The sequence below is a fragment of the Haemaphysalis longicornis genome, unplaced genomic scaffold, assembly GCF_048455015.1.
Source record: "Haemaphysalis longicornis isolate Haplotype H1 unplaced genomic scaffold, Haemaphysalis longicornis Haplotype H1 scaffold_9, whole genome shotgun sequence".
Classification (NCBI taxonomy): domain Eukaryota; kingdom Metazoa; phylum Arthropoda; class Arachnida; order Ixodida; family Ixodidae; genus Haemaphysalis; species Haemaphysalis longicornis.
The window spans coordinates 9,645,969-9,858,946 of NW_027526460.1; the positions used below are offsets into that span (position 1 = coordinate 9,645,969).

A 212,978-nucleotide genomic window follows, 5' to 3' on the forward strand; every position below is an offset into this window, starting at 1 on the left:
ATTTCAGACGACTCTTTTAACATTAATTAGCCTGAACACAAATTTCATGAGGATAAGTGCAACTTCACATTACTCGTGCGAATACTGTGGACGGATTTCTTTACTCTCTTCGCTGTTTCGCTTTTGTAAAAAAAGAGTTTGGGAAGTCTTGAACAAAACTTGAATCATTACATTTAATTTTCCTTCTTGCCTAAACAACGAACTGCCACGTTTGTTCAGTGCAGGCTATACAGTTCGGATGTGGTAGGCCTCGAAGGATGGCTACGGCTTCGGCTAGTACTGACTAGTACTGAAATTATGTTACCTTTAGATCAAATGATCAAAAAACGGGATTAGTGTTTGGATCGTGTAGAAAGAGAATGACGCTTTGCAGAAAACAGTGTGCCTTTGATCATAATGATGATGATGACGACGATACTAATCGTAAAATCTTGGCCTCACCAGTTTCATACTCTCCTCCCCCCCCCCCCCCCCCTTCATCGCTATGCCGCAACGCCTAACATCAAACAGAAGAGGGGCTATACAGTGTGTCGGACGAATATCTGGAAGGAAGATTGAAGCGTTTTCCCAGAACAACGCAGCACTTGGGGAAAACAAATTCAAGCCAGTTTAACCTGTCGGCGACACGTTCGAAATATTTCTTTCTCGGCAGTTTTCGGAGCAGGAGTATCCGATGCAAATTAACTATGCAAAAAGAAAGCAAAAAGGGTGATTACACAATTTCCAAGGAGTGAAGAATGGAGCAACGCACGCAAGGCAGGAAACCAGGCGAGCGAATCCAGAAATAAACAAAAGCCGTTCGGCCAGGGCGCCTGCCCGAGCATTATTTAATCAGATGATAGGGCCCGTGAAACGATGATGGATTACGTGCCCGCGTATAAAGAGCTGTTATAAGCAATCTTGTTTGTTTTCTCGGGCCCTGAGAGCGGGGCGACCGGTCGCCCTTTTAACTCGACCATTTTTCACCCGTCGCACGCCTGACTTATTACTGAAACTTATCTCGTGACCTCGGGCCATTCGAGCATCGAACCGACTTTGTGTTCTCTTACCCTGGTAAAGTTTGGTTAGAACTTCCAAGCTCCAAAGACTCGCTCAATTGAAGTTAGTTTAAAAAGTTAACTGCCTCGTATTTTCTTTCGCCTTCTTATCGTTTCGCAGCCGACAGGCTTGCCAAGAACTAGGATTGGTCGAGCGTTGGGTGATGGGGTGGGAACGGCGAGAAATAACCGGCAGAGAGATACTTTGTGGCCGGCACCACAAGTTCTATACGACCAATGCGTGCTAATCTTTTCTTGTACGACTATTTAAATATGGCAGAGCAGCAGCTCTCCTGCTCCCCGCGCAGCAATCCTCCATTATCTTCGCTTGAAAACGCTCATTGCGGTCCCGATAAATTGTTTTTAAGTACGTGAAGCCAAACGTGTCCTGGCGGTCGGCCAACTCTTCTTGGGAGCTAAGTTGGCCGTCTTCCGGCCATTTTTTATTGCTTTGAGAGAGGTACAGCGAGGGTCATACAGAGAAGCTCTGTGAGACCCCACAACCCGTGCCAGGACGACGTCTGAAAGCCTGTGTAGGCTATACAAAAAAATAATATTTGATTTCCTTCTCGGAGGAATAGGGCAGTGGAAAGAATATGACGAGTGATTAGTGTAGTTCTGCCATGCGCACACATACGATTCATCCTCAATTGACTCCACAGCACTAACTTGAGGTAGATGACGTAGCGGAGTGAGAATTCTGAACCCCCCCCCCCCCCCCCCCCGGTGCGATGGGGAGGATAATGGTCCTGTTGTTGTTGATGATGATGATGACGATTATGATTATGACGATGAACCTGGAGACACTGAGAAGACGGTTGGGATACACTTAGAATCCCAAAGGGAACAAACGCGGTTCTGCAGAACGAGGAAATATACCTATACAATTTTAAATGGTGCTTTCTTTTAAAGTTGATCTTTAAGTATTTGTGAAGGTTTGAGTGTAACTTCTTAGGAGCGAGACGGAGTCATGCATTGTGGATACACGGCGTTGGCGCGTTCCCACGTCGTACCTCGATGCAAGTAATCTATATCGAGGAAAAAAGGAGCGCACATATACGTCAAGGACTCACGCTCTAGCAAACCCAATTCTAGGTACACTCCGCCCGCATACATCACGGCATCTTTTATTTGTTCTGTTCGCCCATGCTGTTTTGAATGTCTTCGACGAGCTAAAACAAAAGCCACAGTTCCAACGCGGATGACATTTTCCACGGAAGAAGAGTGAATAATGAACGTGCATGGATGGCGTTGTTTTCCCCGTGTGTGACAAGTTCTCGCATTTGTAATTTATTTACGTCGTTCGCTGCCACACTCACACACACACACACACAAATGGCGAACAGCCGAGCGGCTGTGAGTGTACGCGTGACAAAGCCAGGTTTAGAACACAATCGCGACCGTTGCGGGTTGAAACAAAATAACACGGGGAGCACGTCGTCGTTTCCGCGGAAGCGGGAAGCCGATGCACTTCGCAAAGACGGATCCATTTTGTTCGTCGGGAGGAAACGACGACGACGACGGAACCTTCCTTCAGCCGCCCGGAACACTTACCGCAATTCGTCGTTGTCGAATATGCTTGCGACGCGCAACTTAAAATCTAAATTTTGCTTACATCTGAGAGTCCGTGCCTTCGGTTTTATTCTTTTTTTTTTAAATCCAACGTCGTCCTTGCGGCGTTCTCTATCCTTAAACTTTTGTTGTTTTATTTTTGTGAAGTTTGGCTAAAATAAAAGCACACAGTTTTTTGTAGGGGGAAATGGACCTTCGTTGAGTTAGAAATTATACATCTCACCATTGGATTTGCTTCTTCTATCACTCGGTTATCAGCGTAGATGCGACGAATTGAGAAATACTGAGGTTAGGGTGGCACCGTCTTGGCTAACGAACTACCAACGCGGGAAAAGGGCGTTTGGGAAACACCAAGCCTGATTGAATTGGGCCATCAGATCGAGTGCCGTAAATATGATGTTTTATTGTTAGTTTCGCGGGTACGATACAACAAAAAATAAAGAAGGAGCCAAACAAAAGTTAGGCAACGTGAACTGTAACTACTGTCAAGTGTAAAAAAAAGGCTCTCACTTAGCCAAACAGCCAATCAATCTCCCCTATTTAGTATAAAATGATGATTTGTCTGTGCTAAACATATCAAAACTTCCACTTTCGTTTCTGCGCACGAAATTGTTCGCCTGACGATATGTGAGGCTTGTATTGTTATCGTCAAACACTTACGTCATATAAATCTTTGAACAGAAGCACGTTTCCACGTAAAGCTCTGACACGATGGGCCGATCTCATAGCTGAATGCAAAGGAAGTTCCTTTGAAATGCCAGACAATTGCGGCTCAACCACTGGATCAAAATGAGCTCACTTGGTGCGTTTATTTGTCTGATCGTTCAAACGAATCTAACCTAGCGGGCATAAGTAGATACCACGACGATCAGGCTCTTCCCAGTCAAAAACGCATATTAAACTTTAACGTAACATAAAACATTTAAGAAGAAAGCCCCCCTACTAAGGGACTTCCTTCACGAAGATAAAATTGGAATTTTAGGCACCGATGTACTAACAACTTGGCTATGGGGAGTGCCTTGAGTCCAGGACTACAGACTAGCTAAGAGATCTTGATCGTGCGCCGAAATATAGTACGCGCGGTTATATTTATGTTTTTATTTTAAAGTGCAACTGTTTCTCGGCTTTCTACCTCATCTCTCCACGCAGGATGCCCTCATCCTAGTCGATCACGACCTCTCGCGTACTCGCCCTTCTAATAACAATGCTCTCTTCCTCGCTCTTAATATACACAAAGTCTTCGACCACCTTCGAATACCTCTCTAATTTCCAAAACAATCGCACAGCCACCCTCAGACTTGGCCCCTTCTAATCCCAAGTTTTCAAACTGCCCAACCGCGGTACGCCCCAGGGCGCAGTCCTTTCACCTCTCATTTTCAACCTCATCCTTTCCTCGATTGCAACCACACTACTCTGCATCCCTTCTCTCCGCAGCTCTACACTGTAAAAAAAATTTGGTCAAAATGACGGAAAAGTTCTGGCAGCTCTATTTCCAAGCCTTTGGCCGTCAAATTGATGAGTGGTCGTCAATACCAAATGACGGCGTTTTTGGTCATTTTGACGGCCTACTTGTCATCCTGAAATACAAATTAGTCGTCAAAATGACGTGCTGGCTTCATTTTGACGACTCACTTGTCAACCTGGTATACAAGAAAGTCGTCAAAAAGACTTTCACTGTCATTTTGACGACCACCTGTCAACCTGATATACAAGAAGTCGTCAAAATGACAGCCCCAGTCTTTTCATTATACATTTGGTCGTCATTTTGACGTTTTTGTTGTCATCCTATACTACTAAGGAGTCGTCATAATGACGGCTTCAGATGTTATTTGGGCTGTTGTGCACTTCTGTCAATATAAAATTGTATTAGGCTGTCAAAATTGATCAGGCATCAGTTTTTTTCTTCTTATCATTAAATATAAAATTGGGGAATGAATTGTGTGAGTGCCACGTACACGGGACACTATCAAATAAAAGATGCTACAAAAGCTGGCATCTGTGTTCGTATATTTATTCCTCGAGAATGGTACAATGGATGCATAAATTGAATGGTACAGTGGGTACATGGATGGAACATAGATTTAAAAAACGTCAAACTTCCAGACTTCTACTTGTTTACCAGGAGCCATGGGTGCATTACCTGAGAAAAAAATGAAAGAGAGAACAATATTCATTTTAGTGATTGCTTGAAATCGTTCAGCAGCGACGTTTCGCTGCTCTGCAACATGCATGCGTGGTAAGCATACTGTTTTGATTTAACCTACTGGTCATACCTATATACTGGTCATAATTAAAGGCTCAACATACCTATGTTAAAGCGCTTTAAGAAGGCTCAGCAACCTCGGTGCTACGCCACTGGTCAGCCCCTTGCCTCGTCCTTTGGATGGGTTGATCTGCCCGAAGTACCTCGAAAGGAATTGAAAAGAGATAAGATAAATCTATAGGTCATGAACTGACTACTACATATTTAGGCTTTTTGATGGCATATGCGATATAATTTATAAAATGAAATTATTTCTGTAAAGCACATGTGGTCAAGTGTTAGGGACTAATTTGGAAAATAATCAGTAAGAAATATCGGAAGCTTTCTACATTACAGTCTACCACTACAGTGTACCTCACAGCCCAGGTTTAGCTTCGGTGCATAAAGCACACAAAACTTTAAATTTGAAAAAAATATTAAGAAAACCTGTGCATTTACATTTCACACTGAACAGCACCTCACCTCAATGCTAGGAAAGAATAGGTTACTTATCATGATGCCTAGAATGGATATCTGTACCAAGTACAGTACAGTGAAGATAATTCAAACTCGGACAATTCACACTTTCGGTTAATTCTCACAAATTTCAATATTTTGGTTGCCCGCTGTTTGCAATATATTTTAAAGTCGTTTAATTCAAACAGCTTCATTACGTAAATTCGGTTAATTCGCACTCTTCGCTTGTACTTGGCAGAAAATATCGGTTGCATTTGCTGCTTCTAGCTGCAAATTTGCATCCTCATATCACTAATAGCCACAAATAAATCCTATTACCTGCATACACGTGTCAAAACGACATGCACGCGCCAACAACCGCGTGTAGATTGAGAAAGAAAGAAAAAAAAACTGTTTTGGACTCTCATGCAAAGCAAAGCAGTAATCCATTCGTGATTCTTTTTTCAGGGTGTGAATAGCAACTATTCTGCGTGAATGCTTTACTACTAAATATATGTGAATGTTTCATTACAACACAAGTTTGTATGTTGCCCCTAACCATATTTATGATAACTTCTGATTATTGAAACCTCTGATAATGTAAACAGATTCATCGGGGTCCCTTTGAGTTTGAATTATCATGAGTTTACTGTATTGTGGTACCAAGGGAGGCGAAGTTGTCCGTCGCGAGACAGACGAGACATTTTCATGAATGCTCGTTATCTTAAGAAAACTAGTTGCTGACACTTAAATTGCAAACTGTATCAGAAAAACTGTCACTTCAAGTTCATTTACCTTTGAAAGAACTCCATGGTGAGAGGGCAGCCAGACGGGTACGAAATATTGAAAACGAAGAAGGCTCCAAGTAGTAGTCCCATTGCCTTCTCCATGCTAGCAGTGGCCATGCATTCATGTCCATCTACTGCAAGCACGACCTGACGAATGTCTCCCAAGCTCGAACCTGCATAGACAGAATATTATGTCACATTCGCAACATCGTGTTTGAAGAGGCTATGCAAAGGTTTCGTTTGAGCTACGATATCGTTATGGTAAGCCCACTGCCATTCAGTAAAATGCATCCGAAGCACCTCAAATTGTTGTTATGCCAAAACTGGCCTGAGCTGCGACGTTATCGACATTTGAATCCATAAAAATGCATTTCTAGAGGTATTACATTCCATTAAATATAAAGCAAGATTTTTAAAAAATCCTTCGGCAATGTCGATTCTGCCGACAGAAATCGCAAGCCAAATTATGCCAGCACTTGCCTCTCCTTTGCTTATAAAGCCATTAAAATTTTTCTTGAAAATAACTGCTTTGTGTAAATTTATAAATGACAAATACCCACCTATGATAGCAAGATGTGGTGTTGCCGGCAGTCCCCGAAGTGTGCCTTGACCTGCGTGCTGAGAATTTACAAGCCCACAGGTTAATAAACTATGTACAAGACACTGAAAGGGCTGAAGCATTAAATAAACGCCATGCCACGACTAATCAACTATCAGTGGTTTCTAATTTAGCTACCATTACATTTACACCTGTTATAGCGCACTACCAAATTCATAAAAAGTCTAATACCGAAAAAGAGAAAAGCTCGCGTCGCTCTTTCCCTGTTTCGCACGGCGTCCGTGTCTTTGCAAGTTTCAGGGGCACAGCGTGTATGTAACGTCATTGTCAGCCAGTCGGATTTCGTGAGTCTGTTCCAGTCCCCTTGGCAGTAACAGTGACACTACCGAATTACTGCTATCTCGTTACTTCTTTTCCATGACTCGAAACTGTAGCTAGTTACTTTTCAAAAAGAGGAACTTGCAACTGTAACCCTGTTGCTTTTTGTGATGTAAGTGTAACAGAAAACACCGAAACAGTTATTTTCTTTTTACAAATACAGCCGCACTCGTTAAAGACCGGCGTATAGACCGCGCTTTCACTTTTTAGGACTTTTTCTCTCCATATCCCCCTCACCGTTCCTCAACACGGCTTCCTTCGCCGTTTAGGACCGTAGGTAGCTCTTAAGGGATGATACCACTCTGAGATCTATGGTTGCATAAGACCGAGATCGAAGGTCGGTATGTAAAATGATTTTAAAGTTTTTCTTCCGTCTTGAGTCGAGCGGAAACAAGAAAGTGAAGAAAATGGCAATTAGGCGTCCCCCTACGAGGAAGCTGGCCTACTCGTGTAGAGGAAGACCTCCGGAGAGGGCCCACCGAGAGCGGGGCAGCCATACTGACACGGCGAAAGAAGTCGGCGCCCACGGCGGTTGGGGCCAGAAACATTTGTCTTCTTTATCCCTGCCGGCTCACTCTCTTCCCATGGTTGAAAAACATCTGGAGTATTGTCTAGGCGCCCGTGCGAGCTGTCCCACTCGGCGGCACAGTATATGGACAGCATTAGGGTGTCTGCCGAGCCTCTGTTGCTGGCGGCGTTGTTGCTTCGCGGCGATCAACGTCAAACACTCATTGTCGGCTTGAGAAAAGCTAACTCATTTCGTGAAAGCGAGAATGAATTCCCCGGCAGCAACGGTGCATCACAAAAACGCGGATGCAACAAAATGAGGCATCCACAACGATTTTTGGTGCTGGGCTTGAGTTTGTCCTGTTTTAGATTCCCTTTATCTAGATATTCACCACGTGTAATTTTGACTATCTTCTTGCCTTCGTGCGCTTACAGGAAGTAAACTTTATCATTTGGTTTGGGCTTTATTACTTGGTTTTTACATTACGGAAAACTAATTACGGTACTTTTTTTTTACAGAAACTGCATCTCTGACAAGTTACTTTTTCAAATTCTGTAACTCTGCAGACACTGCCGTATACGCCTCACGAGTTAAACCCTCCTGAGCAAATCAATGTAGCGGCGTGCACAGGCGATTAACCGGTGTACGCGAAGGCGCCCGTGCTCACGTCGGGTGCGCATTCCCCCACAGACAAAATGAATCGATATGCGCCTGATGCGGATAGGTGAATACCATTAAAATATCCGGTCCTGCGCCTGCACAAAACGTGTGCTTACTTATACGTTGGCGCCGCAATACGTTCCGCTCACTCGTACGCTTTCGCTCACTCGTACGGCCGGTCAGGGATTTATACACACCCCCCTAATACCCCCCCAACACCCCCCCAGAAGGACTTCGACACCCCCCAAAAAATGTTCCACAACCACAAGCACCCTGCCTAGGGATTTATACAACACCCCCCCACAAACATTCCACCGACACCCTCCCAAAATCGAAATTCTGCATAAACTCCTGCGGCCGGTGCGCTTTCAGCGGAAGCCGATGCACGCTTTACTTCGTGCACGTTTATTCACACGTTAGCAATATCTTGTCCCATTGAAAGGCGAAAAGAAGCATTGAACGCGATCCTCTTGCTTTTTGTTCGAAGCCAATAAAGAGCGCTAGCAAGGATACCTCCATCAGCTACAGCTCAAGCGGGCCGAGAGACCTAGGCCTAAGGCGCTGCTCACCCATGTGCTTCGCACGCGGTGAGCGCACAAACGAGCTCTAAAGAACACGCCTCCCACACCTTTTCTGGCACAAAAGCAAGGGAACAGTACTCACCTTCTTCAGGTGCCCTTGCCTCCTGGCTTAGAATGTTGTCACTTGTGGCACACCAGGCAAAAAATGGCGCGACGACACGCAGAATCGCAGGACAAACAACGCAGCACCGAGGGAGGAAGACGAAGGCGGCGGAAGATGGCCCGGCTAAAAAAAAAAAGTCTTCCCGGAGGGTCCTGCACGACTGCGGGAGCCAATTGGAGCGCTTTACGCCCAGAAGCAGTTTGTTTGTTTTGCTGCGGTCCCGTAGTTTTCCCCCTCTCCTCTTTATTGACGGGAGAAAGGACGTCTTTTCCCTTGGACGGCGGCAGCTCGTCAAAATTAACGGAGAGATGGCCGTTAAAGTGACGGCGAGTTTTTACAGTGTATATACGCGGATGATATCACCCTCCGGGTACCTGGCTGCAGTGTTGCACGCACAGCACACACCCTACAGGCCGGATTGGACGCAGTCACCTCAGCCATTGCTCCACTCGGCCTCTCCTGCTCACCCTCCAAATCTGCTCTATTCGTGATCGCTCTTCATCGCGCTAAAGCACCTATTACTCCTCCCAGCCAACTCCTTCACGATGGCCACCCCATACCCCATGTCGCTCAACTTTGTATTCGCTGTCTACGCCTGCAATCTAACTGTTCCTGCTCTCACAGCATCACACAACTCTCCGTAACTACACCACCCAAACCAGAAATCCGTGATGCGGATCACGCCCGCTCGCCGCTCCGATCGGAGTTGGGAGATTTTGCTCTCGAGCTACAAACCTTCCGATCCTTGGCGGCGGACACGGCGGAGTTTCGTTGGCTGATCGTCGGGCAGCTGGCCACGACTCAAGTTCTTGAGCGGTTCTGGGCACTCTAATTTTATTGCTTTTTATTCATCTGGATGCGAAAACGCGCCGCGCCCACGACCGGCGCCCTGAGAGAGCCGCGTATACATCACCAGCGCGGTCGCGTGCCGCGAACACGAAAGGGACCCAAGGCCCAAACAGAGCTGCACATACGCTAAAGGAGTACTGATGTGATGGAAAATTGCATTAAAAATCGTCATCTGCACCGCTTACGAGAGCGGCAATCGAATAACCTATCTGTAGGTGGACCTGTAGGCAGACCGGCCGGCTGCTCCCAGCACGGGTCTCCCAAGAATCCCAGGAGCCAGAATCCACAGGTGCGCGCCGCCGAAGAAGGGTCTATGCGCCGTCACCGAGGAGAAACTCTGCAGTTCGCGCTTCGCTCAAATTTCGTAGTAGGGAGTTTCGTAATCGTCAGCCAAATTGTTTTTTTATATCTACCAGAAGAACAGCCGCCGCCGCCGGGAATCCAACCCACGACCTCAGAGCAACGAATTCAGAAACTGGAGGTGCATATAGTGTAAAATAATGTTACAAAAACGACTAAAAAGGGCCACACAAGCAACCGAAAAAACAACCACACAAGCGTACAGAGGTCAGCAGGCATGCGCAGTAGCCACTCTTCGAAACTACGGCATTCGTATACAACGAAGAGGACGAAGTGGAACAGCAGTTCTTATCTCCAACGGTGCGATGGCCCCTTGCTCGATTGTCAGTAGAAAAAGAAACGTGTTTCTGGTCCAGTTGTGTTTTTACAGAGGCTTACATGAAACCAGGCAAGCCTGACATTTATTTCAATGTTAAGCTGATTGATTGATTGATTGATTGATTGATTGATTGATTGATTGATTGATTGATCGATTGATCGATCGATTGATCGATTGATTGATCGATTGATTGATCGATTGATTGATTGATCCATTCATTTATTGACTGATCCATTCATTGATTGACTGATCCATTGATTGATTCATTCATTCATTGATTGATTGTAGGGTTTAACGCGCCAATGCAACGCAGGTGATGAGGCGTGCCGTAGGGCTTAATTTTAACTCCGGATTAATTTTGACCACCTGGTGATATTTAACGTGCGCCAAAATCTCGTACACACGGGTGTTTTAGCTTTTCGCTTCCATCAGAAAAGCGGCCGCCGCGGCCGGGATTCGAACCCGCATCCTCGTGCTCAGCAGCGCAACGCCTTAGCCACTGAGCCACCGCGGCAGGTATTCAATTAGCGTTTTACTTCCACAGTCGGCATCCAACCAGACAAAACTAAAGAGCAGAATAGAATGACAAAAAGCGAGAAACGTACCGGGTGAAAAACAGGTGGGATTTTTAGTATTTTTACATCGATTCGTTTCTCCTCAGTTCGTTGAGAACTTTCACTTCAATTTTCCTCCAGCGAAAAGTGATAACAGAACACAATCCTATGCATCCGGTCAAATCCGGGTGTCTCGACTGGATACATTCTTTTCTCTTCCTTTTTCTTGCCGGTTGTGGCGGGCTTGCATTTGCAGTTTCCCCTTTTTTTTTTTCGAGAGGCTCAGACGTCAGCTATCTGGTACGCCTTTTTCTTCTAGTTGGCCAAAGTTCAAGCCCCTTGGGAGTGCAACTTGTCTCTGCCCGTCGACAGCCTCCCGTATACTCCTTCCAATGCCAAAGTTCTAGCGTGGGATGTATTGATCGCCTTGTTTTCGCGAAACTTCCTGACATGCGACGCTCGCCGACGGGCAAGAACGTTTGCTTGAGCGGAGGACGGAGATGTGTAGTTGTCGTGGATAGGCAAGCGAGCTGAGGACGTAACGAATAAAAGCGAACACAGATAAATTGAGTTAGGGTGCTTATTTCTTGTGTCGAACAGCATGAACATCACCATTAAAAATACTGGGCACACATGGTGCATTTCTCATACGGAATTACAGAATATATCGAGCAGCTTTCCGATACCCTTGGCACCCGCCGTGGTGGCTCAGTGGCTAAGGCGTTGAGCTGCTGAGCACGAGGATGCGGGTTCGATTACCGGCCGCGCCGCTTTTCTGATGGAGGCGAAAAGCAAAAACGCCCGTGTGTGCGAGATTTCGGCGCACGTTAAAGATCCCCAGGAGATCAAAATTAATCCGGAGCCCTCCACTATACGGCGCGCCTCATCGCCTGCGTTGCGTGGGCGCGTTAAACCCTACAAACAATCAACCGATACCCTTGTATATGAGACATCCTCGACTAGTCACTCATGCTGCATGTACTCCGCCGGTTATGGCAATGCTACAAGAAAGCAACTGGCCACTACGCTTTGATTGGCGTGCAGGGAAGTGAATATCCGCCGTAATAAGGACCAACTTTATGAGGGTTTCCTGATGGGGCCTTTCATAACAAACTGGCAGGAAATAAAGTGGTTGCCGATGCCCTAAGCCTATCAGTCGATGTTTTTACAGCACCCGTTTTGGCCGTCAACGCTGACATTGGTACACTGACACTAAACTTTTTCATTTTCACCGAAAAGGGTGTTTTAGCTTGTTCCATGGCGCACACCTTTCACATGGGGTTTGGCTAAAAAAGGGTGCAAGAATGAAAAAAGGATGCTCTTAAGAACACCTAAAATAAGTGATGTAAGGTTGCTGAACACCCTAAAAAAGTGTGGGCAGTGCAGCTATATGTATACGCGTCACACAACGTGCATCAACTGAGCGCGCAGCATGACATACGCATTGAACACGCACAAGTCAAACTTGGACCACAAATCAATTGAGCAAGACAACCAACTGGATGCATGGGGAGAGCGAGCACATACTTACTTACAAATACGGCTACTTTTCTTGATTTATAGCCAGCAGAGAAAATTAGTTGGTGTGCTTTTCGCAAACATCACATATTTTAGCGCTAATTTTATAATTATGCATTTTAATGTGAGCATATACAAGTCGGCACGCCGATCTGCAAAAAAAAAAAAAAAAAAAAAAAAAAAAACCTTTTCAAGCGTGAGGTCCGTATTATTCTCAATAAGTCCTAAAAATTCAGTAAATACCAAACAAATATTCCACACCATTTCAACACCCACCGAGGAGGGTGTTCATTATTTCAAGACGCGTTTCCCCACAAGGGTGTAAAGCTACAAATTAGGGTGTTGGAAACAAAAAAAGGGGTATAAAAGACGGCCAACTAAGAAAAAGGGTGTAAAAGACCTCCAACTTTGGAGGTATTTTATACCCGTTTATAAGGGAGTACTGAACATTTTGTACAAGCGGAGGGGTGTTTTGTACCTCACAATGTTTAAGACAATCTGAATTGGCATAAGTTATTACCAGCAAAGTTGTTTAATCTTGAGCTAGGTTCGGTGGCGTTAGCAAAAAAATAACAAGAGAAAGAACTGCGTCGACTGTAAAGTGTGCACCACTGCAGATAGGGTATTATAACAGTGAAGCCGGCTTTCGAGCCTGTTCGAGTGTGAGCACAAGGGTCGCATGCGTATGCGCACCTCTTACTATACCATGTTAAAGGTACTAAAGGTCTTTTTGGGGTACTAAAACACACCGAAAAATGGCGCAGCTTGCAATAGTGGTGCAAGGCTGGAGAACCGCGGAGTTTGGGTTGACGTAGCTTGTTTCCCCTGGGATCCGCTGCCAGTGTGGGGGGCACAGTGGAACAGCCTTGTAAAATCCGGCTAAACTTGCCTCACCTCTGAGCAGTTAGCCTCCCCCAGATCCACTGTTTCTTTTTGCAACTGTACGCAAATTTCACACCCTTTCAACACCCTACAGAAAACCAAGGGTGTTGCAGTTGGTCAACCTCCTCTTCACCACACAAAAAGGGGATAAAGCTACAAATTATGGCGTTGGAACCTAACACAAAGGGCGTAATGACTTTCCAACACCCTTATTTCACCTAACTACACCTTTTTTCAGGCAATAAGGGTGTAAAAAAGTTTAGTGTGTCCATATAATCTTTTTAATTTTAAAAGTTCAAATTAATGTTTCCCGTGTCAAAGCTAAACTTGGGCCATGAGGCGCGCCGTATATTGAAACGAGCGATAATTGCAGACGAACAATTTTTTTTTTTTGCTTTTGAACATTTCTTGCGAGATGGGGCGGAGGGTATGAGGTGATGTTCGCAGTGTAGTTATGCCCGCATGGATGGCCTTAATGGATCAACAGCTGTGCACCTTTCCACACCCTTTCAACACCCTACCAAAAACCAGGGGCGTTGAAGTCGGTCAATACCATTTTTTTCCACACAAAATCGGTGTAGAGCTACGAATAAGGGTGTTGACATTAAAAAAAAAAATGGTGTAATGGCCCCACAGCACCCTTTTTTCACTTATACTACACCCTTTCAGGCGAAAAATGCTGTAAAAAACGTTTAATGTGTCACATTATTTCCATTATTTCTTGCATACTCAGCAACAACTGTAAACACATGGCCTTCCCGCGGGGCATACGCCCTCACCACACATGCTCTGGCAGGCTTCAAAACAAGGCTTTAAAACCCGGAACTTTTGCTTAGAGCATCTCAACTGGCCAGGTGCACCTACATACGCTAGGTACACGTATCTCTAGAGGGCCAAAGTCGCTTCTACCGCAAGATACCAAGTAGTCCGCCGTGTTAGATGGTTATCATTGCGGTTAAGATAGCCGCATTTCTAAAGAATATTATTACAAGGCATTCGAGAATGGTACCCCCACTTAGAACTGCCATCTGCCGTAACAACTACCGAACCCATCTCTCTCAGCACCTGATGAAATTGTGTTTATTAAACGTTTGGGGTAACGTGGGGCTCCTTAGTGTATAGAACTTTCCTTTGTTATGCGTAAGCGTAGGAGGATCAATCGGTTTCTCGTGATTAGCGAAGGCTCTGGAGCGGGCGACGCGCTTGCGCAATGGGACAGCTTGACGTCAGCGGCCGAGCGCCAGCGCGTGGGCCTTGGAACAGAAGTTTGCCGTGTGCAAAAGGGTGACTTCGCATGACGCGCATGGGCGAAGCAAATGGGTCTGTCTTCCCGCACCTGTAACGCAGCTTCAACGGATTATTTTTTTGTTGTTTCTGTCCAGTTAATGCTAAACGAAGTGCAACGTACGAGAAAGGTTATTAAATAATGCATCCCTGCCACGACCTCATTGGCTGATAAGGTTTTATAACGACTTGGCCGGAATTTCATTGTAATCTTCGATGCGCATTTTGTCATGTTAGGACCACGGTTTTATTTTCATAGCCTAGCCTATTTACATTTCGCATCTCCGTACTCACATTTTCTCTGGCAGGGTTTTGTAAGCGTACTTTATTTCTTGCAGTTGATGCAATCTTGTGTTTGTCGTGCGCATTCATTCGCCCTGAAGTCTGATTTCGTCATACAAGTTTTGTTGCAGTTTGGCAGTTTGATCTGCGGGTGCACGTTTTCAACTGTGTCGATTATTCAACCCCTGCAACAGACACTGCCTCTGTTTAGGCCGCACAGCAATTATAACTTCTATTCTGCAGGTGCCGATACTCACTACAGCTCACTTTATTCATATCGTTCAGACATCTGCAGAGTATACCTTGCTCATATTCTCTCCCGGCGTAAAAAAAATGTATGTGTGGTAAGTTAAATTCTTTTCTTACCTCGGGCAGAATTTTTCTATATTGGAAGCTGACCTGTCACTTGGCTGTTTGCACGGTGTGCTGTGTGGCTGTTAGCATTGTATGCCGTTAACGTTCAAGATTTCTTTCTCACTTCTGTTATGTTTCCTAAGGTAAGAACGTTTGCTCTCGCTTTACGCGTTCGCTGAAGTAAGTATCTGTCAAATGAAATTCCGTTTTTCTGTCGTATGATAACAGTTTGTTTCACGTTTGATGGCATGCATGTAGTGTGTAGACTGTCCCGGATAGAAGTTTGGGTATTTTGTTGTTTTATTCGGGAGAGCTGTGGTGAAACCTGTAACGGAAAGGTTTAGGCTTTGCTACTTCTTTGAACGCGCATAACCCACTGCGGTGGCTCAGTGGCCAAGGCGCTGTGCTGCTGAGCCCAAGGGCGCGGATTCGATCCCGGCCGGGGTGGGGGCTTTTCTGGTGAAGGCGAAAAGAGCAAACGCCCATGTGTCAAGATTTCAGCGCACGTTAAAGATCCCCAAGTGGTCGAAATTAATCCGGAGCCCTCCACTACGGCGCGCCTCATAGCCCAGGAGAATCATCGGCGCTCTAAACCACACAATCAATCAATCTTTGTACGCGCCATGTTCAATTTGTTACGGCAGGACTGTGTTTACAGCGCTTCAATCGGCGCATTCTACAGGCTCACGTAACTGCGCACGCGCAGTGCAGTTTGGAACCCTCTCCTGTATCACGTGCCCGTTCGTTTTGACTTCTGCAACGCAATCACGCGTAAAGGCACACGACACTGCGTTTGTGCCGTGACGTCAGCGCAAGCCCCGCAATTAGCGCGTCCCAGCAAACAGCGTGCGCGGCACGCGTGCACGCTTTGCACGCTTCTTGCTCGGTATGCGGACGCTCGGGTTCGGGGGCAGGACTGCGCGTGTGAGCGCGGGAAGCGGAGCCCCGACCTTCGGGCTGTTTGCGTCCTGGTCGGGGTGTACGCCGGTGCATGGGCGGTGCACACCGAGACGAACGGGCTTGCTGAAACAGCCGCTGCGATAACACAGGCATCTCGGCCTGCGCGCGTGTGCACTCGGGTGGCACGCAGTGTGCAGAAGCCTGTTTTGACCATTCATCGGGCGAGAGGGGAGACATTTTTTGCTTTTTTTTTTGCTCGAGCGGGGGCTGGCTCGTTCTCGCCTTGAACGTGTTTTTCTTGGCAATACTGGGTAGATAAGAAGGCCGTGTAACGACGCTTACAAGAGAGGTATTGACATTGCCTATGCCCTAGCGTCCTGTCTTCTCGCTAAGCGATTGACTATCGCTGGCGGCGCAACTCCGCATCTTTTGAACTTCGCCGATCACGTCGTTGTAGTTACTTGCGGTTGGAGACCCAAACGAATGAGGTGAAGCGTTATTAATGAAGTGAAAAATGTACTGAGCTATTACGAGATATAGCTGGTGTTGTTCCCGTACAAAATAGGAAGCGCCTTCAGTCTCTTGAAAATATAAATCACTCTGGAACCAAGCGGAACAGTTACGTGCATGTGATACCCAAAGGAAGGAAGGTTTCCCCACAAGGAGAACGCTGCAGAGATACTTTGCAGAACGCTCTGCAACTTTTATTAGGTCTGGTGTCAAACGTCGCTGCTCCTACCAGTGGCGGTCCAGAGAACTTTCCTTGTACATGGGGAAGGGTGACCTCGCGATAAAAATAAACGATATTGGGGGCCCGGGGGTGAACGTTGTTTTTATTTCGCAAGGAAGTAAAGGGCTCCTAGTGAGGGCCGGGGCTTACTAATGGTTTTACCAGTGGCTCATAGGCCTGATGGCTTTGATAGCTCTAATGGCTTCCATTTGACCATACCATAAAGATATTAATGCTCCCAAAGCAAGCTCCTACGTTCAATACTAATTGTACGAAAACACCTCTGAAGGCGCTCAAAAATAATTAGTCGTTAAAAAGCTGTGGTGAGCCGGAAAGTTGAACCTGTGTTCGGGAAGTCCATCTTCTGGATCGCGGGATCACACCACTATGGATACATAGGTTTCGTTTTTGGGGTTTTATATTGTTTTTCTTTTAAAATCGGGGGTAAAATGGGGTGCTATTTTTCGAACCGATAATCGGGGAGAAATTGGGGTTTTAATGAAGCCATTCCGAAGTTCCGGATTTTTCGGGTTAAACCTAGAGATGTACTATGCAATACACTCAGTTCGTTTTATCCCAATATATATCGCGAGCTTCTTAACTCTAACACGTTAACATTGGTGTTTGTTTCAAGTTGATAATCAGGGAGACGACAGGATTTTCTAGCAAACACTCTTAGAATTTAGCTGTTTCTTGAGAAATGAATCGGTAATGATGACAGCAAAGAGAATTGCTAACTTCAAAGAACCGAAACATATTTTATTCACAAAAAACGTGGTCAACGATTTTTTAGATACCGGTCTTTACATACATTATCATCTGCATGCATAAAATGTTGGTCTTCATTGGAGGACGGTCCGATCGTTGAACGTATCTCAGCCGGGAGAAAGTTCTCTCGACATCAGAGCTTCCATTAGCTATAGCCAACAATGTCAGCGCAGCATTTGTCAGTCTGGGTATAGCGAGCTGCAGAGTAATGCCGATACTGTGTTCAAAAGCTTGGTTTGGGGGGCTTGCTTCCATCAAGACTACTCTTTGAGAACAGCGGATGGTCAGACCCACTTTGAAGGGGCCCATTCTGCGTGAAATCGGGTTTAACCCCATTCCCCTGAAACATGTTCGGGGGGTAAGGATCAGGTAAAATCGGGTTTTACCCTAAAACGAACAATCCTATGGACAATGACACAGCTGTCCACTGGCGCACGCGAGCTCCGAAGTTTTCGCGAAGCAGCGGGCGAGTGGGGATGAGGCCGCTAAATTTACCATTATCAATCTCGACTACGGAAAATGTTTTTCCATCGGGAGCTGTGTAACGAACTCATGCGTTTTCGGGGGAGGCTGTTAAAATGATCAGCAATTTCGCGGTGTCCCTGAAGAAAAAAAAACGGCACAAAACCATCGCCCACCCCATCGTGAGGGTTTTTAAAATTTTGTAATCAATTAGCAATTTTGTAATTCATAAGTAAGACTTTTGTTATTCATTTGATTTAATTTTTTCTTTCTTTTATGTTCTTCCTCTTCGTTTTTGTAACTGGCCGGGTGAAGTTTGACTCAAAAATTAAGGTACGCCCTTTCATTTTAAACGAACTCAAAGTGGCGCTGCGGAACTTGCAACTGCTTTCTGTCCACGTGCTTGCACTCGCGCTGTTGCATTCACCGGGACTTCGTTGGATGCAAGCGTACACACCACGTATGAGTTTACTTCACTGCAGTTTTTATTGCGACAGTTTGATGCTTTGTTATTGGCCTCGTGTGAGCATCTGTTTCTTTTCAATGCACACTCCTAACTGTACGAGCACATTTTCAGGCCGCTGCACACCCCCCCACACACACACTTCTATTGCTGGCTCGTTTACTCTAAGGGGGCGGTGAATGTAAGCAGCGCTATTTGTGGGTGACGCAGCTGTGCGGAGAAGCCGGATGCACAAGCGCTGTGGGCGTTTATTTTGTCAGCAGATGTTTAGCGCGGGAGCGGAATCGGGAACAAGGCCCCACCTCAATTTTCGAGCGCATTCACCCATGATTGTGCAGCGGCACCATCATCAGCGCCACGACAGCGCCCATCTCCATCGTCGTTTGAGCGCGGGGTTTAACGCACCGACGCAACGCAGGCGATGAGGCGCGCCGTAGTGGAGGGCTCCGGATTAATTTTGACCACCTGGGGGTCTTTATCGTGCGCCGAAATCTCGTACACACAGGCGTTTTTGCTTTTCGCCTCCATCAGAAAAGCGGCCGCCGCGGCCGGTATTCGAACCCGCGACCTCGTGCTCAGCAGCGCAACGCCTTAGCCACTGAGCCACCACGGCGGGTAGCGGAGGCTGAGCCACGCGCAGAGAATGATTACGATGATGATGAGGATGATGATGATGATGATGATGAACAACTTTATTTGGTGGCACTCGTTGCGGCAAGTCGACCGGGGCGGTCTCTCCAGCCTACTTGGCACGCTACAAGTGAAAACTATTCAAATCACCACCGCGTCGATTGACTTCGTTAGCGCAGCACCTTGAATTGAAAATATATCTGTTGGGTCGGGTCTTGTTCTATATGTGCGGGGGCAGATTTCGGTTTAAGCTTTAATTTCTAGCCAGGTAAGTGGTTTATTGGCTCAACGATTACGAAACGTATACGAGGAAGTGCTGATAGTTTTGTGACCGCAGTCATGCAGTTTATTAAAAAAAAAAAAAACTCTGACACGAACCCTCCGCTACACGACAAACCACGTAGACAAGTTTGGCCTCTTGTGCGTAAAAATTGTGAAAAATCGTAAATTGTACTTCAGCCTCGAACATTTGTTTTGTGAGAACAAAAGAAAAAAAAAGGCTGGGTGGAAGAATTAACGCCATGATCCAGCTCTAATTACCGCCATGTGAGATCGCAGCATAAATTGCCCCGTTCATTTGGAACGAACTCTTTATGCAAATATTGATTACGCATTTGGCCAGCGGCAGAGAAGCACCCCCTTTTATTTTTTTTTCCTAACCTGTTTTACGGGTCCATAATGACCGGGGATCAGGATTCCCCAAGTCGTAACAGATAAGCTTAATTTAAATAAGAGAAAGGCAAGGACGTGTTTTAGATGCGACCGCATCTCATTCACTCGCCTTGTCCCTCCATACGGCGTTGTCCGTCCACACCCGTCCCCCTACACTATAAAAAAATAATAGTTAGCGGCACCCGGTTTCGATCCCACGACCCTGTGGGCGGAACGCGACGTACATGGTGCTCTTCCCACTGCGCCACAAAACCGAGACAGAATGAAATGCTACGAACGCGCCTTATATCCTTGACTCATTCAAACTACGCCAAGATGCTACTGATACAACGCATGATGGGGCAATGATTAACACTTGGAATAAAAGAAAAGAAGCTCCCACTTACAGCAACAATGATGGAGTAAAGGTCGTTGCGACAGCGAAGCCCCAAGCGTACCACTTAGAGAGATTGACTAAGATTAGCCAATAAAACATAATAATAATCATAAAACATAATAATCATACGCGTTCCCGACACGTTTCGCGCGATTTCAGAATCAATCCAACGGAAACACCAAGTGAACCCCACGATGCGTCGCATCTACACAGGGTTCCCCTCGCGGGGAGGTGGGCGCAATTTTCCAAATGACTTCTTCAGGCCTTGCGAAATCCGTGAAAAGCCATAATATGATATGAATTTGGCAAGGGCGCAGCAGCAATTAAGTTTCAAATAACGGCACTAAATAAGCTACGCTTAAGAGTACCGCCACTTCGTGCACCCGGATCCGTCTGGGGGCCATTTTGTTTCTGGCTTGCAGTGTTGCCATCTCTCCCAACAATACCGCCGCCGGTTGTGACGGGCAGAGTGTGACCGGTCGCTCCATCGTCCGCTCAGCAGAAAGAAAGGGAGAGGAGAGGCGCCCAGAAACAAAATGGCTGCTCCCATATGTAGACAAATATCACGTGGTGCCTACCGACCAATGAAAATCCTGGCGGCACATAACAATGAGAGAAAAGAGTGCCGATATTCTAAAATATTTATTTAGTGACACTAGTTGCAAACACAGATTTCTGCCTTTCACCCAAGGCGCTACAACGGCAGACTGAAAATTATATAAAACCACGAGGCACGGTAGTCAAACAGAAAATTTTCCGCATAAAGTAACATTCATTTCTGCGAAATTTTTTAAGGCTTCAGGCTATTTTGAGCAGACAGGGAAAAACAGTGTACGTATAGGAATTGAGGGAGTAAGAGAAAAATGTTGGTAGAACACGTGTGCACCGAACAGTGCAGGTGCGGTTAGACTTCCATGGCAAAAAACCGTGTGAGCTTTGTTAAAACATTTCAGCCCGCAGCTGAAATCCTGTTTCCTTGCTTTCGGACCTCTGAAAATAGGCGTGCTGTCTGAAATACGTTCACGATCGTAGTCCCGCAGCCACTAAACCGGAATTTTTATTGTCTATATTATTAAGCCCACTAACTTTACCGTCAGATGCACATGCTTATGGCGTAGGGTAAAAAAATCTGCACCCCGTTTGTCCGTATTTCACTTTTGTGCTCGCTTTATTCTGGAGACGACCAAGAGGCGGGGACAAAGACCTACCTTTTTCACGCGTGACTGGTAGCTGTGCTTGTTGAATGGGCACAGTCAGAAAGACGAGGCAGGCGAAAGGGAAAAAAGAATAAAGGTACCTTCAGCGGCCGAGTGTTGGCTGACAAACAACCACCCTTATTTATTTTCTTGTTACGAAAGCTCGGCACTTATACGACTGTGAGGATTAGGCGTCATGTTGAGGCTTCAGCCGCCCCCCCCCCACCGAAGCATTGGCTGCTGAGTGCGCTTTTGCTTGCCCTTCTCCTCATTCGAGGAGAAAACTCTCTCTCTCTCTCTCTCTCTCTCTCTCTCTATATATATATATATATATATATATATATATATATATATATATATATATATATATATATATATATATATATATATATACATTATTGTCAAACTCTGAATGACTGCGTTTAGTGGCTACAGTTTCCGTTTTTGTGGTTGACTGCCGATAAATCATGTCAGCCCAAGAGTGAAGCGCGCATAGTTTGATTAATACCCCGGACGAACGTGGGTTTCCTGCCCGTGAAGCAGCGTGTGCTCCTATCGCCTCCGGTTGTGACCCATAAATGACTGCCTTTGTTCTAAGGCCGATGAAAGCTCGCACTTTGGTGTATAGTCAAAAGCTTCTCCTGTTCACAACACGTACTCTGACGCCCGCAATTCATCATCAGCTCTGCTCTCCATCATGTTTTTGTTGTCGATCCTTCGAGTTTCACCCTGTCTCACACAGGATATACCCGCAGGGCGCACACTAGCGCACGCCCGTTCGGCATTCTGCTTCGGTCCTCTGCAAGTGTACCTCATTCTCTCATCTATTATTTGCCCATCTGCACGAAAGTTTAACTCTCCCACATAAGCACATGCACATGCACGCATCGACGCACCCATCTGAACACGAATATCTGCAGGCACCATAACACGCATGCATGCGCGGTACATGTCGAAAGCGGGAGCAAGCAACGGGGTTTGACACGGGCGACCCTCACGCTATATGTGGAAGCGAAACCTTAATGCGGTATTCCTTTTAGAACAAAGAGGTGCGGTGTTGTTGATGACAGAACAGAACAACAACAACAAAAAGAAACACCCGCAACCGGGAAGCACGTATACGCGTTTCTCCGAGAGCTTACGCCGAAACGCACAAGCTCTGCTCACGCGTGATGTTTGCCCGTGTTGCGCTATAATGGTGCGCCCTTAGCGCATGCGCGTCAGCCTGTAAATAGCCCCGGATGTATCGCAGGCTGGAAAACGGGAACGGGAAGTGCAGGCTTGGATGGGAGCTGGAAGGCGCGACGCGAATTAGATGCTCGCGATGTGACCCGTGAGGAATCGCTCGTGTGGTCGGCTGACTTGGCTTTTAGGGGCGAAGCACTTTAGGACCTCGCTTTGTCCGGGGATTGGCGTCCGTGTACACAGTGATGTGCATGCGCGAGGAGGATTGGATTAGATTAGATTAGATTGGATTTAGATTTGATTGGATTGAAATGGATTGGATTGGATTAATTGACTTGCATCGAATTGGATTGGATTAGAATTGTATGCAGGGTGTCTCAGCTATATGCACCAAGATTAAAAAAAAAAGAGGAATGGCGTTACTCGAAGAAAACCTAGTGCATAATGTTTGCAGTACTGTGGAGAAGCGGACAGTAATTTTTTCGTTAATGAGACTTAACTAATTAATTGCAATTAATTATCTATCTCGATAATTACTGTCCTAATCACTGAAGTGTCAATGAGGCACTTGTAGGTACCCACGATGAGCATCTAACTGCGGTATTTTCAGCGATGAACTAATTGCGTGCTCGTTTATTCTGAGTGATAAAGAAAACCCGCGAAGTATAAAAAATACTACGTGACGGCGCTTCCGCGCTTCACATCGTAAGCGCGGGCAGTCAAACGGCATATGAAGACTGCATACTTTCGACTTTCCTAACACCGCATCCATCGACGTCTAAAAGCAGCACATATAGCAGAAGCCTGGGGACGCACTGTACGCATGCGAAGACATTAGACCATTCCAACATAAAGGGGACCAACGCGGCCCCCTTTGCGTGACTCGCTGCTAGGGGAGCATGGTGGCTTTCCCACGCATCATCGTGGCGACCACCTTTTCCTGAGGCCACGTTCTATTTGAGATAACTCGACTAGGAGAAGGAGGTCCCCTCAAACACACCTCAGAGCTATAGCGCGCACCCCTGACAAGTCCTCTGCCCCTGGCGGTTGCTACACCGTCAGGTTACAGCAACGCCGATCGCTCTGCCACGCCGAGTCACCACGAGAATACTCTTTTGGCGTCAGCCAGCTTGTCCCCGTTCTCTTGCTATAGGCGCATACTCCCTTGGGTATGTAGCCACTGCTGCGGCTTGAACGAATTCCTTGAATACCGCAAGGTGGCACGCACGCAAAGTGTGCATAGTCTCAACGCGTGAAGCCAAGCTTACATTATCCGCCATAGATTTTCGTTTCAATCAAATCTGCATCTTCATTGCCTCGGCGCTGTTCGCTTTGATACCTACGAGCTTCTATCGCATTTCTTCGGACTGCGCTTTCGCTGATTGCCGCCTATAAGGTCCTCCAAACGATTTCGACCCTTCTTCACATGGAGTGATGGAATATCATTACTAAAATCTTCTGCCTTCCTGCCCCCGCCATCGTGACCAGCCCGAGCCTGGCTGGCACCGCAATTTCTTGTTAACGCCCAGACAGCAGCCACAGGATGCCAGCACAAATTCTTAGTAATTGCCAGCAGAAGGACGTCGGTCTCACTAGAGAGTGATTGAGTGAGTGCCTGTCCTATCAGTACTGAGATGGAAAGTGGCGGAAAGGAGGAGGAGGACAAGCGCCAGTCTCACTACTGGTGAGATAGCCCTCGCTTCTGTACGAATAAGGAGAAAAGCAAGTGTGGAGACACGAACAACACCGGAAATCACGACAGCTTGTTGTTGTGGGCCGCACAAACGAACGCGATCAGACGACCTGCAGTAAACGGCCGAACGCAAGCGCCGTAGCGCGATGTACGCAGAAGCGTACCCACCCCGTGCAAAAGTGGTTCACTCTCCCTTTATTAATAGCATACTGTTTTTTTTTTCACAAAGATATTTTGAGTTCAGGCGTGGGTTTCATTGTGTGGTATATAGAGCCGGCCATATCGCGACTCCATCCTCATCTTGGAGGCGTGCGTACATTTTATTGCAGCACACGTGCTCCCAGCTATCCCCGCGTGAGGTACAACAAACGAAGCAAAAAGAAAGAGGATTTGGTCCCTCGGAGAAAAGTCGTGCTCGCCGCTGAGACGCCGGCTGTGTTTTCGACGCGCCGTGCCCGCCCTCTGATGCCTCCGCCCAACCTCTGCTGCCTGACGCTGTTTGTTGCTCGCCACAGTTCCGTGCAGCAGAATAACGAGCGTGAGCAACGAAGGCCGCACGATTGTTAAGTGCCCACTCCACAAGATGTCGCACGCAGGTACGGGACAGCACATCCACTGTTTCAGAGCAACAACACATGGAAGTTATTGCAGCCGTCAAAGAAGTCCGTAAAAAAAAAGAAGAAAGAAACGAGCAAGGAAACGCAGTCAATTAGCTGCTGGATCACACGCTATACATGCCGGCTATTGCTCCGCCCGAGCGACACCTTTGGAGTAAAAAATGTGTCTGGTGAACAGAGCCCATGTCCATGTTCAGTTCAACACATGTCCAAAACATTGCCATGTTCAAAACTTTGGGATAAAGTTATTCGTCGCCTCAGCCACTTGCATTACCTTCAAAAAGGAATAGGTGAATTCACTGCCTCATCGTGGATTTTTTTTTTTTCGTGGAAGCCAATGCTACTCACGTTTACAGCCATGGTGAAGGTAAATCAAGTTGACGACCAAATAACTTATGAAATAATCGACGTTTAGTGTATGGTAGAAACCCATTCATAGGTTCTGTTTATTGAGTTTTTCCCGTAACCAGGCAGTTGAAGTACGGTAGTAACTTTTTCTTAGTTGTATAAAGTTCAGATAATACGCTTTCCCTGACTATACGTCTCTACGGCGTGGTCACCTGAGCCAACGAGTTCCTACTACTATCAAAGGAAGAGATAGAGAGAGAGAGAGAGAGAAAGAGAGATAGAGAGAGAGAGGCATTTTCTCTGAAACCTTCATTTTGAAGGAAATTACAGGCACTGTGCATTTAAGCATGCAAACACGAAACATTGACAGGTTTGGGCAGTAGCTAAAAGAGAGGGAATTAAATGCTCTGAACGAAAAAGAACACCACACTTACAGAAAAACAAAAGCAGTGGCATCATCATGTTAACATGGGGACCATGCATGCTCCGAAAGACATGGTATGATAGGCCTCGCATAATTTCAAGTGTCCGTATTTATGTTATTCATACTTACGGAACTGGCAATATGCACCGCTTATTCCGTTACAATAAAACAAAGAATCATTTATATTTCTTGGGGCAGGATACACGATTCAAACGATGCATGAACGCCTTGTATATATAGGCCAGACACGCAAGCAAGGCGTTTTGTCCAATTTCGTTTTCTCTGCACGCTGTTAAGTATCTTTTTTTTTTTCATGTCATTTCATCATTGGTAACTACGGGGAAATTCCTCGGTCGTTTAGGAGTAGGCTCTAAAACGAACATGCAGTGCACGCAATTATATGCGGGCGTGGAGAGTACATGCCGCAAGCAAAGTGCCCGTGCCTGCGTTGCGCCGGCCGATCGCACATGCTGAACGGTCGGGGTCACGACCCATGCACGCATGCTACACGCACTTGGCAGATGCAAAATCAAAGAGTCAAGACGGAAACACCCGAGCGCTGCGAGGGAATTCCCGCACCTTCCGCCTAACAGCGTAGAGTCACCTTCAAGGAACTATATTGGACTAACACGTTTTCCAGAAAGGCGAACCAGAGTAACCATGTGCATGGTAATTCATCTTTCAACCTAAATTAGCACTAACGCAGGATGTGATGGCAGGTGTATTTTATAAACGTGCGCGCACACACACGCACAAACATCGTCCACCTCATTATCATTATGACCGCCGCCGTCGTCGTCGTCGTCGTCGCCATCTCTGTGCCCCTGCAGAACGAAGGCCTACCGGTAATCCTCCTGCCCTGCGACGTTCCAGACCGTTCTTCGCCCCCAAACTTTCTGATTCCAGGCGTAGGTTGAGCTAACTGTCTTCCCCTGCGCCTGGGTCCGTCTATAAGTGCAGCCGCTCTGTTTTGCCCTGGTGGCCCGCGGGTTGTCAGTGCTTCGCATCGCATGCCCCTCCCGAATTCCCTGCTTCCTCTTAATTTTACTTGTGCTACGATGTCTTCCAACCGAGTCTGCGCCCTCACAGCCCTGTTCTCCAGGAGCCTTATATATGTATGTCTCATCGACTCCCTGTTCGTTCAGTGCTCCCGACAGAGCAGGAGCTTCTACTCAATCAAAGGTTTTTTAGTAAATACACATTTCATGTCAAGAGGTTTATTATACTCCACGGATTTCATCACTTACAGCTGATGACGTACACGTGATCCGTTGTTGAGTAACCATTCCTTATCCAGCCTGTTCCCACAGTTGTTCGAAACCTAGGCTGTCACTTTTCGGTTAACTACTGTAATAAATTAATAAAAAAAAATTGTGTACAATGGGGAGTGGGCGTATGAGAGGCCTTCGTCCTAATGGGCATATATAGTCTAATGATGATTGTGACGGCATATACACATATATAAGGATGATGAGCGGGATCAACACCCCGCTCATCATTCTGCGCTTTCACCGAAACGGGTCAATCCCAGGGGCGAGTCACGCCACGATAATGATGATGACACGTCGTGACACACATACCTACAGAAAAATTTTGGTTGATTCCTCTGTCATAGGAATCGGACAAACACGAAAGTGAAATGTGCAACTAAACTGCAGCTTAGCATGATTGTCGGGTCGGTGGCTGTCTTGTGGGTGTGCTTGGCGAGCGACGTCCTTCTGACGGGTCGTTTCGGCACGGGTGTACTGGCGTCATTTCCGTGACGGATAGGACGTCAGTGAAATCTTGGTGTATCCCGGCAATGGCCGGCATAAAACACTTTTGTGTTAAAATATAAAACCAGAAAACGAAAAACCCTAAGTATAACGTACTCTTTGATTCTAAAGGTTGCTTCCCGGCAAGAAGACCCTGTGTGTAGGGGTGCACCCTTTACAGGCAGCTTGCTTCATTGTACTGACGTCACTGCCGTGACGGATATGACGTCACTCAAATGTTTGTGTATCCGGGAGTAAAACACTTTCGCGTTAAAATATCTTTACCTTTGATGCAGGCGTACCAGTAAGTCACATTCTGAGATAAAATGCTCCTATTGAATACTACACTCCCGTCATACTAAATTCTCTAAATACTAAATTCTCCTCCTGAATGTGTATACCATAGTGACATACGCGTGATTCGTAAGTGATCTGCACGCATAACAACTCTATTCTTCCCCTACATCATTTGGCCTCATCGTGTTCCACATCGTGTAAATCACGCGCCTTCATTGCTTCGTTGAAACCGCAACAGCCTTGAGGTGTTTTTCAGTTTCAGTATAGGCACGCCGCCACGGAGGGGGCAACTAGCGCGGCAAATTCAAGTTGTGGCAGAGGGACATTGTGACGTACCTTTGTTCGTGCGTTCGTACGTACAATTAAAAACAGTAACGAACTTTAACTGCACACGTGGCACCTCTTTTCGGCGTTTGCTCTCTGTTTTTGCCACGCACGCCAATTCGTTCGCCTTAGCCCACCACAACACCGTAAAGCCTACTTGCCATAAACAGCGCCAACCAAGTCGCCGACGCCTTGTCCGTGTTTTATGGTAGAGGCGTCATAGCGAGAAATGGGGTTAATAACTGCGCTTGCGTGCTGTTCCGGGGCTGCGCGTGTACTCGAAGGGAGAAACGGCGCTGGGGCGGCCATATATCGACTGTGTGCACAGCTCTCCGGACGGCGTCGCCGCGGGAGAGATATGGTCCAGGAAGAGGCGGAATTGTGCCCTCCGTCCTGACGCCCGCGCACGTGTCCCCGCCGGCCCGGCCTAAACTAGCTGTCATTGGCGGGCAGTCCACGTCAGGTGTCTTGGCCGGCAGCCACGCCTGCAAATATGGGTTTATGACAAATAAGATTTCAGGACGGGTGACTAGTTTGGATACTCCAAGATGTAGATACGTTTAAGTGGCTTCATCGAGCTCTTAGTAGTGGCTGCATAGAGTATAGTTGAACGTGTCCAATATATTATTTCATTATGGAGCAGAAACCGCGGCTATTAGTTCATCTTTGGCGCTTCGAGAACAGAACTTTATCGAGTTCTTATAGTAGTGGCTGCATAGAACGCGTCCACTATATTATTTCATTATGGAGCAGAAACCGGGGCTATTAGTTCATCTTCGGCGCTTGGAGAACAGAACTCTGTCGAGCTCTTAGTAGTGGCTGCACAGAGTATTCGAACGCGTCCACTATATTATTTCATTATAAAGCAGAAACCGGGGCAATTAGTTCATCTTTGGCGCTTCGAGAACAGAACTCTATCGAGCTCTTAGTAGTGGATGCATAGAGTAGTTGAACGCGTCCAAAATATTATTTCATTATGGAGCAGAAACAAGGGCTGTCCATCTTTGGCGCTTGTAGAACAGAAACTCACCTATCGTCCTTGAATACGCCTCGTATATCTGCCGCACGAACGTCATGCGTATCTGCAATGTCGTTTTATACTAACCAGACACCAGGTTTTAATGTTCCCCTATTTTAGTGTTAACGTCGGCTTCGCTTATATTAAATGAATCGCATCTGCGTTGGATCCAATGCATTTGCGCTTGGAATCTGTCAAATAGGGCCCTGATGGCTCGTCGATGTGCCGTCAGTGGGCACATCTATGGGCGTCAGCTTATCGTGCAGGAGAGACGTGAAAAGGCATGCTTTGTAAATAAAAACAAAACAGTTCGAAAGTGGCGAAGAAACTTCGGAACATGGGTCACGCACTCAGAGCTTTGACCGGATAAATCGATTGAACAGTGTTTACAAAAATATTTGGGGCCATGTTGTGACATGCCTTTGGGGTTGCCTTACCTCAACACCGCCGTGTGAAATATCGATAATTGCACGTTTTACCTCGGATTACTACGGCATAGAAGAGCTATGCTTGAAAGCATCTCATCACTGCCAATTAAAATTTCCCTGCACCGCCGCAAACCGTTCTTAGTTCCTCCTCGTCATATGCGGCTAGTATTAGACCCGGACTCTACCCAACAAGTGTAAAAAGTTCAGTTAGCACCGAAACGCCAGCGCTACCGGTCCACTGTGCAGGCTTGCGAGAAAGCGTGGTAGAACATCGTTCCTTATATCCTTGACTCATTCAAACTACGTCAAGAAGCTGCTGATACAACGAATTCACTACCACCAACACCCCAAACACTAAACGTTAACGCAATACACCCACCCCCTACGCGACGCATTTACTCGAGTCCCCCTCGCGGGGAGATGGGCCCAATTTTTCAACTGGCTACAGTGCACTGCATAAAGGTGATTTGAATCGGTGAGAAAGAATTTTTGGGTCAAAGTAGAATTCCCCCAAATTTTTCTTCCTTCTCTTGTAACCCGAAAAGAAAACGAAAACAATATATTTTTTTCCTTTAAAAGGCTTGCTGTGGTAAACTACATCCCTCGTGGCAGCTTCTTCGACAAGCCTTCAGGGTGTGAGGAAAGCAGGAATTACGAGCCTTTTACTCAGTTGTTGGTTCACGAAACGTTTTATTTTGCTCGCAACATTTCTCAACTTTTCGCCGCGACAGCACTGACAAAAGGCGTCCGCGATGTTTCTTTGCAATGTGCGCAGCGCTGACTCTGTCTTGGATTTCATGTGGAAAGGAAGGAAATAAGTCACTTGTGCCATGAACACGCGACGAAATACTTCTCTGCCGAAGTAAAGAATTCTCGAAACATCAAATTTTCGGCAATCCTGGAAAGCAAGAATAGGGTGGATAAATATTCCCCGCAGGCTAGGCGAACGAACATGCGGAGTCGGTGATGTCGGGAAAAAAAAAAGCAAGCCGGCCGCCGTGTACATCGCCGAAACGAAAACAGACGACGTCCGTAACAGCTCAGTAGGGGAAGTCGGGGAGTTTCGGAATCGTAAGACAGTACAGCAAAATGGCGGTTAAGATAAAGTAGAGAGGTGGAACGACAAAGGTAAAAAACGAAATTCAAGCTTGAAGTAATGCGTGCTCGGTTGCGAGGCTGCCAAAGTCATCTGTTCGGTGGTGGTGTTCCTTTTTGGCCGCGCTATTTCTTTTTTTTTTTTTTCCAAGAAGCAGATCCGCCATGACTGGGCGCCGCAGGTCAGCAAAGGAAAATACATGAGCTCTAAGCTCGGGGATGGAGCCGATGTTTGTAATAATACCGAAAATAGAAAACGAAAACCAACTGTGGAAAAATTCTGGCTTGTATGTGAGGCGTGCTTTCGGGCTTTCGCGAGGCTGGTACTGTTTTATTAAACCTTTTTCTTTTTTTTTCTTTGCAAGGTTTTGTACTTTTCCCTTCACGGTTTTTCACATCAACATTGTGTGTGTTTGTGTGTGTGAGTGCACGTGCGTGCGTGCGTGAAGCCCGTTTCGTTTTCTGCCTACTTCTTGTTTGTTTTAATTTTCGCACTTCCCCTCGCGTTCGCCCACCTAGGCTGTTGGCTGTTTCCATTCACGCGTGTTTTCTCTTCGCTGTCACACAGGGGGCACACACTCCCACGAGTGTGATCGGGGCCCTATCGCTTCGCGCGCGCGTAGGGGAGTTGGGTGATAGAGCGAGGAGGATCCAGAGGGCGCTGGCACGTTGTTTTTAACTGCGAAGCCGCAACACACTGGCCGTAGCCGCACGTAGGCCGCACATCCTATCGGTGCTGTCGCCGGGGGCGAGGAGATAGGGCGCCACCACCCGCGCCCTGAGTGACACTACGCGGCGGCCTTTCTGATCCGCGTGTGCATTCTCCCTTCTCCCTCGCTGTTCCACGTTCGGAAACGAAGTAACAACGAACAGAGCACGCTTTCTTTGTCTTCTTGCATTTCGTTGTTTGCGGACCGTGCGCGTCGAGGGAGGGTGGCGGTGGTGTGGGGAACGTTCGTGTAGGGTAGGCGAGCCAGTCGGTTGGCGGGCAGTGGAGAAGAAGCGGAGAACGCGGCGCTCGGAGATAGTCAGGCGTAACTTGTTCCCGGCCCTTTAAACCGAGGAGGTTGCGGCTGGAGGAGGGGAGAGGGGGAAGGGAAGCGTAAACGAAGTAACCTAAAGTCTGGGGATGGCGCCCGAGTGGAAGCGGTAGGCGGAACGTGAAGATGCGGCGAGAGATACGAGAGTAAGCGTTTTGCCGCTTCCACGAGGCTGCCGGCGGTCGATTCGGGGGAGACGAATTGGTTTGTCGCGACTTTTGCTTCTTTCGCGTTGTCTCGCAGTGCCTTTTTGGCCGCAGGCAAAGCAGCGAACGGTGGGAACTGCCCCGGGAGTGAATGGTGGCAGTGGACGTGAGCAGTAGATGCGCGGGGCGCATTCGACCAGGCGACAACGGCTTCCCAGAAGAAGACAGCGCGAGGGCTTAATTGAGAGCAGGGAAAGAAGAGACGGGATGAGCGCGCAGGTGGCGTCGCGCTGCACGAGATGCTGGTGCTGTAAGGGTGGGAGCACGTTGCTCCATTTGAGAGTTTCTGCATGCGAAGCTGTACGCGGGCGGAGGATGGCACCGGTCATAATCAGGTGTCATCCACGGGACGTCCACACGAGTGGTTGTACACAAGAAGAGATTAGAATTTTATTGCGCATTTCTTTACCTCTTCTTTCTGGGTCACTGAGGAACCAACCTCGAGAACTAAAAAAAAAAAAAAGTTACGCGTTGGATCTGACCCCAATGTTCGATATTTTGAAGGCTGTCTGCCACGAACCAGGGGCTTAGGCGGCATAATTTGTGCCTTAGAGCGGCCTGCAACTAATTATGGTGGAAAAACGAGCACGTTTTTTTTTTTTTTTTTTAACAGCGGAGCTGTTGTTACTGGCAGTAAATTCGCCGTTGCAGGAAAAAAATACCAAGAAAAGGCCGAGTTCTCGTGAGCGCGTGCCTCGCGGCTGCCGCCGAGCGTCCCAGCACGCGCAGTGGCTTTACCAAAAAACAAAATACGCTAGTCACTAGCTAGTCCCCGGCTCGCTCAGTGGCTTTAGCATAAAAAAAAGGAAAAACTCCAGCGCTGCCGTCAAGCGCTATCGCGCATGTAAAAAAATCTCCAGCGCTAATGCTAAAGATGAAAGGACACCCCGTTTGGGAAACGTCACCGCGGCCGCCGCCTTCTCTAGAAGCAATTATGGATAACTGGAGATATGGCTACAAGTGAGCCACTCCTTCCCGAGACGACTTGCAGGTCCAGCCACCGCCACCTCAAGTCGATGACGAAGGGCTGGTGGAAGTCTACAATGGAGAGGATGACTTTGCATCCACCACTCGCCGCGAAGCAGACGATTACCTCTTCGATGCATATGACGACGATTACTAACAACGAAACTGTGCAAATAAGCAATGATACTGAAACTTAAGTATGTGTCCGGCAATGCTCACCTGCAATGGTTCCGTCATACAAGTCTTGCGCGTGAGTGCAAGCTTCCCGGAATTTTTGTTGTTGTTTTGAGCGTGTCCCTTTACTATCATGGTCTATGATATATGCCTCGCTCTAAACAAAGGGAAATTTCCGGGCATGCATACTCACGATACATTGCCATGATCATCATCATTATCCACTCAAAGTGATGAGTGCCGTGATGATCGGCGAATGAAAAGCAGATGAACCGCATAATTTGGGAGGCGAGTGAATGTGGGCACTTCTAGGAGTACGAACACATCCAACGCAATATGTGCTCACCAGTTGCTCCGGGGACGCTCACATATGCATCCCACTTAATTTACAACATGCGATGCGATTTAAAATATGTGCTCCTGAGTTGAAGGGGAAGGAAAACACTGAAAACGTCGCAAAACCTGCGGGCCTACCTCATGTACCCCCCTTAAGCTCGTTGATTCGTGACAACTCCTCTTGCCTCACTGGAGTTTGTTACTATGACTTTAATGTTGTGACGTAGTTTTGGGTCTGTGTACTCTCGGAGATGCTGCGCAAGTCTAAGCATGCAATAATTTTACTTCGTAGTCGTTTTTTCTGAAGTTTCGGATTTTAACTAGACGACTCAAATGTTTCGCGTGTTTATACCCTTGTATTTATTTAACATACACAGCCGTGTTTTGCAACCCTTTTTAGTTAGGTCTGGGGCACAATTAAGAAATTATTTGATATGTAAAAATGCGGTCTTTAAAAATAAAACAGGTTCTATGATGCGATTAACATTACTGGGGTACTTCAACCAATCTTCGCTCTGCCAATATTTGTCTCCTCTTTTTTTTTTTTTTTTACTCTCAGAACGCTCAAAAGCGGCTTTCAAAGCGATTACAGGGTAGAAAGCTTAGCACAAATCTGCCTCGCGTCAAACTTACTAGCATCGGAAATGAGGTGGACCTGCTTTTTTTCTTCCTACAGGCCATTTCTTGATTTTTGGTTTCGTTTCAATCCCGGCAGATCGGCTTTGCTGCAATGTACAGCTGCATAGGAAAGAAGTAGCGGTTCCAATCAGCTCTTTCATGCTGAAACATGCTCCGATTTTTCGGACCACCGCAAGGGTAAAAGAGATGGTAAATCACCGCCTCTTTCCATAGTTACAACAAGGTATGCCGCAGGAATGTTTTGTAGAAGCCTTTTGCGTTTAGTTAACATCTGAGATAAAATTCAGACCTCTGCTTCGAGTGTACTCCTTCCTAACTACGGGGGTTACTAAGAGCAATAATTTTTACTGTGTTTCGGATAGGTGAATCCCAGTGTTCGTTCGTTCCACATTTTCTATCATTATAGCAAATTACCCCTTCTGTCCTTGTCCTTAGCCTCGACTCTCAGCGCGTACCTTGCACGGATTCACTTGGCGAAGTATTCTCGGCAACAGCTACTTGTGCAATCGCCCGTTCAAGTATCAGCTGACGTATCCGCTTCATGCCCCGGTGAACTTATAGTTCATACCACAAGCTAGCTGCAGCACTGTGGAGACTACATTGTTGTCAACAGTGCGCCCACTGAGGGCGCCTAACTCGCCGTGAAGGGGGTCCTGAAAGGACATTCCCTTCTACCCTCTCGGCAAGTGGAACCGCAAGGCCCCGGCGCCTTTTGTCGCTTCCTTCGCGGTGAGCTAGCCGCTGCAATGTAGCCTCCACAGTGCTGCACCTAGCTTGTGGAATGAACTACAGGTTCCGCTGTCTCACGAGCCACTGGACGAATATACATTCTATCAGAGCGGAGGCCAACTGCGTGAAGCTCCAGCTAACAAGGAAACGGCAATAACAAACCCCGACATGTTGACAAAACGCGACTCGCCAGGCCTGAGAGAAGGACGGTTCTCAGATAGAACGTGGGATGGCAGAACGCGAGACGCACGTCCCCTCGTTTATTGCCAGGCGAACTACGACCGAAATAAGAAAAAGAAATAAAAAGCGACGAAGAGAAATGAAAGGAGGCGGAAAGGGGGAGGGAAGTGAGGGTAAAGAAGGCACGAAGCTTAAAAAAAGTAAGGCAAAAAAATGAATCAGTGAGAGAAAGAGAGAGAGAGAGAGAGAGAGAGAGAGAGAGAGAGAGGAGGAGGAGGAGGAGGAGGAGGAGGAGGAGGAGGAGGCAGATCGTCCCCGCAGAGTGGGCCGGTCGAAATGGGAGGATGTCAAGGGCAGGGTTCAAGGGCGAAACGGCTCTTACGAACGACCGGGCCCCGGCAACGCAACAGCGCGCCGCAGCTGATGATGACGGCAGTTGGCCGCTGCCGCCGTGGAGGCCGTCCGGCTCGGCTGCTCGGCACTGCAGCCACCATGGTCTGCTTTGCAGCGGCAGCTCCCCTCTGTTCTTTAGTTCTCTCCGGGATGCTTGGTGAGGAGAGGAGGAGGACAAGAAGGAGGAGGGATACGTGCTGCCATCCTCGTTGTACTGGTGGCTCGTTTGAAGTCGTTTCCTCCTTGCCTCGCCCCAGAGAGCGCTGTGCTTGATGTATGGGGCGCTCATACACTGCGTCGGGCCAGTTGCGTGCGCTCCGCTAAAAGGCTGCACGGCCAGGGGGGTCGCTCCACGCCGTGCGATGCAGTTCTTGGACGAGCAGTTGGCCACGCGATTAACATGCATCATTCCGGGTCGAAGCTGGCATTACCTGCATCAAACAATGACACTACTCGGGGGAGAAATGGCAGAGTTTTCACCGCGCGAGCAGCACGTCACCGGCTTTACATACTTCGGCTACGGGGTCGACGGCGCTGCACGAAACTAGGTCGAGCGTCTCGCGGCAGCAGGACGTGGTTGGTGCTCGGTTGGCCGGCTCTCTTTTCGGTACTTCCTGCGCTGCCCCAGGCGAGTGCAGGAGGAAGGGAGAGGAGGCCCTGGGAACGACGCGAGTCTGCCGCCCTGTTGGGCAGTGCTTTGTTTTGGTTCCGTCCCGCTGGTGTGGAAATTGGGGGCGGCGGTTGTTGAGCCGCACCAGCGATGCGTCTCTCGGCTGCTGCTGCTGCAGAGCGGATAGTCCAACTAACAAAGGAGCCCGGGTATGTGACGTGCTGCGTACGGTACGGGCTACGCGGCCGGCTAATTTTCCAGTACTGGCCGTGCGTGCGCTGCCTGCGGTGTACCGTCGCGTCCGTTGTTGCCCTGCGGACGCACGTCATTCCGGCCAAGTAGCGCGACGGGCGTTTTGGGAACAATGCCTCCTCTTTCTCTTTCCCTCCCGCGGCAGGGCCTCGCTTGCCCTCACTTTCGTCGTCTGCTTTTCTTTGGCCGGAATCCGCATGTTATGGTTGCGAAAAGGAATTCAAGATTGTCGCTTCAGCACCTGCTTTGTTTGTAAGGGGCTCGTTTTTAAGAATTCCTCCCGAACATCCTGTGACGCCCGACAGCTGCGTGCGGGGCTGCCTTGGGACTTTGCCTTGTTAACGAGCCCCATTATCCCATTGTTCAGAAACTATTGCGAAGTCACGGAGCAAGAAAAAAAGTTGCCGGCGCTACGGCGGAGTTACGTCAATGGAAGATCTGGTGGAAGGTGAGTATGAGCGTGGTGAGACGGGCTCGAAAGAAGGGGGAAGCTTTTGATGAGTTGAACATTTTTGGCGGTCCCCTTCAGCCCCTCTGATGTAGGTGGGTAGGTCCCTGTCTACCCTTTTCACCCCGAGCCATCCGTGTGTGAACTAGGTGTTGTTGGTGTGAAGCTTCGGCGAAAGTGGAGAGGAGGAATGAGTGGCGGGGAGGAGGGGAGTGAGTCCGAGTTAACGGCATGACCAGGGGCCTAATTCGTCCTTCAATCGAAGTCTCGGACAAAGCAGCCGGCCCAAAAGACGCTTTGCGCGTCACTCTAGGAGGATCGGACAATCACGAATCGTGCAGACTTCCCAAATCAGAACTTGCCGTAGAAGGCAAAGTTGGCAGAATGTGGAAGTGGCCTGTAAAGCTGAAAACCGAAGTGCCGCAGTGTACGCGACGCACTACCTTTCTTTAAAGACGATAGTCTTTCTTCGCCTACTTAAACGCAGAAATTTTGGCCTGGCTGTTTGTCTGTCTGTCTGTCTTATAGCCCTTTAGCTTTATGTTTGTATGTGACTCAATTCATCCACCCGGCCAAAGGGAAAGACTGATTGATTGTGGTTTAACACGCCGACGCAGCGCAGACGATGAGGCGCGCCGTAGTGGAGGGCTCCCGGTTAATTTTGACCACCTGGGTATCTTTAACCTACGCCGAAATCTCGTACACACGGGCGTTTTTGCTTTTCGCCTCCATCATAAAAGCGGCCGGAAATCGAACCCGCGTCCTCGTGCTCAGCAGCGCAACGCCTTAGCCACAGAGCCGCCGCGGCGGGTGCCCAAGTGAATGAAAATCTGCGCAATAGTCTTATATACTCACAGCCAAATCTGAACGTTTAAGTCCATTGTCAGTGTTCATACTTTTCAACATTGTTGAACAAGAACAAGACATTACCCAAATATAAGGCAGAAAATCAATACATGAGCGATATTTCCAGTGTTCCTTTATTAAAAAAATTCATGGATGCTTGGTATTTGCTGTAGCAACCGAAAAAATCGTCGCCTGCTGTTGCCAGTGCTACCTCCTGGCGGCATTTAATAAATCAAATGGCAATAGCAACGAAAGGTTGCACTAGATGGAATCCACGTTCCGCTTGGAACGCTCGTGCAGTAGGGCATCGTGTTTCTATAAATGTTGTATTAGGGTGCGTCAAGTCAAGCGCGTCTCCGCAGTACGGCAGCGCTGGCATCGAGACACCCGACTTAGAGCAGTAGAACGCGGTAAATTTAAATTGACTTGAGCAAACCTCTAGCGTGTTTTCTTGGGAGGAACGAGACGGGAGAGGAGCAGCATGAGAGGTGAGCGGGAAAAAGAACGGAGGCCTTCACTTGGCAGGGGCGCTAGTCGACTATCGTCTTTCGGCGACATTTGCAACGAAAGGAGCAGATATGCGACCTTTATTTTTTTAATCTTAGTTTACTCGTCGTGTACATCTGGCGTATAGCAAGCTAGGCGTTTTTTCTTGTCTAGCAAAACAAGCTTTTTTTTTCCTTCCTCTCTTCTTTATGCCCTAAAGAAACGAACAGAACCGTTGGATGTAGTCCGAATTGGACCATTTTAGCTCGATGCAGCGACGAACTGAACGATTTTAATTTAGGTCAGTTACAAAATAAACCTCACGCGATGTCCCACATTGTTTTCAGGCGTCGTGCAGTAACTATTCTGCGCATATTTATGCCAGTGACGCTCAAAGCTGGCACTTAGAAACGGTTGACAGGTTTTCCAGGGACCAAATAATTTGGTAATGCTTACCAGGAACGCATGGAACAAAAAATAATGTGTACTTTTAGGGAGAGGTGGAACATGCACCAGTTCATCGGTTGAAGAAATTTTTCCACGGATTATTCGGCCTGGTATAATTTGAGCCTGGCTGGATTATTCAGCCTTAATTAGAACCATATTTGTTCCGAGGTCGCTCGGAAAGAGAAGGTAATATTCTCAGCGACATGCCAACCAACTACAATCTGCACTTCCACTGCCGCCATATTTACCCATCGTCTGGCTCACGCGCTTACCGCCCTTCTTCGAGGAACGGCCCGAGCGCAATGCGAGGGCAACCGCTATACGCGGAGCCACCGCGTCTTGTAGTATATATGGCATGAAGGAAGGACACGCGTGTACGGGCAGTTCTTATTGGGCCGCCCAACCAGTACCATTTCAGCAGAAAAAAGAAGAACACGGGGGGACGACCCGCAGTAATAGTCGCGTCGGACTCCGCTGACGACATAAACGGCTGTAATTTAAGGCAGCGGGCCGGATTGCGCCCTCGCGTGGCCGCGCCGCTTTTACCACCCGGACGAGACGTGCCTGACCGACCCGCCCGGCTTCCTCCTCGAGTGGCCACGCGGTTATAATTACGGGCCGCTGTTCTTGCTGATCTCGTTGTTCTACGAGGCCTACGTGACGCCCCGCGGAAGGCGCAACCCCCGCAGGTGGTACCGCCACTGCGGTGAAGGAAGCGACCGAGCAGGCCCCACGCGGTCTCGTTCTCCCGTCGCTTTCACGACATCGCGACATCGAGTCTCTCGTCCACGGTGCTGCTACAATTCCTGCAATAACATGCGGCACACTACAAGCGAATGAAAACCTTAGCGCTATCAGCCCCTACGTCCTTTCCTCGCCACGGGGCTGGTCAGCGCTGACTTCGACCTTGACTGAGGTTTTGTTATCAGCCACTTGGGAAGGCGTGATTACGCCGCCAGCCTCCATCGATGGAACACCCTTAGAAAGTGTTTTTCTCGCGTGGAAGGCTACGAGCTGTACATCTGCTGATGGTGCTTAGCGGCTTCCGCTTTGCAACGGGTTGGCATTGCAAAGCGACCTTGGTCGTAACGCCACTCTACAAGCACCTCGCTAAAAATAAAAAACAAAACCCTTCATGGAATTTCTGTGCTAGTCTGACTTCTTTGTTTGTATGCCTGCCCAGATTCTCCTCTGATGTTTTCCCATAAACATTTTAACCTTCTTTTACAAACCTCTACTGCTGTCCAATTCAGTTTTACTGCGAAGCAGTATATGTCTACGGGATGCAACCAGCGGGATGCAAACCAACGGGATTGAAAGGATAAATTTATTATCAAGAAATCCTGGTATCAATGATACAACGTAACAACCAGAAACAATTAAACAAGTGCAGCGCCAGTTGCTACAAAACTAATAGAGCGCAAAAGCTGCCAGTTACAGACACTTACAGAAACACATAAACAGTTTCAAGTTGATTGTAGACAAAAGATTAACATACAAACAATTTAGAGTTGCTTACAACCAAAAGATTAACATGCGAGGAAAACAATTATACAAAAACATTCGCTTCAAGAATGCAGCAATAAACCAACGGGATGCAAGCGGTACAGGGAGTGCATACTTGCTCAGTAATACATGTGCTGTTCTTGCTTTTATACTCACCAGAAGAAAGCCCCCCGATCGAGTCGGTGGGCTCGTCGCAAAAAACAGATAATTTAGCGCTAAATTTGCAAGTATGAATTTTACTATGAGAATGTACGAATCAACACGTGGATTTGCAAAAACGTTTTAATTATGAGGTAGTTTTTGTGTTCATAACTTATAGCATTTTATTAAATACCAAACAAAACAAAGAAAAAGGGTGTAAGAAAAAGGGTGTAAGAAAAGACCGCCAACTACGAAAAAAGGTGAAGAGACCTCTAACTTTGGAGGCGTTTTGTACCTGTTTACACGGATGGACTGAACATTTTCTACAAGCGGGAGGTGTTTTGTACCTCACAATGTTTAAATGTGTTACCTCACAATATGAATTGGCAAAATGTATTACCAGCGAAGTAATTTAAGCTTGAGCTAGTTTCGGTGGCGTTACCAAAAAAAAAATACAAAGAAAAAGAACTGCGGCACCGGTAAAGGGTGCACCACCGCAGATAGGGTATTATAACAGTGAAGTCGGCTTTCGAGCTTGTTAGAGTGTGAGCACATGGAGCGTATGCGTATGCGCACCTCTTCTATACCATTTCAAAGGCACTATATACTCGGTTACAACTCAAGAACGGCACCACCTCTTGTAGTGTATCACTCCGCCAAAGCGCCGGACCCGTGACGTCAGTGCGCGCGCGTTTTGAAAGAGGTTTGCTATGAATGCGTGATATCGTCTGCCTTGTCTCACGCAGTTTGTTTGTCGTCACTGGAGTCGTTTATAAGCATATGAAGTCCAAAAAATCACGGGAACGGCTCACGCCATGTTCAAAATATTCCCAGTAACGCCCTACTTGCGCCGCGCGGAGAAACATCCGGCTACGGTGATAAGGCACAGCGGCAACTTCTGGTGCCGTTCTTAAGTTGTCACCGAGTATAGTCTTTTTTTGGATTCTAAAAGGCAAAAAATTGGCGCAGCTTGCAATAGGGGTGCAAGGCTGGCGAAACAACATATCTGGGGGCCGACCTAGCTTGTTTCTCTCTTGGATCCCCTGGCAGTGGGGATGCGGGGGGGGGGGGGGGGGGACACACTGGAGCAGCCTTGTAAAATCCGGTTAAACTTGGCCTCACTCCTCAGCAGGCATCCTAGCCTTGCAAGAACATTCCAAAGCTTAGCAAACATAACAAAACTTAGCTACACTGGACGGCACTACGTCGACCCCCAGCTCCGCTGTTCTTTTTTTTGCAACTGAGCACCTATTTCACACCGTTTCAACACCCTACACAAAGCCAAGCGTGTTGCAGTCGGTACACACCCTTTTCGCCACACGGCTATAGTCTTTTTAATTTTGAAGGTTCAAATTGGTGTTTCACGTGCCAAAGCTATAAACTTGGGGCATGAGGTGCACCGCATGTGGAAACGAGCGATCATTGCATACGAGCAATTATTTGTTTTTTTTTGCGTTTGAAAATTTCTTGCGAGTAGAGGAGTATATGAGGGGATGTCTTCTTCTTTACAGCGCTATTATGCATCCAAACATTGTCTTATTCAATGAACAGCTGAACACCTTTTCAACACCCTTTCAACACTCTAAGAAAACTAAGGTTGTTGAAGTTGATAAACACACTTTTTTTCACAAAAAAAGGTGTAGAGCGAGGAAAACGGTGTTGAGATATAAGAAAAAGGTGTAATAAAGGCCTCCCAACACCCTTTTTCCACTTATGCTACACTCTTTTTGGCTAAAAGGGTGTAAAAAAGTTTAGTGTGCAGAGCGGATTGGGTTGGTTCGTTATAGAAACAGTAAGATGCTTACGACGGGGGAAGACACACGCAGCTCCACGTTTGTCCACAAGGACAAAGCTTGGCTCCTTCGAACGTTTACTCAGCTAATTTGCTAGGAGGTATGCTACATCGCAAAATAAAAACACGCGTGTTTTGTTTCGTGCAGTCCGTGTACTGCGTTTAGCTTCGCAGGTCATCCTTCTTGACAGAGTGGAAGGTCATTAATTTTTTTGTTAACCTTAAAGCCAAGGGCTTCCGGAAGCTGGATGCCTCCCTCACCTTGGACTGGATGGAAACCTTTGCACTCCGTTACAATGTGTCGCATGGCTTCTGACTCCCTGCCGCAACCTGCGCAGAGTTCTTCCTGTGCCGGCTCGCGGATGACCATTTTTGTCCGCAAGCAACCCGCCCGGGCTTCAAAAAGCAATGAACTACCTTTCGTATTATCGAAGAACTTTTCCCTCGTGGTCTCCTGCTTCCCGATTCTGTAGATATCTAAGGACTTATTTGCGTCCATCCTCTTCTTCCAAATCGTTGTCTCTGATTCTGTTACTTCATTTTTTTTATTGAAGTATCGTTTCCGCTGCGCTTCCAGGTTTCATATCCTTCGTCCTTAGCCTTCTGGTTCTTTTCCTCCACTGTGTGTCCACGCTATTGATTCAAAAATACCGCTACAGTCTGGCCGCTCACCTCTGGTCATTAATATTTCTAAGTCGTTCTTCAAAACATATCTTGCGCTGCGCTTCTTTCATTGCAAAGGAGGCCCATCCTATGTCTCCGTGCGTTGCCTCATTTGTTGTTTTACTGTGTGCTCCTAATGACAATCGGCCCTCTGATTCACTTCTAGCCCTGATTGAATCTCTGATTTACACACACTACTGCGTTTTAAAAGGTGAGTGCCGGCACCATCATGCCGTTCCAGATTCCTCTCAATACTTCATATCTGTTATATCCCCACAATGATCTGTGCTTCATGATAGAGGCCTTTCTTTTTCCTTTCATTCTTAAATGCTTCTCATGTGGTTTTAGACAGGCCTGACCTTCGTTCATCCATATCCCCAGATATTTGTATTTCTTTACGCATGGTATTGTTGCTTGTTGAACGAATACCGATTCGTTACGGGCGTCGTAATTAAAAATCACAACTCCTGACTTTGCTGTGATAATCTCTAACCCCAGCTCAATGGCTTCTTCCCCGCATATATCTGTGTGTTGTTGCAGGCAGCTAGTAGTACAATGTCTTCTGCATATATCAGTCCCGGGATATGTTGTTCCATTTCCTGTCCTTTGCTGCTATAACACAGATTGAAACCTATTTTATTGCCTTCAAGCTTTCTTTGTAGTCGTGCCATGCACAGCATGAACAGCAATGGAAACAGAGGACAACCCTCCTTTAAACCACTATTTGTGACTGCCGGTTCGGTGTACTTTAGGTCCTCCCACGTAATTTGCAGCTCGATCTCATTTTAAATTCCCTTCAGTAGCTGTATGAAGTCCTGGTGTAATCCCTCCCGCTCAAGTAGGCTCCATGGTAGTTCTCTATATACATGGTCGTAGACACCCTTTATATCCAGAAATGATATCCATAGTGGTCGCCTTTGAGCCATCTACACCTCTATGCATTGGGTTAGGACTAATAAATTGCCCTCTAAGGGCCTGTATCGTCTGAGTCCATTTTGTAGTTCTCCCAGTATGCCGCTGCCATCTATCCACGCCTGTAGTTCCGCTTTTGTGGCTTGCATTGCCAGCCTGTGGGGCACTGAGGTGACTGCAGTAGGACTGGACGAGTCGGAATCAGCCCTGTCTCCTTTACCTTTATAGATCAGCTTCATCCTGCTCTTACGCCAATCGTCCGGTAGTTGCTTCGTTTTTATCACTTTTTCGATTACTCGAATCAGTTGTGCTTTGCTTTTTTGGCCCAGTACGTTGACCAGCCGTATAGAAACTTCATTCGTCCCTGTTGCCGTAGTAGCTGGAATATTGTCTTCGTTTTTTTTTTCCAGTTTAGATTCTCCAACTTTAACTCTCTATCTGTACGCACTCAGTTGCCGCTTTCTATAAATGCTGCAGTCCTCTCTCCGTTCTTCTGAAAATATCTTGTATAATTGAGCGAATGCGCCTGTGTGCGCCCTCTGGCGGTCGACACGCGAACCGTCTCTTGCGACTCTCTCCCAATGCCAGACTGATGTCTCAAGGGAACCATTCGGTGCTCGCTCTTCTGTGCTTCCCATTCGTACTGAACGCTCCGAACGCTCCTAGTTTCTCTTGTGATTGTTTTATGATAAGGATCAGCAGCCCTTTTAAATGTATATGCAAATAACGAGGCTCGCGCACATCATATCGCATGTCACAGGAATCCAAGACAGCTCATGGATTCCTGTGAAGAGGGAACCGCTCCTACATGAACACCGTAAATGCTCTGCCAATAAACGTTTTCTCTCTCTCTCTACATTTTCTACAGGGTAACTTACTGGTTCGTGTAGCTACATCCAGTCATTAATAGGTACAAGCGGCAAATGTTGCACATGGTAGGTACCTTACTATGAAGCTAATTTAGAGGTTTCCGCGTGATTGGTTGGAAACTAGCATCTTTGCCCGAAGTACCCAAGGTCAAGCCCGCAGTATTTCGTGTCGTATTTTTTTCAGGTTCTTTTCTTATGTTATTGTCATTAATTATTTTATTTTTGTTTGCTGTCGATAACGTTATGTGTTGCTTCTGCAAGCCTTCGTCGAACGTACTCTTTGAATGTGGGAGTGAAAACATGCACGCATTCGTATTTGGGGTTTTAATTCCTAGGGATTGCTGTTCCATTCCGTCCGCCGCTTTTTTCTTTCTATTGCAAATATGTCTTCCCTGCCACAGAGAAGACACGTCCCTCGCTACTGATTTTTCCCATACTTGCTGACCACTCTGCAAACACCAAGACAGCCTTCATCTCACTAGGATCATCAGGAGTGAAGAATTTTGTTTTCACAGCCGCTTTCAACCGCGCAATGGCACTCGCAGGAAGCCGTAAGTACTAAACCCCGCTCTAAGCGCGCCCATTCAATTTAATTTCCTTCCGCAAAGCCTTGCGACAATTTCATTTCCAATTCATGAAATTCCGGAGTGAATCTAGAATTGTGTCATCTCCGGATTGGGAACTCTGCTGTCGCTGCAGTTCCATTCATTCGATCAGCAGTGTTTGATGAACGTGTTTTGGGAGTAGAGTAACTCGGATGACCCGCCTGCGCCCGAGGTCTCAATTCGAGGATGCCAAAAAAGAAACATCGTTCAACTCGCAACAATGAAGTCAACCATGTTGTCGGGGGTAATGTTGTAATGTCGGGGGTAAATAAATAAATAAAAAAGTATTTTTGTGCCATTCGAGGCCTCATTATCCGAAAACGCGTGTTATTTTTGTATCACGGCTGTTTTTAGACTACACTCTACACGCGATGATGGCGCGACAAATGGCTTCGGTCATTGAGACTTTCATTTCAGGATCTAGTTATGCACGTTCCCGTTTATTTAATAACGTATTGCAGAACTTGTTTACTAAGAATGGTCTCTATTCTCCCTTTCCATAGATTGCACACACACACACACACACACACACACACACACACACACACACACACACACACACACACACACACACACACACACACACACACACACACACACACACACACACACACACACACTGGCAGTGGGGTAATGGTGGGTGGGATAGTGGTGGTTGCTTTGTTGGATCAGGCAGAGCACGCACACGCACACACACACACACACACGCACGCACAGGCGCATGCATCATGCACACCGGAGTCAAAACATCACGTGGGAGAGCGTATCTAGATAAGATAAGATAAGATAAGATAAGATAAGATAAGATAAAACTTTATTTCCGACAAGCGGGAAATTATTATTTCTATTATTCAAACCATATTTCGGGTATTTTCTAGTTTTAGTGCAGCCTTTTTACCGACTGCGTTATGTAGTGGTTTTGCAATGCGCGCTGAATTGGACTCCTACCTCCCGTCCTATCAGCATGAAGAGATTGATTCTGAGCCTGCGTATTGCAATTCCAAGCCGGTGGTGACGCAACCAGCCGCCTCCATCCTCTCCCGCAACGCCGAGAGGAAAACGGGAGTGACGAAACTGCCGCAGTGCCGGATCGAAGTAAAGCACGTAGTTGGCGCCGTTGTCCCACTGAAAGTGTCCCCCTTTTGTCCCAGCTCGTCTCGGCCGAGCCAAGTAGGTTGCCCTGAAAGCGCCGCGCGCACTGATTCGAGAGAACCTAGTAGGAAACATGCCTATAGATTACAAGGAAGCCGTGCGAATTCCCGCCGGCGTCGGATGTATGCGCTCGCGCCCTAATTCGGCCTGCAATGGCGTGATTGAAAAAACGGAAGCCGGATAAGCGACCGAGCAGCCTGAGGCTTCTGCGACCCGGAGCGCTCGGACGTGTCTATTCAACGCAGAATTTGGTGCGGTATTGGTTCGGATTCCTGACGCAACTGCGCCTGATCGGCTTGTCGCAAACGACCTTCAAAACAGGCCAGCTATGACGACTCCTGGTATAGTTGGTGAGGCTTTGTTACGGGAGGAGCGTGCCGTTTCGTTGGCGCGAGTTTCTTTTTCGGTGGCTGTATACAAGAAGAAGAAAAAAATTGATCTGCTTTGTTAGGTCGATCAATGGGTATTGCGCATGTGAAAAAAAGAAAGTGCAGCAACTTTGAGTTTGGTCAGCTGTAGTCAGTTGAAGTTTTCGGCCTTTTATTCGTTGTGTTTTGTGTTTTCTTCTGCTGTCAAGTCAGAAGATAACGTTTGGAACTTTTGCTGCAATGTTCTATTAAGCCTATCTTTGAAGCTGTCGCTATATGGTGGAGCGATGCTGATTAATTCAGACCACTCAGGGTTTTTTCCTATTTCTTTTCACAACAAAAATGACCGCGGTTGCTTCCACTCCACACTGTGACAGTTCTGGTTTTATAATACGCGTTCTGATGATAATGAATATTTGTGAAGTGCAGCGCAGGCGTTGATTTTTCAGTATGCGGGGATTTTGCGATTGCAGCTGCGATCGAACATATACAGTTTTATCATTGAAGTATTCTTGCTTTATTTCCGTTGCTACGACTCGTCTTCAGTCGCCTGGACGCCTCTTGCTTCCGCTTAGTAAAGCATTTGGATCTGTAGGCACTCAACCGAAGTCCATGGGCGGGAAAGGCAAACCTTAGTGTACTCATTCTGTGAACTTTCTCTGTCTTGTTTTTCCGGTATCGTTTTAATAGTGCCGGAAATGTCGCACCAATACACGCTTTGTTGATGCTCGCATCTCTCTGACACCCAATTTTTGGATCTATCACGGGAGCAAGCAACCCTGACGAGTAGGAACTATACGAAAAGCGTGTAGTCGAAAAATTTTTGAACTTCCAAGGACAGAAATAACTAGCGATAAATGCTGCCGCCCTTATATGAAGCACGTACACACCGCTACCACAGACAGCTGCATCATAATAAAGTAATTTTCCTACTGTTATCGAATGCTGTATTCTTTTTCCAGGTTCGGTACGGGTGATACAAATGTAAAAAAACGTTGGCACAAACGGGATGACACTGAGGCGTGCAGAGATTGTCTCTCATCAACGCTACCTCCTGGAACGCCGCCAAAGAAGGTGAAGGAGGAGTATTGACAGAGATTTTAGATTGTATACTACATTTCCGAGCAGACGCCTAATCAACTAAAGGAACATTTTGGAAACCGCGAACGTGAGCCTCTGGGGGGAAGAAAAAGCCCTTTCTCACTCTTTGTCTAGACCTGTTCGGCACGTTTAGGCCCGCCTAACATTTACGACTCCCGTTCCTATTTTTTTACAGCCAACCAACGTGTACACGCCATGGGTCAACAGTATGCTTCTGAGCCGACGACCGGAGAACATGTAGGTAGTCTTCAAAAGGGGCAATGGAATTCAGGGTTCCTGTTTACGGCGGTAATGCAGTTTTGCCGTTTACGGCGCAAACATGATTTGCCGCCCACTCGAATATGTTATGGGCTCGACAAACAGCGCTCGGTGGCATCATGGAGCCGCAGCATCAACATGTCCCGACGTATCAATACACGCTACAGACCGGGTCGACAGTGCCCGCGGGCCTCTCAGGGCCCCGCGGCAGTGGAACATTGCACGCAGCCTACAAAGCCCCTTCCGGTCGCGGGGGGATATGCTGGGTCCCCCCACAGAGCCAAGAGAGAGAGAGAGAGAGAGAGAGCAGCACCACGGCAAGCCCGGCCTTGAACCCGCCGAGCTGCTGTGGCAGCGGCTGTTGCTGCTGCCTGCTCCTGCCGGAATGACGGTAGGCCGGTTGCACTGGTGCACGCACTGCACGCTTCCTCCTCGCCACATCCTTCTCCGCCTTAACCTTCGCTCGCCCGTTTTTCGGGGCCCCGCCGGAGAGCCTCTGTTGCTAGGGGCCAAATGCTGCCCGTATTTGGCCGCGGGTCTTGAACGTCGAGTGCGAAACCATGGGAACACAATACTCAGAACTGCTTGCTTCTCAGTTAGAACGGGAAACGCTGGTAGTTGCACCGGTTTCACCTCAAGCCGAAGCGCTAAGGAGGAGATGTAAGCTCAAATTAACTTGAACACTGCTCTATATCCGACGATCTCGACCAAACTGAGGAGAGTGGTGTTGACCCAACTCGTTTCAGAAGTCAGCACGCCACGATGCTAGGCTCGTTGGTGCATGTAAATATTACGCTTAAAAGAACTCGGAAGCAAAGGGACAAGATGGGAGCAACGTGACAAACTGAGCCAGTTCTAGTCGACATTGAGTGGCGTCGTCGTCTCAAGGGAAAAGCAAGTATATTCATTCGGTTAGCGGACTGCGCAGCACAATTCTATCTTCATTTGCCCGTGAACAGGCTTTCAAGATGAACAGTGGACGGCACAGTTGGAGTCGAGAAGAGCCCAGGATATCGACAGGAAGTCACCAGGCTAAAATGTTTTTAGTAGTTCCTTTTTTTTTTCTTTTTTGGCGTGCTGATGCCTTATCAAGGCTTAATAAATTTCTATATCTCTTTCTGCCTATATATAGGTTGCCTGCTATTATGACAGGCAAGAGCTCTTTAAAATTCTAAAAGCACCTTTGCTCTCCTTCGGTGCCTCGCCACTTGCTGGTGTCGTCGAACATATTACGAAATCTCATCGAAACCTTCCCGAAACCGGTGTTGCCCTGCTTGCGTGTCGATTGGAGGAAAGCTTTGTCAGGAGGCTCCTCTTCCCGAAAGGAGAAGACAAGTTTCTGTAAAGATGGGAGAGATGGCAGCACCACCTCGGTCGACTGCCAGGGCGGTCTGCCAAAGAAATTAAGTCTGAGCAACTCCCACGACTGACTCAAGAACCGAAAGAAAAATGAACCCTTATGCGTAAAAGAGTACGTGCTTTAATTTACAGTCACACATTTGAGAGAAACCTCTTGAATTAGGATGCTCTCTAAGCTTTAAGCCTTCTTCGGGAACCTAGAAATGGGGGACAGAATCGGCACAGGTTGAAAAGCCCGCGGTTGGCATTTGCACAGCTTCCGTACGCTGCCGGAAAGGAATACCGTAAACGGGCCTCGCTAACTTGAACTCGCATATCTCGAAATATAAGGTTGAGTCAAAAATTTTTCTCGCCATGCATTTTCCTCCCTTAGGTGCTATGTATCCCCCTCCCCCTTTCCCCCTTTACCTCGAAATGTTTTTTAGTGGGGCCACGGATATCTGAAATGTTCACAGAGGGAGCACAAGGGAAAAGAGAGCTACATGCAACTGATAAGGTCTACGTGCGAACACTTAGTTCCCACTACACGCCGAACGCGCTCATGAACGGCAAATTTGAGATTACTGCCACCGCGGTGGTTTCCTATCCAGCTCGTCAAGCAACTGTGGGAGTGATAACATGCGCGTCACCGTAGCTCCCATAGATGGTGCCACATGTGCGCGCTTGATCACAGGTAGCGAAGGCTCCCATACGCAGTTAAGATTTTGTTACCAGCACAAGCTGTTATTTCAGTGACGTGCCCACAAATTTTTGGCATTTCGCTTAACTTAAAACTCCGCTTATCTCGAAACTTTTGGTGATTTTATGACTTCGACTTAACGAGGTATTACTGCCTTTTGACGGCGACACGAGGACCAAGGCGTTAATGTCTAGCAAGAGATTCAACACCGAAATACGCCAGTTTCTGCCTGGGCTGCAGGGCAACCGAACAAATCCTTTGTTTGCAAACGAGCCGGATGGCGCTGTGCGCTTATCAGCAACCCGCGGTCAATGCCGCTAAGCTGCGAATGCGGCCCGCTGCCCCGGCGCTACCCTGGCGTGGCTGATGCCGACGTGTGAGAGCGGCTGCTTCCACCAGCTTCTCTCCACCCTCGCACTGGGCTCAGGACACAAACCTTGGGAGCCTACGACGAGAAGGTCGAACTTCCAATTCCTTCCAGCACTGACTCCGTGGCGGTGTGCTGCTTCTTGAGGGGGGAAGACACCCAAACAGTTGCTCCACTGCTTCGTGACTCCCACAGTACGCAGTAAGCCCTTGCTGTAACGAAGCGTTCGGGGCAAAAAACGGTTGGCCTTTTTATGAGCGATACTTCCCTGACTGCGGAAATGGCTCGCTCTAGATGTAATGCCATGGGGTGCAGGAAGCACTTAGAGTAAAGCGATACTCCGAATAAAGAAAGAGAGAATTGCTTTATTGTGGCAAGGAGGCCAGATGCCCTGGGGGAGCGAGGTAAAAAGGTGGGGGAAAGAGCTGTTCAGCGGTGCTCCCTGTTCACACAGTTCTCTTTCTCTGCATATTAATGCAAAGGCTCGCTGTTCATATGCGGTTCACAGTTGACTCGCTTTTTTTCTTCTCTCTTTTCGCACATAAACCGGGCAGATGGAGCGTGCTTGGTGTATCTAGGGGAATCGGACAAGCTGCTACACCATTTTAAAGAGACCATTCACAAGAGCGCATTCAACAATCATTTCAAGGGTTGGTGGATCTTCCCGCACCCGGTGTATGTGTTCGGATTCGGATGTAGGTACCGGGCCAATGGCTAAAAGCTGCGCACGGCCTCTGTCGATGGCCGGACAGAGCCAGATTAGATGAAATAAATTTGGTGTGCCATTACAACCACAGTGTGGGCAGGGGTGGAGCTCGGACCCTGCAGGGGCTGTCCATTTGTAAATGACGTGCGGGGTGTAGGCTGCATTAGCGCAGCCTTTGTTCGCGAATATCTCCCCCGAGCATTAAAGATGCTTGAGAAGGTCGAGGACTCCGTCTGGTGCTGCATCTTGCATACGTTGTCTGCTTAGTTTCTTCAGATTCCGAAGCCGAAGTTGCCAATCCGACTGGAGGGAGGGGGTTGGTGCGATGGAATAAAGCGGTTTCGTTCTATACCTGAAACCACACGACTGCGAAACTTTACACAGCATGTTCATTGCATTTATGTGACTGGAAGAAGACCGCGCTGAAGGGCAACGACTGGGCATGCGCAGAGCCACGTGAAAGCGAAAGGTGCATCAAGCACGCGCCGCGCTGGCTTCGCTCAACAGAGCAATAGTCGTTAGCGGTACCGGCCACTCTGCGGGGCAGCACAGTTAAACGTGGATATAACGAAATTGATGAAAATTCGTAATTGTTCGTTACATGCAGGCTTTCGTTACATGCAGATTTCCAGTTAAGGCTCGCCTGAATGAAGTAGGAACGAAACCAAAAATGCTAGACATCAGTGACGGTTAACTGCCCCTTCAAGAATTTATTTCAGTGCGAAAAACTGTGCGATTTCCGCCTACTGCTTTTCCACGGGCTTAGTCACTACACGGCTCCCGAAAGGAGCAAGGTCACTGAGCCCCGTATTGGCGAACGTAGCTTAAGTATCCCTCTTGCTTTTGACACTTTTTGTTGCCTTAACGCATTTCAAGAACCAAACTTATGCTGAAAGGATGCCTTTTCGCGAACTTGACGCTCTTTTCCGTAATCAAAACAGCTCAGTGCTGCCTCCCAGAGCTCAGAGGAATCCTAAAAATCCAAAATCTGAACAGCCACCTCGCACCGATCTAATCACAAACCTCTAAAACATATTTCGCGGCAGATCCTGGAAACATTACTGGCATCGCAAAATTGGAACCGTCAGCAATGTTCAATTAGGGTATTAATGTTCCAGCGTGCAACGTATAAGAAATGCTTCGGTACCGTCGGATTTCTGCATAAAACTAGGCGACCAGTTTTAAGCATGTCGCGAGAGGTTATACAGGCCTTTCAAATTACGAATGCCAGCCAAGCGGCATGCGTAACGCAGCCTTCAATCGGCTTTTCAATTCCTGAAATGGAGATTATTACAAGGACCAGAAACTAGCATGGAAACCGGTTGCATTACGTTTGTTTTCTTCTTGCCTTTAATTTGCAGGAATGGTACACAGTATATTATATGAGAAAGGTGTCAAATGAACAGTCGTTAGTTGGCGCATAAATCATCACTTGTCGTCTTCCGCCTGTGTTCATTAGTTCCCTTTATGCAGCTCGTCAGGACTCACGTTGAACAACCAACCAGCCCCGTTTCAGCTTTACTAATGGTTTCCCACATGTACAGCGTGGTGCGACGATAATTGGAACATTTTAAATAATTTTCCTGAGCGAACAACCGCTCTGTTCGCGCTCAAACATCACACGAAGGTCGCATTTTGAGGTCTATTTTGTTTGACACCGGGAACAACGACGGGGCTTGCCTGTTTATTCTGAAAATAAATAAGAACGATTTTCGCCTATGGGAAAATGGCGGCTGATTTGGACGAGTGAGCCAGCGCAAGTTGATCTTGGAACGACGGCGCCACCTGGGGTATTCAGAGCGAAACGCGCGTTTGGGATTCACGGTAGGAAGGATCCAAACGGTGCAGCAGACGATGCTCTGCATACCCATAGGAGGCGTCGTCATTCCAAGATCAAGGGAGTGGCCACCAGGGGGCCATTCGGAGTAAGACGTGCCTCGCATGGGCTCCGCACCAGATCCTTTCTTGGTGGCGTAGTTTGCTCTTACCCCCGAATTTCGGTGTGTGAAATCTCCTAGCACACCCCGCCGACGATCTATCAAGCCTCAACAGCTTCACCCCAGCGGTTGCACCGTGGGAACGCTGCAATGTCTACATCGACGCGGCGCCTGGGCTAAGCCTAACGCCTGTTCGATTTCATCGACTCCCCCCTGCGACGCTGTCGGCTTGTCGGGACAACCAAGGCCCGGTTTCTCCCGATGACTATGGACCCCGTCACAGTGCAAGGTGAGGACATCTTGCCTACGGACTTTATTCCCGAAAAGGGCTGGTTGGAATGCTACCGCCGCCGCGGCAATCGGGCCCTGCAATCCTTTCGTGAATCTTCCCCGTCTAACAATCAGGTCAACACGCCTGCTAGTCGCTCTCTCTCACGCACACTCCCACGCCTGCCTCCTCTTCCCCGAGAGCACATCAAGATTATTTTTCGGCCCCACGGTGGCATGAACGTTGCCCGAACGGGCTCCGCCAACCTTCGAGACGCCATTCTTACCGCTGCTAATATCTCTGCGGCCGAAGCATCGGCAGACATCTTCCGCCTCAACTCCGAAAAGAACATTCTCGGGCTGAGTAAGCCCAGTATAACCAGGGCAGGCCAATACAAGGCTATCACGGCAATTCACATCAACTCGCAGGACTTTCAGCTGTCTCATGTCGCCACCCCCGAAAGTACCTCCAAAGGAGTCATACATGGGATACCCGCCTACGATACGCCGGAAGCCATCACAGCCAGTATCGTCCCACCAGCGAACGCCAAAGCCCTTCAGGCGCGCCGCATTGGCGTAACCAGCACTGCCATAATCGTCTTCGACGGCTACAAGGTACCTCCATACATTTATTACCGTGGGGCCGAATACAGATGCTACATCCATTGTCAGATGGCGGCATGCCTCACCTGTGGTGACAAGGGACACCGCGCCGACGCTTGCCCACGTCCCAACCCCACGCGCTGCAGGAGGTGTGGGGACCATCTCGTCGAAACCTCCTCCCACACGTGTGAACCAAAATGCACCCTATGCGGCGGCGGAGATCGTTCGGGCAAGCAACGCTTCAAGGCGACACCTCCCCGTGGAAAGACCGCCAGCCTCCGCAAACAATGGCGAGAAGATAGCGCTGTACTGTCATCACCGCCAGAAGTCACCACCAAATCTCCACCTGCTTCCCATGAACAGCACCCACCTGCCCCCCAAGAGCGACGCGCCTCTGCAGCTTCTGCAGCAGCCACACCAGGGGACACCACCCAAGGGAAAAAGGCATCGTCCCGACCTTCCAAGTGGGTAAACTGGGCAGCAGCGGCGGCCTCCAACTCATCTTCCCCATTAAATGAATTAGTTGAGTTAAAGCAGTTACTCAATCAGATTCTCGAAGAAAATGAGAAACTTAGAGCCGAGATCAAACAGCTCAAAACATCTCCCCCACCACCCAGTAAATCCGATAACTCAGCAGTCATGGACAGTGATAACGCGCCTTCTTTTCACTCAACCCATCCTAACCCTCCCCAAATTGGTTATTCTACACCATACATCACCAAGCAAGATTTAGGGCATTGTATTCAAAACGTCACAGAAACTATCACCTCCAAGCTCGCTACAGAATATGAACCGTTCTTCAACCTTGTCACGAAACTGACCTCCCAGGTAGCTGCATTAGAAGAGCGGTCATTGACAGTAGAGTCACACCCTACTACCAAAAAAGCTTCCAAGCCTTACGACAGGCCGTCCAGCTCCCAAATAACTGATCATGGCCACTGCTAGTTGTACCATTTGGCAGTGGAATTGTCGTGGGTACCGACGTAAGCTCGGCAACCTACAACAAACCATTGATAATGGAATTCTAGGTTCGCCCTGCAGATGTATTGTGCCTTCAGGATACAGGTGTCGTGGCCCAACTATCGGGATATAAATCCTTCCCCGACTCAGATCCCATTCCTACAGAAACAACTATTTTGGTTCATCGCAATACCCTTGTTGTACAACCCACTATTGAAAGCGAGATAGACCACGTTTTTGTGGAAATAATCCTCCCCAGAAAAGACGCCCTCAGTCAGCCCTCGCTTTCATAGGCATCGTTTTCACTCTCTCTTTAAAAAGGCAGCTCTTGTTTCACGGAAAAACCCAATCGTCATAACAGGTGACTTTAATGCGCACCATCCAGCTTGGGGCTACAGAAAGGGCACTATGAAAGGCAGATCATTATGGGAAGCAGCACAACAGGAACAACTTACCCTCCTCACAGATCCCGGATACCCAACCAGGCTGGGCTGACCGTCCTCCCACTCAGAAAGGGTATCCTTAGTGAGACGAAGAGATTGTTCGGTATGTCTAAAGCCGTCCCAATCGACGACGGCGGGGCAACAGTGTTAGCGTCGGCACTATTCCCGACCTAAACTTCAGCAGATATGTCAACCCCCAAGCCCAGAGGGTAAACACGCAACAGGATCTAAACAGTGGCCACAAAATACTGCATATCACAGCCCCCGTTATGCACATGTCCCTGCAGGTGAAATCTGCCGCCGTCATCGATTGGGACGGCTTTAGACATACCGAACAATCTCTTCGTCTCACTAAGGATACCCTTTCTGAGTGGGAGGACGGTCAGCTCAATCGCGTTAAATCGGCCACACGTGAATTAGAAATCGATGGGGATCTCTCCCAGCCAGACTCACGCATCGCTCATATGTGGCAAGCTAAAACTAGCATGCAAAAACGCCTCTCCTAACAAAAACACAACCGGAACCTCCGAAGAAGGATCGCTCGACTCAATCGAGAAATAGAAAATTACCCTTTTAAACTTGCGGCTCAAAACTGGGAGACCACATGCGAGTCTATTGACGCCAATTTCAATTCGAAAAAAGAAAAAAAAACTTGGAACATCCTCCGCCATCTAATTGACTCCAGTACCACTAAAACTGCTCAATCCCAATCCATACAATACCCAATTCACAACTTTGAAGGCTCAGAGCAAGACTCTCTGAACTACATCACTAAGAAATATGTCCAACAGAGTCCACCCATTCAACACCCCTCATACAGAGGCAACTCGAACGACGAATTGGATGCCCCCATAACTGAGGCCGAGGTAAATGCGGCCATACAGCGGCTGAACCCGAGATCGGCCCCTGGACCAGGTTTTATAACTAATAAAATGTTATGTAACCAGACGATTTATCACTGGAGGATGTCACATGACTCTTCAACGAATGCTGGGAGTCTGGTTCTATCCCGGAACGGTGGCGTACTGCCAAAACGATCTTAATTCCTAAACCCGGCAAACGACCACACGTAGATAACCTTCGCCCCATATCACTGACATTGTGTTTGGGTAAACCCTTCAAACATGTTATACTTTCCAGATTAACTAGTTTTGCCGAATGGAAACATATCTTTCCGCCCTCCATGTTTGGCTTTCGCCCTAACTTGTCCACCCAGGATGTTATGCTCCAACTCCAGCACCATATTATTGACCCGGATTTTGCTCCTGTGCGGACAACCAAGGCTATCCTCGGCTTGGACCTTACACGAGCATTCGACACTCTCCCATTCGGCAATTCTGGCGGGTATAATGAACTCACGTTTAGGAGAACGGACTTACAACTATATTCGTTCTTTTCTATCGGACAGAACGCTCACTTTGCACCTGGGTCCCATTAAAACGTCCCCAATCAGTTTGGGAAGCACTGGCACTCCCCAGGGCTCGGTGCTATCACCCTTTCTTTTCAATATCGCCATGAAAGACCTTCCTCCTTTACTATCGACCCTACCGGACTTCCACCATTACCTTTACGCAGATGACATCACTCTTTGGATCTCCAAGGGTTCGGACGGACACATTCAGGACACCCTTCAAACAGCTACACAATGATCGAAACATACACATCTAGCCGCCACCCCTCCTGCTCTGCACAAAAGTCTGAGTTTTCCTCTTTCGGCCCAACGCACAAGCCCCTCCCCTCCCCCCCCATCCCCCACAACATCTTGATTACCACCCAGTCAGGCAATATCATACCTACCGTCGACACCAACAGGGTCCTTGGTTTGCGGCTCCATAGCAAGGGACACAGCGTGAACACTATCTGAGAACTTGAACGTGGGATATACCTAACTACGAGAGTAATATCTGGAATAGCTTCGAAGCATAAGGGTGTCAAGGAGGGCAACCTCATTCGACTCATACATGCCTTTGTCTTGTCCAGAAAAGCATACTCGACCCCGTTCCTAACCATGAAGCTAAGTGAACGAATCAAAATTGACGGCTTGATACGTAAATGTTTCAGGGTAGCCCTAGGACTCCCTCCAAAAACCTCCAACGACCGCCTCTTCGCACTGGGTGTCCACAACTCTTTTTACAAGATAGTTGAGGCGCCACGCACCGCCCAATTAGAAAGACTCTCTATAGGAGCCACACCGGTCGGCACTTGCTTACTTCCTTAGGCCTTTCACCTCCAACCTCCAACTATCAGCATTTGGTATACATTCCCCCTTCCATCCGCCAGACGCTCCGAATCAAACCTCTTCCGCGAAATATGCATCCCGTACACAATGAGGATTGCAGACTGGCTCGAGCGAAAGCCCTTGAAAAGGCGTACCCTCCAGGTTCCCCCACGCTATACACAGACGCCGCAACCTATCCTACCAGAGCGACTGTTATAGCCACGGTGGTCGACTCGAAACAAGTCCAGCTCGCTTCCGCCTCCTTAGCTACGACATCCCCCACGGCGGGAGAATATATCGCCATCGCGTTGGCTATGACTCACAGTCCCCACCTCCAAAGAACTATTATTAGTGACTCTAAATCAGCCATCCTAAATTTCCTTTACGCAAGAGTTTCTCCAGCAACTTTATCAGTCCTTTTGAAGGCACAGAACATTCGATCCCGCTCTTTCATTCTCGTCTGGGCTCCCGCCCATACCGCGCTACCTGGAAACTCAGCGGCCCACGAAGCTGCTCGAGCTTTGGTCTTCCGAGCGCTCGATGGCGCCGCCAATGATGATGAGATATTCACTCTATGGGACAGGCTGCACACATACGGGGACATCCTCGCCCATTACCGCTTGGAGCGTGCCATTTTTCCTCCTCCTCACCCATCTCTATCCCGATCGTCGGCGGTCATCCATCGGCAGCTCCAGACCCGCTCCTTCCCTACCCCTGCCATAATGTTTGCGATCTTTCCCGACACATGCGTAGACGCATGTCTATATTGTTCGGTCCCTCACGCATCGTTATTCCGTATCATATGGGCCTGTGATAGCATCCCACTATTCAGGCACCGATCCCATCCCATTCTCCTTACCATCACCAGCGAGGCGCGCTGGGAGGCCGCCCTGAGTGACCCAAACCCCCGAGTTCAAGAAGACCTGGCCCGCTTGGCCGAAGGCACCGGGACCCCTGCCCAAACGGGGCCCTGCTGCCCAACGCACGACGGAAAAGACGACGCCTGCCTAATCGCCCCAGCTGTGGCCAAATAAACTTGTTCTTTCTGTCTGTTCAAGATCAACTTGCGCTGGCTCGCCCGTCCAAATCAGCTGCCATTTTCCCACAGGCGAAAGAAAATCGTTTTTTATTTATTTTCAGAATAAGCATGTAAGTACCGTCGTTGTTCCCACATAATGCGACCTTCGTGTGAAGTTTGAGCGCGAACAGTGCGGTGGTTCGCTCAGGAAATTTTTTAAAGCGTTTCAATTATAGTCGCACCACCCTGTACAAGTTGTAATCCGCGTGACCAAAATAAATTAGGTGCCCAGATACGCATGACAAGCGCTGTCCGCTCCTTCTATTTCGTCAGTGGATGAAACGTAACCCGCCCCAGTGGCGGGATTTAATCTTATCCGGTCGTCTGGCTTCCTTGCCTTGCTATCTCAGCGTTCCTCGCCCCGTACCCTCTTTGCACATTCGCGGCATATGCGCACGTGCCGGAGTCGGCCCGGCCGTGTTCGACAGCACGTAGCACGCCCAAGCTCGCAAAGGAAAGATTTAGCTTTTCCTCAGACGACGGTCACTGCGGCGTCGCCGGGCATAACAACTGAGCAAAATACGACGAGCCGTGGGATCGTTAGCATGAGAATCCTGAGTAGTTGCATTTTGACGAAAACGTTCTTAGGTTCATGCAAATTGAATTGGATTCGATTAGATCATTGCTGCTTTTTACGAATGTACTTACTGTCCAAGCGACTGCTTCAAACTAAAAATCATTGGTTTGAGTTAGCGATTTAGCATACCGCCTGCATGTATGAGCTCAATGAAACCTGATGAGATTACAATGTTTTATCTGTTTTAACTAATAGTGTATTATGCTAGCCCGGTACGCTATTTCTATGAGGATGGAATTAGACTTCATTACTGGTATTTTTACGAGCGCGCTAAGTGGACAATATTACAATTACATTGTGCGGGAAACTAAACGTCATTGTTTTGAGTTAGCGATTTAGCATACCACCAAATGTATTACCTCAATGAAATTTAGTAGGATCATAGTTTCATCCTAGAAGACAAACATTGCTGTTAAAAATTGATGTGATGGTGGTGCCCCCGAACCTGGTGACGCTGTTGGAACGGCTTCGGGAAGCGACGGCTTCGTGATTTTGTATTAGAGCTGAGATTGCTGGTTATCTACGATAACGAATGAGATAAATACCTCCGTGGTTTTGGACTCGCCTGAGCAGTCAAACGCACTAATATACTGTGTGGATGAACTCGTACTTTGCTTGGATGGAATTGCATTGGACTGTAGCAGGGTGTATATATATACCGTCACGGTGAAACAGAAAGTTACCACTGGTTTAAGCCACATGAGTTGCACGGGTTGCTTTGTGTTGTGTACTTAGACAACTGCCCGGTGACAGTGTTTCATATTTTATTCATTCTCGAGATAGTTTTCCATCTATTCAGTTTTAAAATTGGTAGCAAATATGGAAACAATGTAGCAGTATGGCAAGCTCAGACGCAGTCGCGGACGCCAGTGAAAGACAGGGTGCCTCGAAGTCGGCTATCCTGCGCGCAAGGATTGGCCGCAACCGGTGCGAGCCGCCATATTGGAATGACGAAGTTGGCTTCAAGCTAGCGACGACGCTAACTTAAACTTTCCGCCAGTTAGATCAGTCCAAGTACGGTTGAAGTACAGCTTGAAGTCGCGTTGGGTGTATGAAATGATGGACGCTGGGTTAGCCGGCTGCAAGTGGCCTTCGGTCTAAACTGAGTAAAAGATTTATGCATTCGGGGGTAACCTAAGCGGGCTGTGATCTTCGGGGCTGTATTACTGAAAAAAAAAAATCTCGGAAGAAGAAGTGCTGTGACCAAAGTAAGGCAACTATCAAGCTGATCCTCGCGTTCTGGGACCCGAAGCCCACCCACACGCGTTTTCAAAGGAATTTTCGAAATCCACGGGTTTCCACCAACTGGTGAAAGAAAAACAAGCACAATTTCCGTGGTTAAAAAGGTCATTGGACCGCCAAGCTCACGGCCCCAAATATTTTTTTTTTATAATGACCTATGAAATATGAGGGATTGAGAAAGAAGACCGCGAACAGAAGCGCAGCAAAGCTAGCTGCCAGCTCGCACGACACTCTTAAAACACTTACTTGTCATGCTCAAAAGAAAAGAGGAAATAATGGCAGCATGAAAAACATCCGCTTTAAATCATCGTAATTACAAGTTCCTCATCTTGCTATGTACCCCATTACGCGGTTGATTCGTTGATTCGTTTTGTTTCGTGTTGGCGTATCAGTGTTGGCTGTTGTACTGAAGGTTCAGCTCCGACGTCCGCAGGGATGAGCAATCCTGGATAAGAATGCTTTGTTCGTGCACCAACAACGTCTGTTTGGCCACAGACTTTGTGGCAGGAAAAACAAAGCTCGGCCAACTTAGGCGACGTCGGTACGCGGTGTTTAAACAGATCCCAGATTCGGGTACACTATTTTGGAAATAAGATAAGATATGAATAAGAAATGCGGTTGAAGCAGGAAGGAGCAAGCGTGCGAAGCCTGGGTGCACTTACAAGCGTCTACTAAGCAAGATCTTAACTCTAAATATACATGGCGCTGAACGCTACGAAATAGCCACCGCATGATGAACAATCGGATTGAAGCTCGTTGCATCTAGATGCAAGGTCACTACTTATTTCTGTAGAAAACAAGTTTCTTTTATAAATACACCGATGGCTTGCGTGGATCACTCCCTAAATGACTCAGCAGAAGCTTTGAAGAGGCGGATAATTAAACAGGAGATAAATTAAGGCTCTTTTGTTTTTGTTCGCTGGGTGTCGCCATCTAAAATCAACACTTGAACACATGATTGAGGTTGCCCGCACTTTGGATGTAATTGAGGATGCCCGCACTTGGGCATCGTGATCTTAGAAAAAAGGGGGTGGTTAGAATCGAGTAAATACGGTATTTCCGCACACCTCGACAGCCCTGCCCCGAGAAATTGGCCTTTCCTACCACGCTATTGGGCAAAACGAAAAAAATGTCGTTTTTAACCTACTCTTAAATTTATTTGTAACGAACAAACATTTTTCGGACACCGTGAACGTAAACTCGTTCGTAAGACACGGGGCTATGTTATGCTAACCCGAGCGCCGCTGACCGTGTACCACTGACGCTCCGGTGACGTCCCATGGCTGTGCGGAAATGACTACGTGGCAGACTTGCACGTAAACAGGAACCGCAAGGCCACGCGTACGGGCGGGCAGCAGCGCCGACTGCCATAAACCCTCGAGGGAAGGGGTGAAGAACGGCTGAGGGCGAAGAACGGCTGAGGGCAAAAGCGAGTTTCTCAGACGGCCGCGAAGATAACGGCAAAGGCCGTCCAGGAAAACCATTTTCTGCGTAAACTTGTTGTCGCGCGTGTTTCAATTACGCAATTACGTCGCCGTTCTCCGCGCCGGCACAGAATGGGGTACTTTGCGTAATGATCCGGATGATAAGGGCTTAAAATTTTCTCGCTGCGTTCAAAGACTTGTTCTCGTTTGCGGCTTTTTTTTTTTTTTTGAGCTGGTTACATACCGTCGGCTGTAGTTAGCCCTCTACGTTGTTTTCTTGCAAGGTCTTTGGCGTAGAGAGAGCTGGTAATCATGGTATTCCGAGGCCATTCTTATATTTTGTGCTAGCCGCTTGGAAACTTGGCGCTTTTGACTCTTTTGATTCGGTGATATCCATGACATAGGTAACAGAGAGAACTATCATAATATACGCACAAGCAGGCGAGGAGCGAAGACGGGACATTGAACCCCGCGAATAGCGTTGGCCCCCATTTGTCGTGTGCGACCATGATCGTCACCGAACAGGTGCGCAACATGCTATTAAGATCGTTTTCTTACTTAAACACGTTTGTAATATAATTGTCGTTGTGTAACCTAATAATGGTGTTGTAAACTTACCGAAACGGATAAGCGTGGTGTAATCCGTTTTGAGACATTTGCATCGCAGCTGGCATTACATAATTTCTTCATAAAGTAAATGCGTACAGCATCGTCACTTGCAATATTAGAGACATTATTGTCTTTTCTTCATGAATGAATGAATGAATGACGAAAAATTGGAAAGAAAGTTCACCAGCAGGCGTAATTTGTCACACCCAGGGGTGGACAGCGGAACATTTGCTGGTGCGGAGAAAGGGAATGACAGGCAGATATAGAGGGTAAACATGAGAGAGATGAGAGTTTTCACACTAACTTGGCTAAATGCGTGACGGGGCCCTTCGATGATTCCGCACTGGTATCACGTTTGTCCCTCTACGCGCACACCAAACACCAGGCTGGGACCATATTCCTAACCGCTTCAGTTTTAAATTAAACAAACTTTTTGTTTCTGTTATAAATGAAGTAACAGCAGCTTGACATGGGCGAGTTGGGACTGTGTTGTTTGTATGTTTCTTCGCCCCTGTTTTATTGCCCCAAAGTGATTATCAAGTTGTAATTGAAGGAAGGCAATGCCGCTCTGGTAGGCGTCAGCCCGTAACTTGCTGTAATGGTGCTCCGGTTCAAGCTTACAATATCGTACAGAGGTCAACTGGTGGAGTCAAATCGCAGGTAAGTTGAAGCGAGATACTTATATGTCTCATCGAACGTGGAAAGAAACCCTCGTCCTCAAAATAAATGGCCACCAAAATGGTCGCTGCTAGCGCGAGGGGTTCTATAGGGCGAGGCCCCGGTGGGGGAGCTATTAGCACGCGGGCACTACATAACGCGCGCGCTATTCAAACCATTGTTTGGACCTCATGACGGGTGCTGGCACCAGAAGTTCCGAGAAAGTTCTGAGCATCTTAATGTAGTACAGCTCCAGAGTGATAAGGAAATATGCAAACTGAGAACGAAGCAGCATGGGAATTACTTGGCAAAAATATCAGGCTCTTTTCTTTTCGTAATCAAATCTTTCCCGCTACATTAAAAGCGACAGCCGGTTGTTAACGGGCAAAAAAAATACGTTTCGGTGATTTGCCGACAGGTGCTATCGTCAGTGCCAGGGGACCGCCATCACACAGTCATAAATGGTTGACAGAAGAGCTATCGATTCCCTCATGGGGATTGGCCTAAAAGGCTGAAGTTTCGCTCTACATTTCGGAATGACACAGAACACGCTGGAGGGATCGTCCAAGGATAGCTGAAGGTTATTAACCCGCTTCACGGAAGCGTTTTTCAACAAACCACCATTTTCAACCGCCAATCGATCATCACAAATTGAATGGCTGCCCCGCATTTTTGTTTTTCAAAAACCGTAACTTTGCTTCTTGCAGTGCGACCGCGCTCTACCTAGTCGCTTCAGCAGTGGTGGGCTCGCAGAGCAGAAATCTTTTGTCCCAAACGAAATAGAATAGCGCGGACGCCACAGAGTGCGGCTGACAGCGAAAGAGGCTCAGGTACACCACCGAGACAATGGAGCCCGTAATGAACCTAAACGACAGCGACCTTGCATCTGTTGCTACGGCCGTTTCACCCTCTGCGCGTCCATTGTTGGCCGCGGCCCTCCGGTCGCGTTACGGGAAACACGTGGACCCTTTGGCCAGCTGTTACGTACACCGCAAACAGCATGTTTCTCTCCGCTTCCCGTGGCGAAAGAATAAGAGGAACGAAGGGGGTCGAGTTAGCGTCCTCAATTGTTCCGCATGACGATTCCGATCTACGATTTGCTTCGCCGAACAAAAAAACGTGTATTATTCCTTTCTCTTCCCACATGCAGAACCGCAATCGCGCGCTTCCGAGGCTCTCATAACAAGCTGTCAACGTGTTCTTTTACTCCCGCGCGGCTAGTGCGCACAAGGTTGTGCACGTGCCGTGGGTAGCCTGACACTTTTGATACACTCGAAAGATAATAGCGCTGGATTCACTCGTTCCTTTATTCGATGTTAGCTCGTTCCTTTGTTCGATGTTTTTACCTGTGGTTGTCGTCAGACGGAGCGTTGGTAGAAATAATGATGCTGTCTGCAGGTCAAATGTGAAAACACTGTTTTCTATGATGGGTGAGGTAAAGATGGCTTGCTACTCGGAGAGTGGGATTACCGTTTTGAACTGCTACCGTAGGTAAGAAACAACTTTAAGGTGGAACGGCGAGAAAATGCATGCACACCCAAACACTCACACCACTGGGGGAAAAGAAATTAGGAAAAATACAGACGTAAAAAAAAAGATAAAAACAGGGGAAAAAAATCGCGCCAATCCACCCCGTGAATGTGGTTGGAAAGCAAAGCTGTAAAAGGCACCCATAACGATTACCCATGCGACGTCACTTAAATTCACTCACATCGCTCTACAAATGGTAAACCTAGATAGAAGTGAAATGCACTTAACCACACCATTTATTACTTCAAAGAGATTTTCTCGGTAAGGTTAAATAAATGCATGAAGCATGAACGGTGTCTGGTTGAGTTGTATTGGTGTAGCACAAGAGTGGAAACTTTTTTTATAAAACTAAAGTAAGCTCCAACCCGGTGTTTGACGATCTGACTTCTCCGAGATTTGCGGCAGAGAAGGAGGAGGAGGATGAAGAAATACTTCTGTTCTGATTTCTGAAGAGCCCAGAGTGAAGCCCTGGGGAGTGATTCCTTCTTCTTTGGGGCCCATATGCAGTCCGTGCGGCCTGTCCGCTGAAGCTGGGTAGGTAAAGAGACCCTGGACAGCAGCATCTCCCATTGCTCTTGTTGGGTAGTTGATGGAAAGAGAGGAAGGTGCTCAGGGCTCAAGTCGCACACCCCGATTACGGGGCGGAGTGCTCCTACTTCTGAGAAAAATTTAGATTCAGCGTCGTAGCGATTCGGATGCATTAAGTGACGACGCGGAGGCTGTGGGAAGGAGCCCGGATTTTATGAGCCGTAGGGTAGTTTGTTGTTCTCTGGAAAGGTCAGGGTAAGGCGAAGGCACGGTCTGTCTCAGAAGGCGATAATCCTGGGTTATCTCCATGAACGTGAAAAGCGGGTAACTGTCCTCGTGAAGATCCATAGCACGGGAGGTAAGAGCGCAGGCTTGTTGGGTGGGCGTATTTGTTGCCCTCCATTGAAGCTTGAGTGGGGGGGGGGGGGGGGGGGGGGGGTCCAGATGAGCTGAATGGAACCGTTTGGGGAGTGATTTTTTAGCACGCGCAGTGCAGGTCAGGACACCCAACCCGACATCTAATTCCAGTAGGCTTGCTGGGAATCGGTGACTACCCTCCGAACCCCTGGTTGAGTGAGAGCCAAGGTGATGGCTGCCTCTTCTGCTGCCGTCATTTCTTGGGTCCTAAGCGAGGTACACGCAAGGAGGTTGGTTCTGGAGGTAGCCACGATGATGGCGTATTGCTGCCCTCGATGTTTGGAGGCGTCTGTGTAGATAACTGCATGATCCACACCGAGGATGGCGTTTAGCGCTTGAGCCCGTGCTTTTCGGTGACCCTCGTCATGTGAGGGGTTCATATTTCTAAGCAAAAGGAGCATCGTTAGTTTTAGTCGCCAAGAGTCTGGGAGTACGTCAAGCGGAGTGACATTCTGGGCTGCCCAGCCAATCTGGTGAAGCATGCGGTTATCCACCGAAGTTCTGAGTCGGACCTTCTGGTTAGAAAGATGGCCTTCTATCAGCTCTTCCACCGTGTTATGGACCCCGTGCTAGGCAGCCTCTGTGTGGACGCACTAATGAGAAGACCAATGGCCTGCTCGAACGCCTTTCTCTAATCATTATATAAAGCATCTCGATGTCTTCCTTGTAGAGAAGGACACAGGAGGTTGACGTGACTCTCGAGAGGACAAAAGCTTCAATTAATCGAAAAGTACCGAATTCCTTTAGGTCTCGCTTCTTTGTGGCAAGTCGCGTGATCATGTGTATGATTTGAATTATGCTGTTTTTGAGGCGATGCAAGGAGACGACGTCATTCTTGGTGTTAGTCTCGAGATGTAGGCCCAGGATCGTGATGCTGGGGCTTGGAGTGATGGCCTGGCCATCAAGAAGTATTTGAATGTATTCCTTCATTTGGCGTGAGGGCGGACGACAAGAAGCTGTGATTTTTTACGTCTTTAGCACGTTGGCGTACTAGAAGTGAGATGCCATGCATTGGTGTGACCTTCCTTTAATTTTTGTAACTCTTAGCATATGAGCAAGGTGTGCACAGGGACGCTAGACGGGCGTGAGTGGTCGCGTGACGCTTTCACGTGGCATTCAGCGAGAATGCAGGGGGTAAACCCGTAGATGTGCTTGGTGAGTACACCACTTGTCTTCTCCGTCTTCGCGTGGGCTCGTAGCTATATCGGTAAGACAGCGGGCTCTCGCTTTATTAGTCTATTAGTTCCAGGTTCGATTCCCGGCGGTGCCAGCAAATTCTTTTATTTGTTCGCTGGAGTTTTGTGGTGACACCAACGGTCGCGAAAGAACCCTTGGGGGGTAGAGGTAAAAAGCTTTGCTTTAAAAACTGACTTCGACAACCGGACCGGGATGGAAATCACCGAATGAACGAGGCGCGGACGCGCCAGGAGTGTCTGCGCATACGTGTCTGCGCGTACAAGTATATCGCTGCTTTCTGAGAAACTTGCACCAGCTCTCCCGCAGGTAAGGCCTTCTCAAAGCGCTGCCGGAAGGAGGCAGACAACGCAGTCTAGACAGTAAGCAGTCAACAGCGCGATAGCCCCAATACGGTCTCTAACCATATCCGCTCGAATTATGAGCATCTGCGGTAACAAAAAAAGTTAAAAGAACAACCTTTCAACTCATGCGAGATGAGTATAAATACGGGCTCAGACAAAAAAAAAAGTGAGAAAAGAGATTTCATGGCCTTTTGTCTAGATGGTGCTGATTGACTCCTCTGCGCATCGCGGCCCGAAAGCGGATTGAACTAGTGCGACTCAGTTTTGTTTTTCGCCCTTGACGAAGCTTTGCCTCGGGGCTCGAGGCTCATTATACACACGAAAGACTCCCGTGAATAAGGGCGAAAGACCTTGCGACCGCGTACACACCCGCTGCCGACATCTGCGCACGCAACCCTGTGTACGAACACCGCTTCTGCTCTCCCCTCCCACTTACCTTTTTTATGTTACTTTCATCTCCAGTTGACGCGCGCGCGATTACGAGTAATATATTTCAGCTTCTTGCTCTGGACTAATTTATACGTGTTTTCATGCCGCTGTCGTAATTATGCGCCCGTACTTAGGGACAATCTGGTTTCCTTCTAATGTCGCCGTGTCATGAAAGAGAGCACTTTGGAAACAAGCTGCGACGTTAGGGATAATGGATGGGAATATGAGAAAGCGGCACGCAATACTTGCCCTCGGCGCTGATGCCCAGAAACAACGTTTGTACACGTCGCTGTTGGCCTATAATATGTTTTTCCAGTGCCTTTCCGGATCGGTTAGAACTCGGTTACAATTGAGAGCGCAGTCGAAGCTACGACCCCGTCCTGCCGCTGCTGTCTCTCGCCCCGGCGCCACGCAAACTGATCAGCGACACGTTCTGTTTCTTTCGACTGAAGCACGAGCACGTTAATTATGTTGAAACCTATGGGTTTGAACATAACGAACAACAGAACAGAACAAGCCTCGCGGTTTGTTTCAACAGAACAAAGCGCAAGGTGCCTGTATACCGGCACCTTGACCGTTGTAAATGGTAAAAAACGACGAAAATTCCATGTGGCCATAAGCACTTGTTATGAGTTGGGAAGGCGAAGTCATTAAAGGCGAATCGATTTCCGTTGATTGTCTCCTGAATCACTGGCGTCTGCTGTCCTGCTGGTAAAGAGAAGCAAGTTGTTGTTGTAAGACCTTTATTTAAAGAAAAAAAAAATGTGGTTGATCCTTCTTCCATAGGAATCGGTAAAACACGAAAGTGAAATGTGCCTTCACAGGAGCATATGAATGTTTATTGTGCATCGCGATATGAACTTGCAGATTGCTATTTCATATTTTGTTGGTATGGCACATCATCACGCTTCGACGTTAGACGCCTCATCATTAGTCACCGGACTGCACCCGCCGGAGCATTGCGTAAATCCGATTGAAACCCCATTCGCTCGGAAACCATGCGAACGAAACCGAACGGGTTGTCAGCGAATCGTTTGCTGAAATCACAGTACACTACAGCGAAAGGAGCATGATTTGCGGGTCGGCAGCAGTCTTGTGAGTGTGCTTGGCGAGCGACGTCCTGCTGGCGGGTCGCTTAGGCAAAGGTGCGACTCCATTGGTCTGGCTCCGTGGCGTGTACGCCAGGCGCTTGCGTTGCGACGAGCTCAGCTTGTGGAACGCGACGGCGGTGTTCCACAATCTGAGCGGCGTTCCACATAGGCGGCGGACGGGTAAACACAGCAGCTTCCGCTGCTACGAGGCGCCGGCTATCCGCGCTCATTAGCGTCATGACGCTGTACTTCGCTACACGTCTCCTAGACGGCAGAACCATCTGAATGTACAAGTTGGAGGGAAGTACATAAGGCGCGTTCGTACAGTTACCCGGGCATGACTTCATGGCTCAGTCGGTAGAGCGTTTCACACCTCCCGTTGCGGCCAGAGTGATCGTGGGCTCGAAACCTAGCGCCGTCGCGCCAATGGAACTTTTTCTGGTGATGTCATTTCCGTGACGGATATGACGTCGGTGAGGTTTGTGTACCCCGGCATAAAACGCCTTCGTGTTAAAACAGGGAGGTGCTGTGCCGTGCGCAAAAGATGGTAGAGGGGAGAGGTAGCTTGAGTTCACTTTGCGACGGAATCATCACCCTTGAGTAGAATTCTTCAACAAGGCCTTCGGCGATACGTAGATGGAGTGTACGACTCTAAAAGCTTAATAGCACGCTATAGCCGGCTTCGTTGCACGTATGAGACCACTTCTTAACGCGACTTCAGCTAGAGCGGGTCGAGTGCGATTGTCTCCATCGCCTTCATTCAGACTGTGCAACTTTCACCACACGGAGCTGCTGCTTCATAGCTGCTTCCTCAAGAAGAAGGCTGCTTCTTCACCGTGTAAAAAGGAGGGACAGACACCTGCACGCAAACAAGCAACATTATCTAGACGAATGAGTACGGTACGAGAAACAAACAAACACAGTGTACACACAGTCATATGGCATCGCTGTTTTCCCGCTTTCTCAAGTCTTACACAGAAAATACGCACTAACATCTTTTAATTGGGGAAAACCATTCCGGGTGATGGTTCGCAGTCGCAGGTGCCGATATTCTGGTATTTGTCGCTTTAAGGGAGGAAAACACGGGCTCGCCCAAGAAAACCGCTCGCTTGGTCTCGTGTGGGCTCACAGGAGAAAAGGAACGCCCCGATCGTGATGGGGTCTACGCGCGAATCTCCGGCGTTTCATGTTGTCTTGAAAGTTGAAACCCGTCAGCGGCATCAGGATGGCGCCACAACAGAATACAGCGCTGCCCACCTTCGGAGCGTATACACGGCAAAATAGCTGCCACGTCACAAACTAACACGTTACCAGGCACAAGTAACGCGGGGGCTTCGTGCTGTTGCAAAATTAATGCTGTTCCGCTCAATGCGAAAGCGTTCGGAAGTGCAGAGCAGTGATTCGCCATAATGGCCTGCACTGCCGTTATCCGCTCACTGCTGCAATTCAAATTTCCCGTCTTCGCAGTGCTCGCGCGCTCCTTGCCTCAAACTGCGCCAGCGAAAGTTGTATTCTTTTTGCGCTTGCTTTAATTTCGTGTGATGGAGCTGTTTTGCTTCATTTCGAACGCGTCATTTTTTTTTTTTTTGCGCGGCTGGAGCCTTTCTGCGGCATTTCGAACGTGGCATTCTTTTCTTGTACGGCTGGAGCCTTTCTGCGTCATTTCGAACGCGCCATTTCTTTCTTGCGCGACCGCTTTTTTAGGTTAATCGTAAAAAACAACCCAAAGAGCGTTCCTAACTAAATGAACGTGGGGGCTGCCGGTTAGATACGCAGATTTTGTCTGAAATGTACCTGAAGTTTTCTTTGCGCCGAATAACGGGGAGATGTATGACAAGCGCCCACGGTTAACAAGGTTCGAGCGGTTATGGTTATTTAAACCGCGTGGTTTTCGAAGCCTCAACGTGACTCCATGACGTTGGTGCAGAAGGCTCTACTTGGGACCATTATCTTGCTGCACCGCGTGATTCCGGCAGTCGCATCGACCGTTAGCGAGCTAAGACGACAAGGCGAGCCCTTAAAGTGGTCTGCACTTTATACGCGCCCAACTCGCAGCGCACTTGGAAAGTGTTCGTGTAGCGATGTATTGCCGTTTTCAAAACGGCACAGAAGAACGCGAAGCTTTCTTTGCCACTACCGTAGTTTGGATTTGCTTTCGCGGATTGGTGTAATCTGCACTGGTTGTTTGGTTTTGCGTTTCAGTGGTAACGTTGTCTCTGAGAAATTAAGCCCAGTTCCCCCAGTTTGAAGTCCGCTGAAGCAGCGGAGCGGTGGTTCTCGTTTGTCGGCTCGACTGCCAATAGTGCTCGCCGAGAACGACAGAGCCGTCACCGCGCAAATTCTATGGTTCGCGCAAAAGAATCTGCAGCTAAGCGTGAGCGGTAAGAGGCTTACTCCCTTCTACCTCGCCCTAGAGGCAGGGAGAGGAACACGCCCCTGAGAGTCCACTGCACCATCTATCGGAGGGTCTGGGAACCTTGAAGCGCCTGCCCTGTGTGGATCAGGACCACGAAATTACTTACTTACTTACCTGCGCATACCCCTGCGTGACGCACGACCGACAGCAGACCTACAAAAACGCTCGACCTGCAACAGCTCCGCTGTTGAAACATTCTTAACAGCATTCACGCAGAATAACGCCCTGCCTGTTAACGGATACACTGAGCTTGCTACAACAATATCCACCAGCAGGGGACGCCATCGAATTTTACCATTACATCTCTCTCGGGAGGTACCACGAGGAGCAGCGATTTTCCTTTTTTTTATTTAGTCTCAGCTACCATTTTTCGTGTTTCTCACATCACCGGAAGTCTACCGAAGCGACTTAGCGTCCCAAATTATATGCACAAATGCGACATGATCTTGTATTCAGCCTCTCGCCAAAGTATTCCGACATTAAGTATACCGGGAGTGTACCGTTGAGGTGATGGGCTGAATCTTGCTAGACGGGATGAATGCTGGTGTGCTTTGAGGCTGTATTTAAAAGTATCAGTTTTCTCCTGCGCACTTTGTCTTGTATGAATATAAACCCTAATAGCGGATCGTGGTCTAGGGAAGCGGTGCGGTTACGTTCATTTTTTATTGCCGAGCAACGGAGCGTATACACGTCCGAATAAAAGTGAGGAAAGCCAACAACCTTATTTTATGTTGCAATTGTCACCACGTGCGTGCGACCACCCATTCTGAGAAGCTCCACCGCTGCTACTCGGATGAAAGAAGCGCGGTTGAATAGCGTTGAAGTGCAAAAGCGTTACCTCGGCCCAACGCTCTCACGTATACACTCTAAAAAACGCCCATACTGTGTTGGCGATCACCACGTATGCTTTAAAGAGAATCGTAGCTCATTAATAATCTAAAGAGCGCGCACATGCACCCAAAGCAAAAAAGAATCATGACGTACTGCAGAGTGCACGCGTAAATCTCGTGATGAATGCGTCCCTAGGCGGCATAGAAGACGACAAGAAATGGGAAAATATAACGCCATGGCTTCAAAGCCGCAAGCAGGTGGTCCCCATATGAAAGGCCGCTCCGACAAATAAGCTCGTCTTCACAAGCGGGTGATTGAAGCGACTGAAAACCGGGCCGGCTGGGTTTGGGGAACTTTAAGCAGTTATTTTTCTTAATGTCCCTCTTTCCAGCCCACGCGAGGCTCACTTAAGCCTCCTTTAAACGTCCGCCGAAGCATTGGGGTCTACAACCTTTTTCTCTTCACAGAAATACGTTTCTCTCTCGGGAAATCTCTGTAGTGCTGTGTGAAAAGACGTCGAGCACGAAGCGCGCTTTGATGAGCGGTCTCTTCAGCGATGGAATGGCTGTTGTAACGAACCAGAAAAAGTGCATGGTTTGTAACATTTCGCCAAATATAAAAACAAGAAGCAACGAAAACGCCCCGATAGAACTGCCTGAGAAGATAGGTACTCTTTTCGCGCTTGGAAATCTTACCGGCACATAGCAATCATCTGTGCGCGCTCATCTGGAAACTTTTCTATTCCACTGCAATGAGGCGTTGGGAAAGGCCGGTCTTGTAGACTGCCCCGTAGTATAAAAGCCGGCCCATGCAGTTATATTGCGATGCGCATGTATCGTTGTAACAAGATCGTTATCGTGGCACCGTTCGTTTGTTGAAAAGAGATTCACTTTTCTCTTCAGTGACTTCTGGGAAATATTTTATGTTCATTTTTCAGTATTTCTTTATATACTCTTGCGTCGTACCGATGCAACTGCATCAAACTGCACCTAAGTGAAGACGATACTCATCGAAACCCTCTCAAAACCGGTGTCGTCCCGCTGGTATGCAGATGGGAGGTAACCTCAGTCACGGGGCTTCGTCGTCACAAAAATAGAAAGCAAAATTCTGTCAAGAATCTGCAGGTGGTAGCCCCACATCGGCCTCTGTGCTTTTCCCCCTTGGAAGCAGCTGCTAAGATGTAGGGAGAAGAAGCGTTGCGACCACCCAAGAAAAGAAACAAATACGGCCACTATAGTGCGTGAAGACTGCCTTCTTCACTACCCACATCGGCATGCAACTTCTTCGATTATGCACCTTTATATGCTTCAGGCATCCCACTGCGACGAGCTGCCAACTTTCACTCACTCACTCACTCACTCACTCACTCACTCACTCACTCACTCACTCACTCACTCACTCACTCACTCACTCACTCACTCACTCACTCACTCACTCACTCACTCACTCACTCACTCACTCACTCACTCACTCACTCACTCACTCACTCACTCACTCACTCACTCACTCACTCACTCACTCACTCACTCACTCACTCACTCACTCACTCACTCACTCACTCACTCACTCACTCACTCACTCACTCACTCACTCACTCACTCACTCACTCACTCACTCACTCACTCACTCACTCACTCACTCACTCACTCACTCACTCACTCACTCACTCACTCACTGCAAACATCGTGGCGAACATCGTGCGTGCGGGAGTTTGTTGGCGGTTTTTTATTCTTTTTATTGCAGAATACTGTCAAATCAAAGGTGGGAATAGTTGTACACAGCGCTATTCTCACTAATCTTCGAGGACAGTGGCGCACACAGTTGCGCACAGCCATTTCTCGTGAAAGCATGACTGGTCATCATCAAACATGGTTCGTATCGCATTTGCACTGCCACCACGTTACAATAGGATGTACGCTAGGATCTAGCAAAAAATGTCCCTCGGCGCGTACGTACATACTTAGTTCACAAAGTCCATCCCCTTAAAATTTCTTCCGCGCGATCTGCACTGCCTGTTGGCGTAGCTTCTAAGACCACAAAGCATAGCACACTATTGGTGCCTTTCACTGTGGTAGAGGTTTTTCGTTTTATAGCTTTACAAGAGCGCACACATTCTCGAGAAGGGCCGTTATATCCATCTTGTTAAACCCCCATTCTCTGACCAATTCGTTATAACGAGGACTTAGCCCTGAATTTTTTTCATTATTAGCCCTTCCGTGGCTGGTACAGAAAAAGCACGAAGAGTCGTATGAAGCAGCCCTAGCAAAAAATGGCACTTGTCGAGTGTTTGCGGAAGACTTCAGGTATTGGTAACAATGAAATGAAAGGGCTTTCGTAACGGATGATAAAAAAAGTACGCCGACCGATGAACCCCGGGCGACGTGGAAGCTCTTCGGCACGTGCCACGGCTTAATACCAACCGACGTACGTGCCCATGCAAGTCTCTCGCTCATAACAAAACATGCCCCGCTCGGACGGCAATGACGGAAGGACTGCGAGGCAATTGTTTTCCCTGTTCGACGGCCGTCGGAGCTTCCTCAGGGAGCTTCGTGCAGAGTTCATTGCAATCTGGATAATTTGTGCCTCACTTACTGCGCCCAATACCCTTCAGCCTTGCTGCTGACTCAGTGCAACCTGTCGACAATGCAGAGAGTCTTCTCATCGGACCGAGAATAGCCGGCTGGAAGTTGTTCTGTGCGTGCGTGTAAAGATCCCTGGAGGAAAGAAAGCCCGAGTGGAATGCGCCAACGAGGCAGTACGCCGGAGGAAAGACTCCAGGGCACGCAGAAGATGGCGCTGCGGTATCTGCAGAAGATGCCGGATGAAGGGTGCTTGCTCTTACGAGGACGATTGCTCTTACGGGTTCTGCGCGGTCATCAATCGTCTTCTCCGTCGATCAAGGCCTTCAGGGTGTCGCGTGCCGGACGTTGAACCTTTAATCGGAAGATCGCACCGCTCAACGATTGTGTCTCTGCGCCAAGCGCCTTCCCGACGTACGCGTCCTTGGCGAGAGGCCTTTTGTTTCACTGTGGTGGTATTGCGCGTTGCGTGAAGCGATTAGGGTTTTTTTATTCCGTCTACTTCGATGCTTTCTTCCTATTCGCGTGGCATCGGGTTAAGTGAAACGTACTGATGGAGTGATTCGAATCTCTACTGGCCTAATGTCTTTCCTCTGAACTGGCGTAGGGCATATAGGAGTCTGTAAGTGAGGTTAAGTATACAAGAGGACAAGGGGGTGACCTAGTCTGTGAACAAAGATCAACAAATCATTAGTCATGGTATTTATTCTATTCCCAGGTGAGTTACCGTTTGTTTAAAAACTTAACGTAAGGGTCTTGGAAACCGCTATCATTTGGAGGAAAGTCGGTGTTTTGGACATCAACTGAACACGAGAGAAAAGACATACGAATCGAAAAAAAAAAGCGTGGCAATAAATATGTAGTCTGCAGATACGACATGGTTTTATATGGAATTCATGTCATGGTACCACGCAGGAATGCATTTTTCATACGAAGAATGTATGACTATACAGGCTCGATCAGAAAGCAGACAGTGACCACGGTGGAAAAAAAAAAAAAAAACGTTTTGCAGAAAGTTTTCTACGAGCAAAGGCTGAAGGTCGAGCTCACAAGTGAAATGCTTCAGTTTAAGACAGTAGCCCAGCGGCAGCTGAGTTGATTCTGAAGACAGCGGGGCGCCCAACGCTGCTGTGAAAGGTGAAAAGGCAATGAATGACATTTATTACAGACAGGAGTCATACAAGGTGCAAATATACCCGCGTATCGTTGGTGGAAAGAACAACGACGAAGCTTTTCAGCGCCTGCGGACAGTTCAACAGACATACGGTGGTTCACTTTAAAACAATAACCAAAGAAACAAGAAGAATATAAAGAAACGTAGAAAATAACCAAAAGGCAAAGTGGAGGAAAACGATTGCGGACGATATTAAGAAAGCGCACAAAGTGCAAGTAGAAAAATATCTCAAGCTTTTTAGTGCTTGTGTCTTGTTTCCATCCACACCGTGTGGGCAGCCCGAAATAACCCCGCAGGCAGCATAACACATTGTTTGTTTTCGAACTTCGGGATGGTTACATTACCCGCTTTCGTTCTCTTCAGTACTTCCTGTTCGTATGATCCCCCGAAACGTACAAATAGTGTTTAATGTAATCCAATGACACATTACACCAGCAATCACAGTCTTCATTGAACACAACTTTTTACGCGTCATGGCACATCGCTTAAAGCATCGAAATCTCAAACGACATTACCGCCATTCATACTATAGACTACAGGCCCGTGACCTTGTGCTGTCCTGGCAGTATGGATGGCGGATAGCGCTTGCAATCACTCGAGTCATCCAAGGCCACTGCCAATGTCTGCCGTTGCTTGCAATATCGCCATTTCAGACACTTCTCCAACAAAAATGAAGGAAGCTCACAGTAACCCGTAAGACTTGAAGGTAGCGAGGCTGTACGCAACCTTCACGACCATCACGAAGGTTTAAGTTCACGATTGCAGCGTATTTGCTCCTTCTTCGCTGCCGCAACGACCTTTAACCCATCACTGTTGCTATAAGTGTGAGCTTCATTCATTTTTTTGGAAGTGATAATCATAGGACATACCTTGTAGGGGCGTACGCTATGACGTGTCTTTCTCGTTCCGAGCAAACGCTGCCACGACTTCCGCAAACGCTAGGGTCTTTCTTGTTCCGAGCAAGTGTTACCACGATTACGGTGAACGCTGGAGTTCGATTTTTCGGCCAGTCGCCCCGAGGCACGTACACACAAGAACTGGGCATTCTCTTGTACTTTTTTTAACTTCCTGGCGGTCGCCGCAATCTTGGACAATCTCCCTAAGTGGTTATGCTTGGCTTGACAAAAGTGCGCAGGGGATGCTGGGCGGTCGTCGCGAGGCACGTACACACAATCGCTACGCATTTTCTTGGTTTTGTTAACTGGCGGGAGGTCGCTGCGGGGCCCACGCTCACGTGCGCGCGCTCGGCAATTTCCTGGTATTTTTAACTGTGTACGCGAAAAATTACGATTTGCCACGGTCAGACCTTACGGTCTGGCAGTGGAATTGCCACAGCTACGAAAACAAGAGGGCGCTGTTACAACAGCACGTAGCAGCGGTCAACAAGTAACCGGACGTAATTATGCTCCAAGAAACGGTCACGAAGACCCCATCTCTTCCCGGGTACAAAGCACACATCAGTCTCGCAGAGGAGCGGGGTGTGTGCACCCTCGTCCGCAAAAGGCTCACCTTCGTGGAACATAAAGTCAAGCAAGGAAGAATCAAGGCCCAATACACCTTGATTGCAATTATCCCGAGCAAGCAACGCAAGGGCAGCCTATTCCTGCTCAACATCTACAGTAACCCCGAGCACACACTTCAGAAGTTTCGTTCGCTGTTTCATCAAGCAAGCACGCGTGCCAAAGGCAGCATGCTCGTGATCAGCGGGGACTTCAACGCGCCGCACACGGCGTGGGGATACGTCCGCGAATCGATCAAGGGAAGAGATTTGTTGCAAAGCGCCATAGACAATAACTGCGCTCTCATCACAGACCCAGCTAACCCCACCAGGATCGGCAACTCCGTAGCACGAGATACAACACCAGATCTTACTTTTTTCAAGAACGATCCTTTGGGAAAGATCACGTGGAAGAACACAGAAGTCGACCTGGGCAGCGACCACTACATCGTGGAAATCACGATACCCGGCCAGCTCCGGGGTAACACCACGCAACACAAGTGGACGGACTGGGACAGCTTCCGCCAGAACCAGCCCAAGGAACGTCCCGCTATTAAAGACATAGGCGAGTGGACCACCGAGCTCCGCGAACCTGTGCAATCGGCAACCAAGACGATCGAAACGAACGAGGAGGTCGCCGCCATGGACAGCCGCCTGGCCCACCTGATCGAGGCCAAGCGTTCCATACAAGCGCGCTGGAAGAAGCAACGACTGAAACGCAAGTTACGCAAAAAAGTGGCCGAATTAAATTAGGCCCTCGAAATACACTGTAAGGTCTTATGCTGGCAACAGTGGAACGAGGTATGCAACAAAGCGGACGGGCAGTTACACCGAGGCTGCACGTGGAACCTCATACGCCACTTGCTCGATGAAACCAAAACCAAGACCCATCAGCGCGACCGCATCGCCAGGCTCATGCATACGGCGGTACAGCAGCAAGGCAAAGGCACAGTGATCAAGAAATTGGAGGACAAATATCTACCCCCTACCCCCACGGAGAGCCACCCACCGTACGGAGGGTCGCCCAACGCGTCGCTCGACCGGGACATCACAGTGCGGACCGCGGTGCGGACCACGCTGCACGAGCTCAACACTCGCTCGACAGCGGGTCCGGACATCGTTACAAACAAGATGCTGCGGAACCTCGACGACGCGTCGATCGAGGCCTTAATCCGGTATTACAACGAGTGTTGGCGGTCGGGCAAGCTACCCCGCCAGTGGAAATGCGTAAAGACCACCCTGATCCCGAAACATGGCAAGCCACCGGACACGAACAACCTCCGCCCCATCTCGCTCACGTCATGCGTGGGCAAGGCGCTGGAGCACGTGAGTGCGAAGCGATGGCAGGACTACCTCGAGAAAGAAGGCCTTTACCCGGACTCAATGGTCGGCTTCCGGCACAAGCTCAGCACGCAAGACACCATGCTGCAGACCAAGGAAGAAATTATATACAAGGGAAGCACGCAAGACAACAGAGTAATCCTCGGCCTGGACCTCCAAAGTGCCTTCGATAAAGTGAAGCCCTCAGCCATACTGACGCAAATCTCCAAACTAAATATGGACGAAGCCAGCTACAATTACGTCAGGGACTTTCTCACGGATCGAATGGTGGAATTCCACGCGGGGGACCTCAAACTCAAGGAGAAGAAGCTCGATAGCACAGGAACACCGCAGGGGTCGGTTGTCTCGCCACTGCTCTTCAACCTCGTCACGATAGGAGTGGCGGAGGCGCTGGCAGAGACGAACGGCCGTCATCACACAATCTACGCCGACGACATCACCCTGTGGGTTGCCGGTGGTAGCGACGCCTATATCGAGAACCAGCTGCAGGCGCGGTCACCGCCATCGAGCAGCACCTCATGAGCACGGGCTTCGTGTGCTCGCCAAATAAGTCCGAGCTTTTAGTGATATCGCCGAGACGCAAGGGCAACAACCCCAGAAGAGACTGCGACCGCATCAAGATCGTCACCGCGTCGGGACAGCGAATTCCCGAGGTGGCAAGAACCCGGGTCTTGGGTATGTTAATCAGCAGGAACAACTGCAACGGCGAAACCCTGGCCAAGCACAGCGGCAAGGCATCGGAGGCAACCTGCCTCATACACCGAGTCTCCACGCGTAGAGCGGGAATGAAAGAGGGCAGACTCGTGCGCCTCGTCCACTTCTTTGTCATAAGTCATATAATGTACGTGGCTGCCTACCACAACTGGCGGGTCACGGGACGCAACAAGATCAACGCGCTAATACGCAAGTCTTACAAGACGGCGCTTGGCCTCACGGAGACCACGAGCACGGCACGCTTACTTCAACTCGGAGTGCACAACACCCTCGAAGAGATCGAGGAGGCGCAGCGGACTACACAGCTAGAGCGCCTCTTAGCAACCAAGACGGGACGCCAGATACTCCAGCCCCTGGGTTACAATCCCCGAGCACCGGACCGGCATTCGAAGCGAAATCGGCGAGGATGCACGGGCCCACATACGAGTGGACCCGATCCCCAAGAACGTCCACCCAGAATACAACAAGGAGCAGCGAGCGGTGCGGGCCAAGACCCTCATCGAACAACAAGACAAGACGAGCACGCGCGTTACGTCCACGCAGCGGAGTACCAACGAGAAGGTTTCGTCGCGGTGGCCGTCAAGGCTACCACGGGTACCACGACAGCGGCAGCCAGCCTGCGGTGCACGGGCGCCACAGACGCCGAGGAGGTCTCCATCACTCTGGCAATCTCCGAGGCTGAGTGTCGCACCGTGCTCAGCGACTCAAGAACCGCTGTGCGGAACTTCGCCAAGGGTCGAGTGTGCGCCCAGCGGCCGCCATCATCGGAAAGACCAAGCTCCAAGACAGAGAAGTCGGCATCAAGTGGTTCCCGGCACACATGGGCGAGTGTGCAACTACGTCCAACCACAACGAGACGGCTCACTCGGATGCGCGTGCTCTTACCTTCCGCTCCCCCGAGACCGACCGTCCGTGGCGGTTAGAGAGCAAAGCCCGCCTAGCAACCGACACCGAAATCACCAAGATACCGCCTAGCTCGACGGGTAATGCCACCTCCCGACCAAGGACTGAACCGGGAGGAGGCCCTGTTGCTACGGCGGCTCCAAACCGAATCCGTACTCGCTCCGGCAACGCTGCACTTGTTACACTCAGGACTTTATTTGAGTGGTCTGTGCAAAGTGTGTAAAGTGGTGGTGGCATTCCAGTGGCATATCTTCTGGGACTGCGTCCGGCCTCCAGACGAAGCGAAATCAAAGAATTATCCGCGGAAACTCCAAGAAGCAGTGCGCAGTAACGACAAGAACTTTCAACTTTGGCCCGTCCATCAGGCCCGGGGTGCGCTCGAAAAACACAGACCAGGCGACCCGGCAACGGGGTGCGTTGGCGCTGTGCACAGTAACAGCAAACCCTAGGTCGACGAAGCGTCGCGGCGAGTAAAAACCGTCATTTTGCAGTCATCAATCAAGTTATACCTAACCTAACCTTGCCAAACAGCGTCGCTGTTAAAAAATGGTGCTGTGGACGAGAACAGAGGTGCGGAGACATCCTGCTTTTATGCCCACGTCGTTGCCCGTTGTCCTTCAGAGGACGTCTGTTGCCCATTCTGCGCGGAACCTCACCATGAGGCGGGCTGAAAACTTGCCAATGCAAACATGGTCATTTGTCGTGAGTGTGGGGCAGCCCTGCCTGGACTGAATAATGGTGAATCATGGATGATCACACTGTTGTGCCTTTCTTATGGGTAACGGGTTCGGACCAATGTCTGCGGTCCTGTTTTTACACATTTCTTTCTTTTTGTGACTGCGGATAGGGTGACCTCTCCGCTATCATCGAAGTTTTCTTTCCATCTGTGTCTCGCCCCTCTTGTGTGATATACACAGGGTGTTTAAACAATAAATCAGAGCCTTTAAAAAGTTTTAAAGACGATAGTCTTTGTTGGGCTATTTAAACCAAGAAATTTTGGTCTGTCTGTATGTCTGTTTGTCTGTCTGTCTGTGACTCGATTCAGCCACTCGGCCAAAATAAAATAATGCCTGCGCAATAGTCTTATGTAGTTACAGCTAAATCTACTCGTCTAAGTCCGGTGTAATGTTCATACTTGTCAATATTGTTGAAGAACAAGACATTACGCAAATATAAGACAACAAATTAATACAGAAGTGATATTTGCAGTGTTCCTTTATAAAAAATCATTCATGCTTGACTTTTTGCGAAATTAAATAGTTCATCAACTGCAGAAAAAAAAATTCACTCCGCCGTCGCCTGCTGTCGCCCGCGCCACTATAGCTTCTGGCGCCATTTTAAGAAATCGACCGGCAACAGTTACGAAAGGTTCCACTAGATAGGTTCCATGTTCTGCTTGCAACGCACGTGGAACAGGAAAACGCGGTTCTATAAACGTTGAAGTAGGGCGCCTCGATTCACGCGCTTCTTCGCCGTACGGCAGCGTTGACATTGAGACACACGGTTTGGAGCAGTGGAACGCGGGAAATTTAAAATGATTTAAGCAAACCTTTGGCGTCTTTACCTCGGGAGGAGCGCGACGCAAGAGGAACAACATGAGAGGTGAACGGGAAAGCGAAGGTTCCACTAGGTGGAATCCACGTTTCGCTTGGAACGCTCGTGGAATAGGGCAATGGGATTCTATAAACGTTGTAGTAGGATGCCTCAATTCACGCGCGTCTCCGCCGTACGGCAGCGCTGGCATCGCGGCACCCAACCAGGAGCAGGGGAACGCGGTCAATTTAAACTGACTTGATCAAACCTATAGCCTGTTATGTTTGGAGAAGCGATAAGGGAGAGGAACAGCATCAGAGGTGAGCGGGAAAGAGAAGGGAGGCCTTTACTTGGCAGGGGCGCCAGTCGATTATCGTCTTTCGGCAACATTTGCAAGGAAAGTAGCAGATACACGGCCATTTCTTGTTTTGAGGAACGGCTTGCTTGATTCTCCTCAAACTTCGCAGGAAGGTTGCATTTCATGGTCTGTTTATTTAAATATTACAGGAATCAGCGATGTTCCGTTTATTTACTTATTTTTTTGCAATAGAAAGACAGCCAGATTTTGTCTAATGGCACGCACTAGGCGGTTTTTAGTTGGTGTGAGTCCGCATATTGGTAAAAAAGAAATCCAGCAAATTTGCCTACCGTAAGCGAACGCGAGTTTGTAATCGATTTCTAAAAAATACAATGGCATTGTTGCCGCCTGTATTATTTTTATAGAAAATATGTTATAGAATGTTAACTTCGTTGTAAATTTCAAGGTCGATGTTAACTTCGTTATAAATTTCAGGGTCGAGGAGGAGAAGGACTTAACATTTAATTAAGCAGTCAATATTGTTGGATTGACCGCCAGGTGGGGGACCTCCTTGTCCGGGGGACCGCGGCCTGTCTCGCTCGGTCTACCAAAGGAGTAATGTTTTTTTTTTTTTCAGAAAACTTTGTTAAACAGGCTCATTTTATAGATACGTGTTTACAAGTCTGGTTGCCGTTCTCAGATGTAGTGACTGAGATGTTCTGCTGAGGTTAGAAAGTTTCTTTCTGACTAAAAGTCGCTCGGGGAACTACGTCGCTGCGCTTTCGATATAAATCAACCCCCAAAACACAGGCTTCGGCTGTTAACAGGTGCATTTTGTGCACACCGTTTGCGGGTTCGCTGTGCTTGTTGCAGATTTTGTTTGCGTATGTGTTTTGATATCGCTATAGCCTTGCGCGTAATTTTCCGTGCTTTTTGTGCCCAGTATTTCACACATCTTGCACGCCTCTTGAGCCTGAAGTAACGGGGCTTCAGTCTTCAGGTGTTGGTACTGGTGCCTGTTCCGTGTGGGCTTCTGTTGTGTCATTTCGTTATGGTGGCCGACTCCTGACCAAACATTCCTACTCAGCATTCCGCCTAACCTTTTCTATGTATCATCTGCCCCAATGCATGAAGGTCTGGCAATGCATCCCTGCACAACAACCACACAACAACCGCAGCAACACATAGTTCAAGTAATGCGTCATTTGACAGGCTTTCAGGCCCAGCATTAAAAACAGCCCTTCAGTCAACCGGAGACGCGATTCTTCACTGATTCAAGCGTACAGCGTCTCTTTCGGTGTTCGCCCTTTTCGAGAGACTGGAAGACCTCGGGTCTTCGGAGTCCCGGGCGGGGGCAATAACTTTTTTCTGGGGCTGCCTCGGTGGAGTCGCGCGATGACGTATCCAGCAGCAGCAGCGGCGGCGAAAACACGGCTCGTGGCCTTTGCAGCAGGAAAGGGGAGGCGGCGGCACTTGATGGGGAGCGGTTTGTTGCGGCCCCCGCGAGTCCATGGCCCATTCCGCAGCCAACGACCCCCGCCGAGTCCTTGCCGCGCCGGCGACCGTCGCTTGTTTGGCGTCACTCGGCGTTCGCTTGGCGTGGCCTCGTGTGCGACGAGAACGGCGGCCCGCTCCTCCTGCTGCTGTTGCCGAGCCGGCCTGCTGCGTAAACGCCAACCGCTGAGCGCGCGTGCCTCACAGTTTGAACAGCTTTCGTCGAATTCAACTTCCCATTCAACCTCGGGGTGGTTCGGCGCGCCAAAGCTCCCACTTTGACCGTTAATCGTCTTGTGCTATACAGCGCAAACACACGAAGATTGAGGCAGCATAAGGGTACACAAACGCTATCATCTGTTTTTTAAGACGATAGTCTTTCTTGGGCTACTTAAACAAAGAAATTTTGGTCTGTCTGTCTGTCTGTAACTCGATTCAGCCACCCGGCCAAAGTTAAAATTAAGCTGCGCAATAGTCTGATATACTCACAGCCAAATCTAAACGTCTAAGTCCGGTGTCAGTGTTGATACTTGTTAACATTGTTGAACAAGAACAAGAAATTACGAAAATATAAGCCACCAAATCAATACATAAGTGATATTAGGAGTGCTCTTTTCTCAAAACAATAAATACCCGCGTATCTGCTCCTTTCGTTGCAAATGTCGACGCAAGACGATAGTCGACTGGCGCCCCTGCCAAGTAAAGGTCGCCCTTCTCTTTCCCGCTCACCTCTCATGCTGTTCCTCTCCGGTCTCATTCCTCCCAAGAACACACGAAGATTGAGGCAGTGTAATGGTACACACGTGCTGACTATCAACTGTTCCTTTTTATTGAGGTATGCTAAAACATAAATGGTGAACAAAACTGGCAGTGGGAAAACAAAATGCATCTATCAAACGGGCCGTTGCATCAACATGAGCCTGAGAGAGCATACATAACCACGTTAAGGCAAACTTGGAATATTCGCATGTGCAACGTTGCAGGGAGCGCGAGCGCTATCCAGTTCATTTTTTTTAGCAGAAGCACCGCGAAATTCTCTAAGCGTACAGCCCCTGCAAGAGGGGAAGCGGCAATAGATTTTAGATTACGCGTAGTCATGACCTCGTTGCTTCTATTCTTGCTCACGGCATACATTGAGTCACGTGGTACCTTCAGCATATTACATATGCGCCTTTTTGTTGAATAAAAACGTCGCTAATCCCTCCGTCTAACGACGACGATGGTTGAACGCCAAGCTTTATCGTGTCGGATTCTTTAATGGTCTTAGTTTTCCAAACTGCTTCGACCATGTCGAAACGGAGCAATCGAACGGACGCCGGCTTCATAACGTGGGGGACCCAGGTTCGATACCGGCCACAGCAAACTTTTTTTTTTCTTTCACTTCACCCGCGATCATTCGTCATCATCGCCAGAGAAAGTTGGCTTTCCTGTAGGGCGTTTTTGCGTTGCAGGCGCGTCATTGAGAACACTAAAGCTTCGCTTCAAAACACACACGGTAATCAACACTTGTGCGTCCTTTCGTTGCCGCTGTCTTCGTGTGTATGCTGCCTAATACAAGGTGAATCTACACCAACGCGCCCGAAATCGCTACGCTACTCAAGCGCAAGAGCAATGCTACGGAGTAATGGAAAGCGTTTAGGGCCCTGTAAACTCGTTTTATGAAAGTAGCTCCACACGAACTGCGAATTGTAAAAACCTTCATTGAAGAATACTTCAGATCTCTTTGGCGAACACAACACCAACCTTGTGTTACCAAAGGAATGAAGAGGACAGAGGCATTCTTACTCTTCCGCATCCGGACCAACTCAGCGCGGACACCGGCGTGGCTTCATAAGCTTAACTTTGTCTCCTCACCTCTGTGCGCAACGTGTTGTGTTACTGGTGATCTCGGACATTTTCTTATGGACTGCCGAGAGCATGCGACGGAGAGGTTAGCTTCGTTTAAGGAATTTCGAAGGAGAGCCGCTCCACATGACTCTTTGGACGATATAAGTTTTTCTATATGACACTGGATAGCCAGGAGAGACATTTTGCTCCTGATCCTCGGGTTTTTAAGTGACAGACGCCTCAGTGACCCCTGGTGATTTCCCGCGCATAGCGGCAAGAAGGTGTTGATCGGGGGAGCAATTGCCGGCGTATCACGCAAGGCTAGATCCACCCGCTAATAAACACCATCACCACCACCACCAGGAGCCAAATTTTCGTAAGCACTGATATCTTTTGAATTTGTTTCTACAATAAATACAGGCACCATGGCCAGTAGGTGAACCCACAACCCCGTGTGGACGCCTTATCCCCTGTGTTCAACTTGTGCCGGCGTTCCAGGCTAAGGAGTTGAAACTTATTCGTTTGTGCAAGATATACGGTACTGATCACGTGGTGCATGAGATCCGAGATTTACAATGCACAATAATAGGCTCACGTGTTTGATTCAAGACAGTACAGAACCATCACTCCCGTTTCTCTTCTACAAGAATGTATGCCCCGATCTCTTTGAACAGCTCCTATGCAATATCAGTTGAATCGATGAACCTTCGAATTCTTTCACCCCGACTATCGGCCTCCGCATGCTCTTAGTCATCTCTCAGCATCCCACGCCTTGATGTCCATTTTGTTACTCGTGGAGTTCACGTATGTTATCTGTCAATCTCGTCGCATATCCGGTGCGCTTATCCTTGTCTTCCTTGATTTGAGCTAGAATATTTTAAGAAACGAATAACACACGATGTGTGGTTTATAAACTATTGTGGATAAGTGTGACGTGAACGCGTTAATATTGACGGACAAATCACATATTTCTGTCGATCAAGATATATACTGTCAGTCACAACGTATACTGCACTTAACTAATTTAAAAGCGTCAGTCACAACGTATACTGCGCTTAACTAATTTAAAAGCGAAAGGCATAGCATCAATAACCTTTAAAATTTTTGAAATGCTAGTATTTTGGTGTACCCAGTATCACATTTGTTCGTGCTTTTTTGTCCGCGATAATACAACGGTGAACGTTTCTCTTCAATTTGATGGCTTTAGTTTTCATTCTAAAGCGTTCGAAAGGCAGTAAGAAAACTATTTGTTCATTTTCTTCATTGCCACTTGATGTAGATATGGTGTTCTACTTAAGGCAAAATTTCCGATTGGTTCTTATAATATTACTGCTAAAGGAAGCAGGGGTCGGAAGGATGAAACTTTCTCAGCGGTATTAGCCGGATTGAACGTTCAATACTACGTCTTGATTGCAGCATTTTTTCGTCAACCGTTCGAACGTTCGAGACTTCACACATCAACCATTGCATTACGGTATAGTGCTAACATATCGTCTCCCAGGTACCGTCTGTTTAGTTAATACCCAATTTACTTGAGTTAACTTCTTTGATCTTTGATACGTGTGGTAGCAGGCATTCCACAACGCCCCAAATCCCAGTGCTAAGAAGAAATCAGTCTTAATTTTTAGAATCAATGAAGAATGCTGCAAAGGCAGGTGAGTCGCAGCAAAACAAATTTGCCCTGATTTAGAAACAAGCTCCATTGAGAATTACATTGAGCGCGCATAAGGAGGCTGCGTTGATCAGGAGGGGAATCAAGATAGCTAAAGAGCTGAAGTGCTTACGAGGTAGAAGGATCAAGTTGGGGTTCCACGCGCCGTAGCTATATACATCTCAGTAATGAAGGACCGCACTGGAGGGCTACAGGTGAAACGGGCGAGAGTATTTTAACGTGTGCCGACATCTAGCATACAAAGGGTTCTAGTTTTTCGCCTGCGTCACAGAGACGGCCGCCGCGATCCCGTGAGTCAGCCTGCGGTATCGCACTAAGCAGTGAACAGTACGTTAGCCACTGATCCAGCGTGAAGTATACGTCTATCGACGTTGGGGGAAAAAAAATGCAAGAAGCACGCGGGTGGCGCTAGTGCTGCATCCTGTTAGAAAAACTTATACGGTCGAACTAACACGCAGCTTGCTTGCAGCGAGGATGACGGTGGCACCTCTTGTACCTAATAAGGAGGAAGAGCTCTGAGAAGTGGATTACAGGGTTCCTGCAACGCTTTTCAATAGCTGCAAGCAGGTGCATTTCAGTTCATACTGTACGTGTTACGCAAATGTTTGTGCATTTAAAACTTTAGTTGGATAGTCAACTCGGCAAGGTGTTTACGGTTTATATCCAAACACCCTGGCAGAAAAACACACAGTGCACTCCTTTAGCAGCGATCCTTCGACTTCTCTATCTGTAGCAACCTGCTCTACCGTAGTACCAATGCGCAGGCAAAACCTCCAGCAGCAAATAAAGTTCTCTCTCTCTCTCTCTCTCTCTCTCTCTCTCTCTCTCTCTCTAGCTGCAAAGCCATGTATCTAAAGCGGCTCCATCAACACTGACCCGGACCACCACAATACCACAATTTGTACAAGCCTGCCAGACCGGTCGTTTCTCGTAGGGTGATTTGTACCTTGCGCCTGGCTGTCTCCATTTGACCCAATACGATTGTTGATCTCATTAAGATAATGCGGGACGTACAATTCGCTGTGTTGACTTTCAAACGCTGAGCTAGCTGCTGTAAAACGGTGGCAATGGCGGCAGCCAGGACACTGCACTAGCGGGCTCTTAGCCCGCTAGTGTAAGCGCACGCGTATCTGGCGAGCGCCTTCCGTCGCTTTTGCTCTCGATTGCGCGCACAGCGGCCCGTATCCTAGGCGGGCGCAGCGGTGTCATTGCCACCGGGCTGGCGCGAGGCAGCAGCAGCCTGCAGTCGCGGCAGTCACGTATGCTGCGTGCGCGGCAGCGACCCCGATCAAACTGCGTACTGTATCGCGGGCCGGGTCATTGGGGACGCGGCTTGCAGGCTCCGGCGACGCTGGCGGTGGTCGGCGCGGCGCCCGCCACCGGTGCCGCAGCGAAGTACATCGTGTGAGACGTCGCTCCGGGTGAGGACCTAAGGATACTGCTACTGCCACTGCTACCACTACTGCTGCTGCTGCAGCAGCAGCAACAACAACAGCAACAACAACAACAACAACAACAATGAAAGTGATGATGATGATGATGATGATGATGACAATGACAACAACAACAACAACTACGAGGTCACGTAACACTCCTCGTGATGTAGTCAATGCGCAGGCATTACTGAAAATACCCGAACGCATCCTCTCACTATCCTCATTATCCTCATTTCCCCTCTTGCGTTTTGTCTTTCCACACATGTTGACGCCCTCCTATCCCACATTCCCTTTCCCCCCCTTAGGCCATAGGCTAGTATTAATAATGATGTTTATTAGATTAGTGCTTCTGTGCTAAATGTTGGGATAGCGCGCGTGATTTTCCGTGTCTTTTATTCTCGTTGAGCTCCCAACAGCACGAGCCGACGTATTTTGTCTTCTTTTCTTTGCTTTCATCTTGCATCTTTTGGACATCGTTTTTAACGCGTTTTTTTTATTCGTTAACGTAACAACCAATCCAACGTGTATTGCTAATTGAAAGAGTGGTACGTCCAAGGTTTCCTCCGCGATGAACAATGTGGACTTTTTTATGGCACGTCACCGGGTTTAGTTGTTCGGAGCGGAGGTGTTGATATCCGGGTTCAAGCATTCTCTCTCTGTCTCTCTTTTTAAGTGCAGAGCACTGTATGGGCTCGTTTTGTCGTCTTATATCACTAACGGTCAATGCGACTGCCGGAGTCAGGCAGCGCAGCGAGATAACGGACCCAAGTAGAGCCTTCTGTACCGGCGTCAAGGAGTCATGCTGAGGCTGCGAAAACCCCGCGGTTTAAATGGCCATAACCGTTCAAACCCCGTGAACCGCTGGCGCCTTTCATTCAACTCCCCGTTACTTAGCGCAAAGAAAACTGCAGGTACATTTCAGGCTAAATCTGTGTATAAAACCGGCAGACCCCGCCTTTATTTAGTTAAGAACGCTCGTTGGGTTGGTTCTTACGGTACGGTAGTAAGCTGAAAAAGCGGCCGCTCAAGAAATAAATGTCGCGTTCGAAAGGACGCGGAAAGGATCCAGCCGCGCAAGAAAAAAATGGCGCGTTCGAAATGCCGCAGAAAGGCTCCAGCCGCGCAAGAAAAAAAATTATGCTTTCGAAATGATGCAAAACAACTCCAGCATACGGAATTAAAGCAAGCGCTAAAAGAACAGAACTCCCGCTGGCGCAGTTTCAGGCAGGGGGGCGCGCGAGCACTGCGAAGGCGGGAAATCGGAAATACATTGGGTGGAAGCAGTAAGCAGATAACGGCGCTGCAGCCCATTATGACGAATCACTGCTCTGCACTTCAAACAGCTTTCACACTGAGTGGAACGGCTTTAACTTTTTTTTTATTCCTTCAACCGTCCGCAAAGACGCAGATTTTTAAAACCTATTTTACCGCTCCGCTTTCTTCAGTTTCTTCGAACATTCACCTTTTTATGGTTTATTGGGCTTCCCACATGGAAGCTAACGACCAAATACCCCAAACTACGTCAGACTGATAACAGACCTTCCTCTGCTGTGGAATTTTACCGTTATTTCTGTGTGGTGTATTATGTGGCTGATGGACTTAAAACTTGATTGATTGATTGATTGATTGATTGATTGATTGATTGATTGATTGATTGATTGATTGATTGATTGATTGATTGATTGATTGATTGATTGATTGTAGGGTTTAACGCGCCGACGCAACGCAGGCGATGAGGCGCGCCGTAGTGGAGGGCTCCGGATTAATTTTGACCACCTGGGGATCTTTAACGTGCGCCGAAATCTCGTACACACGGGCGTTTTTGCTTTTCGCCTCCATCAGAAAAGCGACCGCCGCGGCCGGGAATCGAACCCGCGACATCGTGCTCAGCAGCGCAACGCCTTAGCCACTGAGCCACCGCGGCGGGTTGGACTTAAAACGTACTCATGTAAACTTGGGCACATAACTGAATGCGCTAGCATACCACCAGTAGTCCCTCGATAATGCCCATTAAGAATCAAAGCCCCTTCCTTAAGAGAAATATGGTAAAAATGAGAAGCCTTCTCGCGTGTAACCTGAGTCAATGTCAAAGTCAAAAATCCAAACTGCTTCCTCCTCGTCGGAATGGCGCAGTCGGGTAGACGTCGGCTTCACAATGCGAGGAACCCAGGTTATATTCCGACCACGGGAAGCGTTTTTTTTTTTATCTTGAGGTGCTTGATGTGCCTTCGCTTATCATCATCGTTGTTTTATAAAACCCATTGTGTAAAGTTGGCTTTCATGCAATGTGTTTCGGAGCGTCATCGGATGTCATCAGTGGGACATAGAAAGCTTCACTTTAAAGTGTATCCCGTTTTAAGTAAGTCGGTGTGCACATCCCAACTAACAACCTAAAATTTCGGATCACCCATGCGTAAGTACAACACTTGATCCGATGCGGCGAATATTGGTATCGTAACTTTTCGAAATCACCTTCATTTCGAAACCCCATTTTGTGCAAAGTACCAAGTCGTCCAAAACTACAACACGATGCTTCAGAATGGGGTCCCCTGCCCACAGATTTGATACACTGGAAATAACTGGGACGAAATGACTGGGTTCGTCGTGTGTAATCTGATTACAGTTGAGCCGCAAGTATTCAATTCCTGAAATAAGGCCTCATCCGACCATTATTTGTATCCCGTCGTAGGTTTTACGTGCACAGCACCTTAGGGGCTCGCCTTGTCGTCGTTGCTCGCTCCCTGGGCCCAAGTACTGGCGGTGAGCGCGACCACGGGCGGCGCGGCGGAGCGCGCCTCCGTGACGTCGGCTTAGGGATTCTCGCATTTGTCGTCTGCTTCATTCGGGCTCGCTCTCTATGCTGTTTCTTTGCGCGCGGTTGAGATTTTGTGCTTGTCCGCAGCAGATCTCGCGAATGCGCAACTTTTTTTTCGTAACAAAAGATTTAAAACAGCGTACTAGCTCAAGGCGTGATTTTAAGTATAGTTTTTGATACCGCTCCGGAAAAAAATATTGCCGGCGTCGCCCATGCATTGCTGCGAAGCTGGTCCTGTGCGGAGCGCGAAGAGTCGGAGCTAGGCGTCAGCCTCTGTGTTCAGCAGTCTTCGAACAAAGGTAACAGCCGCAGGCTGACAACCGACAACAGCGAAAATGGAAGACCATAACAAATTCCAGGCCTTCGGGGCTGTCGGCTTTGGCAGAAGGCATTACGATTCCAGCTAATCGTATGTAAGGTAAAACAGATTTGGCAATCTTGCCTAACACTCGAAACTATTGTATCAAGTCACGTTGTCACGGCATGAAAGTGTGCCGACATGCACTATGGGGCACAAATAATATAGGTTGATTTCCAAATAACCTGCTGTGTGTATAGGCGCGTGCTGGTTTTATACCAGGCTTCTAACCAGTATGCAGGCTTATTGAGCAAAACGAGTAACCTGTAAGGCAAACATACAGTAAGGCTATGTTTGTTCAGATTTGGAGGGATATGTCATGAATGGGCCTAGGACCAGCTAGAAAGTCACGAGTCGGTAATACGTGCGCAAGTAGGGATAGGTTTATGCGTGGAAAATGAGAGCAGAAGGTAAGAGAGTAACGGAAACACAGAGCGGAAACGAGACTACAGGAAAGAGCGTTAAATGCGGTAGCAGGCTAAAGAAAACTGTTCGCTAAAGAGAGCAAGGGAGGAAACGTCCTACATGGTCAGGATGCGCAGCAGTCCAACGAGGTCTCCTCACGAAGTACGTGGGATCGGCCGATGCACCACGGCGCGGCTTGCTCGCTGAGAAGTCTCACGTCACGTCGGGTCCGGACACGGGACAGCGGCCGGACGTCAGGGACCGTGCACTGTGGTTGACGGCTCGATGGCCCAGCGGCGGTTGTGAGCCGGTGTTTCCCCGAACCGCGCTCTCTGGCCCAGCGCGTCACCCGATCCAGGCACGGGCCAGCAGACAGACTTCGGTAACCGGACCAGCGGCCGACGGCTCTCCGGCGACAGCAGCGGTTGAGACCCTGGCTTCTAGCTCCAAGCGATCACAGGGCCGCGCTCACTCGCCCAGCGCGTCAAATGCGTCCGCTGAACCCTTGCCGATTCGATTCTTCTGCACGCACTCGATGCAGCTGCGCGCTCGGTCCCTTCTTCCTCGTCTTTCACAGGCACTTCATCACAATGACCCCGGGTTTAAGAAAGTTGTTGGGAAGCAACAACTATTCTATAAAAAGAACAGTCATTTAGAGGCGCGGAGAATTTCCGGGGAAGCACAATAAAGTCCACAGTTCACGGCAGCACTATCAGTCACAATAGAACACTTAAAACGCGCAACGCACGAAGTTACAGAAGGAAAAATACAAACAGAGTAAAGAAACAAAGTGACGTCAAAAACAATCGAAGAACACACTATATACAAAAGACGGGTGGCAGGCGAGGATTAACCCTACCCATGTTGGCAGCCCCTGCATCGCCAGTCCGGTAGTGACCGGCTTCAAGAAGACCAGTGCGTCAGTGACTTGTCTCTTAGATCCTAAGATTCTGTACCAAGTTCGCGAAATGGTCTTTGCGGCCTCGTAGTCGTTTCATTGTCGTATCGGACGGATTCTTTCGCTGCCCGACCTTGGTGTTCTTGTAATGGCTGGACGTATCATGTGGGCGACCTTCTGACTTGTTAACGATGATTCGGGTGTGATGAAACGGCGGCGACTGAGTGAATACGTTGTTGTACGCGGTTTCACAGTCTAGCCGTTGGACCGTCGACTTGGTAAATGTATCGTTGGACATGTGCGATGACGTTTTGCTCTTGAAAGTTTCTTGGTCTGGAACGTCTACGCCTTGGGTACAGCAAGTTGGCATGTCTCCTGCTAGTGCCGAAGGTCCCGTCTTTCTTTTGCGTACATTATGCGGACAGGTTCCGCACGTTCTGACAAAGTGTCGTACGTCTCGACGTAGGTCTGGCCAATAATACTCTTGCATAACGCGGTCGGTCGTCCTTCGGACACCTTGGTGCCCCGCCAAGGTGCTCTCATGGGCTACTCGAAGGATTTGTTCCCGCAGTCTCTTTGGAACGACGACTTGTTCAAATTCTCTGCCGGAGGCAAGCTGGTATTGGCGGCATAAAACATTGTTGGATTGAAGAAACGAGTACCTCTGTCCTTTTGCCAATGAAAACGTCTTCCCCAACTTCCGGAAGCAACATCGGAGGGTCGGGTCTCGTCGTTGTTCTTCGGCCAGCTCTTCTCTTGGGATGTCGGCGCACCTGATTAAAGGCACAGTTAGAGGCGTAACCTTTCCCTTCTCTGTATTCGCGACAGCCGGAGCCAACCGATCGGTGGGCAGCTGAGTGGCTATTGCGGCCAGTGCCACACGTGGGCCATGTTTCCCTTTGAGCGGCCAGTAGGGATCTGGCATGAGAGATTCCCTCACACCTGGAATATTCCCGATCACGACATCATAGATTAGCTTGTCCAGGCAAGCGGCGGTAACCTCGCCTACAAAGTACGGGGTCTGGACGTATATGTGGGCCTCCGGGAGCTTCTTGACTGTCCCGTCCAAGAGCATTAACCGGGTAGTTTGTCCCGTTAACTGGGTTACTGCGACCAAGTCGCGTCGGACAAGAACGGTATTACTACCCGTGTCCCGCAAAACGGTGACAGGCTGTCCGAATAATCGCCCTTCGACCACTGGCATCCCTTCGGCTAGGCAAGAATGTTCTTTTACGATGCCACAAGAATACTTGGTACAAGCATTCTCATCGTGCTTGTCATCGAACTTGATACACTGCGGTTGAGCTTCCCGGGGCTCAGTGAGGGCACAAGCAGCAACCTGCTCTGTTCCACTCAACCCATGTCCGTAGTGCTCAGCTTTATGCCCGTGGAGACCACGCGTAGCGCGACTTGCCGGTTCTCTCAAGGAGTTGCGGCACTCTCGTGCACGGTGCCCTGGACGGTCGCACAGAAAGCATTTCGGTGACGCTTTCGTTTGGGCGTCTGCCGCGACTTTAGTTGTATCCCGGGCGTCATCGGAGACCTTCCCGAGGTTCGACAAGTTTTGCGCTTCGAGGAAACGATCCGTCGCATCGGCAAGGTCGCTCAGCGTTTTGCACTCGCGTTCTTTCAAGAAAATCACAAGTTTAGGATGGCAGCAGCTGATGAATTGTTCCCCGATGATATGGTCACGGAGAGCCTCGAACGTTTTCTGAATGTTCGCCATCTCTACCCAATGGTCAAAATAACCGGTGAGTCTCGCTGCAAGCTGTTTTCCGGTTTCACCATCCTCCGCCCGCGCTTTCCTGAATTTTTCCTGATAGCCTTGGGCTGTAAACCGGAAACGCTGAAGCAACGCCTTCTTTACTTTACCGTAGTCAAGAGAGTCTTCTGCGGTCATTCGGCCAATAATGGTAAGCGCCTCTCCACTTAAGCACATGCTTACTGCAAGAGCCCATTTGTCTTGCGGCCATTGTTGCCCTGTTGCTACGCGTTCAAATCGTTGCAAGTACGCGTGCAAGTCGTCGCGCTTCTCGTCAAACAGAGGAAGCAATTTCTGCGGGTTGAACGCATTCATGCTGGCAAGAGCTTCATTTCCCGCGGCGGGATTCGATGGGTTTGCACCGCCCTCTTGGAGTCGGATTCGTAAAAGTAGCAGTTCTTTCTCCCTTTCTGCGGCTTCTTTTGCTCTTTCTGCAGCTTCCTTATCCCTTTCCGCGGCTTCTTTTGCCCTTTCTGCAGCTTCCTTCTCCCTTTCAGCTGCTTCTCGGCTAGCTTCCCTCTCAGCGGCCCTTGCGGCACGCTGCTCAGCACGTTCGCTATCTACCCAAGCCCTAAGCTCTTGACCCGAAAGCCCCAGCTGAGTTCCCGCAGCAATTAACTTCTCTATGTCCATGCTTTCCAGCCAACCTTACAGGCGCGTTCGCGGCTTACAGACTCCTTTCAGCGGATGTTAAGTATCCTGGCAGGCTCGCCACTTTTTGTCATGAATGGGCCTAGGACCAGCTAGAAAGTCACGAGTCGGTAATACGTGCGCAAGTAGGGATAGGTTTATGCGTGGAAAATGAGAGCAGAAGGTAAGAGAGTAACGGAAACACAGAGCGGAAACGAGACTACAGGAAAGAGCGTTAAATGCGGTAGCAGGCTAAAGAAAACTGTTCGCTAAAGAGAGCAAGGGAGGAAACGTCCTACATGGTCAGGATGCGCAGCAGTCCAACGAGGTCTCCTCACGAAGTACGTGGGATCGGCCGATGCACCACGGCGCGGCTTGCTCGCTGAGAAGTCTCACGTCACGTCGGGTCCGGACACGGGACAGCGGCCGGACGTCAGGGACCGTGCACTGTGGTTGACGGCTCGATGGCCCAGCGGCGGTTGTGAGCCGGTGTTTCCCCGAACCGCGCTCTCTGGCCCAGCGCGTCACCCGATCCAGGCACGGGCCAGCAGACAGACTTCGGTAACCGGACCAGCGGCCGACGGCTCTCCGGCGACAGCAGCGGTTGAGACCCTGGCTTCTAGCTCCAAGCGATCACAGGGCCGCGCTCACTCGCCCAGCGCGTCAAATGCGTCCGCTGAACCCTTGCCGATTCGATTCTTCTGCACGCACTCGATGCAGCTGCGCGCTCGGTCCCTTCTTCCTCGTCTTTCACAGGCACTTCATCACAGGATATTTCGGTACATTTACCACAGCCATATCATCCCAATATTCAGATAGGCGTTATAGTAAAACTGCACTCAAGATGGGGAGGACCAGGAGGAGGAGAAAACTTTAATAGTAAAATCGAGCTGGTTAGTGGGCAGGCTCCTCAGTCCAAGACGAGAGAGTAAGATTCATTCTTCAATTCACCGAACGTCATCCCCAGTAGGCCAGGATTTGTTCTTTGCGACTAAATGGGTTGGAAAACAATAAAGAGCTGTCTGGACATATTCATTGGTTTAGAATTGTGTTATACTGAAAATTGGCATGTATACTATCTATTGCGTTAGTTAGCAAGTATATCAAGTTTTCAACACCGTAATCATGTCATAACTTTTCGGGTTGAGATCGAGTTCGTTACGATATCGATGGTTCGATAGAAATTAGGTGCACAAAAGCCGCCTTCGAGTACTGTGGACAACGTTATCTGCGCCGTAGCACAGATCTTATTGCATTGAATATTGAGACGAACTTTGTGAGCCTCGCAAACATCCCCAAACCTCCTAGGACGTTTAGGACGGTGCAGAAAAATGAATGCGTTGGGCACAGAAAAAAAAAAAAAAGTTCATCTAACAACAACGAAAGAAAGAGAAAACACCCGTTTTATTTCCTGCTGTGCGACCCGCTGCTTGATGCGTAGCATTAGACTGTTGAGTCTTCATAAGAGCATCTCAGAAATAGTTAAGGGAAGCATACGCATTTTGAATACTTATCGAGGAGCTCTGAGCGCTGAAACTCGCAAATACGCTAGATAGGACGAGGGCGAGTTACACACGATTGTCTGAGCGATGCTCTCTGAAAGTCGTTCTCTCTCTCCTCGTGTGTTGTAAAATTGTGCGGGACAAAGCTTGAAATTATTCAGAGCCGTCAGAATCTGATTGAAAACACGCTTTTTAAAGCACCAAAGCATCAAAGCGGGCGATTTCTAGCAAAGGTACTGCTGCCAGTCAGAACCGGACGACCGCGGCGCGGGTGTAGCAGTGGGGCGAGTGTAGCAGACGACATCGGAGCGGGTCCCTAAGCTGACGTCAGATCCAGGGGGCGCCACTCAAACATCTCACCGCCAATACAGAGGCTTCGAAGGCCAAGCGGTTTATATAGTCAGAAGTGTTCGAAACTCTTGAACCGCCGGAGCTTTTAATATATCTTTCCGTTTTTCAGCGCAAAGAAAACTGTAGGTACATTTGAGGCAAAATGTACGTTATTAACCTGCAGCGCCCGCGTTCATCTAGTTAGGAACGATCGTTGGGTTGGTTTTTACGATAGTAAGCGAAAAAAAAAAATGGTAGTGCAACGCCGGCACGTGGGAGTGGAAGAGCACGCACAAAAAGAACAGAACTCCCGCTGGCGCAGTTTATAAAGCAGGGGCACGCGAGCACTGCGAAGGCGGGAAATTTGAATTGCATTTGGTGGTAGCCGTGTGCGGAAAACGGCGCTACAGCCCATTATGGCGAATCACTGCTCTGCACTTCCGACTGCTTTCAGATCGAGTGGAACGGCTATAATTTTTTTACGTTTTTCTTTCTCACAACAGCAGCACATATTTCCACAGTGAGCTGATAATATGCCCTCATCACATTCGGCCGTGCCTGTTGGATAATGCTGGTAAAGTTGTTTTATGATTCGCGCTCTGTCATTCATGCCACGCGTATCGAAGGAATGTAATGCCCTTTCCACTCCTACAACCATCATGCAAGACAAACACATTAAAGTACACACCAGTTGAAATTGCATGATGGCGGACATGCTTAACGGGGTCCGGCTTACAGTTTTTAGCAGCGAATCTGCTTAGATAATCGTAATGTTTCCTGTCCGCAGTTAAAAATACCAAGCAAATGCCGAGCGCGCGTCGTGAACGCGCGCCTCGCGACGACCGCCTGTAAGTTAAAAAAACAAAACAAGAAAATGCCGAGCGCTCGTAAGTGCGGGGCTCGCGACGACCCCCCAGCGTCCCTGGCACACGTTCGTCAAGCCAAGCATACCCTCTTAGGGAGATTAATCAAGATTGGCCAAAAAACCTTCAGCGTTCGCCGTAATCGTGGCAACACTTGCTCGGAACGAGAAAGACACGTCATTGCGTACGCTCCTTCAAGGCGATGTCCAATGATTATCACTTTAAAAAAAAAAACGAAGGAAGCTCACACTTATGGCAACAATGGTGGAAGAAAGGTCGTTGCGGTAGCGAAGAAGCTCACACTTATGGCAACAATGGTGGAGTAAAGGCCGTTGCGGCAACGAAGAAGAAGCAAATCGGTTTCAATCGTGGGCTTGAGCCATCGCGGTGGTCGTGAAGGTTGCGCACAGCTTCGCTACCCTCAAGTCGCGTTACTGTGAGCTTCCTTCATTTTTCTTGTGTACCGTAACCACTCGCTGGTGGTACGTCTTTTGATCGAGGGGGTAAATAAATAACTTATTTTAAGAAGCGTCGTATAACCGGCGTGCCTACAAAAATTTTCCGACTTTCGGCTATATTAATGTCAAATCAAGTTGAAACAAAAGAAGATTCATACACCTGAGGTTTCATACTGCAATCACAAAGATTTTGTCTGGTGCTTCAGTAAATAGATTGAAATGCCAACTTCAGGCGATATTGCCGCGATCTGTACAGACATACACGCTTATAGCACTCGGGCGCCTAATTCGGTGTTTCATTGATGATGCGACAACGGCAAGTTCAATTTTGAATTTTTTTAAAATCCGTGTTGCCATTACCACTTCTTGCTATCAATCCACCTCTGGCACCTTAGAAGCCCTTAAAATTAGAGTTTTTGTCGACAACTCGAAGAAAATGTATTCCCCTATTTAAAATCTGACAAGAACGAATATATCACCCATTTACGTTTGAACAGGCGCGTTTCAGAGCTCTGAATATTTTTAAGCTGCAATGAAATCACTTAACGTGCGCAAAACGAGGTCTTCGCAAGTGTTCCAACTTATATTTTTTATCCGCTTGCTATATCCGTGGTAAAAAAACATGTTGCCGCATGCTCCTCTGCTAAAACCACGGGATACAAAGGCAGACGACTCGTGGCCGACATATCGTGCGTTGGGAAAGAGAGCTGACGTGACACTTCTTGATAAAGTTGTGTGACTCACTCTCTTATGCCCTGTTTTCCTGGAAAAGAGCTATTAACTTATCTGTCCGCCCCATGCGTCGGACGCGCACACTGTTGCCGTGGGCAGACGTTGAAGCGTCGTAACGACATGTGTGACGTCTCTGTTTTATTTTAAACGACCGATGCACCAGGCAATGTATGGCTCAGCACGCCTGGAAGATAGAAGTCCCACTGTCACAAATCGGCATTGGCGCATTTTTAACAACCCAAAACACTGGAAAACCAGTGACGAAGGTGGTCATATGTGAGACAACCTGCGCAATGTTCTTTATTTAGTCGATGCATAGCCTCCTGTATTTTTTCAATGCCAAATGCATCAGCCCCGAGCGGCCAACCAAGCCCTTTCCTTCTACTTAGTTCGGCCACTCTCCCCCATTTGCCTTCCCAGCCTTTTAGTCACGTGACCGGTTAATCCGGGGGCGACGCGTGTTAAAAAGCGGCAACGTTGGTAAAACCTGCTCCGCCACGGCGCTGAGTTACCTTGGCCCACGGCGCTGAGTTTGCCTGAGTTTGCCTTTGTAAGGCCCAACCTTACGAGATGTCGGAGAAACAGGCGTCCCACTCACTCCCACTGTGAAGCGGCCGATTCGTTGGTCATTGAAAAAAATAAAGGAGGGGATGGTCATTGATACACAAAGCGCACAAAATGCACCTTAGCTCAAGGTGTTTTAAAGCGAAAGTTGTAAATCTCTTCGGTTCATGGAACGCGTGGTGTGCGAAATTCGTCGTAAAATGCTCAGAGTCACCCAGAAAATCAGATCACGAGCCGGGCATAACGCGCCGAGAAAGGGAAACAGCAGTGCTGGAGCAGTGGAGGGTAGCGTATAGGCGTTTCCTAGTCAGCACCAAGGAGGTTAAAAAAAATTGAATTTTTTTTTAACCTCCTTGGTCAGCACAGCCGAGCGATGCATGGCGCCATCTAGGGGAAGTTTGAAGCTTTGTGGACCTCAATTTAATCGCTCAGAACCGCCTTTTTTTAGAAAATTTTAAACGCGAATTCATAGATTTGTTGCCCAGGCTAGATGATGAAATCAGGACTAATCTCGAAGCGCCTATTACCGTTGGTGATGTTAGTCAGGCAATTGGAGAGTTAAGCCCTGGAAAGACGCCAGGTCCAGACGGCTTAGGAGCAGCCTTTTATAAAGCTTTCAAGTGTGAGCTGAGCCCAGTGTTGTGTCGCCTTTTCACTGAGGCTTACGAGAACGAAGTGCTTCCACCGTCCTTCACTCTCTCTCACACTGTACTCATTCCAAAAACTGATGATAGATTGAAACTCAGGAATGTCACGGCGTATCGCCCCATTTGCCTCACCAACGTGGATTATAAAATACTAATGAAAATCCTTGCAAGACGATTGCAGTTAGTAGTTCAAGATATCGTTGGAACCCATCAAACGTGTGGCATAAAGGGCCGTTCAATTACAACAAATATACATGTAGCCAGATGCATCTTAGACTGTTGTGATAAAATGGATCAAGTGGTGTCAATGGTACAGATAGATTTAGAGAAGGCCTTTGACAAGGTGTCACATGAAATAATGATGAAAATTCTTGAACACGTGAATGTAGGAAGAATAATTACCGAATGAGTGCGTATGGCGTACAAGGAGTGCAGCACAAGTATTATAGTGAACAAATCTGTCAGCGTCCCCATTAGAGTGAGACGCTCGGTTAGACAGGGCTGCCCCCTGTCATCTTTGCTCTTTTCCATTTACATTGAATCGTTTTGTGCCAACGTCGTCCACAGTCGTAAAATTCGGGGCTTTGCTTTGCAAGCATGCGAAGTGCGCGTACTTGCTTACGTCGATGATATCCCTTTGTTCTGCACGGATACAAGTAGCATAAACGAGAGTATTGATATTTTAAAGAGATTTTGTAAATATAGTGGTAGTAGCGTTAACTGGGATAAGTGCCTTGGTCTTTGGCATGGTAAATGGCAATCGAAGCCCAGCGTATTTGCACTAATAAACTGGGTAGACACGCCCACGAAATACTTAGGCGTCCCGCTTGAAAATTATCGGGATAGTGACCCGTACTGGCGAAGGCAAGCATTCGAGATACGGGACAAAGCCGAAAAGTTGGGGGGAAAGCAACTATCCGTTTTTGCACGTGCTGCTGTTTGTAATTTGTTTTTCGTTTCCAAATTGTGGTACGTGATGCAGGTATTACACTGCGGGCGTGCCAATGTACAAAGATTGCACCGTGTTTTTGCCGTGTTTTTATGGGGTTCCACATGGGAGCGAACGAGTCGGACAAATCTGTTTCGTCGTGTCCGCTCCGGTGGACTTTCTTTGGTGCACTTATTCTTGCGCCAAGTAGTAAACCGTTTCCTTTTTCTGAGAGATGTACGCGACCCTTTTTTGCGCACAGTGTGTCAGGTTCGTTTGGGTGCAGCACTGCCCGAATTGATTGTTTCCTGTTGTGTTTATGGTGGTGGAATCCATGGCTACCTACGTGAAGTTGTTGATGCCACAAGGTTTCTTTGTGCCCGATTCTCCTTGGAATATTTATCTCATGTGCCGAGGAAGAAACTGTATAAGGATCTCGTGGATACGGTTTTGCCGATCCCACTGTACAGGTCCCTATACCGTGTGGGGCCGGGACAAGATGTTCTTCGGCGTTTTAAAAGAATGCCAGCTCCTGGCTATGTTAAATCGTTTTTCTTTAAATTGCATGTCGGTGTACTACCTGTAAAAACCTGGATGATTGAGAAAGGTTTATTTGTGCCTTGGGGCGCTGATTGCTTCCCATGCAAAAAACCAGAGACCATCGAACACGTGTTCATAGATTGTTGGGACGGGGTCTTCCTGTGGGACGTATTACAGCGTACCTTAAAGAAAGATTTTCCTGTGGATAGTCATGGAATTCGGTTTTTAGCCATAGAAAATGAAGGTGAAGTTCCATACGACTTCATAATGTTACTGGCCCTACACGGTATATGGAAGGCTCGCATGGCCCGTCGGTACAATGATGTCGATGCGAGGCCAGGGAGGGAATACTTTTGTGAAAATGTCCGCTACATAGTAGAGGTGTTGAAAACCGAGCCTAGTCCACCCGAGTGGCTGATTGTGCTGGAGAGTGTGGCGAGACTACCGCCTTTTTAAACCTTACACACTAGCAAGGTATGTGCTAGTGTTTTTTCACGTGGTGTAATTTTGTCGATGATTTGCATGTATGTATTGACCCAAACCAGGCAATAAAGAGAGAGAGAAAAAAAAAGGTCTCTTAGTGTAGTAGTTCCGGTCCTGCGAAGCGAGTATCCTAAGCCGGGTTCAAATACCGTTACCGCTTTTTTTTTTTTTTTTTTTTTCCATTTTCAAGGGATTATCATATTTGAATATTGACAGTTGTAATCACGCATATAATCAATTTATGACATCTTTATGCACTATAAATAGGTTTTCGGGTATTTTCGTTGCCTTTTGGTCAGTTTCAGCTACTGGTTCTTGTACGTTTTTGCGGGCTCTCCCCTTTTAGGTCGGTTTCGGTTATTTCTGTTGAATATTTTTCTACACCGTGCTTTTCAGCCATTGAAGGTCCGTTTTGGCTGTTATTTATTTCAGTTCCGATGGTTTTGTATGCTTTAGGTACGTTTATGCTGTGCTATAACACCCATAAGGAAGCTCAGGTGACGGCTGGCTGTAGTGACAAGGAAACGCATATACGAGGGAGGGTAGGCCGCTGCCGTAAGTGCAATGGAGCCGCCTACGAGGCTCCTGACGATGGCGAGTCGACGGAACGAGCCTCAGAGGCTGCTGTCCACGGGGCTCGTAAAGTGGTGGTGGGCGTGGCCGCAAAGTTCAACAGAAAGTTCCACAGCAGATCAACTAAAGTCCAACTAGGTTTTCGCCTTCCCATTCTTAAAAAAAAAAGTTCTAAACATTGTCGTAGTTTTCTATGATGTAGTCAGATTAATCAATATTTCTTTGTTTATATAATTGCAGAAATTATGGATCAAAATAGCATTATGATGGGCACGTAATTGCGATTACTCTTCAATTTAAATGTATCTAAAAACGTCTACACATTTGTTAGGCGGATAAGCAATATTGTCACGAAGACAAGGACGATGCAGTTGTGTTGAATGAGAAACACGTTTATTGGAGCGAACTTGTGCTCCCCTAACAACTCAAAAGAATACAGAGGCGGCGAAGCAGCGGTCAACAAAGTGACTTGCACAGGCGAGTGTCGTCGAATCGAATGCCCCGGCGTCCGCACTGCAGGCTTTTTATCTTTTGGCGCGCGTGGTTCTCGAAACGTCGATTCGCATCGAGAACATAGTAGATCCAAGAAGATTATTCTGGGCTGTTCACGTTAGATCGGAATGCTCTCCCTATCACAACAGATAACACATGCGGCACAGAAAGAAAGAATGGAACACGCGCTTCCCTTGGCGCAGAGATAACACAGACCGGCGCAGCCGTGCGGTAAAAGCAAAACACAAATAAACAAACCCAATGTATGGTTCGCGGCAATATTACGTAAAATGTATGCTAATTAGTACGTAAACGAACCATGTGAAAGCTGATAATATATACATAAACAAGCCTGTGTTCGATGAATTTTTTTTTTTGGCAGCTTGATAGCAGCCGCAGATACGTTCTTTGCAAAGTCTGAAATCAACACGGACACGAAATTATCAGCGTACCAACAGGATAGATTTACTTTTGCCATTCATCAGCAGCGCAAAACGGTTAAACTATCATGAGAAAGGCATGTGTAAACATAATACAACTACAGTTATGCTCTTGGAAGCATACCCCTCTATCGCACTCGGAACCGAATAACTCTTTCTAAGTTCAGTGTTGACGCACATGGGAAATGTCATAATCTCACGAGTCGCGACTTTAACGTTTCATCGTTCGTGTGATAGTTAAGCTCTTTTCCTTTCGCAAAAATATAAGGAAACATAACTGAAGGGGCAGGAATTTTTCTCCTGGCAACTGAGTCGTGGCACGCAATTACGAAACCGGTCGTCGAATTTCACGACCCCTGAATTCCAGACATGTTTGACTATGCATCATAACCAGAAAGGGCAAACATCGATCCAGTTACCGGTGTTTGAGCATGTAGTGTTTTTTCTGCGCACTTACTCCAGGGGCGTACCACCGCTAGCTGGTCTCGTCGAACACGGGGCTAACCTTCGTCGAAACATTCTCGAACTGGTTTCATCCTGGTGGGATTCTTATTGAAGGTTGCATTGGTCCCGGGCTCCCCCATTTCGAAAACGGAAAGCACGCTCCTGTGAAGGCACGGCTGATGGAAGCACCCCTTTGACCGGCACGTGACGTGGGCCGCCTCGCAAGCAAAACAAGAACGCCCGTTTGCAGAGAAATGCGGAATGACGCAGACTCGCCCAAGAAGCGAAACAAGCTGTGAAGAGATACTTGCTCTGAACATTAGTCATCGAAAGTTGAGTTTACCACTAAATTATTACACCCTTGGTAATTATATGTGAAATAAAATGAAATCTGCAACAGACCAGCCGTCTCCCCTGCTCACTCCCCACCCGGTGGGAAAGCCTGTTGACCAGCCCGGGTCATTGGCTCCAATCCACGCTGTGAAGGTGGTTGGAAATCGAAGCTGTAAACGACACCCACTACGATTGCCCATACGGCGTCACTTGAATTCACACCCGAGTGAAAGCAGAGACTCTGCCCGCCGTTACCTAGGATTCGCGGGGGCGGCGTCCCGAACACAGCAGCGTCGGCAGAAAGAAAATAGAGAGGAGCGTCCGTCGAAGCGCGAGGAGGAGGGCGGCACGCGCAGCTATGGCGTAATCTCTCTCACTGCCTCCTCCTCACTATTGTTTCATGTGTCGCTTCCAAAAAGCGCCACCCCCCTATACGCCGGCGCTGAATCCAAACCACCGTCTGTCTCCCCGTCTCCATGTGTGGGAGTATAGCTTAGTAGGCAAGACGACGGACTCTCGTTCCGCTTGTCTCCCGGCCCAGGTTCGATTCCTGGTGGTGTCAGTAGTTTCTATAGCCTGGGTGTAGCCAGTAGTAGCCTGGGAGTTCTCTGCTGACGCAGACACGAAAATTTCCTTGGCTGGTTAGTGGCGTACTGCTTCGCCATAAAACCACAAAAACATGGTCACCAGAGCGCACCTGGCAGCTAGAGCGCCGGGATTCCTGGACTAAGGAGTCGTCCCACTGCGAGCGGTTATAACACCTTCCGCTCTGCGCGATAAAAGTTATCATCACCATCATGCCGCCAAAAAATAGTGTAGAAACAGCTTCTTCCGGCCGTTACAACCGCATTCAGAAACAAGTTCTTTTTTTTTTTTCATTTTAAGTGTTTTTCTGAAAATCGCTAAAGTTGGGTCAGTGTTTTCGAATTCACGACAACCATAAATAATCAGAAGCGATAACAAGTGAGCTTCGACAAAAATTAGCGTTATTGGTGAAACGTGCCCAGTAATCGTTTAATTAAAGCTACGTTCAAAATACGCCTTGTCTTAATAACCACGGAAGCCGACAGAGCACCAACGTTTACTATTCCCGTTTCCAGTTTTTTCTGTCTTAGTTTTGTTCCCGAAGGACCTCGCGTCATGACTGTGCGCAGCCAGCAGTCTTTAACGATTTCATTTCGGAAGGTTAGGGCCGGGTCATCGTGATGCCCGTCTCGAGTGACGCGCATCTCAAGGGGACGCATATGCATATATACTCGTACACGCGGCGTTTGCGAGGTTGCCAGACACATATATTTCCTTGGCCTCCGCGCGTCGCGTCTAATGATGCATGCATGAATATACAAGGAAGGGTTATTGAAGTCACACGCTGTAGCGTGAAGCCGCGAGAATTTCAATCAATTCAACTCTGCCCCTCTCCGTAACTGTTTCAGAGTTGTCTCCAGTGGTGCGCGGGTCGAGACGCGGGTCATGGCGTGCGGGCCGCGCAGGGAAAGAAGCTTTACTGAAGACGGAGGCCACCCGCGTTCCCGCCGTTGGACGATGCATGATGCACCCAGCTGTGTCCCATCGTTGAGTACGTCCCCTCAGTCCCATTAAGTGGCCCGTGCAATGGCTATAGCTGCTGTTCATGAAGTATATTACCGCGCCCACAAACCCCGTCGGCGTTAGTAGTCTTTAAATGGATCGTATGTTCCAAGAACTAGCATTTGATTACTCGCTCACACGAACTGCCACCCCAAAAGGCGTTGTCCCCCTCCCCGAAAATTTCACCAATATAAAGTCTTACTTTTACGGGCGACGAACTTAAACACCAGACTATAGGCTGAATGACTCCAGTGGCAATCACTGAACTTGAACGTTTAGTGCTTCAGCGCTGGGCATACCTGTCCGCTCCAACTTTTCTTCATTCTTTGTTTTGTCTTTTTTGCCCATTTTCTCTTTCCCACGTGCAGGCTAGCACACTAGGCTCTAGCCAGGGTAAATTTCCTTCCTTCCTTCCTTCCTTCCTTCCTGCCTGCCTGCCTTCATTCATTCTTTCCGTCTTTCCTTGGGGGCCTAGGCAGTTTGGACGTTGCAATTCGTTCTCCTTCGGCCAACTTGTTTCCTTCTCTCAATATTTCTGCACGGAAGTACACCGCTGCTCGGTTTTAATGCATTTCTCCGACATCCGCCCGCACAGTTAACCCTAACTTTGTTGGCACCCAGTTTTGTTGATGCGTAGCCTCGTACTTGGCCTACCACCAATACCTATATACGCACATAGATGTATTTATAGCAATGACAGTTTTATTGGTATAAAAGAGTAAAACATTTTACAAGGAAGTTGTTGTTTGCAGAAATGACTTCGTGAGGGGCTCCATGCAGACGTTTCGGACACTTCCTTGAGCTTCTCCTCCGTGATGACGACTGCAATCACCCATTTGGGTCGTGACCCGTGTATATTCCTTCGACGCACCGCTGTCTCCTTTGCGCGCTTACAAGCTGACCTGCGTGGAACTGCGGTTGCTCGATACCATTCTCCGCCTTCTGCGTCACGATCCTTGACTGAAGGGAGAACGTATACATGCACGGCTTTTTCGTTCTGCTTTGGGGGAGTCTCGTGATCGTTTATCGCTGCTTTGTTTCGGCAGGGCGCACCTGCAGCGTGTACGCCGTCAGACACTTGCGCGCCCACTCCGATCTGTACCCGTTTATAACGTTGACGCTTTGACCCCTTCCTTTAAGACAACGGGCGAACAGCGTGACCGGGTATTTATAGGATAACAAAAGGCTGGGATAAGACTTAGAGATGCGCTGCGGATTCTGAGTCGGTATATAGGAGCTGATGCCAGGGTGCGACGTGGCGAGCCTCAGTCGGCGTCTCGTAGGGGGCCAAAAAATTTCCCCAATACGCGCCTTCTACGCGACACACACTCCGCGCAGCAAACGCCGCGCCTTTAGATGCATGTCCCAGCCCAAAAAGGGTGAGAGAGATTTTTCCGTTCACATGCAGATACAACTGGTTGCGTGGGTGTTTGTTTTTGAACGACCTTTGTAAATACGTATAAAGACTCTAGTTCTAGAAGGTGAGTCGAAGGACTTGATGCGTTACACATACAAAACGGCTTTATTCGAACTCGTTCTATCTGAAGTGCCTCGTGGTCACCACTGCAGTGCATAGAAAACAATTCATCCGCGTTTTTAAAGACATATAGCTTATAACAAAGTCATCTTCCTGTCGCAAACTCTCCATTATAGGGTTTACAGTATATGTCATACCATTGTGACTAATGTAGTGGTAAACCTCTGACGAAAAGGAAGTTATGGCGAGATGTACCGCTGCGCTGTGTTTCCAGTGATGTCGCCTCGACACTTGATATCATTCGTGTGTAGAAGCACGTAAATTTTACTGAAATGACGCCATTGCGATACTCCGGAAAATTTTCAAAGGTGGCTGCAGATTACTAAAGGGTGCCAGAGTAAAGGCTTTCCCCTTCAGGAAGACGCTGACATTCATTGATGAGAAGTAGACTAAATCGTTTGATTTCAAATGGTCGTGCGGGCAACGTTGTCATGTAAGGAAGAATTATTGCCATTTTTTATTAAGGCTGCATAGCCGGGAGACAAAACGTTGCTTGGATTGTAACATTATGGGAAAACCGGAGTGTTAGTTGCCTGCTATAGCATTGATGGTAAAAGAATAGGGATGTGTTGATTTCGGCAGTATTAGTTAGCCTAAGCACTGTACAGACACATGTACAGTGTAATATTATAAAAATTTCATTTTTGAAAATCCAAATATAAGCTCTTGCTTTCTGTAGCGCGCGCGTCAGTTGTATGTATACATGTGAATGGTAATAAAAATAGGCTTAAGTTGTAAGTCAGCCCTATCCTCTCCTTCTCTCTATTTGTTCTGCTGTACGCGCTGTTTGTATTGCAAACCAACTAGCCCCGCACTGAACACACTAAACATTTTTACACCTTTTTTGGACAGAAAGGGTGTAGCATAAGTGGGAAAGGGTGTTGGGAGGCCATTATACGATTTTTCTTGAATCCCAACACCCTTTCTCGTAGCTCTACAGCCTCTTTGTGCGGAAAAAAGGGTGTTGAAAGGGTGATCACCTGTTGATTGATTAAGGCCATGCACGCATGTATAATTGTACTGCGAAGTACGAGACATCCCCTCATACCCTCCCCTCCACCTCGTGAGAAATGTTCAAAAGCAAAAAAATTCCGCAGAAATTCAGAGCATTATCTACTAATGCGTGGCATATTCTTATGCCGCTTTTCTTGGATGGCTCTATTTTACAGCCAAATGTTTTGTCTTTTCTAAATTCTGTCCGACCAATTATCTCTATTTACGCTATTATAACGCTTAGAAGTGGACCATTTGCGAAATATACGGTATTGTAGAAATGCAGGGCGGTATAATATGGTTTGCCATTTTCCGTAATTTCTTAATAATTTCCTCATTTTTAGTTTTTCAAAATTTCTTTCCACCAATTATCTCCATTTACGATGTTATGACGATTACGTTTAGAACTTTTGCGAAATCTGTATTATTGTGTAAATGCAGGTCGTTACACCTTTCGCCATTTTCCATAATTTTTTGATATTTTTATTTTTTCGTGTTTCAAAATTTCTCTCTACCAATTAACTCATTTACGCTAATATAACTATTGGAGGTGGAACATGCGCAAAATCTGCATTAGTGTGTAAATTCAGGGCGTTGTGCGGTTTTGTCATTTTTCGTGTTTTTTAATATTTTGTTATTTATTATCTTTGCAAAATTTCGTTCTCCATTTACGCTATTATAACGACTACAGGTGGAACTTTCGCGAAGTATGCATTATTGTCGAAATGCAGGGCGTTACACGGTTCGCCATTTTCCGGAAATATTTTGTATTTTTCTCATTTTTCAGTTTTTCAGAATTTCGTGCGACCAGTTATCTCCATTTACCCTATTATGGCGATCAGAGGTGTAACATGCGCAATATCTGCATTTTTGTGGAAATTCAGGGCGTTACACGGTCCTGGCTGGGGGGGGTGGGGGGGGGGGGGGGTAGTTAGCAAAGAATGCTACGCGTTCAAAAAAAATTGCTCGTCTAGAATTGTCGCTCATGGCACAAACGTCAATTTAATCTTTTAAAATAGAAAGACTATATATTACACACTAAAATTTTTTCGCCCTTTTTGCCTAAAAAGGTGTAGTATATGTGGAATAAGGGTGTTGCAAAGTCATTACGCCCTCCTCTTAGGTTCCAACGCGCTAATTTTTAGCTTTACACCTTTTTGTGTGGCGAAAAGGATGTTGACCAACTGCAACACCGTTGGGTTTCTGTACGGTGTTGAAAGGGTGTGATATAAATGTTCAATTGAAAAAAAAAAAAAAAAAAGCAGCGGAACTGGGGTTCGACCTAGCAACTTCCAGTGTTGCTAAGTCTTGTTAGGTTCTGCAATGTTCTTGCTAGACTAGGCTAAGTTTTTTTTTTCTTTAATGCATGGAAATGTTAGAAAACTTCAAAAGACGAGACACTTAACACACAATTTAAGCACTAACAGACAGTCGAACAAAGATCAAAACTCAGGCAAGCAAACGCACGCATCCAAAAGAGGCAGCCACTCTGGTGGATCACTCTGCGCAGCATAAACGCTCCGCACCAACGCCGCCTGTTCCCGAAAAATGCACTTGGTCGGCCTAGGGGGTTCCGCATGCCGATCAGTCATACGGCACTTCCACAAGCTAAACAATCCTAGGAGGACGAAAACGTCATATGGCACCCGATTAACATCTTCAAATGGCAGGAAGCGAATGGTGTACGGGGTGATGTCGATGTCCTTTTTTAGTGTCCGCTGCAAAACGTCCCAGAAGAACACAGCGTCCCGGCACAACACAAAACAATGATCAATTGTCTCTGGTTGATTACAGAGGCGACAATTGTCCGACCAAGGAATAGACATTCCTTTTTCGCGCAGCCATGTCTTAACTGGGAGTGTGGAAGAATGAAGCTTGAAGAAAAATGTTTTTGCATTTGGCGGGATACACATGCTCATTACGCGTTTTAAAACATTGCTTTTCTGGTGGCCTAAGTAAGGCTGGCGATAAACAGGCACCGGGATGAGGCCAAGTTTAGCTGGATTTTACAAGGCTGTTCCAGTTTGTTCCCCACACGGACAGCGGATCCAAGGGGGAAACAAGCTAGGTCGACCCCGCTCCACTGTTTCTCCGCCCTTGCACAATTAGTGCAAACTGCGCCAATTTTTTAGCATTTTAGTACTCCAAAAAGACTAGAGAGGTGCGCACACGCATGCGATCCTTGTGCTCCCACTCGAACAGGCTCGAAAGCCGGTTTCACTGTTATAATACCCGGTATACGGTGGTGCACCTTTTACCCTGGTCACTGGTAGCTGCACCGCCCACGCCCTTATTTTAGGGTGTTAAGCAACATCGCACCTTTTTTTAGGGTGTTCACAACACCCTTTTTTTTCAACCTTACACCCTTCCTTAGCCAAAACACCTTTGAAAGATGGGAGCCATGGGACGAAATTTTTGTACCCTTTTCGGCCCAAAAGGGTGTAAAAATGTTTCGTGTGAATTTTACGTAGGAGTAGGTTTCGACGTCAGGACATATACCGGGCGCAAGAAGCTCCTCCTCTCATTGCTTAATGAACATAACCAGTATACCTCTAATTGTGGTCTCCAAATGTGCCTTGTGTAGCTAAACGAGCCAGTTAGTAAGCAAATCAAAAGCAACAAACAGATTACCTTACTTTTAGTGCACCCATTACCTCTGTGCCGAATGGCCTAAACAGCGTTTAAAATAATGGCTGACGATTACTATACTCCAAAATTAGATATGCCGATCGTGTTTTGTCTTGTTCTGCCTGTGGTGAACTTTCTCCTGTTATGATTGTTACTTGAAATGAATTCACCCCGTTTTTTGAGCTTCTTATATTATTCCACGTTGCTGCCAATGTTCTTTGTAATTCTTACGTTTGTATTAACTCATCTAGAGTCCCCGTACAGTCACTGACTTTGGGACCCTTATCTGTAGTGTATCTATTTATGTACTTTTCTTACGCACTTTAATACTCCTCCTTCTTCTTCTTCTTCTTAATAATCCGAAATTTGTGCATAGCTCGAACAGCAGTCTTTTCAGTCACGGCGCATAGCTGCTGCGTCTTAAGAAGTGATCGCGTGACCGGCAAACGCACGGCGGCGCACGCTACTCTGCCGTTATCTCGCAGCGTGTCGCCGCCGTCGAGCATGTCGTTGTAAATCGCGTTTGAACCTCCCGCGCAAATGTCACGTGCCTATCGCAATCTGCGTGCCAGGGAGGGACCGCTAACTGCGTCTCAGGAAGTGGACAGCCATCATCGTGGAGCTCACGACGGCACGCGCTGCTATGGCGTCATCTCGCCGCGCGTCGCCACCAGCCAGCATGTCGTACTGCCTCCCCTCTCACTTTCTCCACGCGTCGCCACTGAAAAGCGTCTCTTGCGGGCTCACTCAGCCTACTGCCCTCGACCTCACACTTTCGCCTCACTTTCCTCCACCGTTTTCTTCCTGCCTTCGGTCTTAGTTCGCTCGGTTACGACACCGACGCCGTTGTCAAATCACAGTATCGACCGCCGAAGTACCGCGCAGTGATAGGTCTCCTAGCCAAGATTTTTTCATCTGTCAGTTATTTAAGTGTTGAGCACAATTACTTACACCCGTTTTACTAGTTTGACAGATCTGATAGAACATGTCATTTTATTCGAACATACTCGCTTCGATATGAAGAGGTGGTTCGCGGCTGCTACACTTGGACTATGAGGCGCGCCGTAGTGGACTACACTGGATTAATTTCGATCACCTGGGGATTCTTAACGTGCGTAGAAACTCGGGACACGGGCGTTTTTTATTTATTTTTTTTTGTCGCCTCCATCAGAAAAATCACCGCTGCGGCCGGAATTGAACCCGCGTCGTTGAGATCAGCAGCACCAGTTATTCTAAAGTGGCGGAGACAATGTACCAGGGTGCAAGCCCACTGCACATGACAGCTCGGCTAGTTTCATTAGAGAACACGTGTACTAAGTTCGTCACGTAACCGCAATGAGGCGCGACAGGTTCATGTCAACGGTGATTCCAGCGGAGGCCAAGATGTTTTGTTCCACGCTTCCTATGTGTTACCTCCAAAAGCTGAAGAGGAAAGGAAACACTGTGGGGCAGTTTAGTGATAGGGCCTTAGAAATAGAGGGGATGAACACTGGCAGCCCTTTGCACCATTTCGTGCTATGTTGGTATAATCGTGGTCAGAGGCGTCGGAACTATTTTTCGACTGGGGGAGCCACAAAAATTGTACCACACATATATCATCAATATTTATTTTCATTAAGGACTCATACATGCGCAATATTTCAGGTGAATAGACTAAATAAATAATCCCAATCACCGATATAAACCCAAATGAAGTACAATCAAATTTTTATTCAACATCACCGGTGCTGGAGAGCAGTAAAAATTCTCGTAAGGGGCGGCGTGAAAATCAAAGCATGAAAAGTAAATTAAATATTCTCTGTGAATCTGCAGGATATCCCACTGCTAGCAGTTAACAGCCATTATGCGGCGCAGTCTTTAAGGTGAAATGAATAATTAAGGTGAAACATAAGCAGTGATTTAATGCCGAGTGAAGGAGACTGATGCCCACCCTTGGAGTTCGCAACAGTGTGAAAACGGCAGGTAAAATCACATAATTATTCTATTTGTGCAAGACATTATTTCGGAATTGTTGGTCTTTCAGTCAGTGAGCTCTTGTTTGACGGGGAACCTGCGGAAGTCTACAGGTGCCCTATGACTGGAAGAGCCGTGCTTCCACATTTGTACAATAGGAGGAGCCGTCGCTTCTCCTGCACCCCCTGTTCCGACGCCCCTGATCGGGTTGGAAACACCGCGAACAGAGTCTGCAAGGAAATTTATGCTGCCTTTTCTCTAGGCATAATGTACGACCTTATTACAAAATAATAATAAAGCAATCATACGAATTAAACGATAGACTCCGTTCACTACTACGTATTTTCTCAGATCGACGTTAACCTTGCCAGGATTTTGACGGTGATATCTACGCACAGGCTGGCCCCTAAAATTGACCAGTAGCCTGGTACAGCTGAGAATATTAAAGACATAGAGAGTGAGAGAGAAATAGATAGTCATCTAATAACTGTTAAAATTCATGGAGGTCAGTTGGTTTGTTTTGGATATGTGTTTGCTGCTACCTCTCTACACGAATTGAAGAAACCGTATAGAGTTACTGATTCTGTTTTCTGACATGGACAAATGGTTTGGAGGGATTTGATAAAGAGCGGATAAGGGAAGGATAAAAAGAAGAAAAAAAAAAAGACAGAGGGACTGCGGAAAAACACGATAGTTCTTTCGTGTCGTCAAAGCGACAAAAACACGAGATAACGTTTTTTTTTTTTTCATGCGGATTTGATCCCCGGGGTTTGTTTTCGGTCACTCTTATCGATTCGTCTTCATGCGGTGCTACACAGGTCACAAAGGGTACACATCAGCCACTACAGCTTTTTTTAAATGGCATATACTTGAGCGCGCGTATTGGCATACGTGCTTCGAGGCACGTTCGCACATTTCAATATTCAGAACCCGTGCCTTGGTTCAGTGAAAAGTATTTCGATGTGTTTTTATTTTGTGATTACATGCGTTCAGGGTGCATTCGAACGTAAAGGAAAGAAAAGTACTCTTTCGTGGCATTTTCCTGCTGGTGGCTTGCAACACCTAGTTTTTTTCTTCCAATGGCGTTTTTGAAAACAGCGATATTTCTTATGTTGACACCGGGGCATTTACCAGACTTTTATGCCTTGCATACAGAAAAAAAAGTCGCTCGAACCGCGAAAAAAAAGGCATCTTTGCGAGCACTGATTGCTATCATATAGTGCTTGTTTCAGAGAGAGAGAGAGAGAGAGAGAGAGAGAGAGAGAGAGAGAGAGAGAGAGAGAGAGAGAGAGAGAGAGAGAGAGAGAGAGAGAGAGAGAGAGAGAGAGAGAGAGAGAGAGAGAGAGAGAGAGAGAGAGAGAGAGAGAGAGAGAGAGAGAGAGAGAGAGAGAGAGAGAGAGAGAGAGAGAGAGAGAGAGAGAGAGAGAGAAAATCTTTCTCCCTGCTGCTGCGATTTGCACGGGTTTTTAGTGCCAGTCAAGTTGCTTATGTGTAATTTTTCCTATGTCTTTCCTCATAACCTTGCACAGTTTATAAGAAATAAGCTACTACTTTTACTATTACCATCTGTAATGAAACTGGCGATGTTCCAGATTTACGCTTTTGCTGCATAGAATTTTAATTATTGTGACTTTTAGGGTTACGCGCCATATTGTGTTTTTGCAGAAGAAATATTTTACTTCCCATTAAGTCAGTGGAATTTTGGTTGTCGTGGCCGAGCTTTTAACATTTCGAACTTTTTACATAGCATCTTCACAAGGCCACACAGAGCGTTCATATAAGAAGTTCAATTCCACCAAATTTGTGAGTTTCCTTCAGTTCTGATACCGGCAGTGTTTCTTATTGATAAGTTAATTTACTCCGGCAGAACCGTTCTTTCTTCAGGCACTGTCTGGCTCGTCCAGGCCGACATACAGTCAGCTTTCCCATGTGTCCCTACTAGTCACCCACTTGCTAGACTACTACTTTCCTTCCATGCAGCAGCATTTGGGCGCACTGGGAGAGGAAAGACGCGTAAAAAAAATTTGTGGGAACTTTTCAGTGGGAATTGTCAGATAAAGCATTGCATAAAGAGCTTATTAGTAATGAAAGGTCCCAGGACCTTTTATAAAATACACCATCATCACCAGCCTATCTACGCCCACTGCAGGACAAAGGCCTCTCCCATTAATCTCCAATTATCCCGGTCCTGAGCTAACTATGAAATGAACCCGCCGCGGTGGCTCAGTGGCTAAGGCGTTGCGCTGCTGAGCACGAGGTCGCGGGTTCGATTCCCGGCCGCGGCGGCCGCTTTTCTGATGGAGGCGAAAAGCAAAAACGCCCGTGTGTACGAGATTTCGGCGCACGATAAAGATCCCCAGGTGGTCAAAATTAATCCGGAGCCCTCCACTACGGCGCGCCTCATCGCCTGCGTTGCGTCGGCGCGTTAAACCCTACAATCAATCAATCAAATAACTATGAAATGCACCATATGGTCGGTTATGTTGTGTACACATCTTGTCCTGTGTAGACGTCGTATCCGGTGGGTCACCGACGGGCGGACGCGCTGACGGATGGAAGGACGGATGGACTGACAGATTTCTGGGAGAGTCATATAAGAGGTATCGTGCATTAAAGCTGCTGTCATGACGACCACTATGAACTAGCCGTTCAGCTACTTGTGGCGTCACAAACTTGGGAGGCAGGGAGTAAGCGTACGTTGTAACGAGCTAAGTTCTATAGAACATTGAAGCTCGGCTAAGCTTGGAGGTCGCCCTCTAAAGGCGTGAGAGCACCATTTTTTCCTCCACTCCCTCCGAGTCGCACACAATAAAATTCTCCTCAGACAAAGTCGAAAGCAAGTTTAAAATAGGTTGTTCTTATCAAAAGGGGTTCTCCAGAGGGCATTAGTTTGCCTCGAAACTACAGAAAAGCCACTAAATCTCGCCTTTGCCGGATTCTTCAACAACACGGTATAAGTAAGCTCGGCTACGAATTCGGCCAAGGCAGCAGCCCCCGCGAAGCTTTCAGAGTGCTCAAAATCGACTACGTTGTTTGTCTTGCACGTACCGGGCCACCACAGGGCTGACGTCGTACTATCTCGCGCAACAAACACGAAAGGACTTCGGCGACTGTACAATAACAACACCGTACGTGCAATAAGACAGTGCGAGAAAAACATGCACCAGGGGAGCAACCTCGCTCTCGCGCTCTGGGTGCGTGGCAACGGCCGCTGCAAATCACGCGCTCGCCATAAACTTGGAAGCTCGATTCGATTACGAAGGAAGCGACGGCGATTGAGCGGTAGCGTGCCATGCGAGCCTGTATAATGCACTGGCGGGCACCGCCGCCCCCGCACGTGCCGCTTCTTCTCCGGCACATTACGCGCGCTTTTCAAAGGCCGATATAGTGGTTTAGAGGGCCGCCGCTCTGCTTCTTTATTCCACAGAAGGCTGAGGTAGCAACGCCACACACGCGCGAGGGAACCTGACGTGACTGCGAAGCGCTCATCGGATTTTTTTTCTTCTGCTTTCAGACGAGGCGGATATGGCGTGATATTCACCGCTGCCGTCACACCACGGTGCGCAAAAAGTCGAGCTCCTGCCGTGCTCAGCTCAGGCCAACAGTGCCCTGATGCTTTAGCAATACTTACGGCCTCTTAGTCTTGTTTTGCGGTAATTCCGATCTTCTGTGTAGAAGTCCGCTGTTACGCTTCTTCGTTTCGGCCGCTCCAAGAAAAAACAAGTAGATACCAAGAGTTTGTGCGGTGTTTCGTAAGTTTGACACGTATTTTCAGCCCAAGGCCTGTTCTAAGCGCGAGGGTGTGGAGGCTGTCGCAGTTTCGCACTGGCAAGAGCAGCTGCACTGCCCCGGTGGAGCCATTTCGGAGAAGGACGGCTGCGTTCGATCGATTTATATCCCCTCCTCCATTTCAACCTTCCGTATTTGTTTCGCTAAATTGCCTTTTCGGCGTACCGCCCGCAGTCTCGCTCTTGGGCATTCACGAAGCACAGTTTCGGTTCTTTTTTGCCCCAGTCACTGCGACGATGTTATTCCCATGATCGTGCCCAAGGGCGTGAAAATTGAGCGAAAAAATCGCGCACGAATTCGAAGGAAGGACGTTAGTTCTGGTTTACGTTGTCGCTGTCGATGTTGCATGCACGGTGACCGTTTCTGCAATTCTTCCTCTTTTTCTTTTCTTTGTGCTTTTTTCTGGGGGTGCGTTTTCGAGGTAACAGGTACTCCAACAGAGTGTCACCGTGACAGAATGCGTAAGGCTCCCTTCTTTTTTTTTTTTTAATATTTTCTTGTCAGTGTTCTCATTTCATCGCACGCCACGTGTTCCTAAGTATACCGCGTCACGGCATGTGTTAAAGGGAGAAAAAAAGAACTAAAAAAAAAATTACCGGCAGTGTCCAATACGTTCGTCTTTTTCTTCTTTGAGTTTGGAGGGATTGGCGGGAAAGGTGCACCGAAAGAACACGTAACAGATAAGTACAAAAACATAACGCTCATCACTGCTGTTTCGTTGATCTTAACATCTGCTTCGAGTGCTGTCATAGCAGCCGTATTTCTCGTAAATATGCAAGAATTTTTTTTGTTGTTCTCCAGTGGCTGCTATTCTTCACACGATCCTGCTCCGCGAGCACCCCTCTTCCCTATTTCGTCGCCGCGACCTCCCTCGAGGATCGATTCTAGGATGGTGATCTTTTTCCGAGGAAGACCTGCTTCGAATGGGGTCTGGCTTTCGCGTCCGTCCTTGGCTGCTAAATCGACAAATCCACCCAAATTGTGCTCCCTACAGCTGTGTAAAGTCACCAAGAATGCATCGATACCACCTATAACGACGCGACGTGCAAATCGTCCTGACAAGACTATACATACAGTAAAACCTCGTATAACAAAGTTGAAGGGTCCTATATGCTTTGTTATAACCATTACTTCGTTAAAGCTAATGTCTATAGTTTCTAACGGCGATTTACATGCCAGAGAGGATGTACCCCCGTCCGAAACTCACTGCAGCACGTGAAAACAAGAAGAACAAGCGGGGAAGAAAAGCAAAGAATCGTTACTTTATTCACTTCAAATGGTTAATTCTTGATCATTCGTCAGCACACGAGCTGGCGACTCACTTTGCAGAGAAATGGTCCTTGATAAATTTTTGCCGCGCCTCCTTCAGGCGAATGATGGCTTTTTCAGGTGCAGCGGAGATTTCGAGTCCGTCCTTGCCGTGACCTTGAGCGCCAAAGAAGCGGCGCAGCAAGTCTGGCGCATCCCGGTAGAGTGCCTGCAGGAACATCCCGGCACCGCATACTTTTAGCCTGGGAGACGCGCACCCTCGCGTGTGTTGCCAGGGGCCTGCAGCCATTTCAGCGGTCTACAGTTGGCCCGTAGCTAGATCGAGTTTTGAATTACCGCATCCGTGATACGACGTGAACCGTTCGCCCGCTATAAGGCATTGACCTGGCGGGTACCAAAATGGTCCGTAAATGCTCGTTGTGAAAAAAAAAAAAATGGTTCGTTATACCCATTGCTCGAAAATTTTTGCTTCGTTAAAACGAGGTATTACTGCACACACACACACACACACACACACACACACACACACACACACACACACACACACACACACACACACACACACACACACACACATATATATATATATATACCAGACCTGTGTTCTGGAAGTCGTGGGTTCGGATCCCACCCGGCGGGCATTTTTTCACCACTTTCTTTCTGACTCAAAAAATTCCTCATCTGTTTCTATGACCTACCGCATTCCCCCCTTTGCCCTTTGCTTTCCGAGGTTTTCTTGTCTGCCAACCCTTATTCTCTCTCCCTCTCTCTCTCCCTCAATATATATATATATATATATATATATATATATATATATATATATATGTATATATATATATATATATATATATATATATATATATATATATATATATATATATATATATTTCGATGAGTTTTGCAACGGGCCAGAAGAAACGTGGTTAACTTGTTTATTTTAAATTAGTCCAACAGTTTCGGAAGTGGAACTTCCTTCCTCAGAAACAATCCCCTGGGATATATATATATATATATATATATATATATATATATATATATATATATATATATATATATATACATATATTACTGAGTGTACAGTTACAGCCTACTACACGCAAATTCTAACAATATTTTCAAAGAATTTTTCCATACATGTTTCCCGCGATTTAGACCAGAATAACGCAGAATTTCTGAATTTAAGATTTCTTTTCGATGAGCTCATCAGGACGTCTGCGATAAAAAAAAGGGGGGCACCATCCAAAGCAAAGAACATACACGATAATTGCTGTCTTGCAGCCTATTCGCAATGACGCAGCACGGAAATAACGTCACTGCACGCACTGACCCCGAGTTACAGTGACTGCGTAGCTGCCACAGCGAAACAGCTGCTGTTTGCAGACGCGGCCGCTTCGCGGAACAGCCCGTTTGACGACACGTCGGGCACACACACACACGCGACGTCGCCGTATCGGGAGCGGCACACACGTCGCGTTCCCCTGTATCGCTGCGATCGTCGGCTGACCGAGGGCAGCACTCGAGGTGTCCACTCAGCTGAGGTCCTATCGCAGCCGGGAAGGTGTGTTTACGCACGCGCGCACGTGCTTGCAGGAAAACGACTCGAGCGCAGTGCGGTGTTCTATGAGGCTATGGTACCAGCGCGGGACAACAAAATGGCTGCAGATATATATATATATATATATATATATATATATATATATATATATATATATATATATATATATATATATATATAGTGAATCAGAAAAGGAAATGAGGGGCTCGTTGAATTAAGACAGAAACCAGAGTTGACAGCCAAGAAAACCTCGGAAAACAAAGGAGAGAATGTGGTAGGTCATTGAAACCGATAAAGAATTTGGAAAGACAGAAAGAAAGTGGAGTCTGTTTGTGAATCGACTCAGCCACCCGGCGAAAGTGAAACGAAATCTGCGCGATACTCTTGTATACTCACACCCAAATGTAAGCGTCTTAGTCAGGTGTTAATGTTCATACTTGTGTACATTGTTGAACCAGAACAAGACATTACACAAATATAAGACATAAAATTAATACATAAGTAATATTAAGTGTTCCTTTACAAAAAAAAAAATCATGGATTCTTGATTTTTGCGAAATGAAATGCTACATCCCTACCAAAAAAAATCACTCCGTTGCCTTCTATCGCCCGCGCCACTATAGCTTCTGGCTGCATTTTAAGAAATCAAGCTGTAACAGTTGCATAAGGTTCCACTAGATAGGTTCCACATTCTGCTTGGAACGCACGTGGAGTAGGGCAACGCGGTTCTACAAACGTTGAAGCAAAGCGCCTCGATTCACGCGCGTCTCTGTCGTTCGGCAGCGTTGGCATCGAGGCACCCGGCCTGGAGCAGTGGAACACAGTAAATTTAAATTGACGTGAGCGAACCTTGAGCGTGTTTACCTTGGGAGGAGCACGGTGCAAGAGGAACAACATGAGAGGTGAGCGGGAAAGCGAAGGGAGGCATTTACTTGGGAAATGCCGACGAAAGAGTATCGTCTTTTTCGACATTTGCAACGAAAGGAGCAGATACGCGGCCATTTTTTTCTCTTGAGTGTTTGCCAAATAAAATAATGTTCCTTGCGACTGTCTCGTTGAGATACGTCCACGAAAAAAAGTGGCGTTGGGGGCGGAAATTTTGGCTTTTCGAATCTAAGCACCCCCCTCACTTTAGACATAACGGTCGCGGAAAAAAAAAGGACAGTTCTCGATAGGATAGGAACAGTTCTCGAGCTTACAATCGCGTAAACACGGTATATACTGTGCGTGCGTGTGCGTGCGTGCGTGAGTGTGTCTGTGTGTGCGTGTGGTGGTGGTGATGATGACGACGATGATGATGATGGTGATAAATGGGTTTCGAATAACTGAATTGTATTGCAAGGGGTGGTTTCAATCTGCAGACATCTATCGCACACAATCATTGCTGCCTTCGTGGATAGCGTCGCGAATTAAAACTGACGTCGCCCAATGCTCGTTTAACGTTCACTGATAGAGAAAGAGAAAGGGCGGGGGGGTACGGGGCAAGAGAGAATGCTTTATTGACCGGAGAGGTCAACCTGGGAGCAGTCTGAACTTTATACTGCGAACGAAAAACACAAGGAAAATCATGATGATTTATGATTGATATGCGCGTACACACTCACGACACACGCACACAAACGGAAAACCACACCCTCACTACGTCCCCCCACAGGATTAGAAAAAAATTGGATATTTCAAAAAGATCGATTGGATCCCTTTCGTTTGAATCTGTTTCTATGCCCCTTGACCTCTTTGTGGCGAGTATGTACAGTACGTCTACGCATACTCCGCATAACAGAGACGATGGAGGCTGTGGCAATGTAGGCGCTTTTTATATGTGTGATAGCTTTACTGCGTGGCCATTTTAATGCGAAGAGGACCTTTACTGAAACACGTCTGCTCAAGTTCGACCGCCACGAAAGAAAATATTCTGGACATACCGGCCGAGCGCCAATTGATTTGCCCTGCTGTGTGCTCTACTCCGTGCCCCGTGTTGCGCTGGGCCTGGTCCCTTCTTCGTTCTTGTATTTTGTGGGACTGTTTGAACGTATTAGCAGCGGCCGTCACCCCGCAGAACCAAGATAAGACCTGGGACGGTCGTTGTTATCTTCTACGGGGCGCATGGTCTTCGGCCTCATTTAAAGTCGGCTCTTTTGGAATATATTGTTCCGGGGAAAAGTACGAAAATGCTCGCAAAGTATATGCCATTATTGGTTACTTGTTGGCGATGTAAATCGCCAACAAGTAACCAACGGAAAAAGTAAGGTTCACCCCCACTCAGCATCGTCAGGACAGCAGCATGAGCTTAAATTTTGCGAAGCAACATTTTACTACATAATTTCTAGTTTTTTTAACAGCGAAGATGTTGTTATTGGCCCCCGACTACCTGAGCGCACACCCACTCAGAGAGATAAAAAAAAAAAAAACCCTCCATCGTTCACCATAATCGTGGCAACACTTGCTCGGAACGAAAAAGACACTTCTAAGCGTTCGTTCGTCTTTGTGTCATCGTGCGCATTCGTTCGGTACCGTAGAAGATACCTTGCGCGCAGCAGCGTCTAAAAGACGCCCTGCTCGGGAGAGGTCACCGTGGCCGCCGCATTCTCTGAAGTCATTGTGGATAATTGCAGACATGGCTATGATTGTGCCACTTTCTCCCGAAACGACTTGCAGATCCCGCCACTGATGCCTCGAGTCGATGACGAAGAGCTGGTGGCAGTCTACATTGCTGAGGATGACTTTGCATCCACCACTCGCCGCGAAGAAGGTATCGACCTCTTCGATGCATATGACGACGATTACTATAGCACCGCAACTATGCGAATAAACAATGATACTGATATTCAATTATGCGTCCGGCAATGCTCACCTACATCAGATACACCAATACAGTCTGATTACGCGTGAGTGCAAGCTTCCCGGAATTTTTTTTCCTGCTTAACGTAAAAACTGCCCACGTATAGGAGGTTGAAGTGACTTTGTGAGAATTTTGTTTCAGCAGAACGCGACGGGAGCAGCTGGAAGAAGCGCTAGAAGACCGCAGGTGTTTCGCAGCCGCATTTTACAGCCCTCCACCACAACGTGCTTCAGATTCCAGGTTCAGCCTTTTCGTGCTAAACCTCATGTTTGAGTTAATTCTCTGCGCCTCAGAACTAAAGTCCTTACAGGCTAGACAAAGAGAACAGATACAAAAGTAAGGGACTCCGAAGCACCCCTTAAATGCACTCAGTGGGAAAGCATTATTGTTTATTCTCTAATATGTTCTCTCATTCTTATAGTCATGCTTTACCTTCACGTCTTTTTATTTCTTTGTGTTCTCACCGCTCGCGCTCCATCTGTTGGGGCACAGTTCTGCTACTGCAGTTTTCAGTAGATGCCGCATGACGGCGCTGCCGTTGCACACCAGGCAATGCGGGCATTTTGCGGAAACGTACTTCGTTACTAGCCTAATTGCTACTCCCGTAATTTGTCATCGTTAAAAATACTCATGTAGGCCTCAGTACATGTCTCTAACGCACGTTTCAAAGTCGAAGGCCGCTACACAAACCACAGGTCCCCCCTCGGACACCCGGTGCCGTGGAGCCACCATGGTAACGCTGGTGGTGCGTGCCCGACTCGCCTTCCAGAGGCCCCGATTTTGCTTCTCGTCCAGACCCAAATTTGCCCAATTTATTTTCCACTTTGATTACTCCAGCATGTTTACGCGAGCTTCCTTGAGCGAGTTGACGTCCAGCCGAACATTCCGCCATCTGTTTTATTAAGGCGGCGCTCTATATGGCTAGGCGGAATGGAAATCCGGCCGTCCCGCGTAGGCTGATAACTCCGCGGCGCCACCACATGCGCATGCGCTAAAAAACCAAGGTAGAGAGGAGTTACAAGTACAGGGACGGATATTGGCTGGATTTATAGATGAAGTAGCGACGCTCTCGCATCAGAACGGCTTATCGGAGGGAACGAAGAAGAGTGCCTCTCGCAGCTCGAGGCGGAGTTTCTGTGTGAAGCACAGGCTGAGGTGACAGCGGCGGGCAGGGGCGGTAAGTAGGCGGTTCGGGCGGAAGAGCGTCAACGTGGCAATGGCAAACGCCGGCCGAACGTTACAGCTTCTCTAGTTAACCATCGGGACGGAATGCATGGGCGCATTTTTGTAATATTCGACCCATGGGCCGTTTTGTGTGCAATCTCTCGGCCACGACAGCGCTGTACTTTCGACGCACCCAGTCAGTTAACGCTTTCGCATTGACAAATCTCTTTCGTGCTAACGCGGTCACCACGCGTGCGTGCCTGTACATGGAATGCAGCTCAGGCTGTTGATGCGGTGGCGCGTGGAAACCGGATGTGCGCTGCAATAACAGCGCCCAGCTTGGCGGTCGGGTCGCCCAGCTGACTGCGGGATCACGACGCACTGGGGAACGTGAACACATGCCAGAACCTTTTCTTTTATTTTTATCACGTGCCAACGGAACCTATGGCAGCTTGCAGCCCCTACTACTGCACGTGAGGCTAAAAAATAGAAAATAAAAACTCGCCGTCTGTTTTTGGGAAATTCTACGCTCACCAGCGCTCTGCTTTTGTGTGCTCTTGGAAAATTCAGAAGTCACCCTTCAAGGTGCCGAGATTGGCTGCGGCGAAAACTCTATTGAGTAGGGACAGATTCTTACTATTCTTGTGTAGAAAACACTGCATTTTATTCCGTACACCTGGTGCTTGCCTTGTGTGCGCTTGAACACACTTGGTATCGTCGTCATTTTTAGCTAGAGAGGCAACCAGCCTGACTATACTAGGCAGGGCCGTACCCAGAAATTTTTTTCGGGGGGGTTATGAATTTTGGGAAGGGGGTAGTTTTGCTGAAAGCAACAGTAAGTATTCTTCACGTGCTGCCTGGAAATGATTTCGGAAGGGGTTCGAACCCCCAAACCCCCCGTCTGGGTACGGCCCTGATACTAGGCAATTTGTAAAATAAATATCTCGTTCTTCCATTAGAAACAGTTCTTATGAAAGTATTTACGCGTTCCACGATTACATTTTCTTATTTTTTTCTGCACATATTCTCATTTTATTTTCATTTTCCCAGGACGAACCGCCAAGCCCAGTGTTACTACGCCGTGTACTATCCTATAGTATAGTACACCGTGCTATTCTTGCTTTTAAGTACTTGGCTTCCTTCGGCTTTGTAGCACATTACCCGCCATGAATCCACACCAAGATGCGCAAATCGCGGTTCTTCTTGCCTATAGTGCCCGCTGGAGTCTGCCGAGACACTCGGACAATGGGTTTCTGTGTCTGTTCCTGCTGAGCACTCGTTGTTGAACCGGTGCCGATTATCTATTGCGTGAAAATCTATTTTATTCAATAATTACGTACAAGATAGTGTCAGCAGCCACGTGTGTGGATGCTGTCTGCAAATCTATTTGGTAAGTGTTAGGAATTATGCGGTATCAGTTCTCCACTCCCAGATTAGTAATGTAGGCTGACCCTCCCTTCTTCCCTCCCTCCCTCCCTCCCTCCCTCCCTCCCTCCCTCCCCCCCTCCCTCCCCCCCCCTCTCTCTCTCTCTCTCTCTCTCTCTCTCTCTCTCTCTCTCTCTCTCTCTCTCTCTTTCACCGGTGGGAAAGAATGTTGAGACATCTGTGCCGCATCCTGCACATAACGATGAACTCAAACGCATTAGTCCTTAGCTGACCTCGAGCTGCCGCTCTCAGGTACGAGCGGTCTGCTCAAAAGGCCAGGAAACATGCAAAAGTCTTTGCTTGCGATTACGGTTAAGTTATTTTTCGGACGTTACGTAAATCATGCTTACGCACGTTGAGTGAGCGTCGAAAAATGAAATAATTCAGGTTCATTTCTAACCTGCTCGAAAACAAGCTTTCTTCGAAAAAAAATAGAGCGCGACTTAGACAACGACAGCAAAGAAGGACGACGAGGCAAGCGCTTGTACCGTCGTCCTTCTTTACTGTCGTTGTCTAAGTCGCGCTCTATTTTTTTCAATCATAATGCACTAACTTGCCCAACAGATGTGTTTAATCAAGCTTTCTTCGTGAAGCTCTTACCTTAATCGTGTTTAACCATGGCCCTTCAAGGTTTCGCGTTGAGCACTGCATAGAGGAACCCTACTTAAGACTTCTGGAAGACATATATAAGGAATTCACGGGCAGGATAATTATCCACAAGCAAAGCGATAAATTTCCGAACCGAAAGGGAGTAAGATAGGGAGATACCGTCTCTGCAAAACTATTTACAGCATGTCTGGAGGGAGTATTGATAAAGCTTGACTAGAAAAACAAAGGATTAAGGATAAACGGGGAATACTTGAGCCATTTGTTGTTTGCGGATGAAATAGTTTTGGTGAGTGAGACTGCAGAACACCTGAAAACAATGCTCGAGGAACTAAAATCACAAAGCACGGCTGTGGGGCTAAAAATAAATACGAATAAATTTAAAGTAATCACGAATAAGCGTGCCAAAAACGCCCCCTACAGCTTAGGAAACGAAACGCTAGAAGTAAAACAATATAACTACCTCGGACAGATGGTTAGTGCTGACCTGAACCACGAGAGAGAAATCCGGCGCAGAATAAGTATGGGCTGGGGAGCACTCGGCAAGCACTCCCAAATAATGAAAAGTAAGCTACCTCTGTCACCCAAAGGAAAAATCTACAACCAGTGCATACTGCCGTTGACGACATACGGAGCTGAAACTGGGCGCCTTACTAAACAACTAGAAATAAGACATGTCAGCCCAACGGGCCATGGAACCAATAATGTTAGGAATAACAAACCCGAGTAGGTGGTATCATAGTTCAAGTAAAGAAAAAGAAATGAACCTGGGCTGGCCGTGTAGTGAGACGAATCGACAACCGGTGGACAATTCAGGTGACACAGTGACAGAGTGACAGAGTGGATACCAAGAAATTGGTCTAGAAGAACGGGAAGGTCATTAATTCGGTGGAGGGATGAAGTAAAGATACTCGGGGGGGGGGGGGGGGTAAACTGTGAAATTGAGCAGCGCAGGACAGGAGTGGTTGGAGGTCAATGGGAGAGGCCTTCGTCCTGCGGTGGACCTGAGTAGGCTGATGATGATGATTATGATGATGATGATAACTACATTCCAGCTTTTTGTAGACCGGACTGATACAGGTTTTTAAAACCTGGTCTACGCAAAAGCTAGGGATGTATAGCTCACGTAAAACCGGCAGATCCTTCTGGGCTGTCCTATCAACAGCTTAATTTTATTTTGTTATATGTACAAGTGATTTCCACATGACGACATCGTGCTGTGTGATGGGCGCATAAAGGAAATGAGCCGAAGTCCCGTGAGCTGCTCCAGCGAAGCCCGACTGCGGCAGTTCCTGCAAGCGGGCTACGCCGCGCTTACTACGCCCAAGGCGCCATCTGGCGCCGCCACGTGCAAACGCGTTCCGCGTCGGTGCGTGGGAAAACTGCGGCAGGCGCGCGTTGGCCGTGCGCTCGATACGTACGGCACGTGGCCGCTTCGATTGATTCTCACCGAGCAGTTCATCTCCCCCCGCATCATCAGAGTCCGTGCGTTTCGCTCGGTGGTCCCCCCGTTGCCATTATGCAAATCAACGGCCGCGGGGAGGCTTGCTTCCCACAACTTTTCTAAGCCTTAATTGCCGAGGCGAGAACGTTCGATTTCGCTTTCGTTTTGTCCAACGAACGGGCGTGGGTTTTAGGAACATCAGGCCCCGCACCATTTCTCTCCCCCCTGCAATGTTTCGCGATGTTTCGGTGCCACCAAGCGGACAGTTTCGGTGCATGTGTGTTCGAAAGATGGAGAGAATAGGCGGCACTGGGATGGTCGATAGCTGCGCAATATGCTAATGATCGGACCATGGCATATAAATTCGCAGTGGCAGGCGAGTCGCAGGAATTGTTTGGCTCCTTTTATTATAAAGCTGAATGTTATGCCTGGCTCCAACGATCATTTTTCCATTGGTACGCGTGACACAGCATTCCTATTGTAATCGTCGTATTCAGCGTGACCCGCTGCTAAATACAGCGACGATCAGAATTATTGGTGAGATAACGATACCGCACCGGCCGCGCTTACAAGAAGTTCTTGGCTACCCAGATCCTCGCTTTAGTGGTAGCGGGTCTTAATAGCATCGTCATAAGAGACAGGGCTTGATGGGTAACGCAATAACAGAATGACACCCCTAGTGAGCACCACAAGCATCCTCCTCCTCCTCCTCACCAGGGATGCGTCAGGATGAGGGGCGTACTCTCGATCCTTTTACTCAAAAAGAGTAAGCACGTGTCACCTGCTGCTCAAGTAACTAAAAAATGATACAGATTGTGTGTGTACAGCTAGCCAGTAAAAATACAATAGTCTTCACTGATAAAATAAGGCGTTAAAGCTAACAAAAGGCAAGAGACTTGCCTTCGTCAGGGCGCCCTGACACCCTGACTTGCCCTGACGAAGGCAAGTCTCTTGCTGAAACGTTGGCAACAAGCTTGATCGCTACCTTGTTCGAAGGTTTCTTTTCTCGCATACTAACACCTACACAAAAGGTAGTTCAACACTGAAAAAAAAACGTGCTCAGGTACTAACTGCAAGACAAAGAACGGAAGTATGAAAAAATCTAGCTATATTGAACATCATCTTTTTACAATAGTAACCCAAATAATAATGCTTACAGGAATGAGAGCAAATGTGGCTTGCTACACTTGTGTGCATGTACTTGAGGACTTGGCCTGCTTGTTTGCCCCTTTTTTGAGTCGGTCCAAATTTGGGGTTTATTGTTACAACACCGAGTAATGCTCTCCTAGGGAGTGGTCCCGCATCCGGGGACAAGAGTGGGCACAAAACGGAAATAGTGGATCGACTCTCAGCGGCCTGTCCCGTCTGCACCAGAGGCTATGCAGCTATATTTAGAAAGGGCGGTGCGCGTCGCCGTTCTCTCTCTGCCCCCTCCGTACCTCGTGAGGTCACCGTGGGCGGCTGGCAATGGTGTGCCTCGGCCGAAAGTCGCGCACTGTATCGCATTCACTGCGCGCCCAACAACGGCAACAGGGCACGACGACCGCGGTTCGCACGTGGGCAGCCTTAACAAAGCATCGCGCTGCTTCTGCGACCCCCACGGAGCGAACTTGCTTTGTTGGACCTGGAGCGCAGTACTGCAAACACATAAGCTGCCATCGTCTCGTGTAGCGCTCCTTGCTTGTCCTCTATAGGCCAGTCGTGGGAGAGAAGAAGAATTAGTTGGCCGTCGTTGCCTCACGGCCGTCCTTTTAAAAACCGCCTTGCTACAGGGTTGGTGACGTGCCTGCTTGCGTTATTCCTTTCTCTCGTATTACATAATACACTCCTGTCCCGTAGTAAAGATCTGTCATTGTTTACGTTACTAAACATGGTCATGCTAAGGAGGAGCTGGAGGAAAATAGTTTTATTGAGAATTCTAAACGGCCGAGAGGGCACCGGGGAGTGGTTTCTTCTTCACTGGCGCTCATATGCAGTAGTCCGCGCCGCCTGTGCTCCGGCCACCAGCTGCAGCTGGGTAGGCAGAGAGGGGCCGGGCAGCAGCATCTCCCATTGCTCTACTTGGGAAGTCAACAGGAAGAGAGGAGGGTGCTCAGGGCTAAAGTCGCGTAGTACTCCTATTATGTGGCGGACTGTACCTATACTTCTGAGCAAAATTTACGTTCAGCGTCTTAGCGACCTGGGTGCATTAAGTGAAGACGCATCGGGTGTGGGGGAGGTGCCGGGTTGTATTACAGCTAGCATAAGCCGTAAAATAGTTTGTTGTTCACCGGAGAGGTCAAGGTGAGGCGGAGTAGGGTCTGCTTCTGAAGGCGGTAATCTTGGGTTATGTCCCTGAACGTGGCAAGCGGGTGACTGACTGTCTTCGTGCAGATCATGCATAGTGTTATAAAAATGTCGACTTTTGAGGAGACAGACTTCCCTACGCTCTCCACCACCCCTCAGCTGCTCTTATAATTGAGGTTTCCTGTCGGAGTTGGCGTTTGGTGTCGGGGTTGGGGTTTAGTTTCAGTGTTGGGTTTAGCTTGGTTTAGAGTTTGGTATTGGGCTGAGTTTGGTGCAGTGGCCAGATGAACATTACTCGTGATTTTTTCTTTTATAAATTGGACACAGTGCTATCGATATTCGATTCTAAAGCCGTCCAAATAAAATCGTCGAGGTCCCGTGTGCCTTTCGACTCAACATATCCTGACGAGACCTGTGGATACGCCATATGTGTTACAGAAAGTTGCGCACGCTCCCGCTTTCAATACAAATTGTTCACCCCTCGTTCCGACGCGCCTTGTCACAGACTCTGTGTGATGTCAAAAACTGAAGGATTTATGCATGCTACAACTGTCTTTTTTCTTAGCGGGCTAACGTTAGTTAGTTAGCGTCAGCCGGAAAGGTCGTTCAAAGGTCATCTCCCCTGTAGGAAAAAACGCCGGTTTCTAAAAAAAGGCCAATGTCCGGAATGCTGTCACAGGGAGGTTCGAATGTCTTTTCCTGGAACACGTTAAGAAAACGCTGTTTATATTCCAGAGTAACCTGTGACGACAACGCCAAATTAGACATGGATGAACACCTTTTTCGTTAAACGGGCTTTACGCAGCTTTACGTGCATGCAGTGCTTGAATGTTGATGCAAAAACGTCGCAACTAATTGCATTATTTCAGCAAATGCACCCACAGAAAGCCCGGTTTGATCACCGGTCGTGTCTCCCAAAAAATCTTTTTTTCGAAAAAATATACATATTTACCAGATTAAGGTCTTTCGAAGGGCCAAATGCTTCACAGGTCGCTGAGCTCAAAATTATTCAGTTATTATTTTGCGGCAAAACTGTTTATGGCTCAGTACCAAATAATTTTCCGTGTCCAGCGGAAAAATACGCTTTGCGGCAAAGCCAACCTTCTCGGGAATGCTCGGTACCTCTCAATTTAATGTAGGCATCTTAGACAGAAATATACTGTAGTTGGCGGCTAAGACGACTATGTCATTACCACGAGGTTTATTTACTCGTCATAATTGCTTAGCTCACCGTGAAGTCGTGAACAATTCGAAATTATCGTCTGGCTTCTGTGGGGGGAATATGGTTACAGAAAGTGGTTGTAACTCGTGTTTGATCGGAACTATTCGGGAACAGATCATGTGGCGCTGGAATGCTGGAACTGCTACGTAAATGCGGGAAGTTTCTTCAGCAGGTATGGCATGGATAACTATCAGCCACAGTTTAAATACCAATAACACAACCGCCGCTCCCAAGTCATTCCAGTCGCGCCACAAACGCACTGTGAAACGGACAGGCCCACGTTTATCTGCTAGGATACAACAGCAGTCCTTGCAAGTTTCATTAAGCTAATTAACTGCGAACATTGCTGGCGCTGAGCAAACACAGACGAACAATTTAACCACAATGCAATTGAAGCCCAAACTACCAAATGCGTTTTAATAACGACGAGAAAGCTTACATGAAAACATTCAGATGCACGTGACAGGAGATTGTAAACATTCTAGTCAAACGGCCATTCACCATTTCGAGTACAATGGCCTACGTACTATTTAGTAGCGTAATTTTAGTCGTAGACAATGCAGTTGAAGGCGCACTTGTTTTGGCGGATAGCGAAGGCTTCCCATATGTCGCGAGTGAGCAAATGTGCAGACCTAAACCAAATTGTTGGGCGCTCAAATTCTACCGAGTAACCACATCTAGCGTAGTAGGACGCCAAGTGCCGAGGCGCCGACTGCTGTATTCGCTGAGAGAGAGAGAAGAGCAAACGGAAAGGCCGAGAAGTTATTCAGGCTTAGAGCTCGGATTGCTACTCGGCACTGGGGAAGGGGTGTGCAGGGGATGAAAGAGAGGGCAGGCAAAAAAAAAAGGGGAAAGAAGAAGGGCCGCACACACACTTCAGTCCCTTTGCGGGCACTATAGTCTTTCGGCTAAGCCTGTTTCCTTCATAAAACGCAAAATGGCTTTTGTTGCCTTCTGCGAAGTCGATTGTAGGGGTCGGTGTCCTAGAATAGTCTCTAGTATGGACGGTTGATTGCCCAATCGGTTGAGCTCGGCGGCCAAAACACGTCTTTCTGAAGAATACAGCGGGCAATGACAAAGCACATGTTCGATTGTGTCTTCAACCTCCGAGGCGTCGCACTGGGCACTACTGGCCATCCCGATGAGGAAGGAGTGGGTTTTTGCGAAAGCCACTCCCAACTACAGTCTACAAAGTAAAGTAGACTGTGATCGAGACAGCCCACACGGAAGACGGCGCTAGAGTAGAGGGTCCTGGTTATAGAGGCGCGGATGCACAAAGTCCAGTGTATTCCATTGAGTAATGGAAGTCCTGAGCGCGAACTGACGAAGCAGCCTAGTGGCATTAGTCGTTGAAAGCGGGAGCAAGATGGTCCTTTCGCTGTCATCAGACCAAACATTGCCGGTTATTCCACAGTGACTTGGCAGCCACTGAAATAAACTATTATGGCCCAGCCATTCATACACTAAACGTCCAAATGGACCTGTGTTTGCTCTTCCACATCCTTTACGCTATCCTCGAGCAACAGCCGGTGGACGGAGGTATTTTCTTAACTTCTCAATTCTGCTTGCCTATCACCTCTGTTTTCATTCGTCATTCAGCAAGCCATTTTTAGTTTTCTGAGTGCGGAAAAAATTACCGGGACGCTGTGCCTCGAGCGTATCCAGTTTCTTTAACTTGTGGGGGACTTTATCATACTACAGAATGATAGGTCACTTGTTCGGTTTTTCGTCTTCTTTCGCATTCGTAATTTTTACCACGCTTTTTAAAACTTTCCGGGCAACGAAGACGAGCACTTAGACAGCCCACCCACTATTTTTTAAGCGATCAATTGGGACTGAGCGGCTTTTAGCAATTCTGATCGGAAGACTTCTTGGTGGCTTGCGAGATGTAATAGTTTGCGATACCCCTCTTAATCAGCTTCGAGTGGGCTAAGTCGTACGACAGCAGTTTTTCCCCCTCTCCTATGGTAGCAGTAAGACACGTGTTACAGACCTGTTTTTAGATTAATGTTTATTGAATAGCATCGTTGTCCGGCTCTTCCTGTGTGGATTCCACGCCCCGGTGTGCAATCTCAAACCCTTAGATGATATCTCCGATGCAACTTGCAACATCTGTGACTGCAAAAAAACTAACAAATCCTCTATGTACCGGAAACATTCTGGCACGTGAAGTGCTGGGAATGCATTTTCCAGAATACGGTCTTGTGCCAAAAAGACGTAGCATGTATGCTGTAGAGAAAAATGTTTATTTAAACCCGCACGGCTCAGAAGATATTTATACGGCCGTGCCGGAAGGCTTGAGATTTGTTCGGAAAACGTATTTGCCGTCATTGTCGTGTTAATTGTTTTTGTGCGTGCGTGTTTGACGGCAATGGACCAACCTTTGAGCCACGATACTTGACAAACGGGCGTGTACTGGCTTCCTAATCCAGACATTTGTCTTACCTATTGCACAGAACTACTTCAAACATGCGACAAGAGCAAGCATCGCAGCTTTTATCGTTCAGGACTTAAGTGATTCTCTGTAACAGCCCGTCAACAGATTGTCGAGACAGGTCTGGCTGCAACTGGGATGACGACACTTCGAGATGAAGGGCTCGTGTGTCTTCATAAGTGTTCCGGGAAATACCTCCATTTTATTTTCGGCAGGGAGGAGGGGTGCATATTTGGTTATTTGAAACGCCTGGTGGCCATAGTCAAACCTGATTGACACGAGTATCGTAACTCGTAAAATGCTTGTAGTGTGTTGAAGTTTACAGCTATCTTCTCCTTATTACGATTCTGAGCGTTTTCCTTAGGGCGCCAGCACTCTTAAGGCACCAGCAATGCCTTAGATAGATAACAGTGTTTCTTGGAACGCGTGAGGGGCAGAAAATCATTCTGAGGTACACAGGATTCTACAGAAAATCGGAGCGCGCGGCGAGAGCTAGAGAGAGGGAGAGAGAGAAAGTTTATTGATAAGGTAATATTTACATGACAGAGTTTTGCCTGCCAACAGAGGGCTCAGGTCTCGCCGGGAAGAGGGAAGAACAATGAAAGGAAAGGTAGGGAAATGGCAATGAAATAATATGAAGGTCAATAAAATAACAGGCGGTCTCAGGCGATCACAAATAAAAGACTTAGCCGACCTGATTTAGGGGCAATCCCCAAGGTGGAGTAAGAATCCCCAAGGTGGAGTAAGTTTCCTAAATCACCCGCTGCGGTGGCTCAGTGGCTAAAGCGTTGCGTTGCTGAGCATGAGGTCGCGGGTTCGATTCCTGGCCGCGGCGGCCGCTTTTCTGGTGGAGGCGAAAAGCAATAACGTCCGTGTGTACGCGATTTCGGTGAATGTAGAATTTTCATTCGCAGTATGTACAGACTGTATACATACACACTATATACAGACTGTATACATACATACACAGACTACATGTGTGCGCATGCACACGCACGTGCGCCCACGAACACACACACACACACACACACACACTGTCAGTTTGTCACAGAATTGAGCGAGGTAATAATTTAGTGGCCGATGTCTCGGACGGGAGGAGCGACAAACAACTCCCCCTTGCGTGCGAATTCGAGAATGTGGTTCGGACCTGCTAACCGGCGATAGGTCCACGCCTGATTGGCCGCTGGCGTGAGGCACGAGACGGGGCACGGGAAAACAGTTTCAAAACAACGGACATTTACTTCACATTCACAGGAAATTCGAAACAGACAGACAGGAGGGTTGACGAGTTAATACACACTGCAGTTGACACCCCGTTGGGGTCAGAGCTGCCAAGACACCGACACGAATTACATTAATCACAATGAAAGAAAAGCTACACGCCGTTACGAGCCCGAGGAGAAGACGACAGTAAATGAAGGGGACAGTAGAGTATACAATAGGCGGGGTTGGAGGCTTCCCCCAACTACTAACAATAGGCCCGCTAGAAACACACACCGCGTGGTGCACTGAAGGAGGCGGATAAGCCCGTGCAGTCCGCTTAAGGAAATACAACACAGAAGATGAATAGGAAGAGTCCGAAGAAAGATGGAGAAGGGGAGAACATCTTAGCTGCGGTCCGGCTGATGGTCTCGCCGGGGTGACGGAGGCTGTCGGTCGTCTGTGGTGGGGCACCGCTGATCAGCGACGCAATTTGGGTGAACTCCGGCCGCGCACTGTCGCCTCCTTGAGGGATCTTCGGGGGCCCGAAGTTCACCGCCGTCGTCGCTCGGCCTCCCCAGCACAGCCCTCAAGGCCGACGCCGCGTCCCGGCCGTACGTCCGGCCACCACCAGTTCTCAGCCCATTCTCCCCGGAAACCCCGCGCTGCACCACGCACACCGTCCACCGGGCCGCGCGTCTTCCGAGAATTCGCGGGGCGCAGCCTTCAGTAGGCCGCGGCACTCTCGCCCAACTCTCTCCCCGAAACACATGGCCAGCCGACCCGGGTGCGGCAATGGCGGCGAGAACATTCCTCCGCTACGCGGTACGGCTCCTCTCGGCCCGAAAATTGCGAGCGGCAAGAAAACCCGTCAAGGAGGGACATGAATTTCGCGACACACACACACACACACACACACACACACACACACACACACACACACACACACACACACACACACACACACACACACACACACACACACACACACACACACACACACACACACACACACACACACACACACACACACACACACACACACACACACACACACACACACACACACACACACACACACACACACACACACACACACACACACACACACACACACACACACACACACACACACACACACACACACACACACACACACACACACACACACACACACACACACACACACACACACACACACACACACACACACACACACACACACACACACACACACACACACACACACACACACACACACACACACACACACACACACACACACACACACACACACACACACACACACACACACACACACACACACACACACACACACACACACACACACACACACACACACACACACACACACACACACACACACACACACACACACACACACACACACACACACACACACACACACACACACACACACACACACACACACACACACACACACACACACACACACACACACACACACACACACACACACACACACACACACACACACACACACACACACACACACACACACACACACACACACACACACACACACACACACACACACACACACACACACACACACACACACACACACACACACACACACACACACACACACACACACACACACACACACACACACACACACACACACACACACACACACACACACACACACACACACACACACACACACACACACACACACACACACACACACACACACACACACACACACACACACACACACACACACACACACACACACACACACACACACACACACACACACACACACACACACACACACACACACACACACACACACACACACACACACACACACACACACACACACACACACACACACACACACACACACACACACACACACACACACACACACACACACACACACACACACACACACACACACACACACACACACACACACACACACACACACACACACACACACACACACACACACACACACACACACACACACACACACACACACACACACACACACACACACACACACACACACACACACACACACACACACACACACACACACACACACACACACACACACACACACACACACACACACACACACACACACACACACACACACACACACACACACACACACACACACACACACACACACACACACACACACACACACACACACACACACACACACACACACACACACACACACACACACACACACACACACACACACACACACACACACACACACACACACACACACACACACACACACACACACACACACACACACACACACACACACACACACACACACACACACACACACACACACACACACACACACACACACACACACACACACACACACACACACACACACACACACACACACACACACACACACACACACACACACACACACACACACACACACACACACACACACACACACACACACACACACACACACACACACACACACACACACACACACACACACACACACACACACACACACACACACACACACACACACACACACACACACACACACACACACACACACACACACACACACACACACACACACACACACACACACACACACACACACACACACACACACACACACACACACACACACACACACACACACACACACACACACACACACACACACACACACACACACACACACACACACACACACACACACACACACACACACACACACACACACACACACACACACACACACACACACACACACACACACACACACACACACACACACACACACACACACACACACACACACACACACACACACACACACACACACACACACACACACACACACACACACACACACACACACACACACACACACACACACACACACACACACACACACACACACACACACACACACACACACACACACACACACACACACACACACACACACACACACACACACACACACACACACACACACACACACACACACACACACACACACACACACACACACACACACACACACACACACACACACACACACACACACACACACACACACACACACACACACACACACACACACACACACACACACACACACACACACACACACACACACACACACACACACACACACACACACACACACACACACACACACACACACACGCACGCACGCACGCACGCACGCACGCACGCACGCACGCACGCACACTATGTACAGACTAAATGCGTGTGCACGCAGACGCACGCGGCAACACGCACGCACGCACGCACGCCCACGAACACACACACACATGCACACACGCGCGCGCGCCCATGCATGAACACACACGCACGCACAAAGGGTAAGAGGTGGGCGAGTGGTGAGTGGGTGGGTGGGTTTAGCCTGTGACAGTTCAGGGCGGGTGTTGAGGCCCGACTCCTCGAGGTATGGGATGAAGATCCTGAAGGCCTGTCGGTGCAGTATGAGGGGACCCCGAGGATGCAGACAGCGCTCGTTTGTGCCCTTCTTTCTTAGTCCTCGGCTTTTGCGCTCTTTTGTATGTGCAGGATGTCGTCTGCGTGCAGGACCCCAGCATACGTAGGGCAGGTGCAGAGGATGTTCTCCAAGGCCTGAAGGTCCGGGCAGTGTGCACAGGTGGGCGAGGCCTTGCGACGTTGCCTGTGGAGGCGTGCTGCTGTGTTAAAGCAGCCGGTGCTAAGTCAGAGGTGGAGGGACCTCTCCTCTTGGGCTATTCCACGAGTTGGAAGGAGCCGCGGGACCTCACCGGAGGCCACTCGTCTGCCGGGGAGGCAAGTGGCCACCTCACGCCTGAGGGCAGCCCTGGCCACATTACAGGGCACCAGGGCGGTGCTAGACTGGGATCTTGGGGAGTCGGGGGTTGCCTTTGGTAGCTCGTCTGCAGCCTCGTTGCCTGGTATGCCAACGTGGGCAGGAAGCCACTGCAGTCGGAGGCTGCAGCCTTTTTCTAGCAGGTGGAGCAGCTCGGCAACTAGGGACAGCTCGAGGCGGTCGCCTCGCTCCCGTGGCACAGATGCCTCTCCCCTGGGCGGAAGAGCGCCGGCCGAGAGTCGCAGAAGATGGTGGCCGCTGGTGGTGGATCCTCTGGCAGCATGTGCGAGACCAAGTGTAGGCCTGCGATCTCGGCCGCTGCGGCATGAGCGGGGGATCGCAAGCCAGGAAAGGGAAACAGCAGTGCCGGAGGAGTCTCGAAGGAGGGCTCTAAGAAAGGGTGACACAGTGCGCGCCGTGGGAGGGCATGGCCGCAGTCGCACGGGCAATACAAGCCACCTTGACAGGTAAGTGCACCGATGGGGCGGACACGAGGCTCCTGGCGATGGCGAGCCATTGGAATGAGCTTTGGAGGGTGCTGTCCAGGGGACTGGTCAAGCGGTGACCGACGCGGCCGCAAAGTTTAGCGCGAAGTTCAACGGCAGAACAACGTAGAAGGTCCAACTAGACTTTCGCCCTCACATTCTTCGATTGTCATAAGCACCCCTCGGGATTTTTTGTGATAATTTCTGTTTATTTATTTGTCGTATCAGGCTTTGACACTCATCCCTACACATAATTATGCATAAGTTTCGAAATTTATCCGCCGTTATCGCTTGATCTGTGCTTCACGCAGTAGCGCGCTGCGTGCTCGGGCTGTAGTGATAGAGACAAATCCGCTCCACTTTCTCCTCTTACTTTGAGGAGAGAGGAAAAACGTTTATTTAAATTTTTTAGTGGTTGGGCGGCAGTCCACCAAGGGCTCGTGCCGCGTGCGACAGCTCCCGACGGGGTGACCAACGGACTCTGCTGCTTTGCGTGCCCGCTGAATCAGACCGATCTGGTCTTCACAGCAGGCGCTGGCCAGCAGTGCCTCCCATTTCTCCGCATTAGGGTTTCCGATCTTGGGGACAGTCTTTGTGCTTTGGCATTCCCATGTGATGTGGTAAGAGGGCGGGTTTTTCTTGATGGCCCAATGGGCATGCGTCTGCATATCGAGTCGGATAAATTTTACTCAGCACGCTTAGGTTTGGGAAATTGCCTGTCTGCAGCTGTCTCCAGTCGGTGGCTTCTGCCCTCGTCAGGGATTGTGTGGCAGAGGGTACCTTTTCCTGATACCCCTGTAGTATGCCAATGTGGCCGAGTATTCTGGAGGGGCTGGCATGGGTTCTTTGAGGTCGAATCATCGGGTGCACTCCTTTCGAACGTGTTTTCTTCAGGCATGCTCATCGGTTTCGCCGGAGGAGTTTTCTGCGTACACAAGACCGCAGAATTTTTCTTTCGACTATCCATATAGAGCTTTAATGTGTAGAGATTTCGGCGCACATTAAAGGTTCCCAAGTGGCCAAAATTAATCCGGAGCCCTTTACTACGGACGACGCACCTCATATCCGAGGTGTACCTTCGGGTAGGAAAACGGAAAACACTAGGCCCATAAAAGATTATGCGAACAGTTGAGAAAAGCCTGTCCACGACCGAGAAATCGGAATAAGCATTAAAGTTTTAGCTGACTGTCTTCGACGGTCTGCTCCGGTACCGGTGGAGCAGACCGTCGGTACCGGAACTGGAGCCAATGCAGTTCGCTGCCAAGCGCGCCACGCATACGCAGTGGCGCTCCCGCTTGGTACAGGAGCGGAGCAAACCGTGGAAAACAGTCAGCTAAAACTCGCTATTACGTTTGTCTATGTACCTTTGGTCGTGAATATATATTATATGGTACCCGGCCTCTGCGTGCTGATGGAACAGCGAGCACTAAAAGTACGACAGAGAAAAAAGAACGAAAGCTGGCTGCAGTGAGCCGATTCATATCTGTCTTCTGCGGGGGAAGAGAAACATATCACGTACTTTTGATAACGCATGCGTGACCGCGTTGCAGCTGCCGAAAGTTTCCAGCCTAGGAAGACGGCACGAAACCTACGTAATATTGCACTCGGGTAAAAAAATAACGCAGAAAAGCAAACTAAGCCGCATTTACAAATAAACGAGGGAACACGTTTTTCCAGTGCGGATTCGTTTGGATGTGATGAGGAGGGAAAGAAAGGCGCATACATCCAAGGACAGCTGGTAGAGCCTGACGAGAAAGGAACAAGCGCCAATTTGAGACGTCAGAAGATTAAACTCGCTGAAGACAAAGGGAGTTCTTTTACGACTTGCGCCGGGCACGTAAAATGCGTTGCTCTACTGCGCTCGCCGGGATCATCATCTTCCAACGCTCCTGATTCTCTCCGATCCATGCCCGAGCACGAAAGCAGCCAGCAGCGCATAATTGTGACCTCGATCTAGCTTCTGTTTCTCCCTCGCTACGCTGCTCCCGGAGATTACGACCGCGGCCGCTAAATTAGCCGAGGAAGCGACTGTAATTGCCGGCCTGCCGTCCCTTGTCTTCGCTTCCCTCCCAACTTCCTTCCATTTCCTTCAGCTCGGTCCCCTCCTCGCTCTCTACGCCTCCGTTGTTTCCCGACACAAGACTGCGCCACCACCACACACGATGCATCACGGCTACCCCGACAAATGTTTCAAGACATCAGAATGGCACAGTCGGAAAAGTTCGGAAGAAAAGGCGCCATTGCGCATGCGCAGAGACTTGGCTCTCCCCTGCCTTTGCGCGACAAAGGGAGGTGTCGCTGATAGAGCACCAAGGCCTTGTTCTTACTCGGGGGTGACTAATAGAAACGGCTGACTAGCAGAATTTGTGACTCCGTGTGACGTCACGCTGAGAGGCTTCAGCCCTCTAAAGTTACAGGCGAGAGCGGCGCTTGCGCGGAGTAGAGGCAAAAATGAAATATAGAGCACAGAAGGAGGGCCCCCTCTGCGCACGCTGTCACGATTCCCTTCGCAGCTTGAGACCGTCGTTGCTTAGGCGTGTCAGCTTTCGCTCGGTTGCAGCACGTTTCCTGCATGCTCACCCAGTGCCATATGTGTGGGGGGATCGCACCATATGCGCGATCACCGAGTGTGCGCCTGGCGACCGCTGGTGGGACTGGCTGTGGGCTGCGGGTTCCTTACACTAAATAGCAAGTAGTACGAAGGCTAACGTGTTTAAATTTTCTTATTTATTTTTCTGATATGGTAAGACCTTATTACACCGAAAGCGCTTTGTTCGAAATCTGCTTTGCTCGTCGTTTTTCACTGTCCCAAGAGCAGTGCACGCGGAGAAAATTATTCTTCCTTTTGACGAAGCGCCGCTTACAACGAAGTTAGTTTCCTGTAATGGAGACATCGATATTGTCGCGAAGCGGAGATCTCTCGATGTTTTCTGGTTGTTTTTAAGTTCTGCCCACAGCCAGGGCTCTTCCTCCAAAATGTTGTGTGCGAAAGCGCTTCGGACGCGGCTGGGCCGTGGCCCCCTATTTTTCTGAGAAGCGGCTCCGGCGCGTGTGTCGGCCCGTCGGCCGACCGGGAGACGACGGCTGGTGGGGGAAGCGAACCCTCGCCTCGGTTTCCGTTACCGCACACACTGGCGTCTCCGACCCCCTCCCGTTGCGCGCCTACGCGGGCCGCTGCGTTCTTCCGACGACCTTCCCTTTTCCCCTGTTTACGTTAGTGCGTTTTGTCTAACTACTTGCTCTACGCCCGTAAATTCTCCAAGCGCGCGTTTTCGAGTCGGAACCTTGTGCTGTGTTTTTGGTCCTTTTCACTTTGGCGGGGACATGTCTGATTGGAGCTAAGAAGCGTCTTCCTGATTGGCTGCGGGTGTGCCTTAGCCTTTTCCCACCCGGTCCGCACACGCTAGGATGCGCTTTTTCCCCCAATGCGTCCCCCCAAAGCAAATATAACGCGGCCCCTCTGGGGAGCGAGGGAGAGCAACACCAGGAGAGCCTCACTCTGCCGCTCGTCGTCGTGCCCTCCCGCCGGGAGCCATTCGCCCGCCAACTATGTCCCGCTAAGTACTCTGAATCTTTGACTGTCTTTCTAATCTATGTAACAAGTGTATTCATTCTAATTCATATGTGCTAAATGTCACCAATGTCATCTGTAAAGTAAACAAGTTAACTTTAAAACTTCTTCGACGTCTCGACTTTTTCCTTCTGATCTTCATGCTACGGTAGCGGCAGTATGTAAACCAAAATACTACGTTACAAAAGTGGTGATAGGTGCGGGGTAGCGAAGACCCCCTCTGCCATCATGGGCTCCCCCTACTCATCGTTCATCTTCCTTCTGATCATCATCAAGATCTTCATCCAGTGCACCGAGCAAAACTCATCTGGGATCGCGTCCTTCGTCCGGTCAACGTCATGGGCGGCCAAGGCAAGCGAAGACATCGTCAAGAGTGAGAATGACTTTCTGTTCACTTCGCGCCCGTTGCCTGGCGACTTGACCCGGGCCCACCAGGCGCGTCATACTCATCACCGACTCCGGCGAAGGGAAGCCACCGGCCCCGACGCGGACCGAGCGCCGCCGCGACCGCCTTCCTTCGCCGGGACCGCCTAATTTCCGCGCACGCAGTAAGGTGAGAGATTTTTGCCTCTCGGCGCACCGCATTGCTGTAGGCCTGTAGGCTTTTCTTCTCCGTGTGTCCGGGGCGCCCACTGACTGGTTGTCTTTGGTTCATTTGCTTTGCCAGCACCAGCCTGCTTATGTAACTAGCCGCTGTAGATGCTAAGGCAACAATTTATGAGCGTGCAGCCGTTCTTTCGTGGGGTACGTGGGCTCTTCGCGCGGGAGTTGGACAGCTTTGTAGTCAGAATCTTAACGGCACAAGCGTTCGGCTCTCCCGGCGAAGGAGCCCCGAAGAAGAAGCCCCCACGCGCCTATAAAAAGGCTGATTTTTTACGCAGATCTCGCTATATTAGAGACTGCTGATATCCGTTTCCTCGGCTCCTTTCCACCGAAGTTAGGTTTTGTCTTGAATCAAATACGGCAGCCACTTCGGGGTTGGGGGTCTGAGGGAAACGAGGAGTTCAGAAGAGATGTTTACGCTGCACGACGCTGCTCGAAGTACAAACAAAGACACCAGCAGGGGTGCCCGGGATGCCGCGGACGGGGAGAGCTAGCGGGCGTGCAGTTTTGCGAATGCGTCGGGTTGGCGGAAGTTTCTCACCACTGCTGAGATTTGACTCTTTTCTTCTTCCGTAAGCATGAACGGTAACTAATGAGTAGTTTCAAGTCTTCTTTGTCAATAATTGATCATGCTCTACCTATATCATTTCCGCTCGTGTTCTTATACAAATGTTTGTTCAATTTTATTTTTTGTTTGTTAGTTATGACGGGCAAGACGCGAGTGAAATGTTCTTAAAAGCTTCGTCAGGTGCCAACCTTTATTTTGTATCATACTTCGTATGCGTGACCGCCAAGTTTCGACATTTGTAGCTTTTATGTTGAGATGGTTGACAGTTTTTCTCAGAGGTCGTTTTTTAGCCGGTTTGTGGTGTTGTTGGTGTCTAGTAGTTTTCTTTGTCACTCGTTTTCGTAAGAGGTTCTTCGTGTTGTTTAGAGTGTTTGAACGACCGTGTGAATTTATCTTGGGTGCATTTTGTCATCGTTGACGAGTTAGGCTGTTTTAGGAAGAGTACAGTTGAATATAGAAATGTGTCGAGTGACGCGCCCAACAGTGACGGGTGTACGCAGATTTACACTTGTCAGTGAGATATAACTCCATGAGCCCTTGTATATAATTTTTGTCCTGTAGTGCCTTCTTATGAAACGTTTGTTATTCTATTCCGTAACGCACTGAGTATTTCGTTGAGTGGCGACCGCTGAGATTGCGCTTCTGTTTTCTTTATTCGCTGATTACTTTTAGTTGGCCAGAGAGTTACTTTGCGTCATGTTTATGCGATCTGTTATCAAGGACAGATTATTGCTTTCGCGCCATAATCCCCAGAACTCAGTACATGGGCTGGCCAGAGGAACTGCTTTTACGATGTCGATTTCTTTAAGATGTAACTTTCAGTGTGTATGCTTATTCCTGTGTTATTCACAGTGCCCGTGTTGTTATTTTCTTGTTCGTATATGTAAATGGAACGTTTTCTCCTGTGTTGGATAAGAGACTGTGCGCGCGTGAAGTGAGAACTCCACCAAGTGACCGCGTGTGCATTGACTGATTCAGCGGAGATAGTTTGTCGACTCCTGTGTTTGAGTCTGTGTTTTGTCTTCTTGAGTCCGCATACCATGCCGTTTCGTTATCGCTGTCGGGTTGTGAAAATGTTTTCTTATGTTTTAAATTTTGTGCAAGAGTGAGGGCACTCTTTTTTCCGTCGGGGAAGGTGTCGCGAAGCGGAGATCTCTCGATGTTTTCTGGTTGTTTTTAAGTTCTGCCCACAGCCAGGGCTCTTCCTCCAAAATGTTGTGTGCGAAAGCGCTTCGGACGCGGCTGGGCCGTGGCCCCCTATTTTTCTGAGAAGCGGCTCCGGCGCGTGTGTCGGCCCGTCGGCCGACCGGGAGACGACGGCTGGTGGGGGAAGCGAACCCTCGCCTCGGTTTCCGTTACCGCACACACTGGCGTCTCCGACCCCCTCCCGTTGCGCGCCTACGCGGGCCGCTGCGTTCTTCCGACGACCTTCCCTTTTCCCCTGTTTACGTTAGTGCGTTTTGTCTAACTACTTGCTCTACGCCCGTAAATTCTCCAAGCGCGCGTTTTCGAGTCGGAACCTTGTGCTGTGTTTTTGGTCCTTTTCACTTTGGCGGGGACATGTCTGATTGGAGCTAAGAAGCGTCTTCCTGATTGGCTGCGGGTGTGCCTTAGCCTTTTCCCACCCGGTCCGCACACGCTAGGATGCGCTTTTTCCCCCAATGCGTCCCCCCAAAGCAAATATAACGCGGCCCCTCTGGGGAGCGAGGGAGAGCAACACCAGGAGAGCCTCACTCTGCCGCTCGTCGTCGTGCCCTCCCGCCGGGAGCCATTCGCCCGCCAACTATGTCCCGCTAAGTACTCTGAATCTTTGACTGTCTTTCTAATCTATGTAACAAGTGTATTCATTCTAATTCATATGTGCTAAATGTCACCAATGTCATCTGTAAAGTAAACAAGTTAACTTTAAAACTTCTTCGACGTCTCGACTTTTTCCTTCTGATCTTCATGCTACGGTAGCGGCAGTATGTAAACCAAAATACTACGTTACAATATAACGAGAAGTTACAGTACGTACTTATGGGTTACTTTTTGTAGAGAAACGGAGGTCTTGCGATGAACAAACGGACGTTCGTAAACGTCGTGTTTAATGCGCTAATAAAGACCTGCTCACCCAAGTACGTTCAGACCAAAATAGAAGCTTCCTCGCCTACGCTCAAATTTGAAATTTAATCAGCAACAGCCTTTGGAGAATCCAGTGGGAGCCCTCGCCCTCTTTAAAAAATAGTTCCTGTCCACAGACATGTCATATAAACTCTAAAAGCAGACGGGCACATGAAAGACGATAGGTATGCCTTTATTAGTGGTTAAATCGCGTCCCTAAATTCAGCAACTCGCCCAGCAGTCTTTTCCATGCCTGTAAAGTTTTTTTCTGTCGTTTCTTTTATTTTTTTTGACAAATTCTTTTAAATCTCCGTACTCGCTCGGCTGTCCAGCACATCAAAATCGGCACTGCTACGTGTGCAGTCTACTGATTGACAATTATGGCGAGTTTGTATGTGCACAGCTTTAGCCACCTCTTTTCAAGAGCGACGACATTTCTCGGGCCACAGGTGGCAACCTATTTCAACCTTCCTGAAGCTTCGAAGAGACCAGTTGCGTAAGCCATTGCGTTGATTCACGGAGCCCGCGAGTTGCTTTGTAGTGACTTCCTTCCCCGTTGGCATTCCTTTTGGACGGCGTTTTGCTCGTACTCTTCGGTCCCAACTTCTTTCGAGCTTACGTTTATCGTTGCAATGCCCGCATAACAGTTACAAGCCACCGGAATGTGGGCTAGCGGTCACGCCTGAAACCTGGTACGCGGGTGCACTGCTTAGCAAGCACGCCAGAAAAAGCATGAATATAACATACACCCTCTTTTCACCTTGATAATTTTCCCTACTTCATTCAGGCCAGGAACAGCATTGTTTTCACTGACGCCCACAAAAAAGTGAAAATTATTTAGAAACCTAAATATTTCTGGCTACACAAGGACACCAGTGACGACACTGGAAAGATAACAAAGCCGGAGTGCCCAGCGCAAGCTCGGTAAGTTCGTGAAAATAATAATTCGTCGTAATTACAGCTGCCTGTAAGAGTGGAAGCTTTGGCGAGCTGGCATGCCAGAACTATGAAACCGCGCAACCGCACGAATACTTAAGAGGAGGGAAAACTGGTTTTCTGTTTTTATGTGATTGTTGTTCGCTCTTCGTCTGCGGATATTTACAACGCGTGTCAAAATAATAGAAGCTTTCAGTTGTGAGTCAACGTTGTGTTTATGCTCTCCTTCCTTTATCGTTTACGTTTCATTGTGCTAGCTGTTTCCCACTTAAAACTGGCGCTATGAAAAACAACATCATCTGGGGCGTTAGATTCAATCTACGGATTGCCTCTCCTTCCGTTCTGCTGCCTGCAAGGCGCGCTTGCGTGGTGTGGCTTTCTTTACGCGTCCTTTACTACACGTGGAACGTCAAAGCAAAATCCAAACAGGCATATCCAAAGGGCCTCGGGGATAACCTTTGCCCGACCTAAATAAGCAGGCGATGCATCTGTTTCGCGATTGTCGGTCGCTGTCTGTCACGCAACGCTCACTCGAAAAAAAAAGTGTCAAAAGAAAAAGCAACAAGAAAGCCAGCGAGGCCCACCCTTGACGTCACACGTTCGGCCGTAGTTCGTGGCAAGCAACCACACGTGCGTCAAGCTGTCACGCTCCGACCACCAGGCGGACAGCTCGAAAGAAAAGTCCACGTGCGCTGCGTGCAGGTCTGCCTTGAGGGAGAGACGGAAAGAGGGGTGATGGGTAGGGAGGGAGGGAGAGAGAGAGACAGAGTAGAGGAGGAGAGTGAGGAAGATGAGAGGATAGGCATCACAACTTAAGCGCGTAGGCTGTATGGCCCTTTTAACCGACGCAAGAGAACAGACGGCACACATGTGGCGTATGTCAGGCAGGCTGAGTGCTGGCGACGCCCAGCCTCGCGGTTTACTATAGTTGATCCTACCCGCCTCTTCCTTGCGGCTTTCTGCGTTTTGTTTCGAGCCTCGTATAAGCGAGCGGTCGCACCATGCCTGACAGCGCACGCAGCATGTGTCTCGCGCTAAGCAGCCCCACCCCGATGATAAAACGGCATCTCAGCTGGACTTTTCTGCCTTGTATACTTATCCCTGAAGTCTTCTGCGACTTCCGCAGTTCTCCGGCTGCAGACTTGAGGGCCGTGCCGTGGTTCAGCTTCACCACAGCTCACTTGTGGGACAAATTTATGCGTTAGCAAAGCAAATGCGACGAATGACAAGAAAGTGCATACAATTTGACTGAACAAAGAAAGCTGAGAGAAGCGCGAAAGCTGAAAGTCCATTCAACCTTGGCTGAAAGTGCGTCCAATCGATCGACAAACCTCCGGAGAGCCAAATCGCAAACGAAGTAGGAACCCGCGAGACGATTTCTCGCGCATTAAGTAAACGCATCTACGAACCATCTGAATGCATACCGATACGTGGTTTATGAGATAAGCGTATGTTGTATACTCCTTCTTCATGATCAATCGGCGTGTATTGTCTTATCTAGAACCGTTGCCCTTTCTCGATTTTCAAGTAACCGTTCTGACGCAATTGAAGTCCGCGTTCACGCACGCGGCGTGTGTCCAGAGATCTTATCAGAGCTTTTCAGTCGACGAACCGGTGTATGGGGAAACGCTTCAGTTTATTCGCATGATGTCCCACTGATTAGCTCCGATTTCGCTTAAAAATGTGATCTCCGCTGTAGCACTGTGCAATTCGGCCACGCTTGCATTGCGAGATGCCACAGCTTAGACCGAACGTTTGAGTCATGACCGTATGCCCGGCATCGTCATTCGCTAAAACTTCATTGGCAGTATGAATTGGTCAATCGTGACAATTGCGATGAAGCTGAACCACATGATTGTTTTAGAGCGTATATCTAAGGTTGCTTGCCAAACGAACGGCGCAAGCTTCTGAAACCCAAAACCCTCCGCAATCCCGAAAAAAATACTTCCATATTCTTTTCTGTCCAGAGCTGAGTGCGTTCAAGTGATTTTCTCGTTTTGATTTTATTTACACGGTGTTAGTTGTATCCGCTGTTATTACTTCACGAATTAAACATCCGCTCATGCAGGCTTCACCTTGTTGAGTTTGATACACGTATTTTGTTCTTAGACTTCCAGTCCTTTCGCGTGACTGCCCGCAAGAAAAGGGCATTTAGGTATGCGGCCTTTGGCTTACGAAGTTTAGGTACGGATATCTCGGCGCATAAATATTTTCAGTGCGCATGGACTTCTCGGTGTAGTGTTATTTGAAACCGTCACTGTTTATTCAACCGTGGCAGGTGTTCTGGGTACGCGTTGATGACTATAGTATTTACATCACTGGTCAGTATTTGTAGAACCACTGATATCTCGATGCAGAAAGCATTCAATGTCCACATTCTTCCAATGTCAAGATTCTTCCTATTTTGGCTGCATTTGGCAAGATTACTGCTTTATTTTACCAGCACCAAAAAATAAAGTAGGCGGAGGAAAAAAACACAGTGCACGAACTGCTTTACACTCACATTTACAACAAACACCCAGCCGTTAATATAATTTTTTTTGATAGACTTCCTGCCAATCCTACTTTTCAGAATGCTTATTCAAACAGTGGACTGCGAGGCATGGCAGATGCATGCTCTCGAAATCCCTGACCGTTCAATAGTCTCTGTGCTCTTTTCGTAAAAATGGTGGAGAGAAAGTTAAGATACTGAAACTAAAAACACGAAACGCGCCAGCCAATTTTGTCGTTAACTTTACATCCCTTTTCCCCGAAAAGCCGGCTCTTTCAAAGCGCCTGCTATAACAATACAATCGCTAAGGAACCACCTAATGAATATTTATTGGCACATTGCCTGCTTCGTTCATTAACTTCTCATTCTCCTTTTTTCTTGAGCAGGGGACATGATCTGGCGAAGTCACCGGCTTGTTCTCTTCCAAACGATTGATCACTACTGGCGTACGCTGCATCCCGTATGCACGTCACTGTAATCACTGTCGCCGACAGCATTACCAGCGACTGGCGCTTCGGCTAGGACCCGGCGGGGGACAAGGAACCCGACTGACGTAACGTTGTTACGAGGCCTCGTCACTTATACGACGCTCCCACGGCCCCCTCGCCTAAATCGCAGTGTCTGAGCTGCTCGAAACGCTCCGGCTCACTTTTTCCTCATTATTGTCAAATCGACCTTGCCTGCGAAGGAGCATGTGAAAGAAGAAGCGAACAAGAAAACTGACGCTTTGGGAATCGAAGAAATCCCTCAAGAAGAAAGAAAAAAAAATCATGCACCCCACCGTCTAACGACGACGATGGCTGAACGCGAAGCTTACTCGTGATGGATTCATTGGTTTGCCAATCCCACGCTGCGAATATGTGGTAAACTGGAGGTACGCACCACTTTTGTAGAATACCCAGACCCACCCTCGGGTGGGCGCTCCGTAGGCCTAAAGTGTGGGTTTGGGGTGTACGGCGCAAATCGGTGTCTGCTGCTTGGCGCTCGCCTCGACCATGTCGAAATGGAGCAGCTGGATAGACGCCGTCTTCATAACGCGGGGGATGCTGGTTCGATTCCGCCCACGGGAAGCGCTTTTTTCGTTCACTTTCTCCCCGATCATTCATCATCATCGTAAGAGAAAGTTGGCGTTCCTGCCGGACGTATTGGCGTACAACGGCATGGGTGAGGACACTAAAGCTTCGCTTAAAAAAGGTGGGGCGGGGGGGGGGGGGGGGGGGAGCGCAGAACTGAGAAGGAAAAAAACCGCCGATTACTGGCAAAGCTAGATAAAAGGGGATCACATGAATGCGTTGACTATCGGTGGGTGAAGAGGAAGGACGGCGGAGGGAGGCGGAGAAGACGGCATGATCCACAGCATGCACAGATTAGATCAACACAGTTGATCGTTTACAGCAGGTTTCCTCTTTCTTTCGGTTTCCGTTCAACCTCCCCCGTACCAAATTCCATTCAGAGTCCCTATTTCAGGCTCACTGCCTCTCTTTCTCTCTCCCTCTCCCTCTCCCTCTCCCTGAACCTTGCTCCGCTGCCTATTCCCAAAAAGCAGCGCAGAAATATCGAAGTTCGTGGAGGGGCTGTGTCCAAAAAGGGAAATCCTCATTGACACACCGCTTCGAGAGCGCTGGAGGGGGAGCGGATAGAGAAAGACGATCGGTGGTAGGAGGGAGACTAACGATGGGACCGTAAAGATGGATTCGCAACGGCGCTTGGCGACAGCTGAGCCGTCGTTGGGCTGCTGACTTCCGCTCGTTAATTAGCGGCATCGAGGCCGCTAGGCCGAACTCTCGCTCCGACGCGTTCCGAGAAACGGGGGAAGGGGCGGAAGGGGGGGGGGGGGACACCATACTACGCTAAGATAGGGAAACCAACCAACCAAACATAAACAAAATTAAGAATGGGGATTATAGACATTACGCCACTCTAAAGGAAAACAACAACGCGCGGAAAGCAGAATTAGCAGCCACTCCTCCACGGGCATTTTTTGCATTGTGCTCTCCAGAGCTAAATGGATCCATGGCTCTGTTCGCGCCCGAACTTTACACAATGGTCGCATTGCGTTGTCTATTTTGTTTAACACCAAGGAGAAGGACGGCACTTGCGGCCAATTTGGACGATTATGCCGAGCGTGAAACGGAGTAATAGCCGCCCCAATACCAAGGCAGGTAGAGTTTGCTTGAAGGGTTCGCTCGATACCAAAGGGTAGTTATTGACGAGCATGTGTCTAGTTTCAGGCCGCTCTGTACGGGAGTGCTACAGGGCTCCGTTCTGGGACCTATTCTTTTTACGTTATATATGAACGATTTAACCAACTGCCTTTCTTAAAGTATGTGTCGTAACGTGCGCGGGTGACGCAGCGCTACTTTTCACCACCCGTCCCTTTCATACTGCGGCACAGAATTTAAACGATGAACATTTAAAGATCCTGGAGTGGTTCACGACAAATAATCTTACTTTAAACACCAACAAACCCAAAAAGTAGTTTTTAGGCCACCCTACAAACCTGTAGAGTACACTATGGGAAGCTCAAGGTCAATGATAAAGAAATAGAAAAGGTTGGTACGGTTTCATATTTAGGTGTAACGCTGGACGATGCGTTATACTGGAAGCCCCTTTAGACGTGCTGGGGAGGAAACGTTCCTGGGTCTTTCTTATCCTAGCCAAAGCTCGATAGCATTCTGAAACTGGTATTTTCAGCACCCTCCACGTCTCTCTGTTCCAATACCAGTTAACATATTTATTTATTTATTTATTTAATTATTTATTTATTTATTTATTTATTTATTTATTTATTTATTTATTTATTTATTTATTTATTTATTTATTTATTCAAAAATACCCCTAAAGGCCCTCACTAGGAAGGTATTACATAGGGGGCGGGATACATTGAAAACGAATAAAAAAGAGTACTAACAGCACGTTAATAGGCAAACAAGTAAAGACAAGCGGATGCGAGGCGAAAATCAAAAAGAAAGCAAGAAAACATCTGGAAAGGATTCTTAAACAAACGTACAAAAACACTTTTTAGTAAAGTTAACATACAAAGTAAGTGTGTAAAAGTTCTTGGAATTTGGTCGGATCTGTTACATTTGCAATGTGAGATGGTAGGGCATTCCAATCCACAATTGTGTGAGGTGTAAATGATTGGGAATATTTAGAACTGTGGCATTTCACACGTTTCACTTTTAAGGCATGGTCCCGACGGGGAAAGATGGTAGGTGTCGAAGAAAAGAAATCAGGATTAAGTGAAGAGTGATGGTAGAGTTTATGAAACAATGATAAACGTGATATTTTATGCCGATGTGATAGGATAGGTAAAGATGCGCGAAGTTTTAGAGCCGTGACGCTGGTATGACGTGAATAATCTGAAAAGATGAAACGAACGGCACGAATTTGAAGGGATTCATTTTGGTCAACTAAGTATGCTTTGTCAGGGTCCCAAATGGCAGATATGTATTCAATTTTAGGCCTGATAACAGCTGTGTATGCAAGTTTGCGTAGGGTAGATGGAGCATGTTTTAGTCTGTGCTTTAAAAAAACCTAATGAGCGCTTGGCGGAAGCAAGAATGATGTTGATAGGATGATTCCATCTCAGGTCACAGTGCAGGTTAAGTCCCAGCTACTTGTAAGTGTCTGATAGCTCAACAGTTGTGTTATTTAAGGAATAGGAAGTTTGAATGCAAGATGCGTGGTTAGTAAAGGACATAAGTTTAATTTTAGAATTATTCAGCGACATTAACCAAGTGGAACACCAAGCAGACATTGAGCCAAGGTCAGTTTGGAGGGCCAGTTGGTGCGTAAAGCAGGTTATTGTACGGTTAATAACACAGTCATCGGCAAACAGCCTGATCCTCGAAGAAACGCAATTTGGTAAGTCACTGATAAAATTTAGAAAAAGTAAAGGGCCCAGGGCACTTCCTTGTGGAACCTCAGAGTGTACTTGACCGAAAGAAGAATTAACGTTATTAGCAGGTGTGAATTGAACCCTTGATGACAGGAAATCTTTACCCATGCAATTACAAGAGGCTGGATATTAAATTGTGTAAGTTTGATTAACCATCTGTGGTGAAGTACCCGGTCGAAAGCTTTGGAAAAATCTAAAAATATTGAGTCGATTTGAAGCCCAGAGTCAACGGATGAGTGAATGCCGTGAATGAAACCAGCAAGCTGAGTGTCACACGAGTACCCTTTCCTAAACCCGTGTTGGTATTTAAAAATGATATTATGTTCTTCTAAGCAGCTAATAACCTGTGAGTGGACGATATGTTCGAGAAGTTTACAAATAGTGCTCGTTATTGATATAGGTCTGTAGTTAAGTGGTGATAAGAAATTGCCGGATATAAAAATGGGTGTTACTTTTGTTATTCTCCAATCTTCAGGAATTACACCAGATGAAATGGACTGCGAAAAAAGAGTGGTCAAGATGCGATAGATACCATCAGAGGCATTCTTTAGTATTGTATTATTGAAACCGAGGTGGTCCGGAGCAGAAGAGTTTTTTAGTTTGTTTAGTAAAAATAGAATACCGATGTGAGGAGGCGCGTTTAAGAGCCAGGAGCCGGACGGAGAAGTGAAGACAAGGAAGCGCTCGTGCTGGGGGCGCTTCGAGAGAAAAAAGAGCACGCCGGGAAGGAGGAAAAAGAAGAGGAACAGGAGGCGGAACGGAGGTAGCAAGTTGAAGGCAGGAGAAACGCGGCTCTCGGCGAGTTCTCTGCTGGACGCGAACGCCCAGGAGACTCAGAGCCGAGCCACATTTCCCTCCTGGCCTTGTGGACTGGCAGCGCACGGGCAACAGCGCCGTGTCATCATTTGAGAGTGAAGAAGAAGACGGTGGTGGCACGAACGAGCAGGAAGAACGAGGTTCGGGGAGCGACCTGCCGGGCGCTAACGTTCGGGGGAACTCCGCTTCGAGCCGCACCTTCCCCGTTGACTACCAGAAACTTTCAACCGAAGCCGACGTGTCTTCTATCGGCCGGAGCACCGACCTCAAAGGAACACCGTAGCAGCGCACCGAGCCCTGCGCACCGGGACAGCTCACCGACAGAGACCAACACGTGAGCGCGAACTATTTTGGGGCGCGAACTTTGTTGCGTAGGACATTCACTGTCTTGTCTTATTAGGTTAATGTTGATTTATCTTTTTTGTCAGTTATTTGTCCCGTAAATACACGTTGTCCTTGTCCGCAGCCAACAGCCTCGCTTCTTCTCCGCTGGGTAAACTTTATCCTCCTCATCCAGAAAAACAACCTGCATCACAAAAATGGCGTCCGCGACAGGATTCTCTGAGAAATTACCAGAGAGTTGAGGAGGAAGGTGTGTTGGAGAGGCGAGCATTTGGCCGTCGACATGGAATTAGAATATTTGCTGAAGATCGGGAAAGGGCTAGGACTGGCGGGTGCTGAGCTGAGGAAATGGTTGGACAGAGAGGCAAACGCTGCTCGTGAAAGAAGGGCGCACGCGAGAGACGCAGAAGTGCGACGGCTTCAACTTGAACTGGCCGATCTAGACCGCAAGATTAAGCTTGTGAAGAATGAATCGCAGATCTCGATTGCTGAGTTAGACCTCGAAATATTAGGCACAAACAGTCGTCACGGAGAAAACGGATGCAGACGAGAGGGCATTGACCTCCAGGCTCGTGAGGGAAAAGTAACGCGGGTCGCAGCCTGCGACAAGGCCACGCGCAAAGAAGACGAAGAAAAGGAGTTTGAACGGCCGGCCGCGCCGGTAAAACACGAGTTCGACACACGAAGAGTTTCACGTGCTGAGCTTAGCACACAGGCAGACAAGCCGTGTGCTGGCACGCCTACGGCTAATGGACCGAGTGAGGTCAGCGTTGTGCAGCCGTGTGCCGAGCTGTCTGAGCTGTTTAGAACGCGCTCTCAGACGGAGCAATTCAATGTCGACCACGAAGAGCGAGTAATAGAATCGGGTAGAGATGGCCTGCAGGAGTTCATGTTCCCGGGCAAAAATCTTTTTCCTGACCAGGGAGGCCAATCTTTAACTGGCGATTTTGAGCGAAAGCATGCAACCCCTAGAAAACAACCTGCGAATAAGGGGGAGGCCAAACGGTCAAAGCCTAGTGTTGTTGACAGATGTGAGAGTCGACCTGAATGTGGATACAGGCCAAATGAACAACTCGAGGAAGTAATGCACCGAAAAAAACAGACGTGCAGAAGACGGTTCACGATGGATAGAACCAATACTTATCCGCCGCAAAAAGCGCAGGCTGGAGAACTACCTGATGTGTCCCGCCGCTTGCGAGCTCACAAATGGGCCCGAAGAATCGCTCGCAAGGGCAAGGTATCTTGCAAAATCATGAAGCATTGGTTTCGAGCGAAACAAATTGACCCGCTTTCGTGCATCAGGCGTATGAGCGATGCGAACAGAGCCGTTGTTCAGAGCCAAGCGGAGAACGCAGGGAAAGGTGCTGAATGGAAGCGCCGCAAAAAAGTGAAAATGAAGCCGACGATCAACGAACCGGTATGAACTCACGGCATCAACTTCACTAGAAATCGGAAGAAAAGGACAGATCTCAAATTAATTTATTTTAGGAAAGAAAAGTGGGAGATTGTTGTGTAATATGTTCAATGGTTGTACTCTGTCAAATGGGTGCGGGCTACTTGACCCCACTTGAACCAACGCCAATCGTCTGGAGTGTGGAATATTTTCGCACAGTGGTAACTTTGTTGTGTGATATTGTTAAACAGTATGTTAGTTGGTTTGCTTAGCACAATCTCGGTTCTGTTAATTCTTAGGTGATACTTTTGTGGAAGACGCGGTTTAAAGTGTCAGCAGGTTTTTGCATTCTTAAGCAGCTGTATTTTTAGTTTGTGTTTGTGTGCTTGTTAGGTTGATCATTTTATAGACTGCTGGTTTGTGCTCGTTAATTGAACCTGTGTTGGTGATCTTAGTGATAGGTGGTGCAGTGCGTGTGTAATGACTGGACACTTTAGTGTGACTGCCGGAAACCTTCTCACTGGAAGTGATTTTCCCCGAAAACACTTCTTCTGATGGGGGCAATTGTGAGGAGGCGCGTTTAAGAGCCAGGAGCCGGACGGAGAAGTGAAGACAAGGAAGCGCTCGTGCTGGGGGCGCTTCGAGAGAAAAAAGAGCACGCCGGGAAGGAGGAAAAAGAAGAGGAACAGGAGGCGGAACGGAGGTAGCAAGTTGAAGGCAGGAGAAACGCGGCTCTCGGCGAGTTCTCTGCTGGACGCGAACGCCCAGGAGACTCAGAGCCGAGCCACATTTCCCTCCTGGCCTTGTGGACTGGCAGCGCACGGGCAACAGCGCCGTGTCATCATTTGAGAGTGAAGAAGAAGACGGTGGTGGCACGAACGAGCAGGAAGAACGAGGTTCGGGGAGCGACCTGCCGGGCGCTAACGTTCGGGGGAACTCCGCTTCGAGCCGCACCTTCCCCGTTGACTACCAGAAACTTTCAACCGAAGCCGACGTGTCTTCTATCGGCCGGAGCACCGACCTCAAAGGAACACCGTAGCAGCGCACCGAGCCCTGCGCACCGGGACAGCTCACCGACAGAGACCAACACGTGAGCGCGAACTATTTTGGGGCGCGAACTTTGTTGCGTAGGACATTCACTGTCTTGTCTTATTAGGTTAATGTTGATTTATCTTTTTTGTCAGTTATTTGTCCCGTAAATACACGTTGTCCTTGTCCGCAGCCAACAGCCTCGCTTCTTCTCCGCTGGGTAAACTTTATCCTCCTCATCCAGAAAAACAACCTGCATCACAACCGACTTCTCTAATCGTAATCACTGGCATGTTAGTGTCAGCAACGGGGTTATGTTAGGACAACTGATAGTGTTTTGACGGGTAAATACGGAACAAAAGCTGTCGTTAAAGACCTGCGCGCCACCATCCTCTAGAATCACGTCACCATTGACTGTTCAAAGCATGATAACGGGATGCGATCGGGGGTTAATAACGCGCCAGAACCTTTGTTGACTGTTAGTTAACATCGATTGTAAATCATGAGTGAAAAAATTACGGCGTGTGGTTTTAAGAAGCGCTTGATATTTCTAGTCACACATTTTGTACCGGTGCCATGAAGTCGATCCTTTATTCTTGCCTGCTTGCCTGTAAAGACGTTTCTTTTTGTTATTAAGGCAACGAAGTTTATCGTTAAACCAAGGAGCAGTGCTTGTGCATGATATAGTTATCCCGGGTATATATTTGGCGATGAGTTGAGAAAACATATTTTTGAAAAGAATCCAGTTTGCTTCGATGGAACGGGACAAATACTCACGCAGAAATCCTTCTGAAAAAAATGGATAACTCTTGGTTGATACGATAGAAGTTAGCTTTGTTTGAGCATTTTATCGTTTTTCTTGTTATTTTTTTCTTATGAGGTGAATACGTTAGATTTTCCGTGATGATGCGATGATCTTAGAGCCCATCGAGTTTGGTGATGTCAGAACAAATATCAGGATTATTTGTCAGGATTAGATAAAGAATGTTGGATGAGGTGGCGGATGGTCTTGTGGGCTCGGCGATTAGCTGAACTAGCGAGAAATTAAGGAGCGCATGAGCTTCAGTATCGCTGGCGATTACAGATAACGTAGACAAATTAATAACCGAAAAATTAGTCACCAAACACTATGAGCTCTGAATTAGGAAAACGCGTACAAATTTCACTCAAAACTCCCCGAAATTCCTTAGCAAACAACGTATGTATGTCAAGGGGGGGGGGGGGGATAAACAACACCAATAATGACATTAGTTATTCCACACCTCAATGACATCCATACAGACTCAAGATGTGAAGTGATTGGAATTAATATAGCGATTAGCTCTCTTTTTACCGCAAGCAGCACACCGCCGCCTCTATGATGTACACGGTCACAGCGAAAAAAGTTAAACTCCGAGTTACACACAAGAATCATATCATCAGGAATAACGTCATTGAGCCAAGTTTCAGTTAGGGCGATTACGGATGACGAACATAAATCGATCAGTGATGAAAGCGCCACGTATTTTGACATGAACTCCTAATATTAGTAAACAAAAAAACTTGAGATCGTGGTGGAACTGTTCTGAGCACTGGAAGGCGAGGGCAGGTTAGTAGCTGGGTGTAAACGAAAACGTCACTGGCTTGCCGAAGGGCTTGTGCCTTGTTCAGTGCTAGGGGTGTGATGCGAAACATGCACTGCGAAATTGGCATTTGAGTTCCCAGTGTACGTATCAGTGTTAATAAGTAGCTTATCGAAGGATAGACGGACGAGATCACCGTCTTTCGTTATAGTCTTGGAGAAAGGCAGAAGTTCTTGGCGTTTATCGCGAGCAGCCTGAGAATAGTCGCCAGAAATGCTAAATGTAGTGTTTTTTTTTAAACTTGAATCCGCGGCTCATCACTGTTTCTACTTCTTTCTCGTTGTACAGTTTAGCTATAATTGGCCGCGGCTTGTCAGGGGCAAAGCGGCCTATCCGGTGAGCTCTCACTACAGTCGATACAGTTAGTTCTAGCTTGTTAGTGCAAAATTCCTTAACGACGCGCTCAGATTCGTCCCATGCCTCAGATTTGTTAGGATCGTCAACGCTATAGAAAAGGACGTTCGCACTGCGGGACCGGTTTTCTAAATCATCAACTCTCTCCCCAACTTTAGAAAAGACTTCGTCTCGGATGAGTAGCCACCAGGACAACACCGAGGCCCGCGTCGCGGTGCGTAAAAACGTCCTTCTGCCGGCTTAAAAAAGTTTATTCAATCCAATCCGATTCGCTTCTAGTCCCGGCAGCGTCCGAAAGCGTCGCCGATTTCATTTTAGACTCCGATTCTACTACACGCTTTGTTAGGGACTGTAAGTTATTCTGCAGTGTTATGTGAATCTGTAGGATTTTGTTGACTCCTTTAAGAAGGCTAGTGTTACTGGCCTCCAGTCTCTGCACAGAAGAAAATACAGATTCTAGCTTTTCTTCTTGAGCCTTGGTCATGGGACCCGGGTTTGATTCGATGCCCCCACCAAGCATCAAGAGCCGCCAAATATACACTGCGTTTGCGCTAAAACGCTTCAGGTTATGGGGGAAACGCTTCAAGTGTTGGGGACTCACCTATCACACATTCATCAAGGATATAATATGCCTGCAAAAGAAAGCTTTGAGAAAAACAAACCATGTTCCCCCTCGTACACCCCCGTTGCCTCTACTTAGGGGCCAATCCCCTTAGGGGGAGGGGCTGCTGGCGTCTACGGTCGTCATCGTAATCGTCGTCTCATGTAGTCACGGTACTAAAACATCTGAAAACTCGTTTACGCCTCGCGCTAGAACGTGACGCGTAACTGAAGACACAAAGGCTGAACAAGCTTTGCTGACCACTTCTCGTCCTTGTGCCAGGCCTATTAGAGAAGCAGAAGAACCTTATTGAGAGCTGACACCTATCAGGAAAATGCACTCATCAGGAACGGGGTTAGAGAAGAAAACCCACGGGAGGCACAAAACCGATGCAGGAACACCGTTCGACGCCAAGACATTCCAGGTTGCACGCCGTCATCTTCAGGAAAATCACAGCAAGACTCAAGGACATGAAGTCTTTCTGGAAGCAGGGCGCATAGTTCAGTTGCCGTCCGCGTCACCTTTCCGGCACTTGGCTGCCCTGAAAGCGGCAAGACGTCGCAAGCACTGCTGGAAGAGCAACAGGAGACAGGGTTTGCCTACAGCTTTACAAGGATTGACCTCCTGGAACGAAAAGAAATTTTACGATTGTGGACCTGTTTTTATCCCCTAGGAACTATCTTCCGGGCCGGGGGAAATGTTAGATCCCCAGCCAGGTATACGCTGCGCCGCAGGGCAAACGTTGCAGCGTTGCGAAGCTACAAAGAACTGGATCAGTATGTTCAAGCTGTGCCGCAGGGCTGAGGTGTTCAAGACGCTTTAAAGCGAGGCGTCAGCGCGTAGTGATCAGAGCCCACTTGACGATCAAGCTTTCGGATTAACTGCGAGACTCTGTGCGCGTATATCATGCGAAAAGACACGTGCTAGAGGGCCATGTAGGAATTTGGCCGATACGCGGTCGCAGTGCCAGTTGGAGAAGCTGTCGACTGGCCAGCAAGTACGGTGTGCCGTAGCGTGCTTCTACAGCGGTAGACACGGACATTGCGCGCGCGGGAGGATGTTCAGTCTCCCGCTGGCTATGCGCCAGTCATGATCATCATCGTGGATTTACCGTGTCAGCAAAGTGATCGTCCCCGTTGTGGGCAGCATGGCTCCGGTCTCGCTTCTGTCGTTCTTCCGTTAACAGATCACGCTTTGAAATGTTTTTTTTTTCGAATAAAACAGTATCCAGCACATCGATGAACAAAAAGTAAGAAAAAACTGAAAACAGTGTCGACTTGCAGTGCCCTGACCATGATTGCCAATGCTGCTGTCTTGGTGACAACAAACATATCTCTAGCTTTTTACCACTGACAATGCACTTCATTCTTGACGTGTGGTCTGTTGTGCGTGTGCGTTATTGCAATGTGAAAAAGACGCAGCTGTTATGTTCATAGTTTCATTTGTCTGTATACAGCCCAGCGTTTGTTCTTAGCACTGCAATTAATCTTGAGTGCATCTTTCTATTCCTGCCCGTAATTTTTGCTGCAATGTACATACTGCATTTTCTTGAAACATGTGATTGTACGCAGCGTAACCCCTGATTACCTTGTTGGTATGTTTTTAATGAATTCATTACTAGCCAATAGGCTAAGGATCAAGACAATCATGCATTTATTAGGTAAAAATGAAAAAAGACACTACAAACAATCTTGAAGGTATATTTTAACCAGTTTGCGTCGTCGTGTACATGTTTGCGACTGCATAGTTTTTTTTATTTGCCTATGTTTTTTGCGAGTCCGAACAAGGACCACCTTCTCTTTGTTTCTCTTTGCAGTGCTCTGCTTCGCCGTGGAGCCGTGGGGCCGCGAGATGTCAAGAGTCGGAAGCCCACTGCCCCACAAACCCGGCCAGGCTTGCACACCGGCGGCTGGCACGGCGAAGTAGCGGGGCGTCGGTACAGTGCAGCAGTGGCCGTCGCAACGTCGCCCACCCGTTCTTGACGATGGCCCTGACGGCGCCGTGCAGACTGTCGACGCGTCACTGGATGGATGGGCAGGAAGGTTCGTCGTCTCAGCGGATGTTTTGTTAACAAGGGGCCGACTTCGTTGTAACGCAAGGCCGCGGAAGACGACACGGACCTGAAAATGGTTCGTCGTTGTGGAAAAAGCCACTCGCGCATTCCTTCCATAACAGTGAGCCAGAGGACGAATATATGCAACACACACCAAAACTACCATACCAATGGTGTCAAGGTTCATACTTTTTCAGCATTGCTTAGCGCTAAGGTAGCCTTGGGCAGACTTGAGGGAAAAAAATCAGAACCCCTTTCTTAAAAAAGTGCTGACACGAAAAGTTTGTGTTAAGTTCTTTTCCCTGCTATGGGTGCATATATACGAGCCCACTAATCATACAATGGCACATTAAACGGCCGATAGCAGCGTAAATAATTATTTACAGCCTCGTTTATTTGTGTCAGTTTCGGTTTCGACTAAACGAGCATCGAAGCGGCTGCCATGACATGAGGGCGCCCATGACGTCACCATTCTCGTTGCACCACTGCCGATCTGGACGCGAGCGCGTTCGTACTCGCTTGTGCGCACAGACCGGCCGTAGTCTCCACTAATGCCACTGGATAAGGTATCACAGTACCGCCGCTCAGGCACGCGAGTAAGAAACGGGGGCCATTTTGGTGTTCATCAGTGTTGCGAGATTGCCGCTTCAATGGTTTTGCCGCTAACTTCGACCGGGACGTTAGTTAACAACACTGCCGAAGATGCAGCATGATGGCATCTACAGGCACACTTCTTCTTCTGAAGTGCATCTACACGCATTATCTTTTATTCGCGTTCGGAACGACGTCAGTCGCGCGCAGCTGCAGAGCAGGGAAGATAAGGTGAGTCTACATGAGTTGGCCGACTAAAACGCCGAAACAACAAAATGTTGGCGCCCATGGACCTTCGCAGTATAGATAAATTTCATGTGGTGCAAACTGGCCAATGACGAATGCAGCGGCACGGAACAATGGGAGAAATAGTGCCCATACTATGTACCCTTATCTAGTGACACTAGTCTCCACCATCTCCACGCGCCGGGTACTATGACGTCACTCCCAAAACCATGACGTGTACACATGCACGGCCGAACAGCGTGCGCAAGCCGCAGCGAGCGCATCGGCCGCTGTGGTTTGTCGTCCCTTTTCCTAGTGTCCGTGCTTAAGTGCGCTACCTTAAAGATGTCGCGGGAGCCCTCACATCGGCAGTTTGGGGCCTCGAGGAGTAGATGGCGTCATGCTGATGCCGATTGCGAAAGGGTATCCGGTCTAAGCTTTATCGCGTGCGCAAAGATAAAATGGATTGAAAATATGCTATACTGAATGGCTACTGCTGAACCTTGCTGGGAGATGTCTCCATATACAAACGAAGCCTTTTACATAGTTATCCCAACTTTGAAATTTCGTATCAGTACTGCCAGAGTCCTTCAATGCTTTACTGGTCACGAAACTCCTCCGTAACTCAATGGGAGAGCTTCATATGCTGCGTTCGGCCGCCGCACGGCGGCGCCACCCTCTCACTGAGGTCACTCCTCGGGCGGCGTTGCGCTGGCTCGAACGGCGGAGCCGCGGCGAGTTGTGTTTGTTTTGTGCGGGAAAAAAATGTAACGTGCATATCGCGCTCTTGTGATGCGACTTAAGTAGTGCAACGACGATGCCGAACATGTGTTGCGTCCCGGGATGTCGTTCCTTGTACAACGATACCACAGAAGATGTTTCCTTGTTCTGTTGACCGAGCGACAGGCAGCTGTGTGAGAAATGGAGGGGCGTCATTCCAAGGCAAGCAACGGGAGATTTCAGCTTCGATTATAAGTGTGCGACTGTGTGTGGAAATGCACTGTGTGTGAGAGTGGAAAAAGCAATGTACCCTTTTGAGAGCATCGTGGACCTAGAGTTGTACAAGGCTAACTTAAAGCCGGATTTTTGTCAGGTCAGTCAGGTAGTAGCGGTGCTTAATTACCTGTTTGCAAACTTGTATTACCTTGCGCTCAGGGTCGCGTATAAAAAAAGCTTTGGGACGTCCTTGTGCTTTTACTTTTCATATTTCCGCGAATTATCCCTTAGGGTTCGTTTTGTTTGTTTTGTAACCGCGCGTGGCCAATTCCGGTTTCTTATCTGGCGTTTCAACCGGAGCGCCCGTTTGCTCTTTTTGTCGTGCGTCCCGTCGGGCAATATTGTTCGATATGGAAAGGGTGCCACCTTGTCGCTAACTTGATTTTTTGTTTCTTCGACAATGTTCTCGATCCTATTTCCATGGATCTGAAATTAATAACGTTCCAAGAGTAATGCATGCATAGCAAACGCCGCGCAACTCACTTTATCGAGAGAGAGAGAGAGAGAGAGAGAGAGAGAGAGAGAGAGAGAGAGAGAGAGAGAGAGAGAGAGAGAGAGAGAGAGAGAGAGAGAGAGAGAGAGAGAGAGAGAGAGAGAGAAATAGCCTCGGGAGGTGACTAGCACCTGGTCCGAAACCTCGGAGCTCCGACGTTCATCTGTTCACGTCACACTGCGGGCTGCTGCTTCGACGTTTGTGTTTCATTTTATAGTCTTTTGTAGTGCAGGAGATCGCTAGCTCGCTGCGTTCAGAAAAAATTCCCCGCATTTCCCCGAGGGGAAGAATGTGAAAGTGCGAATGCACGAGTTGAATTTGCGCGGTTCGGTAATGTTCGCGAAAGAGAGATCACACACACACACACACAACTACAAAGAAAGAAAGATGCATTTATTCACAGACACCTATTTGTGTTGTCGTTGTACTTGATTGCTAGAGCGGATCTCAGCTTTGAAATTTTGTGTCAGTACTCCTTTAAGCGGGTGCATTAGCCCTTCTCACGCCCGATTCCTGGCCAATCCCCCACGTGGGTATGTGCCATGTCAGCGGCCAGGCAGCGCGCGCCCATCTCCCCCCGTTGCCAAGGAAGACGAGGAGATTCCTGGCCAATCCCCCACGTGGGTATGTGATGCGGACACCGCCGGTGGACGCAGGTTCAGGGTCGCTTAAGAAGTGCATTGCACTTAAACGCTTTGCGTCGTTCTTGGCTACGTGGCAATATTCTGTTTCCTCCGTGTGCTGCACATCGCAGCGCGAAAAAATAAATTTTTGTACGCTGGACCACGCTCTTTTGTCTCCCTTCGTAACATTGAAATTTTTTGTTGCGTGTGATAAAATCAGTTCATTGTTCTTTTTTCGCTTCCTGTTTTTGCAAGGATTGCAAAGCGTGGAAGCAGAAAGACACATGGTGCGACATATATATCTTCGTTTTTGATCCTTCGCGTTTCTGCAGCATTTTTAGATGGTCTCAAGTATGTACCCACTCATCGAAACGACAATACTATTGGGCTATCTCTTTTAGCGTTCTGTGCATTCCAGAGAAATCAACGGATTCATTAAGCGTAGTCTGAACGACGCGTACTTGGTTTCTTTCAGTTTTTTTATTGTATTATCGGCAGGCCCGCAGCAGTCCGTGACTACACAGCTACCGTATGTGTGGTATTTACAACTTTGCTTTAAGAAAATAAGCAATATAGATTTAAAATCCGTAAACACGACGGCGCAGCGCTTGTGCCAGAGCACACAGAAGCCGTTGCCATTCGCGGCCGAAATTTACGGTAACTTACTTCGAAAAATACAACCCCATTGAAGTCAGGTGATAAACACAATAACTGGACTATTCATCGCTAACTACTACGAAAAAAAAAACACACTTAATCAGCGCGCAGACCCCAAAAGCAGCGAGCTTTTGCACTCCGAGAGCTGGCAAATACGCCGCACGCGCGGCGGCTGGATGACCTTCGTGCGGCGGTGGCGCCTGTAGTGGCGCGCGCGGTCCCTATATGAAGCGAGCGCCAAAGTTTCGTGACCAGTAAAGCATTGAAGGACTCTGGTACTGCTTTACGAGAAAGATGGTTAAAACGCGAAGGTGCTTCGACCGTGTCGGAATGGCGGAATTGGATAGACGTCGGCTTCATGACGCCAGAAACCCAGGCTCGATTCCAACTACGGGTAGCGTTTCCTTCTTGAGGCGCTTGGTGTGCCTTCGCTTATCACCATTGTGTAAAGTTGGCTTTCCTGCAGATCGTGTTGGCGTGACACCGAACGCAATCAGGGACGCAAAGGAAGCGTCGCTGTTAAAACACAGCTACAAAAGCGAAAATTACAGCGTGCTTTAAATTAAAAATCCATTTGGGATAGGTCTTTGGGAGGAGGAGGAAACACTTTATGGAGACCAAAGGAGAGGCTTATTCAGGCCTGTGACGCCTTAGACGACGGTTACGATGCCTCGGCTCCTGAAGGCGTCTTCGCCCTTTGGACGGCTTACTGTTAAATGTCAGGGTTTTCGCTGTGTAGCACGGCCTCCCATTGCTCCTTAGTAGTGAAGTATTACCTCTGGGTGCTGCGACATTCCCATAGCATTCTAGCCAAGCTTGCGAGCTCGGAGCACTGTTTAGTTCTGCCGTCTTGTATTCCAGGATGAAAGTGCCTGTAGAGATAGGCCTGGGTTGCGATGAGTGCTCATCTGGAGCGAGTGGTCGGCAGCCCGGGAAAAAAAAAAAGTCTTTAAGGATCTCCGCAACACTTCCGATAAACGCTTTCACTCTTTCCACTGCAAAAGCCATAGCCAGCACCGGGAGCGGCACTGCGTGATTTGCTCGTCGCAGCAGATACGCCTTCCTTCTGTGTTTTGCTTTTGTGGCTTTTCTTTTTAAAGTGGTTATCGAATGCGTTCATTGCTGAAACTGAAGGAAAGCCGGCCAATAGCCGCTGCACCGCTGTAATGGCGTAAATCCAACACCGGGAAAGAGTGAAAAATCTTTACAGCAAGTTTCTAAGTCATCTGATGGCCATAGATCAGTAATTTTTTGTCTGACGTACTTAGTGATCCCCTATTCTAAGTAGGGGATGTGTTTGTTGACTAAGTTCTGAAAGGATTTAAGCGTTCCAAAAAAGATGAATAAAGTGTTGCATGGCCCCTTAAAAAAAAAAAAAAAAACGTCGTGGAAGGGCGGCGAAATGACGCCGGCAGAACACAAGCACGAGATGATCAAAAAGATTCTTGCTTGTGCTGTCGTAAGCGCCGCCAAACACAACAAAAGCAAAACACACAGAAACTCGTTTTGACTGAGGTCAACAAGCTGAGTTTGGCTGGTTTCGATCCCACAGGTCCGTTGGACTGCGCCCGGTTGCCTGAAAAGACAGCGCGACGAAGGCGATTGAACTGTGAATGCTACGAACTTTATGACAAATGCCCAGCAGGGAGTTTCAGCCGCAATTGCCTAATCTAAAAAAATGGCCCCCTATCTGCTTCTTTCGTAGCGAATTTTAATACCATAAAAGCACAAGCAGTATACATTACAATTGCAAAATACAGCGTTAAACGTTGTATCCAAAAACAAAATGTGTAAAAGAGACATAAAATCAGGTATTTTAAAAGCAGTAACACACATTTACAGCCTAGAAAAGATAAGCATGATAAGGACAAGTTACACAGTATTTTGGATCGCTAAAAAAAGCGAGGAATCCGGTTTTGAAAAGAAGAGGCGTCGGTTTGATCCACGAGGCTACTAGGTGAAGAATTCCATTCATTGACTGCCAATAAAAGGCCTGAGTTCTGCTATTTGCTTGTTTGGGCAAAAATTGGGCTAACTTTGTGAGCGTGGTCGGCGCGGGCGGACATGTAGTGTGCAGGAAGAATAAATTTGCGAGCGAACGGTGTTGGATGATGGTACAGGGTGTGAAAAAAATGGCCGCGTGTCTGCTCCTTTCGTTGCGAATGTCGACAAAAGACGATAGTTTTTGCCGACATTTGCCAAGTAAATGCCTTCCTTCGCTTTCCCGCTCACCTTTCATGTTGTTCCTCTTGCGTCGGGCCCCTCCCAAGGTGAACATGCTACAGGTTTGCTCAAGTCAATTTAAATTTACCGCGTTCCACTGCTCCAAATCAGGTGCCTCGATGCCAGCGCTGCCGTACGGCGCAGACGCGCGTGAATTGAGGCGCCCTATTTCAACGTATATAGAACCACGTTGCCCTAGTCCACGCTTGATTTCTTAAATTGCTGCCAGAAGCTATGGTGGCGCAGGCGATAGCAGGCGACAGTGTGAATTTTTTTTTTCTGCAGTGGATGCGCTATTTCATTTCGCAAAAATCAAGAATCTATGATTTTTTATAAAGGAACACTGGAAATATCCCTTGTGCATTATTTCCTGTCTTATATTTGCGTAATGTCTTGTTCTTGTTCAACGATGTTGACAAGTATGAACATATAAACCGGACTTGGACGTTCAGAATTGGCTGTGAGTATATAAGACTATTGCGCAGACTTCGCATCAGAAAAAGCACCAAAACTGCCCTAGGACTTCCCATATGTGCCTCCACGGTCAAGCTCGTGAAGCAAGGCGTCTCCAACACCATAGAGGAGCTGATCGAGGAGGCAAGAATTGCACAGCACCAAAGGCTGTTGTCAACCAAGGCAGGCAGACATATCTTGAGAAAACTCGGTATCCCCCATGACGCCACAGCCGACCCGCAAGAGGATACTCCCCCAGTCATCAGAGACAATATCTGAATCCCTCCCCTTCCAAAGAACATGAACCCAGCTTTCCATGAAGGGCCGAAGCGCTACAGAGGAAGTACGGACGACGATGGGATGTATTATACATTGATGTTGCGGAATACCATCGCATAAGAGACAACATTACGGTTGCGTCTGATGAGAATACTATCAGAGAAGAGACAAGATTGTGGTTGCGTCCGATAAGAACATGGTCATACGCGCATGCTGCACGATCAAAAATAGGTATGTCACAACAGCGGAAGAAGTGGCGATAGCGCTGGAAGCTACGTCCAAAAATACCAAAGTAATTATCTGCGACTCCAAAAACGCCCTAAACAATTATAACAGAGGACGAATATCAGCCGAGGCGGTCAGAATCCTTGCAAAAAACCCAATGGATTGTCAGGTTTTACTAATCTGGACCCCGGCCCAGCAGGCTCTCAGGGGCAATGAAGGAGCGAACGAGCTCGCCCGAGGATCCACTTTCCGGGCAGGCTCAGGCACCCCTTCCACAGAGCACACATTGTCTGAAAAAGACAGGATGTTCACCTATCGAGAAATAACGCAATACTATAGGTTAATAAGAAAAGAATACCCGGACGCAGACCGCAAACTCAGCAAAAAGCAAGAGGCAATCTGGCGAAAATTACAGGTTGGAACCTACCCAAATCCGCTACTGCTTAGTAAACTCCACCCAGGTCAATTTGAACCCAAATGCAAACATTGCGAACGTCTGGCAAGCATGGTCCACATGATATGGACGTGCCCACAGATATCAGACGGCACAAACACCATAGACACTTGGGAGGCTTTGATGCTCAGCTCAGACCTAGAAGCCCAACAGAAAATCATCAATCATGTTCAGGCAGCCGTCCCAAGGGATACTGGCCGACTCCTAGCAAGGGTTTTTATAAAACTCTGATTGATACTAAATAAAAGTTTTTCTTCATCATCGTTTCACTTTGGCCAGGTGGCTGGTTCGAGTCACATACAGACAGACAGACAGACAGACAGACAGACAGACAGACAGACAGACAGACAGACATACCAAAATTTCTGGGTTAAAGTAGCCCAAGAAAGACTATCGTCTTTAAAAAAGTCATGACGTCATGATGTCATTAGCCAAGACGCCATTGTATCTCGTGAAAGCTGTTGACGACAACATCTGAAATTCAGAACTCTTAAAGGGGGCTCAGCAACACTTTCCTCTACTCTTTTCAAATCAGACATGCGTTCAGAAAGCAGTCAACAGCGCATGGAGTGTTAGATAAGCTGATAGCACAGCATGCCCCAGCCAAATGTTACTGCTCTACGCCCTATCTGGATCGAGCTGATCGCGAGATGACTGCGGCATATCAATGCAAACACGCTGGCAAATTAATGGCCGAGCTAAGAGCGCACATGCAACTTGTGGAAGTATAATCTCCCATATTTTTCCTGCACCAACGCCGTCAGGCTGTTGGTAGCACCAAATATGGCTTTCAGTTGAAACGGGGTTGTCGCTTAAAGCGATTTCAGCTTGGGACGTTTTCGAACCAGACTGAACACCAACTGACCGCGTCGTTGAACGAACGACGCGCCAACTCGCCTACTGACCCCCTTTGTAGTGTAAATTTGCCGTGAAGCTTTCCCGATATGGCTCCAGTCATTAACTAGGTTAGACCCTGGTTAAACTTTGTTTTTTCGCGCTGTAAGTTTTCTTCTCTTTTCCCACGTGACCGAGCTGCTCATCTTTAATCGCAATTTTTATGGGGTTTTCACGAATGCTGTGAAACATAAGGTTTTATGTGAACAAAGGCAAAAAAAAAAAAGTGGTTCTGCTCGGGTTCGAACCGAGGACCTTTCGCGTGTAAAGCGAACGTGATCACCACTACACTACAGAACCGGACGCTTTACAGCTGCCTGCTTGTAGCACAAAAATTATTCTCGACGTCATGTCGAGCAGAGAAGTGGCGATTCTTCTCCTTTTGCCCAAAACGTAAAGCTTCCCATTCACATTCATTACCACCTAAATAAGGAGAAGGCTTTTGTACAGAACCATAAATTATTAAATCCTACTCCCTGTACGCCGAACGGTCTAGCAATCGCCTCTTATTGCTGTTCCCATGCCCAAACGCTGTGTTTGATATTTTTGAAGAATGCGCTTATGTGCTTGTTATGTTGCTACTTTGCTCTGGGGATGTTGAGACCAATCCTGGGCCACCCAAGGCAACACGAAACGCTAAAACGACTTCAACCCCCGAAGCAGACGTGCAGACAGAAATATTGCAACATCTGCGAGACCTCAAACGCCAGTCTGAAACATTAGCACAGGGGCAAACCGATCTCACGCAAGGTAAAGATGCCCTTGTAAAATGTTTAAATGATGTCAGACTTCCGAAAGAATCTCTGGAAAATAAAATTCTAGGTATTAACGAGCGGTTAACAAAGATTGAGGCCCATCGAACATTGCCTTCCGTCTGTTGAAGACTCAGTTGGCAGTGTAATGAAACAGAGTGACCATTTCAGCAACCGCCTAGATGAGCTCGAACACAGAAATCGTCGAAATAACCTCATTTTTAATGTAATTACGGATGCCAAGGAGGCGTGGGAGCAAACCGAAGAAAAGATCGTTCCTATGTTCAGAGAACATTTAGATGCCATCGTCGACCACAACTTAATTGAGCATGCGCATCGCCTCGGCGGTCCTTATCGGGAGCGAAAATTCCGTCCTGTTATCATGGAGTTCACGAATTTCAATACAAGAGAACAGGTTTCTGCCCAGTGAACAAAACTCAAGGACTGCCATATATCAGTTGTGGGAGATTTTTCACCAGGTACAAGGCCCACTCATAAAAAATTAGTAGCTTTTGGGAAAGCACTGACACAACCTCCCAAAGTTAGGCTACGATATACACAGCCTTATCTAGGCAATACAACCTACGAATATGACAGGTAGAGCGATAGTGTGCAGCAGGTAGCTCAGAACACCATGTCTCGTGTTTCCACTCAAGGGAACACGACTACCGTTCCTCGGCCCTCATCTTACACTCGGTCACGTGCCAATCAGCAGATAAACTCTTCTGAGGCGGAGCCTTCTAATTCCCGTACATAACAATTACCCAGGGGCAGTGGGGCGAAATGGCCCCTTCTTTCAGCGGTTTCAATCTCTTTCTGCTAATGTAAGGAGTGTTGTGCACAAGCGGGATCAACTTAATTCTGCCATAAGTTCATGCGACGCGGACCTAATCATTTTAACCGAGACATGGCTCAGTGCAAAAGTGCTCAGCAGCGAGATTTTTCAGGGGAATAAGGAATATGAAGTTTATCGCCGTGGCAGAGAGGGTAGGAGCGGTGGCGGCACGCTGATAGCCGTATCTAAGCGCGTTCCATCTACTCACATAAACGTGGTCTCTAAGTTGGAAAGTGTATGGGTCTGTGCTACATTTAAACAAAAAAAAAGTGTTAGGTGCCTGTTACCGTCCTTCGGATGCTTCCGCGACGTTTGTTGATGATCTTCATGACCTCATTAATAGTGTTGTTTGCAGTTACAATTCATTGCCTATTGTTTTGGTGGGTGATTTCAATTTTCCGAACATCAATTGGTCCGGTTCATACCCTGTGCTTTATCCGTTTTCAGCCATCGGCCAAAACTTCCTAAACTTATGCTCATGTTTGAACTTTACTCGAGTGGTTAAGCAGCCCACTTGGTGTACCGGTACCTGCTCTAATACATTAGATTTAATTCTATCAACACACCCGGAACTGGTAACCAGCCTTTCATACCTGCCCGGTCTCAGCGTTCACGGCATGTTGCAATTTTTAAAGACGATAGTCTTTCTCGGGCTACTTAAACCCAGAAATTTTGGTCTGTCTGTATGTCTGTGTGTCTGTATGTCTGTCCGTCTGTCTGTCTGTGACTCGATTCAGCCACCCGGCCAAAGCAAAACAATGCCTGCGCATTAGTCTTATATAGTCACAGCTAAACCTACCCGTCTTGGTCCGGTGTAATGTTCATACGTGTCAACATTGTTGAAGAAGAACAAGACATTACGCAAATATGAGACGACAAATCAATACAGAAGTGATATTTGCAGTGTTCCTTTATAAAAATTCAAACATGCTTGACTTTTGCGAAATTAAATACTTAATCAACTGCAGAAAAAGAATTCACTCCGCCGTCGCCTGCTTTCGCCAGCGCCACTATAGCTTCTGGCGCCATTTTAAGAAATCAACCGGCAACAGTTACGAAAGGTTCCACTAGATAGTTTCCACGTTCTGCTTGCAACGCACGTGGAGTAGGGAAACGCGGTTCTATAAACGTTGAAGTAGGGCGCCTCGATTAACGCGCGTCTTCGCCGTACGGCAGCGTTCGCATCGAGACACCCGGTTTGAAGCAGTGGAACGCGGGAAATTTAAAATGATTTAAGCAAACCTTTGGTGTCTTTACCTTGGGAGGAGCGCGACGCAAGAGGAACAACATGAGAGGTGAGTGGTAAAGCGAAGGGAGGCATTTACTTGGCAAAAGTCGATAAAGACTATCGTCTTTTGACGACATTTGCAACGAAAGGAGAGATACGCGGCCAATTTTTCTCGACGTCACCACTCCTCGTAGTATTGACGCTATAAAAAAATCCGCGGTTACAAAAGGCAGATTTCGACACTATAAATCAAAATATGTGCAATTATTTTGATACATATTTAACAGGATTTCAACAGAGGAGTGTGGAGGGAAATTGGGACCTTTTTCGGAATAAGGTTAACGAACGAACAGAAGAGCATGTGCCTATAAAGTATATTCGCTAAAACCTGGGAGCCCCATGGTTCAACAACAGGGTGAAGCGCCTCTGCAATTAAAAGAAACAGCTTTTCCGCACAGCCAAACAGCTTAACAGAAGTGATCGCTGAGAGAGATACCGCAAAACAGAAGCCGAATATAACACTGTTTGTGAAACTAAGAAACATTTCATAACTGCAACACTGCCAAACTTGCTATCAAATGACCCCAAAAAGTTTTGGAAAGCTGTTAATCAAAAAAAAAACAGTGCAATTAATTTGTTCAATGACGCTGATGAGCCTGTTTCACCCCAACAAGGAGCTTTGTTGTTAAACTATGCTTTCTCCCGCCCATTTTGCCTGCCATCAACTGTTCCTGATATTTCAGATCTTTTTGAGTATGAATTTTCGGTTATGTTTCCTGTTCTTATTGAGCCCTGTGGTGTTATGAACGTAATCGAGTCGCTCAAACTTTCATCGTCATGCGGCATTGATAGCATAAATTCTAAGCTTCTGAAGCAGACTTTTAAGTAAGCTATTCGAGCAATTACTTCAACACGGCATCTTACCACTTCAATGTATAATAGGCAAAGTAGTCCCGCAATACAAGTCCGGTAATAGACACTCTCCGTACAACCATCGACCAATTTCACTGACCTGTATACCCTGTAAGGTTATGGAGCACGTACTGTTATGGAGCACGCACGCACTCAAATTTTCAACTTTATAGACTCAAACTCCTTTGTTTTTTACGCTCAACATGGTTTCCGTCGATCATTCTCAGTTGAAACTCAGTTAGCCCTTTTCACTCATTCCTTGCACAGCATACTTGATAGAGGTTCACGGGTACACTGCAGACTGTATTTTTCTTGATTTTCGGAAGGCGTTCGACGAGGTTAACCACGCATTACTAATGTTAAAACTCCGTAAATTAAATCTAGACACAAAAAATTGGCCGCGTATCTGCTCCTTTTGTTGCAAATGTCGTCAAAAGACGATAGTCTTTATCGACTTTTGCCAAGTAAATGCCTCCGTTCGCTTTCCCGCTCACCTCTCATGTTGTTCCTTTTGCGAAGCGCTCCTCCCAAGGTAAAGACGCCAAAGGTTTGCATAAATCATTTTAAATTTCCCGCGTTCCACTGCTCCAAACCTGGTGTCTCGATGCCAACGCTGCCGTACGGCGAAGACGCGCGTGAATCGAGGCGCCCTACTTCCACGTTTATAGAACCGCGTTTCCCTAGTCCACGTGCGTTCCAAGCATAACGTGGAATCTACCTAGTGGAACCTTTCGTAACTGTTGCCACTTGATTTCTTCAAATACCGCCTGGAGCTATATGGCGCGGGTGACAGCAGGCGACAGCGGAGTGATATTTTTTTCTTCAGTTGATGAAGTATTTAATCTCGCCAAAATCAAACATATACGATTTTTTATAAAAAGACGCTGCAAATATCACTTCTGTATTAATTTGATGTCTTATATATGCGTAATGTCTTGTTGTTCTTGAACAATATTGACAAGTATGAACATTACACCGGAATTAGACGGGCACATTTAGCTGTGACTATATAAGACTATTGCGCAGGCATTATTTTGCTTTGGCCGGGTGGCTGAATCGAGTCACAGACAGACAGACATACAGACAGACCAAAATTTCTGGGTTTAAGTAGCCCAAGAAAGACTATCGTCTTTAAAATAATAACATGGCTTGAGTGCTTTCTAGCTAACCGTGGACAGTATTTGACTATTAACGACCACGATTCCCCTCCAATCTGCGTGACGTTTGGCGTACCGCAAGGTTCTGTCTTCGGTCCATTGTTGTTTCTCGTTTATATTAATGATTTATCAAGCTGTGTCTCTTCTAACGTACATTTATACGCAGGCGACTGCGTCCTTTATCGCGAAATCTATGACGATCATGACAAATGTAACTTGCAGCAAGATTTAGATAACGTTATGTCTTGGTATGGAAAGTAAACGATGGAATTACACCCAGATAAGTGTAAATTAATGCGCGTCTCACGTCAGAATGAGGATCCCCCAAAATAAAAATGGAACGATTTTAACTTAGAAAGTGTAACATTTTACCGTTACCTTTGCGTGCTCATAACTTCCACATTATCATGGAAACCTCACATTGAGAAAATAACAGGTAGTGCGAACTGCATGCTTGGTTACCTGCGGAGGAATTTTAGCAAAGCCCCTGTTTCTTTAAAACTACTTTTGTATGAAATCTTAGTTCGTTCCAAACTTCAGTATGCCGCCGCTATATGGGATCCCACTCACGCTAATCTAGATCAAGGGATTGAACTTGTACAAAAAAGCGCTTGTCGCTTCATTTTGTCAAATTATAACCGCACTGCTAGTGTCACATCTATGATGTGTACCTTAACTTTACCTTGTTTATCGCTCCGCTGGAAAGTTTTTTGCCTTAGCCTCTTTTTCAAGATATATAATCATGCCTCTCCTAAAAACGAAATTATTTCAATGCCTGCGTACCGCTCTGCTCCTATAGATCACCAACATAAAGTATCAATAACACAATGTCGCACGAACACCTTCTTTTATTTATTTCTCGCCAACACGTCCAACGATTGGAGTCATCTACCGCGTGACATTTCGCAGATATCATACTCTTCTTTTTTCCATTACGCTTTAAGTGTATTTTTTCTGGGCGATAGTACCACATGATCATCAGGTTGCGATACAATGAGTGCGGGTAAGCGTGGTCTATGCTGTTACTGTTGGTCTGTTTTCAATTCTGCTGTTTCGCACATTTTTGTACGCTAAGTGTAACGGTCGGCCAGCGTGCATTTCTTGTGTGTGTGTGTGTGTGTGTGTGTGTGTGTGTGTGTGTGTGTGTGTGTGTTTGTGTGTGTGTGTGTGTGTGTGTTTGTGCCGCAGTTATGTCACCTGCTTTTTCTGTCTTATCTTATGTACCACACTCTCCTCTACAATACGTGAGCGTTTTAGGGTATCCGAAATAAATAAATAAATAAATAAATAAATAAATAAATAAATAAATAAATAAATAAATAAATAAATAAATAAATAAATAAATAAATAAATAAATAAATAAATAACCCACAGCCAATTTCTAAATGTTAGAGGCGAAGTTTCAAAAACGGCGCCATTGGCTTGCTAGAATATCGCATACTTGCCCGACCGCTTGACGTATTATTCGTCTGTGTGCAGTCTCCGTGCGGTTCTGTAGTGTAGTGGTGATCACGTTCGCTTTACACGCGAAAGGTCCTCGGTTCGAACCCGGGCAGAGCCATTTATTTTTTAACTTTGGACCTTGGAACTTTGAACTGTCTTGGGAATCCCGTGGGGAGTGGAACAATGGCGCTGTGTCATTCCGTCACCAAAAGGTCGCATTTACACGGCCAGGTCGACTAAAAATGATTGCCTTTGGTAGTGCTGTTTTCTTTTCGAGTTTACGCCATTCACATTGTTCCATGGGGAGGATAATAGATCGGCTGAAGCAAACATTCGACCCAATATGCGATCGCATGGATTCCGCCACAATTCAAGTGTGGCGAGAAAGCATGACAGCCTGTTTTATTGTCCCTTCCCACTGAGCGTCGTAGTAAAGCTATACGATCACGAATTCGAGTCTTTAGGTTCGAGAAAGCCACAAGCACCTACGTACGTTCCGTTGTGCTAGAACTATTTTCATGAAATAAAAAAACGGCGGAAGACATAAAAATAAGCAACTGAAAGCTAGTCGAAACGCAATCAAAATCTCACCGCTGTGCTAGCTAACCCAGCGCAAAAAGTAGTTCAATAAGGGTTTCGTTTCCTTTTAATTCCTTAGTACCCATATTAGCTTGGCTGACTCTTTCCTCGCCTTTAATTGGCCTTTGATTTTTTACTAGCGTACCAGTCAGCGAAGAGTCGCACATGCGCTTGTTTGGAGCTACTTTGACCCCATACACTTTATTAAGCTTGAGGCAGTCTACAAACTAACAAACTAAAGGTATAGTCGTAAGTATACGGACCACGGGATCGGTGACCAAAAGTAACCGCTGCGCTGTCTGTTTGCGCGGCGCCTGCGGTCGAGAGCGCGCACAGCGCAGGCGCGGCCTAGAAGTATAGGACACATGCCGCTATCGCTCGCTTCTTCGCGATTGCCTTACGCTGCTTACGCTCCGATAAGTTCGCGCCATGGGAACGTCGCTGCCCTTTGCTGTCTGCTGGTCAAGACACCTTCCCTTGCACCTTCTGTGGAAACGGCGCGCAGTCTGCGGTAACGCTGCTCCGTTGGCAGAGTTGGCGCGCTGGTGACTATTTCGTGCTTGAAGGGCTTGAAGCTTTTTCTTTTCTTTTTAGGTGCGGATCACCTTAGGACCACACAATGTCCGTCCGCGTCCGTGCGCATAGCATTTACAACCGCGAAAAATCACACAGGCACCGGTAGGATGCCAGCCTGTGTCTGGTAGACCAGACAGAGTTAGTGTCAGTCGTCTTACACATTGGGCTACGACCGTGAGTTAGTACCCGAGAGTCAAACGGCTTACTCCCTCGCCTGTAACGGTGCGGAGTACCTTAGGACCTCGCAATGTCCGTCCGCGTCCATCCGTGCGCGAACCACCATCAAGCGAAAATCAAGCGAAATTCGATTTGAGCCGTGAGTTGCAGTTTCGTTTAGAAAATACTCAAGGTGCAACTCACGGCTCAAATCGAATGACGGTCGTGGCGCAAATCGGATGTCACTCGGGGCGCAACTTGGATGTCATTCCGAGCCCCCGTACTCCGCACCCTAGCCATCATCCACGGAGTGAAGATGCTGCCAATTTTTGCACCTCCCTCACGTCATATATTGAAGCGGAAAATGAAGCAGAAAGAAATCACCTTGCAGTCGAAAAAAATAAGACAAAACACCATCTTTGCCGGGCTTGAGGATAGTCACGAAATTATAGCGCCCTATGAATGTAAGCGAACTTGAAAAAATATTTATGCTAACCCTACATGCTAAGGTTTTGACAAATACCGCGATGTTTAGGTATGTACTGCATTGCTTTATGAAACATCGCTTGCGGTATGCGGCATATGTGCCATTTCACAACTGCTCGGGAAAATCCAGCTTCCCTACTTCTTAAAGTTCGAGGCACCCACACATATATTTGGAGTCCAAAACCTCCTTTGCGGTATGTGATACCATTGTACCACCCATGAATGCACAGCGACTATCGAAACGCATTCAAACCACATCTTCAATTAGATTTATTTGCACTTGAAAGCAGTATTGACAGTTCTTGCGCACTTCTGTGTCAGGAGTTGAAATTGAAGGATTTGATACAAACGGGGATCGGTAGTCGATGATTGAAGATAAAAAGATTACTAGCTGATGGTCGACCACATGCGGCGAAAAATCGACGGTATACTTCAAAAAATGCTCAATGTATTTACACGTATATCTTGCAAAGCATTGCACTGAGCCGTCGTTCTCAGATGGGGGTCCGCAGACAAAAAGGCGTCCGTGAAGACACTTCGGACTCCGTGAGTCCTTCCGCGACACTCCGAAATTCTTTTTTTTTCCCAAGCCCTGCCACCAACCAAAAAAAGTTCTGCTTCCGAACCCTTTCGAGCAGCCTCACCAGGTTCGCCGAAACCACTCTGAAAATTGCCTTACAGCATCCACAATTCCAAGTTTTAGCAATCACGCAAAAGTAGGTTAATTGCCAACTAGAAATGATTGCGTTTAGTTTCTTGAGCTACTTTGGTTAATACCTTCATAAAAATAGGAAAAAATCGTAAACCGTTTTTGTACATATCCTACACTTCAAAACCTTCAGTTTATTCAACTTCGCTGTATGCATTCATGTAATCAATGAATTGGGGGGCCGCCATTTTTTTCCTTTCGGTTTTGATAATTTCGAAGCAGTTATTAACTGCTCCAAAAGCAAGATACACTGCGTTTCACCTGAGCAATCACCCGTGTGGTATTTCTTTTTCATCTGTTAATTATATGGGAAATATACAAACTGCACCAAGCACGCACACCCACCGACACATTGGTCACGAATAAGCTGCTGTGCTCGATTCGGTGGGTGTCCTTTCCGAAAATCTAGTGGTATAACAAGGTGTGATGTGAACAATTGCGGGATTTGTTGACAGGGCGTGAGGGGTTGTGGCAGCTGATGTGATGTAATGGAAAGCCTGTTTCATTACGAGACAACTTTTACTTGCAGGAGATGCAAATTTACCAAAACAAGTAAAAAAAAAATTCCCCGCATTTCCCCGAGGGGAAGAATGTGAAAGTGCGAATGCACGAGTTGAATTTGCGCGGTTCGGTAATGTTCGTGAAAGAGAGATCACACACACACACACAACTACAAAGAAAGAAAGATGCATTTATTCACAGACACCTATTTGTGTTGTCGTACTTGATTGCTAGAGCGGATCTCAGCTTTGAAATTTCGTGTCAGTACTCCTTTAAGCGGGTGCATTAGCCCTTCTCACGCCCGATTCCTGGCCAATCCCCCACGTGGGTATGTGCCATGTCAGCGGCCAGGCAGCGCGCGCCCATCTCCCCCCGTTGCCAAGGAAGACGAGGAGATTCCTGGCAAATCCCCCACGTGGGTATGTGCCATGTCAGCGGCCAGGCAGCGCGCGCCCATCTCCCCCCGTTGCCAAGGAAGACGAGGAGCGCGCGCACCCGCAGCTGTTGCTATGCGGACGGCGGCGGACGCTTCAGGCTCGCTTAAGAAGTGCATTCGCACTTAATAGCCCGTACTAATAGCCTGTGAGCTAAGGGAAAGCACCCACGTTGGCTGGCCCTTTTGTTCATATTTACTACAATGCTTCCCCGCTGCGACCTCTTGATACCGAAGAATAAAAAAATTGGCCGCGTATCTGCTCCTTTCGTTGCCAATGTCGACAAAAGACGATAGTCTTTATCGACTTTTGCCAAGCAAATGCCCCCCTTCACCTTCCCGTTCACCTCTCATTTTGTTCCTCTTGCGTCGCGCTCCTCCGAAGGTAAAGACGCCAAAGGTTTGCTTAAATCATTTTATATTTCCCGCGTTCCACTGCTCCAAACAGGGTGACTCGATGCCAACGCTGCCGTACGGCGAAGACGCGCGTGAATCGAGGCGCCCTACTTCAACGTTTATAGCACCGCGTTTCCCTACTCCACGTGCGTTGCAAGCAGAACGTGGAACCTATCTAGTGGAACCTTTCGTAACTGTTGCCGATTTATTTCTCAAAATGGCGCCAGAAGCTATAGTGGCGCGGGCGACAGCAGGCGACGGCGGAGTGAAATTTTTTCTGCAGTTGATGAAGTACTTAATTTCGCGAAAATCAAGCATGTATGATTTTTTTATAAAGGAACAGTGCAAATGTCACTTCTGTATTAATCTGTTGTCTTATATTTGCGTAATGTCTTGTTCTTCTTCAACAATGTTGACAAGTATGAACATTACACCGGGCATAGATGGGCAGATTTAGCTGTGGCTATATAAGACTATTGCGCAGGCGTTGTTTTACTGTGGCCGGGTGGCTGAATCGAGTCACAGACAGACAGACGGACAGACATACAGACAGGCCAAAATTTCTCGGTTTAAGTAGCCCAAGAAAGACTATCGTCTTTAAAAAGGCTACGTGTCCAACGCAGCCAAAGCACGGTATGTGTGACAACGTAGCACCATTGCGGCATATCATGGGAGTCGCACCGTTTTCAATGACCATAGGGCGGTGCCCGGCAGTGTTCCCCCTAACAGCGCGGCATGGCTCCCTTGGTGCTGATTTATCGAAGCAAGAAGAAGCCTCGAAGGAGCAAGTGATAGTGGCATGCATGCAATGCTGCTTGGCCGCGCCGGCGCTGTGCGCGGTCTCGACGCAGGCGCCGTGCAACCAAATGGCGCATCGCTTAGTTTTGGTCGCCGCTCCCGTGGTCCGTATACTTCAGCTCACGACTGCACATTTTTCCACGCACCAGTCGTGTCGTGGCTTAGTTTTAACAGGGAACGAATGGCGACGATCCGTCGGCGGCCGGTCGAGTGACTCCGTCAGAGGGTCAGTGAGCTGCCCTGTAGCGCAGTCAAGCCAAGCCTGCCTCGATTAAGCGTCACACGAAACCTCATAGGAAATCGGCTAGAAGGATGCAAAGAGGAGGACAGCGCTTTCCAATTAATTTTTATATTAAATAAAGCCTAGTAAACGCACCGAGAGTTGCCGAAACGTGGCATGGGGGCTCCAGACTACAATTTGCGCAAGTAATCCTAGAACGCTTACCAGTTACTTCAGTGCCCTTTAACACTCCTTCATACACTGCTCTACCCCCGGGGACCGCCTCTGAGGGATGCCCGAGACACCTAACCCTATGAGTCCGACGCGATGGGGGCAATCCGCAGCCTTCAGACGCCACGGCGAGAAGACATCGACACCGCCGGGCGCGGTGACGCAAGCGCTTACCTGCTCGTACCTTCCCAGAGGGAGGGGTCCGCGGGTTGTTGTATGGCGCGACGAAATTGATCGCTCTGCATGACAAAGGCCGGAATAAGGGTCCCCGTCGCTATTCATTCGGAACCGAGGACGTGGAGAGGACGAAGCCCTTTGTTCCCTCGTCTCGGCTTTCGAGGACGCGACGGACGGCGGGGGTCTTACGAGACCGGCCTCTCAGGGCGCCCAACCGCGGCAGCCGTGAACGAAGCAAAGATGCGTCTTTGTTTGGCAAAAAATGCTGCGATTATATGCGCCCTAACTCGATTTTCCCTTGCGAATAATATTTATGTGGCATTGAGTACGGAACGCGATAATGGTAGCTGGAATACCTGTAAGTCGGGAGCTGAATCTTGTCGGGCCAAGTCACTGTTTTAAGACGACAGTTTTTATTGGGTTTGGTAAACAGAAAAAGTTTGGTCCATCCGTTCGTCCGTCCGTCCACCTATCTATCCCCCGAATCAGCTAAAAAGGAAATTTCAGCACTTGCTAGTGGGTCAATCACTAGTGGTCAGCCCGCTCGTTCGTCACTGCTTACCAAGCGCTGTCTGACCCACCAGTGACCTGTACAGTGGAGTGAATTAGAGGTAGGTCACCCAGCAGTAACCCGCGACCCACAATTATTATAGTTCATTCCACAACCTACGTGCAGCACTGTGGAGGCTACATTGTTGTCAATAGTGCGCTCACTGAGGGCGCCTAACTCACCGCGAAGGAAGGGACAATAGACGCCGGGGCCTTGAGATTCCACCTGCAAAGAAGGGAGAAGAAACTGTCCTTTCAAGGTCCCTTTCACGGCGAGTTCGGCGTGATCAGTGGGCGAGCCTCCACAGTGCTGCACGTAGCTTGGGGAAGGAACTATAGTGATGCACCGGTGGCTGACTAGAGACCCATTCTTGGCTTAGCAGAGGGTCAAGTGACTTAAGGGAGTGTCACCCACCAGCCACCCGTTACACACAAGTTACCAAGTTACTAGTGACCCCACCTGTGACCCAGCAGTAACCTTTACCTTGCCCGCCACCAACGATTTTACTAGTGTTCCACGGGTGACCGACAAGCGACGCAACGTTGGGTTACCCCTGGACGGGACACGCGACCTTAGGGCGCATCGCCCACCAGTAACGAGAAAACCACCAATTAGTGACCCAGAGGTGATCCACTAGTAACCTTGCCGATTTCACTTCTGGCATTGAAGAGTTGCCGCGCTTCTGTCCACAGGGGCAACTAGCCAAAACGGCGTAAATGTGAATTCGACAGTTCCAGAAATGCGACACCGAGAACCTAGTTATATAAACAAAGAGGTCAGCTGGCACGGGTGCCGAAGGCTATCGTCTTTCAACTTCAATCGTAGCGACGCAAGCTATACGTTGTCGTTTTCCTGTAGTTTTGCGAAGCGTTCAATGAAATCAGGATAGAGCCTGCAGCTTGAAAGAAGCACAGAGAATACAAAGGATTTGGCTGTAAAAGACAAAAGTTTCGCTCCACCGGCATACAATGCCTGTGGAGATATTTGATCTAAACGGGGGAAGCGGGGGGAGGGAAGGGAGGGGTGTTTACTTTTTCTTACGACGATAGAGAATTAGGGTAAAAAGCAAAAACAAGAACAACCTTTCAGCCTTTCTTTATCTGCTTGTGCCTGCAGGATTTCAAAAGCAAAAAAAAAAAAAAAAAAACACGAGACAACTCGTTGTTCCGAACGCGAGATCTTTGACTCGCGGATATGCGAAAGGTTAACGGCTTGTGACAAACTGTTAAACACAATTCATTCTCATTCATTTTCGCGCCGAAGGCTAAGCTAACGAGTTTGCGAAGGCGGAAGCTTGCACAACCGGAAGCTTTCGTAACCGTTCGCGACAGCTCCCTCGCGTTAGCGACTCGGCAGACAGGCTCTCAAGTGCCCACCAGGCTGCGAAAGCGCTGGGGTCAGCGCGGCTCGCTAAATAATTCCTCTGCCGGCTGGAGCCAGGCGCGGCCGCTCCTTTATCGCATCGGCAAACGTCGAGACTGTCAGCTCCGCCGATGCCTGAGGCGCCGGGGAAAGCTGTCAGACGGCCGGTCTGGGGGAGAAAGCTTTGCAGCTGTCGATGATCTGCGAGGGGGATACATAATGTGTGGGCGCGTCGTCGGCACGGCAAGGAGTACGATATCGATATTCTGTTGGCTATGCATATATATATATATATATATATATATATATATATATATATATATATATATATATATATATATATATATATATATATATATATATATATATATATATATATATATATATATATATATATATATATAAATCTAGAGAAAGAAGATAAACTCACAAAGCGCGCAGAAATAGTATAAGTAAAGAGTCGGATACACAGCAAGAACAATAACAAACAATGTTTACTTACGTAGCGGCAACGGGACTTGCCTTCATCAGAGTAAAGTTACATGATTTTGCTGTCTATATATATATATATATATATATATATATATATATAGAAAGGAATGCCGGCAGTCTACAACGCCAAAGAAGGCATAGGGGAATGGTTAGACTTTTTTTTACCGTTAGTGACGTTACATTATTTTTTTAATTAATTACGTGAGAAAGAAAGAAAGAAAACCCCCCGCCCAGAGTGGGGACCGAACCCACGCCTTTCGAAAGGCGTGGGTTCGGTCCCCACTTTGGGCGCGTGTTTTTCTTTCTTTCTTTCTCACGTAATTAATTAAAAAAATAATGTAACGTCACTAACGGTAAAAAATAGTCTAACCATTCCCCTATGCCTTCTGTGGCGTTGTAGACTGCCGGCATTTCTTTCTGTATTTCCTAACGAGCCACTCATTTCCAAACCATATATATATATATATATATATATATATATATATATATATATATATATATATATATATATATATATATATATATATATATATATATATATATAGTGAATCAGAAATGGGAAATGAGGGGCTTGGTGAAATAAGACAGAAAATAAGGGTTGGCAGTCAAGAAAACCTCGGAAAGCAAAGGGGAGGTAGTGGTGGGTTATAGAAACAGATGAAGAATTTTTTGAGTCAGAAAGAAAGTGGTGAAAAAGGGTGGGATCCGAACCCACGACCTCCAGAATACCGGTCTGGTGCGATAACCACTACGCTACCGGCGGGGCGATTTTCCCCTCCACTTTCTGGGGTATTTATGTTTAGGTATTTTTGTTTCCTGTGCTTGGGGGTGGTAGCCAGTGCCACTCGGACTACTCGGGGTGAAGGGGACCTTCTTTTTAACCCATGGGCCGTGACTCGAGTGTCTACGACATGTCGAGAGTGGTCGACCAGCGTTGAACCCTCTTAAGCTACTTTTGGCACCAAGACTGCCAGAACAGAGGCCCTCGCTATGCATGTAGCGAATCAGAAATGGGAAATGAGGGGCTTTGCATTGAAGTGGAGCAAAGATTTGCCCCTTCTGAATTGCCAAAAAGAAAGCCAAGACGCAACCGATGTGCCTGCGATGCGAAGTGCAAGTTGATGAACTAATATTTAACGGCATACACACCATATAGATTTAAAGATTAGCATAACTAGTGATATAAAAAATTAGAATGCTAAGAAAAGGGCATCATTTCGTCGCGGTGTGGAACAGCGCATAATGACGGTGGACAGAGATGAGGTGCGTAGGACGGGCGCTGCACTGCGTTTCTGCCCGTCGCCGTTTTGCTCTGTTATTGCATTAGACACTGCTTATCATTTCCTAAAAAAGACTGCATATGGGGAAAGACAGAAGTGTTTCATCGTGTTGTTCTTTTGCCCGCTAAGTCTTGCATGTTGTCTGTGATACAGCAGCGGATTAGGTCAAACGCGTTGTTACATGATATATCCTCCCCTGGAGATCTTGTCTATTAAGCAAGAAGTTGCCGTGGCATCAGTCACTCATGTAGAACATCACATTACAAAATTATTTCAACGCATTTTTGTTATAGTGAAATATTGTTGAAGATTTTTTTTGGAGGAAACTAGCTCTCGCATTGCAAATAACCTAAAAGTGATAATTCAGGTGCATAGAGGCAGACTCGCGTTGTTTGTAAATTATCGGTTGTAGTCGCATGACCAAGGTTTTAAGATCATCACCTCTTTCATTTGAATAGATGTCTCCTTGTGGCGTTCTCCACGTTTTACGACTTTTATGGTTTTAATAACTAGCACGTAACACTCCCTTGTCCTACTAGAAGCTTACCACAAACCGCACCCACTTTCGGAATGTGGATGCAGGACTTGGCATAGCATCCTCCCGACCTCTTACCGCAAATGTACACAAGAGGACGCGTCTAGACGAGCAGTGCGCCATCTCGAAAGCCCAGCAATCTTCCCGCAAAATCCTTCCAGAGTGATCCCCGCAGGCAAACACGCGTCCATGTACGCTCCCTCCACTGCACCGTAAATTTGCCTATGGCGTGAGTCGGGTATGCTCACTCATCGCTTCGAAGTGGCCGCTCTCGGGTTGGGTCACGTAGACAGCCTCTACGTGTGGACAAACCAGGCAGTTTGCTTTCAGGCTGAGCGAGCTTTGAAGCACTGGAACTGGTCCGTGCTGAGGCGAGCGTCTTCGCTAGCAAGCTCCCGCATACCATTTCGTCATAAGTATTCGCGACGTTCACTTGAGACACCTGAGAAAATAATTCGGAGCTGTTTCGCGGCACTGTACCTCCGGCCGTGGTGCGCCAATGCGAAGGGTCGACAAAAGCGGCCGGGGCGGGCTTGGTTTATGTTTGCAGGCGTACTTTGGGTACTCCACGCCCGCAATTGCCGTGACTGCCAGAACTCAGCAAAGCAGCGCTTGGCAAACAAGTATTTCTCGCATGTGTTTCCGTGAATTTAGATAGAGTCGGTTCAGATCTTTGTTGAGTCCCCCTTGTATGTTTATCGCCGTCCCCGCTTGCACGTTTTCAGTTTCTTCTTACATGCCATTGCGCGCGTCATGCCACGTCTTTGCTGTTTACGCTCGGCTTTATAGAGGCGGAACTGCGTACAAGGAACGTCAGGGGAGCCCGTAAGAACACAGAATACGCTGGCAGATGTATTCCTGAACACGCTGAAAAAAATACAGGCTTCTCCTCCTCCTCATTAGAGACTTTTAGTATAGCGGAAAGCACCACTTCAGCGCGCCCATAGCGTTAGCGGGCGCGCTAACCGTCGCGTAACGAGGCGCTATCCGTTTGCGATTGCGGCGCGCTAACGTTAACGCCAATACTAACTCTCTATTATTCCGCTTCTCAATAACTTTAGGAGCTAGCGACATCTCTTGTTAAAAGAGGACATGATTCCGTTCCCCCTTAGCTGGCCAGCAGGCCTGGCCCCTTCTCTGTGTGCTGCGAAGACGGACCCGACCGGAAAGGGCTCAGCTAAAAGTCGTTCGCCCAGCCGGTTCTTGGGAAAACGGACCCCTTCCGTTGAGGCCCGTCCTTGCAGCACGAAAAGGGAAGAAGGCAGGCTTAAGCCTTAGCGGAGCACTGACACCAATTTTCGGCGTCAATATTAATGCACAGTTCGCTTCCTTCACTCAACAGAATTCCCTGGGTGAAATATGAGTGGCCTGCGACGCGAAGAACATAGTTTAATTGGATCTCATTTATCGCGCCGACGGAGCAGCGCGCGGAGCGGCACTCAGCAAATGGACATCAGCGTGACATCATCCAGGAAGAGCCAAAAGAAGTGACGTGGCAGCGCTCGTCAAGAGCTCGTGACGTCACTTCATGCGCGCGGCCCCACGAGCGGCGAGCGGGCGCAACACCCTCTCAAGCGGGCGCCGGTGACGTCCGCACAAAGCGGTGAGGTCAGGCAGGGAGTCTGTCATATGCGCCGTTTGGGATGAAAGCGCGGTAATTTGAAACAAACGATTTTCAGGCCGTTCAGTGTAATTAACTATCGCGCGCTGAAGTATTTGAAGTGCTGTTACAGGTTCGCCAGGCCATTAAGCATCGATAAAAGCAATAAAAGTGTAACGAAATTTTCGTGTCAGTGCTCCTTTAACCAGACGGTTCACGAAACTTTTCCTCAAGAGTGGCATTGGCGCGTTTTTTTACTGCCATCTGTCGGTGTCGCTCATTAGGAGTGGTTCCACCAAAGCAAGCAAGTGCGAAATCATTAGATGGTCCAGCGAAAAAAATCCCGGGACATCTCCACTAACGCGAAACCTAGGGAGGCGTGAAGCGTGCAGTGTAGAAGCGTATTCTTGGTGCCTTGGAAATTTTTGCCCATGGAGATGAAATCGTTGGGGGGTAGAAGGATACAGCTTTGCTGTAAGTCTCTTGTCTTTGAAGCACGAAGCGTTCTAGCACGGGGGGCTGGAAAACCAGTGTCCCAGTGTGTTCTTTTAGTACGCATTACGTTCTAACGCGAGGCGTTGGAAAACGAGTGTCTCGGTCTTTTCGCACCATAAGTACATGATGCTACGACGACAGGAGACGCCGACAGCCCTAGCTTCCAAGTGGCTTCATCCCTAAAAGGAAGCCTTTGGGGTCAGGGACAGAATGTGCTGCTCCTTGAGAAGCGTTCCATGGAACGAGACGTTCCATAGGGCGGGCTTAAACTTGGCTTTAGCAAGGTGTGGCAATACCCGCCAGTATTCACCGGGAGCGGAAGAACGCAAGCAAACGAGACAAGCAGCGAAATTCGTCGTCGTCGTCAACTGTCCCGTGACACGGCGGCGGGAACGAACAGCGGGGCAACCTGTAGGAGACGGATCAAAGCCATTTGAAACCGTTAATTGGCGTCGCAAAGCAAAGCGTGTCAAGTCGCAAGGTTTCAAAGCCTTTTGAAAACGAGAGGCGGACGCAAGCCGCCTTCGAAAACGTAAGCAGTAGCAAACCACAGAACTCCCATAAAACGTGCCGTGGGCTAGTTGGTACATTTTGAATGGGGGGTGTAGCGTAAAAAAAAAAACGAGGACGGTGGCAGACGTGCCACCATCCTCGTCTTTTTTGAGCTAAGCACCCCATTCACAAAACTCTCTCTCTCTCTCTCTCTCTCTCTCTCTCTCTCTCTCTCTCTCTCTCTCTCTCTCTCTCTCTCTCTCTCTCTCTCTCTCTCTCTCTCTCTCTCTCTCCCCCCCCCTTCCAACACTTTTTTTCTTTTTTTCCTAGCGTTGTCCATGCCCAAAGAACAGAGTTCACTCCAGTGACTGCTTTCACCAACTCCACCGAAATAGCCGAAAAGGGTCCCATCACCCTCGCCGCTACAACAGGCGAAGAATTCCTCACCATCATTACTGTCTGCCAAGCCACCTGAAAAACTACCTAAATGAAAGCGTATCGTAGCCCGCATTGGCGATCCTACAACAAGCGAAACCGTTCCCAGGATTCCAAATAATCTGGTAACGAGGCGGCACAGGCCACTTCCCGCGCTCATTTACAGCTGGCCGTTTCTCGAGATACAGGAACACCCATCTTAAGCAACCGTTAGATCCACCCCTCTTCAAACATACACCGAAATACTCGCCCGCTACAGGAACGAGCGCCACAAATACCCCTTTCCTGATCCACACATCTCCCGAGACGAAGCGGCCACCTTCCGGCAACTGCAAGATAATTCCTTCCCTCATAACACCCCTCTACATGCCTTGTATCATGCAAATTCTGCTCCCAAACAGGCACCATCCTAGACTCCTTGGTATGGGAGCGCCAGCAATACCGAGACCTCACGCCTTTCGCACCAATTCTACATATATGAGCTGACCAGCTGACCAGCTGTTGACCAGCTCTGACCTCTCATACCAGCGACGACTGCAGGGGATAGGGCCCCTATGGCCAGCAGGCATCCCGAACTAAGGAGAGAAAGAGAGCGAGAGAACCACTTTATTTTACGGCTGGGTCAGGGGGAGGAGGTGGCGGGGGCCCAGAGGGTCTCCGCGACCTGTTGGGCCCTGGAGACGAGGGTGGTCCGGGTCTCCAGGGTCGAGCTCCGCAGGGTCTGCTCCCAGTGGGTGGGTGCGGGGAAAGGGGGAAAAGGGGAGCGCGGGACGCTTCCCACCGGGCGGGGAGTGCCCAAACACCAAGTACCTCGACTCAAACCAATAAAGTATATTCATATCCTCATCATTCATCATCACCATCATCATTCGTTCCCCATCATCATCTCCTAGCGTTAAACTTCAACGCGTTTCATAATTACCCAATATGTTTCGATTGAGCTCCCCGTTTGCATGCCTGCCTTCCGTCCGTCCTCTTCTCGCTCGGTTCACCCTTTTCGACAACTCTCCTCCTCATGCAATGCTCCAAATCCTCGGTCGCTTAACATCTCGTCCTCCGTAAATGCCCTGCTCGCGCATTCGTTAGCACCATCGACGGAAGTGGCTTTCGCAGTTTGTTGCATCCTGCGTTAGGCACGTGCACGGCCTATACAGCGCGTTTCGCGGTTGAATGTTATAGCGCATACGGAGAGGCTCTTCCGACCGCCTTTTGTCTCCGGGGGGTTCAGGAGGCCGTCAAGAAAGAGACAGCTGCGGCAGCGTGACGCTGGCTGGCGGCCGGGACAGCCGCAGTCGTCTGACGACGATGACGCCGCTGGGCTGCGACCCGACCTCCCGCTGCGGGTTCTCCCGTCATTAGCAGTTCGGAAACAGCGACCGCACAGCTGCGCGCGTGACGTCCACAGGCCCACGTGGCCTGGAAAATATACCGCTTAAGCACCGTGTGCCGCACTTGCGTTTCTCACGGGGGGAGCAAAATAAGCACCGTACCAGGGCGAGACGAACAACTTTTTTTAGACGTGCTGCAATGGTGCAGAAATGGAAAGGGATCCAGTCACGGTTCTTAAGAGAGCGATTTCACGGAGGAAGATATAGAACCGAACAGATGCTAAAGTAATCGAATGTTCAGGATTTTTAATGCCGGAGCATCGCCCAAGCATTACTTTTCTCAGTTGGCGAAAAAAACCGCGTAACTCCCATTGGCCGCCAACGCGTGTCTCTCTTCCCAATGACGTGCGTCTAAGGCCACTGAACTGCTGGCGCACCGCATGGATGGGCCATGCGTGTACGAGCGACCCGATGAGAAGCCTAACGGTCTTGAGGGGTCCTGGATAAAGGACTCTTCACAAAGACGGTTACTCATCCCCCTCCGACGTTAGGCCTAACGTTACGCGTAGGTTTTAACCACGTCAAACGGCGCTAGCATTTTCCATGCAATGAAGGGGGAGAAGGAGGAGGATAAGCATCTTGTGTTGAAAATTTGTATGGCGTCTTCAGGAGGTGGAGTCCTCAGTTCAGGACTCCATATGCTTTGGCTACAGCCTGTTCCACCAGTCGAAGCTGGTCGGACAGCGAGCTGGACAGGGCGCGCCTCCAGAGCTCGGGAGAGTTGCACGGATTCGATTTGGGAAGTTGGCATTGCTTGGTATATAGGTCGTCAGGCTTAGCTGTTTGTTTGAGGCTCCTCACGATGGTTAGAGACGCGCGTTATAGGCCCATGGAAACCAGTACTTCATCACTCACACGGTAATGCTCACCAGGGGCGTAGCAAGGGGGAGTGTTTCGGTGCCAGAACCACCCCCCCCCCTCCTTTTTCAACATTTCTGCATGTAGACAAAAACGACATACACATATTGTTTGGGCGTCCGGTGAATTTGTCCTTTCTTTTTATTTTTTTTTTATTTTCCCGGTGGCGTATAACACCCCCGATATATTTTTCTGCATACGCCACTGATGCTCATATTAACACGAAACCACAATTTTTCGTCCTTACCTCCACAGGCCTGCGGTTGTTGTGAAATACAGGCCATGGTCTACCGCTGCAGCACTCGCGTCCGGTGGGGTGGGAATGACGTCAGCGTGACGTAAGTACGGGCGCATTCGGCTGCCTCTTCGAACGTCGAGTTGACAAATGTGCCTCGCCTGTCGCCTCCAGTGTGCGGAACGCGGAGGAGCCTGCTAGCTTCCCAAAACATCCCTTTGCTCAGCCCTTGGTTGAGCTAGCACGCGTGCGACAACAGTGCCCAGTCATGCAAACAGTTAGAAAGCGAGAAGAACAAACACAAATGACTCGGGGAAAACACGGCATTGTTTTCGCGGTTCGAACGGCGAAAGGCCGGATGCGACCGCTGTCTATAAAGTCTACCTTGAACGAAGACCGAAGACGCGCTAAAATCAACGCTTCCGGCAGGGGGCGAGACTGGGTATGACGGAGCTGCGACCGAAATTAACGAAATACAAATACCTTCTCTTTTGATTGCATTGTTGCAAAATACGTTATGGCACAACTATCACCGTCTTTCACCACACGCCGTCGCGTTATTCCAAATACTCTCGTGCTCACGAGATGCGGGACGAGATGAAGGAGTGCGAGGGCAGGCGCAGCTCGACTAGAGTGCCTAGAAATATTCTAGGCACTCTAGCACGACGTCATGTTCTTTGTCCCGTGCGTTTCTTCCACTCGTTTCATGTTAATTGCGCCGTTTCTGCCAACGATGTTCAACCATCTCACCCGAATCACTCTAAATACCAGTACTCTTGCGCTGGAGGCAGAGTATCGATAAAGCTAGCTTCCTTTTTACTGAGTCGAGTCTTACGAACGCCTCGTCTAAAGTCAAGTTGGAAAGCGCATGCGCGCGGAGTTGGCGGTGGAGGGGAGGGGGGGGGGAGGGGGGGGATAGTGTGACGTGGGGAGGAAGACGAAGGGGGGCAGTGCCATGTCGAACAAATTTCATTTTATATTCTTCACCCTACAATCCCAAACTCCCCTGTCTGGACCTTCCACTGGTATTAGCTGAGGCCGGCGGGACAGCCACTCAATCAGCGAGCCATATATGCCATCAAGTAATATCGTTCCTTTGTATGTCGTGCGGATTTAGTTGAACAGCTTAACAAACTCCTGAAGTGTACGAGGCTTTCCGCACCGATTTTAATGAAACGGCACCGTTGTTCCCTTCCGCGTAAGGTCTGCGTCCTATTGAGATGAGGAGAGCTTCACTGCATGGCATGGCTCCAACTAATTAATCCCTTCAGCCGTGAAGGTCTGAACGGAGTAAAGAGAGCTTCACGGGTGCACCCATCCCCTCGTTCTTCGATGTTTGACGATGGATATGAGCTGAGCACATGTCTTATAGGAGGTTGCTATAGTTGTTTTCATTTGGGGCGGGGGACTTTTCTTATTACTATTTCGATTCGATCAATAAACATCAGTTCCTCCATTTCAGAGACCTATAGCGCAAGATTCACTATGCGCGAATGCTTGACTTTAAGGAGAATGGCTTCAAGGGAAACGATAACCTGTACTTCATCATTTATATTTTAATTGCGGTGAAGTTTCACTAGCATCAATTTTGTGGACGGTAAAATATTTGGCAATGCACGATTTTCGCGTTCTTGGTGCATCCTGCGTTGAAGGCTTGTTGATTACACTAAAAAATTAGCGACGTCAAAATTTCTTTAAGGGTAAAGAAAACGAGCGCTTAAGGGCAAGGAGACACGAACGATCTTTTTGCACCCTCATTTCACTGGGTCTTTTGTAGAAAAGAAGGTAATGCGTCCGGGCGCACGACCGTTAGCGCCGTTGCTAAAGACGCACATCCTGTTATAAACTCCCGCGAATAGGGAATGGTTCACGGACACGCCGAGCCCCGTAACTCGCGTGTGCTTCGTATACAACTCGCTCCTCGATCGGTGCGCTGGGGCTTTTCAAAAGCGCCCGCCGCGCTGTGCGATGTAGGGCCGATGCCAGGCGTGGTTCTCGATCACCTGGAGCTTCGGCACCTGGAATTTGAGCAGCGGCCCATTGTGGAAGCATCTGCGGATTTGAAAGCAAATAAAAGAACAAAAAATGGATGAAAAGAAACGCGGGGGTTCATTTTTCTTTTATAAAGGTAGGGACGTCATACCTCAAAGAAAGCAGCTGATGCAGATGAGGACTTTGCCCGAGGCGTCGTATAGAAATTCTCGCGGACTGAAGCAGCGCACGGAGCGGCATGTTTCCTTTAAGTGTAGAGCACTTTATTGGCTCGCCTTGTCGTCTTAGCTCGCTAACGGTCGGTGTGACTGCCGGAATCAGGCGGCGCAGCGAGATCACGGACCGAAATAGAGCCTTCTGTACCACGGTCAGGGTGTCACGCTGAGGCTTCGAAAAGCCACGTGGTTAAAATAGTCATAACCGTTCGAATCTCGTAAGCCGCTGGAGCTTGTCATACATCTCCCCGTTACTTAGCGCAAAGAAAACTTCAGGTACATTTCAGGCAAGATCTGTGCATATAACCGGCAGCCCCCACGTTCATTTAGTTAGGAACGCTCGTTGGGTTGGTTTTTACGGCAGTAAGCGAAAACAGCGGTCATGCAAGAAAAAAATGGCGCGTTCGAAATGACGCGAAACAGCCCCAGCATGCGAAATTAAAGCAAGCACAGAAACAAGACAGTCCCGCTGGCGCAGTTTCAGGCAAGGGGCGCGCAAGCACTGCGAAAGAGGGAAATTTGAAATGAATCGAGTGGCAGCAGTGAGCGGATAACGGCGCTGCAGCCCATTATGGCGAATCACTGCTCTGAACTTCCGGCAGCTTTCACGTTGAGTGGAACGGCTATAATTTTTTTGTCCTTTTGCGTCATCTTGATTTTGTCAGAGGGTTGAAAAGTACGAGTGGCTAACTGACGAATGAAAATTTCGCACTAATCCAGCAACGTTAGTTGCTGTTACTGCGGGATATACATTTACATGAAGCCCTTTGAAGGTATGCAAAGGTGTTTGAGGGATAGAGGGGGGGCTTATGTCTTTCAATGCGGTTTTTTTGCGATGGTAACTTAGACAAGCCAGGTTTCAGTTTGTCGGTCGGTATTTAGTCTTATGTTAATAAATCCGATCATATGCTTTTTTTAGTAGTACATGTCCACGCCAATCAACAACTTCTACGAGCCAATAATTTATTTCGACTGCGTGGCGCGCAAAGGAAATACCACAGACGGCAAATACAAACGAGACAGAACCGCACCACCCCCTTTGTATTAACTCTCCGCGTGTTTTTTTGTTTTGTTGTTGTGCTTCACACCGTGATATCGCATCACCGCTAGTCCAACAGAAAGTTCCACTATCAACGCCCTATTTTACTTCTCACCTATTTTTGTATGGCTGCAGACTTCAGTCGAATAATTACCATCAGAAATGTGTAAACGAACGAAGGCGTCTTCAGTTCTGACGGTTTCCATTTCCGAGCTGGGCATGGGTCAGAAGGGAAGGGGAATCTGAAGTGTCGAGGAGAAGAGGTTGCTGGCGAATATGCTCATCAGTCATCAGCGGACAGAACAAACGTATGCGCTTGTTTCTGGCGCTGCCGTCGCTTCGAGAAGTAGTGAGCATTCTGCAAAGACGGAAGAATCATGCTCCCCATTAGGCCGCATATGAAAAACCAACCGCTGTTTGGCGTTTATGGATACTTACGTGGCTGTACTGTGACCGGCCGCAGAGCCTGAGTGAATGCACAAAGTATGTTCGACTGTTTCCGCCGGCGCGGTTTGGATACGCAAAACATTGTCGACCGTGCGCGGCATGGGAAGTTCTCACCTCAGGGGATGACTATGTAGCGGAAAAGAGAAGCACAGAAAACGCAGAAAGGCCAAAATGGGACTGTAGACTGGGTGTTAACACCGCGGTCAAAAGCTGTAGAAGCGTGAATCATAACGTACTATAGGGATAAATTGAAATACGAACAACGGAGCGCGTGGCTTTCAGTACATACCGTATTACCGCGCAGTACATACAGTACATAGCGGGCTCCGAACCCAGTGGGAAGACAAACCAAAACGCTCACACGCCGGACGACGGTGTTTCCATATCAGCGTTGGACACGAACTCTCGTAACTTGTTCGCATTGCGCATTTGCGGCCTGTCGCCAGGATGCGCGGCATGTACTGAAAGCCACGCGCTCCGTTGTTCGTATTTCAATTTATCACGGTAGTACGCCCGCGCACACACCAATACTGCCCACATAAAAAGAAGATCCACTCACGTGCGCAAAACACCCGTGTATAATTTAACCTTTGGTATACTTCCGGCTGTAGTGCCTTGGGCTTAACTAATTTCAAGATAACCGGTGCACCCCCGTGAAGACGAAGCCGAGCCCTTCTACCTCCAAGATTTGTTTGAAAAGTTAGCGTTAGAAATTTTCAAATCTATTCTACTGAAGTATACGTCGCCGCTGTGGACAAAAGTGTTGCGCTCTAATTACCTCTGAGAGGATCGACGTCTCCCATGTGTTCCAGAATCCTTACAGTTCGTGCGCCTTAGTGGTCGTATCAATTCGAAATGATCGAGCAGTGACCCGCGTAATAGGTATTTTATGCGATTTTTAAGCAGCAAAACAATAATTTTAGGTGGTGGCCGAGTCATGGGGCGCCTCAGTTGCGTACTTAACAAAACCACACACTTGGACGCGCGAACACATGTTTCACCACGACTTCACCCTTCAAGCTTCTGTGTTGCTCATTGGTGCCAACTTGGATTACATCTTCTTTAATTGGACGCTGACTTGTGGGAAATAAGTTTTGGTCAAGGGCTGTTCGCGCGAGCAATACCTACCACAGTGTCAACCCGGCAGAGACTTGACAGTCATCTTGCATTTCATTTTTTCTTTATGTTTCGAGTGCCACCTCCGACCTACAGTTCATTCTTCAGCGGTGATGTGCCTCGTACAGACACGGTCGGTTTTTCTCGGCGGCGCATGTTTCCGATCTTAGCGCGCCATGCGACAAAGTGGCCAATTTTTTGCTCCTCTTCGCTGTCAACCCGTATCCACGTCCGAGATTTATAGAGGCAGCTGGCAGGGTCTCGGCTGTAGCAAATATTTGTATTTAACTTTAAGACACCTTAGCACCCAATAAATCACTTTGAAAGATCAAGCGAAAAAAAAAGTACCGTTAGTTAAACGGCCGATAAATAGAAATCTCCCGAAATGCTCTAAGCAGCATCATTAGAGAGACCTTGCCGTAGAAAGTGGCTGGAGATAAACAAATATTTTGGATCCAGGAGCCTGTAAGGTAATAGTTATAGGCCCGCGTGTGCCTCAGCAATAAACAATTTAATTAAGTTGTTTTTATTTGGATGACATCCAGGTCTAGATTGGGGAGGGGGGGGGGGGGGGGCAAAGCAGGTATCTTTTGTCAAAGGCATAAATAAGGTCGAACCATCGTCCTCCCAGCGAAGTTATTTTCTGCTTCCCTCTTTTCATAGCTTCGATGTAGCATTTCAGTCATATCCCGGGGTCAATATATCTCCCCTGTATACAGTATCAACTTACATAAGGTGTTTTTCGTCGACTCCAAATTAATTGAGCTACTCGGCGAGTATTCTCCTGAGGTTCATCCGGCTCTTCATTCTCTGTTTTTTTTTTCTTTTTTTTCTGTACGTATTCCCTTTCCTGGCTGCGGAGTATTCTTGAGTGGAGACGTGGCTTCGGATTGACCTTTACGGTACGGTATCATTTAGGCGCGTGGAGTCAATATCAAAGCGAATGTGTCCTTTTGTTTCTGCCTTCTCACTAGGAGAATAAAACGCATACGTGGTCGGAAAGCAAACATTGTGTTTACCGTTCGGCAGTCGGCTGCGTTATATACTTATACGGAGCTCTCCCAGGAGGTGGATGTCACTGAATCCAGAGTCGGCAACGCAGTGGAAATAAAAAAAAAAGAGAACCTCAAAACGATAAAATAAATAGGCCCCAAGAACGACAAAGAAGGCCGCCAGAAACGAAGTCATCGATTTTTCGTGTCGCGCTGCCTTTTCGGTCGTTCTTGTACCCGCTCCCCCACCCCCGGCCTGCTGGTTTGGCTCCTTTTGTATGTATAGGAGGTACCCCATCACTGCTCCAGCCCTCGTCGTTCTATTATATCTTCGCGAGAATATGGGGGGTTATTTGGCGCCTTAGAGAGAACGGGGATTTGTATTTGTTGAGGCCCACAAGGGACGAAACGCGGTCGGGGGGAAGATGGGAGAACGGTTTGCGCTCCCACACGGCAGCCTGCCGACTCAGCGTTTCTGTCCAGCCCGCTTCCACACTCCCTTCTCCCTCCCCAGCCTCAAAAAGAAAAAAAGAGAGAAAGAGGAGGCTATTCAAGATCAAAATAAGGGTAAGGAAGGAACGGAGAAAGGGCAAGGAATAGCGTATAGGCGTTAGCAGGCGATCGTTACGAAGGAGGTCGTCGACTTTGGTCGAACCGCCTGCGAAGATATTTCCTTTGGTATGAATTTTTTCTGTAGATGTCGTTTCTCTAAATAAAATATAAAGGCCCAGCAGAAGTTTCGATATAAACAGCAATCAAAGAAGCAGCATGACACCAATATGCCACCTGGTAGGTCACGTTTCATATCTGCGAAATTAAGTTTTCGCAGCCGTACTGTTTAAGCTCCTGATTGCGCCGTCCATATATGGACGGCGCAATCAAGATCTTAAATGCAGTAATGTATGCGCAGAAAAAATACCAAGAAAACGCCGAACGCACGAATATATGGGCGGCGCAATCAAGAGCTTAAACGCAGAATTGTATACGCAGAAAAATACCAAGAAAACGCCAAACGCACGAAGCCACGTGGGGAATTGGCCAGGAATCCAATGCGCCCGCTTCACAAAACCGTAAATTGGAAACTGCAACATTGGAATGGAGAAAGGGCATATAATACAAACGAGAATTGGTAAAAAATTCGGAAGTAAAGTTTAGAACAAAAGAAGGAGCTTTTTGAACAGGAAAAGAATAAAAGCTAGCACGGCCGGCGCCTAGTCTAAAATACGTATCCAGGCTTGTGCGTGGGCCTGCTTCACTTGAGGGGTTCGCAAAAAAAAAAAAAAAAAACAGAATACCCACGCGGGGAATTGCCAAGGAAACGACTTTCGTCTGCTTCTGACGTCAAGCCAATAATCGCATTCCCTACAAGCAATTTAAAAAAATGCCAAAAGCCAGAATTTTTTTTTTCAATTAGGAAAATTATTTCTATTCCTCTCGAATACAATTTTTTTGTCTTGTTTTGTGTGGAAAAAGCACACAAAAATTGAGGATAAGTGCACACGATATAGATTTTCATTCAGGGTTCAGTCCAGTACACGGGAAGAGAGAGACAAACATTTATTTTAGTAATGAGCAGGAGGATGTAAGCGTCTAACTAGGGATCGTTAGTAAATCCTTATCGCCGTAGAAGATGGAATAAAGTTTGACAAAAGCTGTAACTAAATTATTTCAAACAATTACCACAATAACCCCCTAATTTAATAATTTGTTGGCTATTAAATTCGATTTTAAAGCAAGTTTTATTTTGATAAATTATCTACGTACCAAAATGAATGAATTGATTTCATCTCCATGAATTACAACGAGATTCTACTGCATTGATTAAAGTTATTGATGTTATTAGCCGTTTTAATGAAACTATTTAATATTTCCCTCATTTGTATGTGTCATTCGATGCATGTGTGTGCACCGAGCCTGGAGTTGTCTATTAAATTTTCATCAACTTTTCTTCAAAAGCGAACTGCGCCGTACATCGTGAATGCAGCAGTACCGGCACTGAAAACTGACGTAGCAAAAAGCCATTTACCACAAGATAGCAAGAAGTGGCTCTAACTCCCCCCAAAAATGTCAGAGGCAAACTGATGACATGCACGTGGGCCTGCTGAGGCTGCATCTCCTTGGCGACAAAGTGTTTTGACCCCTCGACGCCGCGCTCTAGCTACCCTCACTCCAACGCCAGAAACTTCCACCTACCCCTCAAGCAAGAAAAAAGAGCCCGTGTTTGCGACAGAATCAACCTGAGACCGTGGCAAAAAGGGAACGCGTGCACGCACGAACGTACGCAGAAAAATAACGATCACGGCCGTAGCTTTTCTGCAAGACGGTGTATTGAAAATCGAAGTAATAAAAAGCAAGACGCAGGGAGAAATAAGCTAGTACAGAAAGAAACGATGCGGTAGAGAAGAAAGAGAATAAAAAATAATACGCTATAGATATCCTGCCGTGCCTAGCCAGCGCTTCTCGACCCATGCCCTTCTGTTCGTTTTTACGCGGTGTAGAGACTTTTTTAATAACATCTATACTCCGACGTCTCTTTTGTAGTTCATTTTTTTCTCGTGAAGCGGCCCCAGAAACACGCGTCCTCGTTCTCCTCTCTGCCGCTTATTTACAATATATAGTTTGTCGGCTCTGAGAGAATTTCCCTCCGTCGTGAGTCACGGAATTTAACCTTTTCACTTGGTACGGTTTTCTTCTCGACTTTCATTTTTCCCCTTTGGTTTCTCGGCTCCTTCTTTCTAGCTGTTATTTTCCTTTTCCGTCACCGCTCTGTTGTCAAGCCTCGAGAGTGGCAGGAGGCCGCTGCTTCTCTGCGAAGCTGTTCTGTGGACGAGAAGCCAGGCAGGCAGGCGGAGGCGTGTGCTATAAGGAGGTTCGTGAGGCGCCGTTATGCCACGCCGCTATAATTATCGGGGAGGGGCCGAGTATACTGGGAACACCGCTGCGCCAGCTGCGGCACGTGTATGCGTGAGTGGGTGTACCTCAAGTCTATGATCTGTGGCCAACCTTTCCGCCACGCCAGGTATGAGCGCGTCCGCACTTCGCTTGAGACGGAACGCAAAAGAAAAAAAAAAAAGCGGAGAGGGAGAACGGAGACTCGAAGAATTAAAGAAAACAACATGGCTGACAGCAACACTTCAAATAAAGTGAGACTCAACGAACACCCCTTAGACCACAAAGGCTTGCACCGGTTGGTTAAATCAATCACGGACATAGGTGTTTTTTTGTCATTGACCGAGTTGGGATGGCGTCAAATCCTTGGGAGCCAATGAATTAGAAAAAAATTAGATATAGAGTGATAGGTGAATTGAAAATCTGCCTGTCTGTTCGCTACGAGTTGCACGCAGGTTAGCACGGATTGTGAAGGAAGTAATAAACCAAGACTGTCGTGTAAAGCCTGATGGATTCCACTTCGCGGAGGCGGCGTGGCATAGAATACGGGCGCCTCGTTTAGTTCGCTTATTCCGTGCCCGTGTGTACTGCTTGCGTTGGAGGGGGAACAGCGACAACCTTCATCACAAGAAGCTAAGCCGCACGACTGGAAGGAAATGGGGCGTCACGATTTCAATCACGAATTTCTGTACCTCGCTATTATAGTTCTTGGAAACCGTTTTTGACTTGGCTGAAGGACGCCTTGGCAGGTGTAACGGATCCTCGGTTTTATTATTTTCAGGCGTTTTCTCGGAGTTTGGGACGCGCTATTCTCTTCCTTTGATTTTAAGTCATCCAACCACAGCCTCCTGAGAGAAGGATAACAAGAAAAAGTTCTGAACTTAAAGGAGGGATAGCGCGCTATTTGCTGGCACTGTAAGAAGTCACGAGTGTTAACCTATACGCGTAAACATAATGCTAGGAATAAGCCTTTGACATTTTAAGCTTGTGTTTCCAAGTTAGGGTCCTTGTGCAGCGAGCGTTCCTCGGGAGAGGAGAACGAAATTCTGCCTGAAAACGCCAACTGTTACACGAACGAAAAATAAAAAAAAATAAGAAGTCATAAATGACGCGAGCAACGTACAGCCACAATCAAAAGTTTACGGACCAGGAAAATGGCACTTTTAGGTTATTTCTCTTCTTATAGCAGCCCGACAAACTGTCGAATGCATGCGAGATGTAGTATAAGTACTGAACTAACGAAAACCACCGCACATAGTACTCTGAGCTGCCGTGCGGCAGAGAAATAACTCAAAATTGCTGATTTCGAGGTCCGTAAACTTCCGCTCTTGGGTGTACATAATGTTTAAACGATCCACAGCAGATGTCACCCACGTTGGTAAACGTCGCCAAGAACGCCCCGTTTCTGCTGTGTTTTCGTTTACTCCACTAATTAGGCATCAGTTATTACAGTAATAAGCGGAGCCAACATATCCTCTCACACTAGTTAAACTCAAGCTTGAAAAGATAATCACAGCAGTAGTAGTAATAGCACTTTTAATGCGAAACACCAGTACTCGTGTTCTAAATAGGGGGACTGGGTGATTAGGAGCATGGTTTGGGATTAACACAGACATAACAATATCAGCTGCTACCGTGACAGTTATCATGAATTTTCGGTTTTCACTGATGGTTCGGTCGTTAGGACGTAGCAAAGGATACTGAGCCAGCGCTCTCAGTACCCGTGCTAGGCCGCTTTTAAGGAAATAACTGGCTATTTTGTGAAGTGTGCCTGCATCCAGATGGTGGGGCTCTCTGTGGCAATGGTTTTCATGGTCGATAGATAGTGCGGTAAAATTTCGATTAGAGGCGAAAGTAGAACAAGTTCAGGTGAAATGGTGGAGTGTGGCAGGTGTGAAATGTATTACAATAGGTTCCATTCAGAGGGAGATTGGGCGTGAACCATTTGCGTAACTAACGTTTCCCGTGTGTGGGCTACATGGGTGATTTGCAAACTGTAAATACCAACTGGCGCTAGGCCTTGCTAGTGGTGTTTATAATAGGACATTTGGGCTTTCGGTGACCCCTGGCGTTTCTAAGGTACGAGTAATTTCCGCGCACTGCCCACGCTTGGAGTGGCGCGCACTCGACGCTGCAGGCGGCTGCATGTGAACAGACAGCCGACAACGCACGCTGTCCCACACCTGTCAGCGGCTCGTCGAAGGGTGCGCAGACGTGAGAACCGTTCGGGAAACAATGGGGCTCGAAGCCAGGCCTGCGGTGAAGTGACGAACTGCGGGAAAACGCAGCCGCTTATTATCCCCGTCACGTGAGCCCAGGGCTGCTGGGTGCGGTGTTGGCGGAAGGAGGGAGGAGGAAGTGGCTGTTGAGAACAGAAGGTGGGCGCCGCATAGTTGAGGCCGTGCCATTTAACGCACGGAGACTGGTCGGGGGGACGCCTCAACAGTTTTTCGCGGAGCGTGAACTGTCATTTTCTGGCTGGTCTCACGCAAGAGCCCGCAAGGGGAAGTTTACGAGCTGAGCAGAATGAATACTGATGTAGTTGAGAAACCTTGTGCTTCCAATGGTTTAGAGACGATGTGCTAGAATATATTAGGTAAGCAGATAGCGAGCTTCCGAAGATGGTATGGATGCAAGCTTCTTAGTACGCAAGTGCCTTGACCAAAGCTTTTAATCATTAATTTGAGTGAACTTGTGTACTCGAAGCTTTCCTATGATTTTAGGTACTTCTCTAATGTTTCAGGTCAGTGTGAATGAAAGATGTAGACAAATGTACGACAAGAAAGACAGAGAAAAAGATTTTTGTTTCTTCTCCGACAAAGGGGCCCTTGTGCACGCAGGAGAGGTGGGAAAATGGCTTCTTTGTGAAATCTTCAACTCCTCATGGGGGAGGGGAGAGGGGGGTTAATCGACAAGGTGATAACCCTGCCTGTCATCATATATCGAGTACAGAGAACTAATTATCCGTCTGTCGCAAGCTACCCACCGACCGTATGCCACATCGATGTCTCCTCCCATGTTGCGTTTATCCGTTTTGCAATGCCCTCGAAGCAAATTAATGAAAAAAAAAAACAGTCTACAAGCCAAGCACAAGGCCTTCCCGTAGGTTTTTATTTTTAATCTTGGATAGATTCTTTGCTAGGCATTTTTTTGTTTCCCCTACTTTCTCATTTCAATGTTCTCCAGCTCTCTTTTTCTCCGATAGTCTCTCCCTCACAATGTGAAAGGCTGCGTACGCGACGGGATGGAGGTGTAGCTAAAGAAGATGCTGGTTGCACTCAGGTCTACTGGTGTGTTCATAGGATGTGCGCAATCAGCTTAAAAGGAGAAAAACAAAAAGGAAAGCTGTCGCACACAGGTCAACGTGCACGACCCACGGTGACCTCGAGCGCAGCCCACCTGGGGCAAGCCAGTGCTTTTCCAAGCTTTCATTCGGGCCTATCCTCCTAGTCTTCGTAATAATCGGTTCTCACCCCTAGGTAGCGTATGCACTGCTCACTTTTTACAAGCAAATTTAGCCCCAAACTGTTGCGGCGTAGCTGATGTGCACATTGGCGTTCAACCCGAAAGAAAACATCACCGGCCAACTTTCGCATACGCCCCGTTACTCTGCCTGCTGATCGCCGCTGCCGAGGGACCGAGATGGTGCACGTGGACGCGGCTTCGATTTCCGGCCGCGGCGGCCGCTTTCTGATGGAGAGAGAGAGAGAGAGAGAGAGAGAGAGAGAGAGAGAGAGAGAGAGAGAGAGAGAGAGAGAGAGAGAGAGAGAGAGAGAGAGAGAGAGAGAGAGAGAGAGAGAGAGAGAGAGAGAGAGAGAGAGAGAGAGAGAGACTTTTATTGAGTCTTGTGGTTTAGAAATGCGTGGTGGCCACCGGTTGGAGTCTAGCGGCGACGGTGGCAGCGCTTGTGACCAGGAGTGTTTGCACGTCCAGGTCCGAGCTGCCCAGCGCACGCTCCCACTGCTCATCACTATTTAGTATTTACATACTGGAAGGGGTCTCGGGGGCATGCCCACATGGAGTGGACAATTGTGGCGGGGGCGCTACAGAGGAGGCAGTTCGGTGAGGGATACTGAGCGGGGTAGATGCGATGCAGTACTGCCCGACAAGCGAGGGTATTCGTTTGCAAAAGTCGCCAGAGGCGTTCCTGATAGTTGGTGAGCCCTGGATGAGCGGGGAGATAATGGCGGCGGGCGAGGCGGTAATGCACGACGATGTCGTGATAGGTGATAAGACGGTCCCTCGCGGATCGGGCACCGTGGTAGAGGGTGAGGCTAGCCCCGGCACGGATAGTGAGCCCTCGTGCCACATTGTGGGCCGCCTCGTTCCCTCCCAGACCAGTGTGCGCCGGGGTCCAAATGAATTCGACCGGAGAGGTCGGGGGATTTTTGGAGAGGATTTTGGATGCCACGAGGGAAATTGACCCACGGGCGAAATTTTGAATGGCCGTTTTCGAATCTGTGATTATAATTGTTGGAGTAGGCCGGGTCGTTAACGCGAGTGCTATTGCAGCCTCCTCCGCCGCCGCTGGGGAGGTGGTACGCACGGTAAGAGAGGTAACAGGGGGGCTATCCGGGCTGTTGATGGCTGCGAGGGCATAGCCTTCGTGATGGCGGTATTCTGACGCGTCGACATACATGATGTCTGGTCGGATGGGCAATTTCTTCGCCAGTGCTCACGCTCGCTCCTCCCTGCGAGCCCTATGGTACTCGGGGTGCATGTTCCGTGGGAGGGGACGAACGCGGAGACAGGCATGGGTGGTTCTTGGGATGGATACCTTCGGGTAGGAGATCTCTGGTGCGCGGATACCCAAACGTTTTAGAATGTGCTCACCAGTGGATGTAGTGGAAAGTCGGCGGAGTTGGTTGATGTGATGGGCTTCAATCAGCTCCTGAGCCGTATTGTGGAGGCCTAGGCGTTCAAGTCTGGCAGTGGGTGCATTCTGGGGAATTTTCAGTGCTGCCCTGTATGCCCTTCTAATTAGATTATTAACTTTCGCCAGATCCGCATTGGTGACTCTAAGGTAGGGGAGGGAATAAATAATCCGGCTGATGACAAACGCCTGTACGAGCCGTAGCCTCTCCTGTTCTCTGTTTTTTGAGCCCATGATTTCGACCGGAAATTCGTTTAAGGAGTACAATCGTTTGATTTACATGGGAGCTTAATTTGGAGATGTATTGTGTGTTGCCTCGGTTGCGTTGTATTACTACCCCTATAGCACTTTAAGGGCAGGCACCTCTGGGATCAGGTGACCATCTATGAAAACTGCGATGTTTGGGGGGCTTCGCGATCCGAATTTAGATGGTAGAAAGAGCAGTTCGGATTTGGCGAGTGAACACGCAAGGCCTGCCAGAAAAGCTTCTTCGGCAACTGCTTGGGCCCCTTGCTGCAAGGTGTCCGCGATTTGTGCGTCACTACCACCTGTTAAGCGCTAACCACATGGAGCGATTTTTCCAGCGACGCGACGAGCGACGCGACTAGGATCCGCAGTCGCCGAACCGAAGTCGCTCGCCGAGGCAACCACATGACAGCGACTGCTCGAGCGACTGAGGATGGCGATTTCAATGTTGCCGCACACACGCGCTTGGTACGCTGGTTGTTTGCAAACATTTTTTTGTTCATTTGTCATAAAAAGCATGACTAAAAAGTATTACGCCTTTGTACCTTGCTTTTTGGACTTCATTGCATCTCTAAAACTGGTTTGGGTTAGCGATAGCGCACGCTTTTCCTTCTGCGCCTGGTCTCTCGGCTGCAACATGAACGCCGTGAAGAATTCGCTTTCTTGACGTCGTTTTTCCCACACGGGTCTCACCCAGTGTGTGCGGGAGCCTTCTTGCTCCTGCTTCAGCGTGTACACAAGCTTTACCACGCAAAGCTTTCTTTCCGCTGCACCGCAAACGCGGACTGTGTGGATTTCCAAAACCGGAGGTTGCGTGCTTACGTTGCTTACGTAGGGGCTCTCCTATTGGCTAGTCGCTGAGGCCACTTCCGGGAGGCGAGCGACTGTTTCTGGCGACCCAGAACCGAGCGATTCGATGAGCGACTTGGTCCGCGGCGAAAAGTAGTTCGTCGCTAGTCGCGTCGCTCCCCAAGTCGCTTGCAAAATCGCTCCATGTGGTTGGGGCTTTACCCATAGCGTTATATCGTCCGCATAGAGACTGTAGTGAATATGGGGTATTACTTCTAGGCGTTTGGGAATATTAAGAAGGGCCAAATTAAAGAGTAGGGGTGATAATACGGCCCCTTGCGGGGTACCAATGGAAGGAAGAGTGAGAATTTTCGATTTGAGATTTCATACTTGGAGAAACGCCGTGCGCGACGTGAGGAACGCACGCACGTAGTTGTAAGTGCGTTCCCCAGGGGCCATCGATTCTAGACCGCGCATGATGGCCGCGTGCGAGTCCCGATCGAAGGCTTTTGTAAGGTCCAGAACCAATATTGCTGCTGTGTCGCGCTTGTAAGTAGGTGTTATTACGTCTCGAGATAATTGGAGCAGGACGTTCTGGGTGGATAACCCGGGCCTAAAGCCAATCATTGAATGCGGAAGAGCATCAGTAGATGTACACACAAAACACAAGTTAGCCTGGATGGGAGTTTCTTGGCTGGGATACGTCTTTTAAACTCCTCACGACAGGCGGCCTGCTCCCACGTGTGGTAGTATGATGGTGGAAAAACTGCCAGTTTACACCGGGGGCCACAAGCCGTCGTAAATAAGCGCATTTACCACGGTTGTACCTCTTCACAAAACGCAGTATCTGGCTGTGATTACTGCGTTTGTCCTAATGGGAGTATTAAAAACTCCCACGCCACCTCCATTTCCTTCTCCTTCTCCTTCACCCCTTCCGCCTCTACGCGTCCTTACAAAATGGCTGCCAGTTGGTGTCGTGTGTCGTGTGAGCTCCAGCGTCCCCGAACATTTATTGCCAGTGTGAACTTGCGGCCGGACGAACGGATGTGAAGTGCTTCCCAACAACCGAAGCTCGTTGCGAACATTGTGGAACCAGCCTGGACTGACGTGCGACGGACTGCAACGTCGCCTCCGAGTCACCGACCTTCGAGCCGACGGAATACGCCAGCGAGCCGACGCGAGGCCTAAATTCAGTGATCGCTGAGAGTGGCTCGTTAAAAACAACGCGGTTGTGCCTCTGCGAGGTGGTTGAAGGTAAGATTTTCACGTTTTTTATTGTACGCAACATTTTGGGAGACTTGTGCCCCTTCTAGCGTCAAATAAACTCAACGTGTTTCCCGCGTCACTGCACGGGCGATTCTCCGCCACTCGAGGTGAGCGTTGTGCTTGAAAGACGGCACCATGCCCGGAACGTCATTGGGGAGGCCGAACGGTGTGAACGCAATGCGTATTTGCGCGGGTCTCGAGCAGAACACTCACTCATTCACACTCGCAAGCAGAATGAAAACTGTCCGAACTCTGGACGGCTGTTAGGTGTTTTTGTTAGGCTGTGTCTGTGGCTTACTGGCAAGCGAGGGTGAAGTTGGCCGGTCAAACGTCGCAGGGCGGCCGCTTTTCCTGAGAAGTAGGTGTGGTGCCAGCCGCGCCTGCTACGAGGAGGGTGACTGCCGCGTGCCGCCGGCGATTAATTGCATTCACTGGAAAGGGAGAAGGTCGGGGCCCCGTGGGAGCTCTCCGTACGCTAGGCGCGTGTAACTATTGGCCGCGAGGCCCACCACTGGAGAGGCCGGCGCTGCGATCGTTTTGACGTCACTTGTGGGATCACCGTTCCTATCTTGCTGCGTAGTTGGCTTGCAGCGCGTGACACTTCGCTGAGGAGGCGCGTTCTAAAAGTATTTTTGTGTTAATTTCCTTCGTTTGAAGTTAATTCTCAGTGCGTCAAGCGCAATTCGACCTAATGGTGACTGTATAACCGTATCAACTGTGGTAGATTATCCGCAAACATGCAAACACCATGAGAGTGGTGGTGTATTACGCATGCGACCGAAGCGTAAGCAGCGGCTTGTTTCCCCGATCAACAATGTGGACTACGATGATCGCCGAGTGTAGTTTCTAGATTTCCCTTGTTTGCAAGAAATGTATAAAGCAGGAAATCGTGAAGCGTTAACTGCTCGCAGAAGCACACGCACCCGCCGTGCCTGCCCGCACAGCCGACGCAGGTCGCGGCAGCAACAACTTGTCGCCACTTTTTAAAATCACACAAGTCGTGGAAAAGAAGTTCCAGATTGGTGAAAGTGGATGTTAGTGTGATGAAAAATTCTGATAGGTAGTGTCATCAGCTGTGGTTTTCAAAGCGATGCTCAAATATCTGCCGCGATTTACGCCGAACGGCCGCGTAGGTCGGTCCCGGCAGCGCCGGCACGTTCACGCACGGTGCTGCGAACGGCCGAAGGATGGCTATGCTTGCGCGCAAGAATCGGCCGAGGCCGTGCAGGTATCTTGATCGTCGATCGCTTGAACGAAAATCACCGCGCTTACAGAGTTTCCAGCGCGGTGAAACGTTCTGTTAGGAACTGTCACTCGCAACTCTATAGCGGCGATGAAATATCTGCTGCGACGCCAAGCCTTAAGTTCCCAACATCCGATTACGTGCATCCGACGCCGGCTGCGAGCTGTTGGCGAAGTCCCTCCCGTCGCGCACGCGCGTGTTGCGTTTGGGTTCCTCTAACTTCTTGGGGGCCCCAACGCTCGGTTCTCCTATTCTAAATATCCCCATTACCCGAAATCATTAACGACGTGTTTCGCCTCGTACGCAGACTCGCCTTCTGTGAGCAGTCGTGAGTTTCGAAATTGATGCTTGAGAAATGCCGGCTTACTGTAAACATACAAAACACGCTGCAATTATAAATTACCACGCCGAGCACCTAATGAAAACTAAATATAGCCTTGTCCGAACCCGCTGGAAGGCGTTAAAAACTCGCGTGCATACCGTTCATACATTGCGGACAAGTCGCGAAAAGTAAACATCAGCCTTGCAGAGTACAGGCTACGGCAGTGATCGTTAATCAAATCCGGGAATGACTATAAAAACATCGTAGGGGAAATAGGCACTGATTAAGCCAAACTGCAAACCATAACAATACTTTTAAGCATGTGCGGCGAAGCAATCGGATCACCGTTCTCGCGTCATTCATTTATCAGGCAATACGAGCCGCTCGCGCGGTGAGATCATAAGTGAGCGACGCGTTTCCGTCGCTGTTACAAGGTGTTTGCTTGTTTTTGCTTGCACACACATGTCCCGTCACAAGTATTTCATAATGAATTTACAGCGTACTTCTCTCGGCATCAGTTGCATAGTCCTTGGCGTTAGCTGGCTGCGTATGTAAGAGCTGTGGGTCGCGATGGTCGAACTACCTAAACGCGGCGGTGTCGCCGGGAATAAGCGAGTCGCTGATTGCTTGCCCGAATTATTTGGTTTACAGACAACTTTTTTGGTAATTTGCATCAAATCCACAAGGAGCGGGCGAGACGGTGGCCACAACAAAAAAGCACGCTTCCGCATACGCACGGGAAATGGGTTGTAGCAGACGACAACACGATTCGGCGTCCTACAAGTGACGTCACTCGTAGGTGGCGCCACGGTATGTCCTCGAGGCCAATAACCAAACGCCATTCGAGGGAGCATTCTGTAGAGTCGACAGACGACTGCTTATTTTTTTTTTTTTTGAAGGGGGGCACGCGCAGGTGTCACACCGACCGAAATTTTTCCTTAACTTTCGGTGAGGGGAGAGAGGGGCAGTGCGGGGGGTAAAACCTGAAGCTCGTTCCCAGAACATTACACGCTAGGAAAAGAGGGAAAGGAAGCATTTTGAGAAGTTGGTCGCCACAAGGGTCGCGCACCTTTTTGAACAGCAGAACACTTCGTTTGACGAACTAGTGAGTGCGCAGGTGTCTCGGACAGAAGTGCAATTTTGCGTAGCTTTAAACAAACATTCAGACATTCGGAAAGTTGGACACAAGAGTGGCAAGTGCAGCGTCTTTACAGTGCCGTTTCTTTTTTTTTTTCAGGTCAGATGCCCAATATGCCTCTGTATTTGTTACCGCAGATTTAAAGCGTTTTGCTATCCCTCTAATGAATGTGCTGCTGTGGCTTCCAGGGGAATTCGCGAGGGGGTGCGGCAACGTCAGCGTTTGGGAGGCTGGTGCAAGCAAACAGCGCATCGACGACATGCTGACCTCATTGTTTGCAAATGGCTTAAATTTGTTTCGTTGAGGAGTGTTGTAGTAGATAAAGCTCTTTCCAAGATACCTTGTGTTCTCGATGTAGGTGTTTTGTTGATTCTGTGTTTTTATTGTCTTATTAACGTGTTCGCACGTATATCGTATTCATGTAATTTTTATGCAATAAATTGACTGTGCAGAAAACAAACTTTTCACGTTTCGCCATTCAACGTTTGAAGCGGAAAAAGACTAGAAATTACGTGATCCCCAACGAAAAATAAAAATGCGGCCTGTGCCTTATTAAGAACTCCCAAATGCAGTAATAAATTCCACTGCAGCGCATATATATGAAGCGCACAAAAACACACACAAAAAAACCTCGAATGCAGGTCAACACTGCTCCCAATGCGCCCCCTGAAAACTCCCAGTTGGAGGAAACAATACACTCCCAATGGTACCCCTGGAAACTCCCATTGTAGTGGCAGTAAAATGAAACTCCCATATGCTACTGAAAAAACTGCCGAAATAATGGGAGTAATGCGAAACTCCCATTGGAAGGAGTTTGAAAACTCCGAATTGGTACTGAGTTATGACACAAGCCATTACTCCCATTCCGGCTTATTTGTGTTCTGTGTGTAAGGTGGAGCGTGAGGCGAGAGAGGATGATGTGCTCCATGCCTTTACCTATTCATGAGGTGAGTGAGATGGGTCTGAGGTGATCGATGGTAAGAGGCTTCCCTGGTTTCGGAATGAGGGTGATCTGGGCGTGCCTCCATGCCTGGGGGAGATAACCGAGCTTCCAAAGTGGTTAAAACAATCTGTAAGAGCCGATATTGAGGAGTCGTCCAGATTACGGAGCATCTCATTGGTTATTCCATCCGGCCCCGGGGCTGACCCGGGGCGGAGAGCAAGGAGGGCGCTGCGTACCTCTGCTTCTGTAATATCTGCATCAAGATCAGTATTGGGTGGTCCTTTAAGCAAAAACGCCGTGTGTACGACATTTTGACGCACGTTAACGATCCCCAGGTGTTCAAAATTAATCCGGAGCCCTCCACTACGGCGCGCCTGATCGTCTGCGTTGCGTTGGCGAGTTCAACCTACAATCAATCAATCAATCAATCAATCAATCAATCAATCAATCAATCAATCAATCAATCAATCAATCAATCAATCAATCAATCAATCAATCAATCAATCAATCAGGAGGCCACCTTCAGTGGTGGGAGAAATCAGTGGAGCGTGTACATATCTCCGAGGCACGGATATTCATTTATTTGCTTTTATCCCCATCATCAAAGTTTAGTACCGCGGAACACTTAGTCTGCTTCCTCCGTTGCTCATCATCATCATCGCGTGTGGCTCCTTTTGTTCAGTCTGCTGACAGAATAAACAAGCCGGCTGCGACAGCCCTTTGCCTTTCAATATATGTATGCAAAAAATAGGCCAACAAAGACATTTCAAATCCACAAAGGAAAGGTTGCGTATAAATAAACAAACTTCTGCCCGAACCTCTAAGCCCCGATCTTCTGCCGGCCCTTTCCTCTTTGCGTAAATCTTTCGCCTTCTGTCACCATCCGGCTATCGGCATGGGTGCGGGCTTCACCAACACCCGCTTTACGTGTTTCCACGGTGGGGCGTGCCCCGAAGAGAGGAGCGCGCCGGGAGCTGCTGTAGTGGCGGCGAACAGTGGGGCTGCTAGCGTACGGCCGCCACTGTTGAATGCCGGCGACACCGGAAGGCCTTTCGGGCCCAGACGGAAGTCATTTGGGCTTCGCGCCCTTCCTGTTCTTGCGTGTCGTTTTCACTTGCTTATTCGGGTTACCCAGCTTCGTTTGCCTTCCTGTTTACACGACTATCAGGGCGATAGCTTGACGCGGAGTACAATAAAATTTGCGCAGCTTACATTAGTGGTGCAATGCTGGAGAAGCAGCAGAACTGGCTGTCCCTTTCTCTCCGTTGGAGAGAAAGGGGCACCTCAAAGGGGCACCTCACATTATTTCCGAACTTTCCGCTGACATGACTGGCAGGCCCGGATCGTTTCGTCCGCAGCCTTTCACATCTCTCCCAAATTGGACCGCGTTAGCCCGCGCTAGAACCCGCGGCCAAGTCCAAAGCCAATGACCGTGCTACGGACACAAAGGAAATGCCATGCAGCTCGATACTATAGACGACGATTTCATAACGCGATCCAGGTACAATACCGACCACGGGAAGCGTTTTCTTTTCTTTTTAATTGGCTGCACGTGTTATATGTTCCCCGCCTCTGCTATCCCAGTACCCCCCCCCATGGGGCCTCTGGGGTGGCCCAGTGGTTAGGTTGCCGGTTTCACAGCGTAACCATGGCTTCGATTCCCGGGGACCTCCCTAACCACAGTTTTAAGTGGAGAGCACTTTATGGGCTCGCCTTGTCGTCTTAGCTCGCTAAGGGCCAGTGTACGTGACTGCCGGAATCAGGCGGCGCAGCGAGATAACGGACCCAAGTAGAGCCTTCTGTACCGGCGTGAGCGAGTCGCGCTGAGGCTTCGAAACCACGCGTTTAAATAGTCATAACCGTTCAAACCTCGTAAACTGCTTGCGCTTGTCATACATCTTCCCGTTATTTGGCGCAAAGAAAACTGCAGGTACATTTCATTCAGGCAAAATGTGTGTATACAACCGGCAGCCCTCGCGTTCATTTATTTACTTTGGGTTGGTTTTTATAATAGTAAGCGATAAAAGCGGCCGCACAAGAAAGAAATGGCGCGTTCGAAATGACGCAGAGAGGCTCCAGCCGCGCAACAGAAAAATGGCGCGTTCGAAATGCCAAAGAAAGGCTCCAGCCGCGCAAGAAAGGATGGCGCGTTCGAGATGACGCAGAAAGGCTCCAGGCACGCAAGAGAAAAATTACGCGTTCGAAATTACCCAAAACAGCTCCAGCATACGAAATTAAAGCAAGCGCAAAAAGAACAGAACTCCCGCTGGTGCAGTTTCAGGCAGGGGGCACGCGAGCACTGCGAAGGCGGGAAATCATAGATGCAGCAGTGAGCGTATAACGGCGCTGCAGCCCATTATGGCGAATCACTGCTCTGCACTTCCGACAGCTTTCACAGTGAGGGGAACGGCTTTATTTTTTCTTGAGGCTTCGAGGTGCTTCGGTGCGACAGACGGACAAAGCTCGGCCTAAACAGGTATTCTGTTAAAAGCGACCAGGTTGGACACACATGCAATAAATAAGGCGCGTGTATTGCAGCTGGCATGGGCAAGGTGCGAGGAGAACCCATCATCAACTTTGTTGTGTGCGTGTCCAATTCTATTCGTCATAGGCCAGTGAACACTGCAACCCAGTGCCACTAAACCAGTATGTGTAGCGTTGTGGCGTTGATTTTAGAATGGAACTTGTCAGGATAACGCTTTCAACATGCAGACAGCTTCTACTCCTGACACAGAGATTTGAACCCATCTCAGCATTTAGTCCCTGTGTTCGTAACCAGAACCAACTACGTTTGAACATAACAAGTCGGCTAAAATGGTAATTAATGAAGTAAAACTTGCCGACTTCGCACTGGTCGTTTTGAAGTAAAAGCAAGAAGCCAGGTTTGAAATACAGCGGGGAGTCTGAGGCTTCCAAGAAAAACAAGGTAGGGCACAGTTTGCCTCCCATCTTAAAGGGGCACTAAATTCTAAACAGCTTTTCGTTTTAAC

The 212,978-nt window shown here is 48.2% G+C and overlaps 2 long non-coding RNA genes and 2 other non-coding genes across 4 annotated transcripts; 2 read left to right on the top strand and 2 right to left on the bottom strand.

The window, feature by feature from the left end:
* Positions 1–4,624: 4,624 nt before the first annotated feature.
* LOC144152737 (uncharacterized) lies at positions 4,625–9,221 on the bottom strand. The gene is made up of 5 exons (XR_013319218.1): positions 8,864–9,221; positions 6,656–6,713; positions 6,103–6,268; positions 4,917–5,015; positions 4,625–4,749 (listed from the first exon to the last, which is right to left on the bottom strand). It is a non-coding gene; the product is annotated as an uncharacterized LOC144152737 (long non-coding RNA).
* A 38,198-nt stretch (positions 9,222–47,419) lies between these two features.
* LOC144152243 (uncharacterized) lies at positions 47,420–162,439 on the top strand. Its single transcript, XR_013319116.1, has 3 exons — positions 47,420–47,500; positions 47,703–47,764; positions 160,818–162,439. It is a non-coding gene; the product is annotated as an uncharacterized LOC144152243 (long non-coding RNA).
* A 6,955-nt stretch (positions 162,440–169,394) lies between these two features.
* Positions 169,395–169,467, bottom strand: Trnav-uac (transfer RNA valine (anticodon UAC)). Its single transcript has one exon. It is a non-coding gene; the product is annotated as a tRNA-Val (tRNA).
* Positions 169,468–175,539: 6,072 nt separating this feature from the next.
* On the top strand, positions 175,540–175,612 carry Trnav-uac (transfer RNA valine (anticodon UAC)). The gene has a single exon. It is a non-coding gene; the product is annotated as a tRNA-Val (tRNA).
* The last annotated feature ends 37,366 nt before the right edge of the window (positions 175,613–212,978 follow it).